The sequence below is a fragment of the Barbus barbus genome (assembly GCF_936440315.1).
Source record: "Barbus barbus genome assembly, chromosome: 27".
NCBI classification, from domain to species: Eukaryota; Metazoa; Chordata; class Actinopteri; order Cypriniformes; family Cyprinidae; genus Barbus; species Barbus barbus.
This window is the reverse complement of record NC_136755.1, coordinates 26,633,846-26,916,621: the sequence shown is the minus strand read 5'-3', so window position 1 is coordinate 26,916,621 and position 282,776 is coordinate 26,633,846. Positions and strand designations below refer to the sequence as shown.

At 37.5% G+C, this 282,776-nt stretch overlaps 1 protein-coding gene and 1 pseudogene across 2 annotated transcripts; one reads left to right on the top strand and one right to left on the bottom strand.

Moving 5' to 3' along the window:
* Nucleotides 1-4,304: 4,304 nt before the first annotated feature.
* LOC306847651 (uncharacterized protein) lies at nucleotides 4,305-9,264 on the bottom strand. The gene is made up of 2 exons (XM_079381715.1): nucleotides 7,834-9,264; nucleotides 4,305-4,521 (listed from the first exon to the last, which is right to left on the bottom strand). The coding sequence occupies exons 1-2, from the start codon at nucleotides 9,103-9,105 to the stop codon at nucleotides 4,519-4,521; spliced, it is 1,275 nt and encodes a 424-aa protein (XP_079237841.1). The 5' UTR covers nucleotides 9,106-9,264; the 3' UTR covers nucleotides 4,305-4,518.
* A 34,583-nt stretch (nucleotides 9,265-43,847) lies between these two features.
* On the top strand, nucleotides 43,848-270,397 carry LOC306847470 (trafficking protein particle complex subunit 9-like; annotated as a pseudogene). The gene is made up of 17 exons: nucleotides 43,848-43,875; nucleotides 44,010-44,148; nucleotides 63,221-63,347; nucleotides 66,938-67,080; nucleotides 90,998-91,080; nucleotides 98,881-99,007; nucleotides 99,584-99,631; nucleotides 99,723-99,927; nucleotides 106,429-106,562; nucleotides 136,597-136,748; nucleotides 143,827-143,945; nucleotides 172,160-172,302; nucleotides 185,169-185,279; nucleotides 198,011-198,086; nucleotides 204,990-205,089; nucleotides 268,562-268,773; nucleotides 270,221-270,397. The product of its transcript is annotated as a trafficking protein particle complex subunit 9-like (transcript).
* The last annotated feature ends 12,379 nt before the right edge of the window (nucleotides 270,398-282,776 follow it).

Here is a 282,776-nt window from a genome sequence, read left to right as displayed (position 1 = left end):
AGGATCACTGATTTCAGTAATGTGATTGATCTATATGCCTGTTGTCCAAGGGTCTTCTTTATCCCTTCCAGTCCTAGCTTTTACTAATTTGAAGGATGACTGAAACCTTGTATAAGGGCACTTCTTGTATTTATTGCCATTTTATGGTAAATCGCTTGTTGTATTACTCAAGACAGAAAAGTATTAAGTCAGATGAAGTATAAAATGTTCTTTAGATTAACGACAAGGCAATTGCACTCAGTGAACTGCTGTCACTGTAAATCAAAAATAATAAATCCAATTCAATCACAAGAATTTGTATGTACAAAAATGTACAACTTAAAACATCACCATGAAAAAAAAAACCCTTATAAGCTCATCCCTAAATCTACAACTGCCTACGTTCACATTTTTTTATTTTTTTTATTTGTCAGTTTCAAATAAATATTCTTCTTGTTGTTGTTATTACACTGGAAAGAGTAAAGTAGAAATCTGAATAATAAGTATAGGCCTACAGTTTAGCATATTTTTTAAAAGATGAATTTTTACAAAAATAATATACTTTAAAAAATATACTTGAGCAAAACTAAATATAATGCATTTTATTTATAATTAAAGTTAATTTAATATTAAATTAAACTTAATATTAAGTTAAAATTAAATGTAGTTGAACTAGAAATTGAAAATTGAGACCAGATATGGTTGGAACATGGGGAGAGTTGTAACCTATCAGGATAAACTAGGAGTCTTATGATAATTTCATTATTTAACTGTATTGTATTGTATTGTATTGTATTACTAACTTTAAAAATATTATTAAACAAAACAATACAGCTTAGTATGTTAATCAACACTTAATCAGATTGAGTATGTAGGTTACTTATAAATGTACATTGCTGCCACACACATATAATATTTTTTCCACTAAATTATGTCGTAATAATGAGATGTCATTTTAACATCTTTTCATTTTTTTTTTCGGAATAACGCGATATGTCATAAAAACAACATATTTTCTCATTAAAATTACATAATTATCTCATTAAAACTACATATTTTTCTAATAATAACGAGATCTTATGTAGTTAAAAGGTCATATTTTTCTCGTAATAACGACATGCCATAAAAACTATATATATTTTCCCCAATTTAATAAAGTTACATTATGTGAGCGAGCTAAGTTATTGTCTGCACTGCTGTTGCCACACATCTGCACATTTACATTTATGCATTTAGCAGAAAGCGACTTACACTGCATTCAAGTTACAGTTTTACATTTTATCAGCTCTTGCTTTCCCTGGGAATCGAACCCATGATCTTGGCGTTGCTAGCGTCATGCTCTACCATTTGAGCTATAGGAAAGCACGCTGCTGAAGTTACTGCATCATAGACATGCACTGTTTTTAATGTATTTTAATGTAATGGTTTTTATTGTAGTGGCATGTCTATTAGGATTAATCTCCAATATCTGTCTACAACATAACAGATAAATAGACATACAATAGTACAACATAAATAGACCCAGGATATGACCCATTTAAGATCAGATCAAAACAGTTATTTAGAATAATTGACAATGGGCTTGGAATATTTATTTATTTGAATGATTTAATTTACAGTATTTTTGCACTAATAACAGAACCTTCATGTCATTTTTACCACGCTGTAATTTGGCTCTGAATCTCAGGTGAAAATTGCCATTTTGACCCCAAAAAAGCGCCCCCAATTTTGACCCTTTGCTACTTAAATAAACAATGTTTTTATTTTATAATAGGTAAAAGTCAGTAAACAAATTAAGAAATGGTTCTTTCTTTGTTTTTTCAGTAGCCAGAATATGAATATTTTTTTTCTTCATAGTTTATAAGGCTAATGAGATCCCTCTAAGCGCCAAAGTCGCAAAATTGCGACAAGACGTCATACTTCATGAAATGGGCTGTATTTCCTAATCTGGTGTAATGGCTCATTTGTATTCCCTTCCACTAGATGGCAGACATGTAGTACTTCGATTCTAGACCAAAATTGTTTGAGGAAATAGCAGAGTAAGTGAGCTATCGTGTCATTGATGCGGAAGCAATTCAGTTCATAGCGTGTGAGTAAATTGTGAGATTTGTGAGAGAAAATCGCCAAACGGCTAATAAAAAGTTGTACTGTGAGGATGTGTTGCAAATGTCATTCGCCGATTCTGACTCTGAAGGGGAATATTTGCCTTTTGGAAATGACGATCGGCCGTCTAATGATCGCGCTTCTCAAATGGTGCCGCGCGCAAGGCGCGATCGTTCACAAAGCACAAACAAGTGATCATTTCAACACTTTGCCCAACGGGGATGGGGGTGGCAGGGGTGGACGTGGTCTTAGTGTCCATAGGAGAGCTGTTGATCTCTGATGATCGGCCAGATTGCGCTGTTTGTTCTGATCGCGCGCGCTCCAAGGGCCGCCGGCAGACACTACAGGTGCAGTCAGTTTGGGGTAGGTCTGTGCGCTGTGCCATACAATGAGAGGTACCATACTCTCAAGAACTATAAACTGTCACATAGATACCTGATTGGACAGATAGCTGGTCAACTGATCAAAAAATAGGCACATGTATTTTACTATGGCACAGTAATATAGTAATAATTTACTACTTTCTCCTGTTGTACTGTTGATTTCCTCTTTTCCTGATCATTTGGAATGAGGATAAAAAGACAAAAAAACAACAACAACATGCAAATAAGTTCAAACATCCATTCAATATCTATTATTTCCTGAATATTACTGATGAACTGATCAAAAAGTAGGCTACTGTTCACATGCGTTTTACTACTATATAGTATAGTAATATAGTAATAATTTAGTACTTTCTCCTGTTTTATTGTTGGTTTCCTCTTTTCTGATCATTTGGAATGAGGAGAAAAAGACAAAAAAAATCAAACATCAATTCAATATCTACTATTTCCTAAATATTATGAAATTCAAGAGGGCCGCCCCTGATGACGTCATAATATGCAAATTAGATGAGTATATTTACACCCCACATAAACTTACGGTAATGCCCAACATTTTTCTAATTTACAGTAGATCTCTATCTTTAAGCCATTTCAAGCCACAAGCTTTTGAAATCTTGATGTCAAAATCCAGCATTTTTTCCAAAAAACCCTGGTGATAATTCAGTTGTTTTGAAGCAGTTTTGTCTGAGGTTTGTCTGAGGCCTAGTCAGTGTTACCCATTGAAGATCAGCAGGAGTCAGCAGGAGAAGAGCACAGTGCCGAGCACATCGACAGCAACACAGCAAAAAGACTTCTTTTAGGGAGATATAATGTTTTTTTGTTGCTGTCTAGATGCTCAGTGTATGTTGATGCTCTTCCAGACAAGGAGAGTGCTGAGCACTGTCTACCACAGGCAATACACCGGCTAGGCATAAATACTTCATACAAGCCCACTTCAATATGAATGACACTGAATTTAGTATAAACATGGTAATATTGCCACTACTTTTCATAGTCATGTTCATATATTCAGCTCAGTCAGCAATAATTGTACATTATAAAAGACAAAATGTGGTGTGTAGAAAAACTTGTCCATGTAAATATTTCAAATTCAGTGTGTTTAATGAACATGTCATTGATTTAAATAATGAAAATATTTTGGTTACAGAGAAAACATCCATAAAAGCTGAAGGCCTTCAGGGACTTTGTGGCAACACGGAAGCGAACCCTGGAACCACCAGAAATCCCAACCAAACAAGCAAAAATAAGTGATGTAATGGCAGTGGGTGCAAACAAACGTGTGCCACAGGCAAAGGTTGACAAGCTCATGATTAACTTCATTTGTGAGGGTCTTCATCCATTTTCTTTGGTTGAACAACCGGCTTTTAAAGAACTTTTACTTACACTGAATCCTCAATGCAAGGTAATTTCCAGACCCACTCTCCGGACCAGAATTGATGGAGCTGCCAATCAGTTGAAGAAGACTTTGGTGTCACACCTCAGTAAAGTCAGCTATGTTGCCACCACTACTGATTGCTGGACAGCGCACCAGCAAAGTTACATAGGGGTCACAGCTCATCGGATAGATGAAGAAACCTTGGAGTGGCGATCCGCTGCACTTGCTTGTCAGAGATTGAAAGGGTCTCACACCTTTGATGTCCTGGCAGGGGCTCTTGATGAAATTCATTGTCAGTATAGAATAAGGGGAAAAGTGGTAAGAACCACAACAGACAGTGGCTCAAACTTCATCAAAGCATTCAGTGTGTTTGGTGAGCAGAGCCAGACTGAGGAAGCAGAGTCAGAATCAGATTGTAACGCGGGTTACGGGGGGTGGGAAAGGAAGAAGACAGGGTCGGCGTAAACTGGGACTCGTGTTTTTATTTAAATGTGCTCCTGCACCAACAAAATAAAACATAAGCGTGAAGCGCTCCTGGCACTTCCAATCACTTCGTAATTCCAACAATAAATCAATGTCCTCTCGGCTCCAGCCACAGTCTCCTCGAGTCCCGAGCTCCCAGTCTTTCTCTCCAGCTCCCCGTTTCCTGGTGGCTTTTATCCGGTCCCTCCACGCCAATTACTGAAACGAGACACAGGTGTTTGTCGTTTGCACTTGACCTACTTACGCACCGCTCGTCTCCTTTCTCTCTCTCCCGCTGCAGACTTCGCTAAACCACGCCCCCCTCGCCACATACCCCCACCGCCCGACTCAGGCCGGGGAGCCCTCCGGCCCGCAGCCCCCCCCCCCCCCATTCCTGGAGAGGAAGTCCGCTACTGCCATCCGCGCCCCCGGCCTGTGGACCACCTTGAATTTAAAGGGTTGTAATGCTAGATACCACCGGGTGATCCGCGCGTTGGTATCCTTCATGCGGTGGAGCCACTGCAGGGGCGCGTGGTCTGAACAGAGAGTGAATTCCCGCCCCAGGAGATAATATCGGAGAGTGAGGACTGCCCACCTTATCGCCAAACATTCCTTTTCTATGGTGCTGTACATAGTCTCTCTCTTCGAGAGCTTACGACTGATGTACAGCACCGGCCGTTCCTCACCCTCTATCTCCTGGGACAGGACCGCTCCAAGCCCCCTGCCCGACGCGTCGGTCTGCAATAAAAAGGGAAGAGAAAAGTCAGGAGAGTGCAGGAGCGGCCCGCCACACAGAGCAGCCTTTATCCGGGTGAAAGCCTGCTGGCACTGCTCCGTCCACTGGACCGGATCTGGGGCTTCCTTTTTAGTGAGGTCAGTCAGCGGGCTGGTGAGGTCCGAATACTTAGGTACAAACCTTCTATAATATCCCGCCAGCCCCAGGAACTGCCTCACCTCCTTTTTGGTCTTGGGCCTCGGACAGGTTGCAACTGCTGCGGTCTTATCAATTTGGGGACGCACCTGCCCGTGACCCAAGTGGAAACCCAGATACCGGACTTCCACACGCCCAACCGCACACTTTTTTGGATTGGCCGTGAGTCCGGCTCCTCTCAACGATCTCAGAACCGCCCGTAGATGCTGCATATGACGCTGCCAGTCATTACTATAGATGATAATATCATCCAAGTAAGCAGCGGCATACGCAGCGTGCGGTCGGAGTATTCGGTCCATGAGTCGCTGAAAGGTAGCCGGAGCCCCGAACAAGCCGAAAGGAAGCGTAACAAATTGGTGTAATCCAAACGGCGTTGTGAAAGCTGTCTTTTCTTTGGATATAGGTGTTAAGGGGATCTGCCAATATCCTTTCGTTAAATCCAGTGTCGAATAAAATCGAGCAGCACCTAGCCGATCAAGCAATTCGTCGACCCGTGGCATTGGATAGGCGTCGAATTTCGACACAGCATTCACCTTGCGATAATCCACGCAGAACCGGACCGAGCCGTCCGCTTTAGGCACTAAAACTATCGGGCTCGCCCAGTCACTGTTGGATTCCTCTATTACTCCCATATCCAGCATCGCCTCTAATTCAGTCTGAACTACCTTTTTTTTGTGTTCAGGTAAACGATACGGCCGGCTGCGCACCACCACACCCGGCTCGGTCTCAATGTGGTGCTGAATGAGGTCTGTGCGACCAGGCAGGGGCGAGAACACATCCGCAAATTCCGCGTGTAATTTGGCCACGTCAGTGAGCTGGGAGGGCGAGAGGTGATCTCCTGCCGGGGCCAGAGCGAGAGATGGGTTTTTCGTGTTCACTTCCGGCCCGAGATCTTCCTCTCCACTCACCACCCTGGCCAACATCACTGACTCCGCCTCACTCCATTTTTTAAGGAGATTGAGGTGGTAAACTTGACGTGCCCCACTCCTGTCTGTTCGCACCACTTCATAATTGAGATCCCCAACTCGCCGTGTGACCTCAAAGGGTCCTTGCCACTTGGCGAGTAATTTGGAACTAGAAGTTGGGAGCAATACCAGTACTTTCTCTCCCGGTGCAAATTCGCGTAATCTGGTTCCCCTGTTATATAACCGGCTTTGCTTGCCCTGCGCCTGCAACAAATTCTCCATAGAGAGCCGCCCCAAAGTGTGGAGTTTTGTTCTCAGGTCCAGGACATGCTGAATTTCGTTCTTACTGCTCGACGGTCCGTCCTCCCAAGTTTCCCTCAGAACGTCAAGCACCCCACGGGGCTGACGTCCGTAGAGAAGCTCGAAAGGGGAAAACCCCGTGGAGGCTTGGGGGACCTCTCGCACGGCAAATAAAAGGGGTTCCAGCCATTTGTCCCAATTTTTGGCGTCTTCGTGTACGAACTTTCGAATCATGGTTTTCAAGGTGCGATTAAATCGTTCGACCAGACCATCCGTTTGTGGGTGGTAGACGCTGGTGCGGACCGATTTAATGCCCAACAATTCGTAAAGTTCGCGGAGAGTCCGTGACATAAACGCCGTGCCTTGATCAGTGAGAATCTCTTTCGGGATTCCCACCCGGGAGATTAGATGAAACAGGGCGTCCGCCACACTTTTCGCGGAAATGCTGCGGAGCGCCACTGCCTCTGGGTACCGTGTTGCATAATCTACTAAGACTAATGCAAAGCGATGCCCACGTGCAGATCGTTCTAATGGCCCGATGAGGTCCATCCCAATTCGTTCGAAGGGGACCTCCATAAGAGGAAGCGGGCACAATGGTGCTTTTGGGGTGGCCGGTGGATTTACCAGTTGACATTCACGACACGACGCACACCACCTGCGCACGTTCTCGTGAATGCCCGGCCAAAAAAACCGGGTCATTAGACGATTAAGTGTTGCCGTTTGTCCCAAATGTCCTGCCATCGGATTACAATGAGCCGCCTGGAAAAGCATTTCCCGACGGCTTTTTGGTACTAACAACTGCGTTGTATCCTGTTCTGACTGAGTGTCTTGGGTCACTCGATACAACCTGTCTTTTAAAATCGCAAAATAAGGATAAGAGAGCGGTCGAGCCGGTTGGAGAGGCTGCCCGTCGATGGAACGGACCTGATCAAAGGCATTTTTGAGCGTTTCATCCTGGGACTGTTCCAGGGGAAAATCATCGCACCCTGTGAGGTTTTTCCTCACAGCAGCACTCCGTTCCTCTGTCTCAGTTCCCATTGGTCCCGGTTCAGCCTCTCCTACCTGCGCGACCGCCCCCCTTCCCCGCTCTTCCGTTCTCCAAGAGACATCCGCACATAAGTGCCCCACTAATGCCCAAAACCCTGGCCAATTGGTTCCCAAAATCAGCGGATGTCTGAGGTGCGGGCTAACGGCCACCTCCACTCTATGCTTTTGTCCCTGAAATTGGATAGACACCGACACTAAGGGGTAGGTTACCACATCCCCGTGCACGCACCGTACCCTAACCACGCGGCTCTTATCCAATGCCCCAGGCTGAATCAGGCTTTGATGTATTGAGGTTTGGTTACATCCTGAATCCACCAAAGCCGGATACGTACCCCCCCTCATACTCACAGGTATTTGGTACAGGCCAGCTTGATCGGGGGCAGCCTGTGGGGCGTCCGGGACCCGGATCAGTGTCCCTACTTCCATCACTGGACACCGATTAATAAAATGCCCTGGGTCCCCGCAACGCCAACAGACCGGCCCAGGCCTCCCCGCCGCTCCAGTGGCAGGAAGCGGGTCAAGGAATTGACGGGGGGGGAACGGAGGAACGGGAGCTGTGGACGCGCTGATGCCAGTCGGCCCCGCCCCCTTGGGCGGGGCCCTCGGGGCCGCCACCGGCTCCGTCCCCAGGCCACCCCTCTCGCGGGGTGGGGCTCGTGGAGGGAGATTCCCCCTGGACCTGGGAAGGGGGACAGGTTTAGAGGGAGAAAACACAGGGGAAGGGAGACAGAGAGAGACCGACGGCAAGGGTTCGCCGACCCCAGGGCACGCCACCATCTGGTCTTCCGCCAGTTGGATGGCCTGTTTCAGCGACGCCGGGCGGTGGCACTGGACCCACTGAGCAGTCTTCTTTGGCAGCCGCGCCACGAACTGCTCCAGCACCACCTTGTCGACGACTTCCTCGACGCTGCTGTCATCGGCCATCAGCCATCTGCGGCAGGCGTCCCGGAGCTGTTGCGCCATCACGAAGGGTCGGCCACTCTCCCCGAGGTCCAGTGATCTGAAGCGCTGGCGGTGCTGCTCGGGGCTCCGGCCGACCCGCTGGAGGATGGCGTGCTTAAGGTCTTCGTAGACCAGGAGGTTCAGGACTGGCAGTTGTTGTGCGGCCACCTGCGCTTCTCCAGACAGCAGGGGGATAAGCCGCACTGGCCAGTCCTCCAGAGGCCACCCACACGCCTCGGCCGATCTCTCGAACAGGTCCAGGAAAGCCTCCGTGTCGTCCTGGGGACCCATTTTGTGGAGAGGTACGTGAGGGGGCGGGGCTGGGGCAGATGGGGGCCGCGCAGCCCGAACCTCCCGGTCAATCCAGCTCCGGAACAACTCGCGGTCTTCCTGCTGGGCTTGGAGGAGGGCTCGGAAACTCCGTTCCTGATCATCCCTCATACCCAGCAGGGCCTGATGGTGTTCCTGATGAAGTCCCGCGAGGGACTGGATTACCTCCGCAAATGGCGATCCTGGCGGGGACTGCATGGCGGCGGCGGCGTTCTTCTTCCTAATCCCGGGTTTCGGCACCAGTGTAACGCGGGTTACGGGGGGTGGGAAAGGAAGAAGACAGGGTCGGCGTAAACTGGGACTCGTGTTTTTATTTAAATGTGCTCCTGCACCAACAAAATAAAACATAAGCGTGAAGCGCTCCTGGCACTTCCAATCACTTCGTAATTCCAACAATAAATCAATGTCCTCTCGGCTCCAGCCACAGTCTCCTCGAGTCCCGAGCTCCCAGTCTTTCTCTCCAGCTCCCCGTTTCCTGGTGGCTTTTATCCGGTCCCTCCACGCCAATTACTGAAACGAGACACAGGTGTTTGTCGTTTGCACTTGACCTACTTACGCACCGCTCGTCTCCTTTCTCTCTCTCCCGCTGCAGACTTCGCTAAACCACGCCCCCCTCGCCACACAGATCAAGACACATTAAGCATCCTGGAACAAGACAACGGTCTTGAGTACCAGCTTCCACCACATCAAAGGTGCGCATGCCACCTGTTAAATTTAGTCGCCACAACAGATGCTGCCATGGCAGAAAACAACAATGATACATACAAACGGCTATCACGTGCAGCCTTTGGAAAATGTCAAGCAATGTGGAACAAGTCCGGCTGGTCATGGCAGCAGAAATTGTTGAAGATAAATTCAAGCTCCAGCTCATCCGGCCAAATCAGACTAGGTGGAACTCTACATACATGTAGAATCATACAGATCATACAAGAGAAGGGTGAGGACGCTATCAGAAACGTCTGTGAAGAATTAAAAAAATTATTTAGAAAATAATAATAGGGTGGTGATGGCGCAGTGGATAAGACACATGCCTTTGGTGTGAGAGACCCGGGTTCGAATCCACTGTGAGACACCAATGTGTCCCTGAGCAAGACACCCAACCCCCTAGTTGCTCCAGAGGCGTGCGACCTCTGACATATATAGCAATTGTAAGTCGCTTTGGATAAAAGCGTCAGCTAAATGAATAAATGTAAATGTAGAAAAAAGGAGGATTTAGAAAAAATATAATTTCTTAAGTATGACACAAATGGAAAAACAGTGCTTGCAAGTTACTCGCCTTATTTCTTTCTTTTTTTCATACTTGTGTAAAACTGTCAAAATACATTTCCATACTTGTCTACACATTCCACACCTATTCCTGCAGGAAATTTGTTAAAGGTTGCATGTTTTTTTATGCTGTACAGGCTGAGTCCAGCTGAAATTGTTTTCCTGACTGAGTATTGCACTGTGATGAAACCTGTGGTGAAGGCTTTGAACATCCTTCAGTCTGAGACCAACATGCACATGGGGTGGCTCCTGCCGGTAGTCTTCCAGTTACAAGCAAAACTCAGCAGACTGGAGACATCTTCCAAGATGTGTCTGCCCCTTATCAGAGCAGCAGGATGGTGTCCAAAAGTGCTTTGGTGGGATGATGCAAGACCCTGAACTGATTGCTGCAGCAATCCTTCTGCCAAAGTTCAAGACCACCTGGACTGAGAGGGCTGATATCATAGAAGCTGGTATGATTTCAATATTTTATTTCATAGTATAATCAGTTGTTAATTATTAATCCCAGTTTTGTCTACTTTGTTACTATTTAACACAGTGATGTAAGTGCAGTGAAATCAGTCTTTGCAGTTTCTGCATTATGATCAACTTTTTGCCACATTAATCAAAACTTAATTGTCAGAAATATTCAATATGCATTGTTGTGTGTTGGCGCTCAACAGGTCTGGTCTATGTGAGACAACACCTTGACCAGATGGCCGAGGCCGCGGTGGAGCAAGTCGGATAACATTCATCAGATGAAGAAGATTTCTTCTCCTCAATGAGAAGGTCACAAGGTACAGGGGATCTAGATGGGTACCTTGCCTGTGTCTCAAACAAAATGGATCTGTTCAACTAATTTCCACACATCAAAAACCTTTCTGTCAAACTCAACACTGGCCTTCCTGCCTCAGCCGCCTGTGAGCGTCTCTTCAGCAGTATAGTATTCACAGCAAAGTGAGCAAGGATGAGCTCTGCTAACTTTGAAAACCAACTGCTGCTCAAACTTAACAGAAAGCTCATAGAGTAAGGATGGACACACAAACTGTAAAGATATACAGAAGGGCAGGGCAATAAAAAAAAAAGCTACCATATTCATTTGATGTTATTTAACAGGACAATGGCACAGTTATGTCCTAAATACTTGACGTTATGCAGCATTACTGTTGTTAGTGTTTAAGAAAACATGCTCTACTGAATCCACAGTTTATGCCACATTCAATGTTTGTAATGTTTCAAATTTTATTGGGATGATCTGGACTAAAATGACTCCTACTTCCTACTTTATTTTTATTTATTTTATTTTATTTTTGTTATTGCACTTTAATTTGTAAAGTTGTTTCTTCAATTAAAAACAACTAGTTTGAGACTTATATCCCCTTGTCTTTTTTCAACTACACTAGAATCCCCCACCCCCTCTGTTAAAAAAAAGTTACTCTGTAAATTTTACTCTGAGTACATTTTAAATGAGCTACTTTTTACTTTTACTTGAGTAGATTTTTAGACCAGTAATTTTACTTGTACTTAAGTAAAATTTAATTGAAGTAACAGTACTTTTACTTGAGTAGAATCTTTTATGTAGCATGCGTCAAATGATCGTGTCAATAACAAGACACTGTAACGGAAATCATTCGCTGGCTCTAATGTAAAAACACTCCACTTACCAGCAAAGGCTAAATGAACTCCAAGAAGCAAGAGCAAAACAGGTCTCATGGTTGTTTTTAGCTGCGAAGCACTTCTTTTAAGAAAGACAATCATTCCAGAGAAATTACTTGATATATTTCGTCCAGGCGTATCAGTTCGTTACCTGTAAACAGGTGAGGCGTCTCAAAAGCGAGTCTAAACAGCCATTTCCAGCTTTGGGCGGAACTTTTCTATAGCGGGATAAACACCATATAATTGTTCCAGTAGGGTGGCCAGAAACGGAATTCTGGGTGTGCATCAGAAAAACTGGGTGTACCACATTTATTGCCAGATTAATGTGCAAAAAAAAAAAAAAAATCAGACTGTTTAACGTTACATATATAACTCAGGCTTGCTACGTCCCCCTCCAGATTGTTCTTGTGCTCCTCGATCATTCACAGGATACTTTTATTTTTTGTGATTGCACACAATCTAAAAAAAAAATCTAAACATTAAATTAGTTGCATATTACAATGACCAGAGATAGTTCTGGTTGTATTTTTCTTGCACGCCCCTACAACTCCTCTCTCACTGACAGAATTTCATGTGAAATGTTCTCGCTGACTTGTAAAAGCATTCACGTCCTCGTCCTTTTTATGAGCCATTTTCCGAAGCTTTCTCTCTCCTCAAGACAGCCACGGCCAATATAACAGCTCTTTAACTGGTATAGTTTCTAGTCAAACGCGCTCAAACCACTAGCCTAATCATTAACTACACACACATCATAAATTACTGTTAGTCAAGTACCATTTATGTTACAATATGTTTTAATAAGACTGAATTTGTATTTAACCTGATGATCACAGGTTTAATAAAAAAAATACATTAAGTTTCTAATTATAACACTGCCAAAGTTATTCAAGCAAGCAAGAAAAGAACATTTACATTATCAAATAATAATCACTGAGTCTAGCGCACCCTATAAAAGCTCCAGTTATAATCAGTGTGCAGTATTCAGTCAGTGAGCGCGTGCTATGATGACCAACACCCCAGCTTTCCAGCTGAACACCTCTGACTTGCCAAAATCAGCAGAATCATGTGATTGGTTATAATGCGAAAGGCTGTAAAAACTCTTGAAAAGAAATGCACCATGCACAGATCTAAATGTAATGCTGCAATACACTTGACTTTATTTAATTTTCACTTTATTCGAGACACGCTCCGCAGATTTTTAAGTCATAAGTTTACATTCAACTTGCAGAATCTGCAATATATTAATAAATAGCTGGGGGGGGTGAGAGAGAGAATTTTTGTTTTTTAAATTGCATGTTGCATTTAGTACTGGCCAGAATAAGCTTTGCAGTTTAAAAGTTTACATAGCTCAGCTTGTTGTTTAAATGGTCAAATATGTTGTATTAAGAACTGTATTTAACGAAAATAAAGGCAGTTATCCTGTAAACATGAAGTCCTATGTAATATAAGTTTTGAGGATTTATTAGCCTATCTGTAAGTACTTGTTCATGTATACGAAGTAAAAAAGCTAATATTTTTGTAAACAATCAAACAAGAAAGAAAGAAAGAAGAAAAATAAAAACTAAAGAGAGAGAATTTGTCATTGTTCCACACTGCTGCTGTTTCGGGCATTGCCACAGCTGCCCTTTTAGATGAATATGCACTGTATATCAGTGTGCGCACATATCAACTTGATTATAAGTCTATATCGTGGCAATCCTGACATGGAGGCGCTCGTGCAATCTCTTGCATTTTTTTTTTTCCCTGCGAAATAACTTTTTCTGATGTATTTATGTACACTCCCGATAACACCAAAATGTTGTGCTTTTGTAAGATAGAGAAAATAAACAAGATGCGCTTCAGTCTCGTGCGGTCGCGGTGAAATGGAGCACGTCACAGCAATGAACCGGCTACTTGCCTCACAAAGAAATCAATAGAAAGCCTGAAATGTCTATTAAACGAACCAATTGAGAAAAAAAAAATCTAATTACATAGCTGGAATGAAAAGGTGCATTTCTCTATTCAAGACACGTTCATGTGGAGATGATGAGTGCAGCGTCGGCATTCGGCAACTTCATCTTTTCCGCCAACACTGACTGAGAAAGCACTAGTTTATTAACAAATAATTTAAATGTTTTATTTCCTCCCAACAAATTCACAATCATTACTTTTGCCGGTGCAAGCTTTATGGGCGCAATTGAGCGCCGAATAGGCTATAGCTTACGCCTATATGTTAAAGGATGGTTAGGTTATTATATTAATCAATTTAATATAAACGTGTGACTGGTTGACTAGAAAAATCTTTAGTCAGGGGCAGGCCTACTTGGCACAAGGAACCGATCCGTTTTTAAAATAAAATGCTGTGACATTTGGAAAAGTGCGCCTGCTAATCACGTCACGTTATATTGCAATGCACGAGTTATGCATGGGTAATGAGTTAAATGTTTTTCATTTATTTCATTTTTTATGTGTGGGGATGATATGTGGGTGCTTTAGTCTTTCTTAAGGGTGCTGGAGCACCTGCTAGACCCCCCCTAGCTCCGCATGTTTATTACGATTATAAAAAATAATTCTGCATCTATTTTTAGGTATTTCACCGGCACACCTGAATTGTTCACTTTGTTCCGAATTAAACAATTCGCAAATTAAACAATGTTAAGAAAAAAATATATATTTATTTAAATTATCTATTGCTTAAATACCTCCTTGCAGTCTACGATATAGATATTATAGGCATGGTCACCAGAAACTAAGGAATTAACTGAATGTATAATATTATATTGATAAAAAAATATTATTATTAATATTGCCTGCTGGGATTGTGAAGCCATTGATAATGAAGATATGTTCAGAAATTTACAAACAATAGCTAAGCCAATAAATACAATTTGAGGTCTGATTTAAAAGACATTTTGTTTGTTTGTTTATTTATTTATTAATTTCTGATAACTGCTGGGACTCTTTCAAGTCACCACTTAATGCCTAATGTGAAGCTTCTTATATGGTGATGATTGCTGTTGTTTTCACTTGTTCTTCTCAAAGTCAGAACAGTGTGAAATAAAACTTGTCTTGGAAATAATCCTTGCAGTGATTTTACGTAAGCATTGTGTCTCAGTTTTTGACTTTCAATGGCCATTGTACAAAAAAATAAAGAAAAAAAACCGAAACTGATTGTATTTTACTTTAATCCTGGGTCATTATTTAGATGCAAGTGTTTTTGTTTGATAAACAGAACTGTATTAATCATCAAGTCCCTGCTGTTTTGAGATTTAGTACACATACAGATACATTAATTACTTTAAATTATTTTAATCTATAATAGTGAATACCTATGATGGCTTTTGGAAAGTCAAAACATATTTCCAGAATATCATGCATATCTTGTAATTTAGTAAAATCTTGTAATTTTTTTAATTTAATGGGTTTGCTAAACCAACATATACCAATTAAATTAGTTAAGAACCACACTGTAAAAATGTTTTGTCATCTTCACATGATAACATATAAAGTGCTTTTATTAAAGTTAAAAATGTCATTTAATATCTAAATTAAAGATGCTGTTCATAGACATCAGTTCAGCATTCAACACAATCATCCCTCAACAGCTCACGCACAAAGTGATCCAGCTGGGGCTCAACACCTCTCTGTGCAACTGGCTGTTGGACTTCCTGACCGAGAGACCTCAGGCAGTACGGGTTGGCATTAATACTTCCAGCACCATCACTCTGAACACTGGGGCCCCCCAAGGATGTGTGCTGAGCCCCCTCCTCTTCACTCTGCTGACCCACGACTGCACACCGTCACACAACTCTAACATTTTCATTAAGTTTGTGGATGACACGACTGTGGTGGGTCTCATTAGCAACAGGAATGAGACAAACTACAGGAGCGAGGTGAGCCATCTGGCCGGGTGGTGCAGTGACTTGTTGACTTCAGGACACCCAGCATGCCCCTCTGATCATCAACGGTGCAACTGTGGAGAGAGTGAGCAGCACCAAGTTCCTGGGTGTGCACATCACAGAGGACCTCTCCTGGACTAACAACACTGTAGCAATGGCCAAGAAAGCACAGTAGCGCCTCTACTTCCTCCGCAAACTCAGAAGAGCCAGAGCCCCGGCCCCCATCATGTGCACCTTCTACAGAGGCACCATCGAGAGCATCCTAACTAGCTGCATCACTGTGTGGTATGGTGCTTGCAACGCATCCTGCCGCAAGTCACTTCAATGCATAGTGAGAGCAGCTGAGAAGATCGTTGGTGTCTCTCTCCCCTCCCTCCAGGACATTTACAGCACCCGTCTCACCCGCAAAGCCCTCCGCATTGCAGGTGATCCCACCCACCCGACACACAGCTTCTTCAGTCTGCTGCCATCAGGGAGGAGACTGCGGAGTCTCCAGACGAGGACCAGCAGACTGAAGGACAGCTTCATACATCAGGCTGTCAGGAAGCTGAACTCCCTCCCGTTCTTGCCCCCCCTCCCCTCTTTTACCCCATGCAACACTGAACTCTGATACTGAACTCTGACCCCCCCAGCCGCTTACAGACTGTGACCAGCACCTGTCACTTGTGCAGCATTGAACTGAATCACTACCTCATCCAGCATTGACTGCAAACTACCTCTTCGGATAGTCTGATAGAAGGACTGTTCTCCTGTCACTTTAATGGACTGATAAGCTCTTCTTGCACTACACATATATCTGCACAGTTTTGTTTTATTTAACTGGTTATTTAATCTGCCATGTGCCTTATGCCACTTTATCTATTTCTCTTTATTTTTCTACAATGTCCTCATTGTATATCTGTATAGTTGTATGTACATATGTTTAAACTGTATTTATCTGTATTTGAACATCTACTGTCAGTGTTTAATGTTAACTGTATGCAACAAGGGTCTGAGAGTAACACAATTTCAATTCTCTGTATGTATGTGCTGTACATGTGGAAGAATTGACAATAAAGCAGACTTGACTTGACTTGACTAAATCAACCCATATACACTATATACGCTTGTCAGATTTCAGTTTCAGGGTCAGGACTGATATGAAAAACAAATCGAACTGTCACACATCGTACAAATAAATAATTTGCATTCTTGTTTTCTTTTTTGTTACTAAAGAGAAATATATACATTTTACATATGTACAATATCTAGCTCTGTACATCGTAATTAAAAAAAAAATTTTTTTTAGATGTATTCATGAACCATAAGAAATATGTCTTTATGATTCTGAATTACACCTAATAATTAAAGTTTTTGTTTATTTAAATTTTCTGCTGCCATCACAGCAATCTGATCCTGTGCTGTTTTTTTTTTTTTTTATGCTTTATTGCATGTACAGTGCCATATCTCAATATATAACAACAAAAACATTTTACATGCCTCAACAAGTAGGAACAAGGTAGAAAGAGAAAAAAAAGATAAATAAAAATACAAAAAAGAGGACGAGAGGGAACATAAGCATCAGTTTACAGATAGATATCCATTATACATATATTAGCAATTCCATAGCATTCACACAAAGAGCATTTCAAATCAATATCAATTGTACTTTTTTGTAGGAATACCTTTTGTAGGATAAACTCTATGAATTAATTTATATGAGATTTCCTTAATCTTATTTGTAAGGAGGAATTTTTGAGGTAATGACCAAACTTTAGTCCAGTTTACATTATTCAAGAAACTGTTCCAATAAAAAATAACATAAGGTATAGAAATAATCTCTTTCAGAAACAAGGATCTAATTTTATAATTGTTAGGCTTTAACCCAGAGAAACAGATAGAGCTGACTGAGGTATGTTCAGGTCTAGGAGGACAGACAGAAGCTGTGGATGTATATACACTGCTTTTGAACAGCATATGTACACCTGCAGGTATGGCCTTAGTAAGCACCTTGAATTATTTTAATGTGATAGAGATTTTGTATCTTGAGACAAAGTCTGCAAACGTGAATAAATTCCCTTCATTATTAAATAACTGATTCACTAATAACAACCCATTACTAAACCAATTGTGAAAAAATAAAGACTTATTTCTATAAAAAATATTGGCATTATTCCAAATAAGAAGGCTGTGAGGGGAGAACTTGTGTTTATAAATAAGACTCCAGGCAGCAAGTACTTGTTGGTAAAATTTAGAAAGTTTGACTGGAAGTTTTTCAATTTTATAACTACACATCAAAAGAAATTCTAAACCATCCAAATAAGAAAAAATAAACCGAGGAATTATATTCCAAATAGATGAAGAGATTTGAAGATATTGTCTTATCCAATTTATTTTAAAATTACTGTTTAGAGAGCTAAAATCAATAAAATTCAACCCACCTTTATCATATGAGTTAAGTATTACTGATTTTTTTAATGTAATGAATTTAGTTTTTCCACATGAATTGAGCCTTATGGGACTCCACATGTCATGGCCGTCCACTTAGACTTATGCTCTCCTACACTCACATAATAACCTCTCCCTTCTAAGTATGACCTGAACCATTTGAGCGCCATCCCAGAAAGCCCGACCCAGTTTTCCAGTCTCTCTAGATCGACAGTGTCAAACGCAGCACTAAGATCTAGTAGTACCAGCACTGATATTTTGCCAGAATCAGAATTGAAGCGAATATCATTTATTATCTTAATGAGTGCTGTCTCTGTGCTGTGATGTGCTCGGAAACCAGACTGAAAATTGTCCAGGTATCCATTTGAGTTTAAGTAGTTGTTCAGCTGATTAAAAACTACCTTTTCAATAATCTTACCTATGAAAGGAAGATTTGATATGGGTCTATAGTTGCTCAACATGGTGTTATCAAGATTTTTCAGAAAGGGCTTAACAACTGCAGTTTTAAGGGAGTTTGGAAAAGTCCCAGAAAGAAGTGAGGCGTTCACCACTTCTAAGAGATCAGCTTCTAAACAGTTAAGCACATTTTTGAAAAAGGATGTGGGAAGTGTGTCAAGATAGCAGGTTGAAGATTTAAGGTGCTGTACTATTTCTTCCAAAATTTTCTTATTTTTTTTTAAAACACACATAGTCACTTCTTTTTGAAATTGCGGTCGAATCTGTGTGACCTCTGCATAACTTGAGGATGTGCCAATCTCCTTTCTGATATTATTGATCTTCTCAGAAAAGAAGAGAATAAGATTATCATTAGAGAAAAAGTCAGAATAATCTACAGTAGAATGTCTAAAACCAGATTTATATTATTAAAAATGTGCCTTTTTTGTAGAAAGCCAGATTGACATTCATCAATTAAATTATTCAAAACAAATTTTAATCTTTTTGTTAAAACTAAAGCAATAATTATTTAGCAATGTTACTGGTCGCCAATTATCAATTAACAAGGGATCTTTATTTGGTTTTGAGATTAAAGTTATAAATCCTTGACACCAAGTCAGAGGAAGCAAGGCTCTTTACTCTCTTTAAAAACTTCAAACAAAAAAGGAAATAAAAGTTAGTTAAATGCTTTATAAAACTCAGCTGTTAACCCGTTCGTTCCCGGAGACTTCTTATTTTTCAAAGAGTTAATTGCATCAGTAATTTCTTGTAACTAAGAGGGGCTTCACTCATATTGAACTCTTCATTACTAATCTGCTTCATATTATGTAAGGAGTCCAAAAACTCAGATGTAGATTGTTGACAGAAATTAGACACATACAAATTACTATAAAACTCAGAACAAAAATTTGCATTAATTTTAGGGTCCTCCACAATATTACCTTTAATCCTCAATTTTCCAATATGATTATTTTTAACTTGTTGCCTCTCAAGTCTAAAAAAATAAGCAGAGCTCTTTTTGCCCTCTTCAGGCCATTTCCTTCGAGACAATAAAAGCTCCTTCAGCCTTTTGTTTGTAAATCTCCTCTAGCTTTATCTTCTATTCAGTAAGTTCTGCTTTATCGAATTCTAATAATTCTTATATTGTTTTAGATAATAAAGTAGATATTTTAAATAAAATGTTATCCTCTTCAGCTTTCCTCTTTTTTGCAAACTCGCTACCGTCACGGGACGCCATGAAAAGCACCGTGGAAAGATGAGGTCAGGGTCCAAGTGCAGGGAAGTGCTCTTTAATTTCAAAAAACAACAAGCCAACACGGCAAAAAACTAAACAGAAAAGATCTGGGATACCAGATGGCAATACAGTGCATGTATCCCAGACCAGACCAGAGCAAAACACAAGAAATGTACTCACTGCAACACATTTGTAAATTACAATTAACGAACCAGGCAGAGTGGTGGGAAAGGGGAGACTATATAGTCTGTGGCAAACGGAGAACAGCTGGGAGTGTTAAGTGTACAGGTGTGTGTGGTTAAGCAGGTGTATGTGATGTGGCAGGTGTATGTGATTACGTAGATGAGTCCGGGAGGAAGGGAGATGCTGACCTCTGGTGGCGACAGGGAAGAACTGCCGAGCCCGGACTCGTGACAGCTACAGTACCTCCTAAAAAAATCCCTACTTCATATTTGAGAAGTTCCCAATTGCTACAATATGTTTTTTTTTTTCAATTTTTGCTTTATTATAAGTCAAAATATTTTTTTCTATGCCAGTGATTACTTCGTTATGTTGAAGTACTGAATTATTTAATTTCCAGTATCCAGACGTTTGAGTTAAATTTACAGAAGATCTAAAGGGAATACTTATTGAAATAGCCTTGTGATCCGAGAATGGGGATGGTATTATATCAGTAACAATATTACCTAATCCTTAGATGTGAGCCAATAATCAATCCTGGACTAGATAAAGAATTATTACTCCAAGTAAAGCATTGTTGTGATGGGTGAGGTTTTCTCCATGTATCAATTAAAGAACATTTCTCCATAAACGTAATTACATAATCAGGCCTTAGATTTCCAGCCTGAGGAGGCCATCTATCTAACCTGTTGTCCAGGACGACATTGAAATCACCTCCAAAGATCAGAGAAGAGTTAGGATATATGGCTAACATACGAGTCACCCGATCACCTAATCTGTCAAAAAAAGGCATTATTTTCTCTTTGTAAATTGAAACCATATACATTAATAACAATACAGGTTGAATTTAAAATCTCAAGAGCAAGTAAAATGTAATGTCCAGACGCATCACACTCAGAACTTAATATTTTCCCTTTAAAACGATTTTTCAAGATACAAACCCCAGCAGAATGAGTAGTGCCGTGAGATAACCATAAATCTAGTACCCGTTGCCACCTCCAAAAATGTACATCTTCAGCATCAGAATGGCACTCTTGCAAAAAACTAAAATCTGTATTAAAGCGCTTCGAATACAAAAAGATGGCTTTCCTCTTAACAATGTTACGTAACCCTCTACAATTAAGAGAAACAATAAAGACATAAACCAAAAAACTATAGAAAATGCAAAGTTAAACCCAAGAATTATAACAAATCTTAAATGGTTGCAACAGGTGTATACCAGGATGAGATCAGCAATCCCTTTTTAATGCAAATATTTTTTTTGTATTATTACCTCTTTTATAAATTTACAAATCAGAACATTTGAACTGGATTCTCAGTCTCGTTCAGTCTTTAAACAATGTAAGGAGAAAAGTATCTCCCTTTGCACTGAAAGAGGCTGTCCTTTATTTTTTCCAGTTCCATTCATCTTAATTACGGTAGGGCATCCCTCGTAGTTTAAGTGGGTGGATGAATCTCGACGTCGTCTACAAAAGCACGGCCACCGATGAAGAAAGCTTTGTTGTTTTCCTTACGCTTTTCATCAGCAGGCCATAATTTCAGCCTCTTTTCTCTGTCGGCAGGAGACAAGTCCTCAGTGATCCTCAGGTGGTTGTTCTTCAGAAAGTCTGCATCTTTGGCAGCACGCCAGACAGCATCCCTGAAAAGACGTGATGTGAATTGAAATATAATCCCTCTAGGAGTGCTGCTTCCAGGTTTGATACGACCAAGGCGGTGTGAAATATCCACGACGTCAGGTAGTTTATCTTTATGCTGCGGCAAGAGACACTGGCATATTTTGATGACCTCGTGACGAACAGCTTCTCCATTTTTCTCTTGAATCCCCTGAATTCTTAAATTCCATCTGCGGGAATAGCCCTCCAGCAACGTTAGACGTCTTTCGAGCTCTTCGGCACACTTTTCAGCTTATTTCAGACGACGTTTCATGGCATTGACGTCGGCGCAGATAAACTCAATCGTTTCTTTTAACTCGGTGATTTGTTTTGTGTTGACACTGACTTCTGTTTTCATTTCGTTTATTACCTGTGAATTTCTTTCCACCAACTTCCCTAGAGTGTCCAATCTATCCTGCACCAGCCGAGAAAGGTCCGAGATCTGCGAGAGGATGACCGATGTGTCTTTATCCACAACTCTGCGTTGTTTGGGGGCTGGTGATTTACAGGGAGTTTCAGGGAGACACGGAAATTCCTCCTCTGCCATCATAAATTCTTCTGGATCATTACCCTGTTTAAGATAGTCGTGCAAGTTGTCTGCAATCAAGTCGCTAGAAGAAACTTTAACAGAAGTTTCGGTCCCCTCCAAACTACTGCTGTTTTTACTAGCTAAGTTAGCATGTACAGTCGGTTCGGACTTTCCAGCCTTCTTACCAGCACTTTTTCTTTTTTCTGAGCCACACATTATGGTCTCTGGTGAATCACTGTAATATCAATATGAGTTAACTTTTAACATTTTCTTTGCAACGTTACGAAGGACCGTTTAAGTGATTAGGATTACGAGCTCATCGAAACGCATGCGTTCAAGGGGCCATCTTGAAAATCCCCCTCCTGTGCTGTGTGTGTGTAGAGCTGTTGATGGGATGGGGAAGGTGACAACTGAGGGGGACCTACGGTGGCCCAATAGTGCACAACACAACGCAATTAAAAAAGCAAACATAAGCTCACAACACAACGGCATTAAGCCACAACACAACGACATTTACCCACAACACAACGACCTTTAGACACAACACAACGCAATTAAAAAAGCAAACATAAGCTCACAACACAACAACATTAAGCCACAACACAACGACATTTAGCCACAACACAAAGCAATTAATAAAGCAAACATAAGCTCACAACACAACAACATTAAGCCACAACACAACGACATTAAGCCACAACACAACAACATTTAGCCACAACACAACAAAATTAAGCCACAACACAACGACATTTAGCCACAACACAACGACATTAAGCCACAACACAACAACATTAAGCCACAACACAACGACATTTAGCCACAACACAACGCAATTAAAAAAGCAAACATAAGCTCACAACACAACAACATTTAGCCACAACACAACAACATTAAGCCACAACACAAAGACATTTAGCCACAACACAACAACATTAAGCCACAACACAACAACATTAAGCCACAACACAACGACATTTAGCCACAACACAACGCAATTAAAAAAGCAAACATAAGCTCACAACACAACAACATTAAGCCACAACACAACGACATTTAGCCACAACACAACGACATTTAGCCACAACACAACACAATTAAAAAAGCAAACATAAGCTCACAACACAACGACATTAAGCCACAACACAACAACATTAAGGCACAACACAACGACATTTAGGCACAACACAACACAATTAAAAAAGCAAACATAAGCTCACAACACAACGACATTAAGCCACAACACAACGACATTTAGCCACAACACAACGACGTTCAGCCACAACACAACGACATTTAGCCACAACGCAACGACATTTAGCCACAACACAACACAATTAAAAAAGCAAACATAAGCTCACAACACAACAACATTAAACCACAACACAATGACATTTAGCCACAACACAACGACATTTAGCCACAACACAACGCAATTAAAAAAGCAAACATAAGCTCACAACACAACGACATTAAGCCACAACACAGTGACATTTAGCCACAACACAACAACATTAAGCCACAACACAACGACATTAAGCCACAACACAATGACATTTAGCCACAACACAACGCAATTAAAAAAGCAAACATAAGCTCACAACACAACAACATTAAGCCACAACACAACGGCATTTAGCCACAACACAACGACATTAAGCCACAACACAACGACATTTAGCCACAACACAACGACATTAAGCCACAACACAACAACATTAAGCCACAACACAACAACATTTAGCCACAACACAACAACATTAAGCCACAACACAACAACATTAAGCCACAACACAACGACATTTAGCCACAACACAACGCAATTAAAAAAGCAAACATAAGCTCACAACACAACAACATTAAGCCACAACACAACGACATTTAGCCACAACACAACGACATTTAGCCACAACACAACACAATTAAAAAAGCAAACATAAGCTCACAACACAACGACATTAAGCCACAACACAACAACATTAAGGCACAACACAACGACATTTAGGCACAACACAACACAATTAAAAAAGCAAACATAAGCTCACAACACAACGACATTAAGCAACAACACAACGACATTCAGCCACAACACAACGCAATTAAAAAAACAAACATAAGCTCACAACACAACGACATTAAGCCACAACACAACGACATTTAGCCAAAACACAACGACGTTCAGCCACAACACAACGACATTTAGCCACAACGCAACGACATTTAGCCACAACACAACGCAATTAAAAAAGCAAACATAAGCTCACAACACAACAACATTAAACCACAACACAATGACATTTAGCCACAACACAACGACATTTAGCCACAACACAACGCAATTAAAAAAGCAAACATAAGCTCACAACACAACGACATTAAGCCACAACACAGTGACATTTAGCCACAACACAACAACATTAAGCCACAACACAACGACATTTAGCCACAACACAACGCAATTAAAAAAGCAAACATAAGCTCACAACACAACGACATTAAGCCACAACACAGTGACATTTAGCCACAACACAACAACATTAAGCCACAACACAACGACATTTAGCCACAACACAACGTAATTAAAAAAACAAACATAAGCTCACAACACAACGACATTAAGCCACAACACAACGACATTAAGCCACAACACAGTGACATTTAGCCACAACACAACAACATTAAGCCACAACACAACGACATTTAGCCACAACACAACGCAATTAAAAAAGCAAACATAAGCTCACAACACAACAACATTAAGCCACAACACAACGACATTTAGCCACAACACAACGACATTTAGCCACAACACAACGCAATTAAAAAAGCAAACATAAGCTCACAACACAACGACATTAAGCCACAACATAACAACATTAAGGCACAACACAACGACATTTAGGCACAACACAACACAATTAAAAAAGCAAACATAACCTCACAACACAACAACATTAAGCAACAACACAACGACATTCAGCCACAACACAACGACATTTAGCCACAACACAACGCAATTAAAAAAGCAAACATAAACTCACAACACAACGACATTTAGCCACAACACAACGACATTTAGACACAACACAACGCAATTAATAAAGCAAACATAAGCTCACAACACAACGACATTAAGCCACAACACAACGACATTTAGCCACAACACAATGACATTTAGCCACAACACAACGACATTTAGCCACAACACAACGCAATTAAAAAAGCAAACATAAGCTCACAACACAACGACATTAAGACACAACACAACGACATTTAGCCACAACACAATGACATTAAGCCACAACACAACGACATTAAGCCACAATACAACGACATTTAGCTACAACACAACGACATTTAGCCACAACACAACGCAATTAAAAAAGCAAACATAAGCTCACAACACTACGACATTAAGCCAAAACACAACAACATTAAGCCACAACACAACGACATTTAGCCACAACACAACAACATTTAGCCACAACACAATGCAATTAAAAAAGCAAACATAAGCTCACAACACAAAGACATTTAGCCACAACACAACGACATTTAGCCACAACACAACGACATTTATCCACAACACAACGCAATTAAAAAAGCAAACATAAGCTCACAACACAACAACATTAAGCCACAACACAACGACATTAAGCCACAACACAACGACATTAAGCCACAACACAACGACATTTAGCCACAACACAACGCAATTAAAAAAGCAAACATAAGCTCACAACACAACAACATTAAGCCACAACACAACGACATTTAGCCACAACACAACGACATTTAGCCACAACACAACGCAATTAAAAAAGCAAACATAAGCTCACAACACAACAACATTAAGCCACAACACAACGACATTTAGCCACAACACAACGACATTTAGCCACAACACAACGCAATTAAAAAGCAAACATAAGCTCACAACACAACGACATTAAGCCACAACATAACAACATTAAGGCACAACACAACGACATTTAGGCACAACACAACACAATTAAAAAAGCAAACATAACCTCACAACACAACAACATTAAGCAACAACACAACGACATTCAGCCACAACACAACGACATTTAGCCACAACACAACGCAATTAAAAAAGCAAACATAAACTCACAACACAACGACATTTAGCCACAACACAACGACATTTAGACACAACACAACGCAATTAATAAAGCAAACATAAGCTCACAACACAACAACATTAAGCCACAACACAACAACATTAAGCCACAACACAACGACATTTAGCCACAACACAATGACATTTAGCCACAACACAACGACATTTAGCCACAACACAACGCAATTAAAAAAGCAAACATAAGCTCACAACACAACGACATTAAGACACAACACAACGACATTTAGCCACAACACAATGACATTAAGCCACAACACAACGACATTAAGCCACAATACAACGACATTTAGCTACAACACAACGACATTTAGCCACAACACAACGCAATTAAAAAAGCAAACATAAGCTCACAACACTACGACATTAAGCCAAAACACAACAACATTAAGCCACAACACAACGACATTTAGCCACAACACAACGACATTTAGCCACAACACAACGCAATTAAAAAAGCAAACATAAGCTCACAACACAAAGACATTTAGCCACAACACAACGACATTTAGCCACAACACAACGCAATTAAAAAAGCAAACATAAGCTCACAACACAACGACATTAAGCCACAACACAACAACATTAAGGCACAACACAACGACATTTAGGCACAACACAACACAATTAAAAAAGCAAACATAAGCTCACAACACAACAACATTAAGCAACAACACAACGACGTTCAGCCACAACACAACGCAATTAAAAAAACAAACATAAGCTCACAACACAACGACATTAAGCCACAACACAACGACATTTAGCCACAACACAACGAAGTTCAGCCACAACACAACGACATTTAGCCACAACACAACGACATTTATCCACAACACAACGCAATTAAAAAAGCAAACATAAGCTCACAACACAACAACATTAAGCCACAACACAACGACATTAAGCCACAACACAACGACATTTAGCCACAACACAACGACATCTAGCCACAACACAACGCAATTAAAAAAGCAAACATAAGCTCACAACGACATTAAGCCACAACACAACGACATTTAGCCACAACACAACGACATTAAGCCACAACACAACAACATTTAGCCACAACACAACGCAATTAAAAAAGCAAACATAAGCTCACAACGACATTAAGCCACAACACAACGACATTTAGCCACAACACAATGACATTAAGCCACAACACAACGACATTTAGCCACAACACAACGACATTAAGCCACAACACAACGACATTTAGCCACAACACAACGCAATTAAAAAAGCAAACATAAGCTCACAACACAACAACATTAAGCCACAATACAACGACATTTAGCCACAACACAACGACATTAAGCCACAACACAACGACATTTAGCCACAACACAACGCAAATAAAAAAGCAAACATAAGCTCCCAACACAACGACATTAAGCCACAACACAAAGACATTTAGCCACAACACAACGACATTAAGCCACAACACAACGACATTTAGCCACAACATAACGCAATTAAAAAAGCAAACATACGCTCACAACACAACGACATTAAGCCACAACACAATGACATTAAGGCACAACACAACGACATTTAGCCACAACACAACGACATTTAGCCACAACACAACGCAATTAAAAAAGCAAACATAAGCTCACAACACAACGACATCAAGCCACAACACAACGACATTTAGCTACAACACAACGACATTTAGCCACAACACAACGCAATTAAAAAAGCAAACATAAGCTCACAACACAACGACATTTAGCAACAACACAACGACATTTAGCCACAACACAACGCAATTAAAAAAGCAAACATAATCTCACAACACAACGACATTAAGCCAAAACACAACAACATTAAGCCACAACACAACGACATTTAGCCACAACACAACAGCATTTAGCCACAACACAACGCAATTAAAAAAGCAAACATAAGCTCACAACACAACGACATTTAGCCACAACACAACGCAATTAAAAAGCAAACATAAGCTCACAACACAACAAAATTAAGCCACAACACAACAACATTTAGCCACAACACAACGACATTTAGCCACAACACAACGCAATTAAAAAAGCAAACATAAGCTCACAACACAACAACATTAAGCCACAACACAACGACATTTAGCCACAACACAACAACATTTAGCCACAACACAATTAAAAAAGCAAACATAAGCTCACAACACAACGACATTAAGCAACAACACAACGACGTTCAGCCACAACACAACTCAATTAAAAAAACAAACATAAGCTCACAACACAACGACATTAAGCCACAACACAACGACATTTAGCCACAACACAACAACATTAAGCCACAACACAATGACATTAAGCCACAACACAACGACATTTAGCCACAACACAACGACATTTAGCCACAACACAACGCAATTAAAAAAGCAAACATAAGCTCACAACGACATTAAGCCACAACACAACGACATTTAGTCACAACACAACGACATCTAGCCACAACACAACGCAATTAAAAAAGCAAACATAAGCTCACAACGACATTAAGCCACAACACAACGACATTTAGCCACAACACAACGACATTAAGCCACAACACAACGCAATTAAAAAAGCAAACATAAGCTCACAACGACATTAAGCCACAACACAACGACATTTAGTCACAACACAACGACATCTAGCCACAACACAACGCAATTAAAAAAGCAAACATAAGCTCACAACGACATTTAGCCACAACACAATGACATTAAGCCACAACACAACGACATTAAGCCACAATACAACGACATTTAGCTACAACACAACGACATTTAGCCACAACACAACGCAATTAAAAAAGCAAACATAAGCTCACAACACTACGACATTAAGCCAAAACACAACAACATTAAGCCACAACACAACGACATTTAGCCACAACACAACAACATTTAGCCACAACACAATGCAATTAAAAAAGCAAACATAAGCTCACAACACAAAGACATTTAGCCACAACACAACGACATTTAGCCACAACACAACGACATTTATCCACAACACAACGCAATTAAAAAAGCAAACATAAGCTCACAACACAACAACATTAAGCCACAACACAACGACATTAAGCCACAACACAACGACATTTAGCCACAACACAACGCAATTAAAAAAGCAAACATAAGCTCACAACACAACAACATTAAGCCACAACACAACGACATTTAGCCACAACACAACGACATTTAGCCACAACACAACGCAATTAAAAAAGCAAACATAAGCTCACAACACAACAACATTAAGCCACAACACAACGACATTTAGCCACAACACAACGACATTTAGCCACAACACAACGCAATTAAAAAAGCAAACATAAGCTCACAACACAACGATATTAAGCCACAACATAACAACATTAAGGCACAACACAACGACATTTAGGCACAACACAACACAATTAAAAAAGCAAACATAACCTCACAACACAACAACATTAAGCAACAACACAACGACATTCAGCCACAACACAACGACATTTAGCCACAACACAACGCAATTAAAAAAGCAAACATAAACTCACAACACAACGACATTTAGCCACAACACAACGACATTTAGACACAACACAACGCAATTAATAAAGCAAACATAAGCTCACAACACAACAACATTAAGCCACAACACAACAACATTAAGCCACAACACAACGACATTTAGCCACAACACAATGACATTTAGCCACAACACAACGACATTTAGCCACAACACAACGCAATTAAAAAAGCAAACATAAGCTCACAACACAACGACATTAAGACACAACACAACGACATTTAGCCACAACACAATGACATTAAGCCACAACACAACGACATTAAGCCACAATACAACGACATTTAGCTACAACACAACGACATTTAGCCACAACACAACGCAATTAAAAAAGCAAACATAAGCTCACAACACTACGACATTAAGCCAAAACACAACAACATTAAGCCACAACACAACGACATTTAGCCACAACACAACAACATTTAGCCACAACACAATGCAATTAAAAAAGCAAACATAAGCTCACAACACAAAGACATTTAGCCACAACACAACGACATTTAGCCACAACACAACGCAATTAAAAAAGCAAACATAAGCTCACAACACAACGACATTAAGCCACAACACAACAACATTAAGGCACAACACAACGACATTTAGGCACAACACAACACAATTAAAAAAGCAAACATAAGCTCACAGCACAACAACATTAAGCAACAACACAACGACGTTCAGCCACAACACAACGCAATTAAAAAAACAAACATAAGCTCACAACACAACGACATTAAGCCACAACACAACGACATTTAGCCACAACACAACGAAGTTCAGCCACAACACAACGACATTTAGCCACAACACAACGACATTTATCCACAACACAACGCAATTAAAAAAGCAAACATAAGCTCACAACACAACAACATTAAGCCACAACACAACGACATTAAGCCACAACACAACGACATTTAGCCACAACACAACGACATCTAGCCACAACACAACGCAATTAAAAAAGCAAACATAAGCTCACAACGACATTAAGCCACAACACAACGACATTTAGCCACAACACAACGACATTAAGCCACAACACAACAACATTTAGCCACAACACAACGCAATTAAAAAAGCAAACATAAGCTCACAACGACATTAAGCCACAACACAACGACGTTAAGCCACAACACAACGACATTTAGCCACAACACAACGACATCTAGCCACAACACAACGCAATTAAAAAAGCAAACATAAGCTCACAACGACATTAAGCCACAACACAACGACATTTAGTCACAACACAACGACATTAAGCCACAACACAATGACATTTAGCCACAACACAACAACATTAAGCCACAACACAACGACATTAAGCCACAACACAACGACATTTAGCCACAACACAACGCAATTAAAAAAGCAAACATAAGCTCACAACGACATTAAGCCACAACACAACGACATTTAGCCACAACACAATGACATTAAGCCACATTACAACGACATTTAGCCACAACACAACGACATTAAGCCACAACACAACGACATTTAGCCACAACACAACGCAATTAAAAAAGCAAACATAAGCTCACAACACAACAACATTAAGCCACAATACAACGACATTTAGCCACAACACAACGACATTAAGCCACAACACAACGACATTTAGCCACAACACAACGCAAATAAAAAAGCAAACATAAGCTCCCAACACAACGACATTAAGCCACAACACAAAGACATTTAGCCACAACACAACGACATTAAGCCACAACACAACGACATTTAGCCACAACATAACGCAATTAAAAAAGCAAACATACGCTCACAACACAACGACATTAAGCCACAACACAATGACATTAAGGCACAACACAACGACATTTAGCCACAACACAACGACATTTAGCCACAACACAACGCAATTAAAAAAGCAAACATAAGCTCACAACACAACGACATCAAGCCACAACACAACGACATTTAGCTACAACACAACGACATTTAGCCACAACACAACGCAATTAAAAAAGCAAACATAAGCTCACAACACAACGACATTTAGCAACAACACAACGACATTTAGCCACAACACAACGCAATTAAAAAAGCAAACATAATCTCACAACACAACGACATTAAGCCAAAACACAACAACATTAAGCCACAACACAACGACATTTAGCCACAACACAACAGCATTTAGCCACAACACAACGCAATTAAAAAAGCAAACATAAGCTCACAACACAACGACATTTAGCCACAACACAACGCAATTAAAAAGCAAACATAAGCTCACAACACAACAACATTAAGCCACAACACAACGACATTTAGCCACAACACAACGACATTTAGCCACAACACAACGCAATTAAAAAAGCAAACATAAGCTCACAACACAACAACATTAAGCCACAACACAACGACATTTAGCCACAACACAACAACATTTAGCCACAACACAATTAAAAAAGCAAACATAAGCTCACAACACAACGACATTAAGCAACAACACAACGACGTTCAGCCACAACACAACTCAATTAAAAAAACAAACATAAGCTCACAACACAACGACATTAAGCCACAACACAACGACATTTAGCCACAACACAACAACATTAAGCCACAACACAACGACATTAAGCCACAACACAACGACATTTAGCCACAACACAACGACATTTAGCCACAACACAACGCAATTAAAAAAGCAAACATAAGCTCACAACGACATTAAGCCACAACACAACGACATTTAGTCACAACACAACGACATTAAGCCACAACACAACGACATTTAGCCACAACACAACAACATTAAGCCACAACACAACGATATTAAGCCACAACACAACGACATTTAGCCACAACACAACGCAATTAAAAAAGCAAACATAAGCTCACAACGACATTAAGCCACAACACAACGACATTTAGCCACAACACAACGACATTAAGCCACAACACAACGACATTTAGCCACAATACAACGACATTTAGCCACAACACAACGACATTAAGCCACAACACAACGACATTTAGCCACAACACAACGACATTTAGCCACAACACAACGACATTAAGCCACAACACAACGACATTTAGCCACAACATAACGCAATTAAAAAAGCAAACATAAGCTCACAACACAACGACATTAAGCCACAACACAATGACATTAAGGCACAACACAACGCAATTAAAAAAGCAAACATAAGCTCACAACACAACGACATCAAGCCACAACACAACGACATTTAGCCACAACACAATGACATGTAGCCACAACACAACGACATTTAGCCACAACACAATGACATTTAGCCACAACACAATGACATTAAAAAAGCAAACGACATTAAGCCACAACACAATGACATTTAGCCACAACACAACGACATTAAGCCACAACACAATGACATTTAGCCACAACACAACGCAATTAAAAAAGCAAACATAAGCTCACAACACAACGACATTAAGCCACAACGCAACGACATTTATTTGTTATTCATTTATTTATTTAGTCATTTAGCAGACGCTTTTATCCAAAAAAAAAACACACTCATTCAATAACGTTCATTAATTGCATGGAAGGGGCAAGAGCATAATATAAGCATCTAAAATGCATGTAGGCTATACAGTTCAGTTGAAAGCTTACCGCTTTTGACTTGCTGTTAATGCTGAATGTAAGAATAAAAACTGAAAGTAAACAACACTGAAATAAGCTTGTGTGATGAAAGTTGCATTTGTTACTATAGCAACAGTCGTCTTGACCAAACGACCAACAACATCCATTGATGCAACTATTCAACTTTTTTTCTGTCAAATTCTGCCATTTTGAATTAAGTCATTTACGTGATTCATGTAAATCATAATTGATTGACGACAATAGCATTTTTCTGTTTTGCGTTTTCAACAATACAACTAAAAATGAATGGGTGCATATTTTAAAATAAAAATATCTGCAGTTCAGATTGATTACTTTACAAAAATTCTTATTCTTGTTCTTTTACTGTTCTTTTTTCTTCTTTTAATTTATTCCGCTAAATATGTTTAAATCCTTTATTTCGTTTCTTTAAATAAATAGAGATACCATAGTTGTCTGGTCTTTATATTTTCCTCAAAACAATTGGTCCCCCCAATGTTCTAGACATGATTATGGCTTTGTTTGGTGTGAATAAAAAAAAAGTTAGTTGAAAAGAATCACCACTGTAGAAACAATGATTCAGAGAAAGAGAACAAAGAGGGTTTTTTTCTTTTCTTTTTCTTTTCTTACCATTTAATAAAGACAAAAAAAGTTTATGTTGTGAGTGCATGAAATTGTTTTTTTCAGTGTACAGTTAATATATCAATATCTACAGTTGGCCATAAATATCTAGACTGTATCCCCCTGCAATACCCCCACCCCCCATACACACACACACAAAAAATAATAAAATAAAATGCCCACCCAGGATATCTGCCAGCCCACCCTTCTATAGCTGTCAAGAACCGGGCCTGATAGGAACAGCCAGACTCCAAATTAAAAAGTAATGATTATATTAATTCTCATATTTTTTTGTTTACATATTTATATTTATATATTTTGCCTGGTTGAAAGGCATTATCCACCTTCATGTCCTCCAGCCTGTTAAAGGCAGACTCCTGTTGACAATAAACAAATAAGTAATGTGCATGCGAGTCTGGAATAGAAATGCGGCCTGCCTGCATTATGATGCAAATGATCTACGTGCTGATGTCTCAAGGTTTTTGAACCTAGATAATGACATCACCCCCCCCCCCCCCCCCCCTCCCATGTTTGCTCTTTTAATTAGGTTAATGCTGTCGTTTTTTGAATAAATGTATGCTATTACTGTGTTTTATTTCATGGCTATCCTCTTGACACATTTTACCGCTGTTTACTGGCGTCTTTCACAATACCAGAGCATGAATAGTCCGAATTGCTCATTTTTCTTTAAATACCTCAGACTCATAAACGGCCTTTGGTTGATTTGTAATCTGCCCAGGTGGCGTTGAAGTAACCTTGTCCCTCTTTGTATGCTTACAGAACAGTGTTATGGGTTTTGAAGGGCTCTTCTCAGGGGTGATATATATTTCTTTCAGTCTTTGTGTTGGAAACAGCACAGAGAGGAGATCTGACCCTGAGCTGTGATGTCAGACTCTGTGGTGCATCACTTTATGGTCCTTAACTATATTCTCTTTAATATGAAATCCTCTCAACCTTCTGCCCGACTCTCACATGCATGGAATGATAAAGACATTTAGCTTCAGACGCAGCCTGAGTGTCTGCCTATATCGTTCAGAATGCTATGAATTGGAAAGAGAAAATCATTACTATTCTTTAAAGACGACATAAAATGGCATTTGCAATGCATTTATCCTCCATAATGTAACACATTACAGAGTGAAACAGAATATTTAGTCTAAGGATGTGTAATATATAATACATAACACATTGTTTTATTTCAAGATTTTTTATTCGTCACATACAAAATTATACAGAGTATAACCAGCAGTGAAATGTAAGGTGCAATGTGATGCCCCAAATTGTGGGGTTTCTTGAGGAGGGGCATTCTTTATTTTTAAAGTAATTATTTTTGTTGTAATTTTCACATTCTGGATGTAAAAATAAGAGAAAAGAGTAGGGACTCATCATGTCTTGAGACCAGAATATTCCAGAGAATTGCTAACCACTTAGCAACCTCCCAAAAACCACCCAGAAACCTGTGGCAACTGGATAGTAACACTCTAAAAACTATTTAGAATGCCTTAGCAGGTGCATAGCAACACCTTGAAAACCACCCCTGACAACGGCATTGAAACACACTAAAAACCATTTAGATTGCCTTAGCAAGTGCATGGCAACACCTTAACAACCACCCCTGACAATGGCATAGCCATGCTCTAAAAACTATTTAGAATGCCTTAGCAGGTGCATAGAAACCCCTTGAAAACCACCCCTGACAACGGCGTAGTAATGCGCTAAAAACCGTTTTGAACACTTTAGCAAGTGCATGGCAACATCTTAACAACCACCCCTGACATTGGCATAGCAGTGCTCTAAAAACTATTTAGAATGCCTTAGCAGGTGCATAGCAACCCCTTGAAAACCACCCCTGACAATGGCGTAGTAATGCTCTAAAAAACGTTTTGAACACTTTAGCAAGTGCATAGCAACACCTTGGCAATCACCCCTGACAACAGCATAATAATGCTGTAAAAACTATTTAGAACGCCTTAGCATGTGCATAGCAACACCTTGACAACCACCCCTGACAATGACATCATAATGCTCTAAAAACCATTTAGTACGCCTTTGCAAGTGCATAGCAACACCTTGACAACCACCCCTGACAATGACATCATAATGCTCTAAAAACCATTTAGAACGCCTTAGCAAGTGCATAGCAACACCTTGGCAACCACCCACAGCACCGGGTCATTGTTAGTGTGTTTTTCACAGCTCTGGTTGGTCAGTTAGTTAGTCAATATTTGTTGATTCTCTCTGCAAAATCATTAGTTCAAAGGCAGAAAATAAATAGTCAGTTTTGATTTCATATGGACTTGAAGTTAGATTTACAAGTGCCGTCTCGATGCAGACCAAGCCGTTCCATCATTTAGATATATTTACTCTTCTTACATCTTCATTTTTTATTTATGTCAGGCAAACCATCTGATTTAATGTGCTTTTTGCATTGAATGGGTGATGTCATTGAGAGCAGGCGGTGACGGCCCCTGTGGGCAGGCTGTGGAGACCCCTCGTGTGTGTCCGCTGAAGCTAAAGGGTGACCCTGGCTTACTGAAGCTTTAAGTGAAAGAGAGAAGAGGGCTCAGGTCAAATAGAGACACAATGGAGTGCAGAGAGAGAAGAGAAAATTGTTTTTTAATTGGCCTGGGAGTTCTCGAGCTCAGCTCTCTTTACGCACAGAGAGAGCGAATATATCATCAACCTCTGATTGATTGCATTTAGCTCATCCATTGTGCACAGGGATTTAGAAAGTCCAGGGAAAACACAAAGACAGAACAGAACACAGAACTGCAGCAGACCCTGCAGAACTGTAAAACGCTTCCTGGAGACTTCCCTGAACTACAGCGGGGTGTATTATTTCTAGTTGAAGAGGGATTGAAGTGGCTGTTTTTAATAAATGGCAGCTAAATGTGCAGCAGCTGTTGTAAATAGTGAAATTTTTATGGGGTGATGTGCTGTGAATGAATGTTGGGTGTGCAGAAAAATCAGCATTGAACGTGCTTGCCTTTATTGGTCCAAGTAATGTACTGTATTGAATTTTTCAAAATCGGAGCCCACCCAAACTTAAAAAAAAGTGCTTCCTCATGCATGGATCAGATATATTTATAATGTTTATATTTTATGTTGTAATTTAATTTGAACCATAATATATTGCATATATTATATTTTATTATTCAAATATTTAATAATAAATGTAATATAATTTAATATATATTTTTTTTATATTAAACTAGTTTACTAAAAAGATCCCACTTGGATGTCATGGTAACAGTAAGCTTATATGTTGTATAATCCTGTATAATTCAACCAATCCGACTACGACTTCGAAAGTCTTGAAGTGTTTCCACTTTTGTGTGCCATATGCATCAGACGTTTAGCCAACGTTCCGTGGGTGTGACTTTTGAGGCTGAGACTAGATTATGCCAGACATTTTTTTTTTTAAATCGGTTTTATCCACACAGATGATATTTACAGCCTGTATTGTCATCTTATATGTTTCTGATGTTGCTGATATACTTCAGTATCTGCTAATGGGTGTCTGGATGCCAAATGCCTATGGAAATTATATGCAGAGAAGGTTATGTATAATAAAAAGTTTTGCTTGTTATACATTTACAGTTGCTTCCAGGAGGAGACGTGCGGGAAATAAAGCTTGCACATTTACATGTAATATTCCAACAACTGAGATTTGGGCAGAATCTGGTCTTTGTAGGGTTTTATCTATTATATATATATATATATATATATATATATATATATAGACACACACACAAAATTCTCTAGCTAACATTTCTTTAGCACAGGACTTTAGAAACAGGGCACCACAGAAAAAGAAGTGTGTGTGGGGGGTGTTATTTTAAAGTACAATAATTTTATTTTATTTTATCTTGATCACATTTGGTATTTAGGATGGGTGGTATGCAAATAAGGAAGAATCTGCAATGTTGTATGACAGCAAACAACAACAACAAAAAAAACATGTTTATTTAAGCAAGTTGCATCCACTTCTCATCTTGGAAATATGTAGAAATGTACACTTTAAATGCATGTTTAAGTAAATATGGCTTAAACTTTTATTAAGCAAGAGACGGTTAAGAATCATCATGGTTGCTTCTTGTTTACATTGAATCGTGGGATATAGTTATCCACGAATCCCATGCGTGTAAACTTAGTAGTATTGTAGCACTCTATTCCAAACTTTTTGGAGACTGCTGATTAGTTTCTTTTTTTTTTTATTATTTATCAATTTACAATACAACAAAAACAAACAAAAAAGGCATCAGAGTATACGAATATAAAGGCCCTTATGTGTCTTACATCTGTTGCACAAAGGAGATGCACCAGGGTATATCTTACTAAGGCAAACTGGTGTCAAGTATATTCTTTATATAAATTTATAATTTTGTTCAATTATTTTGTTACTAGAGAATGAGAAAAAGACACACCTGAATACAACATCCCACTGTTCATCATCAAAGTTACAACCAAGATCTTTTTGCCATATGCTTTTTAATGAAGTTAAAGATGACTCCGCTTGATCTCTTAAGACTGCATATATCTCGGATATTTTCCCTTTCAATATTGATGTGTTCTCTAGAATGATTTCTAATTTAGATAGTTCCAGTGAGATATGACCCTTTGCAAGAAGATCGTTTATCAAATGTCTAAGTTATAAGTAACTGTGCATTTTCTCGAGGGTGTACCCAACTTTTAATATAATATATTGTTTGTGCTGCCCAATAGTATAACTGAAAATCTGGGAGTCCTAGTGTCACGGTGCACACACGAGGGAGGAACAAGGAACACGCATACGAGGATATAACTCAAATAACATACTTTACTAGGACATCAAGGCAGGGCAAGACAAGGCAAGGCAAGGCAAGGCAGGGTAAGACACAGACATCCAACACCGGGGATAACGAGTAGACCAGACAAAATGGCACAACACAGACAGGACTATAAATACACAAGTAAATTAACGAACACGGCTAGACACGAATAAACTACTAATGACATGACAAGGACAGGAAACAAACCAAATATGGGCACAAGAGGCAGGAACACATGACACACACACACAACAGTTCTCTTACATTACTCCCCCCTCCCGAAAGGCTCGTCCCGAGCCTTAACAGTTCCATCGGGGAGGGGGGGTGGGCGCTCTGGAGGCCTCTCAGGACAGACACGGACCGGAACACAGGACAGGGACCTCCAGAGCGATACAGACAGACGGAGACATCGGAGAGCTGGACGAGACCAGCGGAGACACAGGAGAGCTGGACGAGACCAGCGGAGACACAGGAGAGCTGGACGAGACCAGCGGAGACACAGCGGAGCTGGACGAGACCAGCGGAGACCCAGGAGAGCCCAGGAGGCCATGGTGGAGCCAGGGGCTCAGGTGACCATGGCGATGCAGGGAGCACTGAAGGCCAAGGCAGATGGTCTACGGAGCCTTGGCCTCGGACCCCTCTCGGCCCGGCCCCTACAGCCGGAACCCTACTACCCCCCCCAAAAATTTCCCTGGGGATGTTGGGGGTATCAGGAGCCCTCCGGGGCTAGACACAAGTTAAAAAGACCTCGGTCACTGGTCAATACGGCGGCAGCCGGCTGCCACTACAACAACGGTGGCAGCTGGCCGGCTGACCATCCCAACGGCAGGGACCGGTGGGCTGGAGGCAGCCCCAACCGGTGTCGGGCCGAGTGACCTCGGACGGCGGGTTGGCCTTCCCCGCGAAACAGCGGGCTAGGTGAGCCGCGGACGGCGGCGTGATCTCCCGCGAACGGCGGCCATTGGGTCAGCGGCGATCCGGTGGCCATTGAGTCAGCGGCGATCCGGCGGGCATTGAGTCAGCGGCGATCCGGCGGGCATTGAGTCAGCGGCGATCCGGCGGGCATTGAGTCAGCGGCGATCCGGTGGGCGTTGAGTCAGCGGCGATCCGGCGGGCTTGACTCAGCGGCGATCCGGCGGGCTTGACTCAGCGGCGATCCGGCGGGCTTGACTCCCGTGAACGGCAGCCTCCTCTCCAGCGACCGGCGGGCTTGGTGATCCGCGAACGGCGGCCTCATCTCCCGCGAACGGCGGGCTTGGTGATCCGCGGACGGCGGCCTCACCTCCCGCGAACGGCAGGCTGGAGTGAGCGGCCGGCATGACTTGGAGGAGCCGCGGACAGTGGGTGTGCTTTCCCCACGGACCGCGGCGTGATACCCGCGAACGGCGGGCAAAAACACAAAACACAGGAACAAAAAAACACTAGAAAACTGGACAAAACAAAACGCGGTGAAGGGACGACGCTTACTGGTCTGGTCTTCTGTCACGGTGCACACACGAGGGAGGAACAAGGAACACGCATACGAGGATATAACTCAAATAACATACTTTACTAGGACATCAAGCCAGGGCAAGACAAGGCAAGGCAAGGCAAGGCAAGGCAAGGCAAGGCAGGGTAAGACACAGACATCCAACACCGGGGATAACGAGTAGACCAGACAAAATGGCACAACACAGACAGGACTATAAATACACAAGTAAATTAACGAACACGGCTAGACACGAATAAACTACTAATGACATGACAAGGACAGGAAACAAACCAAATATGGGCACAAGAGGCAGGAACACATGACACACACACAACAGTTCTCTTACACCTAGGACCCCGTTTTCTTTTGATTTGCATAAAGTTTTAAAAGCGATGGACATTAATTATTCAAAAATCATACAATGTGATTTTTTATATTCTGTCTCTCACAGTTGAGGTGTAGCTACGATGAAAATGACAGATCTCTCCATTCTTTGTAAGTGGGAAAACTTGAAAAATCGGCAGTGTATCAAATACTTATTTGCCCCACTGTAAATGTATCGCTCAAATTTAATTTTTTTAGTGCCGCAAATAAAACTTTCCACTTGATTCTATCAAACGCCTTTTCAGCATCAAGGGATACTATTAATGTTTGTACATTGTTAAATTTTGAATGATTGTTTATATTTAAGAGCCTACGACTATTATCTAAACCATATCTAGCTTTTACGAAACCCATCTGATCTGAGTGAATTAAGTAAGGGAGAATTTTTTTCCAGCCTGGTGGCAATATAATTTTAAGATCAACTAGAAGTAAAGAAATTGGGTAATATGACATGCATTCTGTTGCATCTTTATCCTTTTCATGAATTCAAGTTATAATGGGAGTCTTTATTGTTTCAGGGAGATTCCCGTTCTCAAAGAAATCATTTACCATTGGCATAAAAAGGGGTTCGATTTGAGGCCAAAATGTCTTATAAAATTCGGAAGGGAATCCATCTAATCCAGAGGTTTTCCATGAAGCCAAGGAGCTGATATTTTCTTGTACTTCTGCTGAAGTGGGTAATGCATCCAAAAATGCCCTTTCTCCATCCGCCAGTGATGGTAAAGATATGGAATCCAAAAATTTTGGTATATTTGAATCAGAGTGATAAAGCTTATTATAAAATTCAGCGAAGGCTTGATTTATTAATTTAGTATCATACGTCAATTGATCATTAGAGTTACAAACTGCTTTAATTGTGTGTTCTGCACGTTCCTTCTTCAGTTGGTGAGCTAATAATCTACTAGGTTTATTCCCAAACTCAAAATACTTTTGCATGATAAAAGATAATTTCTTAGTTTGTTCAGTCTGGATAATATTTAATTGGTTTCTAATATCAATTAAATATGAATATAATTTTTAAAAAATGGTCTTCTGAAGGGTGCTGTTTATGAAGTTTGGAGAGTTCTGACATTAGCCCCATCATGCACGCCTTTGTGCCCTTTTTTTTTTGCAGAGGTATAGGATATTAGGTTCCCTCTGATAGCTGCTTTTGCAGCATCCCACATAACAGCTGGTGTTACAGATGCAGCGTTATCAGTAATATAATATTTAAACCATTCTTTAATATTGTTACAAGCATCATTATTATCAAGTAATGAAGAATTAAAACCTCCAGTGTTTATGTTGAGGTAAGCCTTGACCTATAGAAAGATTAAGATAGACTGGTGCATGATCTGATATAAGTATTGATCCGATAGAACATACATTTACAAAAGGGCTATACTCTTGAGGCAAAAGAAACCTATCTATGCGTGAATATGCATTATGTCTTGTTGAGTAAAATGTATAATCTCTGGTTCCAGGATTTAGTTCTGTCCATATATCAACTAGGCCTACTTCACTAGAGGCCAGTTTTAGGGCTTTAGATGAGTTATGATTACACATTGAAAAAGTATAGCTGTTCCTCTTTTTTGAGTTGTATAACTTGGAAAAAAATACTTGGCCCACCCAGTCTCTCTTAAGTTTTTGATGTTCTATTTCAGACAGGTAGGTTTCCTGCAAAAAGGTGATACTAACTTTTTCTTTCTTACTCGTTTGCGCTTGATAGGGTGGCCTAACCATTCCATGTTATCACTTTACATACATTTTCCATTTTACAATAGTGCTCAGGTTACAATGACCATCCATTTGTATACTCGAAGATGAAAGATTAGATACAGTGGGCTGAATCTGCTTAAACTGTGAGAACTGCAAACAGCAAGTTCCCATCTCCCCCCACCCCCCTTCCCTTTTGTCCCCAAACGACAGGGCAGGCCCATAACCGAACGAACTCTGGACATATAATAACCAGTGAGATTGTGCTCAAATCTCCAGCACACAAAATTAAAGAGAGAGAGAAAGAAAAAAAAAACCCTTGCCATTTCAAAGACTAACTGTGCTAAGACATTAAAAGAATATAATATTAATTTAACAAATGTAAGATATGTTCTCAAAAATCAAAATGACAAGTTACGTGTCTTTCAAAACAGAAGAAAAAAAGAAATAATCAATTTGTATTTTTCAGTCTTTGTCAGTCTTGGCAAGGTCAATATTTATACCCCAAATACCTTGTTCATCATATTAATCCGATCTATATACAGTTACTCACATTTCAGCCAATGCTGCGATAAAACTCCTCGGGATGAGAACAGGTAGATCTTTTTGTCATGCAAAATTCGCAGTTTGCAGGGTTGGACAAGAAATCCACAACACAGCCCTTTATCAGCGAACAGTTTTCTGACGTTGTTGAACTCCCGGCGTTGACACATAGTTTCGGCTGAGAAATCCTCAGAAAAATACAGCCTGTTCCCATCGTAGGTGATTTCTCTGTGTCTTGTTGAGCGAAACACCAGTTCCTTTTCCTGGAATTTAAAAAAGCGGATGAGAACGGGCCTGTGTTGATTAGGTTTAGCTGGACCCGCTCCAGAGAGAATGGTGTGTCAGGTGTCGTGTCTGTCCACCGAGGCAGCATGTCTTTGATAAAATCCATGAGTGGTTTTGAGCCTTCTGCACCCTCGAAAAGACCGAACAGTCGGAGATTCTTCCAAGCTCCGTTCTCAGCGTTTTTAATTCAGCTAACACGTCTGCCATGACAGCCAGGTCAGCTTCGGCAAACAATCTCTACTGTAAAGTTTAGTGTGGATTTGCATGATTTGAGAGTAAGGTGAGTGCCAGAACTGTGTGGAATGATAAATCCCCACAATCATTTAAGAGCTGCTGTGACATTCTTCAGGAGCAGCATGGATCGGCTTCACCTCACTCTCTCTCTCTTCAGTGACAGCCGTGCCGAGTTGCCTGATGGATGAGTTTTGTAACTCAGCTGTTGAATGATGTAATTTAGGACTGTAAATTTTATGATGCCCTTCTGACAGTTTGAGCAGAAAAAGATGCTGTATGTACAAACAAAACTTGATTGAGATTGAGTTTGACTTTGCCGTCACATTTTATTTCATCGGTTAAAGGGGATGGAAAGAACAAGGTTTTGATGGACAATTGTTGTCAAGAAGTCTTAAAGGTACAGGCACAAAAACAGCCTGTGAAAACTTTTCTTTTCTTATAAGAAACTTTGAATAACATGAATTTCATGAGGGGGGAAAGAACCTGTAAGAGTGAAGAATACGCTAGAATACGCTTTCCACCTGCAGTCTGAAGGTGGAAACACAAAGGCTCATGTGAAGGAAATCCATCAAAGGTGTTGTTTTGTGTGTGTTAAATGCTTTCTCCTCTCTGTTTGTAGGGACCCATCATGGGTGGGCGGCAGTGCAGTTACGGTTGCTTCATGAGCTGGTTTATGCATCTCGTCGTATGGGGAACTATGTCTGTCAGACATCTCTCTTTTCTACTACAGACCATGCTGGACTTCCTCTCTGACCAGGGTAAGATATGTGACGAATGCACCAATGCCCTCAAACTTTACACATTTAGTTTTGAGGACCTCCTGCTGACTTTTAGGGCTCTTATGCCATTTTTGCAACCATTTTTTGTTCCTCTTTCGTCCCTTAAAGGAATAGTTCACCTAAAAATTAAGATTTGCTAAAAATGTACTCACCCTCAGGCCATCCAAGATGTAGATGAGTTTGATTCTTCATCAGAACAGCTTGGGGAAATATAGCATTGCATCACTTGCTCTCCAATGGATCCTCTGCAGTGAATGGGTGCCGTCAGAATCCAAACAGCTGATAAAAACATTACAATAATGCACACAACTCCACACATCATTTAATGTCTTGTGAAGTGAAAAGTCCTCTATCCATAATCCATTTCTTTCTCCAGTGAAAATCATCTTGTCTGAATCAAATTTCCTGTAGCTCAAATAGTAGAGCATGGCACTAGCAACGCCAAGGTCATGGGTTCGATTTCCAGGGAAAGCAAGAGCTGATAAAATGTAAAAACTGTAACTTGAATGCAATGTAAGTCGCTTTGGATAAAAGCATCTGCTAAATGCATAAATGTAAATGCATAAATTAATCAGGAGAGAAATATGCACAGATCAGGCAAAAGACAACAAATGCTGGTTGTAGATGCTGTCAGCTCATTTAGACACCCATCATGTACCTAGACAGATTCAGACAGACAGACTCCTCTAAAAGACAAGAGATGAAAAGAAAAGACAGTGAGGATAAAGTGTTCACTATAGAGTGCGTTTATGTAGATTGATTCTGCTGCGGTGAGGACTTGTTATTGTATTTTCAGGCCTGTAATTTATGGAATAGTCATATTATACTTTCAGTCATTCTCTTTTGAGAGGGTCATCTCTCTCTTTGCACAGTGACTTATTTTCTTCAGTCCTTTAGAAGCGTGTGTATGAATTTTGAATGCAGGGTTAGGGAAGCTACTTTCAAAGTGCAATTCACCAAGGTATTCAAAGTAAAGAAGTTAAATTACAGTCAAGTTACTCTTTTTTTTAAAAAAAAAAAACAGCTGACTAATATAGTCTCTAACAAAAAGTACAACTGTACTTTGCATGATTTGACATGTAATTAGGGCTGTGCGATTTGGGGAAAATATGTAATTGCGATATTTTTGACAAATATTGCGATTTCGATTTGATTTGCGATTTTAAATTTGCAAAGTCAAGCTTCAGCTCAATATTGTCAATAATGTGCAGGACAGTATGAGTATCGTTACCCTGCTGGAAAAACAACAACAACAAAAACAATAGAAACCATCACATTCTTACAGTTTCCATAAAAACATTACAAAATTCCTTTTGGTTTTGGGCATTATTCCAATAGGAATTACAGTTGTTCTACTGGTTGCCATCTGCTAGATTACATCCCACCAATAGAATGCATAAAATAGCAGTAGACACCCTTATAGTTTACATTAAAACCATTACAATTACCATTATAACCCTTAAATCCATTACAGTTTCTATTGTGTTTTGGGACCTGGGTTCTACTGGTTTTTTTTTTGTTTGTTTTGTTTTTTTCTGCAGGGAAGATTATAATGGTATTACTACTCTTACAGAATTACTGAATTTCACAGGAAAGATTTTTTATTTTTTTATGAATAAAGAACTGTATTTCTTTAGTCAATTATTAAAGTATTATATGTTACGCGTGTATTGATATGTGTTCCATGCTAACTTGGCCACCAGATGGCAGTATAATGCGGCAGTAAGCCAAGTTCAGGTATGTCCTCTCCCCTCCATCCTGGACATCTTCCTTACACGATGCTCCAGCAAAACCAACAGCATCGTGAAGGACTCCACCCATCCCTCCTACAGTCTCTTCCAGCTCCTACCATCAGGAAGACGGTACCGGAGCATCAGAGCCCGCTCCGCCAGACTGCTCAACAGCTTTTTCCCCCAGGCTGTGAGAGCCCTGAACTCAAATCACCCCGCCCCCCTCTGAAACCCCTACCTCCTGAAACATGGACCCCCATGTGCAATCCGAAGTGTGCTACACACAGGTGAGTGGGCCTGTACAACCTGTAGTAACACACTCTCCTCTATGTGCACTATGGACACTTTACACTATGTGCACTAGACACTTTACACACACTGCTGCGTGTACACAATCCCACAAAAGACTCAGCAATATATGTATGTTTACATGCTCATGCACTACAAATCATCCTGCACTGTTCCCCAACCAGCTGCTGACTCAAATGTCTCTCTTTGCACATGTACAGTATTTGTGAAGCATTCGTATAGTTTGTATTTTTTATCTTCTATTTTTTTAGTTTGTATAGGGTAAATATTTATGTGAAGCATTCGTATAGTTTGTATTTTTTATCCTTTATTCTTTTAGTTTGTATAGGGTAAATACTTATATATAGTATACTTATAGTTAAATCTGTCAGTAGGTTAGTATAGGTTTATAGTGTGTTTTACTTCATTGTTGTATGTCTGTATTTATGTAGCACCGTGGTCCTGCGAGGCACGACATTTCGTTCCACTGTATGTCCCCACATGTAGCGGAATGACAATAAAGCGAGAGATAAGAGAGAATAAAATCTGTTCTGACAGTAGTACTCGGTGTGTGAGCCTCGTCAATACAACGCGGGCTGATTTCTTCATTTTTAAGTATTTGGGATTTTAAGAACAAGTGGGAAATGTGCTGAATGTTTCATTTCATCCCTGTGAAATTGGCAAGCAGTTAGACTTAATTTACATTCGTTTTAAACGCGGAGCCAGGCGCGAGTGGACACAGGTTGCGCGTGCGCGTGCGTCAGGCCTTGTCCATATTGCCAGATGCGCTCGTGAGAGACTTGCGGAGCAGAACCGGGCGCGAGACCGTGAGTATAAAAGCGCATTACGAGACAAGCTGCGTGTGTGCGGCTCGTCCGTGAGACGCGCAGCGTGGGGCAGTGCGGAGCGAGTATTCAGAGACACGGGCTATGTGTGCGGTCTTCTGAATTAGCGAACATGCATTATAAACTTATTTCAAATTAATCTGTTGGGGAGATAAAAAGAGATAACGTTCATGAAGTCTACTTATAAAAACATCTAAAAATGCATCTTTTATTCTCCAGTACTGAAAGCAGAACCGATAAGGGATATGCGTTGTGATGCAGCTCTTGCAAATTACCCTTTGTGTTCGTTGTCTGTCATTTCGAAGCTGTAGTTACATGCGTTTTTCTTCAGTTTTAATTTGCCTAACTTCTCTGACCCTTTTTAAATGGTGGGCGTTTACGCAGTTGGCTAGAGCAGTGCTGATCGGGGAGAACGGAGGTGCTCTCACTCTATTGGTTAGTAAGACCGTCACTCAAGGCTGGCAGTCATGCATATGCTCTGGAAGAACAGAGTAATATCGCGTCCACATCACAGGCTTTGCGATTAGCAAATCGCAATGTCTCAAATAGCGATTTCGATTCGATTGATTAATCGCACAGCCCTACATGTAATAGAGGTGTTCACTGTTTTAGGAACAGTATTGATTTAAAATAATTTGTATAAATCTATTTTTAGTCATTTTTCTTTTTATCCTACAGGGTCTAAAAGAAGAGCTAGATTTGAATAAAAAAAAAAAACTGAACTACTAAAAATGTGTGTTGGTCCCTATCATTTGTTAAGTTAAGGATGTATGTGCTTATGTGTGTTCACATATGGCTCTGTGTGCTGTGTTACCTGGATTTTCCTGAAAGCCTCCATGTCTTTGAAAAGAGATTGATGTTGTTTTTTTTGTTGCTCAGCCATGGTCCACTTCACAGCGTCCTGTCCCCACAGAGGTGTGCTGTAATCCTGTCTGCCACACACACACGGTCGGGCCTGCAGCTCTTGGGTATTGAGCTCTGTCAAGCTTATCATTTCCTACCAGACAGAACAAATCCAGAGTTCCCTCGGCTGAGCTCAGGGATTGGTCGAATGCTGTTTTCAACACAGTGTCAGAGTAACAATGGCTCCCTATGTTCTGATAAAACCCATTTCTGCACTCCTCTCTCTTCTGAGAGCCAAACGAATCACTCTTATTTAGTCTAACGAGCAATGTGATCTGTTTTCGGTCATTTAAATGGAATTTCGGGCCTTCTTTCGGAGTTTAAACAGGAGCATGAATGCTTCAAGTTGACGCCAGATGTTTGACAAACAAGCATGTGATGATATTTTGTAATCTGGCATTATAATGAACTCTTATTAACTCAAATAAGCTTTTCTTTATGCATGTGGCATGTGTGAGAACGAAGGTGTTTGCAGGTATTATTTCATTGACATTTCGTTTAATAAAAAACAGCCAGAGAGAATGCTGAAATAAACCTTGTAGCCAATTCTTCTTCTTGTTAATGTTTTGTAGACGTCTAAAGACTATTTTACCTGCGTTCTTCTGCTTCTTCTCATTGGATTGGACTTTATGTCCTCGCTAATGACTAAATGTATAATATTAATTGTGATATTTTTCCCCTCCCACTCATGCTCCGTTTAGATCTGGTTCCCACAATCCTGCATTTTTATGCTGTCCTAGGTGTCGCAAAGTTGTTTATTCTTCTTAGTAATGTAAAAAATTGCGCGAAAATTAACAGTTGCTTACAGGCTTCATTATAAGCTGCGTTTTTCTTGTTTACATAAACCGCCAGATCGGTTATTGTTGCTCTATAATTTTATATATAATCTAAAATTTAGATTTTTTTAAAATAGTTGAAATGAAAAGTATGACTAATGAAAATGAATGACTATTAAGTCAGTCACTTGTCAACCCTTATATTGTTCACAGAGGTATTAATTTATTTATTCTCATATATTTGTTTTTGTAGATGTATTAATTTACATATATTTAAAAAAAAATCATTATTTATTCTCATAATGTATTCTCTTTTTTATTTACTATCATTTTTGAGAGAAAAATAAAATAATATATATATATATATATATATATATATATATATTATTATTATTATTTTATTTTATTTTTTTGCTTATTTTGTTTTATTTTATTTTACTTGTTTTATGACTCAAAAACAGTTTTCCATGTTTTTCCTGTATTATTACAGGCACTTTCCATGAATAAGATACAAAATAAGGCAGAAGAGACCAAAATGAAATATTATATTACCTGTTGTATGCAGTAGAGACAAGCTACACTGTTAAAAAAAAAAAAAAAAAAGTTGAGCCAACTTAAAATTTTAAAGCAACCAGCTTTTTGCAGATTTTTGAGTTCTCTCAACTTATTTTTGTAGGAGATTCTCAACTTTTTGTTGTATAAACTTAAAACAAGAAGTTGAGAAAACTCAAAAATCTGTTGAAGTTTGTTGCCTTAATTTTAAATTGGCTCAACTTTTTTCTTTTTTTTTTACAGTGTATGGAACTGTTTTGTATATATTTATGAGCTTTGTATAAATTAAAGAAAAAATTAGTTTGATCCTGCTTACTCTCATATTTGTTTTCATAAATGCATGTATTTACATAAATTTAATTTAAGTATTTATTCTCATAATTTATTCGCTTTTTTATTTATTCTCAAATTTATGGGAAGAAAATAAATAACATTATGAGATTAAATAAATTATGCATTTGTTTAAAGTTAAACCTTTCTCACCTTGTTCAAGTAGCTGGAAGTGCCTACATACTGTTAATATTACTCAAATGTGCCATTTATTGCTATAAATGTACAATTCCACATCGTTTTATGGCTGTAACTCCAGAGGTTTTAGGGATAGCACTATGGTTTACAGCTCAAATTTAGTTCTTTTTTTAAGCTCAAATGTAGTCCACAATTAATTCAGTCATTCTCGAGCTGAGTTGAAAGTTTGATTCATTTTTTGCAAGTCAGTTTGTTTGAATAGTGTTTGTTTCAGTCAAAAAATAACTCCTTTGAGTCATCGCTTAAAACATTTACCAGTTTTTATTTTATTTGTTCAATATTAGCCGAATGCTGCTGGTTACATTATATATTGCTTATGGTTTTACTTTCAGGTGATTTATAACATTTTGCATGTTACATATTAATAAGAACTGCTTTAGAACAGCAGTTTGTTCATAAATCGGACATCACTAGTGTTGGCTTTACAGAAGTTCCCCTCATCTTTTGAATCAATTACAGTGAGCATCCCGCTGTTGACATGATTGATGTTTAAGGAGAGCTGCTCAGTCCACCTGAATTAAAACTGTGTCATCTGAGAGCTGAGGTGAGGAGTTTCAGTCGGTCTCCTGCCGCTTCTCGTGATGTTATCAGTGCTGAAAGCATCTGTGCAAAAGAACAGACATTATAGTCATATCACAGTCCGCCCCGTTACACACTACTGTATAATGACTAATGATTTCCTGTTAGCAGCAGTTGTTAGAAACGCCCTCAACACAAAGACACTGTACAGATCAGAGGCATCTGATTTAAACGCATCTGCTTAACATTGATCAGTGTCGATCCGGACTCTTGATGGGATAACAGTGCAGGAGACTCAGAGAGTTAGCACATGAGGGGCGCCGTCTTTTTCAGTCCTTACAGAATGATATTAGAAGAAAAGATGGGGATGCTTTATTCAAGGCAGAGCTTTGTAGTGAACAATTGCTCTGCCTACGGATAACAGGTGGATGCTTGTGTTATTAAGTAATTAATGCAGACCGAGAGAAAGAGGTGGAGAAACATATTTTCAGATGTGGCAGATACATGCTTCTAGAATCTAGATGGAAGAGAAAACGATGAGGTTATAGATAAGGGTAGAAAGAGAAGTTCGTGTTTAATTTTTCTTAATATTTTTTATATTGTTATTTAATTTTGTAAATTTTTTTTAATATATATATATATATATATATATATATATATAATTTTTTTTTTTTTTGAACTGTTTTATGAAGATACAAAATAAGGCAGAAGAGGCCAAAGAGACCAAAGAGACAGTTTGGGGTCATTGCAATTAAAAAAAAAAAAATCTTATTCAACAAGAATGCATTGCTTCGTAAAGAAATAACCCTGTGGCATTTTATAATGTTACAACAAAAATCTATTTCAAATAAATGTTTTTCTTTGAAACTTTCTATTCATCAATCCTGAAAAAAATGTTTTGAACATTTTTCCCCAAAATTTGAAGCAGCACGACATTGTTTCAACATTGTAAAAAAAAAAAAAAACTTTCTTGAGCAGCAAATCAGCATATTAGAATGATTTCGGAAGAATCATGCGACACTGGAGTAATGATGCTGAAAATCCAGCTTTGCATCAAATATATATTAAAACATAAAACAGTCATTTTAAGTTGTAATACACTATAATATTACTGTTTTACTGTGCATTTGATGGAATGTACACAGCCCTGGTTAACAAAAGAGACTTATTTTGAGACAAAAAAATAAAATTAAAAATCATATTGACCACAAACTTTTTTAATAGCTATCACTACAAAAATATGATTTTTTTCTTCTAATTCTTTAAAAAAAAAAAATATATTTTTTTTTTCTCCTGAAAATTGAACTAAGGTTCAGATAAATGGAACTTTTTAGAGCCATAAAGTCTACCATAGAAAAAGAACCAGAGAAAGACAAACGACTTTGGTCAAGCAAATCTGATTACGCGTTGGTTTCTTAATAAAGCTCTCTGTTATTTTGAATGGAACAGCAGTGTTGTTCTAAAGAAAAGTGTTTGTTTTCCTAGTCTGCAATTGACTTCTCTGCTGATGTAACCAAGTAAGTGTGGGGTACAAGAAAACTGTCACAGCCTGTCATCTCTATCCAGTCAAATTTCAAGTCCTGCCCTACATTATTATTCCCCTCTTGAATATTTGTTTTCAATCGTAAAATGTGGCATTACTCAAGTTAAATGTGTTGCGAATGCAGTTTCGTGTTGTTTTTAAGTACCTCACTGTACAACATTTTCCCCAAGTTTAGGAGTTTATTACTTTACTTTTTCTATCTATACTTTACTGGAGTAATTATTTTTCAGCCGACTTTTTACTTCTACTCCTTACATTTTCAGGCAATTATCTGTACTTTCTACTCCTTACATTTTAAAAATAGCCTCGTTACTCCTATTTCATTTCGGCTCGTTTTCATTCCGGCTTGTCATCGTCATGGGCGTTGCTAGGTCATTTTTAGGGGGGCTTTAGCACCCCTAAATTTCTGCTCAGCCCCCCTAAAAATCTTGCGATTCTTCCCCTTTAAATTTGAAACGGCAGCAGACTTCGGCTCCTCCCCATCTTTCTGCGCGTTCTTCAATCCACAGACTGCGGTGGCGCAGAGGAGAGGACAAGGTGTGTGTTTATCGATAGATTGTTATAATATCTACATCTGTGCAGTTCTTTGTCTTAAATACAGTTTACAATCGGTTTCCAATCTTCTGTAAAGTTTTCGCTGCATTCACCACTCATCACACCACAGCTGTTTCCTTCAGCGAAAGCCCTTAACACATTATACGCATACTTTATAAAACGATCACGTTATTGCTATTTTCATTTGAAAATTTAGCTTTCATTATAGAACTTAATATTACAGTGCATGTGGCATTAACTACCATACAGTTATGCATAGAAGTGATTAAAGACAGTGCATATCAGAGTGATTGACAGAGATTGAAACATTGTGTGTCCTTCTCACAGACTGCTTCAGTTTTGCTGTTTTTTTTTATTTTAAATTTTTTTACTTTTAAAAGTTAATCACAGCACCCACATAGTTTAATCCATTGTCCAGCCTTATAGCTGTGTTGTTTATATTGCTAATATGGATAGTCAGTGTAAGTTTAAAGTGATATGATGTTTTATGTTTACAATTTTCTGTTTGTACTTGAGCGTAGAAAAAGATTTGTACTAGTAATGCAAACAGTAACATTTTTGGTTTGTACAGTAAACAGGTGTGTGTGTGTGTGAGATCAGGTAGACTTGTATTTGGCTTGTACTCGGATGTTATACCCATCTATGCAATACAGTGGAATACTGCAATAAGTTTAGTATACCATCCTACCCTATTAATACATTTTTTTTGTAAATATTTATTTATTTTTTATTATTATACCATCATTGGGGGCTGAGCCCCCCCTAAAATGAAAATCCTAGCATCGCCCTTGGTCATCGCTCAAATAAAATAAATAAAAACCTATCCAGATAAATCGCGCCATCCGGATAGAGTGAATTGTGGTTGGATGAGAATATAAACCTATACCATTCCGACACCCTATTGGTTTGTACGCGATCCATCGCACCTGCACATGACACAAATCACGTCACACTCAAAAAAGATTATTTCTTAAAAGTTATTATTTCTCCACTACTGGCTCATTTATCAAACGGGTGCTTTCTCTTCGTCCGTTGCCCTCACAGATTCCTGCAGCTAAGCTTGGATGTACATTTACATTCCAATAAAGGTTATTAATGACATGCCTCTGAAGTTTGACTTTTTGCACCATTACAATACTTACAGGCAACTAGCCATCATATCTTCCGCTCCATGAAACACGTTAATGCTCAGTAGTACACATATATGGTTTTTTAATGTATTTGCATTGTACTAAAATGCGTTCATTTTCAGTGGGCACATATCCGGCTGAAACAGGTAGCCTAGTGCATCCCACATTTTTCAACATTAACATTTTAATATAACATTATAGTCATTATGGTCTTTAGAAAAATGTTTTTTTGAGGAGGTGGGGTAGTGCACAATAGGCCCCTGTGCCGCGGCCTAAGCTTTTGTCCTTAATGGCATTTTTTTTTTCTTCAATTACTTTTACTTTTATACTTTAAGTAGTTTTGAAACCAGTACTTTTACTTGAGTAAAAAACTTGAGTTGATACTTCAACTTCTACAGAAGTCTTTTTAAAGCCTAGTATCTATACTTCTACTTGAGTAATGAATGTGAATACTTTTGACACCAGTGATTTTCAGTAAACAGATAGAAATGATGGGTAAAAGACTGAAAGAGCTGCAGAACAGACTGAGAGTGATTTTGAGGAAAAGAAAGCAATGTTGTCGGCTAATTAGTTTTTTGTCAAGTTTCATTTGCCAGAGCTCACATGTCAGCAGGGTTGTGTTGTCTGCACGGAGCAGTGTGAAATAAGCTATTTGAGGTTTGTGTTCGGCTTCTATTTTTGACGACGTTTGTGAAGACAAATCAAGAATGCCAAATAAAGAGCTTCATTTAGAGAGCTGGCGAACGCGCTTGAGAGATTCTCACCACAGAGATTCATTTGCAGCTCTGCTCTGATGTCTGTGGTGTTAATTTAGTTTTATTAAGAAGTTAGTAGCACATTTTGTGAATGGAAATGTCTAAATGACTTGGCGAGGTTTTACCTGCAGGAAACTGTGTTAAAGAGACACTTTGATTCTGTAAATGTGAATTGTATTAATTGTCCAACTCTAATCTGAAAAAAAAATGCAACCACAATGCATGTAGATAGATAGATATTCTAAACCTAAAATACTATAAATTATGATTTTCTGTAAAGCTGCTTTGAGACACTGTTGAGAAAAGTGCTAGGCTTATATAGTCTATATAGATTTATCATAAATATTCCCTGGTCAGATTTCACTACAAAATCAAAAGGAAAATAAGTAATTATATTTTGCATAAAGCATTTTGCATGAAGCATTTTTTTGTTTTTTTTTTGTAATATGAATTAATTTTTAGTTGTTCAAGTGTGGGGGTTTGCTCGATCGGAACCAAACCAGTGCAGAAAGATTCAATAATTATCAAAAAAAGCTGAACGTTCGACTCACTGTGGCAAAGGGACGCCAAAACGTTCGAAAGGGGCAGGACCACTTTACTAAAAAAAAAGCCTATAACTCCTGAACGAAATGATATATCTTCGCCAAACTCGGAACACTTATGTAAGACCTCAAGCTGAGGTTACAGGATTTTTATTTTATTTTTTTGTGGAGATTGGCCACTTGGTGGCGTTATAAGAAAAACATAAAAATGGCTATAACTAGGCAACCATTTGTCCTATCAACATAAAGAATCGATGTGCACGGTCTTGGTCCAAAGTGCCACAAGTGTCTTTGGGGACATTTGCATATCTCAAAAAAACATGACCACCATTGGCTGATTAAGTTTGAGCACCTATTAGATCAGGTTAACTCGGTGGGCCTGTTTGACTCGCGGCCCCAAAGGTCTGTGAGAAATTTGAAAGAAATTGGCCACTGGAGGGCAGTATCGCATTTTTTGAGGGCGAAAACGATTGTACATTGCACGGTTTTCCGCACATGCACCCGATATTCATATCGTATGTTAGACCTCCTCGTTCTGAACAACTTTGCCTCTAGGACCTCTGCTGCCAATCAAACAGTTTTTTTAAATGATTGAGAAGATGTGAAAAACCACCCCAGTGCAGTTCTATAGACTCTCTAGGTCAATTATTAGCAAAAACATGTTGAAATTTACCCTTTGGGAAGCTATCAGGGGGGAAAAGGGGCCTGTCCAAATATAACCAAAAGCCTAAATGAAAACTCAAAACTTCACTAAACCCGCTGAGCACTTGCGATTTTAAACAAGCATGCAGAATTTCAAGGAGATCAGACCACAGCTGGCGCTATAAAAACATCATATTTCTATGGTAAATCACCTGGATTTGCCAAAAAAGCTTTTTTAATAATTGATTTAGGTGGTTACAGGCTTGCTAAATAATATGTAATGTATTTTTCTTTTATGTGCTTAAATACCTAAAGCGCTTGAACCCCGGTAATCGCTGCTTGCAGCTATATTTGTATATTGAAATTAATATCACAATACAAGTAAATCAGTAGTCCGAAGAGTGGCAATTGTATTTTGCCAAAGAAAAATAATATTTTATTTCATCTTTTGCTTTTGAAGCGAGCTGTGACCTGATAAAAAAAATGATTATAAATAAAAAAAACTACTATGATTAGTATTACTATAGTTATTAAACTTATTTTATTTTATTAGAAAAATAAAAATATAGAAATGTATAGATATAAAATGTATAAAAATAACATTTTGGGGTCTAATTCTATCCAGACATGTTCTGTGACATTCAGTCATGTACATGGACTGAAAGTTTGTGTGAATCAAAGTTTGTTCAGACCCTTTAAACGGAATAAAAACCATGGCCCCTCTGGTCTCTGTGGCCCTAAGCTAATCTCACTCTCATACAGCTTTAAACAAACACACTCGCAACCTTTACAGCCCCCACAAGCTACACACACACACACACACACACACACACACACACACATGCACCTCACTAAACAACCTCTTTTTCACTTTCAGTCTCTTGTTAAAAGCACCCTTGTCCCTGAAATATTAAGCACGGCTCTGGGGAGACTGGGAGAGGGAGAGACGTTTGTGACAGAAACACGGACAAGCAATTTGAAATGGGTTTTAGGGACGACGTACCTGGTGAACGCGTTCTGAATATTTAGTGCTCTTTGCTAAGCCAGGTATAACTATTAGTATTGCTAACAACTGCATAGCAATGTACTAATAACATTTATAAATTGTTAGCAATGCCCAGCTACCACCTAAAACACACTAGCAACAGACTAGCAATGTACTAAAATGCACTAAATTTTAGTGTAGCGATGTGCTTAAAAGCACCTGGAACTCCTTAGCAACTGCATTCAAATACTGCATTGTTTCCCCTGTAATCAGTGGTATTTTAGTAATTGTATATTTTATAGTATTTATACATTTTTAAAATTGTTTTATTTTTATATTTTTACTTTAATTTTTTTTTGTGTGATTTTATGTACTTTTGTAATTGTTATTATTGTTTTAAAATATATGTAGCTTTAATTTATTTTTTTATTTTTGTTTTAATAATTGTAGTACTTAAACTTGTTGCCTTGATGACTGGCTGTTTAATTTTGTATTTAATTTTTCTTTATTTTTCAGCTTTTTAATTTAATTTTAATTTCTCAGCTTTTATCTTTATTTTATTTGTATTTATCAGCTTTATTTAAGCTTTTTATTTATTTTATTTTCAAAAATAACCACCCATTTAAAAATATTAGAGGTTGGTTTCATGATATTTTAAGAGGTAGATCTAATGGTGCATATGCATATGATTGCATGCTTGTCATTTCTATTTTCCTGTGTTCTGTCATCTAAAGTCTCCCCCTCAGGGGCTGAACCCTTTCATTTGATACTTGACTCGAAAATTTGCGGTATATCAAGTTAGTGACCCACGTGTCGTCTCTTCAGAGGCTGTGCAAAGTCAGTAATTATACCCTGATGAGACGGTATGCAATTACATGCAGTTTGAACATGATGCCTTTTGTGAATGAAGACGTTATGAAACGGGACGCAAACCCTCATCTGAACATTTCATAAATTGTTTAGCGAGTCACTTTTCCCTCACTGGGCCTTTCCTCACATTCCTGGATGTTGATGGTTTCCATAGCAACAGCCCTTCCCTCTCACAGCCGAATGATGCAGACGGCGTTCTGCGGACATTTGCGATGGACTAATCTATTCCTCCTCACTGAACTGTCACTGAACCTCCTCACTGAAACTCCTCAGCAATTTTCTGAGTCAGTTGTCAGTTTGCCGTCTCCTCCCAGCATTGGCGGCTCTCAATTTATAACCCTTTTTTAAATTCCTTCCTCTGATTGAGAAGCATTTGTCAGCATGTTGCGTGTTTGTTGGGTTTAGTTGCTCATCTGTAGTCAGTAATTTCATCGCAGTGGACTTCAGCGCCCTGTTTATGCATTATTCATAATTTATGTGACGGTCATCTCTGTTTATATCTCGTCGAGATTTAGGACCAAAGGTTAATACATCTCCAAATCAGTCTATTCGGTCCATCTTGAAAATGTCCATGAGTTCCTCTTTATATCTCCCAGAAACCAGATGCAGCTCACCCTCAGTCGCGGGAGTGTGGGCAGGGCTTCCCTCCAAGCCCTCGAACACCACCAAAACTTCTTTGAGGACAGACGATGTTGCCGGCTCACGCACTTGGTCAGACGATGTTTGAGGCTCAGACTCTGTGGCGATGATAGGCTCAGTCGCGGTGGGCTCAGGCTCTCCGTCTGCAGTGGGCTCAGGTAGTAGCTCCGTGCAGCAGGGCAGACAGTGAGTGGAGATCTGTTGTTCTCCAGCACCCACTCCACGAAAGCGGCAAAATCCTCTTTGGGACCATTCGCTGGCAGGCGTGCCTTACACCGCTCGCTCAGGCCGGTGATGTAGAAAACACAGAGCGAGCGGTCCGGGAAGTGGGTAAGGCACGCCAGATCGAGAAAGTCCCTGGTAAAAAGAACTTCAAATTTTGATTCGTCTGACCACAGAACAGTTTTCCACTTTGCCACAGTCCATTTTAAATAAGCCTTGGCCCAGAGAAAACGCCTGCGCTTCTGGATCATGTTTAGATATTGCTTCTTTTTTGACCTATAGAGTTTTAGCCGGCAACGGCGAAGGGCACGGTGGATTGTGTTCACCGACAATGTTTTCTGGAAGTATTCCTGAGCCCATGTTGTGATTTCCATTACAGTAGCATTCCTGTATGTGATGCAGTGCCGTCTAAGGGCCCGAAGATCACAGGCATCCAGTATGGTTTTCCGGCCTTGACCCTTACGCACAGAGATTGTTCCAGATTCTCTGAATCTTTGGATGATATTATGCACTGTAGATGATGATAACTTCAAACTCTTTGCAATTTTTCTCTGAGAAACTCCTTTCTGATATTGCTCCACTATTTTTCGCCGCAGCATTGGGTGAATTGGTGATCCTCTTGCCATCTTGACTTCTGAGAGACACTGCCACTCTGAGAGGCTCTTTTTATACCCAATCATGTTGCCAATTGACCTAATAAGTTGCAAATTGGTCCTCCAGCTGTTCCTTATGTACATTTAACTTTTCCGGCCTCTTATTGCTACCTGTCCCAACTTTTTTTGGAATGTGTAGCTCTCATGAAATCCAAAATGAGCCAATATTTGGCATGACATTTCAAAATGTCTCACTTTCAACATCTATTGTGAATAAAATATAAGTTTATGAGATTTGTAAATTATTGCATTCCTTTTTTATTCGTAATTTGTACAGTGTCCCAACTTTCTTGGAATCTGGTTTGTATAAATATAGTTATAGCTAATTATGCAAATCAGTAATTAAAAAAAAAAAACATTAATATTCATTTTGTGTAGGGAGTAATGTGAATTGTGTGGTTTTATGGTGATGCTGTGTTTCTATGTATGTATTTATTTTCATATTATTTATTAATTTCAATATAATATATATATATATATATATCCTTACATAAGAATTATAGGTTGATATGTTTAAATTATTTATAATTATGCATATCAGCCATTGAAAAACCCGTTAATATCCATTTATGTATAAAGAAAAGTCAAAGTAAAATGTAATTTATAGTAGTCATAAATAATGCACTGAATGGTGTTTAGCTGTATATTGGTTTTAGCAGCTTTTTGTCCAGATGTTCTTCTGAATTTGAATGAATTTTGGTTAGGTCTGTTTTTAGAAGTGTATCTGCATCAGTGAGACAAAGATCGTCTGTGAGATTTAGTTTCCTTTGTTCAATAAGAGCTGGCAAACATCCGTGTGAGGTATTTCCTGCTAAATGAATCATTTCACAAAGACACCATCTGATTACCAGTGACGTCGTATGAGAAAAATCTCAATGAGCGATTAACATTTTTTTCACCCTGTTAATTGGGGTCACAGGCAAAGGCCACATCAGAATCTGTGAATGCCTTATGTGTTGGGTTTCTTTTGTTGTAATGTTTTTGATTAATGCTGAGAACCGAAGAAGGAAGTGCTATGAAAATCATATGATAAAACTGAAAGCACATTTTAAAATAACTTAAAAACTGTGCCCAGATGCACAGTGGAGATAGAAATATGATTCATTTATACTGTTTTGTATTTTTTCCTTTTGTTTTCACAAAAAAAACTAAACCAAATAGCTAGTTAACAGTTAATTTCCTCCTTTTGATGAATTTAAATGAGGACAGTTATTTATTTCGACTACTGTAGTTTGAGATTATAGCCAGACCCCCTTGCCATTTACTAAGATAAATATTCTCACCTACCCACTTTCTCTCAATCTCACAGACACTTTAGTGTCCATTAGTAAGAATATGACTCACTTTGGCTCTGACGCATTTTAATCTCATTTTCTTTCTTCTCGTTTATCTTTTAAAGATCCTCTTTTTAACCAAGAAGCACTGATAGAAACCTTCAGTTTCTGCAATGGCCACTTTTGAAACAACTGAAAAAAAGGAAACTGACTATCATGATAATATTGCATCTTAAAAAGGCTGAATTTTCTTTATATTTTACACTTCAAGTATCTAAAATAGAGAACTTGAGATCATGATAAGGCACGATGAATTGAAAGCAGAAGTCTTTTTATGATTTGGCTTCTAGGTTTCTGTAAATCCAGTCAGTTTGAGAGTTCTCCAAGTAGATGGACTCTAATTGTTTGGTTTTTCCCTGCTGTTATTTGAGATTAATGTTATATAACTCAATTGTAGGCAGATATCCTGTCCAACGGAGATCCAGAGATGCACACGGGTCTCTTTCAGAGCTGTCAAACGAACAATGCACACAGAGAGAACATCTATTAAATAGTTGTTTTTAGATCTGAACTGTGTGGTTCACATGCATGTAAGAACAAAAAGTCTCTGTTGCAGTGGGCAATTTAAAGTCTAACACCCCCCCCCCCCCCCCTGCATTTTGACATTGTTACATATCGATTATATGATTTTCTTGCATTTAATGGCTTTAATATCATTAGCTGCATCACATTCATACTTTAGATGAACTGACCACCTCTAACCTCAATCGATGTCCTAAAATCACAGAGGATTAGAATTCATTTTTTTGTGGTCTAGTCTCAGAGCCAGACTTGTTTTTGATCTATTATTCCCTCAACATGAGAGTTGTGAAGGATGTCTATTACCCCTTCTTTGCCGTCTCAGATGGCACTTCACCGTGGGCCCTGTGTGAGGAATGAGAAATATAGACGAGACTGATCTTTCTTATGTTAAATCATTAATGGCATCTATAAGTTAGTTCCACCTTTCCGTCTGCCACAGGGGCCGGCAATCCGCCAGCAACTATTTTATGAAGCTTTCAATTCCCATCTGTTCAGGGTGCAAAAGATTCCTTTTGTTTGTACAACTAACCTACTAACCTACAACTAACCTAATAACAGTAGAAGTAGTAGTAGTAGTAATAATAATAATATTTTAAATAGAATATTATTTGTTTTATATATAAATAAATATATATATACATTTTATATATATATATATATATATATATATATATATAACAAATATATATATATAATAACAAGCTACATAAATAACAAGAAATCATTACTGTTACTAATATTTTTTATTTTTATTTTAATTATAATATTGTATTTTAGTTATAAAATAACAATATAATTACGAACAGTGATAATGTTAAATTACTTATAATATATTATTATTAATACAAAATGTCAAATGCCATACAAAAAATCATTAAGTATTATTATATTATGTATTATTGTTATTATTTACAATGTTTGTATTTTATGTTTATAATATTTTTTATAGTAATATTATTATAATATTATAATATTATTATATTAATATTTTAGTAATAACAACAAGAATACATAACATTTGGTATTATTATTGTTGTAGTTATAATTATTGTTTTTTGTTATTAATACAAAATGTTATTACTACAGATATGTATTTAATGTTATTACAAAATGTTATAAATATTTGAAACTATTATTATTATTATTATTAGAATTAATCTTTGTTATATACTTTAAAATGTTATTATGGCCATCCATTTTTTTTTGTCTGTAAAATGGTATAAATCATTAAATATTATTAGAATTATTTATGATTTATATTTTTATATTGTGTATTTATACTTTTGATCATATTATTAATAATAATAATAATAGTTAGAATAATGATAATAGTAATAACTATAATAGTAAATATTACATTATTTATAACACTTTGTATTATTAATATTTTTTATTATTATTGTAAATTATGCTAATAATACAGATGTCATGTTTTTAATGTTATTAATGGAAAATGTTATGAGATTAAGCTATATTATTAATATTTAGTATTATATTGTTATTATTATTATTATTATTATAAAAAATCTGGCCATGCGTTATATTTGTCTTGTCTGTAATGTGTTGGATGCCTGTTGCTCAGTGCAGCAGGGATTCTTTCCGAGCGTTTGGATCTGATTGTGACTGCAGCGGGATCATTGGTTTCATCGGAAAGGCTGTGAGGTGTGAATTGATGGCAGAGTGAGGCCGTAAACATTTTTATAGACAGAGCAGTAAGTCAATACGACGCTCACCTGTGGAAACAGAACTTAAAATAGACCGGTCGTTAGCCATGCACATCTCCCCTCATGATGTAGGGACTCTCCGATTATTTGCCTTGTTAAATTTATATCTTGCTCCGGGCTAGAGACCTGTGAGCGAGGATTGTGGGTAATTTCACCCTTGGGGTTCTCGATGCACTGTAGATGCATTGATGATCTGCTGATTTATGAGGTGTGGTGATGGCTCTTAAAAACAGCGAAGAATACTAGTCTTGATAGCTCACCCAATCAGATTTTAGAATCATATCCATTTTATAAAACATGTTTCTAAAGTATTCTAAAGTATTTTCGTAAGAGGTTTTATTTATATAGATTTTATATTTTATATATAACATTTGTAATAATGCTAATAATTATAATAATAATATATCAATAATGTTTGTATTACACTTATATTTTATAATAATATTAATAATATTATTATATATAATTAAAATTATATATATATATATATATAAGATAACTATTAATAATATGCTACTAATAATAGTAGCAGTAATAACAACAATAAAATACTAATAACAGTGTTATTTAAATTGTTTTTTTTAAATTGTTGTTAACTTGTTTTAGTACATTTTATATATAAAGTAACATTTTAGTGTTATATTTTTGTTTTTATATTTCATAAAGAAAAATAAAAACTCTTTCTCTATAAATATATTTATATTATTATTTATATTTATTTGTTTATTTGCAATTTGAGTATGTATGTTGCTGTCAGAGAAATAACAATACACATTCTCTTTCTCTCTCCACAGAGAAGAAAGAAGTGACCCAGAGTCTGGAAAACTACACATCAAAGTGTCCGGGTGGAATGGAGGTGATCAGCCTCCCAGACGGACTGAAACTTCCTCCTGTTCCCTTCACCAAACTGCCCATCGTCAGGTGAGAGAGCCTTTTGTTGTTGTTCCTTGTATCAATTTTGTACAACTATTCTAGTCCTACTCTGATCTAAACAGGCCGATTTTTATTTCATACGTGAATGAGATGATCTGCATATGTGGGAGGTCATATGTTAATGAGCTCATGTTTGTGGCTTTATGCTGCTTAGCTTCAGTTAATGGTTTTGAGTTGTGAGTGTTATTGTACATCAAACATTCTTCAGACTATTTCGAAATATGTCCGTTTTCCATGAAAGCTAAATGTTTTGTTTGCTTGAACACATTTATCACTGTGTCCACTCACAGGATTCTGATGGTGTATTTCCACAGCTCAGTGTCTGAAAAATGACTAATCTGAACTCTAACTTAAAACATCTTTGAAGTTTGATGGCCTGTGAGCCATTAGAAAGCTGTATGAAAATTAAATACACAGCTTTCATTTGTTTTATTCTCCCCAAATTAAACATTTTAATGGGCAGCGCAAAACTTCACATATCTTTTCATCTGTCCCAAGGAAGTTGCGGATGTTCTTTGTGCGTAGGAAAGAAAGGCCTATAAATGTGTTTAACAGATGTATTTCATAATCCCACCAGTGGCTAAAACTCAACATGTTCGCTTGATTGAAGTCTCCATTTCTCTAAGCACTCCTCTCCGAAGAGCTTGTTTTTTTGTCTTTGAGTTGTTCAAATGCCTTAATTTATTCTTAAAGGCATATTTAATTCTAAAACTTCAGACAAGGAGTTTTTCTCCTGGTAGTTATCTCCCTCTTCACATGTCATTAACATGCAGTATCTTGCTCGCTGCCTGCTGCCAGAGTTTACACAGAGGACGAATTTTAGGCGTTTCTTTAAAAAGTTCCGTAATGAAATCTTGCCGTTTTGTGAGAGGTCGTTGTCTTATGTAAATGTCAGTGTTAAACTGCCCTGATTGCTGTTCAGAGACGTTGCTCTGGAAACAGTGTTCTGAGACATTTAAGCTCTAAAGCCGAGAGGTTCGTTGTTCAGAATCAAGTGAAAGTTCAGAATGATTCTATTCTTTTTTTTGACTCCTCGTGTCCTTTTCTATGAATAGCTGAGAACTGGAAGGGTAGAAACAGAACTGAGGAGTGCTGAAAGCTGTTTTTTTTTTTAGAAAGCACAGCCTTGGTTTTTAATATTCTCTCTTTCTTGCTTCTTATAAACAGCTTCTGTTATATAAAGTGGTTACTGGGGTGAAGTAGATGGTTTCTAGGGTGTTTGGGGGTGGTTAGGTGGTTGCCAGGAGGTTGTGAGAGGTTTCTAGTGTCTTTGGGGTGGTTGCTAAGGTGTTTGGGTAGTTGCAAGGGTTTTGAGGTGGTTGCAAAAGGTTTGGTGTGATTTTTCTAGGATTTGAGGTGGTTGCTAGGGTGACTGGAGTGGTTGTTAGCATTTGGGGTTGTTTGAAGGGTGTTGTGAGTGGTTTCTAGGGTCTTTAGGGTGGTTGCTTAGGTGTTTGGGGTGGTTTTCTAGGGTTTGAGGTGGTTGCTTGGGTGTCTGGAATGGTTGTTAGGTGGTTGCAGGTGGTTGTTAGCATTTGGGGTTGTTGCTTGGGCGTTGTGATTGGTTATCAGGGTTTTAGGGTGGTTGCTTAGGTGTTTGGTGTGGTTGCTAAGGTTTTGAGGTGGTTGCTAGGGTGATTGGGTGGTTGCTAGGTGGTTTATTGGGTTTTGGAGTGGTTACTAGGTGGTGTTGTGGGTGGTAGGCTTCTGATTTCAGTCCAGTCAAATTTTTCGCCGATTTTATTTATTTTTTTTTTTTTCCCTATTCTGATCTGTAGATATGGCTTAAGTATAAGTCTGTGGAATTTCTTTTTAGCCCATTTTATTGTCCACCAGGTGAAAGTTGTACGTCTGATCTCACAGAGTACCAGCACACCTCTCACTTGATTTGAGGAATCATTCATGTCCAATTGCACAAGTACTGTGTGAAGAGTTATGTGCCTAAGTTTAATACTTGGGGTCTGTAGGTTAACTTTCCAAAAAATAAATATTCTATCATCTTCTCCTTCCAAAATATCTTTTCAGTTCTGCTAAAGAAAGTCAAAAAGGCAAACAGGTTTGAAATGCAAATCATTACAGAATATTAATTTTTTGGATAGGGTGCTTACTTAGCAAATGACTATTCTACTCCGCATGAGCACTATTGCTGAATATTTCAGAGCTTGTCTTGTAATTGTTAGAGCAAAGCTCTGATGATGGCAGATTTTTTTTAAGCTTTAACTTTGCGGATAACATCCAGATTGTTTTAGTTTTGCAGATGCAGGATGTGGTTGCTAGGGTGTCGTGGGTTGTTGTTAGGGTGTTTTGGGCTGTTGTTAGATGGCAACTTAAGGCTTAAGTTGTGCTCTCACACTATATGTGTTTCTATTACATTATTTCCCTTTTCAGCAGTCATATATTGTAAAATGGTTATTAAAAATGTGCCAATAGCTGCGTTTCCTTTACCCTTCAAATTGTGAATTGAAAAAATGCTCAATGGAAACACGCCAATTTTGGGAAAACTCCCATTTATCACAAAGTTTTTACACTCACATGAGGTGGTTTTTCAGGTCATTTGAAAAAGGACTATCAACAAAACTGCAATGGAAACCGTTTTGTTTTTTTGTTTTTTTGCATTTACAGGTCATCTGGTGTACGTCAAAGTCACATGATCATTCTTTAATGTACTATAACCTCCAAGAAACACCTCCTACACCTCATAAAGGGCTTTCGTTGCCAATAATGCTTGGATATTTACACTGCACATGTCTGGTGCATTACGGCTCTGACACAGCCACTGGCCATTCTAGTCAATGCAACGCCGCGGCACTTTTCCAAAGCTTTCCAGAAGCGGCTCTCTGCACTGCTTTACTAAAGATACACGTTTACTACTTCTTCAATGTAAAAATAATGACTAGTGCGGTGGCTGCAATATACGTAAACCTACCAACATCCTTTGTTATAACATATCGCGAGAGGAAAAAATACATTGGTTAATGGAAACACAGGTAATTTGCAATTGTGTTTTATTGACATTTATGAAATATCGCAAAAGTTTTGCGCAAATCTGTAATGGAAACCTTGCTACTGAGAATTATTACAAACTTAAATGTTGTGAAATCTAATTTTACATCCAAACGGTTGTTAATCTACACTGAATGGACACTTAAACACCAGAGTGTAGTAATAAACTGCATAATTTTGGAATCATTATAAATGTTGTTTCATAAATTTTACAATACCGTTCTAAATTTTGGGGTCAATAATATTTATTTAATACTTTCATTCAGGATGCATTCAATTTATTAGCAAGTGTCATTCATAATTTTCCAAAATATATTTTTTCAAATAAATGCTGTTCTTTTGAACTTTCTCTTCGTCAAAGCATCCTGAAAGAAGTATATCATAGTTTTCACAAAAATATGAAGCTTCTCAACTCTCAAAGTCAACACTGATAATAATAAATGTTTCATGCAAATCAGCATATTAGAATGATTTCTGAAGGATCATGTGACACCAAAGACACCTTTCAGGACCTTTCTGCTTACTCAATATGTGAACCAGGCCTAACTCTCTCTGTTTTTCTCTTGATTCTTTAGATCTGTGTCTCTGTTAAACCTGCCGATGAGTCTGCGTCCTCATAAGGTGAAAAGCCTTCTGGGACAGGGCATGTCCAGTGTCCCATTCATATACTCTCCAATCACAATGCACAGCAGAGGAGACGAGCGCTCAAAGAAGATCGGTGAGTTGTTTTTCTTCTCAGATTTCTCTTAAACTGCTTCTGTGTGAGTTATTGTTTTCTCTGAGACTGTAATTATGGTATATTAGCATGATCTTTGAGTTTTCACCTCACACACTGTTTATGCTGGCTGGTATTGCTGTGATGGGCTTCGGTAGCGATCTTAATTACTGTTTAAAAGATTCTAAACTAAACACAATATTGTGCTTCCACGTGCTCTGTTTGATTCATGTTTATGACAGGCGCTGTCATTAAGTTGTCTCTTTCCCTGCTGGCAGTCGGAGGCGGCTGGAAGGAGTTGAAGTGTTTTTTGGATCTCTTAAGCAGCATCACACGGCACAGGCTCTATTATTTATAGACTTATTAAGTCAAATAGCAAACGCATTGCCACATTAAAAATACTATGCCAGTGTAGTTGTTTAAAAACACAAACCATGGTGACTAACTGGTACTGTGATGGTATTACAAGCTAAAACTGTGGTGCTTTTATACAGTATATACCATAGTATTTAGTACCATAGTACTCAAATGAATGTACGATGAAATATCCCATGGTATATACATATCATAATCAAACAGCATCATGATATACAAAGAGTCGTGGTACAGTGGTGGTAATACTGTGGTACTTATGTTGTTTTGATTATATTCATGTACCATGGGATTTACATGTAGATAGCACTTCATAATTCTTTGATATACCTAAAAATCAAAATGCGTTATTGTCTTAGGACAACTATTAACTTTTTTTGATCCACTTCAAATGTTGACTACTATTAGGTGTGTAAATCGGATGGTTCATCACAATGCGATATCGATTCTCATACCCAGCGATATGTTATTTGCCGATACCTCAAAAAATTCTACGATAAGATTATGATTTGATTCGATACGATACAGAGAGTGCATCTATCGATATTATGATATTATATACCTATTTTAAACATCCATCTACATTTTTATTAAATCACAAATGCAACTAAAATATATAACATGAACATTTATCTAAAATGTTCACGTTTCATACATAATATTTATATATAATTTAGGTTTTGGCATTGCCATCCAGAAAAAGTGGTTTTTACTACTTGATAATTAAAAAAAAAACTTTCATATCCGCTTTGATGTCAAAGATATATCACTCTAATAATCATTCACTCAGTCTTCATGTCAGTAAAATGTCTATTTATAGTTCAAGCTCCTTCAGATTCATATTAAATTCATGGACTGTATCTAATCTCTCACTCTGGGTGTAACTTTCTCGAGTTTTATTGTTTTGTTGTGGATTTTTTGGGTTTATTTTTGGATCGTAGGGGCCCTGAGGAACTGGCAGGAATCTTATGAAGACAGATGGCTTTTCAGTGTGAGGTTGCCCCAACTTTTCAAACAAATCATGTTGTATAAGAGTCAGTCTTATTTAATTCTGCCAAAACCCAGCAACGTCTGCTGCGAGTGCCCGTTTTTATTTTAATTTTATTGTATCCCATGTCCACTTGGATACTCCCAATGATCCCGATTTCACTCTCAATTACGTCAGAGTGGTTAGTCAACTGCTTCCGTCACGGGTCGTCACAGGTGGGCGGGGAGAATCGACACAGGTGGGCAATTTCTTGAAGACTTCATCTTTCTGCTGTTGAAGCGAGGTTTAGAGTTGCCTCAATTTCAGGTTGATTACACAAGCACCTAAATGTCAAGAGAGAGTTTTCCAAAGAGGGATGGAGAATCTTGAAATTTAATTTCAAGAGAATGAAAGGACAAGGGAATTCACATTCAAAACAATCATTCTGGTCGTTTACATAATTGGATCATTTCCAATCAGGGTTAAATTAGTGCCATATACTTCTGCTTTCAAGTGCGGCTTCACTGAAACGCCACTTGGACTTGTTTGGCTTTGGCTTAAATGAAACCAGTCAGATCCAAAATTTCGACATATTTGCCTTTTTAGTGGCTTTTGCAAATCAAGCAGCACTGTTTTTTTATTGTTTATGCTTATTGTTAGTGCACTGTAAAAAAACTATTTTTCGACATTGTAAGTAAAACAGATCATCAAAGTACAAGAAAATACTATTTCGTTTTTTATACTTCAAAAATGTACTAATTCAATGTGTTACTTGCCGTTTCTTTGTAATTGTTTGTGAAATTTACCCGCAATATCTGAGTGAAGATTGTTTCTATACCATCTTTTTTCAGTGTGATTTTAACATGATTTTTGCCTGGCAGATTTTAAAACTGGTGAAAAAATCTTTAACAGAAATGACTTAGCTCCTTCTCTGTTTTCAATGGGAATGTTCTGTAAATGTGAATGACTCTTATTGATTCTTTAATGAATTGTTCAAAAGAGACCAGTTTGAATCAGTCTGATGAATGCTTTACTGAATGAACTCAATGAATCAATGTGACTCACTCACTCCAAATTTGTATTGTGTTCAGTGAGGAACGTATCGAAATGAAGCATGTTTTGTGTACTTAAATGCATCAATTCACCCAAAAATAAAAATTGTCATTTACTTTTTTTGGTCCATATAATAAAACATAAAATATATTTCAATATAAGTCATACAGGTTTGGATCAACACAAGAGTGAGTAGATGATGACAGAATATTTATTTTTGGCTGAACTATCCCGTTAAGGTTCTTGAAACATAAATTAGTATTATTAATGGATGTTGTTTTTGTGAAAATGTGTTAAAGATATGCGTTTGAGTGTTTTTCTTTGTAATAAATGCCACAGACTGGACATGTTTGTTATGAAGTGCTTTGAGCGATTGGTCCTGGCACACCTCAAGAACTGCCTCCCACCCACACTGGACCCACACCAATTTGCCTATAGAACCAATAGAACCACTGAGGATGCAGTATGCACAGTACTGCACTCGGTACTCACACACCTGGAAAACAACAACACATATGCACGGATGTTGTTTGTTGATTTCAGCTCAGCATTCAACACCGTCATTCCCTCCAAGCTGATCACTAAACTTGGTGACTTGGGTGTTAACACCTCCCTCTGCAGCTGGATTATGGACTTTCTGACCAACAGACCTCAGCATGTTAGGTCAGGCCACACCTGCTCCACCACCATCACACTCAATAACGGCGTACCACAGGGCTGTGTGCTGAGCCCATTTCTCTACTCCCTCTACACCCATGACTGCAGGCCTGTGCATGGATCCAACTCCATCATCAAGTTTGCTGACGACACCACAGTGATTGGCCTCATCAGAGACAACGATGAGACTGCCTACAGGGAGGAGGTACAGCACCTGGCTGCATGGTGTGCTGACAATAGCCTGCTCCTCAACACCAGCAAGACAAAGGAGCTTATTGTGGACTTCAGGAAGAAGAAAAGTGGAACGCATGACCCCATCCACATTAACGGGATGGTTGTTGAACGTGTCTCCAGCTTCAAGTTCCTGGGAATCCACATCTCGGAGGACCTGACCTGGACCACCAACACATCCAGCCTAGTCAAGAAGGCTCACCAACGCCTCTTCTTCCTTAGGACACTGAAGAAAAACCACCTGTCTCCGGCCATCCTGGTGAACTTCTACCGGTGTGCGATTGAAAGCATCCTGACCAACTGTATCACAGTCTGGTATGGGAACTGCTCAGCTGCTGACCGCAAGGCACTGCAGAGGGTGGTGAAAACCGCCCAACGCATCACAGGGACACCACTTCCTGCCATTGAGGGCGTCCAGAGAAAACGCTGTTTACGTCGAGCTCGCGGCATTCTTAAGGACTCCTCTCACCCTGACCATAGACTGTTTAACTTACTGCCCTCTGGGAGGCGCTTCAGGAGCGTCCGAACAAGGACAAGCAGACTCAGGAACAGCTTTTTCCCTACAGCTGTTTCCCTACTAAACTCTGCCCAATGATGCCCCCCTCACACACCACTACAAACTCTTCACCCCTCCCCATCATTAAATCGATTTAAAAACAAAACAAAAAAACAATCTACACACTGAGTACTATGTACTGGAAATTTTTATTTCTATGCACTTTCAATGTTCATTGTACTAGTGTTTATATATCTTAATGTATAGCTTATTCATATCCATTTGTAATTATATTCATAGTTTTTGCTCATAGTGTACATACATTTACTGCACAATCCATCTGTATAGTATGTTCATATCACCCATCTGTATATCTTACTGATAGTATTTAAAAATGTGTTAATTATGTCCATAGTACTACTGCCTTATCTGTATATTCTGTACATATGTAACATATTGTAGGCACTGTATATCCTGTACCTCTGCTTATTGCACTTCTGGTTAGATGCTAACTGCATTTCGTTGCCCTGTACCTTACATGTGCAATGACAATAAAGTTGCATCTAATCTAATCTAATGTTACTCTCCAGAAAGCCTGTTTAGAGACTTTCCAGGTCTGAGAGACTGATGCCATCTCCTGACATCTGTGTCCAATAACCATTTATTCGTTCTCCATTTGCACACACGTCTAGTAATCACCAAGTCCTTTACCTCACAGTCGTGACAGGACGTCACCGCTCTCATATTCCTCCAACACCGCCAGTCATGCCTCAAATCCTCGAAATCCTGTTTTCCTTGTTTAGCAATTTCAATTATTCATTCCCTTCTTACTTAATGGCTCCCACGCACTTCGCTGTGTCAAACGTGGCTTGTAAACGAGCCGCATTATACGAGTCTCCTTATTGTTTGATTGGTACAAGCCCACTTAATAACTTCCCAGAATGCCACAGGCAGGAGGGGATGTGTCACGCCTGTCTCGGAGTAAGCCGAGCACCCAAGGCTAACGTCTCTGAGTCACACACTTTCCCTGACAGAAAAATCTTTGGGCCGATGAAAAATGTCACTTGTTTGTTGTTTTGCCGTCAAGGCTCCATTGGTTTGAATATTTTATGTGGCGATGTCGCAGCTCTAAATTTGGCCAGGCTGCATGTAATGAGCACCCAGGCAAACACTCCTCAGTTTGATTTGAAAACTGAAAATAACGTATGCATTGATTTTGGATAACGTGTCTGTAACTCTGTGGTGTTGATATGTAAGCTATTTAGTGTGTGTTTGTGCCAAATCAACTATAGATGGTGTTTTCTTTGCTGTTCTGTTGCTCTCTCGTTCTTGCCAGAAAGCAGTCTGACTCACACACACACACACACACACACACACACCAGATGTCTCTGGAGAGAAGACCTTTATCAAAACGAACAGCCTACACAAACACACACACACTGAGGCAGGGATTGCGTGAGGTACATGTAGTTATGCATTAACTAAATCAATAGGTATATGTGTGTAGGTAATTAACCATTATCATTATTCTAATTTTAGCTTTTAGGGAATCACTCGTACGAGTCGATATTTATATGATTAATTGAGATTAATCAGAATGTCCAACTTATACCTTGTTAACGATACCTTATTAACGACTTGTCCAGCAAGTATTAAAATCAGCACGTTTATCTTTTAAACATTGTGTTTATCTCATTCGCGGCCAACGATAAAACAAACCAAATAGTTAACTATAGTTATCAAGCTCCTGAGCGTAGGTAACGCGATCTTTTGGCAAGTAATTAAGATTTGACAAATCACATAGCAACAGACATGAGATTTCTTAATGGAATCAAAGTTTATTTCACTACTCTAACACAATACTAAGCTAAGCAACACAAACAAAAGACATAAACACACACATTCATTGCAATGGATTGTTCTGATCTGAAGAGAGTCTTAGGTTCTAATGCTCGTTTCAACCTGAGGGAAATCACACACGCATGGAACTCTTTCATGAACTTTTTGGTATTGGTAAATCTTTACTCTTAAAAGATAAATTCAACCAATTCAGCCAATTCAGGAGATTTTGTCTTACTGTCTTTTGCTGTCGGTCGAGTTCAATCTTTTTCTTCGGTTCAAGGAGTCTCTACTTCAACTTTTCTGCTTTCAGTTGAATTCAGCTCCTTCCCAGTTCAAGACAGACCGTGCGCGGATTGGCGGCTTGGGAGGTCGTCGTCACGAGAGTACTCTTCAGTGGTTGGTTGGCTTCGTGCTGACTTGATGACGCTCTCAGGAAGTCGTTTCAGTTCCTTAGCTTCAGATGTTAAAGTTCTCTCAAAGTTTAACTGAGTCTTGGTCTCAGTTGCAATGCTCGGCCGTGATGTTAGTGGCAAGAAGCGCTTTGCAGCGCGTGAGCTAATGAGAGACGAGCAAGTTGAGCTTAAGCTTCTCTTTTCAGTTTCCAACAACAACCTCTTTTTCAGTTGTTGCATCTGTTTTTAACGGGCCGATTTGGGATCTGCCCACGGGTGCCTGACCCAATCGGATTCTTCCTGTGGGGCGTTTGATCCAATCGCAAGTGTTTCTGTAGGGCAGAGCTCCGCCCTGCACAGTCTCTCTCCGCGCATACATTATCTGTTCAGTTATTTATCACATGAAAACTTATTAACAGCAGATTTCTATTCATATTATGATCATACCCTGCAGAGAAAAGATCATTTTCATTCACACCATATTATTACTCATGAAATCAGCTTTTATCTGAAACCAAACACCTACGTTTTTGATATGCACAAAAATACATATATTGTATTCATTACGCGGTTAAAGCCATAGATGAAACAATCCTTAATTCTCAATAACCACATCAGTCATGTGAAAATGAACAACTAGTGATCAGGAATTATGCCTCAAAAGATTACAACAATATCATAAGTTCAATAATACAACAAGTCTTTTAAATGACCTGAGAACAACCTTAATATATATTGTGAATATATTGTAGATATTGTCTGGAATATATTGCTTTAATAGCAGAAACAATAATAATAATCGTCCTCTTTAAAATCCTTGAGCAAAGCATTTTGCTCTGTGTCTATTAGTGAGCAAAAACGGCGCGATCCTGGAATGTGCTAATAACGCAAGGTCATAGGAAGGTCACTTTCGTGGAGATCTGGGAATTGTCTTAAGTCAGAGTTGATCGTAAAAGTCTTCTTCAGCGATTACTTTTCTTGAATTACTGCAAACTTAATGGAGAGAGTGGTTAGGGAGTATGTGGCGCCACTTTGGTTCAGACGCCGAAGTCTTTGTCCCGTTCGACTTTATCTATGATACAACCAGCCAAGCATTTAAAGTCGCTCTTCTCTTAAAAGCATCCGGATGTCTTTTCAAATATATTCTGGGTTTTAGGGGTCTCCTGGGACCAGAGGATGTATGGCAGGAGAGCTTTGATTTTTGCTCAAGAATGTTGAAGTTGAATGCAGTGTGTAGGTTCGGTTTGGGACCCAAGCACTACATGTGCGTAATTGTTTTTTTTTTTTATTTATTTTTTTTTTTTATTTTTATTTATTTATTTTTTTTTGATCATAGAATTTGTATTGTTGCAAATTGCATTTTTACATTTTATATCACCCCACCCACCGTACATAATCTTACCCAGCCCTAACAAACAATCCCCAATTAGTACACAATAACAAAAAAAACCCCCAAAAAATAAAAATAATAATAAATAAATAAAAAAATAAAATAAAATAAAAATAAATAAATAAAAAACATATGCATATACACTTATACGTACACACACATGGCATAATTAAGAAAAACATAATGATACAATAAGGGGTATACATATATCTCCACTCAATCCACGTCTAAGATTTGTAAGTCATTAAATAATGTGATAAATTGTTGCCATTTTTCAAAAAAAGATTCCCCCCTACCTCTGATATTGTACTTAATTTTTTCAAGTTTTAGAAAGAATACCAAATCTTTGAGCCAAACTGAAATAGAGGGGGGTTGAGGGGAGGTCCAAGACAACAGAATTCTGCGCCTAGCAAGAAGAGATGCAAAAGCTATGACGTCAGCCTGTCTCCGGCTTAACGGCTGACACCGAGAAGGAACACCAAAGATTGCAATCAAAGGGCAAACAATTAATTCGACCCCTAGGACATCAGAAAGTATTTTAAAGAAGGAATTCCAAAAGTTTTGCAACTTGGAACAAAATGCAAACATATGACTAAGGTTACATGGTGAAAGTTTACATTTATCACACAAGCCTGAAACATTGGGATATATTTTAGAAAGTTTTGCCTTCGAAAGATGAGCTCTGTGAATCGTTTTAAATTGTATAAAGCTAAGTCTAGCACATGAGGTGGTGGTACGTACCTTGTCTAATACTCTACTCCAGTAGTCATCCTCAAACTCGAGGTCAAGTTCCTCTTCCCAAGTCCTGATTATTTTAATGTTGTGAGAATTATCCTTTGACAAGATAATTGCATATATCTTAGAGATAATCCCACCCATATTTTTGACTGATTTGCGAAGCATTTGCCTAATTATTTTGAGAAGTTAAGTAAAATTAAGTGTCTCATAAAAGTCTTTTCTTCAGGTATGTTTTTATTCACTTATGGCTTGAGGGCTGGAAGATACTGGTTGCTGTTCATATCATGCTGTAGATTCAGTAGTTGTGTGATGATTATTTAGTGTGTTTTACACTCTTGGCTTTGCAAAAAAGAAATCCTGCTCATATCCCAATGGTCCTGCTTGTACTACAGTACATTATTTTCTTGCAGCTTTTAAACTCTAAACCCTGTTTACACACCTGTGATTCAATCTTTCAGACAGCCCGCAGCTTTTTGGAGTGAAGCCATGGGTTCAGCCCAACACGAATCTCACACCTCGATCCAAATACAGTTTCAGGAAGTTCCACTGGAATCTTCTCAAGCTTTGTCTCTCTAGCGCTTTCCATTTTAGAAAGTTTGACAGCCACCCTCACAAAAGCCGCCCTCATGAAAGCTTCTGTAAATTTCCGGGCGTCTTGGTTCCCTGGACAGAACCGAGAGTGAATCGTCAGCACTGAGGGGCATTTAGAGTTTCGGCCCGTTCTTCTCCTCCTCAACCTCTCTCATTTCTGTCTGTGATCAGATATCAGAGTTAACAGCCGCCTCTGCTCATCTGTCCAGCATGGCGGCTGCAGACTAACAGAATATTTAATTCTCCATGTTGTGCTTTGCCTTCCACGTCAGATTCTATAGCCAAGATTGATGTTTGCTGTAAAATAAAGGGGGTTATAACAGGAGATGGGTTTTCCTATAATTGCACAGGCGGAGAATAGCTTCCGAGGCCGCCAAGTTCTGTCTGATTCTGTTTGCGTCTTGAATCATAAAACGAGAGCGATGTCTTTCTTGGCTACATAGGAAAGTCTTACCAATGGAGGGAGGGGAGATTAGGTCTCTCTTGACGTAAAGTCAATTTCTTTATCTTACGGAGTGTGTGGAGTTTTGTGAGGTTAGTGTTCAAAGTCACTGTGTAAATTGTCTCCTGGAAATGCCATTGATTTTAAATCAAGAGATCATTATTTCTGCAGACTATAGTGCTCGATAAAACCACTAAACATAATCAGGCTTCTTACATTCTATGATAGAGCAAATACAATTTATTTATTTAAAGAATTTTGAGACTTATTGTGACCTTTGTTTACTTGTAACTAAAGCGGAATTCAGCAACACACACCATGCTCACTAAGGGTGCATTTATTTGATAAAAATCACAATAAAAACAGAAATATTGTGAAAATATTAATACAATGTAAAATAGCTGTTTTTTTTAAATGTAATTTATTCCTGTGATTCAAAGCTGAATTTTCTGCACCGTTACTCCAGTCCTCAGAGTCACACAATCCTTCAGAAATCATTCTAATATGCAGATTTGGTGAAAGATTTCTTCTTATTATAAGTTCAAAATAATAATATTTTTTTTAAATAGAATTATTTTGTAAAATTATTAATGTCTTTACTGTCACTTTTTTGATCAAATCAGTGAAAAAATATCCTACTGACCCCAAACTTTTGAATGGTAGTGTATATATTCAGCATTTTTAGTAACTATACTTAGTATACTTAAAACAGACTTGTCAAGATTATTGTCTGGAAGGCCTGGGTCAATTTGCTCTCGCGGTAGATCTTAAAACAGACTTTTCAAGTCGACCCAGGTGTCACATCAGGGTGTATATTTGCCAGTTTTAGTAATGAAAATAATAAAGTTCAGATTTCCTGAAATCACGATACTCTCTGGAGGTGTGTAGTGTTAAACTCTCTTGATTAACTTGATATTGAAGGCTGTTTAATTTGGGACTCATTAGATGAAAAAAACATATGGCTGTTGGCTGTTTTGATACAGATGAAATATTCATTATCAGAAATGGATGCGGTCGACTCCCTTCAGAGCAGAAAATCAGACTTCAGCCGTATCAGAGCAAACTCTCCAGCAGCCCGATGGAAAACCCCAAACACTGTTCAATCTCAGCCCGATCCACAGAGCCAAAACTCATTTTCTAAATGTATGACTTGTTGTCGTCCCAGTGCGCGTAGAGAAACCATCTGCCTTCAAGCTGTGTCTCCTACAGTGAATATATTTACTCTTATTCCCAGAGAAGAGACCAGGATCCTTCAGGTGTGTGTGAGATAGATGAGCTGAAGGGAAGTCTGTAGCTATTTTTGCCCATGCTGGATAGTTACCGTGGGGCAAATAAGTATTTGATACACTGTCAATTTTTCAAGTTTTCCCACTTACAAAGAATGGAGAGATCTGTAATTTTCATCGTAGGTACACCTCAACTGTGAGACAGAATATTAAACAAAAAAAAATCCAGAAAATCACATTGTATGATTTTTGAATAATTAATTTCCTTTTTTTTGCATGAAATAAGTATTTGATACAATAGAAAAATAGAACTTAATATTTGGTACAGAAACCTTTGTTTACAATTACAGAGGTCAGATGTTTCCTGTAGTTCTTGACCAGGTTTGCACACACTGCAGCAGGGATTTTGGCCCACTCCTCCATACAGGTCTTCTCCAGATCTTTCAGGTTTTGGGGCTGTCAGCTGGGCAACACGGAGTTACAGCTCCCTCCATAGATGTTCTTTTTGGGTTCAGGTCTGGAGACTAGCTAGGTCACTCCAGGACCTTGAAATGCTTCTTACGGAGCCACTCCTTAGTTGTCCTTCCTGAGTGTTTGGGGTCATTGTCATGCTGGAAGACCCAGCCACGACCCATCTTCAATGCTCTTACTGAGGGAAGGAGGTTGTTAGCCAAAATCTCGCGATACATGGGCCCCATCCATCCTCCCCTCAATACGGTGCAGTCGTCCTGTCTCCTTTGCAGAAAAGCACCCCCATGCTTCACGGTTGGGATGGTGTTCTTGGGATTGTACTCATCCTTCTTCCTCCAAACACGGCGAGTGGAATTTATACCAAAAAGTTCTATTTTGACCATCTGACCACATGACCTTCTCCCATGCCTCCTCTGGATCATCCAGATGGTCTTCGGCAAACTTCAGATGGGCCTGGACATGTGCTGGTTTGAGCAGGGGGACCTTGCACGCGCTGCAGGATTGTAATCCATAACGGTGTAGTGTGTCACTAATGGTAACCGTTGAGACTGTGGTCCCAGCTCTCTTCAGGTCATTGACCAGGTCCTCCCGTGTAGTTCTAGGCTGATCCCTCATCTTTCTCAGGATTATTGATACTCCACGAGGCGAGATCTTGCATGGAGCCCCAGTCCGAGGGAGATTGACAGTCATCTTGAATGTCTTCCATTTTCTAATAATTGCGCCAACAGTTGTTGCCTTCTCACCAAGCTGTTTGCCTGTTGTCCTGTAGCCTATCCCAGCCTTGTGCAGGTCTACAGTTTTGTCCCTAGTGTCTTTATACAGCTCTTTGGTCTTGCCCATAATGGAGAGGTTGGAGTCTGATTGATTTAGTGTGTGAACAGGTGTCTTTTATACAGGTAACGAGTTCAAACAGGTGCAATTAATACAGGTGGAGGATAGGAGGGCTTCTTAAAGACAAACTAACAGGTCTGTGAGAGCCAGAATTCTTGCTGGTTGGTAGGTGATCAAATACTTATGGAAGTTAATTATTTAAAAATCATACAATGTGATTTTCTGGATTCTTTCAAAAAATATTCTGTCTCTCACAGTTGAGCTGTACCTACGATGAAAACCCTGGACAAAACCAGTCATAAGGGTCAATTTTTGGAAATTGAATAAATAAGCTTTCCATTGATGTATGGTTTGTTACCCAATATGGCTGAGATACAACTATTTGAATATCTGGAGTCTGAGGGTGCAAAAAAATCTAAATACTGAGAAAATCGCCTTTAAAGTTGTCCAAATGAAGTTCTTAGCAATGCATATTACTAATCAAAAATGAAGTTTTGATATATTTACAGTAAGAAATTTGCTAAATATCTTAATGGAACATGATCTTTACTTAATTTACTTAATATCATATTCTATTTTTATTCTTCATATCTATTTTTATTCTCATATCTATTTTTTATTTTATTTTATTGCTAGTTTATTTCTATATATGTTTACTGTACTTTTTCTATTTGCATTTTTGTAAACTTGAGGTTTTTCTTAATTTTGTTGGACAATTTGTTGGACAGTCGTACAATACATTTCACTACATGTCGTACTATGTATGTATATGTATGTGACAAATAAAATTTGAATTTATCCTAATGATTTTTGGCATAAAAGAAAAATCAATAATTTTGACCCATACAATGTATTTTTGGCTATTGCTACCCCCCAGCGACTTAGGACTGGTTTTGTGGTCCAAGGTCACATATATATTTTACATATTTTTCTACCGTAACCATACTGTCGGTAGCATATTTTGTATGGAGTCTCTGATTATACTGCAGAGATCTCTGCTGTGATGCAAGCCAGCACATCTGAGTATTTGATATTTGGTCCAAAAGGAGCTTCTTTGTATGCAAAGGCTGTAAACCTGCTGGTTATGAGCCAAACAATTCTTCCCTCACCTCAAGGCTGCTGTTAACAAAACACCCCGCCACAATTTTAAATGGCACATTCAGAGCTGAAAACAAGCAAGCTGCATTTAAAGATTCCCTGATGCATGCAATTTCTTCATCTAACGGCCTCACCATAAAAAACTAAAACAATGCAAATGTGTATTTCCTTAATTATTACTTTGAAAAGATTTTTATGCATCTGTATTTCCACTTCTAACCACAAAGGCCATAATATAAAGTGCAGAATGGAATAAGATATTTGTGCAATGAAATAATTAATCTAAACCGTTGTTTCCCTGTATCATTTCATCACAACATCGGGTAATCTGGGTTTTGTTCATCTACTTTTTCAGGAATACTGTTGTTTGGACATTCTACTTATTGATCATGCTGCTTTTTGAATACTATATCTGGGATATGTGCATATTCAGAAAGTATGAAAAAAGTATTTAAAAAAGAAGCTCATCAGCATATAAAACATAGTGGCAGCAAAGGTTTAGGAGTACAACAGACCTGTGAAATTATCTCTGTGACATCTAGTGACCTTGTGTTCTCTTCCGAGTTATTCTGAATGATCTGATCTAAACTGTTCCTCTGGTAAAGCTTTAATCTGACGTCCGGATCTGTGAGCTTGACAGGAACTAACCAAAAAGAACAGAATGAGTCTAAGAATGTACAAAAAGGTTTTGTGCATGACAATCATGCCATTATTTCTGCAGTGCTAGAACATACAGTATTGATTAATAACATAGATATGCTACATCACAGTAATCTACAAGTAATACACACGAGTCCAGTCCTTCAATTAAAGTCTTGTAAAGCAAAAAGCTGTGCGCTTGTAAGAAACAAATTCATGAAGACGTTTTTTTTTTCTTTAAACTGTTGCTTCCTGCTAAAATATGAGTCCTCTATCCATAATATTGCTTTCTCCAGTGGAAAAAAAAAGTTGTCTCGTCTGAACCAGGAGAGAAATGCGCAGATCAAGCACCTGTTCACAAGTTTTATAGAAATATGTTGCTGGATTTAGATGTGAGAGGACAACAGTGGATTGAAGAAACTTGAGGAAACTTTTTATGAATTATGTACACTCATATTTTGGCCAGAAACAATGGTTTAAAGTTTAAACGTTTCTTACAAACATAGCTTTTCACTTCTCAAGATGTTAACTGATGGACTGGAGTGGCGTGGATTATTGTGATGTTTGTATCAGCTGTTTGGACTCTCATTCTGACGGCACCCATTCACTGCAGAGGATCCATTGGTGAAGTGATGAAATGCTACATTTCTCCAAATCTCGTATTTCCATGCCTTATAGTTGCATTTAGCAGATTAGAGCTGCTTGATTAATATAGTTTACGTTTTGTGATGATACAAGTAGTCAGTATAGTGTTCATTAATGGTTTCTTTTCTTGTTAAATCTCGTGTCTGTTTTTTTTTTCTTCAGGGTTTAATGACAACAGACTTCATAATGCATTTATCATTTGTAATTTGACAGGGAAACTGAATGTTGAGCTGGATGTCATGTAGGATGGGACTTGATTTAGTCCATCATGATCGTGCTTTGTCAGGCTGTAATATCATTGGCTGTTATTACACAGCTGTCTAAAATACTTGATTTTAATCGGTCAGTCTTGGCATTAACAATCCCAATTTTTATTTCATGTTGACTTTAAGTGAAAGTGTTGCTGTTTAGTCTTGCATTTCATGCAGGTTTCCTTCAAGTGAGATGATTTTATCAGTTGTAGCGTGTGTTGATCCACCGTGGCTGCTGTCAGCGTTATCAGTTCATGAACTCAACAAGCCGTGCTGCTTTGCCTGGTGTAACCTTCTGGAAATAGATACTGTAAACTAAAAAGCACACAGTGTCTAAATGTCATTTCATTCGAAAACCTAGCATAAAACCTAGCATATATCTCTAATCTAATGCATTGACATTTAGATATTTTTAAGCTTCTAAATGTTTTTTGATGCTGCTGTGCATATATGTACTATATTGACTAGAAGGTGAGCTCTTGAGGGGTTCTTGTTTAGCTTTGTGGTTTTATGTGGAGTGAGGTGTATCTCACAGGGTAAACTGTTTTTAGAAGAGCCAAAGGGCAGATATCCTCCGGCTCTCAGCATGGACGGATCTCAGAAGCGGTGCAGGTGTCTGGAGTTGTGTGTCTTCCAGCGGAACAGCAGGAGGAGAGAGCTTTATGCTGTCTCCTAAACGGATGGCTATTGTAGGGAGAAAGAGATATCTCCTCCTCCATTACACACGTAATGAGGCATTAAACACTCTTTAACATCTATATCAGGACTTTGTCTCAGGCGGCCTCTCGGCCTAATGCTGTTTCAGCGGTTTGTACAAGCAGTCCAGTTTTAGGAATACTTACAAATTAAAGGGGCCATGTGAGTGGAAAGAGGATTTTTCAGATTTCATACTAGATTTTTTTCATATTCATTCATTAATTTGTTTGTTCGGTCGCCGCCAACAAGTAGCACAGTTGCGCTTTGGGTGTCCCGAGTTCGGATCCCGCCTCGTGGACCTTTCCCGAACCTCGCCCCTTCTCTGTCTCCCACTCGCTTCCTGTCAGATCTCAAATGTCAAAAAAAAAAAAAGTTCATTCATTATTATTTAAAAATATTAAAAATAAATTAAAATAAATAAAAAAAATATTTTAAATACTTAATGTTTTAAAATGTATAATTAGTCATTTAAAATAGGTTCATTTAAATGAAACGAATAAATTGAAAAAGAAAAATAAATTTTAAGTGCATAATGATTTAACATTTATAATGAATAAACCATTGTTTAAAATAATAAATTATTTAAAGTAAATTAATTAATAATTTCAAATATATAAATGAACAAAAAATTATACATTTTTATTGTATAATTTATAATGAATACTTGTCATTTAAAATAAATAACTTAAAACAAACAAACAAACAAAAGTAAAAAAAAAACATTTATTTTTAATCCTTGTTTATGTAAATAAAAATTTATACATTTTACATTATCATTATTATATAATATGCATTTAAGTTTGATTTAATGTAATTATTTTTAAATAATTAACAAATATGACTAATAGATGATTGCAAGCATAGTTTTTTTTTTTTTTTTAAATCCATCTACTTTTACTAATGAGCAGCACCTATAATGTAGGAATTAATGCAATAATTCAATGTTTGTTTATTGGTCATCTTGATTAATTTATATATCATATTTTATAATACATTATATTTCGTGCATTTATGTATGAGTAGTAGTATCTCGATGTTTGTGTATGTTGCATGTGGGTCAGCTGCTCACACGCTGTCAGCACTTTCTAACGAGCCAATTCATCTCTCGTTAACATTTGTTATGACCTGCAGGAGTTCCCATGCGGGGAGTTCTCACTCTTTCATGATTTTCAGACGGTGCAAAACTCTCGCTTCCCCAGATCTGCAATTTAGCCACTGGGCTGTTGTCGTAGTGGTCAGGCAGTGTTGCAATGGGGAAGAGAGCCGTGTGAAAAAGGTGCTTGTTAGTGAACAGATGGAGGTTTTCTCGCTTTCCCCACTCACTGTAAAAGCCCTGGAAGCTTCCTAACCCCTGCAGATAGGAATTGGTGAGACTGACAGGTGCATCCATCCTGCGTTTTGGGTCCAGGTCTGCATACGTCTTCACCTGCCAGATTTCAGCACCACTTAAAGCGGTTTATCGCAAGGCCACACTCATAAAGGGCAAATATTTGACATGCTTTTGTATGTGGGATGGAGCTCTTACACCGGCAGATGTCCACAGCAGACCCACAATCCTTGTTTGCTAAGCTGTAATGGACAATGACACAGTGTGGGGCCGTATAATGACCGTCAGCCTGCTGGAGACAAACACACACCCAAAACCACAGATCGTATATAAAGAGATTTTAACACAGAAATGTTTAATGTAGGCTAGAAGGGCTTCTTAATTAGTTTGTTCTGGCATTTGCAATTGCATGACCTTGGGCATGTTTGGAATGGCGTATTGGAAGTAGTTTTAGTTTGCATACTGTATTTTCTGTATGCCCTACTGCAATTTTCAAAAAAAAAAATGACGTATGTAGAGCACATTGCACTATACTGTATCCCACAATGCAGTGCTGTCAACTTGACCCTCTATTTTTTGCCTTATTTGATCAGACTGCCATTTTACACAAAACTGTAACAAAGCAAGTTATGCTATTAACATTTAATTGAAATGACCATAATTACAGATTAATATCTTCAGGACTTTGTCTCAGGCGGCCTTATGGCCTGATGATTTAGCAGTTTGTAAATGCAGTCTAGATTTAGGAAGATTGACAAAACTAAGGAGCCATATCAGTGGAAACAGGAATTTTCAGACTCTTTTGAAGCTGATAGAGTGTTATTTATTTATTGAAAATAATTTATTAAATTAGTTTTTAAATTATTTATTTTATTTCAAATCCTTATTTTAAATCATTGCATTTATTTTAAAATTATTTATTTTAAATCCCGTATTATTATTATTATTATTATTTAGTCATTTAGCAGACACTTTTATCCAAAGCGACTTACAAACGAGGACAACAGAAGCAATCAATTGTAGTATTAAAACAACTAAAAACAGATCCAAAACTAAAAGCTAAAACTTTATAAATACTACCTATACACATTTTAAAAATAAAGAAATAAAAAAAGACATGCATTCAACAAAATGTCAAAACTTAACATTTAAATGAAAAACAAAAAAATAAAGCTAAAAACAATTCAAAATATTAAACAACAAAAGGTTCTTTACACACACATTAAAGTCAATATATATATAGCGGGTAGTCGTGGCCTAATGGTTAGAGAGTCGGACTCGTAATCCAAAGGTTGCGGGTTCGAGTCCCCGGCCGGCAGGGATTGTAGGTGGGGGGAGGGAATGTCCAGCGCTCTCTCCACCCTCAATACCACGACTGAGCACCGAACCCCCAATTGCTCCCCGGGCGCCGCAGCATGGCTGCCCACTGCTCCGTGTGTGTGTGTGTGTGTGTGTGTGTGTGTGTGTGTGTGTGTGTGTGTGTGTGTGTGTGTGTGTGTGTGTGTGTGTGTGTGTGTGTGTGTGTGTGTGTGTGTGTGTGTGTGTGTGTGTGTGTGTGTGTGTGTGTGTGTGCGCGCGCATTTGTTCACTGCTGTGTGTGTGTCCACTTGGATGGGTTAAACGCAGAGCACCAATTTCGAGTATGGGTCACCATACTTGACAATACGTCACGACTTTCACTTTCACATATATATATATGTGAAAGTGGACTGTAGACCGCCGCGGCAGTCTACAGTTCAGTCTGTAGAGGTCTTTTATTAAGTTTTAGTTTTATTTAATTTGAGTTATTTTAATACTTCAACAAATTAAATGGAAATTAAATATATATATATATATATTTAATTTCCATTTAATTTGTTGAAGTATTAAAATAACTCAAATTAAATAAAACTAAAACTTAATAAAAGACCTCTACAGACTGGACTGTAGACTGCCGCGGCGGCTGCCGCAGTAAACCTTTTTTTTTTTTTATACCCATCTTAACAAAATACTAATTGAATTTAGCTGGACACACTTTCCTTATTTTTTCACAACAAATGGCCAAGCAAGCGCAGACACTGACAAGGTACTCGAGACAGAACGAGACCGAACGTGATATCAGCACGTCTCCACACAGTAAACAAAACAAGCTTTCCTAGCAACGACAACTGCAATAAACACTAATATGAATGAATGAATGATGCATTTATATAGCGCTTTATTGTATATTGCTGTACACCCAAAGTGCTTTACAATCATGTGGGGGGTCTCTCCTCAACCACCACCAGTGTGCAGCATCTTGGATGATGCGACGGCAGCCACAGGACAACGGCGCCAGTGCGCTCACCACACACCAGCTACAGGTGGAGAGGAGAGAGTGATAGAGCCAATCAAGTGGATGGGGATTACTAGGAGGCCATGATTGATAAGGGCCAGTGGAGGGAATTTGGCTTACACCCCTACTCTTTACGAGAAGTGCCATGGGATTTTTAATGACCACAGAGAGTCAGGACCTCGGTTTAACGTCTCATCCGAAAGACAGTGCTTTTTTACAGTATAGTGTCCCCGTCACTATACTGGGGCGTTAGGACCCACACAGACCACAGGGTGAGCACCCCCTGCTGGCCTCACTAACACCTCTTCCAACAGCAACCTAGTTTTCCCAGGAGGTCTCCCATCCAGGTACTGACCAGGCTCAACCCTGCTTAGCTTCAGTGGGCAACCGGTCTTGGGCTGCAGGGTGATATGATAAGACAAGTACATACACTTACGAGCTGCTTCCGAGCTAACGAGCTAACTTCTGCTGATAAAGACTGCTTCTCTCAAAGAGTATTTCTTTAACGTTACACTGTTTTCTGCTGGCGCTTGAACATACTTTCCTTATTTTTTTCACAACAAATGGCCAAGCAAGCGCCGATGCTGACAAAATACGCGATACAGAACGAGACTAAACGCGATAATACAAAATAGCCTCAAAGCTATTTATGCTAACATTTCTTATAAAGCCTTTTCATTTAAAATTGATAGATTTTTGAAGAAAAAACAAAACCAGAGTGTTTTTATTGTAATACAGTAAAACAATCAGAATCATAATGAGCTTTATTACTATATGTTATTCAATACTTAATGAGAATCATCATTAAAAAAATCGCAATGATTATTGGGCAGTAAAATGTTTAATTTAATCTTGAAAATAATGTCACAGTTTAGTTCTAAGGATTCTGAAGACATTTTTATGCAAAAAGTTATGTATTTATTTATTTGGTTTTTGCATGTAATCTTGATTTTTTTTTTTATGACGGGTTTAGTCAGAATAATCCATGTTCTCTTTGAAAATATTGAAAGTCTAAGAAAGGGATAACATGATAATGTGTGTAGTGGTACCTCCTTGACTTCATTTAATTATTACCGCTGCTATTTTAGTTTTTTCATATGATGTTTTACACTTTTAGTAGGTAGAATACAGTGAGAGCTGGCTAGTAACTGATATGTGACCCTGGACCACAAAACCAGTCTTAAGTGTCAATTTTTCGAAATTGAGGTTTATACATCATCTGAAAGCTGAATAAATAATATTTCAATTGATGTATGATTTGTTAGGATAGGCCAATATTTGGCTGAAATACAACTATTTGAAAATCTGAGGGTGCAAAAAAATCTAAATATTGAGAAAATCGCCTTTAAATTTGTCCAAATGAAGCTCTTAGCAATGCATATTACTAATCAAAAATGACGTTTTGATATATTTATGGTAAGAAATTTGCAAAATATGTTCATGGAACATTACTTAATATTTTAATGATTTTTGGCATAAAAGAAAAATCGAAAATTTTGACCCATACAATGTATTTTTGGCTATTGCTACAAATATACCCCAGCGACTTAGGACTGGTTTTGTGGTCCAGGGTCACATATATATGTGATCTGGATTATGTAATCAGATCAGACTACAGTTACTTTTTATTAATTACATAATCCCTTATTTTCACATAATAACAATAAATTATTCATATGTATTGATTCTCCATAATTCTTCTTTTGAATTTACCTTCTAAAATATAATATCACATTCAGAAAGTCTTGCATTTTGTGGACACTCACACAAAGACCAGTCACTATTATTATTACATAATAGTCAATTATACAATTAAAGTGATAGTCAGATGGTTTTAATTACACAGAAAATTGACAGGCCACACAGCATTTGAAAAAAATAAAATAAAATAAAAAAACCCACTAACAAACAAAAACATTTACTCAATGTGTTATTTAATCATGCATTACTATGTCTTTGGAAGGCTTTTGTCGTTCAAACACATTAAAATGCACAAACTATTTTTTCTCAGCTGAACCTCTTTACTTAAGCTAGTATTTCTTTATGAACAACGCAGCGCAGTGGTGGCTTGTGTGTGTTAACCCATTCATAACTGCCCCGTACACTTATTTAAAAGATCTTTCACTCCACTTGTAGCATGCGCTCATACACTCAGCGCTGCATAATAGTAAACAGTTCTGCTTTTGTGTAGCTGCAGAGGTTTGAAGAACATGAAGTTCAGCTGGATGTGAGTCATTCAGGAGAGCTCCTCACTAATACACTGATACAGAATTGATGGTGAATCTCTGCGGAGGTTTCGTTTGGAGAGGTGAGTCAGCTACACTTGAGCAGGGTTTCCTGTCGTCTTCGAGAGCGGCCGTCACACGAGTGTGTGAGTCACTGCCGAGGGACGTTAATGCAGAGTGTGCTTGTGTTTCGTATGTACAGAGATCTGGATTGAAGAAGAAGAAAAAAAAAACATTGCTTTCTGGACTGATTGGTCATCACAGGGGCTCTTTCTTTTATTTGTTCTTTGTGGGTGCTTTTTGAACAGCAGAGCTCAGTGAAAAATCGTTGACATCCAGAAGATTCCAATTTATAATAGGAAACTATTTCTTTAGATTGTAATAATTTACAGTATTACTGTTTTACTGTATTTCTGATCAAATAAATGTAGCCATGTTGAGCCTAAGTATTGGAGCCTGTTGGTACCATGGAAAAACATTAAAAAGTTAATTGCGGCTTTTTATCTCGTAGTTTAGCCTTTTCTTTCCTTCCTTCCTTCTGCATTTATATCTCGTAATTCTGCATTTCTATCTCTCAGTTCCATTTCTATCTCACAATTCTGTATTTATATCTCACAATTTTGTTAATACCTCAATTCTGCATTTATACCTCAAAATTCTGCATTTAAATTTGACAATTCTGTAATCTCACAATTCTGCATTTATATATCACAATTCTGTTTATACCTCACAATTCCTCATTTATATCTCACAATTCCTCATTTGTATCTCACAATTACTCATTTATATCTCACAATTCCTCATTTATATCTCACAATTACTCATTTATATCTCACAATTGTTTATACCTCACAATTCTGGATTGATATCTCACAATTCTATTGATATCTCACAATTCTGCATTTATATCTCAAAATTTAGCATTTTTATCTCATAATTCTATTTATATCTCACAGTTGTTTACATCTCTGAATTCTGCATTTATATCTCAGAATTATGTATTTATATCTCACAATTCTGCTTTTACATCTCACAATTCTGTGTTTATATCTCTCAGTTATGTGTTTGTGCATTTATATCTGGTTTTTCTCATAAAAAAAAAAGTCGGAATTTTGTGATGAAGACTGAATTTCAAGGGGAAAAAAGTCCAAATTGTGAGATTTAAAATGTCACAATGAAATGAAATAAAAATATAATAAAATTATTTAATTAAATTAAATGCACCCTTGGTTAGCATAAGATAACTTTTCTCAAAAAAACACACAAAAAAAATTAATAAAAAATCTTACGTGCCCCAAACTTTTAAACAGTAGTGCCTGAATACAATTTATTGATATATATTTCTCTTTCCTCCATCTCCCTTCCACTCCAGTTCCATGTATGTTTCATGATATAATGTATCATACAGCTTCAAGTCAGTGTCTCCTTTAGGTCCTTGTGTGAGGAGAGCTTTAGTAACTGAGGTGGAAAGTTGAGTTAAAGAGCGTAACAAACCCCCATCTCATGTGTCTATCACAAGTTCACTTGTTTTTACTTTTCCCAGTTTTACATTATTTAGTGAGTTCAAGGAAATATTTATGATTTATCCTGCTGCTGATTAAACTGAACCCTTGAGCTAACAAAAAGTTTTCCTTTTCAGATGATTTCACCCAGTCCGAACAAACTATAGGATTAATAGTAAGCAAAAGTAAAAAAGCCTTTAACGCTTTATTTTCATGCCACAGCACTGAGGTAAAATTAATTGCGATGGCTGTTTCATGTTGACCTAAACTGCCAGATTCCAGACTCAGCATGTGGATCTGTCTGTGTTTTCATCCTCTGGTCTCCATAAGTAGAGCCACAGGGCTTTTGTGTGGCATTTTTTATTTTTATTTGTTAAACTCACCACCAGCAAATTAGGCATTTCACAAAGACAACCATTTATTTTTTGTGTGAAATAGACAATGAGCTCCAAATTTCTGGAATTTATGAGAAATGTCAACAGTCACCGTATTTCAGAGGCGACGGACAAGAATAGATACAGTTGGTTTTCATTCTTTGAAAATAATTAATGCGTTCTAAACTCCATATGGCCTTCAGCAGCAGATGATTATTAGTGTGAGACGGGGCTCTGGTTAATTTGTGAGCATACTGTAGATAATACAGTGAATATATCTCCTCCCGAGGGAACGAGGGGCCATTGTTTGGAAACGCTTAATCAGTATCAGACTCCGTCTCTGGATTAATGGAAAAGCTCAGTAGAGTAACTCCAGTCCGCTAGCTTCCAGCTCTGAAGGATTTACTCAGAAACATAGAGCAAAATTCAGCTGAAGAGAGTCATATAGTGTTCCTGTTGCTTAACTGGTAGCAAACATGGTGCTAGTGTAACAGACGTAGGCAAGTAAGTGCTGGTGCGTGTAAACCTCACTCCCCTGATCTCAAAAAGAGGAGCTCTGGCGACTGACGCTAGAGGCCGTGGCCTTTAACCTCCTTGTTAGAGCACCCGCCTCCCGCGCCGGAGACCGCGGTTCGAATCCCGCTCGGAGCGAGGCGAAGTAGAACCGGTTACATTGGTGCCGTGACCCGGACGGGAGTGAGGTTTAGGGGGGTGAGTGTAACAGACGTAGGCAAGTAAGTGCTGGTTTGTGTAAACCTCACTCCCCTGATCTCAAAAAGAGGCGCTCTGGCGACTGACGCAAGAGGCCATGGCCTTTAGCCTCCTCGTTAGAGTGCCCGCCTCCCGCGCCAGAGACCGCGGTTCAAATCCCGCTCGGAGCGAGGCGAAGTAGAACCGGTTACACTAGGAACACCAAGGTCATGGGTTTGATTTTGGTTGTCTTATTGTACCCTCAAGTAAAATAAATATTTACAATCGCTGCTGGCTGTTTCATTTGATCAGATTTATAGAGCAGTGCATGCAAGCATATTGATCAGGCCTGTCAACATCAATGAATCATCTTATTTTTAAGAGCTGAATGCTTTTCATTCTTTATGCATTTATAAAGTATGCTGCTTTTCATTGATGTGTGTGTGTGTGTGTGTTGCAGATTTCCAGTGGGTGCAGGGCGACGTGTGTGAGGTGCAGTTGATGGTCTATAATATAATAAATAATATAAATATAAATATAATAATAAATTTATAATTTTATGTGTAATTTTAATTTTGTTTTTAAGTTTTATTAAATTATTTATATATATATATATATATATATATATATATATATATATATATATACAAATTTGAAATATTGAAAAAAAAGCAAAGATAAGCTACTATGAAAGTCAACCTGTCTTAATGAGTCATTGAAGCATGCCTTCAAACAATTCGTTCAAACGGCTGATTCACTGAAGAATGAAGCAAGTGTCTGTCTTTATGAATGGACCACTGAATCATCATGCAAATCATTCAGTAACGAAACACAACTGTGTTGTTTCTGTAGTATTTTATTTGATTGTTTTCTTATTTTATTTTAATTTTTACTTTTTGTAATTAAGCATGAGAAAAATGTTGAGAAAAAGAGAGGGAGTCTATTATACACACTCACATCTTCATCATCATATAGAAGAGACATTTAGCTCTCTAAGTGCATGTGCTCTTTGGTTTAATTACTTTTTGCAAAGATTCAGAAAACCTGTGCTTGACACTTTAATGTCCGGATTACGGAAGAAAATAAGATCTTACATCAGAACCCTGCAGAGGCTTTATGGTGTTACTCTTTATGTTGATCACTGTACAAGAAAATGCTAGAAACAGATTTTATGCATGAGCACTTATATTTGAAACATAAAAAGTGGTATTGATTACTAATGGAGATCTCTTTTAAAAAATTGCTTCATTTGTAGAGTTTGTCACCATTTATGGCATTTTGCTCTCAGTGAGGAAAATTGTGCTAGAATCTTGTCACACTGCACCTAGTCAGGGCATGGAGTGTTCGTTGTGTTGCTTTGTGATTTAGCCACTGCGCCAAGTAATGGGATTGTAATGCAAATCTCATTGCCCAAAATATTTTTTACATATTAACTACTTTAGAGTTCAACCCAGACAGCTGAAATGAGACGGTGCTGCTTATTGTTGTCTTGAGGGCCATTTTGGCTGAAGAAGGTCACCACGACCTGCCCATAATGACAGGGGAATAGAGGCAGAAGCACACTGAAAAGATGGGGATGGTTTGTGTGACTGTGGGAGAGGGGTTACAGTTTCTTCCTGACACTCTAATGGGCCACTCATGTGAGACCCAATTATCAGAATCCAGCCATGTGGAGACGCTCCTAAGAAATCAGTGTAATCGCGTAACAAATGCTGGCTCTTCTAGTGCTGTTTTGTTGTCTGCTGTATTGTTTGAGGTGCCTTCTCTTCTCTTCTCTTTTTATTAAAAATATTTTTATAAAATAAAAAAATAAAATAAATGTTATTTTATTTGTATTTAATTTTTTATATTATTTTTATTTGTTCTTTATTTGTAATTGTAATCTTGTTTTTAAAATTTGTAGTTTATATTTTACTTTTACTGGATTTATATTTTGTTACAACCCCTGGCTCAAAGGGAAACAACAAAAGGAGGGACGCACGCAAACATAAAGCTCAATAAGAAAAGGCTTTATTAAGCTCAAACGTAAATCATTATAATAGAACAAAACACAACAGAAAAGATAACAATATTTCTGAAAACGTCAGCATCATCAGTGTGTAAAGCGGGGTGTCTAGCTGCTAGTGTAATGTGCTGTTGTAGCAATGTAAAAGTACTCAAACAATACGAATCAAACCAAACACAACCCAAAATCCCAAATCCAAGCCCACTTTGGCTGTGTCCAAATTCAGGGTCTGTATCCTTCGGAGTACTCATTTGAAGGATGTTACGTCACAGCGCCGCGACGAAGGCTGTCCAAATTCGTAGGATCCTTCAAATGCGGCCCACAAATACGTCCTCCTTTTCCCCGAATTGGAAGGATGGGTGTGGTGGATCCTTTCCCGTCCTACCTATCCCATAATTCTTTTCGGCAGAGCGTAATGGCGGACGAAGCGAGCGGTAGCGGAGTGGGAGAGGAGTTTCTCTGACAAAACAAGCTAAAGTTTATGCTTCGGCTCAATGAATTTGTAGGAAAAATTAGTAGAATACTTAAAAACAAATAAAAATAGGCTATAATGGCTTACCTGGATGTGACTGTCTTGTAGTCTGATATAAAAAACTCTCCGACAACGAGCAAAGAAAGTATTTAATTTATTTAATTGCTTTATTTCTTCCAAAATAATTAAAATGAGGAGAATAACTCTTTGTTTGTCCATTTTCCCGCTTCTTGCTTGGCGCTGTCACGGTTGCTAGGCGACAGGATATGAGCAACGAGTAAGGGAGGGAACTGAAAGAAGGGTAGGCTGTCCAAATTCACAAACACCGACTTCCGGGTTTTGCGGACGTCGGAGGATCCCTCCTCCTTCAACCGGGTAGGAAGGATCCTAAGGAGGATGCAGACCCTGAATTTGGACACAGCCTTTGTCTCTGATAGTCACTGGCTGTGTCCAAATTCAGGGTCTGCATCCTCCTTAGGATCCTTCCTACCCGGTTGAAGGAGGAGGGATCCTCTGACGTCCGCAAAACCCGGAAGTCGGTGTTTGTGAATTTGGACAGCCTACCCTTCTTTCAGTTTCCTCCCTTACCCGTTGCTCATATCCTGTCGCCTAGCAACCGTGACAGCGCCAAGCAAGAAGCGGGAAAATGGACAAACAAAGAGTTATCCTCCTCATTTGAATTCTTTTGGAAGAAATAAAGCAATTAAATAAATTAAATACTTTCTTTGCTCGTTGTCGGAGAGTTTTTTATATCAGACTACAAGACAGTCACATCCAGGTAAGCCATTATAGCCTATTTTTATTTCCGCCATTACGCTCTGCCGAAAAGAATTATGGGATAGGTAGGACGGGAAAGGATCCACCACACCCATCCTTCCAATTCGGGGAAAGGAGGACGTATTTGTGGGCCGCATTTGAAGGATCCTACGAATTTGGACAGCCTTCGTCGTGGCGCTGTGACGTAACATCCTTCAAATGAGTACTCCGAAGGATGCAGACCCTGAATTTGGACACAGCCACTTTTAAAGGGCGTCTGAACCACAGCAGCAGGTGCACTCAATGAACGGCCGATTGGAGTGAATCATAGGTGGAGCCGCCAATCACAACGCGGCCAAAAATTCAGTAACGGGAACAGTCACAATTCGTATATTTCTTGGTATTTTTGTTTTATTTTATTTTTGTAATGTTTTTATTTTGCTTTGTTGTAGTTATTTTTATGAAATATATGTGTCAAGCTATTTTATTTATATACACACACATACATATGTACATATATATTCATTTAAATATATCATTTAAAAAAAAAATGAAAAAAAAAATGCAATACGTTCTTAACATTTCACATCTGTAGCAGACCTGTGATGCCTTAAAATGCTCTCTAGGTAGGCAGCTCGCTGAGTTTTAGAACAGAGCTATATTTGTAAAGGAGCAAAATACCCAAAGGAGCTGAATACCCACTTTTCATCCAAAAAAACTGCAGAGACAGTCTTTCAGGAGCAATTCAGGGGTGAAGTTCTTTTCTCAAGGGTAGGATAGTGATGGAGCAGGTCTGTGATTTATAGTGACTGTTGGACTGAATCTACCGTCTTCATGTTAGCAGCTCAGATCCCATAACCATTAGAGCATCACACCCGCAGGCTCAGGGCAGAGGTGTGCGCTCCAGCTAGAGGTTAAACTCCAATCCAGAAGGGTTTTTTGTCCTTTCTCACCAGGGATGGACCTAACTGTAGATGTGTATTTGTGTTAAAGGAAAAATGATTGCATAGGTGAGTTGTGTTCTCCAGACATGCCCAGATCTGCCCCAGATGGGATCAGCATGAGACCCTATAAAACTTCTCTGCCGGTCATAACCTGTGTCAGATGGCACCGCGGATGGTGCCAGGATGAACCAGTGTGACCTTACTGCTGACCTCATGTCAAGCACACTATACATCCAGTGTATCTCAATGTTGTCTGTTCGTTCAGCATCTTCTTGACTACTAGGCATATAAGTTTATATAAAAACCATGTATGTGTATATATATATACGTATATATATATATATATATATATATATATATATATATATATGTATGTGTGTGTGTGTGTGTGTGTGTGTGTGTGTGTATATATGTGTATATAATGTTTTATTCATTTTAAATAAATATTTTTAATATTTAATAATTAGCAGTATTTATGTTTGAATATTAAAAGGTAATTTAATTGCTATTTTATAATAATTATATTATTTATGGAACAAAAAAAAAATCGAATTAATCTAATTAATTATATTCAAATATTGTATGTGTGTGTATATATATGTACATGTATGTATGTATGTATATATATCTCACACACACACACACACACACTCATATAATTGATGCCTTCAGATGCATCTCTCTCTCTTTCTAATGTCAGTTCATGAAACTGCTTTGAAAATATTTATCTTCTAGGTATTAATTTCATTCACTCTCGGTTTAATTAAGTGCCTATGATTATGTTACGGTGCTTTTGAAAATGGCTTGTATAATTTTTGTCTGGTGGAACAGGGAAAAAAGACACAAAGAGCAAATATTTCCATAGGCTCTTTGTAGCGGCAATTGAAAGTCTGACGTTAGACATCCAGACCAGAAAAGAAAAGAACAGACCGTTAGCATTAGCTGTCGAGCTAATTAACCTTTTCAAGAAGGAAATGCAAATGAGGTATTTCAAAATACGGCTTATGCAATACTGAGACCCTCCACATAATATGAGGTTTTACTTACTACCTGTAAAGTATTTTAGAGGTTAGTATTTTAGAGTAGATTAAACAATACATCCTTAATTGCATTACTATGTGGCTTTATTGCTAAGCTGCTCAATTGTTCAGGGTCTGAATGAGAGATCTTTGAGTACATGTTTCTACTGTCTGTCTGGACAGTGGAGTTGATAAAGTTGCTGTAAGTGATTGTAAATGTTTTACTAACTTCAGTTAGACTTGATTACTGACAGACACTGGATTAGATGGCCACTATCCCTTCAGCCATACACCATCTCTACAAAACCTCCCCATCCAAAAACATGTCAACAAAGCCAAAGCTTCATTTTTAATAATATTGGCTGAAAGTGTGGTTTGCTCATGTTTACACCTCATGTTTATATGTGTGTGTGTGTGTATAATCTTATTCATCATTTGCATTTTAATTTATTTTATTTATTGTATTTTAGTAGCTATTTGGCTGCCCACTGCTCCGGGTGTGTGTGTGTGTGTGTGCATTTGTTCACTACTCACTGCTGTGTGTGTGCACTTGGATGGGTTAAACGCAGAGCACCAATTTCGAGTATGGGTCACCATACTTGACAATACGTCACGACTTTTTAAAATATTTTAATTCTATTTTTATTATGTATACTATTTTATTTTGTTGAATATTTAACAAAATCTATAAAATGGCTTGACATTAAAGGCCTATGTTATGTTCTCTTTGGATAGATGTAAAAGTTTCATGTCACAGAGACATGGGACACGGAGTATATCGGATATCAGGAGAAATGGAAAATTCTAGATTCTTTCCAGTCGAGTCCAGAGTTTAATGGTTACATTCAGGCTAATATGATAAAAATCCCATAAAGCACATTTGGTGGAGTCTGAATGATATCTGGAGTATGAATAGAAAGCGGGAAAACTCTCCGCGGAGAGCAGCTCGACTTCTCAGGGCACGGTAATAATCGGCCCTCACCTCCACGATGAAGGTGTAAGCGTCTCGTTTTCAATCTGTCTCTGTCTCTCGCTCTCATATGCCACTGTGATTCTGCTAACGCTGTTTCCTTTCTCTGTAGTGCTGTGAACAAGAGCAATTTTCTCCATGGGTAATGGGGAGAGCATGCTGGGAGTGATTTTATCTCCTCCATATTAGATGGATATCAGGATGATTGATTATGTGATGTTTGGCGTAGAAGAAAAATGGCAAGAGAAAGAAAACCAAAAAATCTCAAACCATTGGTCTGTCACCAGTTGTTTTTTCATTGGTCTTTTCCTGTCTTCTCATTCTGCTTTGTTTCTGCATCTCTTTATTCTCTTGTTACAAAGTAAGACAAAAACTAGCATAAAAGACCATAAAGCTGTAAAACACTGACTATTTACAGTGGCATGCGAAAGTTTTGGAACCCCTTGCAGAATCTGTGAAAATGTGGATAATTTTACCAAAATAAGAGAGATCATACAAAATGCATGTTATTTTTTATTTAGTACTGTCCTGAGTAAGATATTTTCCATAAAAGATATTTACATATAGTCCACAAGACAAAAAAAATAGCTGAAATTATTAAAATAACCACATTCAAAAGTTTGGGAACCCTTGGTTCTTAATACTGTGTGTGGTTACCTGGATGATCTACGACTGTTTTTTTGTTTTGTGATGGTTGTTCATGAGTCCCTTGTTTGTTCTGAACAGTTCAACTGAGCACTGTTCTTCAGAAAAATCCTCCAGGTCCTGCAGAATCTTCAGTTTTCCAGCATCTTTTGCATATTTGAACCCTTTCCAGCAGTAACTGTATGATTTTGAGATCCACCTTTTCACCCTGAGGATGATTGAGGGACTCAAACACAACAATTAAAAAAGGTTCAAACATTCACTGATGTTCCTGAAGGAAACACGATGCATTAAGAGCCGGGGGGTGAAAACTTTTGAACAGGATGTCCAATTTTTTCTTATTTTGTTGAAATATCATATTTTTCCATTTAGTACTGCCCTTCTGACGCGACAGAAGATACTTGCATGTTTCCTGGAAGACAAATGAAGTACAATTTACCTTGATCTTCAAATTCAAAAAGTTTTCATCCCCGGCTTGTGAAAATGTCACGTGCTGTTTGTTAATCGTCAACTTTTTGCTTCGAGGACATTGAATGATTTGTTTTGTGTGCGTGTGTTTTATCTTTTAATAACATCCGCATGCGTGTGACATTCTGATTCTGTCCTTGATTTAATCTTTCTTTTAATTGCATTTTTTCTCATTTGGTGAGAAAACACCATATGTGAGAAAAGGAGAAAAACAAGAAAAAGACAACAATTTAAACAATAAATTCCTCAGGTGCTGAGCAGCAATACATTATTAACACAATTGACTAATAATACAATATGGGCTTTTCCCCCACAGTGTTGAGATGTATTTATGAATTATTTTATTGATTTTTAAATTGATTTTTTTATTGATTTTTTTTCTTTTTTTACGTTGTCTGTTTTATTTTATTTTATTAATTTATACATTTTTATTTAATGTAAACGTAAATATAATTTTATTTTAAATGTATTTTTAAAATGCTTTTTAAACTTTATTTTTATATTTGTGTATATATATATATATATATATATATAATTTTTTTTTTTCAATTAAAAAAAAATCAATTTAATAGCAATAAATAAAACAACTCTATATTAATAATTGTGATTTTTAAATTGATTTATTTTAAATGTATTTCTATTTATTTATTTAAAATTTAAATGTATTTTTAAATGTTTTTTTTTTTACTTTATTTTTCTTTATTTTTTATATTTATATATCTATTTTCTTTCTTTCTGTCTCTTTTTTCTTTCTTTCTTTCTTTCTTTCTTTCTTTCTTTCTTTCTTTCTTTCTTTCTTTCTTTCTTTTTAGTTTTTTACATTTTTTTGTTTAAGACCAATAAATAAAACCATTTAGTAAATAATAAAAATTATTATTATTATATTGATATTAAACTGAAAACAAATAAAATTATGATCAATTCTGTCATTAATTTCTCATCCTTGTGTTCTTTCTTACATGGAACACAAGATGTTAAGCAGAGCATTCATGCTGCCATTATGGATAAAACAAATAATTATACTATATACTGACCGCTGTATACTCTGTGATTGTGTTTGTCAGGGTCTGTTGACACTAGGTGTAGATTTTGAGTCTCTTCCTGCCGCTCTGTCTCTGCCAGCGGAGTCTGGCCTCTATCCGGTTACTCTGGTTGGAGTTCCTCGCACCGCAGGCAACATCACAATCAACGGTGAGCTTTAACACCTTAAATGCAACATAAAACTGCAATTTAACTTCTGAAATCTGAACTGAAATGGATTATTCAGCGGGAAATAGGATGGGAAATTGATTGGCTCATGAATATGTATTCTGTTTTTTTTCTTATAGTATAATATGAGGTAAATATTATTGAGTAAATACTGAGTATATTAATTAAATAGGGTGTTAATATTAAATTGTAGGTAAATGGGGTTCATTTTGACCCCATATGTGCTAAAAAAAACCCTATGGACCAGTGAATATTCTCTTAAAAGGAGAAACGAGTTTGTACTGAACATTTATTCAACATAATGCTGTAATAATGCAGAAATCAAGTCTGCTTCAAACTGCTTGAAAACAAGTCCAGCGTTTCCCTGCTTGAATTAACCAGTTAAATATCCTCTCATTAAAATAGGATAAACTCATTGATCCCTGCTTTATGGCCAATCCAGCACTTCTTAACATCTACAAATCACATGCATGTTTCAAAGGACTTTAATGAGCTCTAATTGCCTTCAGATCATTAGTTATGGATAATTTTTAAATCTGATTTTTGCTAATATTGCAGGGTATCACACGTCCGTGTTTGGGGTGAGCAGCGACTGTCTTCTGGAGGGTCTTTTAATTAGATCACATTGTCTTAGGATATTGTAGTTGCTCTAACCTGCTTGCAAAACCCAGTTTTATGGAGATGTCACTTTGCTCAGTGCTGTCACAAATCAGAGGAAGCATTCAGGTGGTTATTCTCAGCTCAGACATCATGCCCGATTGCTCATGGGAAGCCCACAGACCGCCTGATGCATATTGCACACAAAAACAAAAAACTGCTGGCATGGAATCTGTTGTGATTGGCTGGCTGCTGTTGGCAGGTTTTGGGAGTCAGGATTGCAGAGGTTTTTATCAGCCTAACAGGTAGCAAAGTTTTGCCGCAATCTTCCACAAATGTTGTTGCCTCTTCTAAACATATAAAAGATTATTAAGTAAATTGTTTGAATAAGTTACCACAGTGTTTTAAGCCGTGTGACAATGGTAATCATACCCTAGTAAAATATTTATTAAATACTAAGTATAGTTCCAATCTGTTAACATATTTACTGGCATATCATTCGAGACTTGATGATATAAAATTATAATGAAACTTTATTTGGAGTACTACTTGTGCACAATGCACATTTCTTAATATTGAGCTTAAAATGTATTTTAATGTCACTAGTGATGAGGATTGTAAGATTTTTGAATAATATTGATCTTTAAATGCGAGATATTTAAAGTGTATTTAAAGAATACTTGCAATAGTTCCACTTTAGCACAATCAAATGTACTTCAGTATATTTTCAGTTTGACGTACAAAATGAGTTCCAATTTAACAGATTAAGTATACCAGTTTAAGGTTACCAAAATTAAATTAAATCAATTGCATTGTATTATTATTATTTTTAAGTACATAAATATGTAAATCTATTTTAGTATACTTAGCATGAAATAAGTGTATTTCAGATACATTTTAGTATATATAATAATAATAATAATAGTTTAGGTAAAGTTTATTTAGACTTATATACATGTAATAAAATATCATTGATTAAAGGGGGGAAAAAAGTAAAAAACAAACAAAAAAACTACAAATGAAAATGTATTAACACACATTAAAGCAAGGATAATACAAGGTGATTGTTTGACTAGGCTACCATAGTGTTGCATGTCATATGACGGTAATAATAATCATAAAAATTATATAATTAAACATATATAGAATATAAAAAATTATTAAATTAAAAAAGAAAAATAAATAAATAATTAATTAATTAAAAAAATAGTCATCTGGCACCAGTGTTAATGCCTTTGGCATTGCAGTTATTTGTTGACATCAGACAGTTCTGTTGAGAGTAAGGAACTGCAGTAAAGAGACAAAAGATGATGAAGTGGCTGCATTGTGATGGTATCTGGAGACAGAACACTTTATGTTTGTGTGCGTGTGTGTGTGTGTGTGTGTGTGTTTGAGGTGAATTACCTGCTTACTGTTCCCACTGCTGTCATATTGTGCTGTCATAACGTCCTAGACTCTCAAACCTGCAGGGAACATTTTTTTTTTTTTTCTCTTCTTGATCAACAGGTGTTTTGGGCATTTTAAGTGTATATTTTTTGCATTGTCAGTTTGCCACAAGTTCATTCAGGTGTCCTTACAGAGTAACCGCCGGTGTAGTTCAACACACCAACATGATCCACTAACATCTGACCAGATTGTGCCACAATAAATTTTTTCTTTGTTTTGACCGCATTCCTAGGTATTACAGATGTACCAATTTCATCATATTTGGTTTAAGAGTTGAAATTTCAGTGTGTTCCTTACAAATAAAAACAAAACAAAACTATAGATTAAAAGTTCAGAAGACTTTGAAAATAGCTCATGAGTTATATGGACTACTTCTACACTCCTTATACTGTATGTTTCATGCTGGTCCAGCTAATGTGCTTGCATGTTCTATCATAAATCAACAAATTATGAAAAAGACTACTTTTAATTTCAAGGCAGGGCTACAGCTGCCATACTGAGTTACGGTTTCACCCATTTATCTTTATATGTCTCTCTTCCATTTATAATCTCTCTGTCTGTATTCGGCGACAATACAAAACAAATTTCTCTTTTTTTTTTTTTTTTTGATTTGTCCATCTGAATTTTACTTTTCTACATTCATTACAGCAAAAATACTCTGTCTTTTTCCTCCCCCCAACTCTTTTAATTTTTCTTTAAGATGGTTTGTTTGAGAAGATTTTGGCAGAAGACTCTGGATGATCCCAAATCACCTAGAGCGAATTACAGTAATTCCTTAAACCCCCCCCCCCACACACACACATACATTCACAGCCTTATATTCCATTTGACAGGATTGTCAATCATTTTAATTTAATTTAGCTCTGCATAGGCTTCTGTAAACATATTCATTCTCAAGTACATTAAAAATATTATTCTTCAACTCGAATGAGGCAGTCTGAAATGACAGTCAGAATGAAATTGGTTTGTTTAGTGTGGCTCTGCTGGAATAAAGGTTGGGTCAGAGACATAATAGGAGGGAGGAGAGGAAGCACTCATAAAAATGAATGGGAGAATGTGTAACTCTAAATATGGTAGTGGTAGAAATGCAAGTTGTCAGTTGCCTTTTGTATAGTCTGTTCTCTCTTGAATGTGCATATGCATTGCATTCACCCTCTTGAAAACTAAAGTTTTTGAGATCAAATTCATGATATCAATGATAAAATGTTTTTGGAACAGTTTTGACAGACTTTTTACTGTTCAGGATTTTTTTTGTCTTTTTTTTATGAGAGAAATTTGTCAATTTACGCAAATGTTGTGTGGACCTGACAAAATGGCGCCGCTGTGTTCGGACGCCGTTCGGCCGCTCCGCTGAGATTTTGCTTTAACTTACTTTTTTACTTACTTTTACTTTCTCTTTTTACACATTTTACGTCGGCACTGATCACCTACAACATAGAAACGCTTTTGGACATTGGAAACCGCTACACCAACCTGTTTCAGGACACTTTATCCAGGAATCCTTCATGGCCTCTGGAGATGCTTCGGAACGCGGAGACGAACAATACCCCCCCGAGGCGACGGATCAAGAAACACAGCGGGAAACGCACTGGAATTCGAGAGAGACTCAGGAAAAGGGCACACTGTCCTCCTCTCCCGAGCATTCTACTCGCAAATGTCCAATCCTTGGAGAATAAGATGGACGATCTTTGAGCCAGGATTAGTTTCCAACGGGACATAAGGGACTGCAACATCCTTTGTTTGTCAGAAACGTGGCTTTCGTCCATGGTCCCGGACACTGCTGTAATGCCCAGTGAGAACTTCTCTGTTTTTCGGACGGACAGAACAGCAGAGGCCGGTAAATCCAGGGGTGGAGGAGTGTGTTTCATGATTAACAAGAAATGGTGTGATCCCAGGAATATCTCCATTCTGTCACGTTCCTGCTCGCCTCATCTGGAACATCTTTCCATTACTTGCCGCCCCTTTTATCTGCCCCGGGAGTTTTCATCGATCATAGTTACTGCTGTGTACATTCCACCACAGGCAGACACCGGCCTGGCTTTGTCTAAGCTTCACGATGTGCTCAGCGGCTACATCAACAAACATCCTGACGCTGCCTTCATCATTGCGGGGGAATTTAACAAAGCCAACCTCAAGCAGGTCATGCCGAACTTTCATCAACATATATCCTGTCCAACTAGAGGACCAAACACACTGGATCATTGCTACACTCAGTTCAAGAATGCCTACAAAGCCCGCTCACTACCGGCTTTTGGCAAATCGGACCATGCCGCCATTTTTCTAACACCGGGATACAAACAAAAGCTCGTTCAGGAACCTCCGGTGCAGAGAGTAGTGACGCGCTGGTCCTCCCACTCAGAGACTATGCTGCAGGCGGCGCTTGATGACGTCGACTGGGACATGTTCCGGGCGAGTTCTTCTGACGTCAGCGAGTTCACGGATGTAGCATTAAGCTTTGTAAACACGCTAACCGAGCAAGCTACAGAAACAATAACGATAAGGACATTCTCCAATCAGGTTTGGAGGGCGCTAAAGAAAGTGAACGTCAGGAAAGTAGCCGGACCTGATGGGATAACCGGCCGTGTTCTGAGGTCCTGCGCCGATCAGCTCGCTGGTTTGTTCACTTCCATCTTTAATGAGTCCCTTGCTACCGCCGTGGTTCCCACCGCATTTAAAAAATCTGTCATTATCCCTGTGCCAAAGAGCAATAAACCCTCTTGCCTGAATGACTATCGCCCAGTTGCCCTCACATCTATAGTCATGAAGGTTTTTGAGAGACTTGTAAAGAGCCACATCTGCTCCTCCATCCCTGATACTTTGGACCCTCTTCAGTTTGCCTATCGCCCAAACAGATCTATCAAAGTTGGCCAGTTCACCTCAAACTCCATCACCCTGAACGTAGGAGCCCCACAGGGCTGTGTCCTGAGTCCCCTGCTCTACTCTCTCTACACGCATGACTGCGTGTCCTCTCACAGCTCCACATCTATTATCAAATTCGCTGATGATACTGTGGTTCTGGGCCAACAACGATGAGACCGCATACTTGGATGAGGTAGAGAGACTCACATCTTGGTGCCAGGACAACTGTCTCTCTCTGAATGTGAGCAAAACTAAAGAGCTGAGGACATGGACTTTAGGAAGAGACAGCAGCAGCCCTACACTCCTCTTATGATCAGTGGGACCCCTGTGGAGAGGGTGAGTAGCTTCAAGTACCTCGGTGTAAACATCTCCGAGAACCTGACTTGGACTACACACATCCAAACACAGGTTAAGAAAGCCAGGCAAAGACTGTACCATCTGCGACAGCTGAGGAAATTCATGGTCTCACCAGCAATCCTGAAAACTTTCTATTCAGGGACCATAGAAAGTGTATTGACTCGGTGCATCTCAGTGTGGTATGGAAACAGCTCCAATCAGGACTGCAAAGCACTACAGAGAGTTGTGCGCTTAGCTGAGCGCATCTCAGGGTCTGCTCTCCCCTCTCTGCAGGACATCTACCTCAAACGCTGCAAAAATAGAGCTTTCAAAATAATCAAGGACTCAAATCACCCTGGTAACCGACTATTCACTTTGCTTCCATCTGGTAAGCGCTTCCGTAGCCTGATGGCAAAAACTGAGAGACTTAGGAGGAGCTTCTTCCCCCAGGCCATCAGGCTCCTAAACTCTAACTCTGTGTCATAACATCACATGACTCCATGTAAATATCACCATATCAATAGCTATTCATATTTTTTCTCTACCTCATATTGCTGCTATTTAAATACCCTGGACAACTTTTTGCACATTCTTTTTGCACATTCCTCTTATTACTATTTAAGTCAACAACATACTGACCTGTACTGACCTGCACATTTATATTTATATTTTTTTATCTTTTATTTTATTTTATTCTCTTATTTTTTCTACTTTTCTTTTTCTTAATATTTGTATACTTTATAATTGCACTGTCCTTGGAGCGGACCTGACCTACATTTCACTGCTGGTTATACCCTGTATAATTGTGTGACAAATAAAAATCTTGAATCTTGAATCTTGAATTGATATTTCAGAAAACTACCATGAAGTACTCTTTTCAACTTGGACCGGCATCCACACTTATTTGTCATTCTTTCACTTTCTCCTGAGCCTCTTAAAGAGGGTTTTAGAGCCAAACACCAGTCTAAATGCTCTTAGATAAAAACAGCATAGCAAGAAGACATGAAAAACGGATTAAAACTTTTAAGCGTTTGACCAAAGGTTGTTTAGGCTCCCTGAGTGGTTGAGGGGAAATTGATGGAATAGAACATTTGCAATACACTTTTTTTAAATGGACTGTTTATTTTAAGGGTTTTCTCAAGCCTTATGGTGTTCCATAATTTTGAAGACTTTTATAATGATAAATCTGAAGTTTGCAGCTTGCTTTTGCACATCTGCTTCAGCTAGATGGCATTGCCAAACTAGAGGTGATATAAGACAAGCCACATGAGAAATCACTAAGGCGAAGCCCTAATAAGGCGACTGACTCTTTTAATTGAAAAGCGGCTGTAGAAAAGAAGGTTCCACCTTTCAATTAAAAGAGCCATTGACCTTATTGACATCGCCATCAGCAGGTCTTTACGATAAGTCTCTAGGATGTGCATTAGCCGGATCAACATGAAAATATATTTAGCTTGATTTAAAAAGCAAAATTATTATTTAATTTTTTTTTATATATTAGTGATTGATACATTATTGAGATGCAAGCTTAAAAAAAACGTTTTACTAGATTTTATACATCCACAATGCTTCTTTGACTACAAAATAGCTGGCCAAATTATTTATTTTATTAATTTATTCAAATATGTGTTTGTTTATTCATTTATTTAGTACTTATTTATTTACTTGTTTGTTTTATTTCATTTATGTGTAGGACATTAGGGATGTAAAGGCTTCAATCTGAGAATGCAATTTCAATGTAATGAATATGCAAATTAATAATTGATTATAATTACTGTAATAATACCGTGTTTTACAATTATTTATTTAGCAGATACTTTTCTCCACAGGTACACTCTGAAATGTTTTGCAGTATTATCCAAAGCAATCAAAAGTCCATGATGACATTTTGAACTTTTTAAAGTACAACTTTTTCTTTTTTTTGGTCAATTTTCACACTGCTTTAAATTGTCCCTGCATTTATGTTTGTCCTCAGCATGTCTTACAAAGTTTTTACACTTATGCATTTAGAATCAGGCAAACATTAAAAATCACATCAAATTGTGACCAAATGTCATGATGCATCACATATCTTAAGAAAAACACAGCTGAATTGTTGTCAAAGCAATTATTTACACCCCTAATGAACATTTAATGAATGCTTTTTATTTTTTGTCTTGGTTCAGGTCAGCTCATCTCTCCAGTGAGGACCTGTCCACCAGCGTGTCTCTGCAGCTGTTTAATGGAGAGATGCAGCAGCTGACCATCACCCTGGAGAATATTGGCACAGAGACGCTGTCTAAAACCCTCAGCACTAAAGGTACACACAACACACAGTCTAAATGCCGTGCTGCTCTTTATCGAGCAGTAAATGCCGCAGCGTTTTTGATACAACGCAATAATAGGATGGAGGTTCAAAGGCTGCGCTGACTGTTGCGAGTTCGTAATAGAGTCTGTGCATTAGTCTGATCACTCGAACCATCTGCGATTTCCCCATGACTCCACTGTTTTGATGTGCTCTCTCTTTGAATAAAGGCGTCTGCTTTTATGCACCTCTGTCTCTGCTTCTTTGAGGATTGAAAATAAGACTGCGCAGTGCTCTTAGTGGTATTCCACACACATGCGAACCTGAAAAGCACTGTCTTTGGAGTGTGTGTGTGTGTGTGTATGTGTCTCCTCTAATCCCAGAATGCTTTCAGCATCGGTGACTGAGCAGGTGGCCTCTACAGGCACGGACACACACACACTGTCTTTCCTTTGAAGTTGTTGTGGAGGCTTTGACTGAGCCGTGTGTGAGAGTAAGGTGTGGATGTGTGTGTGGATTTACTTAGCAGTACTTTAGTGAGGGATTTGTCCCCAGAAAGAGCTAAATTTGACAAAATCTCACTATAGGGACATTTGTGAAAAAACTCAACTGGATCATGGGGAGAATAATTAACTAGTTGTTCAACGATCATCAACTATCTATCTGTCTGTCTGTTTGTCTTTTTCTTTCTTTCTTTCTTTTTCTTTCCAGCCCGATCTCACGGCAGTTCGTACATATGTTACGAGGTGGCTAATAATTCATACGAATTCGTACGACCTCACTCGTTTTTTTACGAGTTGCCAATTCAGATGAATTTGTATGAATGACCTACACCTAACCCCGCCCCTAAACCTACCCGTCACTGGGGTTTAGACAAATCGTACAAAATCGTAGAAGTGAGTTCGTACGAATTAGCCACCTCATGAAATACTTACGAATTGGTCGTGAGATAGCGTTTGTCTTTCTGTCTATCTATCTATCTAATCTTGTACACTTATTTATTTTTGTTCATAGTGTGTATAGTGTGTTTGTATAGGAATCACAGAAATAAATCACAGGATTAAATTGCCATCACAGGAATAAATTACATTTTAAAATATATTAAAATGGGGAAAAAAGAATGGTAACATTTTCACAATATTACTGTGTTTTTACTGTAGTTTTGCAGCTTGACTTGATAATGCTCTGTTCTGTTTATTTATATTTTATTTTTTAAATAAACACCCCATGTAAAGTGTCAAATTTGGAGTCAGGTAAACTTGAAACATGCCACTTGAAACATTACATTGTTGACTAGTGTTTAATGCTTTTTGGAGAAGTTTTGCACATGCCAAGTCAGGTTGAGGTTTTGATTAGGGAAAATGTTTAGTAATTATAGGTAGCTTGATTTATAGGGGTCATAAACTGAGAAACCAAAATTCCCTTGATCTTTTGACATAGAAGAAGTCATTGTACTATAAAAACACCCTGTAACCCCTTGTTCAAATACCCATTCTTGCAGTCTTTGCACTTGACCACTTGATGATGTATTTCCTGTATTCGGCCCAAGTGTTCAAGTGAGGATGAAGACCACAAGTGTGTGTAGAACGTCTCATTACCTGATGGGACAAACTTACAGTGTTGTAAAAATGCAAGTGTTTACGTAGCTTTATTTTTATTTTAAGTACTTAGCATTTTAAAATCAACAATGTCTGTTCAGTTGTCTCTATAACATGACACAATTTAATTTGTGGTGCTTCTAATTAAGTGATGAAAAGCAGTTGCAAATGTTGTACAATATAAATATCACCACGACTCATCTTTGTACCAATAAAACGTGCAACACTTTGTTCCCTTCCAGGAACTTCGAGCTGCGTCGAAACGCATATGGGAACGCCTTCAGCGTGACCAGGCTCTGAATATGATGTGTAATCAGTCAAACAAGGGCGAGGTGACGTCACGACCAGGAAGCATATAAGCACGTGCGGCGGAGCCGGCTTCAGCTTTTTGTGTTGTCTTAGTGTCAGTCTTATTTACTGTTGTTTGTCCTAGTTTTAAGTGGAAAGCATTCAGTATCATGCCAAAGCCAAGGGCAAGCTCAGGGGTGAAGCTTTCAGACCACGTTTTAAGTCGTGTGTGCATCCTTGCCCTCGCTATATCACGAGCGAGGACACACACGATTTGTGCGTGGTCTGCCTGGGTGTGGAGCACGCAGAATCGGTCTCCGCACCCAGAGGGCTCTCTTCGAGAAGGGAGCCTTCGCGAGCTCCCCACGCGGTGCCGGTCCCGCTGCTGCCGAGGCAGAGCGGCGGCTGCACTCGTGGGGCTCGCAGGATGATCTGGCTGGCGAGTGTGAGACGGGCATGTCCTTATCTCCTCCCGTATCCGCCAGATCTGGCACCCCGTCTCTCGGTGTGGAAACGGTCTCTTCCCCCGAGACAAGGGCTCGATGCTTCATCTCTCTTCCTCTGAGGAGGTTGATGTGACGAGCGTTCACGAGGTTTCGCCGCCTCTGTCACCCCAATATGATATAACTATGAGCTTTGTAAGCTGCAGTGTTTGCACAAGCACTAAGAGAAAAATAAGCCGGTCCCGCTTCTGCCGTAAAAAAGAGAGAAAAAAAGGCAGAGCGGCGGCTGCGCTCGCGGGGCTTGCAGAGAAAAAAAAGAAAAGAAAAAGGCTGATCTGGCTGGCGACAGTCAGACAGGCATGTCCCTATCTCCTCCCGCGCCTGATCTGGCGCCCCGTCTCTCGGTTCGGAAGTGGTCTCTTCCCCCCGAGACGAGGGCTCAACGCTTCGTCTCTCTTCCTCCTCCGAGGTTGATGTGACGAGCGTTGACGAGGTTTCGCCGCCTCTTTCGCCCCAGTGTGAGGAGCTACTTCTACACAGGAGCCTTCCGTTTTCCCCGATCTCCTCACCGAGGTGTCGAGATTGCGGGTGAAATCTTTTCGTCCCGGCCATTCGTCCCGCGGGAACTGAATGAGCGCGGGTATGCGGCGATGCCGCGGGTTGAACAGACGCTTGCGAGCTATCTGTCTCCCTCTACGGCATCGCCTTTGAAGGCTCCTGCTCTGAGAAACTCGCCTCGGCCGCCAGATTACGCGTCTCCTGCCGGTGCGCCGCAGCGAGGCAGCGGTCTGGCTGCTTCTCTAACACCAGAGGTCAGTCTCGAGAGACTGATTCCCTTAGTAGATCGTTTGGCAGCCTGGCAGCGACTGCCAAATGTGTCTCTTTGGGTCCTGCGGACGGTAGAGGCTGGCTATTCCATCCAGTTCGATGGGCCCGAGGGGTGAAGCAGATGTGGAAGGTTTTGGCCAGGCACAGGTGGACCTCTTCGCCACTCGAGAGTCAGCGCAATGTCCCCTCTGGTTCCTCCAGCTCCTCCGGGACTGGACGCTATGGTACAGACGTGGCCGAGGCTCCGTCTGTACGCCTTCCCCCCGATCGCTCTGCTCCCGGGAGTTCTGGCGAGAGTGCGCCGGGACGAGGTCAGTCTACCGTTGGTAGCGCCGTTCTGGCCGGGCCGAGTATGGTTCTCGGACCTGATATCTCTCCTCGACGGCACTCCGTGGGAAGTGCCCGTCAGGAGGGACCTCCTCTCACAGGCCGGGGGCACCGAGGTGCACCCTCACCCGGAGTTATGGAAGCTGTGGGTGTGGCCCCTGGGGGGGCACAACTCATAGCTTCCGGTATGTCAACCGAGGTTGTCGAGACCATCCTCCAATCCAGAGCTCCCTCAACGAGGAAACTGTACGCCTTGAAGTGGAGGCTCTTCACTTCTTGGTGCGGGGACCGCCATGCTCGACCCAGTCAACTGCCCCGTTGGTGCAGTACTGGAGTTCCTGCAGGCCCGTTTCTCTGCAGGGGTAACCCATTCCACTGTTAAGGTCTACGTGGCAGCTATTTCGTCATACCACGCCCTTATTGGTGGCCAGTCAGTGGGTAGACACCCCCTAGTTACACGTTTCCTCCGCGGTGCGCTGAGGCTGAGGCCTCCGGTACGATCTCGCGTCCCTACGTGAGACCTGGCTGTGGTTCTGGAGGCTCTGTGCATTGCACCTTTCGAGCCCATTCAGGAGATAAATGAGAGACTCCTCACTATCAAGACCGTTTTCTTATTGGCTATCACCTCTCTGAGGAGGGTGGGTGACCTTCAGGCCCTGACTACGGCCTCTATTCACTTTGCGCCCGTTTCGGCGAAAGTATTCCTCTACCCCCGCATGGGGTATGTTCCGAAGGTCCCATCGGTCGTTCCACAGCCGGTCGTACTGCAGGCCTTCTGTCCTCCTCCCTTCGGGGATCCAGACCAGGAGAAGCACAACCGTATGTGTCCAGTGCGAGCACTAGACGCATACATCCACAGGTCCTCCCTGTGGAGAAAGCCGGACCAGCTGCCCGTGTGCTATGGTCCGCCTAGGAGGGGACTTCCTGCTACGTAGCCCTCTCTTAGTAGGTGGATTGTGGGTGCCATGGCTTTGGGATACGAGGCCTCTGAGCTCCCCCCGCCGGTGGGAGTCAGAGCGCACTCAACCCGAGGTGTGGCGGCCTCCAAGGCCTTCTGGGCAGGTGTTCCATGCAGGACATCTGCAACGCAGCTGGGTGGTCCACGCCCCTGACTTTCGTTAGGTTCTATGACCTCGACATCCGAGCCACTCCCGGCTCCTCTGTCCTTTCGTCCTGACACCAGGCAGGGACTTGTCAATCTGGCGGCGTTGGTATCTCGTTCCCATATGCGTTTCGACGCAGCTCGAAGTTCCAGGAAGGGAACGTCTCAGGTTATATATGTAACCATGGTTCCCTGAAGAGAAGGAGACGCTGCGACGCGTAGCCACACTTCCGGCATCCCTGCCAGCGCTTGCTTCATGACTTGAAGCTGAAGCCGGCTCCGCCGCACGTGCTTATATGCTTCCTGGTCGTGACGTCACCCCGCCCGTGACGCCTCGCCCTTGTTTGACTGATTACACATCATATTCAGAGTCTGGTCACGCTGAAGGCGTTCCCATATGCGTTTCGACGCAGCGTCTCGTTCCCTTCAGGGAACCATGGTTACATACGTAACCTGAGACGTTTTTCTACCAAATCATATGTAATAAAATCTAATTATTTTATTAATATTTAACTTACATTGGTAAGGTTTCTGTGACCTCTCGTGGAAAGAGCGCTGGACATTCACTCCCCCCACCTACAATCCCTGCCGGCCCGAGACTCGAACCCGCAACCTTTGGACTTCCCCAATATTCTGTTATCTGTTCTGTTCTCTAAATATAACTCGGGATCCTCCTGCAGTGTACATCTGTTAGAGTTTTCTGTCTTATTTATTGTCTGGCAGGTGAATAGTAAAACAAGTCACACTGGAGTTTAATAGTCAACGTTTAAGGTTTGTTCAAATCACTGACCTAAAATATGAGCAATAGTAATTGGGCGATGCTTGACTTGGTAAATATCACTAATAAATAAATAAAGCCACCCAAATTTAGGAAATGTTAATGAGAGGAATGATTTTGAATTTTACTGATATGTTTTATGTAAGAAGGCTTGTTAAGCTTGAGTGGTTCTGTCTGATGGGACATGATATCTGAAATAAGAAAATAACCAATGTCTCTTCAGGCAACCTATTTGTCTTTCTCTACATTCAGGAAAAGAAAAAGAGAAAAACAAAAAACAAAAAAAACATCAGTTTGCTATTGAAACTTAGACAGATTTACTTTCCAAATGTAGTAAATGATTGCATTGTCATGCTCCTGTTTGTCTCAAAGAGCTGATTTTTTTGACTATTGACAGGTCTAGTCCACTTTGCAGATTATTCTGGCCAAGAATCGCCCATTTTGAGTTGTTTTTAATTGCTTAAATCAAATGCATTTGTTCATACCTGCCAAAATACCTGCAAAAAGGACCTGTGTGGTTTGTGATTATTCTAGAAATGCAATTGAAATGCATTTTGTTGGTTATTAATGCTGAAAGATATGGATTGGATGCATCCCTATAGAGGTTTACTCACTCAATGGAATATTGCATGGCATGATTTTTCAAAACATCCTGAGGGTGAGTTCACACACACACATTTGTTTGTATATCGTCTCTCTCTTTTGAGTCGAAATGCCCAAGAGTAGAGAGAGAGAGAGAGAGAGGCAGAGAGATGATCTCCTGAAGGCTGCAGTAGAACTAGAAATATCATGTCTAGTTTCCTACTAACTGTTGACATGGCCAAAGGAAAAGAAGCCAGGAGAGAGAAAGACTATCAATGAACCGTGTCCCATTTGTATCTGGAAATGTCAAAGTGCTTGCCGTCTCTGCTGTGCATAAACCAGGATCTTCAGACACTAACTAGCTCACCTGTCTGTTTCACATCTTGGGTTTTATAACTAAACATTTCTAAATTTGCAAAATGTTTAGTATCTAAGGATGCTGGAATTTCAGTTATTATTATTATTATTATTATACATACAAATTTATATCATAACATATGCTACCAATGTGCTACCAAATGCCTATCCCAAAAATAAACTTTTTTTAAACATTATATTATATTATAATATATTATATTATATAACAGGCACTTCTTGTGTTTATTGCCATCTTATGGTAAATCGCTTGTATTCCTCAATTGTAAGTCGCTTTGGATAAAAGCGTCTGCCAAATGAATAAATGTAAATGTATCATAATATATCATATATCATGTTATATCTCATATGTCACGTCATGCCATGCCATATGTCATGTCACATATCATATCACATATCATGTCATAGTTAAAGCTCTGTTAAATATACTTAATATTTTATTACATTTTTAAATATATTTAATAGTACATTTAATACTGCAATGCATTGATAAAAATGGATTAATATCATTAAAAATAGACTATTTTACACCGTATTTGAATGTGTCATATATTTATGCTAATTGCTGTATCTTTTCATTGGCTTAACAATGTCTTTAGGGGCTCAAAAGCTCATTTCAGTCAAAAGTAAAGGGAATGATAGAGGGATGGATAAGTGGAAGCGGATGTAGACAGGAAATGAGAAGCTAGGAGCTGCTGTGGTTTAATTGAAGAAGGTAGTTCTGGGCACGAAGACCATGATTGAATTCTCATAAGGTCACTTCAGCCCTACATGCACTTAAAGTAGTTTTTATGTTTCTTTCTATTCTCGCTCTCTCTTTTCCTCTTGTGTTGCCAGAGCAAATTGTTCCTGTGGCAAATGACCCTCATGATGAAATCAAAGTGATTCTTTATTGTGCCATGAAGCTAATGATGTCTTCTTCCTTGATGAGCCTACAGGTCTGGACCCGTGGGCTCATCAACAGCCGCCAAACACAAGTCTCAAACATCCACAATTATAATGTCCTGTCTGCTTTTTGGACTCATTACAGAACAACGCTCAAAAAACTCTCCAGTGGGCAGTGCATAAAGCCTTTTAGGGTGTTTTTACCATGTTTTGATGCATATGTTTTTGTGTTTGGTTTTGACACTCTTTTGGTCAGAAAATGTCTTTTACCTGCAGTGCAGAGTCGTTCACATGCAGGCGCTATTGATTCAGACTGAATTATTAACTGATTTAGACTTAACAGCTAATTGTTCAGACTGAACCATAAACTAATTCTGACTAGATTCACAAGCTGATTTAGGCTAAATTGCAAACTGATTCGGACTGATACACAAACATCTTTTGGACTGAATCACAATGAAGACCAGTAGATTTGATTCTAAATAGCAGTTTTACAGAGGAAGTCAGTGCATGGGTGAACTGACCAAACGATTCAGATTCAGCCGTGAATTGATTTAAACTGCCGACAATTTCAGACATAACCATTATCCAATTCTGACTGTATCATGAACCGATTCAGTCTGAATTGTGATCTTATTTGGAATCTTGAACTGATTCTGGCTGAACAACAAAGTGATTCAGGCAAAATCATGAACCTATTTGGACTAAATCATAAACTGGATTGGACTGAATCATGAACGATTCAGAATGGCTGGAATCACAGGTAGTTTCAGACTGAACCATGAAACAGTTAGGGCTGAACCACAAATTAATTCACAATGGTGACATGTCACGAACAGATTCAAAATGAATTGCAAACTGATTCAGGCTAAATCACGAACCAATTCAGGCAGAATCATGAATCGGACTGGACCACAAACTGATTGGACTTAATCATGAACGATTCAGAATGAACCACAAACTGATTCAGCTGAAATCAGAATTAGTTTTAGAATGAACCATGAAACGATTAGGGCTAAACCACAAACTAATTCACATTCAAAGTGAATGACAAACGGATTCAGACTTATTTGCTTACTCATCTGAAAAATTCACTCAAAAGAACCGACTTAAAAGAAATTGCTAGTTCAGTTTCTAAACAGCCGGCAGAAAATACCACACACCAGATCTAATTTCTGAAGTATTTCAAGGAAAAATGTGATGTGAAAATGCCCTTAGAGTCTGTCTTTCACCAGACATGTTTAATGAGTGGATCTGTCCATGTTCTCGCTGCTTAAGAGAGGGCCACTGTGACAGAAACCGTCAGACTCGGCAGCTTACGGACTCGTCTTTACCACATTTCTTTCTCTCTCACCTTCTCTCTTGTTTCTCTGTCCTCTAGTGGGTCTCTGCAGGTACTTGAGCGCTCGACAGCAACCCAAGCTTGTTTCCCAGGCAGCCTGAAGGCAAAGGAACACACACATTCTCGCTTTCCTCCGTCGCAGGTAGAGCTAGAAATGGGCGCTGTATTTGACATTGAATATGACCGAACAGAAAGCTGAGGAATGAGATATGGGGATGGACCGCATTCTGTGCCGCCCACAGCAGTCTTTATTTATGCCACCTGATACAGAAACCTCCATACCTGCACCCATATGCAGCGCCGCCGCTATATTTCACCCCTGACAGCATGTTCCAAATGAAAAATTATATTTCTCAGGTTTTTGTTGTTTTTGGAAGAAAACATTTTCCCCGTCTTTGAGGACTGCACCAGCATTTTCTTTTGTTGGTTAACTTCAGTAATTACTTTAGCGGGAGTTTTCCTGTTTCAGCTGAGTCCTGGCCTCAAAACGCATAACCTGATTTAGCTTTCTACATTGTCCTGTCTTCCTACGCGTATCAAAACAGCAGCGCGGGACGCAATCATAAATCCCACTGTCAAACTTTATCTTCCATAAGCTCAGCATGCAGTCAGTCTCTCTGGGACGGGCCTATCTGCAATGTGATGTGATGCAGCTTGACTGAAGTTCATTCCACTCAGGTGCAGACACAAGGACATGCAATTCAGTTCCCCTTTTAGCCGTCCCCGTTATGATTGGCGTTCTGTAGTGCTGTCAAAAACACGCGCCTGTTGACCTGTGATCTGCAGATCTATGAATCACCTGCAGTTTTGTCTCTTTCCATCTTGATGATGTTTAGACACAATGCTGCTCTTTTGGTAGTTCCCTGTGCTCTTGCTTCCTGTTGATTTCATTTCCAGGTGTCTTCTGCTGTTTTCTATTGAGAATGCTCCAGTATTTGTGTTTTGCTTCATATCTTAACCTCTGCTTCATTTTTAGATTGGACATTTTTTGTTTTTTGTTTTGTACAAGCCAGCCAAAAAGAGTATTCATGGCAATGCTTTATAAGTTTCAGTCGGTTAACACTGGTTAATGCATTAGGTCATGAACTAACAGAGAAATAAACAGAGATCTGTTTGTTTAGTTATGCATTTACACATGCATTTGTTGATTAATTGATGCATGTATTCATGCATCTTTTTTAGTTTATGCATTTATTGATTTGGATTCATATTAATTCATAAATATTGTACTATTCATAACTAACAGTGAACTTTTTAGTTAGTTATTCATTTAGATATGCATTTATTTATACATATAAAGTACACATTGATTTATGCATTTACACATGCACATAATTGCAATTTATTGAAGCATGTATTTTTATGTGTTTATTAATTAATGCATTGTTTATGCATTTACACATGCACTAATATACTTATTTGTGCATTTATTAATCTGGGGTAATGTTTAATTATATATTTTTTTACTATTGGTAATTCATGCTTTTTTTCTAATAAAAATGTTTTTTATTAGATATTGCATTATCTTTTGTTAAATTTAACCTTATTATTGAATCTAAAATAATATAATGTACACTGCAGTATGTACTAGGATATGCTTGAACTTGCACGAAAGTGTGAACTAGTGCACCATATTGTCCTCTTAAGTATGCACTCTGATTAATATTTCCTTATGCACTCACTTATTCACTATAGATTAGTATCAATTGTAGTATCCACTAGAATATGAATATAGGATCACTATAGTGTCCCCTGAAGTATACTAGTGTTTTAAATATAGCATCTAGTATCCTATTGAGTATGCCCTAGAATACTAGTTAAATTATGCACTGAAATGAATTATATGATCACCTTAAGGACGCACTGGAATTACAACTGTAGTGTTTCTTAAACTTTAAGGCTGATAGTAGTAGTAGGGAAATCCTATAGTGCACACTCTTGTGCATAATTATATAGGGAATGACAGCATGCAGTGCCCTTAAAAGGGTGGAAGCGAAAAGTGTAGTTTTGATCATTTTGTAATAAGTAACAACACAAACTATGAAAACATTTAATAATGAAAATGATATGAGAATATTGCAAAACCCTGCAGCTGTTTCTAAAGCATCTCAAAACAGTGTTCTGATTGGTTGTTTACTAACTTTATTTAGCACTCATTTAGTAAAGCTATAAATATGTGCTGATCCAATAATCTTCAAAGACAAATCCTGGGTCACATTTAATCCAGTAATCAGGCATCACAGTCTGATTGTGATGTGTATAGATTTTTAGGTAATCTAAATTAAAATCATTATTAATGCTAAAATTACTTCAATGCATTACGCCAGGATTTTTGTTGATCTTGTCTAAAACCCCACTTTGCCTAACAAACTTTTAGAGGGCACTGTATACTTCGTGCATAAAGTTTACTAAAGTGAGCCAGCTTAGTGCCATCAGCATTCAGCCACAATTTTATTTTATTTTATTTATTTTAGTAACTTAGCAGTTTAACTATATATCCGCAAGCAGAATTATTGAAATCACAACATTTGTCCCATGTTTAAGTGCTAGAATTGGGTCCCCTGTGCATTTACCAACCCAGATATCGTGAAAGAACAACCCAGTAAATTTTTTTGGCAAGCCTTTCTCTGCAAGTTTGTGAAAAAAATAGAGCCGCACTGATTTCGCTCCCACCATGACGAAGAAAGGGGATCTTATTATAATATTGTATATAATAATTATATATATAATATAACTATATTATAATAACCAAAGTTTTTGCAACTTGTGTGTTTTTGGCAAACTCATGTGTATTTGACAGTTTAAGCGCAATAAGACATGAAAGAGAGCTTAGTTTAGTACTCACATCCCGAGTGACAGCTGCTTTCTGTGTGCGTGCTTCGGATGTGTGCGCTCAAAGTTTAAACTAATATGGGTTAAAATGCATGATTTCAGCATGATAGACATGATAATGAAAACCAAACAGATGTTTTTTTTTTAGCAGAGTATCTGAGATACGAGCTGTAAATGCACAGCCCTATTCTGAAAAAGGGGACGGGGAGCAGCAGCTCATTTTCATTTAAAGAGACATGCACTAAAACAACGTGTTTCTGCTTCCACTCAAAATAGGCGTTTTCAAAATGATATAATAAATGGTCTGAAAAATCTAAAACTTCACACACACATTCTGGGGACACCTGAGACTTAAAAGGGACAAAGAAAAGTCTCCTTTAAAGACTATTTCATAAACGATCGTTCAAATGTTTGAGACCCGAAGAAATACATTCTTTACATGCTTTACATGTCAGTCTGATGGTTTCTTGGGGTCTAAGTGTGTTTTGAGCCCTCCTCCAGACCTCAAATATTCCAGACATGACCCGGGTTGTACTTTTGTTTCTGCACTACATTCAGTTCCCCGATGAAATGCTGGGTCATGATTGAGGCAGTAGATCAGATGGCAGCTCTCTGTGGGCTGGAGGAAGCTTTGAACGCTGCATGCCCCTCTAGCTCCTGCCAGCACTCTTAATTAAAACAGATTGCTAGACGGTTCAGTTAGCATAAACGCTACTACTCTTCCGGCTAGCCTAAATTCCCTGCAGCATCAGGATGCTGACTAATGTTTTAGGGATTTGTGAAGTTCTTACATTGTAGAGTTCTTTTTATAATGCCGGTCAAATTTTTTTTTTTTTTAATAATTACAGTTTTAAAAATTATATTGAAAGTCTTATGCTCACTACAGCTTCATTTATACAATAAATAAATACAGCAAAAATACTAATATTCTGAAATAATATTACAATCTAAGATAACTATATTTGATTATATTTTAAAATGTAATTTATTCCTGAATTTTCAGCATCATTACTCCAGTCGTCAGTGTCACATGATCCTTCTGAAATCACTCTAATATGCTAATAAGTTGTTCAGTTAACAGTTTTTGCTGATTAATATATTTGTGAAAACCATTATACATTTTTTCAGTGTTGAATAGAATATCAGCATTTATTTGAAATAGAAAGCATTATAAACGTTAAAAATGTTTTTACTGCCACTCTTGATAAATTTAGAGCATCCTTGCTGAATCAAAGTATTTATTTATTTTTTAATATTACTTCAAACTTTTGAATGGTATCATGGTTTCCACAAATATATTAAGCAGCGCAATCGTTTTCAACATTGAAAATAAGAAATCTTTCACCAAATTTCTGAAGGATCATGTGACACTGAAGACTGGAGTAATGTTAGAAAGCATTTATTTTAAATTGTAATATTTCACAATATAGTGGTTTTTACTGTAGTTTTTATCAAATAAATGAAACCTTGGTGAGCATATACTGTAAGGTTATACTCACATAACCTATAGGGTTAAATGTATTCTCAAAAGCACAAATAGCACATAGCCTTCCCTTGCTAGCTTTGATACCATCCAAGAATGAAAATTTTGCAATTTAGTCTGCATTTACATACATTTTAGGCCCCGTGGTTCTCCCATGTCTAATCACTAATTGCAATATGCCAAGTTTCAGTATGTGCGTGCACGAATGCGTGTTTTCATTGTTGGCTAAACTAATCCTCTAACCGCTACACTGCCCCACAATGCACTACAGAAATGGTATGGAGCGCCGTAAAGGCTTTAGAAGACTCTGGAGTGTTTCGAAAGACTCTGCAAGGATTCCAGAAGAGCCCGGGGAGCTTTTCTGTGCACTCTCCATCCATGCGCATACACAGATTGTCTTGTAATAACTCCTCTGTGCGATGCACGCGCTGCCTTCAAGGGCTCAACCAGCATGTAGCGGTGGACGCTCCAATTAGGGCCTCTAATTACCCAGCAGTACTGTAATACATGGGGACAGAGCTACTGTAAGGATAAAAAGCTCTCACTGATCTTATTGTTATTGTGGTCTAAGTGCTTTCATAATCTTAGCCGAATGGACAGAAGCCATTAGAGTCACGACTATCGTCAGAATATCACTTCTGGTTCATATTCATCCGTGTTTTCTGAGGATAAAACAGAATTTAGAGGCTTTGCTAACTGAATGTGTAACACATATTTTACATTTCTTCTGGATGGTTCAGGATATTTTTACTACTGGAATGCGTACGAATGTCTTCTGAAGCAGTGACGTCCATGTTTTAAATGTCACCCCTGATATTTTTTTTATGCTGCCTGCTTTTTCCTCCTAGACCAATAAAAGTTATTTTACCAAAGAACAGTTCTTAGTTTTATGATGACATTGTGTCTGATTGCTTTATCTAGCTTTTTTGTTGAGACTATAAATTGGAGGAAAATAATCACAACATTAATGTGTAATAATGCAAGACAGCAGAAGAATTTATTGTAAAATGATATGTTGTGTATATAAAAAGGAGCAATAAGTTTAGCAGAAAATACTACTCATTTAGCCAGTTTGTGTGGTGACAAGACATTTCTCATTTGTTTTAGTAATTTTCAAACAATTTTATTTATTTTTTTTTATCTAGTTTAGTTTTATTTTTAATTAAATTTTATATTTATTTTATATATATTTTTTTTCATTTTATGTTATTTGTTTTATTTTATATATATATTTTTTGTATTTATTTTTTCATTTATATTTTAGTAAAAAAACTAATTATGTATAATTTTTTTAATTGTATCTTATTTTGAACACAATATTTCTCTGAACTTTTGAAAACCCTTCCTTTGCGATTAGTCCAAGAATGAAATATCTGTTATAATGTGAATCCTTCTCATTCTGAAGATAAAAGCTTCATGTGTGTTTGGAAGCGAAAAACAGTCGTGCCCAACAATATTTTTTTAAACATGATGCCAAGTACTATTGGCAAAGTCCAGAATTTCCTGGAGAACTTGAAGTCAGTGGGAGATTTTCAAACATACCAAGAAGCTCTAGAATATTTGTGCAAGGATTTTAGAATTCTTGGACAGATTCTGTTGATCTCCAGAGACGCGTGAGAGGTTCTGGATGGAGAGGATTTGGATTTCTGATGTTCGTGGGTGGTTTTGGATAAAGGCCAGCAACGGATGTAGAAAGAGCAGATGGCAGCATGTCTTAACTAAAGGATGGAGGCCCACAAGGGGCAGCCAAGGTCACCATGAACTCCGAATCACACACACGGAATGAGGCGTCGGGATCTGATTGGTGGGTGTTGGCTGCAGCACCTTTGAAACACTCTCTCTCTCTCACACACACAGCGGTTGTTTTGGCTTGTCTGCAGCATGGTCTCCTGTAGCCCGCACAAGCAAACAATGAATAAAATATGAGCAGAGAGCACTCTGATGAGACATCAGTGTACAAACACACACACACGCTACAGTTTCTCCCTCAGCCAACAGAGGGCAGAGATACCAGCAGGAAAATGGCGCAGACTTAAACTCAGCTGTCAAAACGAAAAGTAAACATTTTATTTTTTATTATTATTATTTATCTATTTATGTATTATAATTATTCAGTTTTTATATAATTATTATTTTATTGTATTTTTATTTTATCGTATTTATTATTTATTTTATGTTTAACTAGTTAATACTCTAAATCCCTCGCAAAAAAAAAACAAAAAAAAAAAACACTCAGTTGTGCTTCCATATTGAAAACATTGGTTGTTAAAATTACATTCTTATACCTTGCACAAGAAATATGCTTTTCCCTATTAATGAAGAAGTCCATAGACTAGGTATTCGGAAATCCATGCTCTTAAAATGTTCCATGCTCCATGCTTTTATCCTCTCTCTCTTTTAGTTTCAGACATCTGAAAACTGTTGCAGCAATTTTGACCTCATACGGCTTTAAACAGCTTATTTGCAATTATAATTTAACACAGGGAAGCAGAAACAAACTGAATTTCATACTGCAAAAAGTGTTGTTTTTTTTTAAGTAGAAAAGGAAAATTGGTCAAGATAGAGCTTGAAAGTTTAAAAACAAAATGTGAAGGTTTTATATTTGATGGATGGATACTTAAGTTGTGTAGATTAAATAATATATACTAAAAACATAGTCAGTGAAAGTGCTAGGAAATGCCTGATTCTGTGTGTGTTTGTGTTGCTCCGTGATTCATTTTTCCATCTCTGATCTGTACACGCCACACAATTTATCACTCGACATATGGAAATGCACATTTCTGAAATCTCTCTCTTTCTCTCTCTCTACACCTGTCTTTCTCTCTGACTCCAGATGGTATTCTGTGTTGGCCTGGCTACATCTTTTTTAACATATAGATGTATCATTTATGACCTTGGTTGTCGCAGTCTGTTTGATATCAGGCTGTGATTGATGGATGTCAGATTACATCAGCTGTCAGACTTTTTTTTGAAGTAGGCGATGATGCTTTTCCCTTTGACTATGACATTTGCTGTGTACGACATATGGTGCAATATTAGGCAATGAAACTGTTTTGTAACTAAAGGCCATTTGAACAAACCCCTCACCACAAGTACCAATGAATTCTGATTAGACCTCACATTTTCACCATGTAAATTAAAAGAGGGGCTTAAGCTCGTGATGCAAAAGTCTGGTGGGCTCTTTTGACCACACAGAACACCTTAGCAACAAGGTAGAACACCATAGCAACTGTTTACAGCTCCTTTAAAACTGCATAGCAATTCTCTGGAATCTATCTGTAGCTTTGCATTTGTATGTGATTTTGTATTATATTGAGCAGGAGTGCATCGGAAGCGTCAAACTGTGTCCAGCTCTCCGTGAGAATCTCATGGCTGAAACAGTGACCTTTCACTGTCTAACCAAGCAGACGCATGTTTAGCTCAGGGGTTTGGGTTTGTCCCCTGTGTGTATGCATGTTGCATTTTGTGACTTTCTATTTTTCTGTACCAGAGAGATTTTCTTTTCAGTACAATGGGCAATTTTCAAATGAGTGAGCACACACAGCCAGGGCTCTGAACCGGTTCAAGGAACGAAACGAAAACTGGAAACGAACTAAATTTTGACTGGAACAGAACTGGAAACAGAAACGAAATAAAATGTTATAGTTCCGAACAGAATCTAAAATTTGAAATGGCCATTAACCGATTAATAACGTTATTTTATCGTTCCATTTAATATTTGAAATTTGCTGTCAACCAATCACGAATTCAAGTAGTACAGACTATGCAAATGTGATGCTGACGCATCCAGCGAGTGAAATGCCTGCTCGCGCTCAGCTGTGAACTCTAGTCTCAATGGCAATCAATTCTGCTACCATCTGTTTTAATGGGAGGTAGCAAAATCTGACAGGGTAGCACAAATCGTCAGAACACTGACGTTAGAGTTTATCCGACGACAGTGTAAGATGGATTCAACTATAGGCTTACATAAAAAGGAATATATATATGCCTATACACTAAATATATTTCACGTAAATCATTGACAGATTAACAAAACGAAAGAAAAAAATATATATATGCCGAGTTAGGCCTACGGTTCATAGTGACGCATTCCAACGTTCTCGGAAAGGAAAACGAGATGGCAGAAAGTAGTTTTCTTTAATTTGCAAACGCTTTACAGTTTTATTTGTTTTGCAATAGCTTGACATTTTTGAATGATGTCTTGCATCTGTATAACCAACCAGCATTGGTATGGCCATATCGCGCTGGTGCCTCACGCGCACAAAGACACATATTTTTTGCGACATTGCAGCCAGTTCATTATCAAAATAAAATACAGTTAAAGGAACGTGTAAAAAGTTACAGTGCTCCGTTTTCCGATCTGTTGCGTTCAGCGTGACCACCGCCTCACTGTGCTGTTATTGCCGATGTGAAGGATGATGTTTTACGTCGATGAAAGTAAAAGCCAATAAATTATATTTTAGTATACGTCGGGAATATGGAAACATTTGGATTCGTGCCGAGTGAGAGAGGTAGGCATCAGTTTCACCTTTAATTTGTTTTTGGATTGACGTTTTTATAGCCTATAGCCTTAAGTTTAGAGGATTTGTTGTGGAGAGAAACTAATAACTGATTTCATTTCTGAATAATAGCCTAATAAAATGCGACGCGGCTTAGCCTTTGTTTTTTTGTTTTTTTCTCAAAACGCAATTTTATACAAAGTAGCGTTTTTTTTTTTTTTTTTACAATTTGCTGCAAACATTTTTAAATATCTTTAAAGATTTTTTTCTTTTGTTTAGTAGCCTACATTTAGAAATGTAAAAATCTAGAAAAGATTAGCTATGCTGTATTGGCTGTGACTAAGTGCAGTGGATTAAGATACCATCTCTTTCTGTATTTTTTTTCTTTGTTTTTGTGTAAAGAAAACACTGTACTTTATTATTATTATTATTATAGGCAAAGACATTTTTTTAAATAACGGTATTAACCGTTATTTTTTCTACACGAACCCGTTTCGGAACGGTAATAATACAGAGGAACGCAGGAACGGAAATGTTAAAATATCGATTCTGCTCGGAGTGAACTGATTGACTTTTTTTTTTTTCGTTTTCAAGCCCTGCACACAGCATGACTCTGGATTTGCATTTTCTAAAGGAAATGACCGCACGTGCATAGCAGCAAAACAAATAAATAAATAATGTTAAACTTTTAATTAGTATAATTTTTTTAGACACATTGGATGTTGTGGTCTTAGACCTTAAATAGTGCCATCCTTTGAAATATTGAAGTGTGATATATTTAAAATAATTTCTGAAATATTACTGGAACTAAAACAATAATGGTTGTTGTTGTCTTTGTTTTCTATTATTTTTTAATTCTCTTTTTTTTTTTTACATTTTTATTTAATTTAATTTTTATATTAAATGTTTTCAGAAATTTCACATATGCAAGAAATGTGTACAATTTATATGAATTAAATATTTAATTTAAATTTGTTTAATTTTTAAATATCGTTTGAACTAAAATTGTATTATTGTTGATATTGATATTAATTTTATATTGTTTTATAATTATTTTTTTTATTTATTATTTTAATTCTCAAAATTACTACAACTCATTTATTTATTTATCTTTTTTGTCCGTTTAGACTTTCCATTTTTTTCACTGTATACTTCTGACCTAAAATAAAAATAATAAAAATAAAATAAGTAAAATAAATAAAATAATAAAAAAAAAAATACTGGATTTACTAGCGAGTAGTTTGCAAGGTTGTCCTACACTCTAAAAAATGTTGGGTTATATACAACCACATGCTGGGTTGTTTTCAACCAACAGTTGGGTTAAATGTTTAACCCAACCTTTTGGGCAGTAACCCAACCGCTGGGTCTAAACAACCCAATCACTGGGTTCATCCATATTTTACCCAGCGCTGGGTTGTATTTAACCCAGCATTTTTTAGAGTGTGCTAAAACAGCTTTTCAAGTGCTGCAAATGTCTATGCTTTGTGTCTTTAAATTTGCCAACAAATTTCTTGAGCACATCTGTAGATTATGCTTTGTTTTAAGAGTGATGTCTTTAAAGTATTCATTACTACATCTTGGTGGAGCAAAGTCAATACAGTTCCCTCTGAATGCTTTGCGTTCTTTACAAGAATTTTATTTGAATTTTAATGCATTAGGATTTTACGAGCTTCCGCTTTGTGGCAGAATAAACAGCGTGATTTTAAATTGCCAGGCATGAAAAGTATAAATATTAACTTGACCCACTCACCATCACTTTTTAAAAGGCAAACATTGCCAATGCAATCCAGTTGGAGATTTTCACACTTTAAGACTACATTTATGAAAGTGAAAGAGAAGTGACATACGGCCAAGTATGGTGACCCATACTTGGAATTCGTGCTCTGCATTTTAACCCATCCAACGTGCACACACACAGCAGTAAACACACACCGTGAACACACACCCGGAGCAGTGGGCAGCCATTTATGCTGCAGCGCCCGGGGAGTAGTTGGGGGTTCGGTGCCTTGCTCAAGGGCACCTCAGTCGTGGTATTGAGGGTGGAGAGAGCGCTGGACATTCACTCCCCCCACCTACAATCCCTGCCGGCCCGAGACTCGAACCTGCAACCTTTGGATTACGAGTCCAACTCTCTAACCATTAGGCCACGACTTATTATAAAGTGTTTATAATCGATGGCACACCTAAGTGGACACTGTGTCTATGACTGCTTCAGTCCAGAACTTGATTTAAAGCCCTCAGTATCTTCCGAGTCATATGGCTGTAGATCTGTTCAGGTTGAAACAAGCAGCTTTTATTAGATCATTTTAACAAGCATAACACTGTATTTGTGTGTCATACTAATATAAATCTGCCTAAATATTCTTTATAAATGAACCGATAAAAATCAAAAAATCTCCTGAATGTCCTGTCGCTGTCTTGTTCTTCCTGTCATCCTACTGTTCTGTCTTTTGCTCTTTCATTCTATCTAAATTAATTTGATTCTTTCTATCATTCTTTTTGTGATACTGACATGTTATCATTCTTTCTGTCTTTCAGTGTTTTATCATTCTATGTTCTTTATCTGGTTCTAACATTCGGTCTGTTGTCATTTTTGTCTATCATTCTTTATATCTATCGTTCTATCTTATGTTCTCTCATTCGTTCTTTGGTTCCATCCATCCATCCGTCCGTCCGTGTTTGTGATTTAAAGAAGGTTTCCATCCCATTTTTAATCAGTCCAGTAGCAAAAACAGACGTTTAATTGTGAAGTTCAGAGAGAGAGAGAGAGTTGAAAATGGTCATGGAAAACTCAATTATAAACCTCGGCTAAGATTATATGTGCACTTAAAATGTTTTTATGTCACCGATGCCTGTTGAATGAACACAACGTAATTCACAAAGTTTCCAGTTACTGTATGTTTTCAGTAAAGAAGCCACACATTTCTCTGAAATATTAAAAATCTCCTGAAATGTGCCGGTCAGTGTCTCGTTTGTCACCACTGTTTAACGCATGAGGCAGCAGAAGTCACTGCCATCGGCAACTGTCTCCTAGCAACGGAGTTTCAATCCCAGCCGTACCGTGGTGAATTATGGTCACTGCTCAGCTGTTTATAAAGCTGACTCACCCGTCTACACGCTGTTTTTAGCATTCACTCGCACAGAATTATTGAATATTTGCGTCCCCAACAAATTAGTGTGGAGAGTTTGAGCTGTGGGCCTCCCTCCTTTTCTTCCTCTCCTCGGCTTTTGAGTTTGATGGCATTTGATTGTAATATTGAATAATTTAATTGTACACGGAGGCTATTTTCAGACTGTAGTATATATGAAAATTAGTTTCACATAGCCAGGCTTTTTTTGCCTTATTGAAAGTCTCAACTTTTGAATATCTTTCAAAGATTCGATGCTCATCTTGGCAGCTTGGGAACAAAAAGCAAGCGTGACGGTTTTTCTGTTTGGTGACTCACAGAAACTGGGAGATAAACAAAAAAGGTTGAAAAAGATTCCCTTAAATCATGAGATTTAGCCAATCTGAGATTATGATTTTGGAAAGCTCCATTATTATGCACAATATGCTTCAGATGATCCATGAACGGTCTGTCAACATGCCGCCTGAAATGTATGAAATTGCTGTTTATATGCTTGGGAAATTAAAATGAAATCTAGATAAAAACACCAGAAAAAAATGAATGCTCTATTTTTGTGTTATTAACTTAGTTCCATGGGTTCTGTAGCCTCATTAGCAGCATGCTAATTGTAAATTTTGCCTTTTGCAGAGACTTCGGAGATTAAACTCATGGTTTGAGATCCCCAGGCTCCAAAAAAACAGATTGTAGCGTTGGCAGGCGTGCGCGTTCGTGGTGGATGTAGTCTACTGTCCTGATCCGTTCAGGACCGCTGCCAGGAAGAAGCCCTCCAGGATGACGGCTCGCAGGCCTGGGAGCGTGTTGTTGTGGAACAGGGTTTAACATCTGTCTGGGCTGTTTATTTCCATCCGTGTTGTTCTGAAGAGAAGATCACAGATCAAAATGCTAAAACAGCAGTGTGGGTTCAGTCCAGTTTTTTTCTTTAATCAGCAAAAGCAGTGGAGGAAAAATTCAGAAGTGTACATGTAGATGGTTGTTTGATTTATCCAAAATCTTATTCTCTATACTCTACTGGTAAGTTTGGGGTGGTAAGATTTTATAATGTTGCATTTGTTTGATCAAAAATACAATAACAACAGTAATTTGGTGAAATATTATTCCAATTCAAAATAACTTTGTATTTGAATAAAATGTAATTTATTCCTGTGATGCAAAGCTGAATTTTCAGCAACATTACTCCAGTCTTCAGCGTCACATGATCCTTCACAAATCATTCTAATATGCTGATTTGCTTATCAATAAATGTTTATTATTATGATTATCAGTGTTGAAAACAGTTTGTGCTGCTGATATGCTTACAATATCTTTCCACAAATATACTATTTTGCATATGCATATTTTTGTGGAAACTGATACATTTTTTAATCAGGATTCCTTGATGAATAGAAAGTTCGACAGCATGTATTTGAAATAGGAATCTTTTGTAACATTATAAATAACTTTACTCTCACTTTTGATCAATTTAATATGGCCTTGCTGAATTAAAATGATAATTTCTTAAAAAAAAACTAAGAAAAAAACAAAACTGCTGATGCCAAATTGGGTACTGTAATAATTCACACACACAAAAAAAAATATTTATTTGCTTCTTTTTCTTCACCACCACATTCTGTAAATGAATTATGCAAATCACTACAACATTTTCATCCTTTTTTTTTTTTTTAATCCTATTGATTGACAGCTTTTATAGTGTTTGGTGCAATGCTAATTGTCATGTTGTTACTCCCCCCAAAAAATAATAATAATTTAAGTAGCATTTCATATCCACCTTTTTCTTCAACGTGGAAGTAAGCCAATGGGCGAGACTTCGGTTGATTAGCCACTTAGTAAATAACAAGAGGAATAACAACGTGCAGTAAACGGTAAAATTTGCACTACAAACCAGTGTGTTCATAATTAAGATAATTCATTAAAATAATATGGTAAGACACACCAATTTTAATATATCAAGCAGCAAAATGAACTGTTTTGTATAGCTAAAAATAGCTGGACGCGGATGACACCAGAAGCTATACCCATAGAATTTACAAATGGAAGAAAAAGGTGGATAGTTCAAATAGAGCTATCCATTATATTCTGTGTGTGTTCAGAGATATTTAAGGTTTCCAAGCCCTTAAATTGTGATTTAAATGGTGGTTCTTGTCCAGAATAAGCTGTAGTGTCATGTTGAAAATCAAACATCTAACTTTTGTGACTAAATCAAGGTTTTGGGTTCACACTGAATTTTATGACTGCTCATAGACACCAGAGGTTATCAATCAGCTTAAGTGAAAATAGGCATCTGTTTTGTTCACTCAGAAATGGTCAAACCCTTCGTCAGGCCTCAGACAAACAGGTGGCAGGTGTTAATACGAGTCATACGAGTTGATTTTGAAGTGTTTTCATTGGGAATGTCGGATGATTGTCATTGTAATGCACCATCGTATTCATGCGTTCTTAAGTCTTTCATGTGGAAATGAAAATCAAAGCTGTGATTCATAAGGATCATGTGTCTGTAGGGTAGACGCTCATTTAAACTTTCACAGACGTGTTGCACGGCACTCATTTGACTTCGTTATTTGGCCTCTGTCTATTATTCATCTTCAGTGAGGTTTGGGAGCTGTTAGCATCTGAATGAAGCTTTGAACAGCCGTTTCTTCTGTCTTCACACAGAGAGACGACGACATGAACAGAGAGAGTGAGTTTGTAAGATTCTCGTTACGCACCGGGATCAAACTCTCAATTGCTTTTCTCCTTAGGCGGCAACAATGTTGTGCAGTGTCCGTAAAATATAGAAAGAAGGTAAAAAACACCTGAACTAAATACTCCAGTGGAGATACATTCCTTGGTACTGAATGATTACTATAGTCATGTTTAATGTTATTGACGTGGCTCTTCAAGTGAATTCAGTTCATTTAATTTCCCTTTGCTGGTTCATCCAAACACCTGCTGGGGATTTATGCACTTTACTTCACATGATTATTTTATTTTATTTTGGTCTAGTTTTAATATTGTTTGATTTTAAGATTTATATTTGTTTCGATATCATTTTTTTAATTTTATTCATTATTTTCATTTTTTTCTTTTTTTCTGTATTTTGATTGTCATCATTTTGGATTTATAGTTAGAGATCAGATTTGCTGTTAAAGCAGACACTTGATTTGAAGTATACCATATAAGAAACTATTTGCCAAGTGCAGAGAGTGTGAGGAGTTTCTCTCAGTTGATCAAAACATATCTGAACTCAGAGCTTTTGATCTAGGTTTTCTTAATGTTATTTTATTTTTTTTTTTTAGATATTTTCTTTGATGGATTTCTTCTCTAAGGTTTGCATCACCAAAGTTTTATAAATTTGCAGTTTACCAGAGTGAATAATTTAATACCAGCGAGATTTCGAGTTGATTGGATGGTTAGCCAAAGAAAGTTTTGAATCACATACTGTAATAAAGGGAATTTTTGAGAGAAATTGAATTGAATTGTTATACAGCAGGGGTCTTCAGTAGGGGGGGTCTGTGTCAGTATTGCAGTGGCTTCACCAATTAATTCATCCAATTTTTGTGAGAAAAAAAAATCAATAATATATTATTTTAAAGTGCATATCATGCCTTTACTTATGATGTGGTTATATGGTACTTTTGTAGTAGCTGCTGTGGTTTTATTCAGAGATTGGACTACTAATGTTTTTGTGCAGCTATATGCATATGCAAGAAAAAGATTGATCAATTACGTGCATCTCATTTTTTGTGTCCAGATCTATTAATTATGCATGACAATGCATGTACAGATATATATATATATATATATATATACACGCACACACACACACACACACACACACACACGTATACACACATATTGTCACAGAATGGCCTGTCTCCAGCGTCATCACAATCACTTTCACCTGCACCTGATTACTGATCACCCGCACCTGCACCTCATCACCACCATCATCAAGTCCAACCACATAAAAGCACTCACCTCCATTCACCCAGTGTCCGATCTCATTCCAGCAACGTGGACTCTCCCCCGACAGACTCCAGTCGTTGAGTATTACCTCTGCATTCCTTACCTATTGATACTTACCTCCTGTTCTCCTCCTCAGTGTCTTCCCCGTCTCCAGACCGTCCTGTGTGTAGTTGGATATCCCCGCTCTCCTGTGTTCCACATCACTGCCTCGTCCAGCACCTGAAGACACGAAAGACACCTTAGTAGCACGAATCATCACCTGCAAGTTATCAAAAGTTCACGACTCACCTCACCACTCATCCTGTAAATAAAACATCTGTTATTTTACACCTACCTCTGTGTTGGGCAGTTTTGTTACACGTGTATATATATATATATATATATATATATATATACACACACACAGTGCCCTCCATAAGCATTGGAACAGTAAAGACAAAATTGCTCTGTTGGCTGTGGAGTCAAGACATTTGCAAATATGATTAAAAGATGAATATGAGACAAAACTACAGAATGTCACATTTTATTATTAGCTGTTTCAACACAAATATGTTTTCCATCCATCCATCCATCTTCTTCCGCTTATCCGGGGCCGGGTCGCGGGGGCAGAAGTCTAAGCAGAGATGCCCAGACTTCCCTCTCCCTAGACACTTCCTCCAGCTCTTCCGGGGGGACACCGAGGCGTTCCCAGGCCAGCCGGGAGATATAGTCTCTCCAGCGTGTCCTAGGTCTTCCCCGGGGTCTCCTCCCAGTGGGACGCGCCCGGAACACCTTCCCGGGAAGGCGTCCAGGAGGCATCCGGAACAGATGCCCGAGTCACCTCAGCTGACCCCTCTCAATGTGAAAGAGCAGCGGCTCTACTCTGAGCTCCTCCCGAGTGACCGAGCTTCTCACCCTATCTCTAAGGGATCGCCCAGCCACCCTGCGGGGAAAGCTCATTTCAGCCGCCTGTATCCGGGATCTTGTCCTTTCGGTCATGACCCAAAGCATGACCAAACCATAGGTGAGAGTAGGAACGTAGATTGACCGGTAAATCGAGAGCTTCGCCTTGCGGCTCAGCTCTTTCTTCACCACGACAGACAGGTACATCGACCGCATTACTGCAGAAGATGCACCGATCCGTCTGTCAATCTCCCGTTCCATCCTTCCCTCACTCGTGAACAAAACCCCAAGATACTTAAACTCCTCCACTTGAGTCAGGAACTCTCCACCAACCTGAAGTGGGCAAACCACCCTTTTCCGACTGAGGAAAACACTTTTAGAGTTCATCCCACTCATTGATGTGAGCATAAGTATTGGGACAGTTGAACATAAGGCAGATATAAAAGATTAAGTAGTAGTAGCCCTTTATTGTCACTAGTCACAAGTACCAGCGAAATTAGCCATCAACTTGTCCATTTCAGGACAGGAAGACAGGGAATTGAGGAAGAAATACAGCATAACATGAGGAAGGGGGGGGGAGAGAAAAAATAACCCCCAGACTATGCTCCTTTGGGAGTACAGTGTGAGAGCAGAAAAAACACCACAGCAACAAAAGCACATAATCAATACAGCATAGACACACGACTTTGCAACAGGGGAGGTAATCCAGCTCCGGCAAGCAGCCATCCGGTCCTGCAGCCATTCTCGGCGCTGGTCATAGACCTGCTTGTCAGACTGGCGGTACAAAGCGGCGAAGGCGAGGGATCGGGGGTGGGGAGGTGAATGCATATCTGTATATGTTCGTCTGTGTGTGTGTCTGTATGTAAGAGTTTGTGTGGAAGGGGGAGAAACGCGAGAGCGTCTCACTGCAGAGCTCTTCCTGGGGTTGTTTTTTCCAACAGCGGCCTTGGCCGATGCCAGTGCTGGTTGAGGGGAGCCGAAAGAAGATAAGATTGCAATTGTTTGGTCTTGGGGCGAGTAGCCGCATTCCAATTTTCACGGCTACTCTCTTTGTCCATTCTGGTCTCCAAATCCATACATTTTCCTTTTCAAAGCCGTGAGCTTCTCCGTGATGGTATCCATATTGCGGTTAACCTGTTAACGTTCACCAGAGCGACGTCGCACTGAACACTCTTTGTTTGCATGTGTCATTGTTTTCTAATAGAATAAATGAAACGGGACAAAGTTAATCTTGTCAAACTATGTATCATTCTGAGGGTCTAAGCCTCAAGCATCGACGACAGATCGCTGTTTTTCGATGGAAAGCTTATAAGGAATGAGTGGCACAAATTTGCTACATTTGTGTAAGCAGTACACATCCAAACACGCAGAATAAAAAAGCAGTACGTACCTTTATCATTGTAATAACGAGCCACAAACGCGTCCACTGCTGAAATCCCAGTTTAGTTAGAGAGGTAAGGGTCCACAGAACAACATACCAGCGAGCACTTTTAGTCCAGCGAAACAGTAACGTTGTAATAAGGATGAATATTCCTTTGTTTACGTTTCATTTCTTCAGAGAGTTATTGTTCGCGTCCGTTATGGAATAAATTACGCTCAAAAACAGCGTCTTGGTGGTAAAAAAACAAAACGATGTTACAGCATACGGTTTTACAAAAATAATGAGACCGTCTACGGAAAAAAAAGTCTCAGAAAAGCGGAATATAGATTATTTGAATTTGGCGCTCCCTCCTGCGAGCTCTGACGCGGGCTATGACGCTTCTGTCATCTGAGCGGGGCGTAACTTAGCGATCTGCTTTATCCATAAAAAACTGTTTTTTTTTTTCTTCTACATTTTTTATATGTGTGTGTGTGTATTGTGTGGGGAATGTGGCCGTGTCTGCATGATTATAATATGTATGGACGCACATCAGCGTGTTTATTAGCGACTCTATGACGGCTATCATTGTGATTCATTGATCAGCTATTATTGATTATATGGCCCATCTGTTTGATTATAATCTGAATGGAAGCACATCAGCGTGTGTTTACTGACTCTATGACCATGTCTGGCAATATCACTTCACGTCTGGCAGTGATATTTATCATTGTAATAACGAATAACGAAGAATACTTCAGTATACATACTATATACAAAGCATTTTTTTCTATTTTTTTTCCTTTTTATTACTCAAATAATTATTTTTGTATTTTTTAGTGCTCAAATAAATCTGTCTATTATTTTATAATTGAAAAACTATGCAGGAACATGTATAATGACTAAAATAGCTTGTATAATTCTGCAATCCATTTGGTGGTTATTTTTCCTCAAACAGGGGGGAGGGGGGACTATAAATAGTTTCAGAAAATATTGCAGGAATCTCATTTTTCATGGTATCTTCTTCAAATTTGAAATATGAACTCATGAGACCAGTGGCTTTCGATCCATTACTTTTCTGGATTGCTCCAGGACTTATTTCATGTATTTGTATATGAAATAAAAAAAACATTCAGTGTGGAAAAATATTTTTCAAGGCACGTCAGTGCCTATAACTTTTTATCTTTTTGAGCATTATCAACTCTGGATGATAGATAGTAAAGCCCAGAGTCTCTTCTTTCCAAAGATACCTAATTTGTTTGTGTAAGCACACTTTGTCACAAACTGTTACCATTTTAATTTAGGTAGGTTATTTTCACCTGCGAGGCCACAAATGGCAGTGAAGGTTAACAGGTTAATAGTCTCAGTCTCAATGCTGACCGCTCTGCCCACTGCTTCAATCATGACGGGCAGCCTTGTGAGGCTTTGGACAGCTGTTCCCGTTTCCTGAATTCTTCGATAACCCAGGGCAAAGCCTAATCCAATCAGCAGAAGACCTGTTATCATGGTTCCGAATAGGTAGATATCTTCAATGTCCTCCGCGGAAAGAGCCGCCAGACACACGACCTGCCACCTTTCCCATGCGTGTCAATTGCGTTGAGAGACCAGTTGATCAAATACATGATTTCCAGTTTGGAGAGCAGTGCAGAGGGAGTCTCTCAAGTATTAGACAATAGACGAGACGAGACGAGACAGCAAAGCAGGGAAGGTAAAGGGAGGAGAGGGAGAAAAAAATGCGTCCGCCTTCGTTGAGAGCCAAAGAAGAAGAAACTAGATTAAAAAACTATTATTTAGTTGCAGATCCCTTGCGCACAATCACAGCAGTGAGTCTGTGACCCATAGACATTACCAGACTCCTGGTCTCATCCTTTGAAATACTTTTCCCAGCCTTTAATGCAGCCAATTCCAACTGTTGCTTGTTTTGGGGAGTTTCTGCCTTTACTCTCCTCTCCAGCTGGTGAAATTCATGTTCAATTGGATTTACATCTGGAGATTGACTTGGGCAATCCAAGACTTTCCATTTCTTTGCCCTTATAAATTCCTTGACTGAGCTGGCAGGGTGTTTTGGGTCATTGTCCTGATGCAATATGAAGCACTTCCCAATGAATCTGGTGGCATTTTCTTAAATATTGGTAGGTAAGATGGTTTTGTACCCTTCCAAATTCATTCTGCTACTGTCATCATACATTAAGTCATCAGTAAAGTTGAGAGGGCCTGTTCCAGAGGCAGCCATGCATGCCCATGCCATGACACCACCTCCACCATGCTTTACAGATGAGGCTGTATGCTTGGGATCATTGCAGTTCCCTTTTTTTCTCCACATTTTTGCTTTCCCATCACTTAGATAAAGGTTCTTCTTTGTTTCATCGGTCCATAAACACAGTTCCAAAACTCTTCTGGCTCACCTTTGTGCTTTTTTGCAAATTCTAATCTTGCCTTTCTATTTTTGGTGCTGGTCAGAGGTTTGCATCTTGCTGTGTAGCATCTGTAATTCTGTGTCAAAGTCTCCTGAGGACAGTAAATTGTCAGAGCATCACCCCAGCTTTCTGGAAGTTGTTGGTGATTTTACAGACACATCTTTTAGGATTCATTTTCACAGCTTTTATGATTTGTCTGTCATCAACTACTGTTGTTTTCTCAACCGATCGGTCGTTGTTGGTTTCCAAACTCTTGATTTCTCCATGCCCTTTGTTTTTGCTAGAGCTCTAACTGACTTCCTCTTTTCTTTTAGCATCCAAATTGCTTGCTTTTCTCTCAAAGTCAGCTCCCTCATCTTCATCCTGGTTCGTGTGTGTCATCATCGAATGCAAGATTCAGAATGAAGAAGTAATGGATATAACTGATACAACACATTTCCTGCTTTTAATATCTGAAGAATTAATGCAACAGGACACAGCTGATCACTTAGAAAGACCTGTGAGGCAACTGTTCCAATACTTATGCTCACATCAGATAGAGGGATGAAACTCTAAAAGTGCTGAACTTCTTAGCTGGTAAAACATCTATGTGTTGAATCACCCAATAATACAATGTGACATTCTTTAGTTTTGTCTCATATTCATCTTTTAATCATATTTATAAATGTCTTGGAATTTTGTCTTTACTGTTACAATACTTTTGGAGGGCACTGTAAATAAAAAAAAAAACAAAACATGCATGCAAGGTCTCAAATACACATTTTTTTATATTATTATATATATATATATATATTATTTTTTTTAATTTTTTTTTTATTATTATAATAATAATAGTAGTAATAATAATAATAATAAACATTGTAATTATTTTTTTTAATAGTTAGTTTAAAAATCCTGACGTTTGCCGATCATTTCATTCCTTAGTGCTGTAATTCAATATTTCCCTTTTTCTGTCTTCCAGAGAAGCTGTTTGGTGAGTTCTTGACCTGGGACCTGCAGGACGCTCTGTCCCACCTGCCTCTAAAATCCGGTCAATCCGTCTCATCCCTGCCAACATAAGCACCAAACTGGACTTCTCCGGTCAGGAGAACCTGCTACACGACCTGAATGATGGTAAACATCCACCCGACACGCAAAAACAACATCATTGGGGTCCGTTCTGGTATGTCCCATCCAATTTACGATCAATTTCTGAGAGTGCATCACCGGAGCCATCGCACTATAATCAAGACTGGCTTGATTGCTCTCTGATAGATAGAAAGGCAGTATTCACTTTGCCCTGTTATGGTAGATCTGATCCAAGCAAGGTGATTTGAAATGGTGTCTGTACCCTCTCATTTCACATTCAACAGAGACATCAGCTGTCTCTCTCCTGTATTACCCCCTCTCCATCCCCTCTGCCCTCTCTTATTTCCTCTCCGGATTCATATCTTTTTCTTCTTCACATCTTGTTCCTTTTGTCTGTTTCCTGGTTATATTGCACTTATACCTTCTTTTTTCCTGTCTAACCTCTCGTTTTACCTCTCAAATGCACTGAAAATGAGAAAGCACCATTATCACAGTTGTTTCTACTAAGCAACACTGAAGTGGAGTTCAAATTATCTTAAAACTGTTCCATATGATTTTAAAATAGACAAATTTATTGACAAAATTAATTCACATGTACACTGTAGTGTTGAAAAGTTTGGGTAGTATCTGATATATATATATATTAGTGCTGTCAAACGATAAAAGTTTTTGTTTACATAATGTATGTATGTGTGCTGTGTATTTATTATGTATATATAAATACTCACACATGCATGTATATATTTCAGAAAAATGTTTTGTTTATATATTAAATATATATATTTATAATATAAATTATATGAATATAAATATAGACGTAAATATTTTCAAAATATTCTGTATTTGTGTGTTTATTATATATTAGACACACACACACACACATATATATATATATATATATATATATATATATATATATATAAAATATTATTATTTGTATTTTTTTGAAAGAAAAGTTCAAACATTTATTTGTCAGGGATGCATGAAATTGATTAAAAGTGACAGTGAAAGTGGCAAACTTTCTATTCACCAAAAAATCCTGGGAAAAAAAAAATATATTACAAGAATATGTGAACTGTTTTCAACATTGATAATAAGAAACATTTCTTGAGCTGCAAGTCAGCATATTCGAATGATTTCTGAAGGATCATGTGACACTGAAGATTGGAGTAATGATGCTGAAAATGTATAAATAAATTAATTTAATAAATAAAAAAGTAATAAATAAGTAAATGTATAAATTGATATAAAATAAAAAGATTATGAAATGCATGACAAAATGTTAAAAGTAATTAAAAATTATAAATTGAATATAAAATAAAAATTAAATATCTAATGTTAAACTTTTTAAAAAATATATTCAATTAATATTTTAAAATATCCACATATAAAACTATTTAAAATGGGGATAATATTTCAGAATATTACTGTTTTTATTGTATTTTTGATCAAATAAGTGCAGCCTTGGTGAGCAGAAGACACATCTTTCAAAAAGAAAAAAAAAACAAAATCGTAAACTGATGTAAATGTGGCCTGTCATGTTAATATTTCAGGTTTTTGAGTTATTTTTACAAATTTGATTTAGTAAATGGTCTTTCTTTAGGAAAAAGATGAAAGGAAAATTTGGTTCGATATCCACTCAAACAGACCAAATGATCTGACCTGCTCTCCAAATCAGTTTAGATGTTCATTCTCACTGAATGTCAACAGTTGACTTTTTTGTATATTTTTAAGGAATTAAAGAACTCTTGCAATAAAGTATAAAATGTCAGTAAAAATAAGTTGCAACCTCTTTTGAGCCCAAAAGAGCACCCACTGAGAATGGGAAATGTCCTCCAGGTTCTCTATGTCTGTTTGTATACACATGTAAATATTAATGAGACTCTAGCAGGACAAGCAGACTGTAGCAGACGAGCGGCGGTGTGCATCAGTCTGCTGCATTTCTGCTTGAATTACAAACAGGTGCGCAATGAACAGCCTCCTTCCTCTCTCTCTCCTCTCCTGGGTCTCTCCTCAGACGCTGTTAAAATGTTTTAATTATTGTTGAAATAATCATTTTCTCTGAATTAGTCTGATAAGACAGCTTAAAGCCTGTCCTATTAGCGCAGCATGTAGAGGGCAGTGAATTGTAAACACTGCTGATGTTATCGCAGGTGCTAATACATTATTGCTGTTATTTAGCAGTAATATTGGCACTGTTTGCTATTGGTTTTCTCATCATTGTGGTTTGTAACTGTAAAAACGATAAAAAAAACCCCAATCAAAACAAGTCATTCAAAATGTTGAATTGGTTGATATTGCACTTCCTCATCTCTGATTGGCTGCTCAACCTTCTCTCTATTGTGATGTCATATTGGGATGCAAGACATCCTTGGTGTTACATGTTTTGCATGAAGCCGCTTCCAGACTGTTGTCAACATATTTATACAATTTTTATACATATTTGTACAAATTTTCCAGCCTGAAGTATGACCTACACAAATGAAATAAATCCAAGGGGAAAAGTGCAGCGATTTATACCGTGCATTTGAAAATGCAACATGCGCCAGTCATCACTTATTAATATGTTGACAACATATTAGGGTCTCTCATTGGTTTTCCGCCAAAATTGAAGCTATACAGTTTAATGTTTGAAAGCAAAGAAATTAAGGCTCCCATAAATATTGGTATGAGAATTTCTTTAAAATAACAATAACTATGATGATTATTATTATTAGTAGTAGTAGTTGTATTAAATGCTCTTTTTTTTACAATACAGTAGTATTACAAAAGTTTTACGTGTGAAAGCAAAGAAATTAAGACAACCATTATGATTAATATTGTAATTTTACTGTTACATAATAATAATCGTAAAAATATTATTATTATTATTAATGAGTGTTTATTTTTTATTTTACTGTAGTAGTAGTAGTAGTACAGTAGTATAGTATATTACAATTTAATTATAATTATTACAATATTAATGTTTATTTAAATAAAAAAATATTTTGTTTATTTTTATTAAATATTTTAAGTAGTTTTTATTTTAGTGTATTAGTGTTATTACTATAGTTTAACGTTTTAAAACCAAGAAATTAAGACAACCGTATTTATTAGCATTGTGATTATTATTTTTATTATTAATAATAAAAAAAATAAAAAAAACTTTTTTATTTTACAGTGAAATTATAGTACTGTTCCAATTGTTTTATTTATTTTTAATTAAAATTAATTCTAATTATACGAATATAAACAAATATTTTTATTATTAGTATTATTATATTGAATGGGGAAAAAAACAAACATTTATTTACATGCAACATTTATTTTCTTAGTAATGATTTTTAAAGGTTCAATGAGTAAATTTGCTGTTTACCAGCTGATTAATCAATTCAATAAATTAATTGTTAGACTGATTCAGTTGATCAGAGTGAGTTTAATCAAACTGATTCATTAAAAAGAAAACATTTGTTAGTTGAACACACCGTACATTTCCTTTCTGTCCCTTCCACTCTGTTCCCTTCAGCCCGTTTTAGTCTCTATCGCTCTCTGAGCGTCTGTCTCCATCTCTCCTGTCAGCATAACTCAGGCTGGGATGGCGGTGATGTCTTCGCTGTGCTGCAATGCTCTGTCTGACTCTCAGGAGGCCGTTGGGTTCAGTCCGTACACGAGTTTCTTTAACATGCCGTGCGCTTTCGTTCATTCATCCGTCCTCTATAAATCGTCTCCCCGTCAGAGAGCGGCAGAGTGCGAGGGCCAGACAGTCAGACTAAACACATTAGTGCCTGAATGTTAAAATGTCAGCGCAAGAACAACACAATGAGAGAGGAGAGCGGCTCCATTAAACCGGACGCTCCCCCCGCTGGAGGTAAGCGTTTACCCTTCATGCAGATGCAGGACATTAGCCAGCCGCAGAGCACTGGTGCGGATGATGTCACGCCGCCTCATAGGGATGAACTTGCTAGCCTCATTGGATAACGTCTGGTAATCACCGAGCACCGTGTTTTCTGATGCGACCCGCGCTGCGTTTTACTTAAGCAGGGGAGTAAATGGCGTCTGCTAGGCATAAGCTGTTCAGAATGTTCATTAGGTGGATCATTTGAGCTGATATTGAGCTCCTAGACCTTTTTATTTCTTTTGTCTACTTTGAAATGTCAAAATCAAATTATGACAGAAAAAGGATCAAGAATGCATTGCTAGTAGGTGTTGATTATAGAGCCAGATGCCAAAATAATCTCGTTTTACTTGGCAACTTTTTGTTTTGTTGTGTTTTTATTTGTTTTTATTTTGGAAACTACCTTTTAAACTTTTAATGGCACTATATAAAATAACAATTTATAGTTATTATTATTATTATTAAATATTTAAATAAAGTATTACATTTTTATATTATTATTATAAAATATTATTATAAAAATATTAGTTAAATCATTTAATGTACTATATGAAAATAATTATTTATGCATTTTATTAATAAATTATTTAATGTTTTTTATATTAATATTATTACTATTATGCGTATTAAAAAACTTTTATGACCTGTATTATTATTATTATTAGTAGTAATAGTAGCAACAGTAGTATAAAATATTTATAAAATATTTTATATTTATATAAAAATACAATTACTTATTTTGTTTTTTATTATATTTCATTTCTAATTATTATTAAAATAGGCATACATATATATATATATACATATATACATATATATATATATATATATATATATATATATATATATATATATTAATTCAAATATAAATATATTAATTTTAATCGAAAAAATTATTTTATATTTGAGTCAAAATGTATCTGTTCTTTTAGCTTATACATGTACACATCTTAGCACCACCCTCTTCTGCTTGTGTGTCACTCTTAACTCCACCTCCTCTTACCTCATGTCACTCTGTTTGCTCTGACCTGGTGTCTGGGCGTCTGATTCTTGTAAAGTTAACAGCAGACATTACGACATATTGTGTGAGACAACTTTGAAGGGAAATTATGTCATTTCGGAGGCCATGGGACTCATAATGAGGATAATAACTTCTCTGTGTGCCGAGTGATTGAACACCCTCTCCTTCCCTTTCAGAACCCACAGGTGGTAAAACACAAATACTGACCAGATCTGTCCTGATGTGAGCTGCTATGTACGATGACTGAAAATCACATTCTGTTCTACAGACATTCGTTTCTATTCATCAAAGAATCCTGAAACAAAGTAGTATCATATTTTCCACAAAAATATGACGTGCCAACTATTTTCAATATTGATAATAATAAGCCATGTTTCTTGAGCAGCAAATCATCTCTCCTCTTGAGCACACACCAGCACACTCTCTCTCTCTCTCTCTCTCTCTCTCTCTCTCTCTCTCTCAGGTATCTGACCCTAATCTTCCCTCTCCAACAGCTTCAATCCCAGCAGAGCAGACCACATTCTGTCTCTTTTATCACTCCTCAGTCCCTGCCAGGACAAGAAGAAAGAAAGACTGCACTGGAAACAGCTGAGCTGGAGAATTCTTCTCTTCACTGCTAAGCCGTTTGGGGGTTTGGAGATCGTGAGACCCGGAACACTGTCACTCTCTCTCTCAGTTATGAGAGGGGAAGTTATGAGACGCACCTTTCACCTGCCGTCTCTTCTGCTCTTCCTTCTCTGTGGTATGTCAGAATCCAACCAAGTGTATTGGAGCATCATGAGATACGGAGAGAAATCTGTGCATGGCAAACGCTGCAATTTACCCTGATTATTTTCCCTCAGACGGAGCCAAAGCAGGTCAAACCCAGAAATGTCACCGCTACAGAAAACCTTCAATTAGAGCAATGGCTTTGTGTGGCAGAGAATGCAACCTCCATGTTTGTTTGTTAATTTATTCATTTTTAAGACACTACCTTTTTTTATTATTATTATTATTATTATTATTACAAAATATTATTATTATTCTTGAACCTTTAACCACTATATAAATTAAATTTATTTTAAATATTTTTTTATTTTATATTGATAATATAAATTATTTTAAAAAGTATTTGTTTATTTATCTATTTGTTTATTTATTTTAAATTATTAATTTAATTTTGAACATTGTGACAAATCTGACATGATACAGGATAATGAATGAGAATAAATTAGATTTTGTTTACGCACTTTTCTGTGAAAGTGGCCTTTAAAATGTGAATGAGGAACATGCATTAAATAAGTATAAAGGGTACATTTTATTTCATATGGGCTTTAATAAAACAAGCATGTGAGGACGTGTAAGCATTTTTGGGTGATGCAAATATTTTAACAAATGTTTTGAATGTAATCATTTTGAAATGAATCACAATTTCCAACTCCAACACCATTTATTGTACAAAAGTTTAATTAGACATTTAAAACATCTCTGTTTTAATAATTAAAAAACTGAAACACTCTACAAGAAACATAATGTCCTAGTAAAATGGGGTAATGAGGTATCAAAACAATTTTGGTTAATTTTTATTTAACCAGCGAAATCACAATTTTTATTACAGATATATCTTGAATATTTCATATAGAGCCCCTCCCTACTGCAACTGATGTCATACATTTGAGGATTTGTGTTCTTTAGTTTTGTGTTTTATGTTCTTGCAGGCTTGCAGACCATTTAAGTCTGTGTTGATGAAAGTCTCATTCGTCATATTTATGTCCCGTTTCTAAAAATAACCCGGAATGGTTCTCGCTTGAATGAATTAGTGTGTGCATTTATAAGTTTATGCCGTTATCCGTATGCGCTGGAGAGATAAAATATATCCACCTGAGTGTGTTCCAGAGAGCCACTGCAGCACACACACTCCATCGCCTTATTTATAACCAAGTTTCTCCCCCTCATCATATTTCAAACTGTCACGTTATGGATTAAAATTTTTATTTCGAGTGCTAAACGCCGGACAAACAGATGCGCTGAGAGATAGAAAAGCGGATGAGAGAGAGATGGAGAGCGAAGCGTTTGAGCGATGTTCACGTCTTCTGAATGTGAGGAATTATTGCTGTATAATAGCTTCCTCTCAGCACATAAGTCACAGAAGATAGTGATCTTTCTTTTCTCTCGTGCTGTTTTTCAGGCCTCTGGCCGCTGTGTTCATGTGTGCCGTATGTTTAATGTATGTTGTTGTGTGCTTTCAGATGGTATCAGTGTAACAGGTCTGCCCGTCTCCAGCCCGCTGCGGCAGGTCCTAAAGCCACGCACTGAAAATAAACCAGTCGGCACTGACGCCAGCAAGAACGAATTCAATCACGTCAAGGTAGGAATTCGAGCTAAACACACTTTATTTTTTTGCTAATGCTCTGCTCTAGAGCCGTAGTGCACTTGATTGCTGTAGAACACTTGTTAGTGGTCTAGCTAGGTGTGATGCTGTTTTAATGGTTACTTGGGTTCTAATTATGACATCACACTGGAATGTTCCGCCCACATTCGGGTCTCATTGTGAATCAGTCTTATTCTTATTCTCTGTGTAGAGCATATCAGATTTTTTTCTGATTGGCCTTTATTTGTTGAATCGTGTTTTTCCCTGCATTGAAGTTGTAAAACTTGATTGTTTCTCCTTTATATCAGTCTGTAGTGAGCAGGGCTATCTTTAATTGGATCTCTCTGTCCATGGTGCTGAAGTTTTGTGCAGATCTCTGTCCACGGTGCTGAAGTCCATAAGTCCGTAATCATTTTTGCAGAAGTCAGATTTGAGTGAGATCTCAGTTCATATGAGCTCAACTTTATTCTTTGTTATTGAGCAGATAGAGATTTTCTTTTCTTAGTAGTCCATTGTTCATTTCTCAGTATATAAAGGGCAAGAATCCCACTGGCAATCATGTTTGTGAATACAGTGGATACTGCTGCTGGATGAATAATTTTGTATTTATTTATTTTATTCTTTGTTAGTTTAAACAAAATAAATATAAATTAATTTATTTTTATTTTATTTTTATTTAATGGTATATTTAATTTAATTTTATTTATTTTTTGTGTTGCTTTATATTTATATTATAATTAATTTTTTTATAGTGCCTGTCAGTGGACGTGATATAATCAATCCAATTTGTATTTTATTTAATAATTATTATTTATTATTATTATTATTATTATTATTTATTTATATATAACTTTTTTAATTAACTTTATTATTTTATTACATTTGTAAAGTTAAAAATCGAATTTTTATGTATTTTTTATATTAAAAAAATACTGGTCAGGGGACGTGCTATAATCAATTCAATATGTAATGGAGGAATGGACTATCATCTGAAGGACTGTTCACACTGGCGGTGATCTGCAGTTGCAGTAGACAGGTGGTCATTCATTTTCAAAGTTTCTGGCAACCTGAGTGCACTGCAAAAACAATTTTCTTTGTATTGTAAAACAAGCAAGTTGGCATATGATAATAAATCTTTCTAAGAGAGAGCTCTAACTAAAGTTAATGAGATTTATGCGTAAAATGCACAGCAAAGACAACATAAATTTAATTCTAAAAGGAAACATATTTATTTTGTCTCACCCCATTAGCAAATAGGTTTTTTCCTTGTTTAAAGTCTAAACTAATTTCCGCTTCAGGGTACTAATTTTAAGACACAAGAAAACTAATTTGCTGTTGAATTAAATTACATATGATTTTTACCAACAGTAGACCTCATTTGTGATCAGATTTTTAAAAGCTATTCACAGCTGTGCAGCACACCAGCAACACCGGGATGTCCAGCCTCAGGAACGCCCAGTAGCGACCCGCCGTCCTCCAGCTGCAAAATCACTGTCAGTGTGAATGGGGCATGAGACTGACAATCCATCTACCTCCATCATTCCTGTCATCACTGCATAATTCAGTGCCATTTTTGGCAGAAAGAAAGAGTTTGAGGACACCGGGGTGAGAATATACAGATGCATCCTGAATGGAAACGAGATGAACAGGGAAGCTAGAGTAAGTAATGAGAGGAGGAAATGTTGAGTGACAGGACACATCAACGCTGCAGGATATATCCCAGCCTGAGACACTCTGAGTGTTTGAATCCAGACGAGCTGAAGGTAATCATTCTGCCGCCTGACTGACAGAGTCCGACTGAGACTCACAACAAGAAGTGTATTTACTCACTTCCCCTCTCATAACCCTATCAGCACTGTCCACTGAGAGAGAGAGTGACAGTGTTCCGGGTCTCACGATCTCCAAACCCCCAAACGGCTTAGCAGTGAAGAGAAGAATTCTCCAGCTCAGCTGTTTCCAGTGCAGTCTTTCTTTCTTCTTGTCCTGGCAGGGACTGAGGAGTGATAAAAGAGACAGAATGTGGTCTGCTCTGCTGGGATTGAAGCTGTTGGAGAGGGAAGATTAGGGTCAGATACCCGAGAGAGAGAGAGAGAGAGAGAGAGAGAGAGTGTGCTTGTGTGTGCTCAAGAGGAGAGATGATTTGCTGCTCAAGAAACATGGCTTATTATTATCAATATTGAAAATAGTTGGCACGTCATATTTTTGTGGAAAATATGATACTACTTTGTTTCAGGATTCTTTGATGAATAGAAAATCAAAAAGGACAGCAATATTTAAAATAGAAATCTTTTTTGTGACATTACATGCCTTTGTCACTTTTGATCAACTGTATGCATTAAAAGTATTAATTTCTTAAAAAAAAATCTTACTAACCCTAAACCTTTGAACAGTAGTGTATGCTTAACAGCATCTGGGTTTTTTTTTTTCACATATTGAGAAATTAACAGAATTATTATTGTTACACTTATTTTTCTTGAAATGTGTTTCTTCCACTTTGAGCGCTTTTTAAGACATAGGGTTTATTTTATAACAGTATGGAGGGTTTTAAAAAAAAAAGTTGTCTTTTTAATTTTTGATTGTTTTCTAAATGTATTGTATGTGTAGATTTTATAATTCTACCCAAATATTCTGTTAAAATATATATAAAAATCTGTTAAAATATATATAAAATATACTTTTTTAGATTGAAAACAAATCTAAACAAACTGATCTAAACAAATAAAACTGATCTAATTTAAACAAATAGTTAATCATGAATCATTTCAGTTTTTTAATTTATGAAATTAATGTAATTTATCAAAATTATAATTGGCTGACACCTCTAACAATATTTTAATATTGTTGCTAATACTAATATAATTTGTGTACTTGTTTACCAAAAAGACAACAGTGTTAGTGAAGAGCTTGAGATAAAGTTTGAGACGTGATGTGTGAAGAAAACGAATGAAGAGAAATTAAGCTAAATATCATTTGTGAACAGAATATTTTATTGTGTCTCAGAAAAGTATGAAAGTAGCATTTAACTGGGTGTATTTAGGATACATAAATGCAAGCAATTACCCTGAGCAAGACAAAGGAATTGACCAGAAAAAAAGTTAAAAATGACAAAAGCAGAGGTGGACAGTAGTGAAGTACATTTACTTGAGTATTGTACTTAAGTACACTTTTTGAGTATCTTTACTTGCATATTATTTTTTCTGGAAACTTGTGACTTGAACTTCACTACATCTGAAAGACAGATATTGTACTTTTCACTCCGCTACATTTCTACCAAGGTCCTCGAAGTAGCAAGTCGTTATGCAGCAGTTGTGAAAGTCAGTGAGTGAAGTTTTTTTTTCTTTTTGAAAATGTGATTTTTTTTTTTTTGACAGCAGATCAGTAATCACTCTTGTCGGGTTACGTAAAGGGATTTTCCCAGCATGTTTTGAAAACTGACCAGTCGCAATTGTGATATGTTTTTGCAACGATTCGATAAGAAGTTAAGATTGTGGGATATATTAGACACAATATTGTCTGATTTTTCAAAATTGTGTAAACGAAAATATTGCCTATAAATCCACAGAAGAACTGTTGTGCATCTTCTAACAAAACACAATAGGTGTTTGATTTGAAGCAGCACTGCGCATGGGTTCTCTGTATGACATCAACATACCGCGAGAGCGATGATGTCAAATAAATCTTGCTGTTTTGCTTTTTTGTTAAAGCAGTGTTGCTGTTGTAAAGTTATACAGCTACAGTTGTGTTGCTGGGTTTTAAAGCAGGTTTGATTTTTTTTTTTTTTTTATCAGTCTGTATTTACAGCATTTTCACTGTCCACTCGTTCAAATGTGGATGAATGGCTACACGTAGATGTGTTTACACACTGCCAGAGCTGTGAGAGATCACTACCATCCTGATTTTGTGGGGGTGGGTTGGGGTGTTAATTTTTAATTTTTATTTTGTATTTCAACTATCTGGGCACTTTTGGGGGCCTTAACGTGCTCGAAAACTGGAAATTGAAACTGAAAATTGGAAAATCGGCACGAACGTTGGAACCTGCGGCTATTAGGACGCCACAGAGGCTGGGACCCGGGCGTGGCACAGGGGCTCTACGGCGCCCCCTGGAAAGTTTTCAGAAAACTTGATATATAGCTCACACATACGTGCACGTATTCATATGAAACTCAGTACACATATAGAACTCATTGAGCTGAACAACTTCCGCGCTGCATGTCATAGGCTCTGCCCAACAGGAAGTCGGCTATTCAGGGCTGTTTAAAAAGCGCATGCTCTGGAATTTGATATACTCCTCTGAGGATTTCCATACGATTGCCACCAAACTCGGTGAACATGATCTCAAGACATTGGGGACGCTAAATTGCGAAGATATTTTTGATATCTCGAACGGTTTGCCCATGGCGAGGCGATTGAAGTTATGGCGAAAAATGAGACCCAGGAAATGCCTAATAACGTCCACATATATTGTCTGATTTTGATCAAACTTCAGTGGTTTCTTCGTTGTATGATGCCGAATGGATAGATGTGACTATTATGACTGAAAGTTATAGCGCCACCAACTGGCTGCAGGAAGTGTGTCATTTTCAAAATGCTTTGAATTCAGCATCTTATTTTTACTCGATTTGCTTCAAACTTCACCAGAATAATGTCAAAACACGGGCGATGTAAAACTGTGAAGGGAATTTTGATATCTAAAATGATGTTGCCATGGCAACGTGTCAAAGTTGAAAATTCGTTTCTGGTGATTTTGAGGCAGATAAGATGTTTAGAATGTCATGAAACTCAACACACATATCCATTTTAATGATAGTTAGACACTGGAAAAAGCTCATAAACGGGCATGGAAGAGGCACTCTATAGCGCCACCTTTTGTCACAAATGGGCACCAACCTTGGTACATACATTGTTCTTATTAATCCGGACAACTTTATAATTTACAGTCATTAGCTACGACCAACAGGATGTCGGCTATATTTATTTTAATGTGGGTTTTTTTTTAAAAAACGGGCTGTAAACAAATTCATACTCCTCCAAGCAGAAACACGTAAATCACACCAAACATTTTTTCACATGATGCCAAGATACTGAAGATGCTAAATTGCTAAATTCACTCTGCTTCTGAGTGTGGGGTGGGGTGTGAGTGACTGGGAGAGTTGAGTGTGGATTGAGGGGCTGGGTGAGAAAAAAGAGAGAGAGAGAGGGTCTGTTTTTTTAAATCTTTAAAAAATGCTTATAAATCATTAAATATTTTGATAACACTTTATAATAAGGTCTCATTTCTTAACATTAGGAAATGCATTAATTAACGTGAACTAACAATGAAAAATATATTTTTACAGCATGTTAATTCTTCCATGATAGTATGAACTAACAAAGAACAATTTTTTTTAAAGCATTTATTAATCTTTTTAATATTAGAAAAATAGTCATGTTCAAAAGATACAACTTTATATTTTAATAATGTATAAATACATTTTATACTTAATATTAATTAACATTAATAAATGGTATATAATTATTGTTTATGTTAACTAACAACAGTTAAATAATATAGTTTTTTAACAGTGGTTAGTTCACAAATAACATTAAGGATGAACAATATATTTTTACTTCATTTATTTGTATTAGTAAAAATTATTCATGTTAGTTCATGGAAATATAAATCGTTAATAAATGCTTATAAATCATTAAAAGCTTTGGTAACTAAAACAATGTCTCATTTGTTAGCATTAGTAAATGCATTGACTAACATGAACTACCAATGAAAAATATATTTTCACAGCATTTATTAATGTTTGTTGATGTTAGTTAATCAAAATGTTCGTAATTTAAAACTTTAAATCTTAATAATGTTTCAGTTTTGAATATTAACTAACACTAATAAATACGGTAACACTTTCTATGAAACCCGTATTTTTAATACATTATAAGGGTATTCTTAAGGCATTATAATGAATGCATAATGGATTATAAAAAACCTTATAATGTGTTATAAAATATCATTAATAATCATAACAACAATTATAATACATTATAGGGTAACACTTTATCAAGTTCAAGTTCAAGTTGAGCTTTATTGTCATTCCGCTACATGTGGGGACATACAGTTGAACGAAATGTCGTGTCTCGCAGGACCACGGTGCTACATAAATACAGACATACAACAATGAAGTAAAAAACACTATAAACCTATACACTAACCTACTGACAGATTTAACTATAAGTATACTATATATAAGTATTTACCCTATACAAACTAAAAGAATAAAGGATAAAAATACAAACTATACGAATGCTTCACATAACTATTACCCTATACAAACTAAAAAATAGAAGATAAAAAATACAAACTATACGAATGCTTCACAAATACTGTACATGTGCAAAGAGAGACATTTGAGTCAGCAGCTGGTTGGGGAACAGTGCGGGATGATTTGTAGTGCATGAGCATGTAAACATACATATATTGCTGAGTCTTTTGTGGGATTGTGCACACGCAGCAGTGTGTGTAAGTGTCCATAGTGCACATAGTGTAAAGTGTCCATAGTGCACATAGAGGAGAGTGTGTTACTACAGGTGGTTTGTACAGGCCCACTCACCTGTGTGTAGCACACTTCGATTTGCACAAAAAAATAAAAAAAATAAAAGTTCCATACAGTTTTTCTTTGGTGTGGTAAGGTTTGGGGTGGGGGGTGGTCCGTGTTTCAGGAGGTAGGGGTTTGCATGGGGTTTCAGAGGGGGGCGGGGTGGTTTGAGTTCAGGGCTCTCACAGCCTGGGGGAAAAAGCTGTTGAGCAGTCTGGCGGAGCGGGCTCTGATGCTCCGGTACCGTCTTCCTGATGGTAGGAGCTGGAAGAGACTGTGGGAGGGATGGGTGGAGTCCTTCACGATGCTGTTGGTTTTGCTGGAGCATCGTGTAAGGAAAATGTCCAGGATGGAGGGGAGAGGGGCACCGATGATCTTTGCAGCTGTGTTCACTGTCCGCTGGAGGGTCTTGCGGTCAGCAGCACTGCAGTTCCCGTACCAGACAGTGATGCAGCTGGTCAGCACACTCTCAATGGTGCCCCTGTAGAATGTGGTGAGGATGGGTGGAGGGAGACTTGCTCTTTTCAGCCGGCGGAGAAAGTGTAGGCGCTGTTGTGCCTTTTTGGAGAGTGACATGGTGTTGGTGGTCCAGGTGAGATCCTCTGTGATGTGCACCCCCAGGAATTTAGTGCTGCTGACTCTCTCCACAGTCGAGCTGTCGATGGTCAGTGGGGGGTGGTCAACGGAGTTTCTCCTGAAGTCCATCACAACCTCCTTTGTCTTCTCCACATTGAGGGACATATTGTTTGTGCCACACCATTCAGCCAGCTGTGCCACTTCCTCTCTGTAGTGCGATTCATCGTTGTTGCTGATGAGACCGACCACTGTTGTCATCAGCAAACTTGATGATGTGGTTGGAGCTGAACTTGGCAGTGCAGTCGTGGGTCAGCAGTGTGAAGAGGTGCGGGCTGAGCACACAGCCTTGTGGGGCACCTGTGCTCAGTGTTGTAGTGCTCGTGGTGTTGTTGCCGACACGGACTGACTGAGGTCTTCCAGTTAGAAAGTCCAGGATCCAGTTACAAAGGGAATTGTTAAGGCCCAGCAGGTTTAGTTTATTTATGAGCTGTTGTGGGATTATTGTGTTGAATGCCGAGCTGAAGTCAATGAACAGCATTCTAACATAGGAGTCTTTATTTTCTAGGTGGGTAAGAGCCAGGTGGAGGGTGGAGGAAATTGCATCGTCCGTAGAGCGGTTTGGTATGCAAACTGGAGCGTTATAATAACTGCATGCTATGAATCATTAGGTAAACATTAGTAAATAGTTAGTTCATCCTTTATAAAGCATTGTGGCAACATTAATAGTCATTAGTAAGCAGTTTTTAAATACAGCTATAAATGGCTTGTTCTTTATTTATTAGGCATATCTATTACAAAGGAGATTTAAAGGCTCAGTTATCTTCCTAACAGAAAAAATAAACAAACACAACACAGAGGGATACAGAACAGAAATATTTTTCCAAGATGCAAAAAATTAAACTGTACAACTGTACACTATAATTTTTATTTATTTACTTTTTTCAATGAAATTATAGAGGCTTAGTTTTCTTTTTTTATCAAGTGTCAAGTTGTTTAATTTTTTTGCATTGTGAAAAAATATTTTTGTGTTCTGTATCCCTCTGTGTTGTGTTTGTTTAACTTTTCTGTTTGAAAGATAAATGAGCCTTTAAATCTGCTTTGTAAATGCTTTATAAGGTATAAATAGTCCTCACTTTAGATGAGCTCACACAAATAGATGGCTGGCAACTGCTAAATGTTTTATAACTACCTGACTTAATCATGAATTACATCAGGAATTAAGCATTTATTAACACACTGAGCAATTATTATGATGTGTCTAAATAATATGATTTATAAATATACATTTAAATAGTTTATTAATCATTTACTTACACTTTCTAAGTGATCTTATGATCCACTGAAAACTCCTAAATAACTGGTTTGTAAATAACATAATAATTTAGAAAAGTTAAATTGATCATTAATAAAGTATGAAAATACAATTATTAAACAGTATATATATGCTCGAGAACAAAACATTTATAGCTGCCTATAAATACCTTACGACATCTCTTGAGTGCATGAATGTTTATATAAAACTAATTGTATTAGTAGACTCAGGTAGGGTCGGTAGAATGTTCACATACTTGCAAAGTATCCTATACTAAGTTTGTCTGTTGAGGAACCATCAAAATAAAGTGTTAGCATACAGTATATTCAGCAGACACACTACTAATACTCTTATGACTGCTAGATGACATGTAGTTGCAGAGTTACTTATAATGTTATTTATTATGCATTCATTATAATGCCTTAAGAATACCTTTATTATGTATTATAAATACGGGCTTCATAGAAAGTGGTACCATAAATACTAGATACTAATTGTTCATGTTAATTAATATAGTTAATGTTAAAAACTGAAACCTTATTGTAAAGTGTTACAAAGTTATAAAGTTGTATATGTTGTTCTGTGTGTGTGTGTGTTTCACAGAGTTGATGGTTTGGATTAACCCTTTAATTGCCATATCCCTTAAAACCAAACTGCCAGAGGGTTACTGTAATGTGTTTGCTCGCTAGGCACCATTTTATTGATGCCACCGGGGTGGTGTATGCACTGACGGCTTGGGCCCGTCATCGCTGCTTGCAGCTATATTTTTGTTTTATTTCTATACGTTTTTAACATTCTAAAAGCTCTTTACTCCAAAGATACTACAAGTTAGTCAGTGTATTCAGTAGGTACAAGGCAATGTAAGGTGTACTTAAGTAAAAACCTGTCTTTACAATTTTCACTTGTAATGGAGTAATATTTGACCAGCAGTATCTGTACTTTCACTCGAGTAATGGAGTTGTGTACTTTGTCCGCCTCTGGACAAAAGTACACATAGTTGAAGAAACACCTCTGTACAGATCTTATCGTGCATTTTCTTTAAAGCCATATGAGGTGTTACATTAACAAAAATAGCCGTTGGATCCAATTCCAGAAGTGCCAAAACTGGGTTCGGCTTGTTCCAGCAAAAATAGATTGTATCTGAACTGATTTAAAGGGATAGTTCACCCAAAAATGAAAATGAAAAATTGCTGAAAATGTGCTCACCCTCAGGTCATCCAAGATGAGTTTGTTCGTTCATTGGAACAGATTTTGAGAAATTAATCTTTGTATCACTTGCTCTCCAATGGATCCTCTGCAGTGAATGGGTGCCATCAGAATGAGAGTCCAAACAGATGATAAAAACATCACAAGATGTTTTTAACCTCAAGCGATGTTTCCTGCTAAAAGACATATCTATCCATTATATTGCTATATTGCTAGCACCTTTTTTTTTTTTTTTTTTTTACTGGAGGAAGTGTTATTATGGATTATGGATGATAGTTTGGCCAGAAGTGACAGTTTAAAGATAAAACACCTTAATGATGGATTTGTTTATCATAAATTTACAGCTTTTCACTTCACAAGACATTAATTGATGGACTGGAGTGATGTGGATTATTTGTGGATTATTGTGATGTTTTTATCAGCTGTTTGGACTCTCATTCTGACGGCACCCATTCACTGCAGAGGATCCATTGGTGAGCAAGTGATGTACTGCTATATTTCTATTATATAACAACAGGGTGAACTGTTCCTTTGATTTGTTGGAAAGTGTTGTTTGATTCATCGTTTTACTCATGGTTGTATCCCTTTAGTTTTACTATCAAAAGGCAAGCTGTACAGAATGCCACATGTACTGTATCTGTCTGCTGTCAAAATACCGCAAGAGATGCGAAGAATGCACGCTGCTCGCCAAGGGTTCAGCGATTCAGTGGATTTCGGTACAGTTGGAATGTATGTCATTCACAAACTTCTTCACATTCACATGGTTTGATGGTGCTTTACAACTAAGGATGCTGTGCACTTGCTCTGTTTAACAAAAATTAATCATGTTAAACATGAAATTAATCGTATCCCGTTTCCAAGTTGGATTTAGACTCTCACACTCTTTCTCCCTTTTCGATGTGTGTTTTCCTCCGTCTGTATTTTCCCAGTGTTTCGTCCTCAGCTTTCGAAATTTGAAAAACAGCACAAGCAATTCCGTCATTGTTACTTCGGCCAGACGGTGAAGAAGCATTTTAATAATTTCTCAGATGGTGCTGGAGGGAGAGCGAATCGATACGAGATCTGATGTGAGTTCAGTTCAGTAGATGAATGACTGGTTTTCTGTTGGTATGGAAACAGATCATCACATGTGAGCCCTGATGGCTCCTGCGAATGGCACAATGTGCTTGTGACAGATTCTGCCCGGCACAAACTCTTAAATTAAGCTGTTTGGTTTCGATGCGTTTGTGAGTTTGCAGTCATACAAGCACACACACGCATAGTTTACTTCATCATTTAGCCTTGTGATTAGTTTGTTTACTTGTTTTGTGCATGTAAAGGAAATGAAAAGCACTCTTTTTCCCATCAGCGGCTGGGAAAACTGCTTTATTGAAGATGAAAAGGAACATTAAAAGTAAATGATCATCAGGTTTTATGAAGTCTGACATGCTGCTTTGGCTATCTGTCTTCACACACTGCTTTTTTTACTTTAGCATCTGTTTTTGTTGTGGCGGTAGGTTGGTTTGATTACTTCTGATTAAATCAACCCATAATGCAGAATCTAGTCTTACATTAATGATATGAATGAGAACATATACTTGTTCTCCTTCCCTTCAGGCCGGAGTGTCTGTAAATTAAAGGTCTAAAGACAAATGCATTGACGTGAGGAGATATTTTCACCACAGGCTCCAGATATGAGTCACACAGCACCGGGAGGCTTTCCAGCACTATGTTACAATACTTTGGGTCCCTAGAAGTGAGCTAATTTTGGCAAAATCTCTCAATGGGGATGTTATGAAGGTAAAAATTATTTGATAATTTATATGTGAAGTAAATATTGTGGTAAAAATAAAAAAATAAAAAATGTCTTTTGTGTGGTGAGGATTTGTGCTAAAAGTTTTAAAGGTCAGTAATATTTATTTATTTTTTGTAAGAAATGTATACTTTTATTTAGGTACGACTCATTCAAATGATCAAAATGACAGTAACTATTTTTATATAAGACTTAAATGGCTAACTATTACACTGCCGTTACTTCAGTCTTCAGTGTCACATGATCTTCAGAAATTGCTCTGAAATGCTTATTTGGTGCTCAAGAAACATTCATAATTATCAGTGTTGTAAACAGTTGTGCTGCTTAATATATATATATATATATATATATATATATATTGACATTATAAATGTCTTTACTATCACTTCTGATCAATTTGATGTTTCCTTTCTGAATAAAAGTTTAATTTCTTTAACCCTCTGTAAAAAGTGATAAGTTGACTTAACTTAAAAAAATTTAGGAAACCAGTTTCCTTAAAATTATTAATTAAATAATTATTTATTAATTAAATAATAATAATTTATTTATTATTAAATAATTTTTATTTAATAATAAATACAATTAATTTTTTTTTTATAATAATAATAATTAAAAAAAAGTTAAGTGAATTGTCAAGTTCGGTCATTTTAGACCGGAAAAATTTTTTTTTCGAATTTTTAAAAATCGCTACTTCATCAGAATGGTACGAAACTTGATGACTTTTATGGCAGATGCTATGTAAAAATCGTGGGCTTGATTCAAAAATGACCGCCATTGCATATGAATAGGAAATAGAGCACAGGAATAAAGCGGTGACACTCAAAAATATCAAGAGTGCAAAAAAGACACTCTGCCCTCCCCCTACAGACACACATATATGAATTAGCGTGACTGTAACACAAAGCATGTTTCTGCAAATGCATGAAATAAAAACAATATTTCAGCCAAAAATGCAGTGAAAACACAGACACCAAGGAAGGTTTACACACTAAAACATCCTGAGTACAAAACACATACACACACTCAAACACACACTCATAGACACACATACACACGCACACACACACTATTATACACACAAATGAACTGGTGTAGCTGTAATAATATGGCAAAATTGAGCCAGAAGACTCAAATAAGAGGTTTACAAACTTTAACATGAAATACTGCCATAATTGAAAAGTAATATGAAAATCTTAGATTTTTTTTTTATTTTCAATGGGAAAATTATTGATCATAATTATTGCATAAATATGAATTAGTACCATGAAATTCTCTCAAAATACAAAAAAAATTAAAATATTATGGAACAAAAATATATTACATTGATTTTACTGAAAACAAAAAAAGTTACATTTCGGGTGTTCGGTCAGTTTTGAACGCGAACAACACAAATGTGACCCCCAAATGAACAATACCAGAGGGTTAAATATATATATATATATATATATATATATATATATATATATATATATATATATATATAGGCTCAAGGGGTAGTTAAATGCTGTGAAGAGGCAAGTGATGTGATCACTTAGTGGAGACTGGAGAGATGAAACCCAGCGAGAGAGGGAAGATCCGGATCAGCAGCTGGAGTCGTGCCCGTGTGTGTGTGTCTGGCAGCTCATCTGTGAGATGATGTATGGCAGTAATTCTGTAGCTCTGACTACTGTGTAAGCACTTTCAGCAGCCAACCGCAGTGAAACACACACTTACACACACACACAGGTACGCACAAGAAGATGCACTATGCTTCAACCTGCATCAGTAGCGCAAAAAAGTATGCATTAGGTGAGAGTCTATGTGTAAGTGCTTTGACTACAAAACCCTTAAAATTCAAAACCCTTTGTGGACCAGATTGGAAAATAAAGCATGTTTATAAACCAGTGAGATTAAAATGCACATTTATTTAGCAGTTACGCATGTGTGAGCCTGAATGCAACTCAGTCTTTTCTAAAGATCATTTTAGCAGGACAGATAATCATAAACAAGGTATGACCTTTACAAAGGAAAGGAGATGAAAATAAGAAAGATTTCAATTTACAAATATGAAATCAACACTGACCCTGTTAACCTAACTCATGTGTTGTTAAAGGTCCCCTGAAGTGCTCTGTAACACTCAGCGTTATTCTATGTGGTGACATAATTTAAACTGAAACAGGAAGACAGGGCGGGACATATGGAGCAGCCCCGCCCCCTTTTTAAAATAGCCAATAGCGTTTTGTTTATGGCAGCGGCTATTTGCACTAAGTGTAAATAGCGATAGACGCTATTTACACTAAGTGCAAATAGCAATTAGATGCTATTTACACCAAGTGCAAATAGCATATTTTTTTAGTGACAGATGCTATTTACACTAAGTGCAAATAGCGATGGATTCTATTTACACTATGTTAAAATAGCAAGATTTTCTGCTATTTATACTACTTATTGCAAATAGTGACAATTATCTGCACCTCAGTATTGTAGTACATTATAAAACAGTATGCAATAATAACGTACTGAGTGTAAATTATAATTTTAATTCAAATTTATTAAATGGATGCCACCTTATTGGGACAATAAAGCCCTCCCAACACCTACCCTAATCCTACCCGATACTTTATTTTCAACTTTTTGATTATTTCCTTAATTTTATTGAAAATAAATGCCTTTCTGATGCGATATGAGATTTGAAAAGGGAGAAAAAAATGTTTGGCAAAAGGTGGGCTCGAACTCGGGTCGATCGCGTCAAAAAGTGTGCGCCTTACCAGCTACGCCACTGAAACTGATGTTAAACTAACTTTGAGTTAAAAAGAAGCTAGTGTAAATAGCCTTTGCCAACAAGATGGGCTATTTGCACTTAGTGTAAATAGACACTCCGTTTGTTTATATCTGCTCAGGCCAGAGCCGTACTTGAGCTCGGTAAAGCCGCATTTAACAGCCATAGTCTAATAGACTATAGTCCAAAGCCAAAGTCCGGATTAGACTGTGAGGGCTGCCGCGGTTGGCATGACAACGTGAAACAAGACCTCATTTGCCCCAATTGAAAGCATATTTACACTGCCTGAATCTTTCCCTATCGCCTACGTGCCATTCACTGTACTGGAAATACTGTGTAGTGTAGGGGGCGGGCGCTTCGCTTTCTAGATCGCATTTGATTACACACTTCAATGCACTTTGAACGGAACATTCGTTCACTTCGAACTGGAATCTGGCGGAATATCCTGTGAGGTCCACTTCGCAGGGCACTTACGTCCGAATAGTTGTAATTACTACACACCGTCTCTGTCTCTATTTAGGACTTGTGGATCATTGTGAGTGTGGTTTACTGCATTTTTGTGTATGTGTGTATGCATTTGTTTGTGTTTTGAGTGTCTATGTAAGTGTGGCAGAGCACTGCTTGATCAAGGAGAGTCTCACTGCATCCCACAAGATCCAGGGGGCGTGGTTGGATCCAGATCCAACTCCTCCCACCTTACATAAACCTACCCGTCTCCACCCCCTGATCCCTAAACCCACCCCATCTCCACCCCTACACCTACCAATCTCCACCCCCTAGATGTGGATCCAACCACGCCCCTGGATCTTGTGGACTGCAGCGAGCCCTGCTTGGCCACATGCATTTGGAGTCCTGAATGTGAGTTTGCATGCTGAATTGGATTTAATAAGATAAAAAGATTGTGAATCATGAAATTGCTAGGAAAAGAACTATGGAGTTGCAACCAATAGAAAACATACAGCATGAGCAGTGTAGTTTGATTCACAATGAATGATGATTATGAGCTGATTCTTTTAATGAATTATTTTGAAAAATCAATTATTTAATGAATTATAAAAAAAAACATTTTAAATGTAAATAAAAGTAAAAAAAAAAAAAGCTAAGTATAGTATCTGTGATAGCTAAACATATTGCAAGAGAGGTGTCACCACAAACATGACAGAATACTTTAATTTAGTAGATCGTTGACGATCGCGAACACAATTCAAACACCAACGTGATTCTATTCCTAAATTACAATGATTCGTCTGTTTCATGCTTCAGCCTTTGACGTGTGCGATCACAATGTTGTGATCACTTGGTTCATCTATGCAGCGTACAATCACACCAGTGGGATTGATTTGAACATTTAAGCTGCGTTAAAATTTATTTGTCTTTGAATCATACAAGAGATTCGTTCAAGAGCGCGGATTCGTCCAGTAATGAAACAAGGACATGTGAAGTGACATTCAGCCAAGTATGGTGACCCATACTCGGAATTCGTGCTCTGCATTTAACCCATCCAACGTGCACACACACACAGCAGTGAACACACACACACCGTGAACATACACCCGGAGCAGTGGGCAGCCATTTATGCTGCAGCGCCCGGGGAGCAGTTGGGGGTTCGGTGCCTTGCTCAAGGGCACCTCAGTCGTGGTATTGAGGGTGGAGAGAGCACTGGACATTCACTCCCCCCACCTACAATCCCTGCCGGCCCGAGACTCGAACCCGCAACCTTTGGATTACAAGTCCGACTCTCTAACCATTAGGCCACGACTTCCCAGGGTACATCTTGAGTGAGTAATTTAATCATTCATTCATAAATTACATGTGATTTTGTTTAGTTGTCTAATGTTTTCTTCAGAATCATGAGAGCACCACAACTTCCATTGGGGTAAAAAACAACAACAAAATAAACTCAATTTATCCAGAATCATGCAGTTCTATTTTGCACACAAATAACTCAGTTTTCATGTAGCCTGTTGATTTTTGTTGATGGTATTCAGCTCCAATAAATGGTTGGCAAAAAACAGACACATGATAAATGTTTGATATCATTATTTAATCACATTGGAATCGAAACTGGGAATCGAAAAGAATCGGAATTGAAAAGCAGAATTGGAATTGATCAAATTCAAACGATACCCAACTCTAGCCACAGCACAACGAAAACAAGACGCAACACAATGAAACAAGTTGCAATAAGCCACAACACCGTGGAAACAACCTGCAGCACAACGGAAACAAGCTACAACAATGAAATTAGCACAACACATCAAAAACAAGCTGCAACACAACGAAAACAAGCCACAGCACAGCGAAATCTCCACAACACAACGGAAACAAGCCACAACACAACAGAAACAAGCCACATGATTTCATTTTGTTGTGTTGTGCACTACTGGTTCCCCTTACTGAAGGATCATGTGACTGAAGATTGGAGTAATGATGCTGAAAATTTGTGTATTTGTATGCTGGACACATCTACATTGGTAACTGGTCACTGACATTAGAAAGCAGTAGCTTGAATTGACACTGGATTTCTTCTGGCAAACCTGCATGTATCTGTGTTTGTATGTGTGTGAAAGGGTAACCTGATGTCATAGAGACCTGCTTTTACAACATAAAGGTCACTACAGACCAGTGTTGATAAACACATCTGATAACCTGCTCTTATCAGGATCTGACCGCATGCATGCACGCATGCACACACACACACACACACACACGTCTGTTTGGGCTATCTGAGAAATAGGCTGTAAAATCATGAGAATTCACTTCTTTCATACACACTGTATCATAATATTCTGTCTTTCTGTTCAGAACAGCTTAGTATGACTAGAGATGAAGAGTAACTGGCATTTTAGGCTGACATTGAGATGGCTGTGACAGTCAGACAGAGACTGACAGCTCTTTCAGCACAGTGCTGGAGGTTTTACTGTTATTTAAGCACCTCCTGTTTTCCTTGTATTTTGCATATTTATGCCTCTCAAAATCATAATTAGTCCTTTTCCTACTCTACACTAATCTTGTAGATTGGTCCATACTGCAACCATCATTTGATTGAGATGTAGCAACGTGAGTTCTTTTTAAAGGCATTTTTAGAGTAGTTACATTTTTAGAAAATGTAAATGACAACATTGTTTGAATTTTCTTCATTTGTTCCTTCATTTTTCATTTGAGCGTTTTTTTCTTTCATTTATTAATTTGTTCTTTCATTTTGTTTTTGTTTTGGTAAATTAATTCAGTTGTAATTTAAATAATTTTTGTAGGAATGTTTTAATTGGTTTATTAATTCATTAATTTGCTTGTCCATGGATTTGTTTATTCATATATATATATATATATATATATATATATATATATATATATATTACAGTCCCCTCCATAAGTTTTGGAACAGTAAAGACAAAATTGCTCTGTTGCATGTGGAGTCAAGACATTTGCAAATATGAATATGAGACAAAACTACAGAATGTCACTTTTTATTATTGGGTGATTCAACACATAGATGTTTTACCAGCTAAGAAGTTCAGCACTTTTAGAGTTTCATCCCTCTATCTGATGTGAGCATAAGTATTGGAACAGTTGCCTCACAGGTCTTTCTAAGCGATCAGCTGTGTCCTGTTGCATTAATTCTTCAGATATTAAAAGCAGGGAATGTGTCATATCAGTTATATCCATTACTTCTGCATTCTGAATTTTGCATTCGATGATGACACACACAGACCAGGATGAAGATGAGGGAGCTGACTTTGAGAGAAAAGCAAGCTATTTGGATGTTAAAAGAAACGAGGAAGTCAGTTAGAGCTCTAGCAAAAACAAAGGGTATGGAGAAATCAAGAGTTTGGAAACCACCAACGACACCAGCAACCAACAATTACCTGATCGGCTGAGAAAACAACAGTAGTTGATGACAGACAAATCATAAAAGCTGTGAAAATGAATCCTAAAAGACATGTCTGTAAAATCATCAACAACTTCCAGAAAGCTGGGGTGATGCTCTGACAATTTACTGTCCTCAGGAGACTTTGACACAGAATTACCTGAATTACCATCTGTAAATTATGGTGGAGGTGTTGTCATGGCATGGACATGCATGGCTGCCTCTGGAACAGGCCCTCTCAACTTTACTGATGACTTAATGTATGATGACAGTAGCAGAAGGAATTTGGAAGGGTACAAAACCATCTTGCCTACCAATATTCAAGAAAATGCCACCAGATTCATTGGGAAGTGCTTCATATTGCATCAGGACAATGACCCAAAACACCCTGCCAGTTCAGTCAAAGAATTTATAAGGGCAAATAAATGGAAAGTCTTAGATTGCCCAAGTCAATCTCCAGATTTAAATCCAATTGAACATGAATTTCACCAGCTGGAGAGGAGAGTAAAGGCAGAAACTCCCCAAAACAAGCAACAATTGGAATTGGCTGCATTAAAGGCTGTGACTTTGGTCTGTGTCTGACTGACACAGGCTAATCATATGACCCCTTTAATAGAGGGTAAACAGTTAAAATAGAAAACATATGTAATAGTATATTGGATCTGGACTTCGGTCTTAAAGAGGAAACTGTCCAATATTCGTTCTGTCTGCCATTCATATTAATCATAGCACACTGCTAGAAAATCTCTCACTGCTCTTGACTAAATCACTTTTGTAACTTTAATAATGATACATTTATATATATATATATGTATAGAATCTATACATAATACACGTTAATTATACCCCATTTCACACAGTTATACCAGTAAATTGCCATAAATTTACCGGAACGACTTTACCGGTAAATTCAAAAATGCGCTGTTCACACAGGCAACGACATTCCGTCTTTTTTTCCGGAAAAGCACCATTCACACATCCATTCCAAAATACTGGTAAATTATGTGGGGAGAGGGAGAAGAGCAGTGGGGAGAGAACACAGCCCTGAGGAGCTCTATTGCTGATCGTACGGGTACCGGATGTTTATTTTCCCAGCCTCACTAGCTGCTGTCTGCCAGGAAGCTTTTGATCCACTGACAGACAGAGGTGGGGACAGAGAGCTGAGTTAGTTTGGGCAGGAGGAGGTTTGGAATGATAGTGTTAAAGGCCGAGCTGAAGTCCACAAACAGGATCCTCACATAAGTCCCTGGTCTGTTCAGGTGTTGCAGTATGTAATGCAGTCCCATGTTGACTGCATCATCCACAGACCTGTTTGCTCTGTAGGCAAACTGCAGGGGGTCCAGTAAGGGTCCAGTGATGTCCTTCAGATAAGCCAAAACTAGTTTTTCAAATGACTTCATGACCACAGATGTTAGAGCCACAGGTCTGTAGTCATTAAGTCCTGTTATCTTGGGTTTCTTTGGGACAGGGATGATGGTGGAGCGTTTGAAGCATGAGGGGACTTCACAAAGCTCCAGTGATCTGTTGAAGATCTGTGTGAAGATGGGCGCCAGTTGGTCAGCACAGGATTTCAGACAGGCTGGTGTCACGCCGTCTGGGCCTGGTGCCTTCCTTCTCTTTTCCTTTTTGAAGACCTGGCGCACGTCATCTTCTCTTATCTGCAGTGCAGGTGTGGGGGAGAGGGGGGTTGCAGAAGGTGTGAATGGTGTTTTTTCAAACCTGCAGTAGAACTCATTCAGATCGTCTGCCTGTTGTTTATTCTCCACAGTGCTGGGGGATGGTGTCTTGTAGTTGGTGATGTCTTTCAGACCTTTCCACACTGAAGCCATGTCACTGGAAGAGAATTGGATCCTTAGCTTATCGGAATAATTCCTCTTTGCCATTCTGATCTCCTTTTCCAGTGTGTATTTGGCCTGTTTATACAAGACTCTGTCCCTATTCCTGTAAGCATCTTCTTTGGCCTGACAGAACTGTCTGAGCTTTGCAGTGAACCATGGTTTGTCGTTGTTATAAGTTAGATGAGTCCTGGTAGCAATGCACATATCCTCATAGAAACTGACATAAGATGTTAATGTCTCTGTGAGCTCGTCCAGATCGTTTGCAGCAGCTTCAAAAACACTTCAATCAGTAAGGTCGAGACAGGATTGTAAAACCTGCTCTGTCTCAGTAGTCCATCTCTTTACAGTCCTTAATACAAGTTTAGCCTACCTCAGTTTCTGCCTGTAGGTCAGAATAATTCGCACAGGCTCACCAAAATTGGACAATAGAAGATTGGAATAACGTTGCCTGGTCTGACGAGTCTCGACTTCTGCTGCAACATTCAGATGGTAGGGTCAGAATTTAGCATAAAGAACATGAAAGCATGGATCCATCCTGCCTTGTCTCAATGGTTCAGGCTGCTGGTGGTGGTGTAATGGTGTGGGGGATATTTTCTTGAGACACATTGGGCCCCTTAGTACCAATTGAACATCATTTAAATGCCACAGCCTACCTGAGTATTGTTGCTGACCATGTCCATCCCTTTATGACTACAGTGTACCCATCTTCTGATGGCTACTTCCAGCATGATAATGCACCATGTCACAAAGCTCAAATCATCTCAGACTGGTTTCTTGAACATGACAATGAGTTCACTTTACTCAAATGGCCTCCACAGTCACTAGATCTCAATCCAATAGAGCACCTTTGGTATGTGGTGGAACGGGAGATTCGCCTCATGGATGTGCAGCCGACAAATCTGCAGCAACTGCGTGATGCTATCATGTCAATATGGACCAAAATCTCTGAGGAATGTTTCCAACACCTTGTTGAATCTATGCCATGACGAATTAAGGCAGTTCTGAAGGCAAAAGTGGGTCCAACCCAATACTAGCAATGTGTACCTAATAAAGTGGCTGGTGAGTGTATATTAGGGGTTGAACGACTTCAGATTTTTTTACAGTCGACTTTTATGTGATGACCACAAAACCAGTCATAAGTGTCAATGTGTCAATTTTTCAGAATTGAAAATTGAAGCTGAATAAATGAGCTTTCCATTGATATATGGTTTGATAGGATTGGACAATATTTGGCCGAGATACAACTATTTGAAAATCTGGAATTTGAGGGTGCAAAAAAATCTAAATACTGAGAAAATCACCTTTAAAGTTGTCCAAATTAAGTTCTTGGCAATTCATAATACTAATCAAAAAATAAGTTTTGATATATTTAGAGGAGGAAATTTACAAAATATATTCATGGAACATGATCTTTACTTAATGTTCTAAAGATTTTTGGCATAAAAGAAAAATTAATTATTTTGACCCATACAATGTATTGTTGGCTATTGCTATAAATATACCCCAGCGACTTAAAACTGGTTTTGTTGTCCAGGGTCACATATATGAAATTGATTATATCACACAAAAATGGCCTGGACTACTTTTCTACCCCACTCTCTGCTCTCTGTATCCAGTCTATTAACTCTTTAACTTTCTCTTTTATCTCAATTTAGTTCAGTTTCAATTCAGTGCTGCTTTATTAGCATGACTATTGTAGTACACTATATGCAAAGGCATTAATGGACTCTCTCTCTCTCTCTCTCTCTCTCTCTCTCTCTCTGTAGTAATGGTCTAAAAGGAGCATGTAAATGAAAATGTCAGAGATCTTTATGAAGTGTATTGGATTTCACATCCTCCTCTTGTAAGCCGTAAAACTCTAGGGTCTCAATAACTGTTAGGACATGACTGAGGGGCAGCGCGCATTTCAGAAGGGTTAAACAAACATCTGCGTTTGCATGAGCAGAATATTTCTGCGGTTAATATTGCAGCGGTGCAGCAGTGATATTAGGGCCGTTTGAAAGCTTTTGACGATCTGAGGTGATTCTGCAGTGATCACCATCACGCTCCCACTGGAGCTCTTCAGAATTCATTCATTTCAGCCCGAAAGTCTTTGTTTGTTTATGAAACCTGACAATCTCATTTCACACAAGATTTAGTTTCAGTACATCCTGTTTTATTTAGTCTGCCTGCATCTTATTCTAGCCATTCACATTTACAGTATGTTAGTTAGTTAGTTCATTTATTTGCTTGTTCATTATTCTTTCTTCATGTGTTGATGCCTTTTATTGAATGTATTTGTTTTTCATTCATTATTTCATTCATTCACTTTTTGTTTGTTGATTCTTTTTGGCTTATCTGTTACTTGAACTTGTTGAACTTATTCAGTTCATTTTCAATTTTCATTTGTTTATTCTTTCTTTAACCCCTTCTCAAGCACCCCCCCCCCCCTCCATTTTGGCATGGAGACATATATTACATATCCAAAATAAAAAGGTTGTTCCATGAATCTGTCTGACTAGATACATAATCAACATATGTTCACAAAGCTGACACTTGAAAGTCTACTGTTCAAGACAGAATTACTCAGACTGTTATGAATATGAAGAAATATACGCTCAAAATAAAAATATAAAATATATTTTTAAATGATAATTATTTAGTTTATGCATCTGCTCTTTTTTGTTCATTTAATTTTTATTTTGTGCATTCTTTTATTCATTAGTTAATTTATTGGTATATTCATTAGATTGAATCTAATTTTTATATATTACATATTTTATGCATTTTTATAATTCATTTATTGGCTTGTTAATTTTCATTCATTCTTTGATTAATTGAGTTCAGTATTTTTTCATTTGTTGATTCACTCATTTATTTTATCATTCACTTGTTTGTTCGTTCATTCTTGTTTGTTCATTCGTTTGTTAATTCATTTGTGTTTGTTCATTTATTTGTTTTTATTCGTTCCCTCATTCACGTGTTTGTTCCTTTATTCATTTGTACAAGCATTGTTTTTTTTTTTTAATTTGTGTATTAATTATAATCATTTTATTAATCTATTCATTCGTTATATTGTTTCAATAATTTGTTGTTCATGCATTTGCATGCTGGTGGTTTATGAACAAATAATGTCAGATTTGTTCATAAATTTTTCAATTGTGCGTTCATTTGTTGGTTCTTTCATTATTTTGTTAGTTCATTCATTTGTATACTCATTAATTTGTACATTTGAATTATTTTAAAATAATTAATCAATTTATGACGTTCATTCAACGTCAGTATAGATACTCTCGCGGGTGATCAGGAAGCAGGCTATTAAATTCACTGTGTGTCAGCACATCTCTCTCTTTCTCACACACACTTTGTGGTTTGTTCTATCTTTAGCTCTCTGTGTGTCACAGAAGCAGCCGGACACAAGGGTAAATGATAACACAGTGACTTTATTTCAAGGTTTAGGTGCAGGATATCGTGATGAGAGGTGAGTAGTCCTTCTTGAGGCTTGATATGAGTCGGGTAGCTGAACTGATAGTGTCCTTCTGCTTCACAGGTTGACGGAGCGAGACTGATGAAGAGAGCCGGAGTCAGATGAGGTAATTCCCAACAGAGACAAGTCTGCAGACAGGGGAGACAATGGGACGGAGAACAGAAGGTAAGTCAAAGAGGTAAGTAGTCAGAAGGTATACTCATCGGCTTGTGGTGCGTTGTAGAGGGGTCCACGTTGAAGCAACGAGATCAGACAACTGGGAAGGCTGTGGTGTGAGCTTTTATCTGTGACTTGATGATGGTGACGAGGTGCAGGTGCGCTTGATTAGACTGCAGGTGAAAGTGATTGAGACGACGCTGGAGACAGGCCATTCTGTGACATTACCTCCCCCTCACGGAAGGTGCGTCCCACGATGTTAAAAAAAAAAAAAAAAAAAAAAAAAAAGACAAAATACCGGGGAGGGGGGGTGGGCGCCCTGGATGTCGGTGGAGGACAAGGACACTGGGGAGGCATCCAGGGCGGACCAGGGGACTCGGCAGGCCATGACGGATCAGGAGACTCGGCAGGCCATGACGGATCAGGGAGCCCGGATGGCCATGGTGGACCAGGGAGCTTGGATGGCCATGGCGGATCAGGAGACACGGGAGGCCATGGCGGAACAGGAGACATGGGCGGCCTTGGCGGATCGGGGTCCTTGGGCGGCCTTGGCGGATTTCTTTTGGGAGCCCAAGGTGGATCAGGGAGCTCAGTGGCCTTGGCCCGTGGCGGGCACTTGGGGCGCTCTTGCAGCGCGGACACTTGAGGATCGGGATCGGTACTCCTGGCCGTGACTGGAGAACAGTATTCTCAGGGATCGGGATCGGCACTCCTGGCCGTGACTTGAGAACTGGATTCGAGATCGGCTCTCCCGGCCATGACTTGAAAACTGGATTCTCGGGATACGGGATCGGCACTCCTGGCCGTGACTTGAGAACTGGCGGGACCAGCGGGAACTCAGGTGGGCTGGACAGGACCAGCGGGAACTCAGGTGGGCTGGAATCTGGAGCTTGCGGATCCTCTTTTCCTACGAAATATGAAGATCCCGCTATCCATAAAGCGGAGTTAATATATTGAGCCAAACTCCAGCTGGGATCGCCATATGGCATTGTTACCTGGATCTCCATATCCAGCCCGACTCGGAATCCCTCCATTAATGTCAGATCACTGCAATGGGCTTGGTTACTGGTCGTTAGCAAGCCGGACACAAGGGTAAATGATAACACAGTGACTTTATTTCGAGGTTTAGGTGCAGGATATCGTGATGAGAGGTGAGTAGTCCTTCTTGAGGCTTGATATGAGAGTCGGGTAGCTGAACTGATAGTGTCCTTCTGCTTTCACAGGTTGACGGAGCGAGACTGATGAAGAGAGCCGGAGTCAGATGAGGTAATTCCCAACAGAGACAAGTCTGCAGACAGGGGAGACAATGGGACGGAGAACAGAAGGTAAGTCAAAGAGGTAAGTAGTCAGAAGGTATACTCATCGGCTTGTGGTGCGTTGTAGAGGGGTCCACGTTGAAGCAACGAGATCGGACAACTGGGAAAGCTGTGGTGTGAGCTTTTATCTGTGACTTGATGATGATGGTGACGAGGTGCATGTGCGCTTGATTAGACTGCAGGTGATCAGAGTGCAGGTGAAAATGATTGAGACGACGCTGGAGACAGGCCATTCTGTGACACTGTGTGATTGAAATAGCATCTCTCCAGAGGCCAGCGGCTCTCAGCGAACACACACACACTCAGTAGAGCGTAACGATTGAACGGGGTGAGGTTTCACACAACAGGAGGGTGAATGTGGATCATTCCAGTGGGCCCTGCAAGAAAACCCCATAACCCCAAATACACACACTTACACACTCGCTTGTCTTCTTCTGTCTCTAGAAAACATCATACACACTCTTTTTCTGTTCTCTCGGAGCCAGAGGTCTGTGCAGGACGCGTGAGGCGAGAGGCCGTCAGAATAATGAGGCCAGTGAGATCTGTCTTCCCTTTAGATCTCTTCCTTTCTATCTTTGTCCTCATTCTGTAGTTTTATTGCCTCCTCATCCTCTCAAATTCAGAAGTGATGCTGTCGGCCCCTCATTTAAGAAAATCTCTTAAGATCAAGCCCTGCTGGAAAACATCTGCCGCTCGGATCTTTCTCGCCTGAGATTGTGATGTTCCTGTTTCACATCTCATATGAATGGACATGAATATGGTTATTTTTACACAAATTTGATGAGATTCCTCAAAATATCACACTCCATTTCTTGGAGTCTGTGCACAGAATTTCATCAGTCAACTGGGAAACGACTCTTTTTGTTTTGAGTGCTTGATAAAATAGATATATGCTGTATCTTTATATTCTGATTTTCTGTTTATTTTCATCTATTATTTTTTTATCTACACTGCATAAAGTGCAACTCTATTTTGTCTTTCTCTTACACAATTTTCTTAATTGTTTGTTTGTTTATACATTCACTTGCCTATTTTTTAATACGTTTGTCCAATACTTTGTTCATTCATATGTATCTGTTCCTTCATTATACTGTTGTTTTGTTAGTATGTTTGTTTGTTCATCAGTTTTCATTTGCTAATTTGTTCATTTAGTAATATTGTAATTTATTATCTTTTTATGTTATGTTGTTATGCTATCACTTTTTAAAAAGTACTGTCACTTTTGATAAATTGAATGTATCTATAGAGAATGAAAGTATTAATTTATTTAAAACATTTGTACTGACCCTGAACTTTTGATTAATTAAATTCATTCATTTGCTTTTTCATTATTGTCCATAAAATAGCCAACTTTTTTGTTGGTTTGTTTATTTTGTTCAGTAGATGTTTATTCATTTATTAATATGATCAGTAATTTGTTACCTGCATAGTCTTTCATTTTGTGCGTTTGCATATTTGTTCATCTCTTATTTGACTTACGCATTAATTTCTTTATTTCTTCATTCATCTGTACATTTATACATGCATTCCTTCATAGCTCTTGGATTTTTGTGAGATGCTGTAGTTTGAGGTTCAAATGTTTTGTTTGAGACATGCATTGCATGTCGTATTCTGTATGCATGTTCTGTTTTGCCCCTTCAAAGAGTGTGATTTTGGTTTTCCCTGGCCTAAACTTCACATATAACATCCATCTTTACATCACTTGTTTTAGTGGGATGTTCTTGGACAGGATCTGTAATAATGCAGACCAGAATTCAATCCTTGAGCAGTCTGATGGTGCATCTGCAATATGCATCTGTTTTCCGTTTTGATGGTTTTTGCACACTGATTACACTCCATTTGTGTGATGAGATGGCACTCTATTTTAAACCGTTTGCTCTGGTGAGGTCTGGTAAGACAAGGCAAGATGAGTGACAGCGATGATGGAATTTTAAAATGTTTTGCTGTTGCTGTTTAAGCAGGAAATGCACTTTAACCATTTAAATAATGTTTACATGATGCTCCCCCTTTTAAGTAGATTGCAGAGATTACAGAGGCATGGGGAAAATTGGAAAGTTTGTTTTGGAAGAATCCGCAGTTCTGGCAATATGCAGCAATGCAGAGAAAGGCAAGATGAGACACACACACACTTTCTCTCAGCCCCCGGACTGACTCAGCTTGTCCTCCTCTTTCTCCATTCACTCTTTCATTACCAGAGCTTCCTCTGTTTTTTCATCCTATTTTTAATCTTTTGTACTTTCTTTTCTGCTAATATTTATCTTTGTAGTCATCACCATCACCATTGAGAGTTGCAATTTTTTTCTTTGAATTCTAAGTTTATATCTCACAATTCTGACTTTTTTGCAAGATAAAACTCTGGAATTGTGAGATGCAGTTACATTTAAATTTTTTGTTCTGTGGCGAAAATAACAGAATAGTGATATGTAAACTCAGCATTCTGAAGGAAAAAGTCAGAATTGAGAGATATAAACTCAGAACTGCAAGAAAAAAGTCAGAAACATGGGGTAAAAGATCACAATTATATTGTCCTTATTTATTATATATTATTATTCATTATTGTGAACTCAGAATTCTGAAGGAAAAAGTCAGAATTGTAAGATATAAACTCAGAATAGCAAGAAAAAAAGTCAGAAATGTGAGAAGTCTCAATGACCTATTATATTTTTTTATTCCAAGGCAGAAAAAAACATAATTGCAAGATGTAAACTCAGAATTGAGATATAAAGTCTCAAGAAAAAAATGCTATATTGTAAGATGAGAGTTACCGACAATGAAAATATGCATTTGTTCACAATGTATTTACCCTACAAACATTTGTGGAACATGAAGTAAGTATTTCAGAGCTGCTTTTTTTCCAATCAACTGAGGCAGAGCGTGACCAGTGGCTTTCAAGCTCCATAAAGGACAAAATAGTTAAATATATCTTATGCACTACACTTTGAGTACTTTGAAGTCATAACATCTTATTTGGGTCTCCCATACAGGGCTATCAAATGACTGAGGGCAGGACACAAGATACATGGACCACTAATATGGTGCTTTCATGTTATTCTTGGAGATTAACAGCCTCTGCATGCTTTCATTGTATGAAAAAGACCAGTGTGACGAGTTTAGAATCATGTGAGCTATGAGTAAACAAAAACTCTTTTCTGTTTTGGGTGAGCTGATCCTCTAATGTTCCTGTTAAAGGTCATGTGATCAAAAGCAGCCATTCAGGATTTATGATTGTGTGTCACTGATTTGCTTTCTTCAGTTGTAAATGAATTGGTCTGTGTTTCCATTATTCTGGTCTGTTTCAGTGATGTGTTTTTTTTCCCCCTCTCTCTGTCTGTCTTTCTGTAGACGCTGGAGGCTGTGTTGACCTTTAAATACAGCGGCGGAGCCGGTCAGGTGGAGGGGTACTACCGCAAGCTCAGTCTGAGGGTCAGAGTGGATGTGGAACCTTCAGTTTTCTTCACACGAGTCAGCACTTTACCTGCCACCAGGTATCAAACAATACATTTACTCCATACTCGAGAGGCAAGCCTCTGCCTGCAACATGTCTTAAACGCACCATACCGTACTGACCCGAATATAAGACGAACCTGATTATAAGAACCTGATTATATTATTACCCGATTTTTACAACACACATTACATTACGTATTTCATGGCACACTCATTTTACGCATTTTTGGCACTACCTATTGTTGTGGGTGTATTATTGAAGTGTCAAAGTCTAGACCCTGGCTGTTTCTCAATCTGCATTCTTCAGCGATCTTGGGTCCTTGTGTTCTAATTCTACGTCATCATCAACCGTTGAAGTTCAGTTCAAAATCTCTAGAATGCATGTAAAGAGGATGCATGACAGTTCCCAGATGTGTTCTTGATATCAAGGGTGTATCGAGTGCAGACTTGAGAGAATCGAGCCGTTAGAAATGTCAGAAGACGCTGCGGGCGGGCGGTTTACTGAAGCCTGTAAGCTTTAAACTTGCTCTCGCAAATACTTGAAAGTAAACATTTATCATTTTGTTTTGTTTAATTTTAATAAAGTGGTAAGACCCGGAGAAAGTCTGCAGTATTTTTATTGGCATATTAAAATGAATCTTAACATAGTCATAGTTAAACATATAACGCTGTAAAATAAAATGATATACAATTAAATGAAAAAAATATATATAATAGTATGAAATGTTTTAACAAGTTATGGCATTTGTTTGTAATGTTATGTTATATTTATTGTTCATTGGCCACTGCTTATGTTGAGACTATGCGGTCAGTAAAGCAAGAACGCTGTACATCTTAATTCTCACATGGATACTGTTCTGTGTTCTCACGTCCTTCCGAGTTCACTCTTCCAAGGAAGCCTTGCAAGACTGGTCTCCGTCCTTGGAATTGAGAAAAAAGCCCCTGAATATAAGACAACCGCGTTTTTTCAGGTGTATTTCCAAGAAAAAAATATCATCTTCTATTCGGGTCAATATAGTATTTAGCTCTTTGTAACATTTTTCACAGGACAGTTATATTGGTACCCAGGGTTTCTTGCCATTTAGTGCATTTTTATTTTATTTGATCTGACACCTACAATTAAAGGAACAGTTCACCCAAAAATAAAAATTCTGTCATTAATTACTCACCCTCATGTCGTTCCAAACCCATAAGACCTTCGTTCATCTTCAGAACACAAATCAAGATATTTTTGATGAAATCCGAAAGCTTCCTGACCCTGCATAGACAGCAAGGCAACTACCACGGTCAAGGCCCAGAAACATAGCAAGGACATCATTAAAATAGTCCATGACATCAGTGGTTCAACCGTAATGCTACAAAAAAAAAAAAAAAAAAAAAAATCAACAATTTCAATTTTCAAAAAACAATTTATTATTCAACAATTTCTCCTTTTGCATCTCAGTCTCTGCCACGCATTCACGAGAGTTCCACGACACATTTGTGTGATGTTGCTGACACAGGAGTCTGTGTTCTGATGTAGAACCCTGATGCGCTGCGTCTTATTTACAAACAAAGGAAGATGTACATAATATACAATGTACATAATTTACAGTAAATTGTTACTCAGGGTTTCTTGCAACAAAAATGCAATTGAAACTGACTTCATTTTAAGTGTAACAAAAAAGAAAGAAAATATGTCAAATGAAAAATCCACTTCCCCACATATATAGAAATATAAACATGGGGGTGTGGATTTTTCAATTATTTTTAAGTCTCAAAAAGTTTGAAAGTTTTACTAGTGATACTGTGATGCTGTTGTTTTTAGTGTAAAGCAATCAAGAAACCTGTCGTTATCTCAGCTGGAATATGATCACTGTAAACAGAGTAAAGACAAATAATAGATTGTGGTTGTGTCGTCAAACAGCACCAGAGCACTCTGAAACCTCACCGCCCATCCATTTAGGTAGTTTACAGCATGACGTACTGTACAAACACAATGTCCTGTAATGGTAATGAGTGCTCAGTTACATTATTAAGGGCGAGGTCTCATCTGCTGAATGAATACAGCCACAAAGGTCATTTGTGAAGAAGCCGCTCTGCTCTAGTCGACCTGAACGCTGATGTTTAGGGTGATACAGCAGAGGTGGATATGAATGACTGCTGCTGAAACAGGGAGATGGAGACTGGAGAGAGAGATAGACTGATGGAGATGGATGGAGAGAGAGAGAGAGAGACTGATCACACCTTAGTAATGACCACTCGAAGTGACTCATTAGCTGTAATAATATCTGCTGTCTCAGTCATCTAGATCATCTATCATTTCTGACGGATGGATCGGAACGGATGGAACACTGCATTTATCAGTGACTCAGCTGTTTAATAATAGTCTAGTTTATCCAGTAACAAGCTCAGTTTTGAGAAGCTATGCAGAAAGATATTTTTAATGCGTCTTTTTCAAATGTTAGGGTTTTGATTCATTTTAACAAGTCAGTTTGTTCTATGGCTCATTTTATGTGCAATTTGATCTTTAAGCAAAATAAATATTAAAATAACATTAAAGTAGCTGAATATTATTGTTTATCACTTTTTTTATTAGGTATATTTGGTGTATAATATGTGTATTTAATTCCTCGGTTTATAGCAATGTATATTTAATTAATGATAATAATAATAACCAACAACAATACAAACAATAAATATGATCATCTGTAACTAAAATAATATATATTATTTTAGTTAAATAGTTAAAAATTGTATTTAGATATTTTGTTCAAATAAATATTAAAATATGTGACTATTTTTATTATTATTATTATTATACAGTTTTTTTAAACAGTATTTTAAATAAGTATTTTTTTGTTAGTCATGTTTAGTGTCAGTTTATGTATTATTAAACATCTTTATTCAGTAATCACGAACTGTAAAGTAACTTATAGGTAAACTACTTTCAAATAAATAAATAGATAAATATATATATATATATATATATACATACATACATACATATATATATATATATATATATATATATATATATATATATATATATATATATATATATATACATACATTTTCAATAAAAATAAAGGAAATAATCAAAAAGTTGAAAATAAAGTATCGGGTAGGATTAGGGTAGGTGTAGGGAGGGCTTTATTGTCCCAATAAGGTGGCATCCATTTAATAAATTTGAATTAAAATTATAATTTACACTCAGTACGTTATTATTGCGTACTGTTTAATAATGTACTACAATACTGAGGTGCAGATAATTGCCATTATTTGCAATAAGTAGTATAAATAGCAGAAAATCTTGCTGTTTTAACATAGTGTAAATAGAATCTATAGCTATTTACACTTAGTGTAACTAGCATATCGTTAAAAAATACTGCTATTTTCACTTGGTGTAAATAGCATCTATTGCTATTTGCACTTAGTGTAAATAGAATCCATCGCTATTTGCACTTAGTGTAAATAGCATCTGTCACTAAAAAAATATGCTATTTGCACTTGGTGTAAATAGCTTCTAAAATACTATTTTGTATTATTTTGTAAATAGCAAAAAAAACTGTTGCCCTCAAATACTTCACACATGAAGACTCGTGTCCATCAATATGATATACTGCATGCTGGAGAAATTCCCAGGAAGGAAGATGTTAGTGTATCTAACATCAAGCACAAAAAAGGACTTGAAAAAGATAAACAGCCTCAAGCAACAAGTCAGTTTCAATGGCATGGCCTGAAACAATGGTGAAGGTGTGGGATGTTGTTTTCTCGTCAGCAAGGCAGGAGAAAGGCACAAAATGTGCAGGAATGCATCACCATGTTGGTCCCAACCTGTTAATTACACGTCATATATATATATATATATATATATATATATATATACTGTGCTAAAGTTTTAGGCCACTGGTATTTTAGCCAGCTAAAAAAAAGGTTTTAAGTTAGTTATTTATATATTTTGCTGTAATGTGTCCCATTCATTTTGCCATAAATTGTAATAATCCAGTGAGATTTTTGTTTGCACAGAGTCTGAAAACAGCCAGTGCTCCACACAGAGATCTGATCTGATCTTCATCCAGTCTGTCTGGAAGAAACCGAAGAAACCGAGACAGACTAAATCCAGAAGAACTGTGGCAACGTCTCCAAAATGCTTCAAGAAACCTCCCTGCAAAGCTTCCTGAAAAATTATGCACAAGTGCACCGAGTGCAAAAGCTGCTTTAAATGCAAAGGATGCTCACACCAAATGTTGATTTTAATTTAGTTAATAGGAGTTATAAAGGAAATCTATTTATGACATTATTTTTGACAGCATCCTCACTTTGAATGAATGAATGAATGATGCATTTATATAGCGCTTTATTGTGTATTGCTGTACACCCAAAGTGCTTTACAATCATGTGGGGGGTCTCTCCTCAACCACCACCAGTGTGCAGCATCCACTTGGATGATGCGACGGCAGCCACAGGACAACGGCGCCAGTGCGCTCACCACACACCAGCTACAGGTGGAGAGGAGAGAGAGTGATAGAGCCAATCAAGTGTATGGGATTATTAGGAGGCCATGATAGACAAGGGCCAATAGAGGGAATTTGGCCAGGACACCGGGGTTACACCCCTACTCTTTACGAGAAGTGCCATGGGATTTTTTAATGACCACAGAGAGTCAGGACCTCGGTTTAACATCTCATCCGAAAGACGGTGCTTTTTTACAGTATAGTGTCCCCGTCACTATACCGGGGCGTTAGGACCCACACAGACCACAGGGTGAGCACCCCCTGCTGGCCTCACTAACACCTCTTCCAACAGCAACCCAGTTTTCACCGGAGGTCTCCCATCCAGGTACTGACCAGGCTCAACCCTGCTTAGCTTCGGTGGGCAACCGGTCTTGGGCTGCAGGGTGATATGGCTATGCACTTTACAGCATTTTTTCACAAGTGTTTAAAACTTTTAACAGTACTGTAGCTTTGCAGGTAGGTTTCTTGAAGCAGCTTGGATATATTGCCACAGTTCTTTTGGATTTAGTCTGTCTCAGTTTCTTCATGTCATTCCAGACAGATTGGATGATGATCAGATCAGATCAGAACAGCTCCTGTGAAATCACCTTGACTATCGACAAAGACATCAGGTCTCAGTGATATCTCTGACTATCGTCAATACTACACTCTTAAAAATAAAGGTGCTTCACAATGCCATGGAAGAACCTTTTTGTCTAAATGGTTCCATAAAGTACTTTTAACATCTGAAGAACCTTTCTGTTTCACAAAAGGTTCTCTGTGGCGAAAGAAGGTTCTTCAGATTATAAAAAGATAAGATGGTTCTTTTAAAGAACCTTTTGACTGAATGGTTCTTCGTGGAACCAAAAATGGTGGTTCTATGGCATCGCTTTGAAGAACCTTTTGAAGCACCTTTATTTTTAAGAGAGTATCGTCTATCTGCACAACCCCACTAACAATTTAACCATTTCAAATTTCTTTAAATGAAACCATAAAATCTAAATTATTTCTTATCATGCCAAGTTTTTCTAGAAGCCTGGGGAACTCCTTCAAGATTTCTGGCGTGCTTGTAGACCCATTGCTGCGAATCCACCATTTCTCTAATTTTTTTGGGAGGCAAAACAGATTCTGTAAAGTAAGGATGAAAAACTGGGTTAAAAGCTAGCAAAACCATACAGTATGCCAGCCTGGATATCCAGTGATCTGCCTAACAGTAACATATAAAGAACACTTTACATGGCCTCTGTTAACCTGGATAAACCTCTTGTGTTCTGATTAAAGCAAGCATTCACTGAGACAACGGAAAATGGAAGTTAGTGTTGGATTCGGCACGTCGCAGACATTTCCTTGGAAAAAAAGTACAAAAATATAAATTTAAATAAATTAAAAATATAAATTTTAGTACGAAATTATCTAATTCTGAGAAAACATTACAAAGCCATACAGAAACGTTACACAGACAGGAAGAGGCGTTAAAATAAGTATATATATATAAAACTTTGCACGTACACACACTGAGTGTCAGAGTATCTTCTCTGTCTGCTGCAGGCACAAGCATACATATATATATATATATATATATATATATATAACTTTTATATAACGATAAAGAGATTGTTGAGGCCTTTTTTGTCAACAAAAAATGTAGGCGGCTGCTTCATTAACAGGATAACGCTAATATTAACTCGCACAGCGACAGATCAAATATCACATTAACCGTGAAATCAGTGTGCTCTTACCACAGCTTATTAAAAATAGAGGTAAATAATCATATCATCATATTAATTTACCTTATAATCCTGCTTGCTGAGAGTTGCATGACCGTCTGACGACGAGACGAGTGAAGAATCCAGAAAATTCGATGAAGAGGAAAAATAAACAAACCCAGGTGTTCAGTGGTGAAAGAAGCCCTTGCAGTCCATTTGACTCAGCATGAACAACCCAACTGTGTGTTTACAGTACCTCAAGCAAGCCAGAATTATGACCCAGCACAATTAACCCAACAATGTGTTTACAGAAATGACCCAGCACTTTTAAGAGTGTACAGTGCCGTGAAAAGGTTTTTGCCCCTTCCTCGTTTTTTTGGTTTTTTTTTTTTTTTTGCATGTCACTCTGAAAAGATTCAGAACATCAAACTAATTTTAATATTATACAAAGATAACCCGAGTAACTACAAAATGCAGTTTTGAAATAATTATTTAATTTATTAAGGAAAAAAGCTATATATATATATATATATATATATATATATAATATATATATATATATATGTAATGGCTTGACTGTCAGTGTAGTTGTGCTGCTGTAAATTATGAGCAGATTTTAGCTTGGCTGCAGTTTGAAAGTAGCTTCCTCAGCACTGTTCTGTGTGCTTCATACTGAACTTTATTTATTCAAGCAATGGCCGTAAACCTCAAATTATGATTAGCTCATTCTTCCACACGAGGCCAAGAAAGTTTCATTCAGCAAACTGGACACAGGCCAAGAACAACAGCGGCACATAGAAATGCAAAGTCCTGCTTGTGGTGAATGGGTGTGAAATATTCAGCAGTCTGTTGGTGGATGTGTTTCTCTGATGGCTGCAGGCACTCTAAGAATAGCAGCACTAAATGTGAACACACCTCATTACATCCCTACGAGGACAACAGGTTTATAAAAGGAGTGTGTCTTTATTCTTCTAAAAATTCCAAAAAGGTGTTATGGGGTTAAGTTTAGACTATAGGAGTTATAAATATGAACCATATAATGTGTGTTTGTGTGTGTGTTAATCTTGATTTTCTTAGTTATATTACTACAATAACTTTTAAATGATTAATAAAATAATAATAATTATTGTTATAATTATTGAATATATTTTTTTTTATTTAATACTTAATGCAATATTGTTGAATATTGTTGGATATTATATAATTATTATATTTTTATTGGTTTAATATAGTAATTCCTTAAAAGACAATATTTTTTAATTGTATTAATATTTTTATTCAATAATCATTTTGATTTCATGTTTATTAATTTATGTATTTATTTATCTTTTTTTTTGTTATATTTAAGAATTTTAAGTCTAACATATACAGTATACTACATTATGTTCTTGATTTATACAAATATATTGTATATGTATATTGGAGTTTTCCTAAAAAAATACAAATCAAATAATAAAAATAAAAATAACCACTTGTGTTCATTTTAACAGCCTAAAGGCTTATTGAATATGGTTTTTTTACACTTTTGTTCATAAACTTGGTTACTCTATTCATGAATATACCTTGAAGAGTAAATTGAAATTCAGTGTTTTGTAAGGCATTATAAATTCCATCTATAGAATTCCTTCTATAACACATTATATAAATATATACAGTCCAGGCTGGATAGGAGTGGGAAGCGTTTACACACTCAGACACACTAATGTTCACAATCTCTTGAAGGATCCACTGGAGCACGGTGCAGTTCTTCAGCTCACTACCTCTGAGGAGATGAAATAATGTTCCTGAGATGAAAATCTTCTAAACATTTCTGGGCGGTGGGTCCAGACAAATGGCCCATCATCTGCTCTGAATAATGCATGCAGAGTAGAGGTTTGTTCTACACCACAGATCTGCTGAAAACACATTGGTCTGCCTGGATTATTTCTCTTTAAAGCTTCTTAAAGATGCAGGAAGATGCTCTCCTAACACGTAAAGCGGCCTGTGACTAATGTCTGTGTGTCTAATTCACGCCCACACCTCTTATGTGTGGACAAATGTACAGCGTGTGTTTGACCAAGTAAATTCAACAGGATGTTGTAAAAAGCAACAGTTTAATTACTAAACTCAGACACCATTAACACACACTTTGCCATTGCTTTTAGACACACTTAACACACAAATAATACAGGAAGACCATTAAAAGAAAAACAACCTGTCTAAAAAAAGCTTTTATCTCTGGTGTGATGTGAGCGGATGTAGTGAGACGAGGAACTCTGGAGGAAAGAAAACATTCAAATGCCAAATAAAAGAAAGCTACCGTCTTCATGACATTTTCAGTGTTTCATTTTCAGCGCTTTAAAAGATTGTTTGGGGTTCAATACAGCTTAAACGTGCATTAATTCACTTATAATGGAAGTCTATGGAGCGAAGCATTCAGGATGATTCAAAGCAAAAATAACTGCTTTTATAAATGACAGAAATTTTAATAGCTCATATTAAAATTAAATTGGATATATTAATTATTCATCAGTATTGTTTTTAGCTATTTTTTTAAAGATGTTTTTAGACTTTTTTTCTCACAACTGAGTTTATTATTCTTAATTCGATTTTTTTTTTTAGATATAAACAAAAAAAAATAAATCCGAATTGTGTGATATAAACTTTAAATTGCGATATGTACACTCAAAATGTCAAAAGTCAGAACTCTTGAGTTAATATTTCTCAGTTCTGACTTTATTTCTGAATTTAAGTCCGAACTGTGAGATAAAAGTCATTACCTTTTTTTATTTTTTCCCATTATGGAAAAATATTTATTTCTCTCAATTTGATTTTTGTATTTATTTTTTTGCTAAATATACACTTCGGTTAACTCAGAAGTCAAAATTTGAATTTATATTTCTCAATTCTGAATGTATTTACGAATTTAAGTCTTAATTGTGATATAAAAAGGCTTAATTATCTTTTTAATTTTTTTTTTATCCCATGATGAAAACATGCTTTCATAATTCTTTTTTTTATCTTGTGGTGGAAATGGCTTCCAGAATTAATATAGTATTATATTGTTATATTATAATTTTTTGCTAAATTATTTCATATAAAAATTGTAAACATGGCTGTTTATAATTGTTTTTGAGTCATATAATCGTAACATAAATTTATTGTAAATTTCTGTGTATTTAAATGTAAGGTAGTGGTAGTAGTAAAGAAGTAGTAAATGATAATAGATGGCAATATAATACATTTATGAAAATCTGTTGTTTACGTTGTTTAGATATGCTTGTAGTAAATAAATATATCAATGTGTATTAAATATATTATTGTTATAGTAATATATTATAATTCTGTATAAATAAAAATTAATATATTAATAATAATAATAATAAGTTTTATTTATATAGCGCCTTTCCAGTGCTCAAGGACACTTCACAATGTACATTTTAACAAAGAGACAATTCAAGTAAGCATAGATGGATAACAATAAGTATAGATACAGTAAAGGAGCATTATATGGACAGAGCAACATACCGATAAAGAGTCGAGCATAACAAAAAAATACAAATACAAAGCAGAGCAGACTGAAGCGACAAAGCATGAAAAGAACAAGTTCATTAGACAAAGCATGGTATCAGTAATCAAAGGTGTAGCATTCAGAAAACAAGTGAGTTTTGAGTAGTGATTTAAATTCTGAGATATTGTTAATACAGCAAAGTGAGCGAGGGAGAGAATTCCAGAGTTTGGGTGCAATAATACTGAATGATCTGCCCCCCCATTGAAGAAAGGCGGTGCCGAGGGACAACGAGAAGGCCAGAGTCAGAGGAACGTAGTGAACGAGTCGGGGTGTAGGGGACAAGCAAATTACACAGATAAGGGGGAGCTAAGCCATGCATGGATTTAAAAGCGAGCAGGAGAATTTTGAATTTAATACGGTAGGCAACTGGGAGCCAGTGGAGATCATACAAAATTGGGGTGATGTGAGCAGAACGTTTGGTATGAGTGAGTATTCTAGCAGCAGAGTTTTGAATGTATTGTAATCTAGAGATGGAGCTGGCAGGTAAACCAATGAAGAGGGCATTACAGTAATCAAGGCGTGATGAAAAAAATGCATGGATAATCGTTTCAGCATCTATGGTACTGAGGAAAGGACGGAGTTGGGCAATGCGGCGTAAATGAAAGAATGCAGATTTAGTGATGAAGTTAATATGAGACTGAAAGGAGAGTGTGGAGTCAAAGATTACACCTAAATTTTTAACAATACTGGAAGATTTGATGGGAGAGCCTGCAATCTCACAGGTGAAATTGGTAGAAACGCTGCTGGTAAGTGTAGGAGTTCCAATAAAAATGATCTCAGTTTTGTTTGTGTTAAGTTGCAGAAAATTTAAATTAAGCCAATCTTTTATGTCTTTCACACAAGCAGAGATTTTATCAATTTGGGCAGGTAGAGCAGGTGTACAGATAGAGTAAAGTTGAATGTCATCAGCGTAAAAATGATAATTAAGACCATGGCGTTGTAAAATCTGACCAAGTGGTATTATGTAAATTGTGAATAGTAATGGGCCAAGAACGGACCCCTGGGGAACACCTCGCTTCAGGGGGACAGCATAATATGCATTAAATTATCATTATAATTTCTTTTTTTTCTTATATTGTTACTTTCATGTAGCTCAAACAATAGATGGCACTCACAAAGTCAAGGTCATGGGGTTGATTCATAGTGAGTGACTCCATGGGATATTACTTTACACAGCCAGTGTTAGCAATTCTTTGACATTCGGTCAACAGGTGTAATCTTCTTGTGGCTGTGCTGTCAAAATGTTGTATACATAATTTTTTGCATTTATAGTACAGCATCTTTCTTGACAGACTTCTGCTGTAATTGCATTACATGTTTATTTGTAAAGCACTTTTCACAATCCATGCTATTTCGAAGCAGCTTTGCAGAAAATCTCACCTATTGTCTTGAAATCTCTAGTGAGCAACCAAAAGCGAATGGGCTGAACAAAAAAAAAAATATTTTGAAGAAAGATTCTGATTGCAGGCAATTTTTTCTCTTTTAATGAGATCCAGAATGTGAACTAAGACCGTAAATGGGGTCAAATTCATTATGTGTTGAAACGTTATAACTTGAAACGTTCCTCTGTGTTTTCCGGCAGTAACGTCATTGGACTCCGCTGCGGGAAAACTTTAGGCTTCTGCTCATGAGTTGAGAGAAATTGATGGAGAGCGAGAGAATGAGGGATGCTCGGTGTTGAGTAAGCATTGGTTGGCATTCGCTCTCAATTTCTCTCTGCTATTTAAAACTTGGCAGCATCTCTTGTGATGATTCATTCCCTACTGATCGCTGTAAGAAATGAGACCGAGAGAGAGAGAGATACTGTATGTCTTGACCGCTCTGCTTTTGTGTTGACACACAGCAGCCATCATATCATTCCAAATCTCTGCTCATTGGGATTTAAAGAGGTCATATCATGGTAAACTGGCCATTTCTTGCTCTATTGAAATGTGATGCACTTGTACTAATCCTTAAAGGTACACATGCAAAAAAACCAAAAAAAAAACAGACTGGTTGGTTCTAATGGCGAGAGAAGATGAAGACAGAAAATAGTCACCAAAACTAAATTATGACCGTTTTTTGCTGCAAGAAACCGTGACTAATGTTATAAGCAGACTTTGGGAAGAAAATACAAGCAGGGTGGAATTTGATTTGTGTGTATTGTGTTACTGTGGTGGGTTTAAGAATTTGTTTCCATAAATAAAGATGCAGGTAACACACACACACACACACACAAAGTTTTCGCTACATGAAAGAGGTGCTAACCTTTGATGTTTGGACAGATGATAAGTACATCTGCATGACCTCTTCTGCCCATCTGGTTTGGTGTGTGTGTGTGTGTGTGTGTGTACTTTTATTTGTGTGCTTGTATCAGTAGTATAAACTGATGTCAGAATTAATATCAAAACTATTTAAATCAAGCAAATTTTGTAGATATTTTTATACATTACTATAATAAAAAATAGTTTATGTTTGAAAAAAGTCTCATGCTCACCAAGGGTGCGTTTTAAAAAAATGCAGTAAAAAAATAAATATTGTTGATTTTATTTGTATTTTTTACAATTTTTAAAATAACTGTTTTCAATTTGAATGCATTTTAAAATGTAATTTATTCCTATTTCCTATATTACTGTGGAAACCATGATACGTTTTCTTTTTTCAGGATTCTTTGATGTTCATAAGAGCAGCATTTATTTAAAAATTTTTTTTTTTTTTTTTTCAATGAATAGACGCATTTATTTCTTCCATAAAAAATCTTGCTTTTTAACAGTAGTGTATATTGCATAAAATGTTGTTTTTTTACATAAGTGTTTTACATAAAAATAGTATACAAATAATTACAATGACGTAATTACAAAAAAATACAATAACAATTTTATATATTCTAAATATTGCTCATTAAAAACTTTAAAAAATTACTTTTATAAATAATTTCACAATATTTGATCAATTTGTTCAGTGCAATGTGATTTCTTTGCCCCAACCAATTGTAACGCAGACAAGTGAAGCTCAGCTAACCCCACTCACAGTGAAATCTCATTGGTCTAGTTGTGCACATTTGCAAGTTTCACTAGATTTTTTCTTTGAGTGAGGACAGAGAGATTGCTATGCAAACTTTAATAATTAAATGAAGTGTGAGTTCTGTACTTCATTAATGCTTCCTTGGTTTGTTTTTCTCCATGTTTCTGCAGTACTCGTCAATGTAATCTACTGCTGGATGTGTTCAACTCAACCGAACATGAGCTCACGCTGTCTGCCAAGAACAACCAGGACCTGGTGCTGCACACCAGCGAGTGTCAGAGGTACACACACACACACACACACACACACACACACACAGACTCCTCCTTCACTGGCGTGATGTAACGCTGTCTGTCTGGCTGATTGAAGTCTGTAGACTGTCAGACGGCATTACCTGACCCTCTCCTCTACTGACAGCTCTTAATTTCATGAAAGTTACTCTCATGAACCAGAGCTGTAGCGGGTCACACGTTCTGACTTTCACAGAGCTTCGGAGAGACAGACACACACATGCTTACAGTGTGTTGCAGCAGGTTTTTGATGCGTTCCTCTGAAATTGATTTTGAAGATCTGCAGGGAAATGCAAACTTAAGGAGACAGGATTCACCACATGACATGCTTTTGTTTGAAGGAATGAAGGATAAAAGCAAATGTGACTGTTTTATTCCCCGTCTGACTTAAGTGTTTAAGATGAGAAAAATCATGATTAAAATCTGACTATGTAATTATCATTTTCCTCATTTGGAAGCCGATAACTTATGAACAATGTTAACACATGTTATCATGTCATTAAGGGATAGTTAACCCAAAAATCAACGTTCAGCCATCATTTGCTTACCCATGTGTCTTTTTGAACCCTTATGATGATATTTCTTTTGTGAAATACTGAAAATATTTATAAATGCTGCAGCTCCCAAATCACATTTGCATATTCAAACTTGCCATGTGATTGGTGGAGACACTCAGATGGTATTTGGTTAAATCTGTTGTGACATCTTTGAAAAAGCTAAATTAGATTTGAGAAATAATAAAGGAGAGCAAGAGAGAGATACATTTTTATATATAATTTTATTTAAATTTCACATTTTGGGTAATTTGTTTTTATCCCTCTAGATATAATAATACCTGTTGCCACTTTTTTTATTATTATTTGTTGTGCAAAATAAACACTAGCCAAGCAAGTGTGAGATAAAATTTGTTTAAGGTATTAAAATAAATAAATAAAAAAACTCATAATACACACAAACAATCCACACAACTTCATTGGATTATATAATATAAACTCTAAATTATATAAACTCAGAACACACTTAAATGTAATAATATAAAAAAAATGCTTTAACAAAAATAATTAATATACAGTACATACAGTGCCCTCCATAAGTATTGGAACAGTAAAGACAAAATTGCTCTGTTGGCTGTGGAGTCAATACATTTGCAAATATGATTAAAATATGAATATGAGACAAAACTACAGAATGTCACATTTTATTATTAGCCGTTTCAACACATACATGTTTTACCAAATAAAAAGAACAGCACTTTTAGAGTTCATCCCACTCATTGATGTGAGCAGAAGTATTGGGACAGTTGAACATAAGGCAGATATAAAAGATTAAAAGCTATTATTTAGTTGCAGATCCCTTGCGCACAATCACAGCAGTGAGTCTGTGACCCATAGACATTACCAGACTCTTGGTGTCCAATATTTTTGGAGGGCTGTGTGTGTGTGTGTGTACATATATATATATACACACACACACATATATATATATTATACAGGTCCTTTTCAAAAAATTAGCATATTGTGATAAAGTTCATTATTTTCTGTAATGTACTGATAAACATTAGACTTTCATATATTTTAGATTCATTACAACACAACTGAAGTAGTTCAAGCCTTTTATTGTTTTAATATTGATGATTTTGGCATACAGCTCATGAAAACCCAAAATTCCTATCTCAAAAAATTAGCATATTTCATCCGACCAATAAAAGAAAAGTGTTTTTAATACAAAAAAAGTCAACCTTCAAATAATTATGTTCAGTTATGCACTCAATACTTGGTCGGGAATCCTTTTGCAGAAATGACTGCTTCAATGCGGCGTGGCATGGAGGCAATCAGCCTGTGGCACTGCTGAGGTGTTATGGAGGCCCAGGATGCTTCGATAGCGGCCTTAAGCTCATCCAGAGTGTTGGGTCTTGCGTCTATCAACTTTCTCTTCACAATATCCCACAGATTCTCTATGGGGTTCAGGTCAGGAGAGTTGGCAGGCCAATTGAGCACAGTAATACCATGGTCAGTAAACCATTTACCAGTGGTTTTGGCACTGTGAGCAGGTGCCAGGTCGTGCTGAAAAATGAAATCTTCATCTCCATAAAGCTTTTCAGCAGATGGAAGCATGAAGTGCTCCAAAATCTCCTGATAGCTAGCTGCATTGACCCTGCCCTTGATAAAACACAGTGGACCAACACCAGCAGCTGACATGGCACCCCAGACCATCACTGACTGTGGGTACTTGACACTGGACTTCAGGCATTTTGGCATTTCCCTCTCCCCAGTCTTCCTCCAGACTCTGGCACCTTGATTTCCGAATGACATGCAAAATTTGCTTTCATCCGAAAAAAGTACTTTGGACCACTGAGCAACAGTCCAGTGCTGCTTCTCTGTTCAAAAGTGGCTTGACCTGGGGAATGCGGCACCTGTAGCCCATTTCCTGCACACGCCTGTACACGGTGGCTCTGGATGTTTCTACTCCAGACTCAGTCCACTGCTTCCGCAGGTCCCCCAAGGTCTGGAATCGGTCCTTCTCCACAATCTTCCTCAGGGTCCGGTCACCTCTTCTCGTGCTGCGTTTTCTGCCACACTTTTTCCTTCCCACAGACTTCCCACTGAGGTGCCTTGATACAGCACTCTGGGAACAGCCTATTCGTTCAGAAATTTCTTTCTGTGTCTTACCCTCTTGCTTGAGGGTGTCAATGATGGCCTTCTGGACAGCAGTCAGGTCGGAAGTCTTACCCATGATTGCGGTTTTGAGTAATGAACCAGGCTGGGAGTTTTTAAAAGCCTCAGGAATCTTTTGCAGGTGTTTAGAGTTAATTAGTTGATTCAGATGATTAGGTTAATAGCTCGTTTAGAGAACCTTTTCATGATATGCTAATTTTTTGAGATAGGAATTTTGGGTTTTCATGAGCTGTATGCCAAAATCATCAATATTAAAACAATAAAAGGCTTGAAATACTTCAGTTGTGTTGTAATGAATCTAAAATATATGAAAGTCTAATGTTTATCAGTACATTACAGAAAATAATGAACTTTATCACAATATGCTAATTTTTTGAAAAGGACCTGTATATATATATATATATATATATATATATATATATATATATATATATATATATATATATATATATTATTATTTTTTTTTTTAGTATTATAATTTTTTTTTATAATACTTTTATTAATCAAGGATGCAACACATTGAATAAATCAAAAGTGACAGAAATGACATTTTATATATTTCTATTTCAAATAAATGCTGTTCTTTTGAACTTTCTATTCGTCAAAGATTCCTGAAAAAAAAATGTATCACAGTATCCATAAAATATAAACAGTTTTCAACACTAATAAGAAATGTTTCTTGAGCAGAAATATTAGCATATTACAATGATTTCTGAAGAATCATGTGACACTGAAGACTGGAGTAATGATGCTGAGAGACTTCTTTCAAAACATAAAAAAAATACCCTTACAAAACTTTTGAAGCTGAATGCATTTTCTTGTTTTCCAACATGTTTTATGGTTAATTTTCTTGATTCCCTGTTGATTGTGAACCCTGTGTCACTGCTGCAGCACACACTTTCCTTTCTCTCTGCCCTGTCCTGTCCACCAAAAGCATTAAAATCCCATCGAGTTGGAAATGTAGCCACCATAAAGTGCTTCAAAGGCTTGCAGAGCTGCCTTTTGCCCTTCTGACGCCCTGCGGGTGACGTCACCTTCCCCCGATCACCTCCATGGATCACCTGATTTATGACTCGATTGGGAAACGTGCTGCTTTGGCCGATACCTGAATCAGAAATAATTGATGAACAGATTACAGAGTTCCAGAAGCTGCGGGCCGATTGATTCTGGAGGATGAAATATAAACGACTACAGTACATGCTGATCGATGTGTGTGTGTGTGTACTGGTTATCGATCTTGTGGACGACTAAATCGGGTCTCCCCCCTTTAATGGCATTGTGTGTGTTATTGTGTAGTTCTTCATACTGATTCTTTCTATCTTTTCTCATAACATGAGATGTGTCATCTCGTGGTGGTTCTGTGTCTTTTCCTCTGCCTCGTTCTGTTGTTCTGTATGATGAATGCTTTCAGGGAGAGGTTTTTTAAAGGACGATACTGTCCTCACTGCATACCAATCATTCCTGTCAGTCATCCGCGGGCTGCCGGCGTGACAATGAGGCATCCGGCGGTGCGAGAGGCTCACTTTCACTAATCGATTTCTCTGAGCCTTAGATCTCCCTAGCCCTCTTTTTTTCTATTTGAGAAAGATTGTTTCTGTAAGAGCTAAATATGCTGGAGGTTCAATGGGTGAAGTACTGTTCTATTTAAGATTCGGATGAAATCTTGAATCCTTTACTGGTGCATTTTGTGTTTCTGCACTGGTCAAGGACCCATTCTGCTTTTTAAAACAGCATAACATCAAAATTGACCCAATTATTCCATTAAGATTTTTTCTTGGTTCATTGTGAATGTTTCATCACTGCATGTTAAAGGGATAGTTCACCCAAAAGTACACTGTAAAAAAAAAAAAGTTGAGCCAACTTAAAATTTTAAGGCAACCAGCTTCAGCAGATTTTTGAGTTTTTTTTTTTTTTTTTTTTTACGGTGCAGTTCCAAACCTGTATGAATGTATTTGTTCTGCTGAACACAAATGAAGATATTCTGAAGAATGTGGGAAACAGCAGTTCTGGGGCACCATAGACTTCCATAGTATTTTTTTTTCCTACTATGAAAGTCAATGGTGCCCCAAAACAGCCTGGCTACAAACTTTCTTCAAAATATCTTCCTTTGTGTTCAGCAGAACAAAGAAATTCATACAGATTTGGAACTACTTGAGGGTGAGTAAATGATGATGATGATGAAAAATGACCATTTTTGGGAAAACTATCCCTTTAAAATATCTTTGTTTTGTTTTGTACTTTTCAGCAGTCGATAAACCATAAACCTTTGATCTCAGCTTTTCCATCTATATTTTTACATCAGTATAAACAAACATAAACAAAATATAGATCAAGCATATAGGGAGATTAAATTATTTTGTTTTGGAAAAAATAAGAATAAAAAAATATTATTATAAAGACATTATTATTATTTTATCTCCCAATTCCCAAATATTGTTCCTGTTTTTTACTGCACATTTTTATATGCCAGCATATTTGAGCAAATAACTAACTCGGGTCATAAAGTTCATAAACTTTTAATAAGTTCTTATTGAGCTGGACTGGTTGAAGTCAAGCCTGTCTGTGTTCAGTCAGCTGACTCTAATACGAGCTTTAATTGGGCAGATTTGTCTGAAGGTTTGAAGAGAGTAGGATATGATGTGCCATTATATATATATATATATATATATATATATATATATATATATATATATATATAAGTTGTCCTCAAGTCAGGGAGAAACAATAACCAAGACTTAATGAGAAATAAAACTAATAGTCCTAATTATATTTCAGATTATCTCCTGTAAAGTAATATTATTCTGTAATCTAGTGCAGTACTTACATCTCTCTTGCCAAATTAGTTTTGTGATATCTAGATATCATTATTTATTAAATAAGTAAATGAATATGTTATTTGTTCACTTAGCTTTTTAAGGTATTCATTTTAATTAGATTTGATCTAATATTAGATGTTGGATTATGATCTGAGAAATTAGTTTTTGTTAGAATGAATAGATTTTAATGTTCTGATCTTTAATAAGAAGCACGAGTGTGTTTTTTAGTTTGAGCAATTATAAATGAAACAGTATGAAGTTAATGTTATCAATGTTTTAATTTTTTATTTAATTTTTTATATGTAATGATCAAGCATATTTAAATGCTCTGAGTTTGTGTACAATTTAACAATTTGTGGATTTTCATGGAAACCACATTGAGATCCTTAGATATTTCTAATTGAATGATATAGGGCCTTAAAAAAATGATTTTGAAGTGATATTAAGATATCTTTAATGCATCTTAAGTTACAGGCATGGAGACTTTGGGGGAAAAAAATGAGAAGTACTTTTTCCTTTTTATTATTATATTGGCATATAATGCAAAATGGATGGCTGAAGTCAACAGATTCTACTTATGGACCAATTTCTGTGTTAAAATAATATAATGATGCTGCCAGTTTTCTAAAGTCAGTTATTTGGCTCCAAATCTCTGGTGAACATAATCATTTTGACCCCTTCTACAAACTAGTGCATTAATATTCATCCATCCATGGCATTTAAAATGTTGGCTTTTTTCTTCATTTATGTATTTCTTTCACCTAAAAAAAAAAAAATTAGCTGTGGAGCTCTGGTAACACAAAATGATTGTGTTAGAAAAACCAGCAGGCTCCTTCATGACAGTCACAGTGAGTGTGTTTGTGATGACATCATACGTGTGCATGCTTGTTTGAACTGACAGTCACTCATTCACACACACACACCACATTAAGGGCACTGAATTTGTGACACATTGTGCATTTTGGGTTTTTGCACTCTTTCCACTTCTGTTGTGAAGTGTGTGTGTGTGTTGGTGTGACAAACTACGCTCAACTTCTTCATTACCCACATAATTCAAACAAAAGCTTGTTGCTGTAGCAACAAGCCTCTAAGTGCTTCCTCCATGATGAATGGCCACTTTTCCCTTTTTACTTTGTGTGTGTGTGTGTGTGTGTGCATACTGCATATTTCCCTTTCCCGGAGTCTCAAGATGCGACCGAATCTTTCCACTGTAACTCTGTTTCAAAACCTCTATATGTCTATATAGCCAATATTTAAAGGCATCGTGGAAAATAAATCCAACAGACAGCAAAGTAAGTACAATTATGCTGCCTACTAAGAAACCTTGTTTAGGCCATTGCGTGCATTCATCACAGAGATTGCAATTCCAGAATCTGCAGCAAGCTCTGTGAAAAAGAAATTCAAGATGACAGACAAAACAAGGGACAAAAATGTTGAGTATTTGGGTGTAATATTATCTAAAACTATAATATATGAATGAATGAATGAATAGCTGGCTCTGCAGCGTCCATTCCTGGATGTCTATAGCTATTTTTAAATTAAATAATAAAAATATAAAGACGATATAGTTTTTAAAATGATAATTTTTAAGAAATTAATATTTAAAAAAAAAAAAAAGTTATATTATCACAATTAAAAATAATTTTTTTTTTATGCACATCACTATTAGAATGTTGAGAAACGTACACATATAATTTTGAATTTGTGAGAATGGACTCTTGCAGACGGAGGGATTTAATAACCTGCCATCTTTTCTGTGGGATAATCTGAGAGATTGTGTCGTTTTGAATGTATAAAATTATAATTTCAATTTCAATGACACAGTGAGTTAATGTGATGTTGAAATGCTGGGTGGGGTGATGCGGCGCTGCTGTGGCGCAGTGATGCTGTGTCTGCCGGTAACCGCAGGTTACGGGGAGGCGCTCTATTAATAGCTCAGTGTTTCTGCTGCTGGAGTCACGGGAGAGAACACGTGTGTGAGCTAAATATAACCCTCTCTCTCTCGCTCTCCTCTCTGAACAGACAGTCAGTGACACTTTCCAACTGCAGCAAAATGCCTTTATCGCATAAATGCTATATCTGTATCTTTCTCTTGCTGAATATATATAATGAATAGATAGATCAAATGTTTATTCAATATATATTGAAAATTGATGAAACTGAAATCGATGTACTGCTGTAATTGCATATAAATGGCTCATGTGTCGCACAGGATTGCATGTCTTTACCATTTATTTAATTCTAGCTATTTTCAAGCGTAGGATTATACTTTTTCCTTTCTGTGTGTGTGTGTGTGTGTGTGTGTGTGTGATTTTTGTCCTTCAACCATTAGAGGTCTGTTTCAGTCGTGCTTTGTCTTCTCTCTCTCTCTAATTTTTGTTTTTTCCTTTGTAGTGCTCATGCATAGAATGATAACACCCTCTGTCTGACCGAGTCCAGATGCATTGATACTGACAGCTAATGATGAAGAACAGGGATTTGTGTGTTTGTTTCTTTGCACCTGCACATGTGTGTTGTGTGGTTTTACCTTTGCATATTGTGTACATCGATTATGAAACATTTAGAAAAAAAACTGCATTAAAATGCTGTATTATTCTTCATATTATAATAAGATGGACACATGTTAAACAAAAACCATCTTTGTATATTAGGTTAAAAAAATCAGGTCATATTGTTTAGAAAAAAACATTGTAATTGTCCTAAATACAAATTTCATTTTAGTTATGCAAAGTGTCATTTGAAATATAATTTTACATTACAATTCTGTGGAACATTAGCTTTAGGCATGAGTCACACTGGTTGGCTGGTTCACTTGACATCCAACTGACTAATTGGTTAGTGAGATTGACTAGTTTATTTTTTTATTTTTTTTTAAGTTTAACATTTTTAGTAGCAGTGTTTTAATTGGCCTGCTGACAGTGTGCTCTGTATGCTAACTGAAACATTAGCTTTTAACTGACAGGCGGTTTTCATGATAAAACTTTCTCTGAGAAGAAGCATCTTTAAATTCACCAGTTTAAATTTGGTTTATTGCCAAAATAGTAACTGCTGAATTGAGATTTCTCATTGGAGTGTCTATAAGAGGATCTTTCTCTCTCTCGTTCTCTGTTGTGAGATGTGCCTCACATCTCAAATCTCTCTTCTCATTTCTGTGAGTTTTTCTGAGCGCTGTTCATGTTTAGCAGATCACATCTCAGACGCTGCATTATCATGTCTCAGCTTCTCCTTTCACCTGTGTGTTGTTTTACAGGATCAGTTTACACGTGAATCAGATCACATTTACTGACACGTCCATCAGTGTCAAGCTCAAGACACCTGCAGCCTCTTCCCTGACATTAACCTCTCATCTCATAAGCATCAGCTGACTAAACATCATGACTGACAACAAACAGAGAGGAGGGAACTAAAAAGACTAGGGAGGAGGAATGAAAAAAGGAAAGAAGACAGAACAAAAAGAAGAAAGAAAGAAAAGGAAGGAATGACGAACTAAAGGGAATATAAGAAGAGAACAGAGAGGAAGAAATGAAGGAATAATGGTAGGAAGGAAGATGAGAAAGAGGAAGGATGGAAGGTAGAATAGAAAGAGGAATGATGAAAAGAACAACAAAGGACAGATGGAAGGTAGAAGTACAGAGGAAGGAAATATAGAAAGAAGGAATGAATGATGGAAGAACAGAGAAAAGGATGGACGGAATGAAGAGTTAAAAATGATGGATGGAAGTGTAGCAGAGGAAAGCGACTGACGCTAGAGGCCGTGGCCTTTAGCCTCCTCGTTAGAGCGCCCGCCTCCCACGCCGGAGACCGCGGTTCGAATCCCGCTCGGAGCGAGGCGAAGTAGAACCGGTTACATTTGGTGCCGTGACCCGGATGGGAGTGAGGTTTAGGGGGGTGAGTGTAGCAGAGGCCAGCGGGTAAGTGCTGTGCAGGTTAAACCTCACTCCCTGATCTCAAGTGGCACTCTAGCGACTGACGCTAGAGGCCGTGGCCTTTAGCCTCCTTGTTAAGAGCGCCCGCCTCCCACGCCGGAGACCGAACAAAAGAACAAACAAATGAAACGAAACAGATCTGGAGGATAAGATTGACTAAATGAAAACAAACAAGTGAATGAATAAAACACTGGCAGAACGAAATAATGAAAAGAACAGGCAACTAAAATAAACCTAAAGAATGACAAAGATAAATGAATAATGTCAAAGTGACAAACAAACATATAAAAAAACAAAAGCAAGCAAGCAGGCAGGCAGGAGAGTTTAGAGGAAGCAGTAGATGGAGCTTCACTGATGCCGTGTTTCATCTGCTGCTATCTGATGCTTCAGTGTCAGGAGTCCAGCCTCAAGAAGAGCGGGGGACATAATTATTCCGTCCTGCACGCCGGCCAGAACGCCACAGACTGTTTGTGTTTTCCTTAATGCGTGTGTGATGAATTATGTATCAGTGTCTGCAGGGATCTCGGCCTGTTGTCTTCTGTGGACTGGATGGATGAATGAAGGAAGGATGTGTGTGCAGTCAGATCTCTCCATTAGCGCTGTTTGCTCAGCCAAGCTTCACTATTACTCTTGTAGTTTTACAAAATCTCTATTCGCAAGTCACATGCCTTAATAATGTGCTCAGAGAAGAAAAGAAAATATCAGTCAGTAAAGTCCATTTCTTTTTCTCTCCTAAACACATGGCATGAATATGATCTATGATCTATCCTAAACACATGGCATGAATATGATCTATCGATCTATCTGTGTGTGTGTGTGTGTGTGTGTGTGTGCTTGTTTGTTTATTTATTTAATTTATAATACAGCTATAGACATTTTAATGTGGCCTCTGTTAACAAGTGCCAGCAATTAAAAACCACCCAGAAGCCTTTATCAGTCACTTATGTAAGCGTAATACATATAATATTAATATGTAATTTAAAGAAATAGTTTAATTTAGCTCAAAGGGAATCATTTATGATTTTACAGGGATTTGAACAGAATCAGTGTTACGGCGATTCACTGAACGAGTCATATAACAAACTCCGTACCGGATATTAAAATCCAAAATATAGTGAAAACACTATTAAACAGCATTGTAACTAGATCGGCAGATTAAGACATTAACTTGTGAGCAGAAAACACAAGATACTTCTCTTTTCAATATAAGTCCGATTTTATTTATATAAACCTAAGACATAAACTCATCTAACACATGAACACAAGCATTCACACATTCACACGTTACAGAAAGAGAGAACGTGAGGAAAGGATGAGTTTAAGAGAATGAAAATGTGAAATTCCAAGTTTATAGCAATATGTTCAATTGCATAGACCTGAACAACCTTCAATCACTTATTAACCCTCGCTTTGAGTTTCTCAATGAGGCTAAGATTTATATTAAAGTCACCAATTCAGAACTTGGAGGCGTTACTTGCTTGCTCTGCCTGTGTTACGGGGTTGTCATTGCAGACAGGGGGTTTCCCGAAGTGTCTGATTGGTTGAGAGTTCAGTAGTCTTTGAAGTGACGTCTTGGGCGTTGGCTGAGGATGCGGAGTTGGTCTGGTCGAAGTTTGAAGCGAGTGCAGTCGGAGCTGGACTTTGTAGCAAACTTACATTAGAACACGAAACTCCACGGAAAGAAAAGAAACTAAAGTAAAAGAATAAAATTAAAAGGATGTAACGAGACTAAGTTGTTTTCCTTCTCATTATGGCACGTGGGCCAGAAGAGAAGAAGAGAGAGAGAGAGAGAGAGAGTGTAAGGCAAGTGTAAGAGAGCGCAGCAAGAGAGCGTAAAGAGAGCGCGGCAAGAGAGAGGGAGGAGAAAGCAGGACAAGAGTTTTAAACTCGGCTTTCAGACCGTCCCATCTGGATGTCTTGAGCAATTAGATAGGCTATTATCTTAGCTAGGGGTGTTCTTTACATCATAAATCAGCTTGTTATCAGTCACATGGTCCGAATTTTACAGGCCCTTGCAAAGTATACTCTTGTCCATGATTTCTAATAACAAGACTATGATGCATTTGACAAAGAATTGATTGGAAGAAACATTTAAAGTATGAATTTTCACACTCATACATACTAAACAAGCCTTTGAATCCATCAGTATTCAATAATGATTAAAAGACATACATATTATTTGATTAAACATGATATGTGGTTTACAAACATAATATGGGGTTCTGCATAAAAATGTCCTTTTAGGATGATTTTATGTGCATATGGAAAATAAAGTCCTTGTGTAGTTCTAAGGAGAACGAAGACATGTTCTTTAGACAAAATTCGGTCTGTCTTCTATGTGTGGATACCCGCCCAAGAGAGAGTTATCTTCTATCACAGGCTTACATGTGATCATCAGTCTTGATTACTTGCAGCAAATTTGATAGTCTCCTTCTTGAATTGGAATTATCAATAAGTGTTCTTTTGTCTCAGTGTTGCAAGCTGTTTCGTGAAAGAGGCTTGCTAGTTAGGAGCCAGGAATCCGATTTATGGCGTTGTCCTGTTACAGCTTTGAGGCCTCTCTGCATTCCAGCTCCTCAGGTTTCAATGTTCTGATCGCATCTTCACTTTGACTGATTCAGTCTCTGATATCCTACACTTAGCAACACTCTATTAACCCTCTGGAACTCCCTAGATTGCTGTTGCGTTTTGCACATGTGAGCACCTCTCGTGTGTTCTTCAAAAATATGTAAAACCGTATTGTATTATTTTGCATTCTAACTGTATTCCTTATCATTTCCATGCTACACGCTCAAACGACTAATGTTGTGCTCTTTTGTAAGGTCACAGCTTTCATCTTAGCATATTTTCTGTCTGGTATCTGTAGATTTTCTCTTCTCCAAAGATGCTGCGATATGACTCTAGGCCTAAGAGTATCTCCCAACAGCCCCCCAGAGGGTCTTATCTCCTTCATTAATCCATCCCTCTATCGCTCTTTCTGTCTCTCCCGCTTTGTCTTTCTCTCAGCTCGCTGATAACGCAGAACATTGAAATGTCAAGGATATTTTATTGCCGTTTATATGAGCCTGAAGTGGTTTTGTGAGCTTGTGCACATGTCCTTGGCATTTTTTGTGTACTGTTTCTGACAAGCCTTTTATGATGATGGATTTTGTTGTCGGTTCCTGAACATTGTGTATACAAACGAAATCTGTTGTTTGAAGGATTTATTTCTGAGCATGTCATCCTCTGTGAAACAAATGGATATTTCCTGTGGATCTGAAGGACAGCACTTCACTTGACCTTTGTGTGCTTCTGTGTCTGTGCAGGATGGCCATTCAGGTGGATAAGTTTGATTTTGACAGCATGCCCGTGACAGACCATGATGCACTGCGACTGGCTACAGTACACTGGGCATCCACTGGACCATCATATCCTTTACTAAAGCCAGCTGTCTTGATAACACTACCCCTAACTTGTTCTTCTTGATACTACAGTGAAACTGAGAAAGTAATTTGAGAAACTCAACTTAATAAAAGCAGTGTTTTTAAGGGCATTCAATTATTAAGACAATACCTTAATCATGGTAAAATCACTGAAACACACAGTCTTGCCCTGCACAAGCTCATTGAAAAAACATGCTTCTATCTACATTTCTGCTAAACACAAAAAAACTACCTATTCATATGAATCGTTGCAGTTTCCAGTTGAAATGAACACTAGAGGCAGTAAAACTGACAACTTTTGTTTAGTATGATTTACAGCGCCAGCGTTTTGATTAAGAAAGCCTTATTTCGCACAGTTCATTGCACAATGTTGTTCTAAACAATTTTACATGCTGTGACATTTGAAAATTGATACCTTTGAATGTTAGTATCACACATACAGCTTCATACGTGTATGGGCTTTCTAACTCAGTAGGTTTGCTTTTGCCGATACTGGACATTTGAATTCTGAACCGTCGCAATATGTGTCTGTACCAGCGTAATTAAAATGTGTCAGGGTCACGTATTGAACACACATTTTAACGCCACTCACTGGACATTTCACTTTGAAACTGCCATGAAACTTGCAGTAAAGTGTAAGATATCGGTGCAGCAGAAATACCATCTGAAACACATATTTCCAATGAGCTTGGTTTGGTCTTGCCTGGCATATTGTATTTTTATATATTTTTTACTGTAAAATGATTACAGTGTCTTATGCATAATATATAATATTTAGTTATTTCCCTTTTTAGTAGTTTTTACAATACATATTATTCCAAAGTAGGTCTAAAATGGTATCATCAACAATATGATAAATTATACAGATGTTTACAGAATTAAATGTACTGTCAAGACTAGGGGTAGCACGGTACATGTATTCGTACCGAACCCTCACGGTACAGACATCTCCGTTCGGTGCATGAGGCCTTACGACGAATACAAGCATTTCACCCCCAATCCAGAATGGGGCGCCCACAGTAATGCAACGCTGTTTGATAACCACCAGCAGAAGAACAACGAATGCCATGTAGCGCCATACGTATCCCCTCTAGCCTTAACCATGAGTTGCGCACTTGAAAACAAATCCCACTAGACAATGACCATGTGCTGATTCTGAACGCGTCTCTCACATAGACTTACAAAGAAGTATACTTTAAAGGCTTGCGCACTCAACTGTTTACGAAATGGAGCTTTGTGCTCGTGTATCCTACCTCTCTCATTCGGCACAAATCCAAACTGTTCCCTTCAACTGTTTCCTTATACCAGCAGAATCAACTTTAAACACTTATTGTCTTATTAATAATCACTGTATAAAGGTCTGCTTTTGTTTGTGTACACTCACAATGAAAACACAACAGATTTTATATATATATAACATGTAATAATAGTTAGTATTTTCACATCTAGGTGGAAAAAATTGTAATTTGCACTACTGTGTTCAAAATAAATGAAAAGAAGCAGAGCACAGTAGATTTCTTTTTTTTTCCTGTTGTTCTGAAATTGTATCGAACCGTGACCCCCGAACCGAGGTACGTACCAAACCGTGACATCTGTGTACCGTGCCACCCTAGTAAAGACTATAATAAACAGTTATCTGTATATTTCATTAGCCTAAACATAGGCTGATTTTATTTTATTTTACCTAAACAGACAAACAATTCCTGATGAGAGACTCCTGATGAAGGTCGTGTGACCGAAACGTTGTGTTAATTAATAAATATTACTTTTTTGCAAGTTACGATAGTGTGCGGGAATTGTTTGTCTGTTGAGGCGATCCACCTGGTTGGTCCTTTGTCCTACGCACCTATTACTTGCAGGTGTGCGATGGAGTTTGATCACTAATTTTATTTTACCTAGAAACTCTCTAGAATACCCTTGCATGGTGGAAGCAAAGTATGATAAACTATACAGATATTTCATATTTAAATAATATAATAATAATTATGATTAAACATACAATTTTATTAGCAAATTAATAAATAATAAACAGTTATTTGGCTATATATTGTAAGTAATATAGTTCATTAGCCTAACAGTGGGATGATTATTTTAAAAAGTAATAGAAAAAAAAAAGTAATTTTATTTTACTCTCTTATATTGTTATTTTTGTATTTTAGGACCATTTTATTTTATTTTATTTTATTTTGTCATCATTCATACAGAAAAAAATGGTTTTAAATTGTTGTTTATTGAAACTTAAAACTTTCAGTTTTATAATGAACAATAAGCCATGTCAGTCTGTGTTGAATTCACCTTAGTTAGACAGCATTAGTGCCTTAAAGGGGTCATATGACGTTGCTAAAAAGAACAATATTTTGTGTATTTGGTGTAATGCAATGTGTTTATGTGGTTTAAAGTTCAAAAAACACATTATTTTCCACATATTGTACATTGTTGCTCCTCTATGCTCCGCCTTTCTGAAACGCGTCGATTTTTACAAAGCTCATTGTTCTGAGAAGCGAGGCGTTCTCTGATTGGCCAGCTATCCAGTGCGTTGTGATTGACCGGACACTTCAAGCATGTGATGGAAATGTTAAGCCCCTCACCGTATTGTGATGGCGTTTCCTAACGCCGACGAGACTAAAACAATAAAACCCATTACAATCGAAGCATTTGTTGCATCCAGTGGGGACATAATTACTGATTATAATGACTTATACTGTCTTTTTACGCATTGTGTTGCATCGCGCCGCGTAAACATTACCATGTCTGCATTTGTGATCGGAGAAACAACAAACAAGCACTACTCTACACAGCTCAAAACTGGCGTTTGAATCGTTAGTAGCAGAAACGTACTTACAGGCTGTCGGAAGCGCCAGACTATCTTTGCAAAGTTGGAATTGCCCCACTTTATAGAAACAGCATTTGTGCAAGCCTGCATTGAAGGCTACTCTCCTGCCAGATTCAGGAACTAGTCCTCTGTAAAATGCACTGCACACACTCGCTTATTTCCTCTGGAACAGTGTTGTAAATGCAACTTAACCACTGATTTCTATTTTTGTCCTCTTTTGGAAGCCCTTAAGTACTTTCACTTTCACAACGAAACACAGCGTCTCCACGACATGTCGCCGGCAGCAACAACAATACTACAGCGATAATAAAAATCACGCCCTCTTTCATTGTGTAAACATTTGCGCGGTATTATGAAAATCTCCCCACATCGTGACGTAGACATGTGGGGGCGTGTTTGAATGAGCCGTTTTAGGAGGCGTGGCAGAGTCTTAACTTTTATAAAGAATATCTCTTTGAGTTTAAGACTTTAGTCTTAGCAGCTTCAGGGATCTTATCTATGCATGAACAGCTTGTAACACTCCAAAGAGAAAGGAAAACTTGAAATCGCATCATATGACCCCTTTGACTGTAAGCTCATCCAATCAGATTTTAGTCATAGCTGTCTGTTGCTGTTCTACGTTGTTGGAGCTTTGGCTTTGGAGTACAGTATATAGGTGATGTAATGTGTTACGGATATTTTGTGTGTCCCAGCTGTGAGGATGACCGTTTGACAGCATCTGTTTCTAACAGCTGGACATACTGGAGGAGACACTTCAGGTTTACACTGAGCTTGATGCACTGACATATGGCTCAAACTTATGGCGCTTGTGTGTGTGTGTGTGCACATTACATGTACTTAGCTATAGTTTGAGGACAAATTTGTCCTAAGAAGTGAATCTGAGAGAACCTCCCTTTGGGCACATATTGACATGTCTTCAACTGAAAAAAACAAAAAAAGTTAAATAAATAATATTTTACATGTAGTTTAGGGCTCAGATTTGAATTTAGTAATTTGATTTATGCTGAAATCCTTAGAAATCTATGGTGTAGTTATGAAAATGGCTTTAGGCTTCTATCCACCAAATTGCCAAAATCCCAGCGGCCAATCAGAAGCTCAGGTTTCTTACGCATCATCCAGTGGTGTTCATCATCTCCTGTTTATTTCAGGAGACTGACACCCTGACACGAGCTCTGAACGTCCCTCATTTTAATAGCGTTTAAACGCCCCCATGATCTCAAGCACTTGTTCTCTTCACGAGTCGCTTGCCACTGTGGAGGTTCAATGACACTTACAAAATAATAAACAAGAGATAAAGTCCCAAGCGGCGATGTGCATGGCATCAGCATGACTGATTGGATGTGTAGAAACATAGGCGTTCTTGGACGGGTAAATTCACAATGATATGAAGAGAAAGATGGGAACAGTAACAGATAGGTTTGTGTTCAGAGCTGGCCTGCCCAAGTTCATACTGAGCCTGCGGGTCAGAGATGCCATCATTCCAGTCAACCAACCATAAACACAAATATGGATATATTATAAAGAGGGATGTCTCTGCATAGTCTGTCAATAATTACTGAAACGTGAGGTCACTTACTAGCGTTCGTGTCATGTGAATCCTTTTTATTTGTCTCCCTCAGGCCATCCAAGATGTAGATGTGTTTGTTCCTTCATCTGAATAAAAATGTAGCATTACATCACTTGCTTACCAATGGACCCTCTGCAGTGAATGGGTGCCGTCAGAATGAGAGTCCAAACAGCTGATAAAAACATCACGATAAAATGTTGCCGTCTATACTGCCATGCAAAGGCAAAAGACCGTAACTTCGATTTTGGTCGAAAATGAGATATTGATATTTTTGGGACATTCAAGACATCCTTTATCATGTGCATGAGTATCTTGAGTCAATTTCAGTGTTTTTCTGAGAAAATAATGGATGGTCTCAACCGTAACGTCGAAAAGCCCCAGAGACACCAAGGCAGAACACTGTATAACACCAGTTACGGCTCTTTCACTTTGTTTGGAACACTCAAATTGCGTTACGGCGTTCTAACTTTAACTGCACGTCAAAATGAAGGTAGGGTTACGGCTTGGAGTTATACGAGTTATGTTCTGCCTTTATTTTTTACTGTCCATTAACGTCTGCCGCATTAAACTACAAACGAATAAGGTCGCGATCTACCAAACACCTCCATATAACAAAGCACTGTAAAGACTAAATACCTTGGCAGCAATACGTAAACGTGAATAACTTTTAAAGATTTTTTTTTTTTTTTTAAATGCAGATTATACACCAGACTGTCACTCCTAGTTGGACGTGTGTGGACTTTTTTTTTTACAGTCTGTGGTGTGGACTCAAATGCCGTAGCATGTAGCATGATCAATCATAAAATCAGTAGCCTATAACAGTTCGCAATTAAATCCATATCCTACCTTTTCTTGTAACTGGAAAAAATCAATCCATAGAGATGAACGTCGTCGGAGATGTTTAGTCCACAAGCATTCTGAGCATTATTCCTGCTTGCTGGCATTCACTATGCAATAGCCTAAATGAGATAGCCCATTGTAGCAAATTATAAGCTCAAAAGGGAATTGTATATAAATAAATACAATTAATTATGATTAATTACAATTATTTATATCGGCTGACAGTAATAACTGTAGCAGAATTAAATTGCCATCAACTGATCTATCCGTCCAGCGAACATTCAGTGCAAGTTTATATCAACTCTAAGAAAGGATATTTCCTTGACCACAGAAAATACTTTCCTATTAATGCATTAGAGCATGTAGCGAGGGTCAAAATCGTAAAGAGACATTTAATTTGCAAGGCAGAACCAGAAATTCATGTAATTTGTGCACACAACTTTTATTAACTAAACACTAACGCGAACTAGTCTAACAAACAAACAAACAATCACTCATACATGGGGAATGGGCAAATGAGAGTTGAAGGATGAAACCATCAGGAAACCAGAGAATGAAGCTATGAAAAGAGTCAGTTAACCACCTGAATAAAACCATCAGCGCCATTTATAATGGGGTCTATAGTTTATACTAAACCTCTGTTTCGTTTAGTTAAATGTACGATACTTGCAATGCCTTTGGTCGTTGAACGAGTGTCCGGCTGGTCCTGAAGGTTTGGTGGTGTTGGAGTTCTTCAAGTTCTTCCAGGTTTGAAGGGTGATGAACTCCAAAAGATAGAAAGGGAAAAAGAGCTAAGAACGAGATCTGCTGAGATCTGAGGATTCTTGGTTGAATGGAAAGTCAAGGCCGTAAGGCCTGACACAAAAACTTAAGGGTCCAGAAGAGTTCTAGCTCACATCCTCCTCATCCTCTTAGGATCTAACAGAACCGCAGACTGCAGGGGCGTCACTGATGTGAGAGCTTTATCTGCTATAGAGGTCACACCTCTGGGGTGTCAAATCGCCAATGGAGTCCTGAATTTTTGGAGGGAAAGTTTTATGACTCTTTGTCTCTGAACATGGTAATTTGCATAGGTAATTCGCCTTGTTTAATGCACAAACTACTAAAGATTCTTAGGACACTAATATGTTGCATAGGTATCAACATGTAATGTTCACACTCGATTAGATCATCCGAAGACGAATTGATAGAGACTAAACATGGTACAGCTAAAGTGATATTAACTAGTGATCTATCATAAGCATGCATAAAACAGTATACAATGCACAAAAACATATACAAGAAAAGTAATATATGCTTGTTCATTTAAAGAAAGGTTTTTCTATGAATTAATTAGAGAAGAGTCAATTTTTATGGCATAATGTCTTTTTCCTAAGGGGAAATGAAGTGAGTTGCTCTGCCCGCATTCCTTTGAGCAATAAAACAAGTGTTATCAGATGGGTTGCCATGGAACCAGAGGCCTGTTCTGCCTTTCTTAGTGGCATTATTGTTCTGAACGCTTGCGGGAAAAACATGATAAAGGTCAGTAGGGTAGAGAATCATAGGACATTCTGATCAAATGTGCATCGGTTTTCAGTATAGCAGTTTTGGGTGATACCGATAGGACACGTTTTCCTTGACCAAATGTGCACTCGTCCCTTCAGCGTCACGGAGAGGCCAGCGTGGAGGGCGTCCTCAACCAGCTCATACTAGAACATCTGCAGCTGGCTCCTCTACAGTGGGGTAAGAACACTCTCCTCTCTCTGTCCCCGGCTTCATGAATACAGATATTCAAATATATTCAGACTCAGAGGTTATTTGTCTCCGGAGGTGGATGTAGGATTGGTCTCTGTTCGTGTTTCTTATTTGCATTTGTAATCAAGGAGAAATGTCCCTCACCGTGTGTGTTGGAGGCCGTTCGTGCAGGACAAGGTTTTTGTGTTCTTTGTGCTGTTTTATAATTGTTGGTCTATGTAGGCATAAGGCATGCATAAGATGGACATGTTTTACGGTTTTCATTAGAGCTGCTTTTTAAAGTGATTTTTTTAAAATGTTTCTCGAAAAATGTTTATTCTCTTTTTAATTTTAATTTTTTTTGAAGCCATATATGTGAATGACCACTTTCCACTTTTCCACCAAAAAACTACTTTTGAGAACATATTTTAGTGTAATTTAATGCAGTTTTTATGCTATCACAAGCTGATTTGATGTCATGGTCACAACTTGTTTTAATATATAACAAATAAAATTCTTAACAGGCAGTTATCACATGAAACACAGTAAGAAAGGTACTTCAGCTTGTCACTGGGGCAGTAACCTCAGTAGTGAACACATTTGCACCTTACCTAATTTGGTAAAAAATAAAAGATAGAAAATGAGTATTATATGTATGTACATATGTATGAAAAATAATTAAAACAAGTGAAATGGTGTATATTTATACACATTTTTGGGGGGACCTATGATAGCCCCCCCCCCCCCCCCCCCCCCCGGGATTCTTTGATAAATAAAAACGTTAAAAAGGACAGTGTTTATTCAAAATAGAAATTTTGTGTTACATTATACACTACTATTCAAAAGTTTGGGATTAGTACATTTTTTCTTTCTTTTCATTTTTTTAAGTAATATATGAACATGAATAAAAAACTAAGCAGCACAACAGTTCCAACGCTGATAATAAATGAGTATATTAAGGTAGACAGGTTATAACGTTTTTATCTAGATGTTTAGGCAGATGCAGAGCCAATGTTTCCAGTCCTTTCTTTTGTGTTAAAACTGAGTTAGATTGGAAAGTGAAAAGTGTGTGTGTGATCACTGTGTGGATTCTTTGCAAAGCATCGTGGGAGTTGTCTGAGAGTTGGAGCGGCATGTCTTGGCCTGGATCATCGGTAGGTTCCTCTGTGACAGTATGTGTGATGTAACCCGTTCTTTCTCTGTCTGTCTCTCGATGGCACTCAGAGATCAAAGCTCAAACTTGTGTCTATATTTATGTGTAAGCACCCTCTCTGCTTCTGGATCTGCAGTCGTGCCTCTTCACTTTTCTTCTCGTTGTCTGGGGGTCACCAGCCATTAATAACTCTTCGCACGATCATTAAGCAAAACTTGTTACTAAACACAATTTAAACCATGCATTATGTTGCAGTTTATATAAAGGTTAAAGCCAGTTTTTACTTGCATTTGGTTTTTATTGAGTGTTATTTCTGAACCCTGCACACACGCATATAGTAATATCAGAGACGCTCAAACACACAAGAGCAGCAGAAGAGCCATTAAAATTCTTTCCCATCAGCAGCGGCATTTATTTAGCTATTAAATACGGTCAGCGCTCTTTAATACTTTAATGGACCTATCAGAAGTCCCTCTCTCATGCATTTATCAGAGATATGAACACTGCAGGACTCTTGATTTAAAGCCCATCTGATCTTCAGAAAGTCTGACAGCTCTTTCTGCACCTGCTTGTCTTCCAGTCCAGAAACTCTCATATACATTGAGATCTGCGGTTAAAAACTCCACAGTGCTGTTTGAACTAAATTAATCTGCTCTGAAGGCTGATACGTCGCTTGTCTTAAATTGACATATATTACGAGTAGACCTTTGCATAGGTCATTGCATTTTAGATGGTGTATTATTAAAAAGTAAAGACAAAAACTTTGTCAAACTTTTAAAGCCTGCTGTTTCTAGAACTTTGCTGTGGCTCATATGGTTATGGTTCTCTAATTCTTTCATTTATTTAAATCTCAACCCCTCTGAACTCAGATCAGACAGTCTTGCTATAACTGCATTAATAAATCATAGTCCTGATAATCATAGTCATCACAGCTGTAAAATCACACTGATGTGACAGAGATGATAATAACAATCCATAGTCTATTGTTCCTGACAGATAAATGCCTATCCTCTTAAAAAAAATAAAAACTTTCATCATCATCATTTATAAACAAAATTTGATTTGACTTTTTACTCAAATCGGTCTCTCACTCTATTTATTTATTTATTCCCAAAACAATTCCTCCACTCCTTATGTATTATAATTTATAATGAAAAGTATTACAAATTACAAAAGTATTTTTACCAATGGTTTTAGGCCTTGGATCCAATTGTTTCTGATTAAATATAATAAATATTGCACTTTATAGTTTTTTTTTTATTAATTATTTTATTAAATATTTATCTATTTATTATTATTTATTTTTTGTCTTTGTTAAATAGGATAGAGGCAGAAAGCAATGAGGAACAGGACCTCAAGCTTATTTTTGGATGGGTGGATGGATAGATTATCTTAATTATTTGTTAAATCATGATGAGTGCTTGATGGCATTGTGTCAAGTAAGAGCATGTATTATTTTCAAAGAGCCACTAATAAAAGCCCTGAAACACTTTAATCAGCGAGCTTCAGGATGTTTAATGCTTTGTAAAAGCTTGATGCCTTTAGTGTTGAATACTTTTGGAATCTCATCAGCACAGCGAGAGTGTCGATTAGTGTGTTAGAGCTGTATTTCTGGATTTGAATCTATTTGCTGTAGGTAAAGACAGGTACTCTGCGGCATTCTGCGTTGCCATGGGAACCGGACAGGATTCAGATGGTTCTGTTCATTTGCACGGCACCGTCCGTTTCAGCTGCTGATTTATGCCTCTGTGTGTGTCTGTACCTGTAAATGTTTGGATGCTTGTTTGTTACACAGTTCCTAAGAAATCAGCAGATTGTGGAGTGTGCAGACACTCATGGGCTCCTATAGATTACTATTACTCTAGGCTGCACTATCCTAGAGGTCATTGGCTGCTCTGTATTTGGGTAGTTGACACTAAATATTTTACGACACATGCGTTTTGCTAATTCTTTTATAATTATTCATCATATTTTATAAGCTCATACTAATTGAGCATCTACATGGAATATTTGTGCCTTTAAATATTTGAGTTCACAATGCAGGACCATTTAAAATTAATTAGTGAAGGCAAAATGGCAATTAGAAGTGGTGAATAGATTTCCACTTAAACTAAATATTTTGACATTTATAAAAATAAATAAATATGTATTTGCTAAAATGGTCTATAAACACATTATGCATTATTATTATTACCCACTTTTTTGTGTAGCTCATTCCCTGTCTTGCGTTTCATTGGTTGCTGTGTGCTGCATCCTACGTTTCATTGGCTGCTGTGTGACCTGTCTTAATTTCATTGGTTGCTATGCGCACAATCCTGTATTTCATTGGTTGCTGTGTGCTACAACATGTTTCATTAGCTGGTGTGTGACCCGTCCTGCATTTCATTAGCTGATATGTGCTATGTCCTGCATGTCATTGGCTGCTGTGTGACCTGTCATGTGTTTCATTGGTTGAATATGTGCTTCTCTTTCTTTCTTTCTTTCTTTCTTGAGAAAGGTCAGAGTGTGCAGTCAAGGATTAATGATGTTCACATTTAAATCTACATCCTTTTCACAAATGAGTTTGAGTTCATGGTATTTGTATATGACTGCAGTGTACTGCATTTCGACTGCATTCTCCTACGGTTTTGACATAATTTTGACAAAATTAGATGCTACCAGCAACTTTGTGTACACTTTATAATGTTAATAAATGCTTGTAAATGTGTGTGTACTTGAGGGGAACAGCTAATCTGGCTCAACACAATACAGGTGTGTTTGATCCTTGTAGTTCTATTCTGTTGGCGTGGCACAGAATTATCACATTTTTTTCACGCTGTACAATTCCTAAACAAGCTCTTTTGAGCTGTAGGATTAAAAAAGTAGCTCATTCAGTACAGCTTGTTCCTTTCTGATGTTTTTAAATGGGAAGCCGTTATTGCATTTCTCTATCTGATAATCAGTGACATGTCTCATCCAATCAGCATCTCTGCAATCCTTCATCCATTGTGATGTAACAATAGGTCCCTGTCCAATCGTGCACTCCCATTGTTTGACTGTGCCCCGTGTGTAGCAGACTTCAATAGAGTCGTATTGCACGTCTGTATTAGTGTGGTCAGCAGGTCTTTTGAGTGAAAGGGTTTCTGCTCACTGGTGTGTGAAATCATTAGGTCGTCTGTGCAGACGTACATACATGATAATTACGCTGCGGAGGCCTTATTTGCTCTCAGCAGGTGGTGATTAAAGCTTCTAAACCAGAAGGCAACCAACGTAATGGAAGAACAACACAAAATTTAGTCAACTGATACCCATCCTAGAGTTCTTCTCCTGTCCCTCCGTATCTTTATTTCATTTTATTTTATTATTTGTTTTGTTTAGTTATCTATTTTATTTTATATGAATTAGTTATATTTTATTTGATTGTTTTTATATGTATTTTATTAATTATATTTGTATTATTATTATGTTTGTTTTTTTTGTCTGCAGTGAGAAGATAAATGATCAATAATTTTGATTTCCAGGCTTGGAAAAGTCATTGTTCACTGTAAAAAATGATCCTGATTTTAACGGTAAAAAACTGTGAAAATGCTACGGTAAAAACCTGTTACATGGTTAACGGAAAGTTCCTGTAAAATTTACAGGGAAAAACCGTAAACTGACGTTCCCAGAATTCCCTGCGTTCCATTTCAAATTCTGTTTGAATTTGACGTTTTTTCTTTGAAATAACTATGTTTCTTCTTAGTTTTTTCTTATCAGTTATGTTTATTAGGGTTGTATGTTACATCTAATGTTGTTAAATTAATGTTTATAGCATATTTCAGTTTAATGAGTCTCACCATGATGGTGTTTAGTGCTTGTGTGAATGACACTGTGCACCTTCTATATATGCTATTGTTTAAAAGTTGCTTGTGATGGACTTTGGCTCATCATGTGACTTTCTCATCATCACCTGCATTTGGTGGATATCAGTGTATTTTAAAGGAACAAAACAGATTTCAGTACTTTAATAGGTTGGTATATTAAGATTATATCAGTTAAAGAAATTACGGTATTTAACTGTAAATTTAAGTTAAAACCGTAAAACCTAAAACGTTGCTACCGTATTTTTACGGTAGAATTCTGGCAACCACAGCTGCGAGTTTTTTACCGTAAATTTTACAAAAAATTTTTTACAGTGTTCTAGTAATGCTCTAAAATATAATAGTCATTATTTAGAATTTGATCTTAGCAAATGTAATCACTGAAAAATATAGGATGGTGTGCAAGTAGTAAAAGTAAATTGTATAGGATGGATAGAGTACAAATTGAGATGCAGGTGTGTTGAGACCTTTTTACATTGTGTTAGAAATGCATAAACAGGGGCATCTTAAAATGTTCACAAAAGATGCACAACAACTCTCTGTATAGATTCTGTTTTGACGTTTAAAAAACAGCTGTTGTAGCTCCTCTGGACTGCTTCTTTGAGCTCAGGTCTTTTGGACAAAAAAAAGAACAACACAAGCGTTTAATGGTTGAGCTGGGGTGAGATTTTTGTGTGTTGTCAGACTTTACAAGCTTCTACAGAGAGTTTTCCGACTCTCATTTCCCGTATCTCTTATTCCTTCATTATTTTTGACGAAGATACCCTAACTTCCTAAGCAAATTACCAGAGACAAACGATGAGTCTGGTTCCAAAAACCAGAACGACCCTTTATATCCAACAAAACCAGAATGGATGAGTCTGGGTGAGAGAACAAAGATGAGGCAGAGGAGAGAAAAAAGCGCAGGTATTAAATGGGCATAAAATAATTATTGTCATCGTAATAATCTTCCCAAATGACTGACAGGAGAATGTGAACCCAGCTGGCAGTTCTCAAATTTGTTTTCGATGCAATTAGCCATGCCACTTAAAACAGGACAGGACACTCAATCAGAGCAAAGGAGTGTCTGAGACCTCCGTCCTCTCTGCTCTTTTTTTTTTTTTTAAGCAATACGCTTAGCTGTGATTTCTGCTAAGTAACTTAAGGTGAATATTTCATGAGGAAGTGCTAGGAAGACTGATAGTCAAATTTGCTTAGTGGAGATATGGGCTGTTTAATCATAAATCTTTTTCATGTGAAAAGAATCCACCAATAAGATAGGGAGGGCTTGGAAACGTAGGCGACTGAAAGATGGAAGAGGCGATGTAATTTTATTTCCATAGCTAGAGTGACGAGCCATCATCTATACATGTCTGGAATGAAGGACTTCCATCAAATGGAAAGATGAACGTTTACTCAGACGGCAGGGTGCTGGGGGAGCGGAGTGGAGCCGGTGCTAGTGCTAACTAAGAGGCTAAAGAACATTCCTCTGAACATAGGAGCAGGAAAAAAGTTTATCCATACCAACAGTGAGAATAAGAGATAATGAAGATTTTTGCTATTATTTGGGATCGTCTGAATTTAATCTATTGTTTTATCTATCTATCTATGAATCGTTTTATCTGTGGATTTGTCTGTCCTTCTGTCTGTCTCTCCTTTTTGTCCTCATTAATTGTTTCTATCTATCTATCTATCCATCCAGCCATCCGTCGTTCTTTCGTTCTCTATTATTTTATCTAGCTAGATTTCAAATTTCCAATGTTCTTGTCTTGACTACAGAATAAATCCTGAACAAATATCTCCACACACACACACACACACACACACACTGTTGGAGAGTGGATGGCATGTTGCTTTGCAGTTATCAGAATGTTGTGTGTGTTGCTATGAGGTTGCTGGGGTGTTCAGGGGTTTTGTTTTTTTGTTTCTATGTGGTTGCTTGTGCAGAATGAGTTATGCATACAGTTTAATAATTGAGAAATTATTTCAGAAATGCTTTAATGATGTATTACTTCATGCACAGACATATAAATGAATATGTCCAGTACCTCATGATAGTGTGTATAGTTGAAATAGACAGAGAGAGAAATAGTTGTATGTAATGACATACAGTGTGAGAGTATGTGTGTGTCATCTTTCTAAAAATAAGATTCAGCACTTGCTGAAAAGCTTAAATGAGCTCTTGCTGTCACATAGCAACAGTCAGACTCACTGTGGAGCACTTGACTTTCCCTCCTCCCTGCTCTTCTGCATTAACCCTGCACCCTATGAGTGACGGACCGCTGTCAGCACCAATCAGACGCATCTCTCTCCCACTGGGCAGTACCTCTGACATTAGAAGGGCTCCAGTGTTTGGTCAAGCATGGTCACCTGTTTTACCCACACGTCTAAACACACCTGACATTTGCCTTGTGATCCTGATACTCTTCCAGTCAGTATGTGTGTTGTCATTCCTTTTCTAATCCACGTCTCCTAATTTATTCCGGTCATGCAAAGCTGAATTTTCATCCGCCATTACAGTGTCACATGATCCTTCAGAAATCATTCTTATACGCTGATTTAATATCAACGCTAGAGACAATTGTGCTGCTTTGTTTTTTTGTTTTTGGAAGCTGCAGTACTTTTTTTCAGGATTCTTTTATGAATAACAAGTTTAAAGAACAGCATTTATTCAAAATAGAAATCTTTTGTAACAGTAAACCCAAACATACAGTCATTTCCTTCAGCTACATAATGCAATAATTCAGAAACACTTGTAAAAGTCAATACAGCAAAAGTCCATCACATTAACACAGTGCATTAGACTGTATTTTTGGACTCCTCTTTTATATCCATCCATTCATTATTATATAGTAATCTATATTTCTATATTATATTTCTATACTATTTGCTGTACTTTTAGTATTTTTACCTCTTTTTTGTTTTGATGACAATTGGTTGTTTTTGTATATTTCATAAAAGTGTTTGAAATCCCTGTGGAGAAAATTAATTGGAGAGAGTTTTGGCGCTAAGGCTGCTGAAAATCTGGGCGTTCACTGTTGTGCCCTGCATTTATGAGGCAGTCAGTGGGCGGTCTGTAGGTGTGCTCAGACAAGTTATCATCAATCTCTCTCCACCTCACTTACAGCTTTAAACAGTACAATCATGGCCTTAAGTATGTGGTAGGCTCCAGTGATGATACTATTGATCTTTCCAAACGGTACTTTAAAAGCTTTACAGTTATTACAGATCCAAATGATGTTAAACCTCCTCCAGGTGGGCATTTTACTGTTTACTTTGCTCCGACAGCGAGGCCGACAGCTGCGCTTGTGTTTACAGTGAGAAAGGGTTAGCATTTAGGACCTGGATCTCTGGAGAATGATGTTGGGATGTGTCGGTGTCCACTAATCACACAGATCAGAGGTCAAACAAGCAAATCTTCCCTGGCATTTAAACTCGGCAGAGAAATAAACAAATGCAATCTATGTTTGCATCACACTATAGCTTTTAAGACGTAAATGAAATCTGTTGTGATTGGCCAGAATCTACATAGTAGCATTCAGATTGCTGACTTTTGAGAGGTGTATGAAGGTATGAATGTGGGCGGGTCATGTGTTAATGAGCTAATGGTTTTTAAATGAGCCATTTTTACAGTTTAGTTGCATTGAATGATCTGGGTGGACTTTTGAATTGTAGAATAATTCTATATTATATTCAGAATAGTATCTGAATGAAATGAATGATTGAACATGCAGTAATCAGAAACAGTTCAGAGGGTTCTTTTCTGTGATTTGAGGGTCTGTTGAGGACACACAAATCAGGACATATACACTTACAAAGCACATTAAAAACAAATAAGAATGATACCAGAGGTCTGTAACCGCACACACAACGGTGTTAAGTTTAGAAATGTCAGGTAATTTGTCTTTTAAGGATGAAAAAGCAGCCTCAGGGGAGACTGTTGTTTCCTCCTAGGAAATCAATGGAGAGGCTGTTTCATTTAGAATGCGAGAGAAAAAACAAAGTGTTTAATATGAGGTTTAGAGAGCGAGAGAAAGATACAGAGAATGAGGGAAACACACTTATAAACCACCTTGTGAAAGTGAAGCAGTCTATGATTGATTCAAATGTTGCATTTGTTTTGCGAGTTGAATCTGATTCATAATCGGAGTTGATTCTGAATCTGTTATGATTCAGTATTATGACATCATCAGCCACGTTTCAGCATATTTATGAAACGTGCATCATAAATGATTTAGACAGCTCTGTACGAATTATGAAAACTTGTGTATAAAACACAAATCACCTGAACAATAGCTGTGCATGCGATTTGTTCATTTTGCAAAGTGAATTAAATCACGACTTTATATGATTAATCCACCTGTTGCCAATCATTTCTGATAGATATTTAATAACTGTATTTCATCGTGTAGCATCCATTGTTTCAGCTCTTTATTGCTTAGTGTGCTGCCTACCTAGGATGTTCAAAGGCAGAATCCCAGAGTGCATTGCAGAAACCTCAGTGAAAAAAAATAATGGTTAAACTGTTTTCTATTTGAATATATTAAGTTATGTAAAGCTGAATTTTCAGCATCATTAATCTAGTCTTCAGTGTTGCATGATCTTTCAGAAATCATTTTCATTGCAAGAAACATTTCTTGCTATTATTAATATCAGTGTTGAAAACAGTTGTGCTGCTTAATATTTTTGTCAAAATTACGATACATTTTCTCAAAGAAAGTTCAAAAGAACAGCATTTATGTGAAATAGAAAGCTATGTACATTGTTTAAATTACTCCCCTATAAATTTTCATAATGATTATATGCTGCCTTAGAAGACAGCTGCCTATGCAGGCAGCTTAATATGTTTTGAAACAGAATTATAAATGATTAAAACTCAGGACCGGCCTTGCATCAGCATGATACAGAAACAAACCCTAAAAAAAGGATGTTAGCGTGAATTATCCTTTCTGAGTTATTGTTTCTGGTGTTTCTTTTCTCTGATGTTTGTTTTTTTCTGACGTGTTTAGCCTCGATATAGAAGTGTGAATCATATATGCCATATGCATAACGACGGCAAGGATGACTTGAATGGATACTGGTTTTCTGTGCATTAAAATGCTTTGACAAAGCTGTAAGAATTATGACCCAAATTAGTTACCCAAAGTTTCTCTGACACACGGCGACTCTTTTAAACACTAGCGCTGTCTCTTTGTCTGCAGACAGCGGTGTAAGCATCTTTCCGGGGTTAGGACACCTCATCACCATGTGCTTAACACATCCAGCCCTCTACTGCGTCTGTATCAGAGGTTCATCTGTAAATCACACTCCGAGGCGACAGAACGGCTCCAGAAATAGTCCTTCAGCTACTTTGCTCTCGCTCTGTTCTGATGGACACTGCCTGGGTAACAGTGAAGGAAAACAAGCAGATAAATCAGTCTGCACAGCACCAATCAGTCTGCACAGCACCCACCCATCAAAGTGACGGACGGCTCCAGACCCCCCCCCCCCCACCCCTTTGATTTGTGCATCTCAGCAGGGAGACATCATAGTCACATCTTCAACGCCTTAGCATGGCAAGCTACTGATCAAGCCACTCGCACAAGAGCTGAAAATAGCCAACGCTGGTGGGTAAATATGTTTTTATAGCATTTTTCCAGTGACACTTTCCAGGCATAATTAGAGTCGGTGGAAACTAACTTCGAGAATCAGGGAGAGGTTTATTAGCATGGCTGTCGAGTCAGCAGAAGAGGGAATTCTGGGACAGGGGTGGCATTAAGGCCACCAGCTGGAAGTTGTAGAGCCGGAGTGACAGTTGCGGTTGTGGATCGAGCTGTGAGGGCTGCGTACACATGACTTTCCCCAGTGAGTGCGCTAAAGCCAGGCCGCTCTGCCATCTGTCAGCCTGGGCATCTGAAGCTGGAATAGCAACCTCTTGAAAAGCTCTTACCAACCTCCCACTGCCTTTCACAGCAGCACTTTCATTCTCTGTGTGGTTGCACTTATTAGAGGCATCTTCAAATCACTCTCTGTCCCGCTTTCTCATGCAAAAGCATGATTAACTATTGCTGCAGAGAAGCATTCAGTTTCTAATGCTAGCATCGCTATTACTGTCGATGAACAGCATAAGGAAAGTTAATATTGACTAATATTGTTTTTTTTTATATAACTGATCTGTTTTGTGTTTTTTTATCACTGTTTGATAATAGTAATTTTTAATTATTGATATTAAAATAATTACTTATTATTATTATTATTATTATTAGTAGTAGTAGTAGTAGTAGTAAAAACTAAAACAGTAATAACAATATTTAATTAATATTCATTCATATTTAATGAAACCATCATTATTATTAATAATAATGGTTTTATGAAATATATTGTTATTATTGTTATAGTTTTTACTACTACTACTAATAATAATTATTATTATAAGTAATAATTTTGATATCAATAATTAAACATTACTATTATCAAACAGTGATGAAAATAAATAACCATTATTAACTAAATAATAATAATAATATTGTATATATAGATTTTCTAAATAAATTATATATAAAGAATTATTATATAAAGAAATAATATAATAAGAATATGAATTTGTTGTTTTGATGATATTATTACTATTATATAAAGACATTATAAATAAACAAATTGTAACGGTCTGTGGTTGTGGATGAAAAGGCGCACGACGAAGGCATAAACAAAAGTAGGTATCTTTTAATGAACCGCATCAACACACGTTTGACATATGTTAACTTAAGATCCGACAAGGATTGGGACAAAACTGAATGCTTATAAAGAAACAGGAAACAAAGGAGCAAACTAGATAATTAATCAAACACAGGTGACAAGACTAAATGATGATTACTAATTAACTAAATCAGAACAGGAACTACCAAATAAGGTCAAAACAGAACTGAAAGGAAAACCGACATGTGACACAAATACATTTAATAATAATAAATTATTATTATAATATTCAAATTTTTTTATTTATTTTAAAATTAAGTTAAAAGACGCATTTCTTGTAGTAGGGCATGATTAATTTAGTAACTGTTAAGCTAAACCGACAGCCCTAGTTAAACCATAAAAATATCGACTATCAGTATAGACTGAAATGCTCATTGCATATCTTATTTTCAGTTCTCTAGACTTCACAGAGCTCGACTCAGCTACCGTGAGTAAATGATATTTAGTTAATCAGAGATTGAATGAGAGTAATTGGCCTCATTAGATAATACCTGTTACCTCAGCGGGAGTCACTCTACTCCAGCAGACACACACACACACACATACACACACACGCTCAGGCAGTTCTTATTTGATGTTGGAACAGGTTGAGCTGTTCTTTCAGAACGCTTCCACAAGCTATAGTTCGATTTGATCAATTGATTTGCTTGTTTATGAATCAGTTATTGAAGACTGCTGCAGGCATGCAAATCAGCTGGAAGAGGGCAGCGATCAGCTGTTATCGAGCTTACAGACCATGTGATCATACGAGACGGTTGTTGATCACTCTGAGCGGCTGAAATATTGTACTGCATTGATTCCGTAGCGTAATTAAATCCACCTGTCTGCACCCGGGGATCTATTGTCTGCTCTGTTCTCGCTCTCTCTCTTTGTTAATGGTTGGACGGCTGGATCGATCTGATATCAGCGGCTGGTGGGAGGCGCGTAAGATCAGCTGTTCGGTTAGATATTCCAGGAGCTGTGGTTCACGCCTCCGTTCAGCAACACTACCCATCAACAGGTTCTCAAAGACATCAAGGTCTCGATGGGAACATCTGTCTAGCTGTCTGCTGCCTATATAACGGTTTCTTTCTAAAAGTGCTTTCACACTGACACTTTTTCCACTACAGATCGCTGTCAGTGTGAACACATCTGAAAGCAGCATCTGAACTGAAAATGAGACCTTGAAAATGACTTATTTGCTCAACATAGGAGCCAGTGTTATTATAGTTAAAATCAAAACTAAAACCATGAAAAAATTATTTATTTAAAATAAATTAATTTTTAAATAAAATGTATTTTAAAATATTTTTCTTTAACTTGTGATGTACCCAAATATCTAAAAGAAAAACCAGAAATAAAAATAATATTTTTAATAATAATAATGTCAAAAACACAATGAAAATTACTTATAGCTATAAAATTAAATATAAAATGAAAATATCAAAATTAAAACTAATTCTAAATAATAATGAAAAAACACTAATCTATCAATAATGCACAAATAACACTAATAGGAAGCAACTCAGTGTGCCCATTTTTTTTATTTTTATTTTAATGTATATTTTACTATATTTTATTGCAATTATGTAATTATTTATCACTTTATGGCTTAATGGCTTTATGGCCAATTCATGGCTTAATCTGAACAAGAACTGTCAACATAGACCATCTGATCAAAATTTATATTTGTATGCATTTAGTTTTTTATGATGCGAAAGTGAGAGGTTTTACTTAAAGTTTTTGCACTTTAAATGATTTTATTTCACTTGCAAAACATGTATTTCTCATGCATTTCAGACAGTGTCTCTGTTTGCATGTTCAAAATTAGAATGCATGTGTAAAGTTGCATTGCAATTACATTGTATTGAAAGTTGCTGCATGCTGATTTGGTGCAGTTAGGCAATGCAATGCTGTTGTGAACACTATCGGAGAGACTATCAAAGACCCCAAGTCCCCAAACAATGTCTTGCTGCTTCACCTCAGGAGATCTTGTTCCTGTTTTCATAGGAAGTGCTTTCCTCCTGCAAGCCCATCAGACCACAGAATCTCATGTTTTCCCCAATAAATCATGTAGTTTTCAATCTGTTGGGCTTTTTGATTATTGCTGTCATGTTGTGAGTTAATGGCTCTGGGTTTTATTGACTGTAAATGACAGACTGATGCAATTCTATTAATAGATGTCAGATGTATTTGTAGTTCAGATTCTATCCATTCCATCTCCAGTCGCTGTGTTACACACAGTTGGGAGCGGCTGTGCTGTATGTGTGCAGGTTTTTAATTGAATCCAGCAGGTGAGATAATCACTGTGTGCAGCTCGATCGATCAAATCAACACATCTGCACACACACATACATACACACACACACCCAAGGGCATCTTTGCTTCACTAAATAATGGCCTCCTTGCACACAAAGGTTAACCTCTTAGTCACACGCTCCCACAGGAGAACCTGAGTTACAAGTACACGTTTACATTCACAATCTGAGCACATGCTGTACGATAAACAAAAAAAACATGCATTTTCGAGCAAGAAGCATACACTGCATCATTATAGTACGTGTAAAATCAATATTAAATGTGTTCTGAGTTTGTCACACCATAGACAAATGTGTTATTAACCACCCAGCCAAATTTGAATGTTTAAAAAACCTGTCAAGTAAATAAAATAAGGTATCAAAATCTTGAAAAAATAAGCAGTATTCTCTGCTCTCAAACGCTGGGGGTGTGTCCACTGGCGGCATTGAAACCACGCCCACTCGCTGGAAAGCTGCCGTTTCTCTCAACTGTCTTCATCTAGCAGCTTATTTAATAAGGAGGTGTTTTGTAAATGACAGTGATTGAGCCATGAACCACTGATGCTAATGCGCTCTAGTTATTAGGTGTGTTCGACTTGAAGCAGGGCTGCAGAACGATCAGTGGGTGACATCAAAGTACCGCAAGAGCGATTCGAAAGCATCAGGAGCATCTACTCTCTGTAGCTCTCACTGTATCTGGATCTGTAGCTCTCACTGATCGGTCTGCAACGCTGCTTCAAGTCGAACACACGTCTTATAGTGTTGGGGGTGGGCCGTGCTCGGTGGCTCAATTGCGTCATTGAGTCCTGATTTAGCCCCGCCCAAAAAATCCTGATCACGAAAATGGTGAAAAACTGTTTAACTCCACAGTTAAGTACTACATAGTTCACAGTCTTTATAACGTGTTTCAGCAATGCATTTCTAACATTTATAATGTGTTTACAAACTATTCTCAGAATTTACTTTACACAGACTTTAAGGTTTTTTAAATGACTTTCTGGTATGCTGGATTCTGACCGTTTCTGTTTATTACACTTTTAAAGCACACATTAATACAACTACTGTTGCCGAAGGTGCTGTACAAACAAAGTTGGTCAGTCGTGGCATCTGATTAAAAGAAGAGTTAATCCGAACATTTTAATTTGCTGAAAATGTACTCACCCTCAGGCCATACAAGATGAACACGAGTTTATTTCTTCAACAGAATTGGAAGAATATAGCATTGCATCACTTGCTCGCCAATGAATCCTCTGCAGTGAATGGGTGCCATCAGAATGAGAGTTCAGACAGCTGATAAAAACATCACAATAATGTAAACCCACCTTAATTGCTAAATTTCTCTGAATCTGTTCTGATGAAGAAACAAACTCATGTACATATTGGATGGCCACAGGGTGAGTAAATACTCAGGTGTGATTCTAACATCTGATGTGTCTTTTAGTTCATGGTCTCATTCTAGGCAGTCGCAGAAACAAATTTAACCAGCCCTAGTTGTGTTGCAATAAATAAATAACGATACTAAGCATTAGAGTGACATTAGCAGATGTTTCAAACAGCAAATACACGTCAAAGTATGTGCCCGTCAAACACGCAATCACAAACAAAACGCAGCGAGAATTGTGCTTTGTGTCGCTGATGACTATTGAATGTCAGACCATTTTATGAAGCATAATCTTTTGTGTATATTGATCTGTGCCTGCAGGTGATGTTCCTCCGTGTGTTATTGCTGTTTCCTCCATGAGCATGTCAACTACTGCATTTAGCTTCTTAAATATTTGATACCAAAACAAATGTACTGAGCCTCTCAGCAAATGATCAGAATAATTTCTCTCTTTGAAATATTAATGCTAGCCACACATTTCATTGGAATCATCCATAAGGTTTATGCATGTTCTCAGCATTGGCAATTTGTTATATGCTGTGCCGAGTGTTCTTAAGTGATCACGTATGAAGGGTTTAAATGCTAATAATTATTTATTAATATGAATAAATATTTAGCTAGTTAGTTAGTTATTAAAAAGTGAATGTCACGTGTCTCATGAGTTTGTTTCAAATTTGAAGAAGATACCATTAAAAATGAGATTCCTGCAATCATTTTTCTGAGAATATTTCTAGACCCCCCCCACCCACCTACCAACCAACCAACCAACCAGTTTGCACTGGTTGAATCTCTTGTGTGCTAATTGCGCTTACTTAGCTGGAATTTCAAATGAATCACTTTTGTGGTACCGTTTCAGTCTAAATGTTAACTGCAAGGGCCAGTGAGTGGCTTGTGTAGGCACTGGAGAGCGAGGAGGCTCACTAGGCTCAGTAACCGAGTGACTGTGTTAAGCAGAAGGCCTGTATCTCTCTGCTATCAGAGCTTTAGGCTGTGTTTCTCCTTCAGGGCCAAAGTTCCTCTCGCCTCACTGAGTAATACTGAAATCGGCTCCATATGATTTGTTCCCTCAGGACCGTTCACTCTGTCATGCAGTGTGAAATGGCTCTTGTTCAAGCTGTAAAAGGTCCGCTGATGGCTCCACAGACCTCCAGACTATGATTGGCCAATCACTGATCCCCTTGCGTGTGACTGGCCGGTAGCTGGTGGCATGGCAGAATGTAGCGTGTCTTTTTGAACACGGCCATCTGCTCTATGCACGCAATGCATGTGAGAACACACACACACACACACACCAGTGCGGTCACATGAACAAACCTTTACAGCAGAAAGACAAAGATATTGTGGCGTGATTGAAGAGAGAGACTGTTTGTCTGTCTGGGCAGGGTTCTGAGGCTCGACTGGTGATCAGGGACTAAATGTTCAGCTGAAGAGAACTGAACAGGAAGCTTTTAGGTGTAGAGATTGAACCGAGAGGAAAGCGACTGATTTAAGGTTGTTTAGAGTGAGAGAATTGCGTCTCCATCCTGGTCTCAGGTGTCTTTTCTGGCTGTTCATGACCATCTGTCTGTATAGCAGTGTAAAGCCAAAATTAAAATGAGTTTTCTTTACTATCTGCTGATGTCATCAGGCCCTCTTGTTTTTTAGGTAGAGACACTTTTGTCCATCCAATCAGTTCCAGGAGTCCTGCCCTACATTTACCCACTCCAGATTGCAGAAGTGGTTTGAACAGCATTTCACATTGACTTTGAGGTTGTTGCCATATATCGTAAAAATGTAGTTAATACTAGTATAAATATTTGTATTTATTTATTATATATTTATATATATTTTTATTTCTTTGTAATATTTTCTTTGCTGATTATGTTGGACAATTTGTGTAATTGGATTACATGTGATAAATTGTATTGTTGCAATTTATATGCTGAGAGTGTTAACTAAAAACATGTAAAATAAAAAAATGTATTTAAATTTAAATAAAATGTTTAGTTAAACTTTAATAAAAATATATGTAAATGTTGTATTGTTTTTTTATTATATTGTTTATTTATTAAACTTTATTAACTTCTAAAATGCAATAAAAATCAATTATAAAAAAGTTAAATATATATAATATATATATATATATATATATATATATATATATATGTATATATATACATATATATATATATATATATATGTATATATATATATATATATATATGTATATATATATATATATATATATATAAATGAGTGCTGTCAAATGATTAATCGCGATTAATCGCATCCAAAATAAAAGTTTTTGTTTACATTATATATGTATGTGTACTGTGTATATTTATTATGCATACATAAATACACACAGTATATATTTGGAAAATATTTGTTTATACATTTATATATTCATATTCTTATATTTTATATTATATATAAATATATTTAATATATAAAGATAATTTTTTTTTAAATATATCCATGCATGTGTTTGTATTTATATATACATAATAAATATACACAGTATACACACACATATTTTGTGAACAAAAAACTTATTTTGGATGCGATTAATCACGATTAATCGTTTGACAGCACTAATAAAAATCCATCCATCATCCACATTTTTCTGTCTGTCTTTCTCAGTCTGTCATTCATCAAATATCCATATGCAGATCTAATTAGCATCATGTTCAGTCCATGCTAATTCAATGCAAATGTGTCTTGTTTTTGTTTGTGCTTTTTCCCCCTCGTCTTGCCTAATGAAACTCTCAGAAATCTGCTTCAGAGACGTGTACAGGTGTGCGCATAATGAACGCAACACTTCCAAGTATAAAACCATACCAAATTAAATCTAACATGATGAATAAATTACAACCGTGCGATTATAATGAAAGCTGAATCTTATTTAGCTGTCATGACATATGCGCTGCTCTCGGATAACAAGTCGACTGCTCTTTTTCACTGTAATAACCCAGGGGTCTGAGAGGGCTTATACCATCTTTTATCGGACGGATTATGTAACTGTGCATCCTTTCCATCCTATATAGTATGTGACATTAGCATTGGTGTAATTACAAATCTCTGATTTTCAAAGTATGCATCCTTGCCTGTGTTTTTGTCTAAGGTTGATGATACACGGGGCAACTTTTTGAGCAATATTGCTGGGCAACTTTGGTTAATGTTGGCATCAACGGGCAACCAGGTGAGACCGATTTAAATGATCCAAATAGAAATCTGTTACCAAAGTACCCAAGCAACATTGCTCAAAAAAAGTTACCCCGCAAAATTGCTCAATAAGTTGCCCTGTGTATCATCAGCTTAATATTGCCCCTGTCTTGCATTACACAATTTTGTGATTTTTAAAAGAAATAACCTAAAAGTGAAGTTATAATCATTTAAAGTCATGACTTGAGTGTAATATCCCGATACTGGTGTGTTCTTACAGCAAAGTATGTATTTTAAGTGTGTTGTATGTGAATTGGCTTAGGTTAGAACTAAGAGCTCTTAATGCAGACTGATCTGTCCTTAGTGAGGAATCATTATCTCTGTCAGCTCTGGCTGCTGGATCCTCTGTTTGCTTACTGTGATTAATGCATCTGTTTGGGTCTGAAGCCTCATATAGAGACCAGACTGATGCATATCACCGTTATCAAAAGTGCATGTGTGCTTTTCAGCCTGTAAATGTTTTTCTATGTAAAGTTAACTTGGTTATCCATTTTAACTTGGGTTATTGCCAGTCAGGCGTTATCTTTTTTTTTAGCATGCTTCTTCATTCTTAAAATGTTTCTTAAAATAATTACTTGAATGTGATTATTACTAGAGTTCACTGGTTAATCTTTGAGTATTTTGAGGGCCACAGAAGTTCAGCATCACTTCAAGTGGTACACAAATGAAGACTTTGTCATGCATACAAGGTTATTTGATGTGCACTAGTAAAGTTAGATAGAAACTTTGGAGTAGTCTTTATGCTAGAAGTAGTAGCTATGCAATCAATCTGCGCAGCCAGTTAAAAAAAAACATCAATTTTCCATCAAGTATTCCATCCTGAGTCGTCTTCATTGTGAAATCATGTCTTTTGTGTTGGTGGTTTCTTGCTTTGATTTCTAAACCTTTCAATTTTCTTTTGTTTGGTCAGACGTCTGGTTTCATTGAATCCGATTCTTTCACAAAGACGAGGGAATGCAAGCTTTAGGTGGTTTTACATTCAGATGAAGTTATGAAATATAAAGCAAACACGTCATTTGAATTCCAAATATTTAGGGACTTTTCTTTTGTGGAGTTTTTGTCAAGTACTCAAATGATGAGATGCGCATGTTTAATGCAGAATAATAGTATTTGTTTTTCTGCCTTTCGCTGTGGGGATGATATCGTGACATCTTAAAAAAAAACGGTGGATCACTTGTTGCCGTGGCGACTGGTTCGTTTAGCTATTGTCCGGCGTGTGTCTGAGTGAGAGATAACATTGAGGTGCAGAGTGCGCGTGAAGCAGTTGACATCTGTCTGCCTGATAGCACTCGACATCCTGACATCAAACAGCTTGGTCTTAAGTGTGTGTGTGTGTGTGTGTGTGTGTGTCTGTTTGTGTGTTGCTTTGTGGTAAATAAAGAGGACACGACTTTTGCTTCAGGCGGGAGTTGTAAAGAAAACAAAAGGGTACAGGCCGAACATTGTGCTTTAAACAGTTCAATCATATCATTTTTGCATTTGTTTTTATGTGTACATGCATGTGTAATAGTGCTTTACTTACTTTATGGGCAGTTGTGGCCTAATGGATAGAGAGTCGGACTTGTAACCAAAAGGTCACGAGTTCGAGTCTCAGGTCCGGCAGGGATTGAAGGTGGGGGAGTGAATGTCCAGTGCTCTTTCCACCCTCAATTCCACCACGACTGAGGTGAGACCCTTGAGCAAGGCACCGAACCCCCAACTACTCCCCGGGTGCCACAGCATTGGCTGTCCACTGCTCCGGGTGTGTGTTCATGGTTCTCTTCTCACTGCTGTGTGTGTGTGCACTTGGATGGGTTAAATGCAGAGCACAAATTCCGAGTATGGGTCACCATACTTGGCCACACGTCACGTCCTTTCTTTTTCCTTTAAATGCTCAGCTATTGCAGTGTGATGTTGTAAAATGAATATGCATTGTTTATGATGTGCAAAATGTGGGAAACATATTAATTTTAACATCTAACAATGTTCAGTGTCTCATCTGTTCTCAGTTAAAAGAATAGTTCACCCAAAAATGAAAATCTGCTGAAAATTATTCACCCTCTGGCTATTTATCATTACATCACTTGCTCACCAATAGATCCTCTGCAGTGAATGGGTGCCGTCAGAATGAGAGTCCAAACAGCAGATAAAAACATCACAATAATCCACACAACTCCAGACCATTAATTAACATCTTATGAAATGAAAAGCTGTGGGTATGTGTCTTTATAAGTAACAAATCCGGCTAAAATATGAGTCCTCTATCCATAATATTGCTTTGTTAAGTGGAAAAGGTCATCTTGTCTGAATCAGGAGAGAAATATGCACAGATCAAGCACTGTTTACAAGCCGAAACAGTTCTAAACCAATATGTTGGTGAGTTTTGATGTGAGAGGGCAACAGGGGATTTACTTTTTCACTGGAGGAAGCATTATTATAATTTATGGACTTATTTTGACCACATATTTTGATAATGGAAACTAAAGTTTAAACCCCTTATTTATGGATTTTCACTTCACAAGATGTTGCGTTGAGTCTCCCATTTGTTTCACTGGTCGTTGCCTATGTAGTGCATCTAAATAAGTCACCGATGAGATGCTATTTCAGTCGGAATGTGTCCTCAGAAGGCAGCTGTCTATGTAGGCAGTAGGCATCAAGGCAGCTCACTAGGTTTTGGAACAGAGCAGATGTTTTCTGATGGAAGAGTGTGTAATTCTGTACCTGTCATTCTCACTTCTGAGCAATTGATTGGACTGTATTTTGGTTATGTTGTTATTTTCCTGAGATGATTTGAATAGCCTTCAGAAGAGGAGGAGAGATGAGCCAGCTTTTGTTTTCAGTCTTTGAAATCAGTTTAAATGAAAGTATCCAATTATGGGTGAAGCGTTTCTTTAAAGGCCTCTCTCTGAACCCCAATCAGATCGTATTAAAATTTCCCAAGGTTTCACGAGGTCAATCAGTGCTGTAATGCAGCATAACTTTTCCTCTGATGTCTAATTGTGTAATCAGGATAATGATGATTACGTCCACTGCCTGCAGCCATTACTGCTTTTATTCCAGGAGAAATATTACATTTTTAATTTCACAGGGTTTTAATTGTTGTCTCTGCCTTCATTCCAGAGATGCTCACAAGTCTCTGAGCTAGAGTCCAAGTCAAGTCTCAAGTCTTTGAGCTAGAGTCCAAGTCAAGTCTCAAGTCTCTTTATTATATTAAGTCTCTGGTTATAATAAGTGTTGCATCACATACAGCGACCCATCCAACACTGCATAGCTATATATAAGGAATTCAAAGCATGTAATATGTTATTATGACTCCTTTATCTATTAGCATACAGTATCAGCTTTGATTTTGGTATATAATCAGTGTAAACAGGCTATTGCAACATGACAAAAACACCAATAATGCTTTACTTTTAAGTTAATATTATCTGTATTTTGCCTTGTAGCATGAACACACAGTACAGTACAGACCAAAAATTAAGAAAGACTTGATATGGTCAAACATCACATTGTAGCTAAATGCAAAACACTATTGCAACAAACCAAACGATGTGAAATATATGAAGAGTTCAGATGCAAAAGCCATCTGAAATTTTCTTTAGAATGATCATTTTTATCAAGCTTGTATATTTAAGTTCAATACTTTCACTTAAATGGCAATGAAAATGCAACTAATCATAGTTTATAAACTACTGTAAGTCAACACATCCCAAACTCTCAAACCAGTGTAATGTTACATGATCAACAATAATTCTGTAACCTGTTTGCAGACAACGTTAATTAACGTGATGGAAGCCAGCGGCACGTAAATGATTACGTTAATCGACCACCACAAGTTTGGCAATTAACCCTTGTATGGTGTTCGGATCTGTAGGACCCGTTTTCATTTTTTACCAAGAGAAAAATTATACGATTAATTATTTTTTCAAACTCAGACTCATTGGCCTTGGCTAATTTTATGTGAAGAATATATATCTGAACACATTTTCAATGACCACACTGGTCGCACACTCTCTCACACGCAAGCACACGCGCACACACACACACACACACACACACTCACTTGGATATGTGGTTTACGGGACTCTCCATAGGCGTAATGGTTTTACTAATGTACCAACTGTATAATCTATCCTTAAATCCAAAGCTAACGATGAATGGCACAGCAGTCGCCATGTTTGTTCGTTGTCCTCTAATGTATGGCGGCCGTGCCTAAAATAAAAAAAAGTGTGGCCGCGCCCGCACGCAGCAGATACGTAGTACGTCACGTGTTACATGGGCAGGTTATAGGTAACGGAGGGAGGGGAATAACAGCGAGCTCATCAGTTGTTTCCTAAAAATTGAGTCTGAAGTCTTTTGAGGACGAGTCTCAAGTCGAGTCTGAAGTCACTGTGCGCGACTTAAGTCGCACTCGAGTCCGAGTCTCAAACTCGAGTCCCATCACTGCTTCATTCACTTCATTTGTTCAGTTCAGCTGAATCTCATCTCTGGTCCTATTGTCGGAGTCTCGTTCTGTCCTGCTGTGAGACAATCAGATCCTGACAAAGATAAAGTTTTTTTTTTGTTCATGTTCTTCTCGCTGCTGAATGCTGTTTATCGCTACTCAGGCCTGTTTATTTATTTGTGTGCGTTTCCATGTTGTTCTTTCAGCCTGTGACCCGTTCATTAACAGGATAGACGCCTGATAGCTAAACTCAAATGAATTTGTTGTCTCGATTGCTATTTTTATACACTGGATAATAGGATGACATTTCAATAAGATGTGATAAGAGGTTTCATTGGAAATGATGGAGGCAACAGTTGGAGGCTCTCTAATGCAGCAGGATACAGGTGCTTCAAGACATCAAACAAACCCTCGTCCTCTGTGTCTGCTGGTTGTATTTGACCCTCCAGATTAAAGATTTTCACAGCCATATCACTCTGCATCCCAAGACAGGTTGCCCACTGAAGCTAAGCAGGGTTGAGCCTGGTCAGTACCTGGATGGGAGACCTCCTGGGAAAACTAGGTTGCTGTTGGAAGAGGTGTTAGTGAGGCCAGCAGGGGGTCCTAACACCCCAGTATAGTGACGGGGACACTATACTGTAAAAAAGCACTGTCTTTCGGATGAGACGTTAAACCGAGGTCCTGACTCTCTGTGGTCATTAAAAATCCCATGGCACTTCTCGTAAAGAGTAGGGGTGTAAGCCAAATTCCCTCCACTGGCCCTTATCAATCATGGCCTCCTAGTAATCCCCATCCACTTGATTGGCTCTATCACTCTCTCTCCTCTCCACCTGTAGCTGGTGTGTGGTGAGCGCACTGGCGCCGTTGTCCTGTGGCTGCCGTCGCATCATCCAAGTGGATGCTGAACACTGGTGGTGGTTGAGGAGAGACCCCCACATGATTGTAAAGTGCTTTGGGTGTACGGCAATATACAATAAAGCGCTATATAAATGCATCATTCATTCATTCATTCATTTTTTTTTCCTATTTCTTTCAATCACTGAACTTGAATTGAGTTAGCAAACACAATGAAGACTTGTAGATCTAATTTAAACCTATAGTAAAGTGAAATTAATTTTTTATAAACACTGTATATGGAGTATTTATTTGATAAAATTAATAATGATTGATAGAAAAGGAAACTAAAATTCGTATTGAATTTTGTATATACATATTTAATTAATGTAATAATTTATGATTTAATATAATTTTAATAGTGAAGAATATTGATATATATATATATATATATATATATATATATATATATATATATATATATATATTAGTGGTGTCAAAATTAGTGCGTTAACGCAGGCGATCAATTTTTTCAGACTAATTAACGCAGGGGCGGGGCTAGGGTTGGCCACCCCATTCACAACTGCTGCCTCTGTCACTTTTTTCTTGAAAAGGATTGCATTTATTTAGATGCAGAACATCTTTATGACCACATCAAACGGGAGATGATTGAGACGCGTGCTCTAACGTTGCCTCCACGCTAGGCGCGAGTCAAACGAGCATGTAAAAGATACTGTGGTCGTAACGCGCGCTCTTCAAATACGCACACAAAGGTAGCCTGTATCATTTCATATCAAACAGCGAAAGTGCATGCAATGTCATAGTTATGCTGTCAGTTAAGGCATGAAGTTACCAAAAAGGCGATTAAAACAGCTTTAAAACTGTGTGCATGCATGCAATATGTTATATATGCGTCACATGTCTCTGAAATGGTTTTTAAAACTGTCCTGCAGGCACCCCAGCATCTCAGGCATCTCCCTCATCTAAAACACCCGATTCAACTCATCCGCCCATTAGTAGAGACTTTAAGACCTGAAGTGGGTCAGAAAAGTTAAAGAGATTTGTAAGAAAATAAGATGGGTAAATATGTAATTTATTATAATGGGTTCATGTGAAGATTTTATAGAGACATCAGTAGCATTGATATCAGGGATGCTGGCCTTCAATCATAAAAAAGATGCCATTAAAGAAATATTAAACATATACTGTCTTTGTTGTTTGTGCATTGTACATTTGAAGATTGAATGTGAAATTATTGCAGTATAAAAGTACATTTAAAAACGTTAATGTTAGGTGGGATTAATCGCGATTCATTTTAGAATAATGTACGATTAGTAAAAATTTTTAATCGATTGACAGCACTAATATATACAGTGCCCTCCAAAAGTATTGGAACAGTAAGGCCAATTCCTTTATTTTGACTGTAGACTGAAAACATATGGGTTTTACATCAAAAGATGAATATATGAGATGAGAGATTAACATTTCAGCTTTTATTTACAGGTATTTTCATCTGGATCTGATACACAACTTAGAAGATAGCACCTTTTGTTTGAACCCACCCATTTTTCATATTACCAAAAGTATTGGAACAGATAGATTTAACATAGATTAAAGTGAAAAAGACTTAAAATTTAGTTGAAAATCCTTTGCTTTCAATAACTGCATCAAGCCTGTGACCCATTGACATCACCAAACTTTTGCATTCTTCTTTTGTGATGCTTTTCCAGGCTTTCACGCAGCCTCTTTCAGTTTTGGGGGGTTACTCCCTTCAGTCTCTTCTTTAGCAGGTAAAATGCATACTCCACAGGGTTTAAGTGTGGAGATTGACTTGGCCAGTCTAAAACCTTCCACTTCTTGCCCCTGATGAACTCCTTTGTTGTTTTGGCACTATGTTTTGGGTCATTATCTTGCTGCATGATGAAGGATCTCCCAATCAGTTTGGTTGCATGTTTCTGTAAATTGTCTGACAAAATATTTATGTAGACTTCTGAGTTAATTTTGCTGCTGCCATCATGTGTTACATCATTAAGGAAGATTAATGAGCCTGTCCCAGAAGAAGCGATGAAAGCCCAAGCCATTACATTACATTACTTGTGTAATATGTACTATAATGTACACCTGTGTACACTGTGTTTCAGATGAGCTTGTATGTTTGGGATCATGAGCAGATCATTTCTTTCTCCAAATTGTAATTTCCATCACTTTGGTCTATAAAATCAGTCCATAAAACCTTGTCCCAGAATTTTTGAGGCTCGTCTCCTATTCTTCTTGCTAATGAGTGGTTTGCATCTTCTGGTGTAGCCTCTGTACTTTTGTTCATGATGTCTTCTGCGAACAGTAGCTTGTGATACCTTCACTCCTGCCCTCTGGAAGTTGTTGCTGATGTCACTAACAGTTGTTTTAGGGTCTTTCTTTACAGCTGTCATAATGTTTCTGTCATCAACTGCAGATGTTTTCCTTGATCTACCCGTTTGAGGTGTGTTACTTAGTACACTAGTGGCTTCTTTCTTCCTCAGGAGATTCCAAATGGTTGTACTTGCTTTTGCCAGTGTTTGTGCAACGGTTTGATTGATTTTTCATCTTCTCTCAGCTTCACAATTGCTCGTTTTTCACCCATAGACATCTCTCTGGTTTTCATGTTGGTTACACGTGTAACTAACTATAAATGCAGTCGCTTAAAGACACTCAGACTGGAGGGTGACTGCCCAGAGGAATTAACAGAGTTAGAACTGGATGCGGTGATCCGTACAGTGAAGGATGGCTCTGGAATTTGGCGTAAAGAACATGAAAGCATGGATCCATCCTGCCTTGTCTCAACGGTTCAGGCTGGTGATGGTGGTGTAATGGTGTGGGGGATATTTTCTTGGCACACTTTGGGCCCCTTAGTACCAATGAAGTTCGTTTAAATGCCCATGTCCATCCCTTTATGACTACAGTGTACCCATCTTCTGATGGCTACTTCCAGCATGATAATGCACCATGTCACAAAGCTCAGATCATCCCAGACCGGTTTGTTGAACATGACGATGAGTTCACTTTACTCAAAGGCCTCCACAGTCACCAGATCTCAATCCAATCGAGCACCTTTGGGATGTGGTGGAACGGGAGATTCACATCAAGGATGTGCAGCCGAAAAATCTGCAGCAACTGCGTGATGCTATGACAATATGGACCAAAATTTCTGAGGAATGTTTCCAACACCTTGTTGAATCTATGCCACGAAGAATTAAGGCAGTTCTGAAGGCAAAAGGGTACTAGGTACTACGACCCGGTACTAGCAAGGTGTACCTAATAAAGTGGCCTGTCTGTGTGTGTGTGCGTGTGTGTATATATATATATATTTAAAAAATCACATATACAATTCTCTATTATTCAGACTGTATATTATTAAATGTAAATACATTTGAAAACTTAAAATTCTTGAAAAGTCTTAATTGAAATCTCTCAATAAAAATGCTTGATAACAGTTACCACAAAAAATATTTAGATTTAGTAATTTTCTGACTAATTCAGAGAGTTCATTCCATAAAGGCTTTATCAGACAGATACAGTTCAGTTATATCTGAGTTCATGAATCATTGTAAAAGATTAATTCAGTTCATAAGAATCATTTGTTATGAATTAGACTACACTGATCATGCTGTATATTTGTTTGCTTGTGTGTGTGTGTGTGTTTTTGTTTTTTGGTTGTTGTGTCTTCATTATATTATGTTTTAGTTGAATTTCACAACAACTAATGTAAATGTTTTCTGCTGCCTTGGTGCTGGTGATTCAGCAGAGATCCAGTATATTATGTTTTCAAGCTCCTGCAATGGAGAAAACGCTGCTCTAATTTCCCCCAAAGTATTTAAAATGGTGCCAAATAACATGAAGCAACATACAAGATAAACAGAAATGTTGAACAGATCACCTGGGACGTTAGCTGTTCTGACTTTTGTTCTGTTGTTAGATTGCTTTGAATTTTTTTGAGTTGCAGTTCAGTAAATCCTTCTTCCTGTCATCTCAGTTCTGCTTCATGTGTGTTGTGGCCAATCCAAATTCACACTCATGAATTGACAGGGAGCCAGTTGTTTAGTTCTGTGTTTCTCACATGTGAGCATCTGTTGATATACAGAAATATACAATAGCTAAAACCATTAAGCTGATGTTCATTTCTACTCTGGTGTTCTGTCTTTAACTATTTTGTGTCCCCTGCGGTGGTTCCCCTGGGGGTCCCGTGCCCTGGGGGCCCTCCGGATGTTTGGGGCCTGGGTCTCTTCCATGCCTGCTTCATGCCTTGCGGGATGGGGCTGTTGTTCCCCACACACACACTATTAAACATTTACATGGAGGAACCTTATGAACACAAGCGCGCTCACACACACAGGTGTACACTCAAGCATTCACATTGGTGTAAAAACGGGTGCTCACAGACACACATTGTTCTGATCTGCTGTTGCTTCAAAACTTATTTTGTAATATTAGTTATGCGTGTTGCTCAATAACATTTAACATTTAGAATTTATTGTGATTCATACAGATGTTGGTTGTTGCTGCAGTTTCTCTGATGTTGTGTCTTCTGTTGTGTCTTCTGTTGTTTTCTCTTTTTGTCAGCAGGTATCGAAGCAAATTGTCTGTTTTTTTTTTTTTTGTCTTGTTTTTTCCTCTCTCTCTCTCCCCCTTCTCTGTTGACTTTATCCACAATTTTTTTTTTTTTTTTTTTTTTTTTTTTTTTTATTATTATTATTATTTTTATTATTATCATTATAATTATAATTATTATTTTTTTTTTATTATTATTATTATTATTATAATAATTTTTTTTTTTTTTATTTATTTTTTTTCTCTCTCTTGTTTCCTCTGTCCCCTGGTCTTGTCGGTCATAGTATGGTTAAATAAAAGGGTATATAAAATTTAATTAATTAATAAAAAATAAATAATATAAAAAAAAAAAAAAAAAAAGGCTGTGAATGATGATAGCATAACTACACATACGTACTGTCATGTGTTATCTGTGTTACTGACAGGCCAAAAAAAAAAAAAAAACTATTTTGTGTCCCGTCTTTCTGTTTTATGAGCTGTTTTGGGGAAGGTATTGATTTTTATTTTCTTTCAGGCTAATATGCTTCGCTGTACTGGTAAAGGACCTGAATGCATATATTGTTTCAGTTCTTAACTATATTTGAATCGATTGTACGCAACGACAGAGAGCTGAACCCAGTGACCTGATATCAGGATTACGCTCATTAAAAACATCTATCTATCCATCTAACTTTCTATCTACTATCTGTCTATCTATCCAACTGTCCAACTGTCTGTCTATCTATCGTTCTAGCTATCACTCTATCTCTTTAGCTTTTAATATTTGTATATCAAATCAATACGTACGTGTATTAAAATTTTTAATTTGTATTTAATTATTTATTTATTTTGTTTTTTAATAAATTATTTTTATTTTTGTTTTTATTATTTAAATAGTTTGTTCATGATTATTGTTTTCAAAGTAATTGTTAAATAGATTTTAATTAATTATTTTTTTCTAAATGTTTGTTACTATTTTAAATAAATGCATTCATTTAGACACATTTATTTATTTATTTTTGTTTAAATTATTGTTTATTAATAGTTTAAATAAATCCTTTATATATTTACATTTAAAATTTGTATTTGAAATGTAAATATTGAATGGATTTGTTTAAATTATTTATAAACAATAATTTAAACAAAAATAAATATTTTTTCCCATCCTCTAATCTTTATTAGTTCCCAGTCTTCGACGGTGAGGACGTCGGAGAAAAATCTTGTTTCTGTGAGCTTTGTTTACAGTTGTTGGTTAATTAAGTTTTGATGGATGAACTTGTGCCATAGTTGTACCCGTTTATTAAATAACACTGTTATCGATTGTGATGAGACTTTTCTGTGTTTCAGAAGTGGCTATTGTGGGTATCTACTTTTAGTCACTGTCACTCTGAGCAGGGCAATTTGAGTGTCATCTAATCAAACAAAGACTGCTATATCAAGCCGAACTGTGATTGTAATGTCCAGTGACATCAAGGGCGGCTCTGTCAGAAATGTTTTTGACTGCTCTGTGACATCCACACACCTCAGCACTGGTCCCGCAGTGCATGAGCCTCCTCCACAGGCGCTGCTTCAGCAGGTTCATCCATGCGGCATCTGATCCAGAGCGACGTCTCAGCACCGTGGTCTGAGATGGACGAACTCGCTGGAGGATGATGGGAAGAGATTAGTGGATGGGACAGGAAGCCACCCATCGCCTCCAGCCATGTCCCTGTTGCAGTGACACTCTAATTGGCATAGCAGAATAAGAGAAAGTGGCTGTTACTGATATTTTTGAGGATGGGAAGACTCTTCACAGGTTGGCAGATGGGCCGTAGCACCAGTGTTCTTTAATGTGCCAAGCTAAAGCTTCATGTCCCAACTTCAAACTATTTAAATGCGATACTCTGTTCAAATTCTGTGCAGTTCAGAAAGTAGTAAAATTTCATTTTCAAAGATAGATATATTACTGTTCTAAAGTTTGGATTTAAAAAAAAAATAAATAAAATTAATGCTTTTATTCAGCAAGGATGCATTAAATTGATCAAAAGTAACAGTAGTTAAAATGTAAAATAAATTCTGTTCTTTTGAAAGTTCTATTCAGCAAAGAATTCTGAAAATAATGTATCCAGTTTTCACAAAATATTAAGCAGTGCAACTGTTCTCAACATTGATAATAATAAGAAATGTTTCTTGAGGAGAAAATTATCATATTAGAATGATTTCTGAAGGATCGTGTGGCACTGAAGACTGGAGTAATGATGCTGAAAATTCAGCTTTGATCACAGGAATAAATTACATTTTACAATATATTAAAATAGAGAACAATTCTTTTAATGTTCTCTATACATTAGGCAGTCGTGGCCTAATGGATAGAGAGTCGGGCTTGTAACTCAAAGGTTGCAGGTTCGAGTCTCGGGCCGGCAGGAATTGTAGGTGGGGGGAGTGAATGTCCAGCGCTCTCTCCACCCTCAATACCACGACCGAGGTGCCCTTGAGCAAGGCACCGAACCCTCAACTGCTCCCCGGGCGCCGCAGCATAAATGGCTGCCCACTGCTCCGGGTGTGTGTTCACGGTGTGTGTGTGTTCACTGCTGTGTGTGTGTGCACTTTGGATGGGTTAAATGCAGAGCACGAATTCCGAGTATGGGTCACCATACTTGGCCACATGTCACTTCACTTTCACTTAAATTGTAATAATATTTCACAATATTACTGTTTATACTGTATTTTTTATCAAATAAATGCAGCCATAGTTTGCAGATGGTATCCACATTTCATGGCATTTTTAAATCTGCTTGACTTTTTGAAAAATATGTCAAGAATATCCTGCGTTCTCTTTTCAGTATAATGAAGGTGAATGTGAAGTGGGAGCTAAAAGAGGGAAAGGTTCACTGCAAGGGAAGAGTTTCAATCTATAAGTTTGATCTGTTTATCACAAAAAGCATAACATATGGCTCAGAAGACAGAATATAGCCCATATAGAGGCCTTTCATGATGCTATAATGGTGCTTTGGTAGCCTTTTTGAAGCTTGAAAGCTCCTGTCTTGATTCATTGAAATTGTATGGAAAAGACCGATTACTCCTTTTGTGAGTAAAAAGAAAGTCATGAGAGTTTGAAAAGACACGAGGTTGAGTAAATGATGACAGATCGTTCATTTTTAGGTGAAGTCTTGACATTCTGAGTGAAGACTTGAAGGCAGCATAATACTTCATACCAGCCCTGTCTGAATTCCTCATCCACAGGAAGACTAGCATGAATTATTTGTATTGTATCGTTGTGAAATGCTCTCGTGTGTGCAAACATGCTTATAGAAATATGTTGATAGCGTTGATGGTTCTTTAAAGAATTTAATCAAACAAACAGTGTACCAAAACCACAGTATGTGAGCCCTTAAATACCCTGAGACCTTTACAGAGGGTCTAATTACCATCACAAGTATTTTCCATTTGCTGTAGGCTCACACTCCAGCTATGATGCCTTCCTATGTGGCAACGCCTCGGCATGCAAGACCCTCCAATTAACAATGTGCCGCCATGCTAAAAATTCCCCTTCTTACGCAGATAACGCCAAGGTCTCAACATTGTGCAGAAATAATCACGAGGCCTGACGTGATCACAAAACTCCAATGCATGAAACAACCGTAAGCCCCTTATGCAAAGCTTTGCTAATTAAAAACGCACTTTTGCAGCTGTGATGGGAATTTATCGACACAAAAGCTCGGTCGGAAATGCTATGTCCTGTTAGTGGTAATGCTAAACAGATTTCTCTACTGTAGATTAGTGGCCAAAAGTTTGGAATAATTAAGATTTTTGAAAGAAGTTTTGAAAAGAATGCTCATTAAGGCTGCATTTATTTGATCAAAAATACAGTAAAAACTGTAAAATATCATTGCAATCTATAATAACATTTTTCTATTTGAATGTGTTTTAAAATGCAATTTATTCCTGTGATGAAAAAGCTGAATTTTCATCATCATTACGCCAATCTTCAGTGTCACATGATCCTTCTGTAATCATTCTTATATATTATATAAATGAAAACTAAAATATTAAATATATAAATAAATAAACTTAATTATTCCAAACGTTTGGCAGCCAATGTATATTACCACCACATACTGCATTGTATTGTGATTGTATTAAGATACGTTCACAAGCAGTGTGACGTCTTTATACATCAGGGTCTTTTAAAGAGACACTCAGTTTATTTTGTGCACCTGTTTATTTTCAGTCTGCTCTTTCAGTCTATAGACACAGAGAGAAAGCGGACATCTGTATGGCCCCATAATCTCTCTGCTGTTGTTTTGGCTAATTAAAGCCCCTTTACAAAAGCGGCGCAATTAGCTGTAATGAGAGACAAATGTTTTTGTGTGTGTGTGTGTTTGTTTATTCAAGGTGGGCACAGTACGCTTAGTTCACTACTGTAGTTTTAAGCCTGTAGCAAATACCACTTTACCTGCTGGATTCACTTGATAAAGGGACTCGCAATTGTAGCCTAAATGAAATCTTAGACAAATAGATAAAAAAAAACCTGGCCATTGAGAGAGAATGCAGCGCAGCCGTTTTGTGATTTGATGATTTCATGAGTCATTTGTTTGTAGTGCTTTTAGTGTCATATTTTCAATGATTTGATTGTTCACTTTTCTAGCCTTGGTGTTTTAGCTAGACTGTCATAGAGTGAATATGTATTACCTTTTTTATTTAATGGAATAGTTCATCATTTATAACTCATACTTCTTACTTTCTTCTATAAAACACAAAAGGCAAAGACTGGTTCTGTACTTTTCCATAGAATAGCAATCAATCAAGCTTTAAAAAATGACAAAGAGTACCATATAAGTCGTCCGTATCACTCATGTACTATATTTCATGTCACATGATAGTTGCATAAATACTTTCAAGTCACATGATAGCTGTATTTGAAGAACAGACTGAAACTGAAGTCTTTATTAGTGTTAGCAATGCTGTAATATCGCGGGTAATTGAATAGCTTAAGAGCTGGCCATTAAACAAATTACAAAATGCAGTGAAAAGTATAAAATTTCATGAAATGTTCAGGCACGACTGGCAATGTTTATTTATTTTTTTATTTATTTATTTACTTGTACATGCCCATTTCATGTATTTCTACATTTAGATGACCTTTGCTGTCATCTAAAGATTGCTTAGTTAATTTATTATTATTTTAATGCTTTAATAACCCTGTTAATAAATAATCATTAGCAAATCTGGAAAATGAACATCGATTTTTCATACTGTGCATTGATGTTATGATGCCTGGATTTTTCCTGTAGATTAATTTTTTTTTAGACAAAATACATTATTTTCCAAATATCAAAGTATTTTTAACCTATTATGAGCTAGAGTTTTAATATTGTGCTTCTCTGATTTCTGCTATTGTGTGATGTTATTGGTGTAGTTAAATTTAAGGGTTTTCCTGATTGCTTTATGTTTAAGGTTGTTTTGTACTTGGTATTAGCTTGTGGTTTGTGTGATGAAGTGATTTTTCTAAGCATATGTTCGAAGAAGTTAGTCAGCGCTCTTTGTTCCATTTTGTGTTTTGTTGAGGACAGGTAGTTTTGTGTTCCAGTTGAGGCTGCGTGTGAAGACAGTGATTAATTTTCTCTCTTCCCCTCCTGCTCTAGATGATGAGAGCGGCTCATGGGTGTCATGGGGCCACAGAGACGTGTGCTGCAACTCTATATTCCGGTTGCAAGCGCAGTTCATTTCAGTTGGCACAACTAACGGTGTGCTAAATGAGGGTTACGGTTGACTAGTTATGTCAGTAAATCTCTGCTGGAATGAAGTCAGTGTAGCAGAGGCCAGCGGGTAAGTGCTGTGCAGGTTAAACCTCACTCCCTGATCTCAAGTGGCGCTCTAGCGACTGACGCTAGAGGCCGTGGCCTTTAGCCTCCTTGTTAGAGCGCCCGCCTCCCACGCCGGAGACCGCGGTTCGAATCCCGCTCGGAGCGGGTGGAGTAGGACCGCGACATCAGCATATTCACATGTTTAAAAGCAACATGAAATCAAAACTGACTCTGGAATAACGTGCACTGATTAATCATTTGCATCAAGACCGAGAACGTTTATAAAGAATGTATTATTATTTTGAATGCTTTGTTGTACGTTATTCTGAAGAGAAAAACTGTTTTTATAATATTCTCCAAATAATTCCTGATGGATAAAATTAAGTCTCGTCCTGCATTTTTATTAAATGTTAGGTTTCAATCAGAAATACATAACGGAAAATGGGTTCCGAATACCATTTCATGTTGGATGAATTCATCTCCATTCCTTCAAATGACTTTGTTTAGTGGCTGTTTTTTTAGGGGGACAGTCTATTTGTGATTTAATTTGTAAGTTAAATTGCACCGATCTCTTTGTTTATATGTTGTTTTGGTCAACATATTTGTGTGTTTATCTGGGTTAGAGCAAACAGGGCTGTTTGTCCATTCTGTGCTGATGTTTACAAGAGTTTTATTTTGAGCTCCGTTCGCCGTTGCAATGCCCCGTTTCTTTCATTTTCCTTTTCCCGCTCTCTTTCTCTAAATAAATAAATGTCCCTGGAGAAGCCCTTGCCTGGACCGCTTAAAGAGCAGTGTGATTCTGCGACTTTGACCTAAAAGCATCCCATAATTCCCGGTTCCCTGCTCATTCCTGCCTTGTGCAGTGAATAATGAACGCAGGCAGACTAAATTTGGAACATCTGTTCTCTTTTTAGCAGCATGAGCTATTTCTGGAGTGCTCGCTCTCACGTGCCGCGTGAATTATTCATGACAGGAGGGGTTCTGGAGGCAATGTGAGGTGAAGAAAATGCTCATTTCTGCAGTCCAGATCTTTCCCCTGTAAATGTGAGAATTGCCATCTAGTTCTTTTGATTTTAATTATGCATTTTCTCTCTTCTGACATCTCTCCACTCGCAGATGTCCGCGCTCCAAGCAAATCTGTTAATCTCCATCAGAAGGCATAATTTGTATTAATTAGTACCATTACTGAGCAGCTGTTAAGACTATCATCGGTCCAATCGATTCGTCTAAAGGTCACGTATGCTGGTTTGGCGCTGTGTTTATGAAAGGCTCAGTAAAATGCTGTACAACTGGTCGACAAATGGATAGGTAGATGCACAATAGATTAATAGACACTAGACAGTCTGATAGATAGACAGGTGCATACATAAACAATGGATAGATGGATATACAGATGGGCAAATAGATTGACAACTATATAGAAGACAAAACAGATTTTTTGCCTCCGTCATATGGCAGGGTGTGTAGTGATGAGGGCAGCCATTAGCCGCAGACCTGTGTGCTGTGGAATGAAAGCTTTTCACCGGCTGCAGGCAGCACTCCACTGGTGCTGATTTCTCCGAGGACAGAAGTGTTTTTGGGAAGAAAATGAGCTGGCCGGAGGCTCCTGGGGCTGTTTAAATACAGATAAGGCTCTATTTTGGGAACTTTAATGTACAATATCATTTATATATATATATATATATATATTTTATTTTTTTTTCTCCTGGTGAAAGTCTGTGGGACAAATTGTATCAATGGAAATATAATGGGTCCATCATACTTTCAGAAAAATTAGCTATTGACTGCTCTGGCCCGTAGGGTCATCTGAATGTAAATAATTTGGAACATAGTTAGTTAATGTAGCATTTCGGTCCATTTTGGTTGGATCAGGTGTTATACGAGGTCATTTCCCCAGTAAATTAATTTCTGGGGTTTGGACAGGAGCTTTCCCGCTTCGGGACTCAGGGCTAAGTGACTCCACTCACAGACTCACCTCTGGGGAGCTGAACTCACTGCACTATGATGTCAAATCTATTTCCTGAGCTCTGTGCTGCTGAGTATTCAAATCAGCCGTCTGCTACTTTCCAGCAGTTTTAACACACGGTACACTAGAGCTTTCGGTGTGATCCGGATGAGCCTGGGTCATTTGGTTGGTGTCAGAGTGGCTTTCATGTGGTAATACCATAAAGGGTATTGCTTTGTGTCTTATCTAGCAAGGGTGTGTATTAGTACTTTAAGCTACTAAATAAATACAAACAATCAAGTTGTAAATGGATATGCTGCCTCTTTGGGGCAAATAATAATAACCTGACTGCCAGCAGCCAATCAAACTTCAGCGTATTACCTCAAATCTGAATAGCCGATCATTAAGAAAAATGGCAGATAATTGGAAGGCGTCTCAATTAAGCTTTAAATTAAATTTGGTGAGAATCGATCACAAGTTGGCGCTACAATGCGGTTTTTGCCTGTAAATCTTATCGTTAAGATCAAAATTAATGTTTTTTTCTGATTCTGAATCAATTATGCGTATCCATTTCTGTGTGAAAACGTTTCCGCCACATACTTTTTCAAACTTTTCTTATGCTTTACTTTTCTTATGTCAGATTGGCACAAAATTGGGTATGCAACCAACCTAAGTATCTTAAGCTCCAGTGCACAATTTGAGCCCCCCCCCCCCCCCCTCCTCCATGTGAACAGAGATCTTCAACGACCTTGAAGATTTTAGTTCTATAATGTGATGCATATCTGAAGAAAACTTGAATTTAATGCATTATATTATAAAAAATGGTCTCAGTGTGACTGTTTGGTAAAGTCAGCCGTAACTTGAAACCAATTTCGTAGGTAATGCAATTTGGATTAAAGATTAGACACTATTTGGTTTACTTTAGAATAACATGCACCAATTAATCATTCACAACACCAGGAATGTGTATTAAGAATATAAACAAGGTGAGTTTTTATAGTTCGTGTTGACTTTAAATTCACTGTAGGAATGAGATCAGGCTAGTAGTGGATGAATCAAGCTATGAATCAATCAACAAGTTTATAGCTATTAAAAACATGCATTAAAGAAATCCTAAACTGCAGTAGTAAACATTTAACTGAAGATCTAGCAAATCAGACACCTACTTGCCTGTATTGATTCTTCCCATCAGTATTCTGTGTTTCTACCTCCTCCTCCTCGTCTAAACCAAGTATTTAAAGTGCAAGCGTTCACCTCTGAGTCTGTGAAGCGGCATCAAACGTGCTCCTCGACCTCTCGGCTTTGTGTCATTTTTATGTTCTTAATCATTGCAGACATTGTCATCAGTATTTTGTCCCTTTCTCCGCAACTTCCTGCCTCTGATCAATTAGACGGAGAGAGACCTTTAATGTTGTGATGTAATTCACTTAATCAAAACTGATTAAGGTCAAAAAGCGAAGCTTAAACTGTCTGGAGACAGAATAATGAAAGGATCCGATGTACTCTGCTTTCATCCCTTTTTGTCCGCTGTTTGCTTTCTTGTAATCTTGTCATTTCTTCTTCCTCCTCTTCTAAGTCAGTACGTTTCCACTCATAATAACTGCACTCACTGTCAGTTTCGACAGCAGCTAAATTTATAGTAGATACATCTTAGAAAATCTAGGCAAAAAAGTATCTTTTCTCAGTGTTAATAGCTCTCTTTACCTGCATTTTAAGGTGTTATAAGTATACTCCCAGCACAAAGGTTGTTTTAACAGGTGCGTGAGCAGCATTATGATGCTGTCTTCTAAAATATATTATTTTAGTGCATCATTTGCAGACAAGGCAGTCCCAAAATACACTGCAACAACTGCAGTAAAATATGAAATCAATCTAATACTAAACCGAGTTTAAAATAGTAAATCAAAATTTTAAAACCAACCATTTTAACTAATATCTGAAGTAGTATTTATTATGCATATTATACAAATTAAATTGCAGTTCTATAAACATGAAGTCTTAAATTAACATTTTATTATATATAAGCTATGCAATTTGCAGAATATACATAAAAATATATAGCGTACAAAATTTCAAGTTAGAAAAATTTATTTATTGATATTTTATTTTTATATTTAACTAATTATTAAAACATTTGATTATTATTATTATTAAAATAAATGTTTTAGAAGTTTTATATTGAATTCAGTGCATACTCAAAGAACATGCTATCAGATGTGTCACTGATTTCTATTTGTCAGCAGGATATACATAAAAATACATAGCATACAAAATGTAAAAAAAAAAACTTGATTTAGTACGGAAGTACAGAATATTTGCAGAATATGCATAAAAATACATAGCATACAACATTTTAAGAAAGGAAGGTTGGGTAGCATTTTTAATTAATATTTATGTATTGTTTTAAAGTTTTATTTATTTATTTATTTTTAAAGTCTATTTTTAGAATTTTTTAATTGAATTCAGTACTGGCTCTGCTGTCAGATTTGTCATATATATTTATTTATTTATTTATTTTGGGTCACACTGTGCTGAGTAGCTCCACCCACAGTGAACTCTCATTGGTCCAAAACCCATCAAATAAACATATTGGCTGACTGGCTATGATATTTGTTGCTTCTCACATTTTGCTCTCAGAGAGGACATAAAAATCACATCATGTCTGTTTTGGACACCTCAACAACCCCTGGGTTAGAAATTAGGATGGGCTATTCAGGTCTAGACGTTACTTGTTGTGCCAGTGTGCTCCTGCTAAAATCCTGATAGCATTAGAGCCTCTGATATTCATTCTGGTAGGCGCCCAAATGAGTGTCACCTCTCATTAGCTGTTTGACATGATCTGTTTGTGCTTTCCTACAGGGGATGGCTTGAGCTTTCTTCTTTAATGCAGCCAAGTTATTATTAGGCAGCCGTCGTTAACAGATGCTCTGGTCTGCGGTCTCTCTGTTCATCAGTCCTGTGACGTCCCTGTAAATGAGTCAAACACGCTAACTACTGATCTAACGTTGCAAAAACACCTGTCTGAAACCTTAACCAACTGGTTTGCATTTGTTCCTCTGACTCTCCCAGACCTTTTGACTTATCTGTTTGCTTTTATAACAAAAAATGTGTAATAAATATTGCATTTTTAATAATTAAATGAATTTCACAATTAATCCACCATATAATATAGTTCATTGGCAGTAGGTTACACAGCTTTAAATTTAATTAATGTGCGGTCGTTCAGGCTTTTCTACAGCATGGCTCATCCAATCAAATTTTATAGTCTGAATCATTAATTTTATAAAAAGTATTTAACTTCAGAGATAGAGGGGCTTTAGGGTACTCATTTGTGTTCACTTTTACTCTGCACTTTAATTTTTAAATTATAAATGAATTTTGACAATATTATTTAAAAGCTGTAAACCCAAAGCCACTCATGCGGTTTAAGTCCTTTCACTTTACTTTAAATTAAATGCTGGATCCATGTGGTGGTTAAATCGGTATCTAACCATATGCAGTTCTTCTAATGAAGAATGTTTTCATTAGCTTCGGTAATCAATTGTTGACAGTGATCAGCTCAGGTCCACCTACGGTTACTTATTGATTTCTAACGTTGTTCCTTCCAGGCTGAGGTCAGATGAGTTAGTAAGTAATAAGCGCTGATAATTGTGGCCATTAGCGGCTGTCTTGTGACAGTAAAGCTGTGATTGGGAGGTTGATTAGATACATGATCAGATGTGTTGTGTTAATGACTGGACCATGATTGGATACACTAGGTCATCGACTCTGATGGCTCAACACGATAAAAATGTGTGCATGTGTGTGTAAACGTGCTATGTATGTGTATGGAGAGCAGCATACAATTCAATATGCAACAAATTCAATTCTGAGTCATGGATAGGACTTGGATATTCAGTACCTGTGCTGGGCTTCACCTTATTGTCCTTTTATTTTATGGCTTTTTGTTTATTTATTTTTATAATTTACTTTTTTTAGTTTTTCATTTTATCTGGATTTTTTATTTATTTAATTTATTTATGGCCACGTACACACTGCAGCTAAATTCGGTTGTCAGTTCACCTTTTGCTCCTTAATCGTTCTGTACACACATAATTCACTAAAATACGGGAGTGACAACCGCGTTAACTCCTGAAAAATGCAGGTAGTGACAACTGCATTTACAGAAATTCTACACAGTGTGTACTGTTACGGCCAGCTCGTTTCGACCGAAGTATACAAGTACTCTTAATGACTTGCAAGATTTTATTAGTCTTCAAAAATACAAATAACTTAATATAACAAAGTCTAGGGTTCAAAATCAAAGGGGAAAAATCATAATCCAAATGGGGAAGAGAAATGGTTAGCATGGGTTGTAAACAAATAAAGGCACGCCAAAACAAATGACTTCTCCAGAGGCTGTCGATCCCCTGGACGAAGTGAAGAGGAGTGGTGGAAGCCAATGTTTTGTCCTCGCTGTAATTAAATGGTGAACAGGTAACAGGGGTGTGCAATCTTCCACGCTCTCCTGGAAGAACACCGCCAGCAGGCAAGCAAGTGAAACACAGGGTCGTAACACCTCCCTCCTCAAAAAAGATTCGGTAACGAATCTAAAAAAAAAAAACAAACAAAGAAAAGACAATTAAACACTACCCAGAACGAACACAATAAAAGTTCTTGTGGTCCAAAGGAACGTCGTCTTCTCTTCATTCTTCAACACCTCTGGGCCCTAGAGATGCAAAGAAAAAGGAACGGACAACGAAGAAATGTTGTTATGCTCTAGAAAGTGTGTCAGCTATAACGTTATCTTTTCCTCTAATATGTTTAATATCAAGATGGAAAGGTTGTAAAATGAGACTCTATCGCATAAGTCGCTGATTTCGATTCCTCATCCGATTCAAGAAGACCAAAGGATTATGATCCGTATAAATGATAATCGGTGCAGCAATTGACCCTAGATATATCTCAAAATGTTGTACGGCCAACACTAGGGCAAGAGCTTCTTTCTCAATGGTGGAATATACCTGTTGATGTCGATTAAATTTCTTAGAAAAGTAACTTACAGGATGTTGAACCTGGTTCGAATCCTCCTGCAAGAGAACAGCGCCCGCACCGCAAGCACTCGCATCAATTGCAAGACTAAAAGACTTTTCAAAATTCGGAGCTGTCAAAACAGGGGCACATGCCAGCAAAGCCTTACAATTTTCAAAAGCCTGCTGACATGTCTCAGACCACCAAAAAGGCATTTTTGGACTCAATAAATCGGTAAGAGGTGAGACGACACTGGCAAAATTTTCGCAAAAGCTCCGATAATATCCCACCATGCCGAGAAATCGTCGCAATTCACGACGAGTGGTGGGAGCTGGAAAGTTACAAATGGCTTCTACCTTAGTCTCAATGGGCTTTACACAACCATTTCCCACTACCTTACCCAAATAGGTAACGGTTGCCTTCGCGAATTCAGATTTAGTGAGATTAACTGTAAGATTAGCCTTTGCTAAACGAAAAAAAAGTTATTTAATCTGGTTAAGATGCTCAGACCAGGAGGAACTATACAGCACGACATCATCAAGATATGCCTCACATCCTGACATTCCATTCAGTATACGGTTTACGAGTCGCTGGAAAGTCGCAGGTGCATTTCGAACTCCGAAAGGCATTACCGTATACTGCAGGAAGGCATCAGGTGTAACGAAGGCAGACAACTCCTTCGCACGACTAGTCAAAGGCACCTGCCAATACCCCTTTAAGAGGTCGAATTTACTGACGTAACGGGCAGAGCCAACATGATCGACGCAGTCATCAACTCGAGGTAAAGGGAAACAGTCCGGTTTTATCACAGAGTAAAGTTTTCGATAATCTGTGCAGAATCGATATGAGCCATCAGTTTTATTTACTAAAACACAAGGAGAACTCCATGAACTGAAACTAGATTCAGCCAGATTTACCTTTATTTTCGTAGAATGGATTTACCATTTACAATATGAGAAAACTCCAGCTCCTAACTCAGAAAACACTAACTAAATCCTACCTGGTCTTCAGAGATATACCGGGCTCGGGGCGGCATTAAACGCTGAGCTCCGCGACAATCAGTCAAAATGAAAGTCCGGAAGCGTACCCCCTACAGAGAGTTAATCTCCACCCAGGATAACCTCCAAAAACAAGAAAGGCAAAATAACAAACAACAAACAGTGCTCCGTCAGAAGGATTGTATTCACAATCCAGCTGGAAACACTCTAACTAACCAGAGTTCTCATTTATAAAGGTAACCATTCACAAACACATACAACCCATACTCACCAACGTTTCCTACCCCCATAGGATCACGGACGAGACACCCAATTTATGTTACGGCCAGCTCGTTTCGACCGAAGTATACAAGTACTCTTAATGACTTGCAAGATTTTATTAGTCTTCAAAAATACAAATAACTTAATATAACAAAGTCTAGGGTTCAAAATCAAAGGGGAAAAATCATAATCCAAATGGGGAAGAGAAATGGTTAGCATGGGTTGTAAACAAATAAAGGCACGCCAAAACAAATTACTTCTCCAGAGGCTGTCGATCCCCTGGACGAAGTGAAGAGGAGTGGTGGAAGCCAATGTTTTGTCCTCGCTGTAATTAAATGGTGAACAGGTAACAGGGGTGTGCAATCTCCCACGCTCTCCTGGAAGAACACCGCCAGCAGGCGAGCAAGTGAAACACAGGGTCGTAACAGTACGGAACTGAACTGAACAACTAGTTGTTAATGACGTATTTGAACATGCATGTCTTCGTCTGTATGTGAGATGCAAGAAAATAACAGTGAAAGAAGTCTTAACTTAGCACGGGGCTAGCTGCGCTCATGAGCCCTGCGGTAAAGTGTCAGTGTTGCCAGATCTTCATAGAAAAAAACAACAAACAAGGACAAGCACAAAAAACATTAAAACACCCAAATGCTTTGTTTAAAATCTCATATCCACAACAGATCACTTTATTAACTTCATAAAGTGCCTATCTTTATGAGATAAGACCAAAAAACATGCCTAAAAGCGCTTGTAAATATGAGGACATGGCAACACTGCAAGACAGCGCTCTCTAAAGCATCCTCCCGAGCATAAACACAATGCTGCATATCTATCAGCGGTAGTTTAGTTCAAATCGATGTACAAAGAGAGTCTTTAGTCAAAAAATAGCACATAACAAACAGCTAAACTTTTAGAATTTAACTTTTGAGTGCTGTTCCGTACACATTTAATTTACGGGACTCACTCCGGCATTTAAATGTGGTTGTCACTCCTGAAACTTGTAGTGTGTACGTGGCCTATTTTTGTTTGTTTCGTTTGTGAGTAAAATAAAAGTAGGATGAGATCTGAATTTAGTACAAATGCTGGACATTAACTTATTCTCCTCAACTTTCAAACTTCCCATTGGTTTGTTTATTTATTTTATTATTATTTGAATAAATAAAAGAAAAGTATATTGGAACTTGATTCTATCTTCACTATATACAGTATAATTACAATAAGACAAAAATGTGTTAGAAAGTGTAACATTTAGGCAATACGATTCATTTAATGCACATATTTAATGGGATAGCTAACACAAAATATGTATACTTACATTTGCCTAAAGTTATATACAAGGCATTTTTTTTCCTGTACGCGTGTAAACGCAAGGATAGCAAAGGGCAGCAGTCGCTTTCTGGCTGTAAAGCCCACAGCATTTCAAATAAAGTGGATTCATGTACTGTTGAGAGAAGACCTACAATTAAAGACATATCCAGACCTGCAATCAGTACATCCTGTGTCTCACTTATGACTCATACCATATAATGAAGTAAATAAACAAGTGTGTGAGAGTGTGAGTATATATTTATAATTTACGTCACTTCATTGGCTGATGTGGTTTCTTTTTGTTATTTATTTTTGCTCTTTTTTTGAGTGACAGAAGAGCTTGATCTGTGTCACTCTTGAGTTTCTTTGTGTCACTGTGGTGTTTTAATTTCAACACTGGTCATGTTTCCAGAGCTGATTGGCTCTTTTAATGAAGGTGTTCAACCAAAAAAGAAAAAAATTATTTAACCACCAATGTTGCTCCAAACCTGATAATGGCCATGTTTGTTAGGAAAAATATAAAAAAAAAATATAAAAAATCATTAATGGAGTCGACACTACTTGTACACTGTATTCCAGGTCTTCGGAAGTCATATGATAAGCTTTGTACGTGTTTGTCCTTTTCAGATTCTTCAAATATTGTCCTGTTTTGTTCATTCCTTAAGCTTCATACGCAGAATTTATTGATTATGATCTGCAGTTCCCCTGGTTGTTTTCTAGATCTATAACTCTGCAGTCTTCAGGAAGTCGAGCTGTTGTGAAGGACGCGTCCTGGTGGGAACGAGCTGATTGTTTGGCTGTATTTTGCCATAGCTCTCTGTGGTAACATGAGGTGCGCTCTGAGACAGCAGCATATGATGGATAATGCTAGTAGTAGTAGTAATAGTAGTAGCACTTTATTGTCACTAGTCACAAGTACCAGCGAAATTAGCCATCAACCTGTCCATACATACACAAACATACATACAATACAATATGACAGGGGGTGGACAGGACAGGAAGAAAGGGAATCCATATTGCGGTTGATAGTCTCAGTGCTGACCGCTCTGCCCACTGCTTCAATCATGACGGGCAGCCTTGTGAGGCTTTGGACAGCTGTTCCCGTCTCCTGAATTTTCCGATAACCCAGGGCAAAGCCTAATCCAATCAGCAGAAACCCCGTTATCATGGTTCCGAATAGGTAGATGTCTTCAATGTCCTCCACGGAAAGAGCCGCCCAGACACACGACCCGCCACCTTTCCCATGCATCCATCGTGTAGCCAGTAGCGAACGTTCCAGCAGGACAGCCAGGTTCCCCGAACCCAAAAATGGGGTCAATTGCGTTGGGAGACCAGTTGATCAAATCCATGATTTTTCAGTTTGGAGAGCAGTGCAGAGAGAGTCTCTCAGGTATTAGACAGTAGACGAGACGAGACGAGAGAGCAAAGCAGGGAGGGTAAGGGTAGGAGAGGAAAGAAAAATGTGTCCGCCTTCGTTGAGAGCCAAAGTAAAAGGTTGTTGTTTTGACTTTTAACATCCAAGGACAGCAAAACCATTATAGGGACTTTATTTTTTAACTTGTCGGAACGATAGCATAATTTTACGATTTGTCATTCTCTACTGCTCGTAAACTGATGTTACGGTTCATATGTCAGAAGCGTTTGGTCATTTATTTGAACCTATTAAATGGGTTTTCTAGCACCTCTGTTTTCCAGAGTTATTCTCCATATCTTTATTTTATTTTAGCATATTTAGTTTTAATTGTATTTTATTTTTAGCATGTTTTTATTTATTTATTTTATTTAGCTTTTTTATGCATTTTCTCTGAAGTTTTATTTTCTTTGTCCTCAGCTTTCTTATTTTATTTTTAGTTTTGTGTGTGTGTGTGTGTGTGTGTGCGTGCGTTTTTTGTTTTGTTTGCATTCTTTCCCCAGAAACAGCACTTGCAATATCAGGGTAGGTCAAATTGGTTAATAAACATAATAAAATATGTTAATAAACTCAAAGTGACTTCTGAATGAGCTGCTTTTATTGTTTAGTATTAGTAAATGTTCTGGACAGACTCTCTGTTTGGGTGGCAGAAAAACTCTGACCCGTGTCTGTGATGTGTGTCCTCATTACATGTCCAATCCTGACAGCTTCACTCAGTTCAACTTCTGCTTCACCATGTTCGTCACCCACAGAAAGTCTGAAAACTTTGTCTGAGTACTTTCCACTGAGGGAAAAAAACACAATCTCTGTGGGAAAAGGATATTTTTTTTAACTTCTGAAGCAGGTGGGAATGGAGGGGTTTTTATTTTTACATTTTTCAAATAATTTGTACGTTTTAATTCTTTGTTATATCAGGTAATTGTTTTGAGTTTTTAGGAAATTTGTAGGTGTTTCAGAAAAAAATTTGATTCTAAATTGTTGGCTTTAATTTAGTTTATTCTCAGGTAAATGTTTTTACAGGTAAATGGTTTTAATTTGTACTAATTTGTAAAAAAAAATAATAAATTTTAATTTATAGATTGATATAGATTTCTGCTCATTTTTCGATTTAATTATGTTGTTTTCAGGTCATTTTCAGGTGATTTTTAGATTTTATGCAATTTTCTATTTAGTTTAAAGGTTTTATGTAATATGTAAAATCTAAGTTTTCATTTGTAGTTTTTTTTAGGTAGCGTGGGGGTTTTAATGTGTAATTTTCAGGTAGACATGTAGAGCTAAACTGGGAGATAATATAATGGGTATAAACATTGTTAGTTAATTGAATCTCCACTTTTATTGGAAGATATCTAATCAACCCCAGTTTGCTTTTTAATGTAAAATCTTGTTTCCTTGCAGCTTGCTAAGTGTCTCAAACAAAACTCTTGAGAATAATTCAAAGACTCGATGCCATCAACCTCACAAACATTAGCAAACCCAACAACTGTTGTACATCCCCCAATGAGCACAGTGTAGCAGTTTTACGTGATGTTATTATTACGTTCTGGCACATTTCGAGAAGCACTTGCGTTCCTGTACATCTCAATCCTCTCTTTCTCTGACTGTGTAATCAGTGCAAACTGTTTACCTCATTAAAACACCCGCACACAGCAATGGTGACCAAGGACAAAAGTGATTAAATTGTTTGTTTAAATGGGTTGTGTTTGCATCTGTGTGTTGTTTGTTCATGGGTCCTGTAGCTTTTTTCCCCACACATTAAGTGTTCAGAATAGCACATACAGTGCTTATAAGTACATAATTTAGCTAAAATAATGGTGAGATTGAGCAGAGCGTGTCCCGTGATAGAGATTTTCCAAAGTAATTTTAAGTTGATTGTTTTTGCAATTTAAAATGAAGCACTGCTGTTTTCTTCCACCACCTTTTGCATCGTCGGAAAAAAGTTGCGTCCCCGTTACCCTCCGATGTTTGCTTCGCATCCCAATGCCATAATTACACACATTAGCGTGTGTGCATACATGCATGTTAAACAGCTCAGTAGTATTTTTCCCGCTAGCTCGTGTCTTCCTCACAGATGCTATCTGACTGATAAGAGCGGTCGCTTTGTGCGTCTGTGTTTGTCTTTGCATTCACTCAGCCCTGTGTTGTTACAGAAACACCCGCTGCCATCCCTCGTACCCCTTTAGGCCAATTAGTGTCTGTCCTCTACTGAACTAACAAATATTTACAGGCTGGCTTTGTGCAGGTCGCAGCTTGAATGATTCAAAGCTGTCAGGATAGAGCATTTTATGACAGGTATGAATGGTCTTTTGTGTCGTTTGGTCATTCATACTGAGTCATTGGGTTTGTTTTGCATGTGGTATGCTGTGCACGGCTCTAAGCTTTTATAGAAGCTCACAGCTTTCTGTATGAAGCTCCTCGAGGGGGTTTGGAAGACAGTACATGCCCTTTCAGAGGTTTGCAGTTTAGTATTTTCTTAATAGAATGGTTATAGTCTTGGGCAGAGATGCCTAGGAGGATTTATTGATAAAACAATTTCATTTGCAGATAAAGATTAAATATCCTATTATTATTATTATTAACAATACAAACACTATATTAAATATAATGTAGTCTGTATTTGGCTATATTTATTTACCTGTTCAGTAAGCTTATTGTCACGGGAAACACCATGGAAACCGACACGTATGTCTCGCTGCATAAAGCAGTGGTAGCACTTTTGAGAGACTCCAGTACGGGTAGCATGGTTTCGATGGTCATCCAGTTCTCATCAGACAACTCCAAAGTCCTGGCGTCTGAAAGTTTGGTGACGGATCTGTCAGATAATACAGCAGCAATGGCCCATCTCTGTTCGTTTAGGCATGCAAACATATCACTGACTGAATTCCAGCGAGTTTTGCAGGACTGTATTAATGTGTGTTGGGGCAAAGCTTGCTGTTCCTGCTTTTTCTTGAGTGCAACGGTTGCAACAGTGCTATGGTGAAAATGGCTCACTAGTCTTGTGCATGCACCAATTAACCGTGTCATGGCGTTAGCTTTAGTAGTAGTAGTAGCCCTTTATTGTCACTAGTCATAAGTACCAGCGAAATTAGCCATCAACCTGTCCATACATACACAACATACATACAATATGACAAGGGGGTAGACAGGACAGGAAGACAGGGAATTAGAAGAAGAAAATACAGCATAACATGAGGAAGGGGGGAGAAAAAAAAATAACCCCCAGGCTATGCTCCTTTGGGAGTACAGTGTGAGAACAGGAAAAACACCCCAGCAACAAAAGCACATAATCAATACAGCATAGACACATGACTTTGCAACAGGGGAGGTAATCCAGCTCCGGCAAGCAGCCATCCGGTCCTTTAAATCCATCCTTTACCGCTAACTGGAGCGTGTGGGCAAAGCATGCAACTGACTCCCACTCAAGGTGTTGGTTGGCCAGCATGATGTTGCTTTCATTGTCGTGGACACAGGCAGTGACCTTGCCGTTCAGACCCCAATTTGTTATTGCTGTTCGGAGGTGCTCTGCTAAATTTTCGGCGGTGTGGTGCTCATCGAGTGCGCGAGTCTGTAGTATGCTACTTTTGAGTTCACCTTCGATGATAAAGTGGCAAGTTATGGTCATGTAAGCCTCTGTTTTTAATGATGTCCAGCAATCTGTAGTTATTGCTGCATAATCTTCTCCATGGTCTTTTTCATATTCACGAGCATGTTCTGATGCGCCAGCTCCAAACGTGACATGATCATTTTCCTCCCTGGTACTCTGTATTCAGGCTCAACAAAGTCCATGAGTTTGCAGAAGCCTTCTCCTTCGACAAAACTGAGTGGCAACAGGTCTCTTGATATCATCTAAGAGATCAGCTCGGTTATTTTTTCAGTGCGGACGACATCGCAGCGGTGGCGGGTTGTAGTGAATGAAGTTATAATACATATGGGTGTTTATGTTATTGGCATTTGCTGGCTTTGGCTAGCCTCTAAGCTAACTCCTACGTGCCTGTACTGAATATGATTACGCATCGCTCCGGTAGAGTTATTGTAAGCCAATTTGCCATTACACAATTTACATACAACTTTTCCGTTTCCTTCTAATTCAAAATAATCCCACACCTTGCTCGTTTTACGCGTGGTAATTTTTGAGCTGGCCGCAATAACTGACACAAAGAAATTGCATATGCTAGGTCTGAGGTAAAAATGTAGTTTCTGCCCCGATACACTTTAATAATAATAAAAAGTATTATTTTTTAAACATTTTATTTTAACTTATTTAAAATGTCAAATGTAACGTTAAAATGATGGTAATTTGATTAATATTTTTTTTTTCTCTCACGTGTAATCGACTATTGTTTTCAGTGTCGACTAGTAGGAGCTGTACCGTTTAGTCGACTAGTCGACTAGACCCGCACATCCCTAATAAATACCAATGCTAGTCAGAACAGTTTACATTGTTGCCATAACAATTTGATTTTGCACAGTATTAGCCATAAAAAAAAAAAAATCATTTTATATGTCAGAAATAATGGATAATGGATACATCCATCACAAACCACTTGTTCTATGTAGAATATAATGCATGTGTGTGTGTGTGTTATTTGTGTTTAATTTATTTGTATTTATTTGTGTACATTATACCCTGCAGAGCACAAGCGGTTTAAATGGTTGTATACATTATCCATTATTTCTGGTTTATTAAATAATTATTTTATAAAACTTTTTTAAATAATTACATTATAATTTTTAGTATAGATGATTGTATGATTTACAATATAATTTGTATTTAATTTTTCGGGAGTTGTGACTCTGTGTTGTTGCGCATACATTTACAGCCGAAGGTGTTGGCATAATTGAGCGGGTTTCAAGGTTGCGTTAGTGGTCGATGCTGCCATCATACCTGCATCCTCCCACATCAAATGCTTAATCAATTCTTCACTGGCAAACAGGATTATGAACAGAAGCCTTTGTGTGCTAGAGCTCCCGATGGAGACCCAACTCGCTGCACCTAGATCCAGTTGAGCTCTGTTCAAATGGCAGATCATTGATTGGCCCGATTGGTGTAGGCTGCATCTTGTTCTGTTGAAGACTTTTGTCCTTGTGGCAGATCCAGTCAGCCTCTATTCCCAGCAGATCTATTATACTAGTTAAGTCTAGTCACCTTTATACGATACAGATCGTTTCAAAGTAGCTTCCTAGTCATAACAGAGTCAATGCAAACAGCTCTAAAGAAAACAATATTGACATTGATACTAGTTGCTTGATTGGCTCTTATGGTTATTTGGTGGATTTTAATATTCATAATCTTCAAAGTCATGATAAATGTTGCGTGTGCAGTAAGTGGCCTTCAATGCAGCATTCTGTACCATTGCAGTATTGAAATATTTTATATATGTTCATATCAATGTATTTGCATGACAACATCACTCTTTTTTACAACTTTTTACAAGATTCTTGTGCCACTATAAATAGTTGCTCAGATAAAGATTCAGTATTATTCTTTCTAAGTGCTTTGACACAATCTGTATTGTTAAAAGCATTATATAAATAAAGGTGACTTGACTTGACTTACTGAATATCATGCATTACAATGCAGTCCAAAATTTGTTCACAATTTGATTTATGATTATTTACTAAAAGATATAAAACATCATGAAATATGGCATTTTACATTACATTTTTACATTTAGCCATTTAGCAGACACTTTTATCCAAAGCGACTTATAAATTAGGACAATCGAAGCAATTAAAATCAATAAAAGAGCAATGATATGCAAGTGCTATAACAAGTCTCAGTTAGCTTAACATAGTACACGCAACAAGGTTTTTTTTAAATTATATAATAAATAAAAACTAGTGTTAGTTTTTTGTTTAGTTTTTTAAGAAAACAAGCAGTTAGTAGATGAATAGAGTGTAAGTCTAAAAGGGGCAAGTTTTTTTTTTTTTTTTTTTTTTTTTAAGTTAGAATTAGAATAGAGAGTGCTAGAGTTAAGGGTTACATTTTGATTAAACATTTACATTTTACGTTTATTAAATTAGCAGACGCTTTTATCCAAAGCACCTTAACAAATGAGGAACACAAAAAGCGATCATCATAATGTTAAGAATTATATCAATATTTTTTAAAAAAACTGAAAATACAAATGTAACTTGAAGGACAATCACATGCATCTGAACTGGAAGTATTTTGGACGTAGGCTTGGTTTTACAGCTGAAAATGTGTCAACAGGTATAAAACATTAATACCAATACATTAATTATAAATTTATCATTAAAACCCATAATTGGTGCATTTCTTTGAAGTTTCTTTGTCAAAATAATGCATTGGAATGCATTTTTAAAATTTTGCAGTTTTATGCATTTTTAAAAGTTATGCAGTTTTATATCCCTACTAACAGATGTCCTTCCCACTGAAATTCACTATGCAGGTCAACTTTTAACACCGTTTTCCCATCCATGTTGGATTTCAAGCTTATTTCTATGCTATCTAGGTGCATCTGATCTGATTTAACCCTACAGCAAAAGGAGAAAGTTAGAGCAAGACTGCAGTATTTACGACTCTGATTCCCTAAGAGTCTGTAATTAGATCTCACTTCTGTGGTTCCATCCTCCAACACGTCGGTGCATTGCTGACAGAACGCAAACGCAGTACTACTGCAGCCTTCCCCGCTGCTACAGACACTGACAGCACACTCATTACAGCCTGATTCCTACATTTAATAACAATCATTTGTGCAAACAATTACCTAAAGCTTAGAGTTAAGAAGACATTTTGCTGTTCTCCAAGAGTAGTAAACCGTGCTTCAAAATATTTCATCTCCAAACACTTTTAAAGAAGTTGCCCCATTTTTAGATATTAATTAGAGCCTGGTGTGTTTCTTCCTCAGTTTGGTTTGTGTAGATATAGTGGCATTTTAGACCAAGATTTTTAGATTTCAAGTGATTTATACTGTAATTTATAATCAAAACACCCTAAAATGCCTTTTAATGGCTGTTGTTTTCCAGACACTGCCTGGATTCCCGCTCAGACTGATAATAGCAGTAATGTTGATGAACAAAATAAAGACCAGTAAAAGCCTGAAGAGCTGTTGTCCATCTATTCTGAAGTTCATAAATGCCATTTTAAGCTTTATTTTGGTTAGTTTAAAAGTATTAGCTTGTGAAAGTGAATGAACCAAGAAGAAAACGCAAAATTGTGACGTTTAAGTCCATTTCAAAATGACACAAACAAGCTCCAGGTCTGAAACTTAACTAAATTTAGGGAATAACCATTATATTTAAGTGTGCCATTTTGCCGCGTCGTGAAATTTCAGAGATTTTCAGGTTTCAAGTCATTTATATTATAATTTATAAAGAAAACATGTGTTTTTCTCAGAAAATGCCTTGTAATGACAGTTGTTTTCCAGACGCAGCCTGGATTCCCACTCAGACTGATAATAGCACTCATGCTGATGAACAGAATAAGGACCAGTAAAAGCCTGAAGAACTGTTGTCCATCTATTTTGAAGTTCACAAATGCAATTTTAAGCAAAATTTTGGTCTGTTTTGAAGTATTAGCTTGAGAAAGTGAATGCCGTACCATGGCTGCAGCAGGCGCAATGATATTACGCAGCACCTAAAAAAGTAGTCCCCAGCTACTACTTTCAGGCACTGTGTAATATCATTGCGCTTGCTGCACCCATGGTACGGCAGCAAAGTTCCTTGATTATTACGCCGGAATGAGAGTATAGTTCCTAGCCATATCACCCTAGAAAATCGCAACTTTTAATTTTCCGTCGGTCTTAGTACACAAAATATTTTTTTTGAAATAATTCAGAGCCTGGTGTGTTTCTCTCTGGTTTGTATAGGCGTATATGGCAGCATTTTATTTGCATCCACCCAAGATTTTTAGATTTCAAGTGATTTTCATTTTAATTTATAAACATAACATGCCTTTTTCCTCCAAAAAATGAAGGACTGTAGTTTTCCATATGCAACCTGTATTCCCCCTCAGATTAATAAAAGCAATAATGTTGATGAACAGAAAGAAAGCCAGTAAAAGCTTGCAGACATATTACATATTTTGAAGTTCAGAAATGCTGCTTTCAGCTCATTTTTGGTCTATTTTGAAATACTGTGGCTCCTGAAAGTGAATGAACCATGAAGAAAATGAGACGATTTAGTCCATTTCAGAACAACACAGACAAGCTACAGGTCTGAAATGTACCTAAATTTAGGCAATAGTCATTATATTTAAGAGTGCCATTTTTCTTTGTCGCAATAACATTTTTTAAATGACAATGTCAAATGACAACTGTAGGACCAAGCAGAAGCTTCTGTGTCAAGTGGTTGTGTTAGCAACAGCCAAGCAGTAAGTGGCAATTCATCTTTGGCTAGTGCTGATTTAATGTCTGCTCAAGTGCTGGATTTCGCCCTTCAGGGTTAAGTGCAAACACTAGATATTGGATAAAGCCTATATTTCATTTATTGACATTTACATTTTTTTTGCATTTGACAAATCTAGTATGGCACTCGAGGTTACAGAAAATGGCCTGAAATTGTTAACAACATTTATTTATTTAAAGCTATTTTTGTGTCCAAATAGAATGGGTTATGTGCTGCTTGAAACCAGAACTGTCCTTTATTCCCTCCCAAAAGATCTGCAGTTTCGTGTCAAAGATCTCCAGAATCTTCAAAGGAGGACGATGAACAAATCATTTAGTGCAGTGAATCTAGTTTAGATTAATCATTCGTAAGGCCAAATGAAATCTCCAGTAGACACGGACCTCCTACTGAGAACATTTCACATCTACTCCAGACTTCCCTTTCTTTTTTTATGTGCTGCTTTGCTCATTTGACAGCTCCGTAGAGCAGTTTCACGGCGCAACCTTGCCAATCGCTGCTTTCCCTCCGTCATTGATCAGCTCTGCGGGTTGTGTTCGTCAAAGTGGCATATTTTCACAGCTGAATTGACACCGTAACCTGTGTTTGTGATTCAGGCATAGCTGATTATTGATCAGCGACTGTCAGGTTAGCTGAGCATCGAAAACCATTCACAATGAGCTTCGTACTGTTGGAGTCTCCGTGGGTTTTTCTAGTAATTTTTGGTGTGTGAGAGAACAGGAAATATAACTTATAGTACTACATTTTTTTTGTAATTTTAGATTTTAATGATAATAAAACTGTTAATTAAAATTAATTACTTATTCTAATAGAATCTAATATATATACATACATACATACACATATATATGTATGTGTGTGTGTGTGTATAATGGCAAAATAATGTGTATCCTGCTGACACACTACATCAAAAAACTGACTTAAAACTATTTTTAGCTGGTAAAAATACCGATTCGATTGCTTGGTAACACAAATCGCTAATCAGCTAATCACATGGCAGCCACTCAGTGCATTTAGGCATCTAGATGTGGTGAAGACGGGCTGGTCTGAGTATTTCAAAAACTGCTGATCTACTGGGATTTTCACGCACAACCATCTCTAGGGTTTCCAGAGAATGGTCTGAAAAAGAGAAAATATCCAGTGAGCGGCAGGTGTGTGGACGAAAATGCCTTGTTGATGGCAGAGGTCAGAGGAAAATGGGCAGAGATGGCTTTCTATCTAGAGATGATGGAAAGGCAGCAGTAACTCAAATAACCACACGTTACAACCAAGGTATGCAGAATACCATCTCTGAACGCACAACACGTCGAACCCTGAAGCAGATGGGCTACAGCAGCAGAAGACTACACCGGGTGCTGCTCCTGTCAGCTAAGAGCAGGAAACGGAAGCTACAATTCACACAGGCTCACCAAAATCGGACAATAGAAGATTAGAAAAACGTTGCCTGGTCTGATGAGTCTGGATTTCTGCTGCAACATTCAGATGGTAGGGTCAGAATTTGGCGTAAAGAACATGAAAGCATGGATCCATCCTGCCTTGTCTCAACGGGTCAGGTTGCTGGTGGTGGTGTAATGGTGTGGGGGATATTTTCTTGGCACACTTTGGGTCCCTTATTACCAATTGAACATCATTTAAACGCCACAGCCTACCTGAGTATTGTTGCTGACCATGTCCATCCCTTTATGACTACAGTGTACCCATCTTCTGATGGCTTCTTCCAGCAGGATAATGCATCATGTCACAAAGCTCAAATCATCCCAGACTGGTTTCTTGAACATGACAATGAGTTCACTTTACTCAAATGGCTTCCACAGTCACCAGATCTCAATCCAATAGAGCACCTTTGGGATGTGGTGGAACGGGAGATTCGCATCATGGATGTGCAGCCGACAAATCTGCAGCAACTGCGTGATGCTATCATGTCAATATGGACCAAAATCTCTGAGGAATGTTTCTAACACCTTGTTGAATCTATGCCACGAAGAATTAAGGCAGTTCTGAAGGCAAAAGGGGGTCCAACCCGATACTAGCAAGGTGTACCTAATAAAGTGGCCTGTCTGTGTGTGTGTGTGTGTGTGTGTTTATGTGGTTTATGAGGACACAAATTTGTATAATGACATGGGTATGACAGAGGTATTACAATATGAAGGTGGTTTATGAGGACACTGCCTATGTCCCCGTAATTCAAAAGGCTTAAAAAACATACTAAACGGTGTTTTTTTGAAAATCTAAAAATGCACAAAGTCTCCTGTGAGGGCTAAGTTTAGGTGTAGGGTTGGTGTAGGGCAATAGCACACACAGTTTGTTCAGTATAAAAACCATTACGCCTATGGAGAGTCCCCATAAACCACAAAAACCAACATGTGTGTGTGTGTGTGTATATATATATATATATATATATATATATATATATATATTTAAGAATTTTCCATTGTTGTAGTTTGAATCAATATGTTTGTGTTTGATTCTTTGTATTGTTCTGCTCAGTGAACCTTTGAATTCTTTGTTTGCAAAAGTTTGAGCCTGGAGCTTCATTATCTTTGGATGCAGGGAAGCATTTTGCTGCCTCTATCAATTTGTTTGTCACCTTTGTTGATTATGAATATCCAGCCATATCAGGCCAGAGCCGAGGAAAGAATGTGGCAGGATGGATCCAGTAGAGGAATTCTGCCATAAAAGAATAATAATTAAAGTTGGAAATGAGCAGGAGTGATTCTGAGTTTAGATGAATTCAGTGTCGTCCAAAACAGGAAATTCTGATTTGATCAGACTCTCTGTGGAGAAAGAGGCTCTCAGCCAGGTTTGATGCCAGTCTCTTTATTTCGTAGCCAGTGTAAACGTGACAGTGCACAAATATAATAGATTGAACAAATGGCTTCCATCCTCATCTGCTTGATCAGATGTAAGACTTGAGATTTGTGTGAATGTCATGTACCACCCTTCTTCATTTAAAAAATTACTGCATTTAAAAATGTATTTTTCGTAATTAAAAAATATTTATACTTTTATTTACTTTTAATATTAAATAAATGTATAATTTTATATTTTAAAAAGTACATTAAATCTTAGTCTTAAATTTTAGTCTTTTTAGTTTTAGAATTTTTTTAGTCCCTTAATTTTTAAAAATTACATCTTCTTTGTATCTTTGGTTTTAGATACAATCTGTAAAATAAACATCTTATATATCTTATAATATCATATAAATTTTACATCTTGTATTTTGTAGTATATTTATGCGCACACACACACACATATACACATTTATTCATGCATTCACATTTAAACATACACATTTCTCATTTCATCATGTTTGGATGCATGACATTCAGCGTGCATATATGTGAATGAAAGAAAAGGCAATCATTATTCAATGCACATGTGCATGCATGAAAGAAATATCAACTTCATTTATTTTTTCAGTAATTTAGTCCTTCACATTAAAAGTAGATTTGCATTAAATGATGTAGAGATGCATTAAATTGAGTGTTCATATGCACACATTAAAGAAAAAACCAATGACAATTCAGTATGCATGTAAATGCATGAAAGGAAAGACCAGCTGTGGTTCAGCATACATATGCGTTACATTCCATACATTGAAGTTTTTTTTCTTTTTCTCCTTCTTGCAAGAATGAAAAACTCAATTCTTTTGCAAATATTACAATGACATCATCAGTGATGGTAAGATTTTTGAATGTCGAAGTGGCAACTGAAAGATTTTATTCTGACATGTTCACATCCTCAGACTCAGAAAAGAGCTATTTTTACTAGTTGAAACTCATAATTACGGTAATTCAGTGGGGATTTTTAAAATTTAATGTCAAATTTAAGTGCTACAGACATCTGTTAAACAGTCGGAGCTGAATTAATTGGAGAATTTTGTGAAGACGAAGAAAAAGTAGTCTGAGGGATTTCTTTGAAGCATTGTAATTAATTGATCTTATATAACATTCAGAGTCTACCACGCGTTTTTAAGCACTCTGATTCAGCTGTGACAGTGAGAGATATCCCTCTTGTTCTTTCAGCGTTGCTTAATAGAGGCACGTCGACCAGGCTGAACTGCATTTGAAGGACGTTGCTCTGCTCTCTAGCTTTGCAATTCAGAACGAGCAGATTGAAAAGATCTTTTGTTTCCCTCAGACCTGATTCCCACTAGTGTTTCTTTCAGCGTTGAGTAGTGCACTTGAGATCATGTGCCCTGATCTTGAAGAAGACAAGGCACATGTTTCCTTTAGCCTTGTGGAATACAACTCTCGAGCAGGTACAGCTCTAGTGTGATTGTCGTGGCCTGAAAACACCGGACACCTTCATGTTTGCCAGCCGAGAGTCAGCGTTAATGTGGAGGAGATGAGATGAGAAGATAAACTCATGCTGAGGTCGCCCGCCTGCTGATTCTGTGCTTTTATATAGATTTCCAAGTAAAATTTATGCTGTTACATGACAGCACTCCACCTCAGTATAACTCAGCTTAATAATTAATCTAAATTACCACATCGTTAAACATTTACAGGAGGGCTGTTAATAGATCGCTGACATTCATGTTCTAGAATCTAAGAAAGCTTAGGACTAAGTTTATCCAGACCTTTAGGTAGAAACCCTTCTGATCTGGTTAGTAAGAGATTTGTGCTGTTTCAGAGTGCAAACTATATGATGATTTTAAGAATATCTACTTATTATTAATAACAACAACAACTTTTATTGTTGTTGTTGTTGTTGTTAAAAATAGTACTTACAGGATTTTTTTCAGAGAAATTTCCAGTGTCATCATTAATAAAATAATAATAATAATAATACATTTCAATAATAATAATAATACTTGTATCAAAAGTTCAATGCAATTTTCATTGTCATTAATAATAATAATAATAATAACAACAATAATAATAATAATACTTTAGGTCATTTTCAGGGCAATTTTCGGTGTCATATAATATTAATAATTATAATACTAATAATACTTATATCAAAAGTTCAAGGCAATTTTCTGTGTCATAAATAATAATTATAACAGGTAATTTTCTAGGCAATTTTCAGTGTCATTGATAATGATAATAATGGGTAATTTGCAGGACTGTTTTTGATCTCATTAATAATAATAATGGTGATGATGCTGGTAATAATAATAAAAAGTTAATTTTCAGTATCATCTCACACATCTTTTGGTACCTGTAGGCCGGTTAACCCTAAGAGGTTTGGAAAGGAAAGGAAAGGAAAGGAAAGGAAAGGAAAGGAAAGGAAAGGAAAGGAAAGGAAAGGAAAGGAATATTTTGCTAATATACCATCTAGTATTGATGCAAAGCAACCTGTTGTTGCTATGTTAACTGCTGGGCGCAGTTTCTCTTTGTGAGCTGTCCTAGTTGAAAATATAAACTTGTCGTCTAACTTTGTCACAGAGAAATGTTGTTTGTGTAGGTTAAAGTGTTTTGATGTCCTTTGGGTTCATTTGAGTCTTAAACGGCAGCTCAGATTCCTGTAATACACAGAACTCCTGCAAACTCCAGGAATCAGTGTGCGCTTGTGGCTCTGTCGAGTCAGGCAGTTTTCCAGCTTTCCGTCACTTTTACTGCATCCGCTCGGTGCCATGGGCAGACCTGGTTGCCATGACGACCTGCTCCTTTTTTTTTTTATGAGCATGCTGTGACATCGTGGTCACCCCCGACATCCATTCTAGAGCAACAACCACCACAACAATGCTGACGTGGTGAACCTGAGAGACAGAGGTCAGCAGAATGTGAATCATTCTGACTTGGGTGAGTGCATAACCACCCAGCAACACACGAGTAAACACTACTCCCGTTTTCTTCAGAGAATGTCAGATTGTATGGAGTTTGCATTTCTTTGCATGTCTGATTGCCCTTTCTATCTGTCTTTGTTCTGTTCATCATTATGGAGGAATATCTCCACCCGTCCACAGCTGATCTACCTATCATTTTCACATCTCCTAGCAACAGCTCTTTAAAAAACTAAATGTAACACTTGGTAACGTGTCGCACCAGAGCCGTGTGTACAGATGTATCCATGGGCATTTGTGTGCTGTAACTCTCACTGAAGTATGACATTACACTAATTGTGCTTTCTGATGCCAGTCTTCTCAACAAAGAAAAGTCCAGATCAAATTTCAGCATAAAATCAAAAGAAAGAGTATTACGAATATTAAACTGGTCCTATTTTATGACACTCTTTTCATGACAGTGAAGCACATTTTTTCACCTAAATGAACATTACTGTAATGCATCCTGAAATGTAACCTTTGCTTGTTTTTTGTAATTTGTAATTTTTGTCAATTCTTATTCTCATTAGACTTCCATGACTAATACTGCAGTGTAATCCGGTGATTTTAATAAAAAAAAATAAATGAAACATATAAATGTTTATTTATTTAATTTTCTTTTTTACTTTATTTCATCCGACATATTGTTCACTGTAAAAAGTGATAAGTGGCCTTAACTTAAAAATGAGGAAACCCATTGCCTTAAAATTATTAAGTAAATAATAATAATTAAAAAAAGTTAAGTGAATTTGACAATTCACTTAACTTATTTGTTCAATTATTATTTACTTAATAATTTTAAGGCAACGGGTTTCCTCAATTTTTTTTAAGTTAAGGCAACTTATCACTTTTTACAGTATTGTAGTAAAATCAACATTTCACATACTCTATCTGATCTAATCTATCTATAATCCATCATTTTGTTTATGTTTATATTTTATTTATTTATTTATTATTTATTTATTTTTTCATTACAGTAATGAGAATGAGGGTGAATATGTTTCATTGTCATGAAAATAATGTTCAACAAATGGCTCTAAATGAGCATAATTTTCTTACAAAATACTAAATGTATTTTATTATTGAGAAAAGTGACCTGAACATGTTCTTGACCAGTTTGGTGAGATTTGCCTGTAGAGATTTTTTGATTTAATACATGGGCTACTGGTGTGTGGCAGATTAAATGGAGGGCTATTATTTATAAAGTGGATCGAGCAAAAAATAAGGTAAGATTTCAGAAAAGTGGATCACATATTGTCTACAAACTGAACACACAGAGAAAGAGAGAGAGTGATCGTCTGTGGATACTTCTGAAATAGCACAACACAATCAACCTCAGAACTTGTGTTCAGAATATAAGATTAAAGGAGGTACTAATACACGATTCATGTTTTGGTTGATTTTTAGTGGATTTACTTTCTGAATCAAACTTTGTATCTTACTAAAGCTGCAGTGGATGAAAAGACAACAAAGCTTAAGAAATTCTTAAAGTCAACATGAAAATGGCATTCATAACCCACTTTACCACAATGTGATGCATTTCAGTGAAACAGAACAATCACTGAGAAAAAAAGTAAAGAGACTTTTTATATGTCAGGAATCAATTGGATTGTGATTTTTATCACATTTAAATCTTTAAATAGATAAATTAATATAAAAATATCAGTAAATGCCATCCTATTGTGCACAAAATAATAATAATGTATAATATCATTAATATATATATATATATATATATATATATATATATATAGATATATATAATTTATTTACGTGATTCAAAGCTGAATTTTCAGCATCGTTACTCCAGTCTTCAGTGTCACATGATGCTTCAGAAATCATTCTAATATGTTAATCTATGATCAATTTTGGAAACCGTTCTGCTGTTTATTTATTTATTTTATTTTTGGAACCTGTGATACTTTTTCAGGATCCTTTAATAAATAAAGGGTTAAAAAGAGCAACATTTATTCAAAATAGCAATCATTTCTAACAACATAGAGTACCGTTCAAAAGTTTGGCATAACTGCTGTTTTTTTGTGTGTTTTGTATTTTACTTAAGTATATTAAAATAGAAAACCATTATTTTAAATTGCGATGATATTGTACAATATTGCTGTTTTTTTTCTGTGCTTCATAATCAAATAAAAGTCTTACTAATCCCAAACAACCTTAACCTTAAAATAAAAAACAACCCATGAAACTCCCTTTTTTTCATAATCCAGTTAAATTAACTCAAAGCTGTGCCCTGTTTTCAGCTAAATATTGTTTCATACATTACATTATTTTGACGGCTAATTGACAATGTGTTTTGTGGTCTGCGTTTGATCTTCGGCATTTAAAGACAAAGCTTTAAATGAAACAGGAGTTGTTGGAACCAATCTTGATTAAACAGCTTGCGTTTAGTCGGTGCCGGTGGGATTGTTCTGTTCCAAAAACGCTTTTATTTCAAGGCCCAAAATGCTATTTTTGGCCTTGAAATAACATTTGGGTTTGGAGAGTGAAAAACTTTATTTCACCAAGTCTTACATCAGCCAGGAGGGACCATGAGTATTTGATGATGCGAAGCAAAACATTTGGGCTCGGCTTATAAAAAAAGCTTGACATTTGCCTTCTCGGTTTTTGATAGCGACTGTTAAATCATCATTACCCAAACAGACGGCTGTACCTGCCTCTTCTCAGAGCTCAGACCGAGACATCTACAGCTGTCCTGTCAATGAGAGATTATTTATCCTGCAGTGAGCTGCTGTAGTCCTGCGGGGCAGGCTGTTTGTCTGTGTGTCATTGACAGAGGCCCTCAGGGACCGCATCTCCCAGCATGCCGCTCTCCGGGGACGGGGCTCGTGTGACAGCTCTGCCTCCGGCGCTTGAAGAGACAGCTTTCTTCACTATCAGTAGCACAAAACCTGGATTTCTTTCCTCTTTGTTTTTAGTGAGCGTTCATTCACGATCTGCTCTGAGATCAGTGCTGGTGCATCATGGGTTTCCACTGTTGACTCTCTGAGAGTCAGAACTAAGTTTGACGATCAAATGAAACAGTCTAGCAGATTTTTTTGTGGGTTTCGTTTCATTGTTAAGGGTTTGTTCATCCAAGATTTGTCATCATTTACTCAGCCTCATCATTTAAACCTGTATGATTTTCTTGGTAACACTTTACAATAAAGGGTCATTTATTAACATTAGTTAATGTATTAACTAACACGAACAAATGTTTATATTGTGAAATATAATTACAGTTTAAATTTGAATGTTTTCTATCTGAATATGGTTTAATATGTAATTTATTACTTTGATGCAAAGCTGAATTTTCAGCATCATTACTCCAGTCTTCAGTGTCACATGATCCTTCAGAAATCATTCTAATATGCTGATTTGCTGCACATCAAAAATTTTTTGATGAATAGAAAGTTCAAAAGAACTTTATTTTAAATAGAAATCTTTTGTAACATTATAAATGTCACTGTCAATTTTATGCATATTTGAATGCATACTTGTTGAATAAAAGTTTTCATTTCTTTTAAAAAAGGAAAATATATATATATCTACGATAGCATATATACTGTATATTTGCATCAACTATTCCTTTCAGTAGGTTATTTTCTACACATTTAAATAATTGTATTACTTCCTTTTTTATACAGTTCTTCTACAAGCTTATGTTCATCCGCATCCAAAATAATGGAAGTATTCTTTTCCTGAAATGATGCTTCGCTTTTCTGAGTCACACTGTAATCACAAAAGCAAAACTTTATACTGAAGAAGTGTGTATATATTTGATGGTATTAGTTTTTCAGTACCTGCACATTCAGTCATTTACTGGGAGTTTTGCACCATTTCAAGCGATTGCATTTATTCATAGTGGTGAGGTTCATATGGTTTTTAATAAATCACTCGGTGAGTAATGAGTGCTGTGTGTATATTTGTATTCGGTGGCTTTATGAACCATTCGAAGGCAATGTTTGAATTACATTAAAGATGAATAGTATTGAATAGAGAGTTTGTACAGTTGATTTTTGGGGGTTGAAGTTTTGAAAAATGTGTTACAGGATGCAGTAAATGAGCAGTTGAGAAAAACAGTAGCTTGTGCTTGTGATGATTTCTGAATGGCTTCTCATTGCGGTTTAGTTTTCAATAAACGTGAGCTGGAGAGTTTTGTGTTGCAACTATAAAGCATGTCTTCACCGTGTTTCAACAGAGAAGACTGCTCAAGATTCTCTCACGCCTCTGTCTCTCTCTGTCTGCAGATGTTGTGGTTAACGGAAAGCCGTGTGACTGTGACGTGATCGCTGACAGGGTCGGAGACACTGTGCCGTTAGAGGTGAAACTGACCAAGAGCGCCATCGGACCGTTCTCTCTGACCGTCGTCCCCTTCCAAGACTATCAGAACGGAGTCCAAAACCACAACCTGCAGGATGCCGTCACTTTCATCGGCTCCAACACCTTCTACATTGGCACGGTGAGCTAATGACGCACAACGCAGGACACTGTCTGAGCCAGGTCACATCCTCTCGGCTCTCAGTCACTGTCCACTTACAGATATGTTGATCAAGGTTTCTTGCAAAAGAAATCCTCATTTAGTTTTCCACAATCATTTTCCATCCTCTTTTTAGGAGAGATTTGCAAGACTTTTACAATGTATATTATACATTGCATATATATATATATATATATATATATATATATATGTGTGTATACAAGACTTATACATTGTTTGGCTTAAAACAGTCAACACTGAACACATCTACTTATTCTTTGCAAGTATTATTTTCCACAAGTCATCAAAACAGTGAAAAAATATGGGAATTGTGTAAAGACCAGTAAGGTTAAACAAATTAAAATTTATATTTTTCTTAATTTATTTGTCTTTATTTTCAAAAAAAGACAGCGTTAAAGTGTTGAATCATAAACATTTAGATGACTGTTTTTAAAATCAAGAGATAAATTAAAAATTGTCACTTGTGTCCAATCTTTTTACAGGTAGTGTTTTTGAAATCATGACAGAAAGACATAAATATATTGCATAATAATTATTTTAATATTTATATGTAATACATTTTTAGGTTTTAATATGTGTTTAGTATTATTACTACTATTACGAGTAGATGTACAAGTAGTAATAATTACATAAACCTTTAAATTAAAATGTTTTTAAAATAATGTAAAGCATAAATTTGGTCCTTTATACCCAAACTTTTAACTGGTAGTTTATCGAAATTATGACAGAAATATATAAATGCATAATGTAATATTGCATGACAATTTTCTAATATTATATGTATTTTTTATTTAAATATTTTATTACTATTATTGCCATTATTGTTATTAATACTAATAAAAAATTTAATTTAAAAGTTGTAAAAGTGTTTAAAGTTGTTTAAAAGTGTAATTTAAATCATTTATTTGTATTGTACAAACAATAATTACAAGCATTAATTCATAACCCTTCAGATTAAAATGTTTTTAAGATCATGAAACGCATAAATTCATAAATTGTATGTATCGAAATTTTTAACTGGTAGTTTATGTGAAATTATGTCTGAAATATAATATAATATAGGATTGCATATCAAATACTCTTAAATTTTTAATATTCTTAATTAAATTATTATTATTATTATTATTATATACTGTTGTAGTAGTCCATTTTCCAAACATGCACACAGAAAGTAGTGAATCACAAATAAAATGGTGTAAAAAGAGATCTGAGCCCTTTTTGAGACCAGAGACATTGAATTCCCGTTCACTCTGTTCACATTTAAAGCGGTCTGAGTCTGGTTGTTTTAAAGAGGATGGAATGTCTTTGCTTCTGCTGCTGTAAGACTTCTCTTTGCTGGCCACAGGATGTGTATGTGAGGAGGGTGTAGGCTGCAGGTTTTTGAGGTGTGTGATGTTCTCATCCGCAGGTGAACCCTACAGAGAACTCAGTGTGTGTCGGAGCCCTGCTCTTCTTATACACCGGTGATTTCTATCTGAACATCAAGTTCCAAGATGACAGCACGGCCCGTGGCCTGCCGCCCGCCTGGTTCTGTCTGCCCAGCGTCCACATCAAAGCCCAGGAGCCGTCGAACTCTGAACTCTGACCTTTGACCTGATGGGCTCAATAGGCTTTTCTAAGGGACCTGGGAGAGTTCTGCTGTTTTTTAGATGACTACTGAGCTGATCTGGATATTTATTGAGTCTAGAGCGAGTGCAGTTCTAGTGTATGATGGATTTAGGGTTTGAAGATTCAGTTTATGCCAAATCCTCCACCTTACGCTCCATTCTGAACCCCTCATTCTCCTCTTTAGAGACAGACTAAAGGATGAAGAACATGTTTCAGGTAACCACTAAGTAAAAACATCTAAGGAGGTCTTACAGTGTAGTCCTGAATCGCTCTTTTTAAGTGATCGTGACTGTGGAGAAATGTAAAATGTGCTAGACTGCACAACGACGTCATGCTTCTAATGCATGAAACATTTTCAGCTCATATTTCGTCAACACAGGAAAAACACAGGAAATAATATTTGGTTGAAGCCTGTTTTTTTTGCATGCCATTATTTGAATGCCATTTTTTAAGAACATTTTTTGCCCTAAGTCTGCAGTCCTGCAATAGTTTTGTATAATGCATTTTTTTTGCATTATGGTAATGAGAAGGGAAATTTTCCTAGTTGTTATAAGAATAATTCACAATTCAAAAAAATCTTACTGGATAAAAACAGGCTTTAAAAAAAAAAAATTCCTTTTGATTTTGGGCTGAGATATGATCTAAATAGGTTCTCGGCAGGTTTTTTTAGGGGTTTGCCTTAATAGTGCATGTAAATATCAGTTTCATCTGTCACAATATTTTCATGTAGTATTGTATTATGCAGCTTTTAGCACATTTGGATTAGTTTTTCGGGGGTTTGTACATAAATAGATTTGTGACCCGTAACTTTGTGTGGGAACCGTAACTTTGATATTTTATGTAATTATGAAACGGGTCTAGTATCTTTGGTGTGCTTGCTTATGAATCTGATGTCCATTCAGCTGATGATTTTAACTGCAAATCTAAGCTAGTGATTGGTATGTCGACTTCACTTGACTTGTTGAAATAATAATTAAAAACTCAAAAAAATAATGGTAATAGTGGTTTGAAGAGTTTTTCAGGACTTTATAATTAATTTCATAAATGTGATTCAGTCCTGCTCTAAAGTGCAAAAAACACCTCGACTTAAGACTGAACTTGAGTAAAACAGGTTGTGAATATGTGCTGGTTTTCACTCATATTGTTCCAGGAACTGAGGTAATTTTTCTGAGGTGAGCTTTCTAGCAACCAATGATTGCTGGAAATGTGATATTAATGCTTTTATTGTGGTGTTGTCACAGAATGGCCTGTCTCCAGCGTCATCACAATCACCTTCACCTGCACCTGCTTACTCATCACCCGCACCTGCAACTCATCACCTCCATCATCAAGTCCAACCACATAAAAGCACTCACCTCCATTCACCCAGTGTCCGATCTCGTTACTGCAACGTGGACTCTTCCCCCGACGATCTCCAAGATGTTGAGTATTACCTCTGCAATCCTTACCTGTTGAAACTTACCTCCTGTTCGCTTCCCCGTTGTCTTCCTCGTCTCCAGACCGTTCTGTGTGCCCTTGGATCTCCCCGCTCTCCTGTGTTCCACATCACCGTCTCGTCCAGCACCTAAAGACACAAAAGACACTTTAGTAGAACGAATCCTCACCTGCAAGATATCTCCAGTTCACGACTCACCTCACCATTCACAGAACCCACTCATCCTGTTTTATTAAACTTCTCCTCTTTTGCACCTACCTCCGTGTTAGGCATTTTATGTTACAGAAGATCGGACCCATACCGAACAGTAAGATGGACAACATCTCCTTGCACCCAGAGGATGCTGTCCTCACAATCATGCAGGATGGCCGCCCAAACGAGGACTATGTTGAGGAGTTCCTCATGCTCGCCAATAAGGTACAGTGGAATGATGGAACATTGAAGATAGTTTTCTGGAGTGGCCTCAATGATTTCCTGTATCTCCACGCACCAGCCACGGACTTCCCTGGTTCTCTGGCGCAATATATTGACGTTGTGCTCATACAGGCAGGATTATCCTTTACGGTTTTAACCTTTAACCTTTAAGGTTTCCCGTCCTCCAAGCCAACCGTCGCCTGAGAGTCTGGGTCCTCGTACCAGCCCTCCTGAGTTCCCGCTGGATCCGTCCAGCCCTCCTGAGTTCCCGCTGGTTCCGTCCAGCCCTCCTGAGTTCCCGCTGGTTCCGTCCAGCTCTCCTGAGCCCCAGCTGGCCCCGTCCAGCTCTCCGTCGTCTCCACTGGCTCCATCCAGCTCCACACCTCCCGAGGGCCCTCAAGAGTCCGCGCTGCAAGAGCGCCCTCCTGCGTCTCCGCTGGTTCCGCCCAGCTCTCCTTCGTCTCCGCTGGTTCTATCCAGCTTCGCGCCTCCCGTGCGCCCTCAAGTCTGCGCTGCAAGAGCGCCCTCAAGAGTCCGTGCTGCAAGAGCGCCCTCAAGTGTCCGCGCTGCAAGAGCGCCCTCCTGCGTCTCCGCTGGTCCCGTCCAGCTCTCCTGCGTCTCCGCTGGTCCCGTCCAGCTCTCCTTCGTCTCCGCTGGTCCCGTCCAGCTCTCCTGCGTCTCCGCTGGTCCCGTCCAGCTCCGCGCCTCCCGAGCGCCTTCAAAAATCCGCGCTTCAAGAGCGCTCCACAGAGCCCGCTCCTCCTGAGCGGCCCCTAGAGGGGAACATTCCCAAATAAATTTTGGGGGGGGGGCTATATTCCCCTGGCCTGCGTGGCCGGGCCTAGGGGCAAGGCCACAAAGCTCCCTGATCCGCCATGGCTCCCCGAGTCTCCTGATCCGCCATGGCCTCCCGAGTCTCCTGTCCCGCCATGGCCTCCCGAGTCTCCTGATCCGCCATGGCCTCCCGAGTCTCCTGATCCACCATGGCCTCCCAAGTCTCCTCATCCGCCCTGGATGCCAGCCCAGTGTCCCTGTCCTCCACCGACATCCAGGGCACCCACCCCCCCTCCCCGGTTGGATGGTTACGGCGCGGGACGCGCCTTCCGGGAGGGGGAGGTAATGTCACAGAATGGCCTGTCTCCAGCGTCATCACAATCACCTTCACCTGCATACTCATCACCCGCACCTGCACCTCATCACCACCATCATCAAGTCCAACCACATAAAAGCACTCACCTCCATTCACCCAGTGTCCGATCTCGTTACTGCAACGTGGACTCTTCCCCGACGATCTCCAAGACGTTGAGTATTACCTCTGCAATCCTTACCTGTTGAAACTTATCTCCTGTTCTCTTCCTCGTTGTCTTCCTCGTCTCCAGACCGTTCTGTGTGCCCTTGGATCTCCACGCTCTCCTGTGTTCCACATCACCGCCTCGTCCAGCACCTGAAGACACGAAAGACACTTTAGAAGCACGAATCCTCACCTGCAAGATATCTCCAGTTCACGACTCACCTCACCATTCACAGAACCCACTCATCCTGTTTTATTAAACTTCTCCTCTTTTGCACCTACCTCCGTGTTGGGCAGTTTTATGTTACAGGTGTGGCCCAGTGATGATAATGCAAGAGGCTGCTGAAATGCTCTACATTATGTGCTGTAGTTTGTAAGTGATTGCAGTTGCAGTAATTCAATTAGCATTAAACGTCCACTCAGGGATTCCATCGCTGAGATTGTCTCAAAGTCCATCTGACCAAATTGTGTCTCTAAATCAGAGTTATTAAAATAAGATTTAATTTGCTTTTAAAATGATTGATGTAGAACAGGGGTGTCCAAACTCGGTCCTGCAGAGTTTAGCTCCAACCCTAATTAAACACACCTGAAGCAGCTAATCAAGGTCTTACTTGGCATAGAAGATTCCTTGCAGGTGTGTTGAGGCAAGTTGGAGCTAAACAGGACACCGGCCCTCCAGGACCGAGTTTGGACAGCCCTGATGTAGAAGTTCAGATAATATTACAGTGGCCATTTTTGTCGAATATTTAGGTTACAGAAGGAAATGATAAATAACTAGAATGCCTAACAAAGATTTTAAAAAATGAAAAGTTTAGGATTTGGTTGCATTGTCATGAAAAACTGGAGTCGACGGTATATTTTACAGTATATTTTGAAAATTAACGAGACGGTGCTTTAGGAGCAGAAACTTCAGCAGTGTGTAAATGACAGTAAATAATAGGTTATTTATTAGATAAAGATAATTAAGTTTTTAGCAATTAAATTGTGAATTAAATAAAATTTATATATAAATTAATTTATAATTTAATAATGTCCTTAGTCTTTCCTCGTACAAAGATAAGGTAACATTATACAACATAAGTTTGCTACCACTGGGAAAAAATATAAACTAAATTATTGATTGTAGACACTGATTTTAATTTCAAATGTAAATGTGAAAATTTAATTTTGCATATAATTGTGAATTCTACAGGCATCTGAAATTAAATGCAGTATCTACAATCAATAATCTTGATAATTTAGTTTTAATTTTTTTCTTCCCCAGTGGTAGCAAGTTTATTTAATATGTTGTATAATTTGATACAATTATCTTTGTACGAGGAAAGACTTTTAAGGACTTTTTAAAAGTTTAAGCCATTTTTATTACATAAATTAATTTTAATTATTAATGAATACTAAATAGAAAAATAAGGTTATATATATTTTACAGACCTTTACCTTTGTTTGTTTAAAACTTCCAAATGTTCAGACAGCTGCTCAAGACAATCAGCAGTGATCAAAGAGAAATTAATCATTTTAATGACACTTTAAATTTTTCATATTTATCTCAGTTAGCATGAGTTAATGAGCCGAGATGCTTAAACACACACAAGTTCTGAATGATGAGCCCAACAAATTCAGAATACTGAGTTTTACGGCCCAGACCTCACAACTTCAATTATGAGTGTGTTTGTGTGTGTGTGTTTCCGTCATGTTCTGTCATGAATGAGATTATCTCAGCACAGGTTTCCTGACGTTCACTTTGATCTGCTCTGTCGCCACAGGATGGAAAAATTCAGGGGCTTCATCAAACACACACAAAAAAACTGTGAAAATGCAGAATACTGTTTCTTAATCTTCTCAAGGGAATGGACCTCCACTAATGTTGTCATACTGTTCCTCCTAAATCTATACAGCACATTCAAGGATGTCACCGCTGACCTGTGACCATCCTTTTGACCTTGAACTAGGTCATTAGCATATATTTAAGCGGTTACACTTTAGAATAGGGAACGCTTATTCACTATTAGCTATGACTTTTCCTTCAGTAAATTCCTAATTTGCTGCTTAGTAATAGTTAGTAAGGTAGTTGTTAAGTTTAAATATTGGGCAGGATTAGGGATGTCACGTAGAATAAGGCATTAATATGTGCTTAATTACTACTAATAAATGGCTGACATTCTAGTAATATGCATGCTAATGAGCAACTAGTTAAGAGACCATAAAATAAAGTGTTACCATTTAAGCTTGAAAATGACCATAAAAGAGATGTGTTTATGCTAATGTTGGCTGCATGGCAATTTGAATGCAACACATAAATCAAGATTAAATACAGTCAAATGTGTTCATGTGCTTGTATCCATTTCTGTACATTACAGTAAAAATTAGGTTTTTCAGGTAAAGCAAGAAATTACAGACAAAAGTTGTTGTTGTTTTTTTCCAAATAGATTTTGCTTCTAAAACAGGTCTTCTTTCATAGTATTAGAAAGTAAATGCGTTTTTTTTTTTTTTTTTGCATCTGTAGATTTTAATTACAGTACAAAAATTATTTCTTACTAATGCACTGAACCAGAAATTTCCACTTCAGTAGCACTTACATTAATCAAACTTTAGTTTCATTCCCATCTATATTCTGAAAGTTTTTCTGATTCTGATTTGTTGCATTTTATTCCTAAAACTATGGCAAATTAGTATTTTCTGATTTATGCAGTGATAAAAGAGATCCAAAATCCCCTCTGTAAAAACCTTGAACTAGTGTTATATTAGTATATGCCAACAATATGAAACAAGAAATTTGAGCCTGACTTTATGCAATGTTTGAATTTCTGTCCTGGAAATCTATGCAAATAAATGCGTATGTAATTACATAATACATCATTTGAATATGTAGTCATAACTTGTAGTAAAAAAAAAAAAAATAATAAAACTTGTAATATAAAGCATTGTCTTAATGTATTATGATTCATCAACTGGGCGAAGTATGTTCCCGATTCACCTGTAATGTCTCGGAATAGTTCACCAAACAAATAAAAATGCTGAAAATGTTAAGCTATCCAACTCTCTCAAGCTATTCAAGATGTCCAGTAGATGAGTTTGTTTCTACATCAGAACAGATTTAGATAAATTTAGCAATACATCACTTGCTCACCAGTGGATCCTCGGCATTGAATGGGTGCCGTCAGAATGACGGGTCCAGACAGCTGAAAAAAACATCACAATAATCCACGAGTCCATAATAACTCTTCTTCCAATAAAATAGTCCATCCCCTGTTGCCCTCTCTTCAAAATCCACCAACATATCAGTTTATGACTTGTAAACAGTGCTTGATCTGTGCATATTTCTCTCCTGATTCAGACAAGATTACTTTTTCACGGCAGAAAGCCGGATAATGGCGATAGCATATGACAACGCAGAGCGCTTTCTCGCGTTCTGCTGCAACCAAACGCTGAACTGTGCGGTGGTGAGTGCACACTTGCGTGGATTAAGTGCACTTTCACACACTTAGCAGTGAGTGTCAATTGCTGGAGTGCTCTCACAGCGCATGGAAGGAGAACCAGAGGCCGCTCAAGTTATTCTTGCTGATTCAGCCACTCCAGAAGAGACACTGAATGGTCGAGCGTACATGTGCTAATGTCCATTTCCCCCATTCAGATCCTTCTCTTAGCCACCGTGTGCTAACAACAGTGCATTGTGGGAGACAGAGACTCAGCGGGTTGAGCTAAGAGGAATGTGTGTGTGTCTGTGTGGTCTGATCCTGATCTCTGGCGGTGAGTGTCCAAGAGGCTCTGGTTTGTCTGAGTGGCCTCTCTGTGCCTCTCCGTCTCCTTGACAACCACCTGTGAATGAGTGGGAGTCTTATCAGTCAGCAAACAGTATCCTTGAGGCACTGCAGAGCCACAGTCACATCTCTCTGGCTCTCACTCTCGCTGGATGTGCTGAACCAGGGCTCTTAACTGATGGGTCGTGACCCCCCAAAAATAGCGTAATAAATATAGCCCAAACACCTTTAATAAGGAGCTTTTATATTATGGTGTTTTGGCCAACATCTGTTACTTGGTGCATCCCAGCATGGAAAGTTTGCTTGACATCATCTTATTCTCACAAAACATGATATGACCCATACTCTACATTTATTATGGGTTCACGTGCGGCAAATATGAGCAGTGAAATATTTTTAGAATTAAAAAAAAGAATATGGTAACACTTCTTTCTGTGAAACCCATATTTATAATACATTATAAGGGTATTCTTAAGGCATTATAATGAATGCATAATGTATTATAAAAAACCTTACATGTTATATCATCTTATGAATATTCACAAGAACAGTTTTAATGTATTATAATATTTACTTATTTGTGGTTATAGCTTTTATGATTATTTATAACACTGAGTGAACATTCACTTAAGTTACAATGGATTATATTTCTCATAGTTATAATGTATTATAAGGCTCATATCTTGCCATATTTCTTAAGCTACATAAAGCAATCAAAGACCACTTATAAGTATAGTAATATGCTTTTTTAGATCAGATATCAGATCAGATGAATGTGTAATATGACACATTTGCTTTGAACTATTTTTATTGTGAAATCAGTTTGATTATTTTAATGGTACCCTTTAGACAGCTGTTGATAAGTAACTCTGCAACTACATGTCAGCTAGCACTCACTGGAGTATTAGTAGTATGCAGAGGTGAAAATACTTGAGTAATTTTATTTGATTACTTAAGTATTATTTTGTCGGATTTTTACTTTATTCAAGTACAGTTTAAACTGACTACTTGTACTTTTACTTGATTGCATTTCTGAAGAAAAAAACAGTACGTTTTACTCCTTACAGTTTTATTTCAACTTAAAAAGTACATTACATTTTTATCTTATGCACATTAAATATGGTAAACGGAAGCTCCAAAGTGCATGCTTGATGTGAGAACCAATGATCATTGTTTTCAAGCATCAAGCACGTTCTACTTCAGTTACGAATTTCATCAGGTAAATGTCTGGGTTCAAAAGTTCACCATCAAATCTGAGGAAGCATGTTGAGGTAGCAAAGTTGCGTTTTCCCCCCAAAAAGTTTATTCATTCTTCTTTCTGTTTTGATAGAGCCATTAGCTGTGTAATATATTGTCTGAATGCACAAGATTGAGTGCAAATAAAATCAGTGATGAAAATTTAAATATTTTTATTTTTGTGGGAATTGTTTTTTTTATGAAATGTTACTGTAACCCCCCCTACCCAGTTCCATTTTTTTCTTTTTTGTAAGGAGTTATCATGTGCATGGGGAATGAATTGGTGAGAGGTTACTAAAATTTTTAAAACTTCGGGCAGGCGACTCTGGCTAGAGTGTAGAGAGGCCTGGTTATCTTAAATATAGCTATACTGTGTTCGTTTGTGTTTTTTTTTTTTCACTGTGAGCATAACTCCCATGCACATATACTTAGCCACTATAACCCTTATTTACAAAAATGAACTAAAATCACACCAATCACATTTCAATCGCACACACTTAAATATCAGACCACAACGATTGAATGCTATACTCAAATATATTTATATTGTTTTGTCAGAACTAGGTGAGTTAACCTTTTAACATGTCCTCATGTTCCAAATGAAATGACAATGAACAATACCCCGGGGTTTTTTTCACTTGTATGTCTCAGTTCTTTCTTTTGTGGTACCACAACGTTGGCGCGCTTGTTGGAGCTCGGTTGAAACCTTTCCAATTAATATTGTCTGTACTCACGATTCCTTGGTAACAGAAAGATTATAGTGACCGTCTATCCAAACCGTTCCGCCCAATGGTGAGATACGCAATGAGGAAACCCGTCCTGAAGCTCCGTCCGTCCATGTGCAAACGTGACACCTCCGGCCTACGGCTCGAATCCTGAGCACATCTATTGCAGCAACATGGGTGGCAGCATCTAACGCACACTAGCCAAAAGTTCACAAAATCGAATGAGCTTAACTATATCTTGTCCAAAATAATGTCAATTTCATTTTAGTTCACAATGTCCATACTCACTCAGAGACTCGGTGGCAAAGTGGATTTCTGGCTGTGTAGTAGCAGTTCGCACATGGCTATGGCGTTAATTTCACTTCAGTAGAATCTCCATGACCCTTTAACTAGCTCCAAAACAAAGCTCACCCTCCCGTTTTAACAGGGTTACACACTGACAAAAACCAAGAAAAAAATCCCCCCCTGGCTCTTAACTTCAATGACCAGTAATATCAATCATACAGAACTTAGAACTAACTTTAGCTTGTAACTATCTCTCCGGTTCTTTTTCTCGTAACTCTCTCTTTTTTTATTTTTTTAGTCCCGCCCCTCAACAACCCGATAGGTTGCCCAACTGCTCTCTGGATGGCACTGTTTGGATAACAAACAAAACTGACACCTGGCCACCCAATACAAAATAAAATGACAGAGGGTTCAAAGGTTACTCACAACAGAGGATATTTCAACACCTCCACTTTATAACTGCATTAACACGTATTAATACAAAAATGTATTACACACCAGGGACAATTGAACTGGCCCACATTTCAGGATATATTGTATTTCTGTTAAACAAACCCAAAATAAACAATACATAAATTTAGCAAGGTGCTACATTACAAATCTCCAAAAAAGTGTTTAAATGAACATTGTATGTTTACTTAATTGTAATTCATGTTGTGATGTTCTTACCAGGTAGTGGATAAGTTGTTTTAATAATGTCATTATGTAACACATTGAGTAGGAATTTGGAATCTCAAATCTTAATAATTACATGATTTGCTCATTAATTCATATAATTAGTCACTAATAATTATGAAGCAATATTTTCTGAGAAAAAGCCCAAATAAACAATTAAAAGATTAATTATTCTTTTAGACAGTGACGTAGACAACACAAAAAGTGCCTTTCGTAATGTTAATGTTGTATGTTTTAATTCTATGGCTCTCCTCATTAATTTAGCCCATTCTTGCATCCTGTCTGGAATATGTTTCTAACCGCTGCATCACATTGTTATTAAAAGCAATAGTTCACCCCAAAATTAAGATTCTCACGTCGTCCCAGATGTTTATGACTTTCTTTCTTCAGATGAACACAAGCAATGATTTTTAGTCCGTTACTGTCTGTGTAATGCAAGGGGACTGGACCATTTCAGAAACAACACAAAGTGAACATGACGGTCAAGTTAAGAATACTGCTTCATTAACAGGGGTGTATGAGTTACTGTCATATTCACTTTGTGTAGTTTTTGAAGTGACATTATTGGACGTCCCATACTTGTCTTATAAGAAGAGAGATGATTTAGTTTAGATGATTTAGATCTTAGTTTGTGTTCATCTGATATATATATATATATATATATATAAGGCTGGTGTGTGGTCAGCGTCACACCGTTGTACTGTGCCTGCCGTCACATCATTCAGATGGATGCTGCACACTGGTGGTGGTTGAGGAGAGTCCCCCAACATGATTGTAAAGCACTTTGGGTGTACAGCAATACACAATAAAACGCTAAAACGCATCATTCATTTATTCATTCATATATACAGTATATATGCAATGGCATGAGGGTGGAAAGGATGGAGTATCCTTTTAATCCCTTTCCCTGCAATTTTGTGTGTGTGTGTTCCGCTTTGCTGCATTTTAATTGTTATCGCTGCTCTAGATATGTGTTTGACCTGTACCACTGCATTTTGTTTTGTTTTCTCCCTTTAACCAAACTTCTGTATGTCTGTCAGGGAAAAATAAAGTACTTCTACTTTTTTAATACTGGAGTACAATTTAAAGTAGTACTTTTTTACTTTTACTCAAGTATATTTTTGGCCAGATATTTGTACTTTTGAGTAAAAGTTTCACTGAATATCTTTTTGAGTACTTTTTACACCTCTGGTAGTATGTCTGCTAAGTTTATACTAACACTTTATTTTGATGGTTCCCCAACAGACAAACTGACTATAAGTAAATTTGCAAGTACGTCAACATTCTACCTACACTAACCTTAACCTAAGCCTACTAATACTCTAATGAGAGTTAGTTGACATGGTTGCAAAGTTGCTTATAGTCAATAGACTAAGGGGACCATTAAAATAAAATGTAACCTAATATATAAACATTGCATTTTATTAACTAGCTCACATCAAATTTAATATTAGCCTCAAATAACACTCCACACCTAACCATTTACAAGATGTAGTAAGATACTGTGCAGATCTTAAATAAACAATGTCAAGATATATAGTCCATTATAAATATAAAAGTAGATTTAATATCTTGTTCATTGCGTGTTATAAATAACCATAATCTTAACACTGTAAAAAAAAAAAAAATGTTTCAAAAAGTTGTTTCAACTTAAAATAATTTGTTACCCCCGCTGACTTAAAATTTTTAATTTAGTCAACTTGAAATTTTAAGTTACTCAATGTTAATTTAAGGGACAACTGGAATATTTTAGTTGACTAAACTAAAAATTTTAAGTCAGCGGGGGTAACAAATTATTTTAAGATGAAACAAAAAAAAGTGATAAGTTGACTTAACTTGAAAATATTTAGGAAACCCGTTGCCTTAAAATTATTAAGTAATTAATAATAAAAATGAATAAGTTAAGTGAATTGTCAATTGTCACTTAACTTTTTTTTATTATTATTATTTACTTAATAATTTTAAGGCAACGGGTTTCCTAAAAAAAATTTAAGTTAAGTCAACATCACTTTTTACAGTGAAGTTATAACCACAAATGTGTAAGCATTATAATGTGTTATAATTGATTATTTATAAGATGATATAACATATTATAAGGTTTTTGTAATGCATTATGCATTCATTATAATGCCTTAATACCCTTATAATGTATTATAAATATGGGCTTCATAGAAAGTGTTACCAAATAATTTATAAATTATTTAAATTCTAATACTAATACATTGTAAAATAATAATAATAAAAAATCCACCTATTTCAATTCAAAAACTTAAGTTCAGTTGATGCCTTAAATTTGTAAGTAAATTCTTATTGGTTTTACAAGTCATTTCAACTAAAATTCAAGCTGAATTTCTTAGAACTTATAAATAAGTTAAAATTTCTCACCTTATTTTGATAAGTAAAAATCATTTAAAAACATGCATTACCATGACTTACTGATCATATTTTTTACAGTGTATTAATAATGCATATATTATTATTTATATATTTTTTTAAATATTTAGTATTTTCTTGTATTTTGTATATTCTTGTATTTT

Bases quoted from the DNA above. Each gene is read 5' to 3' on its own strand.
- LOC306847651 (XM_079381715.1), bottom strand. From the start codon at position 9,105: ATGTTTTATTTTGTTGGTGCAGGAGCACATTTAAATAAAAACACGAGT.